The sequence below is a fragment of the Miniopterus schreibersii genome (genome assembly GCF_964146895.1).
Source record: "Miniopterus schreibersii genome assembly, chromosome: 9".
Taxonomy (NCBI): domain Eukaryota; kingdom Metazoa; phylum Chordata; class Mammalia; order Chiroptera; family Miniopteridae; genus Miniopterus; species Miniopterus schreibersii.
In genome coordinates, this window is record NC_138118.1 from 3,804,877 (window position 1) to 4,073,987 (window position 269,111).

General features: G+C 46.5%; 2 protein-coding genes and 1 pseudogene across 26 annotated transcripts; 2 read left to right on the top strand and 1 right to left on the bottom strand.

Annotated features, from left to right (window-relative positions):
• The first annotated feature begins 20,187 nt into the window (after nucleotides 1-20,187).
• On the top strand, nucleotides 20,188-116,209 carry EZH2 (enhancer of zeste 2 polycomb repressive complex 2 subunit). 18 transcript variants are annotated; one of them, XM_081146658.1, is made up of 22 exons: nucleotides 61,080-61,207; nucleotides 85,590-85,713; nucleotides 86,279-86,407; nucleotides 95,176-95,312; nucleotides 98,517-98,633; nucleotides 101,147-101,267; nucleotides 102,053-102,193; nucleotides 103,134-103,236; nucleotides 104,061-104,224; nucleotides 106,686-106,777; nucleotides 107,306-107,386; nucleotides 108,110-108,347; nucleotides 109,126-109,295; nucleotides 109,689-109,783; nucleotides 110,742-110,782; nucleotides 111,135-111,260; nucleotides 111,711-111,889; nucleotides 113,621-113,716; nucleotides 114,193-114,274; nucleotides 114,893-114,973; nucleotides 115,100-115,184; nucleotides 115,893-116,209. In XM_081146658.1, exons 3-22 carry the CDS (start codon nucleotides 86,338-86,340, stop codon nucleotides 115,951-115,953), a joined length of 2,280 nt encoding a protein of 759 aa, XP_081002784.1. In that variant the 5' UTR covers nucleotides 61,080-61,207; nucleotides 85,590-85,713; nucleotides 86,279-86,337; the 3' UTR covers nucleotides 115,954-116,209. The 18 variants fall into 18 exon arrangements, with proteins under 18 accessions (XP_081002780.1, XP_081002784.1, XP_081002776.1 ...); XM_081146654.1 differs by lacking the exons at nucleotides 61,080-61,207; nucleotides 95,176-95,312 and adding an exon at nucleotides 20,188-20,211; XM_081146650.1 differs by lacking the exon at nucleotides 107,306-107,386.
• Nucleotides 81,186-84,045, top strand: LOC308562022 (AN1-type zinc finger protein 1 pseudogene; annotated as a pseudogene). Its single transcript has 2 exons — nucleotides 81,186-81,204; nucleotides 82,782-84,045. The product of its transcript is annotated as an AN1-type zinc finger protein 1 pseudogene (transcript).
• Nucleotides 116,210-120,764: 4,555 nt separating the features above from the next.
• CUL1 (cullin 1) lies at nucleotides 120,765-185,962 on the bottom strand. Of its 7 annotated transcripts, none has more exons than XM_081147222.1 (22): nucleotides 185,470-185,962; nucleotides 158,936-159,236; nucleotides 148,198-148,372; nucleotides 146,057-146,224; nucleotides 144,759-144,809; nucleotides 144,470-144,560; nucleotides 143,608-143,771; nucleotides 140,081-140,243; nucleotides 139,105-139,235; nucleotides 133,637-133,744; nucleotides 133,450-133,556; nucleotides 131,248-131,296; nucleotides 130,764-130,895; nucleotides 129,562-129,679; nucleotides 128,315-128,391; nucleotides 127,776-127,907; nucleotides 125,648-125,740; nucleotides 123,293-123,340; nucleotides 123,144-123,226; nucleotides 122,526-122,631; nucleotides 122,001-122,114; nucleotides 120,765-121,276 (listed from the first exon to the last, which is right to left on the bottom strand). In XM_081147222.1, the coding sequence occupies exons 2-22, from the start codon at nucleotides 159,073-159,075 to the stop codon at nucleotides 121,196-121,198; spliced, it is 2,331 nt and encodes a 776-aa protein (XP_081003348.1). In that variant the 5' UTR covers nucleotides 159,076-159,236; nucleotides 185,470-185,962; the 3' UTR covers nucleotides 120,765-121,195. The 7 variants fall into 7 exon arrangements, with proteins under 7 accessions (XP_081003348.1, XP_081003346.1, XP_081003345.1 ...); XM_081147220.1 differs by having other exon boundaries at nucleotides 128,315-128,433; nucleotides 185,470-185,769; XM_081147219.1 differs by lacking the exon at nucleotides 185,470-185,962 and adding an exon at nucleotides 185,258-185,378 and having other exon boundaries at nucleotides 128,315-128,433.
• Nucleotides 185,963-269,111: the final 83,149 nt, after the last annotated feature.

Below are 269,111 nucleotides of genomic sequence, written 5' to 3' on the forward strand. Positions count from 1 at the left end.
AGCCCCCTTGACCTCTTGCAGGGCTCTGGGCAAGAGCTGTGGGACACCCCCCCTTCACCCCTAGGAGAGGGTTCTGAGCTAGCAGGGCAAAGTGGGAGGTGGGCACACCTCCACTCTCCTGTGACAGCGAGCAGGGTGGATAGTGGGCACAAGGGACTGATTTGGGCCTGCAATCAAAGACTGGCAGGTCGAGACCCAGTGTGCCACCATTTAGCTAGCTGTGCTTCTCTGAAGCTTTTACAAAAATCTGTTCCACTCACCTTCACTTAGGCATCTTTGTTTCTGTATTTTGTCCCTGTAAACTCGGCGGTCCTCATGCAGGTGGCTTCTTTCAGCAGTTGGGTTTTATTTATTTATTTTAAAATTGTATTGATTTTCAGAGAGAGAGAGAGAGACAGGGAGAGAAACATGATGCCCACGCGAAACATCCATGCCCCTTACTGGGGATGGAGCCCACACCCGGGGGCATGTGCCTTAGCTGGGAATCGAACCAGCGACCACAGGATGACACCCAGCCAACCAACTGAACCACACGGGGCCAAGGGCTCGTCAGTTAGATTTTAAGGAGGAAGACGGTGATCTTGGGCCATGGGAGGCACCTCTGCCCTTCTGTAGGGCACAGGCTGCTGAGGCGGGGAGCAGCTGCTTCCAGGCGGGGAGCTCTGGGGGGCGGTTTCAGATGTGGGGGAGCAGGAGACTTGATCTGCTCCAGCTCAGAGTTTTCTCCAGACTTCACAGGGCTGCCCGGAGTCACGTGGCGAAGAGACAAAGGAGGTCAGCGCTGATTGGGCAGCTCCCCAGGACCCTGAGCCGGCGGAGCCACTCCTGACGAAGAGGGCGGGAGGAAAGAAGCCCTGGTGTCGAGGGCTAATTTGCATGTCTTCCCAGGATGCCCAGCAGTGCGTCTGATTCTTGCTGTTAAACACATTTAACACTATCTGTTGGTAAGTAGATGCTCTGGGGAGATTCTTAGAGGATATCTATAATCGATGCTGTGAAAGTAGTCCTTTATAAACTATCACTAAAAATATCACTATGATGTAAAAATGAACAAGCTCTGGGGTTTTAAATAGTTCAAGCACCAGTCATAGAGATAGCTGGTCCGAAAGTAGTGAGTTATCGCAACTAATTGCCTGCAGTCAATTACAGATGGAAGCTCACCCTTCTACTCTCACCCCTTCTCACTACTGTACTTGACTAGTCTTTTGCAGAGTTGCCCCCTTTGCAAAAGACAGCATTGCTCTTGTTCTTTATCTTAATTAAAAACTTGTATTTTTAAGATTTTTAAAATTCATTTTGAGAGAGGAAGGGAGAGAGGAAAATATCGGTTGCCTCCCGACCAGGGATTGAACCCACAACCCAGGTATGTGCCCTAACAGGGAATCAAACCCAACTCTGCGGTGTTCTGGACTCGCTCCAACCAACTGAGCCGCTGGGCCAGGAGGAAGACTAATATTCGATGATACACTTAATAGACAAAATTAGGAAGACGTGTCGAAGTTGACAATCCTGTTACGTTTTGAAGACAGAGGAGTGAACATCCTCCAAGAGGAAAACATCTTCCAGGAAGGAAAACCAAGTCCAAGAAGGGCACAGAGTATCTCGGGATGCCCAGGCGAGGCCTCAAGCCGCTTTCTCATCCAGGTTCTGCGCTTAGCTTTTTGCGTAACCTTGAGAAAGGCCATTCCGCTGGCTCCGCATCTGAAACAGGCCCCAACAGTGATGCTCTTTCCTCGTTTGTTAGGTGGAAGTGCAGGCCCCTGGGGGACGGATGCTGCAAATACAGGAAACGATTTCGCCCAGGAAATCCAAGGCACCCTGAGAGCACTGCATTTCCCCTATCATAGTGTTAATTATTATTATTTTTTAATCCCCACCCGAGGATAGTTTTCCCATTGCTTTTCAGAGAGAGCGGAAGGGAGAGAGAAACATCGATTGGTTGCCTCCCACACGCACCCTAACTGGGGCAGGAGGGAATCGATCCTGCAACCCAGGTACGACCGCCCTTGGTCTAAATCGAACCCTGGACCTTTCAGTCCGCGCTCTAACCACTGAGCCAAACTGGCTGGGGCTGTCATCGGGTTCAGCCTGGCGGCAACCCCATAGAGAGGAGCAGCACCAAGGGCTCCCTGTGGGCGTTCTCAATCCAGATCTCGCCCCCTTTCCTATACACCCCACTGCTTCCCGAGAAGGCGAACCCCTGGAGTTCCAGTGGGTTGTTCAGGCCAACTGACGCTGCTGCTACTATAATCACACACCACCAGCAGATGGTGTGAGAGAGTAACAGCCCACTGGGCAGCCAGTGTCCTGTGTTTGCCAAAGAAAACCCTTGTGTTTGTGTTGTATCTCATAAGCTGCCAGGTATTTTTGTATTCTTTATTTCACTTACTATTGTTTACAACCCAGTTTGGTCGGTATGGCAGACATTACCATTTTACAGTGAACAAACTGAGCTTCTGAGAGGTCCAACGGGCAGCTCAAGGCCAGCCAGAGGTCATTCCTTGAAGGGACAGAATAACCTTTCTGCTTTAAGAGTTCTCTCTGCTGCCCCCCCAGTGAAAAACCCACAGCGAAACAGTTGCAACAAAATGAGACCCATTGCTGTGATGTCCCAGGTAGTAGAAACATTGCAAAAAAGAAAATAGAGATAATAAATGTGTGTTTGGTGGTGGGGGGAGGATTAGTCCTTTAGTTCTTTCTTAAGACTTGTGTGACTAAGATAGGGTTGCTAGATAAAATACAAGATGCTTAGTCAGATTTGAATTTCAGAGAAGTCATTTTTTAGCGTGTATATCCCAAATGTTGCATAGTATACCCTGCAGTCATTGCATACACCATTAATTTGAAAGTGAATCTTGATTTGCAAAGTCTACACTTAAGAAGAGAACGGGATTTTTATTATTATTTTTAACCCCAAATCTTTAGGTTTTACTAGAAAAGCAAAGCTTGGTGGACCCAAGGCGTAAGCCAATACCATGAACCTCGTGCTCCTGCTATTTCATGCCTGACCCTGTGGGTAGGAAGGTGCACGAGACATGGTTCATTTCCTAGGTCACCTAAACCACTTCTCAAGGGACACTCCCGAGACAAGGGGACCTCCCTTTTCAGCATGATCGGTGCAGACTCATGACCGCCAGTCATCGCTGGCAGAAAGTCTGGCACAGTGCATCTTCCTGGTATAAAAAAACGTCAGGCAGGTCCTAGGCGGAAAAAATTTCCCTGTTGCCCCCGTGCAGCAAAAGGCTAGTCAAGTGAAGCAGTGGGAGTGGAGAAGGAACAAAGAAATCTGTAACTGGCTGTGATCAATTAATTGTAGGCACCACTGCACTCGGACCAGCCAGAGCAAACTGCTACATTGTTGCCTATATAAATCTCTACCATGCCATCTCCCTTACAGTTACGGTGATTGCTTACAGCTGGAGTATATTTCAATGTATCCACATACGCATTATAAATAAACCATATATTTAAAAAATGAAAATATTAAATATAGGAATTTTTTTTTTCCAAGAAAAGAGCCATTTCCACCCCAATGGAATTGAAGGAGAACCAGGCAGCCCTCCTAGAGCATTGTGGGGGATTTGCATGCAAAACAAGCCCTGGCCACATCCTGCAGAATCCAAAAAGTGGGTCCGAGGGGTTCCCCTCCAGTGTGACGAAGCCCCAGGATTAGCGGAAAATCTCAGAGCGCTTTCTCGGGAAGGATGCGGGCAGAGCTGGGCCGGAATCGCCCCCGGAGGAGAGTCATCCCCGTCTAAACAGAAAGAGACACAAGTGAGTTCTGTCCACAGAGGCTGACAGAAGAACTGCGTGATTAGCAGGCAGTTTTAAAAATGAGCGCGTGGAACCGGGAACTCGCCTGGTTTTCCCAAGAGCGGCCCCACCGCTAGAGGCGCCCTTCAGCCCCGGACCCAGGGAAGTGACCGGTGGCAGGCGGACATGCGGCGCAGCTTTCGGGCCTTTTCATTTGCAGGGTCAGCTTTCGGGCCTTTTCATTCGCAGGGTCAGCGGCAGGTACCAACTCCTTGGCCCCCGGAGCGAGTCATGTTGAACCTTCCTCCGTGCGACAGAATTATTCTCTGTAATTTTCACTCAATGATCAGTAATTATCACTGCTTCCTCCATTCGTCCTTTAATTTTAAAACCAGCAACTCACAAGTTAACAAGGAAGACATTTCCATTTGAATTGATTTTTTCAGACTTCAATATTTCAAGTACGAATTAAAATGTGCACTTTCAAAATACAAGTATTACTAAACCTTGAAATTCCCTCGGTTCCCCGTTTTAAATAGTGTGTGCTTTAAAATTTTGATTAAATAAATTTAGATTTAATTTAAAAACCAATTTAGCCCCTAGCCAGGTAGCTCAATTGATTAGAGCCTGGACTTGATACCCAAGGTTGCGGGTTTGATCCAGAGCCCCCCTCTCCTGCCCCGTCAGGGCACATGTAAGAATCAACCAATGAAGGCATAAAAAGTGGAATAACAAATCGATATGTCTCTCTCTCTTCCTCGCTCTCTAAAAATCAATCAGTAAATTTAAAAATTTATTTACAAAAACCAATTTGTATACACTTATTTTAAAATTAAACTTTAAAATTTATTTAATTTAAACAAAAATTTCAAGTGGTGACATACAATGAGAGAAATGAAGTTACTCAAGTTCTGATTCTTGTCTGATAATCGCTGTCCTATATTGGTTTATTTGTGTGTGTGTTTTAAATTGATTTTAGAGAGAGGAAGGGGGGGGAGAGAGAGAGAGACATCAGTGTTGAGAGGAACATTGATCGGCTGCCTCCTGCTCGCCCCCTACTGGGGACCCGGGGGGCATCCTCAGTCTCCTGCTGCAGGAAATTCGCTCAGCTGGGCCAGGCAGGTCTTTATATGCTTTTTACCTCTATGGGTCAGTGGATTGCGGGAGATAAAAGATTCTTCATGCCTGCCTTTCAAAAGAATAAAAGGATAGCCCACAGGGAGGAACAGACAGAAACCTCATGCGTATTTGTTGTGATTGGAAACAAAGTTATAGTGCAAAAGAGTCAAATGGTGGTAAATGGTCTGCTTGCCCTCCCCAGGTGTTGATGGTAGAGCCAAATGGATTAGGTACAAGATGTGTCATTCATTAAGTATTAATATCCTGTGAGTTCTGTGAGTCCAGGAAAAGGAAGAGAGAAGTGAGGACAGTGTTGAGAAAACCTCCCCATCGCATACAAAACTTATGGGAGATCCAGAGCCACATATATCTGTACTATAGACTCATGAAGGTGCTCTGAGCTGCTTCTGATTGGGGTGGGGTCAGGAGAGGGGCCTTATTAACGCACATCTGATCCCTCCAGCCCTGAGCCAGGGGAGGCAAAGCTGTCTTCAGCACGGTCACTGCATTCTGGCCTTCTTTCCTCCCATCCCCTGAATCCCGTTATTTACCACCATCTTGCAGCTCCCACAGGGGCCCCTCGCTTAGCCCATTCATTAAGAATAACCCTAGACCAAGGCCTGGAAAATCTTGTATATTATAGTCAGTGAATTTCAAAAAAAATTCACTGACTATAATATACAAGATTTAATCTAAAAACATTTATTATCTGTGAAGTGGGGTTTTGGGTGCTAGGCATGGGGATGCATGGACAAAAGAACACGGGGAACGCTTGCTTTCTAGTTGGGAAGCCAGAAAAGTGGGTGGATGGTGGAAAATGAGGAATTAGGTAGCAGGATAAAGTCAGCCCAGGGTCTGTGCCCAGATGTTTTTGCTAAAGGCAGTGGCTAGGGGCTCAGAGGTGGGGTGGGGGTCAGAGAGGTGGGCCTTAGAAGCATGCATCTCTCCAAGGGATCAATTTCCATTCTGGCCCCTGGAGGGCAAGACATTTGATATCCAGATCAACACAATTACTGGTCCTCAAGGGACCCCGCAGAGAAGCAGCTTGGCTGCTACAATCCACAGGTCCCTGAGGTGTGCACACTGCTCTTGCTGTGCTGGTTTCTGGAACACTCATCCTACACATGCTCACACACACACACACACACGCACACACACACATGCTCGGGGGAGCAGAGGTCAGGATCCAGGCAACTGAGAAAACACTGTTCAGATGTAAGAGGCAAAGGGGTTTGGGGAACAATGGGCAGCCAGCCTTAATTACAGAGGTATTTGCTCTAATTCTTCCATTGCTGTAACCAGGTCTATCAGTTGAAATCATGATGAAATTTGGACTAGAGATCATCGAAAGTGGTATTTCCAGGATTCTGACTGTTTCCACTGCAAGGAAAAGAAACACACACACATATATTATACACGTGTGTGTGTGTCTGTGTAATATTTCCTCCAATCTGGGGCTTTTAAAAGTGATATCACCCTTGCTTTTTTTTTTCCCTTTGCTCTGATGGCCAGTCTCATTCTTAGATAAGGAAAGAAAGATAATTCCTGCTTTATTATTATTTTTATTATATTACTATTTTAAAAAAATATATCTTTATTGATTTTAGAGAGAAGAAGGGAGAGGGGGAGAGAGAGAAACATCAATGATGAGAGAGTCATTGATCGGCTGCCCCCTGCACACCCCACCCGACTGGGGATGGAGCCCGCAACCTGGGCATGTGCCCTGACTGGGAATCGAACCTCAATCTCCTGGATCCTAGGTGGATGCTCAACCACTGAGCCAGGTCCAGCCAGGCATATTATTACTATTTTTTAATTGTAATGTGTTTTTATTAATATTTTTAGAGAAAGAGGAAGGGAGAGGGAGACCGAGCCCACAACCCGGGCTTTTGCCCTTACTGGGCAATGTTCAACCACCTGAGCCACACCAGCCCGGCTATCTTTACTATTTTAAACTAAAGCAAATATAATAGAACAGGGTCGAGGAAAGACTTGTGGATTTTCCCCCTTGGGGGTCCCCACTTTAGCTCTCCTCCCTTAACTCCTCTAACCAAAGTGGTTGGGCCTGAGATGCTGAGAGAGATAGCCGACGAGTGTTGGCAGCTGGACACTAGATAACCATGACCACAAGGAGACCTTTGGTCCTCAGAAGAGCCAAGCAGGTGAGACTGGTTCCCTGAAAACTGGTCCTCTTTTTGAGCAAACAGTGACTCTGGACAGCCCTCCCCTTTCCCGGGCTGTCACCTCGAGGCTTTACACATGACAGTGACACTGTACTGGCCCCATCTCAGAGGGGAGGTGGGCTTCCATCCCAAAAGCCATAGGAAACTGGCACCTAGGCTACGTAGAGATGAAAGGATCGTATCTGCAAACTCCCATTTCTGACAAAACAAAGACTGTGTAGTTATTAAACTTAGAAAAAGAATGGTTTTGTTCTTAGTTGTTATAAGTGCATTCATGTAAAAATGTTCTCTTGAGGGTTAAAGTGTTGGAAACTTTTAGGTACAGGGTCCAGTGGTTTTTGGTTTTAAAAGGCCAGTCAAGTTTAGCAGTGGGGGGGTTGGTGGCACTAACTTTAGTGAGTTCTGATAACCCACTACCCTCGGACCAGCCAAGGAAGTTGCTTTCATTTTCATTATATAAATCACTTAAGGAGCCACTCTAAATAAGTTAGGATGAGTTGTTTTAATCATTTTCCAAAAAGATTTAATGTTATGTGGGCCACACAACAGAATGCCACGAAAAGCAATACGTTTCCTGATGATTTTCTTTGGATTTTAAACAGGTTAACATGAACTGATATTCAAAATGAATGTAGTTGCATGATGGGAAACGGAAGCAAATGCCCAGATGGAAGCCTCTTGTCATCCACAAATATAGTGAGACATTCAGGGATCACAGGGAAGGAAAAAAAAAAAACCGAAAAAAAAACCACCAGAATGTGCTTGGGCCAAATATTTAACAATAAAAATATAAGACATTTAACGTCAACAAAATGAGCTTTGATTTTCCTGGTAATCGTCTTTCTCTCTGATTTGCAAAATGCCTTCCTGATTCAAAGCAGCAGAGGGCAGTAATACACAGAATTGCTTTCCACCCACTTTGTACACAGATAGAGCTTTGGCCAGACAGCTTCTCAGCCAAGAATACGTGTAGTGTTCATTCATACTTGTTAATGTCTAGGCTTTTCCCTCTTTTCCTAATAATCCCTAATAGTTATAATCAGTCTAATAGTTATGCCAAATTTAATATGACCTGCCTTTCACCCTTAAGAAAGACTGCTGCTTTGTAGAAATTGCTATAAAGTGCTGAAAAGAGTCTTTCACCAAGGGTTTTGCAACCAATTAACGTGTCTCTCTCACACTGATGTCTCCTCCCCGTCTTTGTCTCTCTCTGTCTCTCTGTCTCTCTCTCTCTCCCACTCTCTTTGAAAGTAATGATCCTTGGGTGAAGATTAAAAAATAAATAAGTAGTCCTAGCCGGTTTGGCTCAGTGGTTAGAGCATCCGCCGGCCGGCTGAGGGGTCTCGGGCTCAGTTCCGGCCACGGGCAGGTCCTGCAGTTACGGGCTCAGTCCCTGGCCCTGGTCAGGGAGTGTGCAGGAGGCAACCAATCAAGGTGTCCCTCTCACACTGATGTTCCTCTCTCCCTCTCTCTCCCCCTTCCACTCTTTGTAAAGCAGTGAAATGGGCATTGAAAAATAATAAAAACCTCCAAGCCCTGCTGGTGTGCTCAGTTGGTGGGGCGTCATCCTGTCGATTCCGGGTCAGGGCCCAGGCCCAGGTTGTGGGCTGAATCCGGGGAAGGCAGCCAAGGGATGTTATGCTCTTACATTAATGTTTCTCGCTCCTTTCCTCTCCCTTTCTCTCTCTCTCAAAATCAATAAACTAAGTCTCTGAGCCTGGGATATAAACTGGGATATAAACAAATACCTCTCCTAAAATGCATAGGAGAAAATGACTGTAAATCACAGCGACGCACAATGTTTACCTTTGGGCAAAGGTCACAAAGGAATATGAAAAAAAATTGCAATGGTTGTTCTATGGGGACAGAATGCCAGGTAGATCTCTTTCTTTTGAAAATTTACGTTCATGAGGTATTTTTGGGTAGGTGATAAAAATGCCCTAAAACTAGATTGTGGTAATAGTTGCACAACTCTGTAAAGTCACTAAAAACCACTGAATTTTTTGGCACACAAATCACACCTCAACAGAGTTCTTTATAAACTCTGACTTGTGTTCTTATATGATTTTAGCAATGAGCGAAAAAAACACGAGTGGGAAAGGGGTGCTTTGTTATTGTAGCTGTTGTCCGAACATCTGCCGTGGTCCCGCTGGGTCCTGGTAATTGCCTGGAAGGTGTCAAGAAGATCACGGACGCCCAGTCTTCTGGGAATTTCACTGAACCTTGACCTCAGACTCTGGGTGGCCAACTGTGTTCAGGGCCAGACTGGTCAAGTTTCATCACTTGGATCCTGAACAGGCTCATTCAGGTGAGTCATCACTCAGATCTGTGTCAGCAAGAAAGGAAGCACCCCAGTGGGGGGACCACCTCGGTGGGGGGACAGGAAGGAGGCCCCGCAGGCCCAGCTGCTGGAAACGGTGCAAAGCTGCATCGGGGTTGGGGACATGGGCAGGTCACCTGAGCGAGCCATTGGGGCTTTGGCTGAACCAGGGAAATGGGAAAAGATCCAGGAGGTGATGGAGCACAGAGGGGGGTTTGTCTTGAAGTGATACATCTTAAAAACCTCCTGCGTGGCTTGACATGCCTCTCCCGCGTTCCACTGTCACGGTCCGACCCCCAGCCTGGCCACACAAACCACACCTCTCACGCTTCCCCACAAGCATGTTGGGGAGTTCATCTCTCCCAGCAAGCCCACCTCCCTCGTTTCTCTTTTCCCCTCTGCGGGAAGGCATCTTTTTCTCCTCTGAACTCCAATATAGTTTTTTTTTAAAGTATGTTTTTATTGGTTTTATAGAGAGAGGAAGGGAGAGGGAGAGAGAGAGAGAAACATCGATGAGAGGGAAACATTGATCGGCTGCCTCCTGCAGGTCCCCCACTGGGGACTGAGCCCGAAACCTGGGCCTGGGCCCTGACCGGGAATCCAGCCCGAGACCTCTTGGTTCCTGGGTCGATGCTCAACCACTGAACACACCAGCTGGGCTCCGGTATAGTTTTATTTGAATACCGCTTTCACAGCACTTCGATTTCTTAGATGTGTCAGAATTATGGAGGGGGGTAAGTCCACCCCCAGGGCACACACCAGTGTGTCATCCCTAAATGCCCTCCTTCCAGCCCTTTTTTTTGGGGGTGGTGGTGGTGAAAGGTTAGTGACAACGGGGGCTTGGCCCCTTTGCAGTTTTCCTCTCAAAACCAGTCATTCTTAAAATCTTTTCTAAGGATCGTTACACCACTTGGGAGTCTATTGAAAGTTATGCATCTACGTCCACAACACGGCATACATTCTCAGACGCACAAACGTTCTGTGTCCAATGTCGGGGTGCGCATGAACCCTAAGCCTGACAGTGCACCCAGGTTAAGAAAATCGGATCTAAACTTGAGGCATGCAGATGGCTCGCTGCAAAAACAGGACAGGTCTGTCGCTTCCTCCATCCTTCCTCCACCCTCTTCTCTGTCCCCCTGTCCCACCCGGAGCTGCCTGCCTTCGGGAAGCTGGGCCCCAGGCTCCAAAATGACCCCTTCCCCCAGCCATAGAAACCCTTATTCCCCCAGACTGAATCCGACAATCGGAAACGTCTTAAGTATATTTTATACATCTGCTTGAGAGACAACGTATGCAGATTTAAAACAGAATTATTAAGACTGGGTGGTACAAAGAAAAATTCTTACATGTAAAGGTTCACGGGCAAACAAAACAAAATACTGTGCTCACACCTGTGGATGAATTATATGGGGGGGGGAGTAAAGGAAACTGAAAGTCACAGGTGTAACGTATTGGGCTAGTGCCTGTTTTCCGTCTGTTATGTGTACGCTAGGCAGGGCTACAGAGCTGTCTGTCCGGCGATAATACATCTCATTTCTTTGCTGCAGCCTCTCAGGGAGTTAGAATAAAAGAAACAGAGAAAACGGGATCATATAGTGTGAATCGCCCCATATACGCAGCTATGTCTGATTTCAGCAGGATTCCCCAAGCCCAAAATGAACCCGAAACAGGACTTGAAGCAACTATCTGCAAAGCTGGACGGTGGCTTTCCTAGCATTTTGAAAAATGTGAAAAACGAAAAAGTCAGATTGAACCATTTTCCGGCTGATCCTTCCAAGTCAGTCTCTTCTTGGGGAGGCTTGGGCTTTGAAGACCCGTTTGTTGTACACAGGCAAGGATCCTGAAGGGTGTGGCCAGGGGACAGCAGCCTGGGGACGCTCCAGAAGGCTGCCGGTGGCTGAGGCCCCAGCCCCGGGAAGATTGAGGCCTCAGCACTTAGAAGTTTCTCTCTCAATAGGTTGCACCTGGAACCTGCCTGGCATCTGAGACGTGGGGGCCGAGGCAGGGCAGGGAAGTGAGGAGTCCAGAGCCACAAACCACAGGGAACAGCCGGCCTCTGTGCTCGTCCCCACCCTGGGAAGGTGACCAGTGAATTCTGCAGAATCTTCTGGTGGCAGGTGAGGTGTCCGCACAGCCCCAGGCCGACTCGGGCTCGCTCCCTGTGTTCTGGTCGGGGCAGGTTGAACCTGGCAGGAGCTGCTCGGCGTTTTTAAATCGTGTTTCTGTCTCCTCTGGACTGGTGGCTTTGTTTCTGCCCAAACCTGTTGCCCTGTTCCGTGCGCACACCCCTCTGGGGCACACCCCCAGTTCCAGGTGGTGGGGTGGGAGGGGAGCTGGGCTGGCTTCGGGCCGTGTGTGTCCCCGGCCTGCCACTCCTTGCTGCGCGCAAGCACTCTTCTCCTTGGGGCTCGCTCTCCTTTGTACAGTGGGAACGAAAGCAGTTTCAGGCCCCAAAGATTGGAAGTGTGACTGTGAGGGACCCACTGGGGACCTGATTAGCAGCATTGCTGTGCCCGCCCTCCCGACTGCCGTGGCCACCATACCTGCTCATATTTCTCCTGGAAGCTTCAAAGCCAGGCCAAAAATGGCCTTGGTCAAGGCTGTCGTGAGTACCGTGTTATTAAGTGTCGCCGTGGAAGTTCTCTTGCCTTTGTTTTCATTGCATCTGTGTAGAAACTATCCCCAGGACAAGTCTTCACTGCACCCTTCTGGGCTCCTCTGGGCGTCCACCGGGCGGGGCCGGGTGGTGGAAGCTGGAGACCGCTTAGGTCCTGGTCCCAGCCCACAGCGGGCGGAGGAAAGCGGGGCTGGTGGCTGAGACCCCAAGACTGGCCCGGGGCCGAGGAAGTGACAGGAGAAGAAGCTTGAGAAATGAGCAGGGCAGGAGGAGGCAGGCCCCGGGGAGGCGGCCGCACCCGGCGCCCGGGCCCTCGGGAAGGTGCAGATGCTTTTTCTGCCCCTAGAGTCAGCGCATTCAGATAATCCTGCTTCTCCCCAAACAGTGCTCATCTGTGCAGCACGGCAAACACCGTGTCTCGTAGTTAAATAGCGCTCGCTGAGCTCCTTGTCGGGACCGCGCCAAGTACAATTGTTTTCTCTCATCGCTCTATGAGGTCATGCTAATGTTATACCCATTTTTTTCTTTTTTAAAAATTGAGTTACAGTTCACAGAGAACGCTAGATTAGTTTCAGGTGTACAACATGAAGATTTGGTATTTGTAGCAGATGGATCACCACTGTAAGTCTAGTTGACATCCGCCACCTCGCTTACTCACAATTTTTTTTCTCATGATGAGAACTTTTACGATCTATTCTTGGTAACTTTCAGATTCAGCCTGCAGTTTAGTGTTATTTACTGTAGGCCGCATGCTATAGCATCACATCCCCATGACTGACTTATTTGCTTATTTATTTTTTAAAAATAGGCTTTTATTGATTTCAGAGGGAGGGAGGGAGAGGGAGAGAGAGAGAAACATCAGTGATGAGAGTCATTGACCGGCTGCCCCCTGCAGGCCCCCGACTGGGGATCGAACCCACAACCCGGGCATGTGCCCTGACCGGGAATCTGACCGTGATCTCCTGGATCCTAGGTCGATGCTCAACCACTGAGCCACGCCAACAGGGCCTAACTTATTTTATAACTGGAAGTTTGTACCTTTTGGCCACTTTCGCCCATTTTGCCCACCCCCCAGGCCCCACCACCAATGCGTCCTCTGCATCTATGAGCTCCGGTTTTGTTTTAGATTCTACATGTAAGTGATATTATACAGTATTTGTCATTCTGTCTGACTTATTTCACTTAGCATTAGCATAATGCCCTCAAGGCCCATCCATGTTGTCACAAATGGCAAGATTTCCTTGTTTTTTGTGGCTAAATAATATTTTATATATATGTGTGTGTGTGTATATATACACACAATACATATACATATATAATCACACTTTCTTTATCCATTCATCCATCAATGGACACTTAGGTCGTTTCCACCGTAAATTATAAAAAGTGCTGCAATGAACAGGGGGTGCAGGTATCTTTTTAAGTTAATGTTTTCATTTTCTTCGAATAAAACACCCAGAAATGGAATTGCTGGATTATATAGTAGTTCTATTTTTGAGTGTTTTCCATGGTGGCTGCGCCGATTTACATTCCCACCAACAGTGCACCAGGGCTCCCTTTTCTCCGCAGCCTCGCCAGCACTTGTTATTTCTTGTGCTTTTGATAACAGCCCTTCTAACGGGTGTGAGGTGATATCTCATGTGGTCTTGGGTAGCGTTCCCCTGATGATGAGCGACGTTGAGCATCTTTTCATGCACCTGTTGGCCATCTGTATGTCTGCTTTGGGAAAATGCCCGTTCAGATCCTCTGCCCATTTTTTAATAGAATTGGCTTTTTGCTATGAAGTTGTACGAGTGCTTTCTATATTTTGGATCTTGACCCCTTATCGGATGTATGATTTGAAAGTGTTTTCCCCTGTTCAGCAGGTCACATTATAATTTTGTGGATGGTTTCCTTTGCTGTGCAGAAGGTTTTTGGTTTGATGTGGTCCCACGGGTTTAGTTTTGCTTCTGTTGCGTTTGCTTTGGTGTCAAAATAAAAAAAATCATTGCCAAGACCAGTTTCAAGGAGCTTACCGCCTATGTTGTATTATACCCATTCTAATAATGAGAAAACTGAGCCCCCAAATACTAGCCTGTGTGCATGGTCACAGGGCTAGCAAGCGGCAGAAATGGAATCTCATGAGGGAATCTGACAAGGCCGCAATGCCCAACTACCATGGACAACAAACATTTATTTCTCACAGTTCTGGAGGCTGGAAGTCCAAGTACAGGGTGCTGATAAGTTTGATTCCTGGTGAGGGCTTCTTCATGGTTTCTGCTGCATCCTCACATGGCAGGGCTGGGGCTCGGGAGGGGAGGGGAGAGAGAGAGACTTGTGTCTTTTTTGTTTTTGTAGAGAGTGTGGTGGAAGGGAGGGATGGTGGGGGGGAGAGGAAAAAAAGAGAGACACACACATTGACTAGTTGTCTCCCGCATGTGCCCTAACCCTGAACCTGCAACCTGAACATGCCCTTGACAGGGAATTGAACCCACAACCCTTAGGTGCATTGGTCAACCCTCTAACCACTGAGCCCCACTGGCCAGGGCTCTTGTATTTTTTCTCAGAAGGGCATCAATCCCATTCATAAGGGCGCCACTCTCATGACCTAATCACCTCCCAAAGGCCCACCTCCAAAACCATCATATTGGGGATTTGGGCTTCAATATATGAATTTTGGGGAACATAGACATTCAGTCCATAGCAAGGTGCCAGCAGCCTTTTGGTTTTAACATATCAGCCTCCCCTAGTTGCTCAGGACTTTCCTCCGTATGTGACATTTAGACCAAGACACCCACAGCTAAGTCGTTGGATTCTGACAGCACCTACGGGTAGAATGCGGTTTTCATTTAGTCAAGAACATCCACTGAGAATCTGCGCCCAGGAAGCTACAGGCATGTGACCTCACCCCTGCCGGGTCATCTGCTTATTACCTCCCGGAGGAGGCAAATGGAAATGACAAGGTATTTATTTCAAGGAAGGCAACGCAGAGATTATGCCAGATTGTTCCCCGTGGCGCGGTGACTCTGGGCGGCCTCAGAGACCTCTGTCCCCTGTTGCAGGGGTCCCTCTACCAATCTCCTAGCCGTGAGCACGTCCTGCTGAACCTGAGGCCAGCACTGGACAGTGGCACGGATTTCCCATCAGTGGTCATCAGTCAAAAATTGCAGATATTTTCTCAGAAACATATTCTTTCACCATTAATGCATAATATATATTATTATAATTTTATGTAAGTTTTTTTCAAAAACAGAATAACTTACCCTGGAAATTGGACTGTGTTTATAACTTTCTTTAAAATGCAATAGAGCCAGGCCGGGCGTGGCTCAGAAGTTGAGCATCGACCTAGGATCCAGGAGGTCGCTGGTCAGGGCACAGGCCCGGGTTGTGGGCTCGATCCCCAGCCGGGGGCGTGCGGGAGGCAGCCGATCAATGACTCTCTCTCTCATCATTGATGTTTCTCTCTCTCCCTCCCTCCCCCTTCCTCTCTCTGAAATCAATAAAAACATATTTTTTAAATAAATAAACAAAATGCAATAGAAGTTCTTTAAGCTGTGAAGAGTCTCTCTCTTCCCTTGGAAATGCCACAGGCTGAATGCATATTTCTACACATCCACCAAAATTTGGGGGGGGGGCTGGCACTGGGCTTGGCATCAGGAAACCAGAGCTGAGTCCCGGCTGGGTGAGCGTCTCCCCGCTGTGCACCTCTGGGTGAGCTGCCCAACCTGTTCGGTCTGAGGCTCCTCATTTGCCAACTGCCCAAGGGGAACTTGCATCATACTTTGGTGTCACTTTGTACCTTAGAGAGACACAGTGGCAGGCCACCCTCATTATTTACTCAGTGGCCAAGGTCATTTCTCTTGTGTGTTCCTCGCCATAGCGCTCGTCAATAGCAGGGGCCAGTAAATATTTGCTGGCAGTCTCCTTGTTCAAGTGATGACGTTTATGCCTCCGCGTAAAGGACGGTAAAGGAGAACCCACGGGTTCGCTGACGGATATGTGGAATCCTTTCTGAATGCAGGTTCTTAGGGATTAAAAGATGTGTACCTGAATAGAAAAAAGTCCCTGCGTGCAATTATGTATGTTGCTAAATATTGCACAAATGTATATAAATCGAGTCACCGTTTTTAAATCATAGGGTCCCATAACTAATAATAGGGTCTAATCTAAGTCCTCAAGTTCAAGACCAACCCTCAGTCCTGCCGAGTTTCCTGGATATTCCCAGCGGTTTGGGACTGTAGAAAGGTTGCTGCGGCAACTTGAGGATCGGAAATTGAGTCTTTTCTGGTGCTCGAATGACTTCTGAAGCCAACCTACAAGCTGCCCTCAGCTGATAACCATGGATCCTTGGACATGGAAACTGTTCATCCGTGAAAAAGTTTTTTTAAAAAACAAGCAACGCCTACCCTGGCCCGCATGGTGCAGTGGTTAGCGGGTCGGCCTGCGCACCTAAGGGTCGCGGGTTGGAGTCCAGGTCAAGGGCACGCAGCAGGGTTACAGGCTCAATCCCGCAGGGAAGGCCCATAATGGAGGCAACCAGTCCACATGTCTGTCTCCCATCGGCGTGATGTCTGTCTGTCTGTCTGTCCCTCTCTCTCTCCCTTCCTTCCTCTCTGTCTTTGAGTGAGGTTTGAAAAACACAAAACAAAACAAAAACGGAGATGATAGCTGCTGAGGTGCGTCATGTTTGTCACACTAAATAAACCCAGCACAGCTCCTTCAAGGAGCAACCTGTGCATGGAACATCCAACGTAGGTATTATCTCTTTCGAAATAATCACCTTGGAAGAATTCCTCCAAGGGTGTCGCCATTGGCCAAAAAACATCTGGAACCAAGCGAAATCTGTCTTCAGAAGCCGTGGCATGTTCTTTTTTAGTGTTTCCGTGACAGTGAATCTTCCTTTTTGGAAAGCAGGTTTGCTTTTAAAATAGCCTGAAGTCCCTGAAAGTCAAGGATAGTGAGCGGGGTAAGAACATGCTGGGAAGTACATTCTTGGCAAAAGATGCAGTGTGATTGTCATGAAAGGAACTCCGAGCCCTGGCCGGTGTGGCTCAGTTGGTTATGCGTCATCCTGGGCACCAGGAGGCTGCCAGTTCAATTCCCGGTCAAGGGCACATGCTGGGGTTTTGGGGGCTCAATCTCCGGTAGGGGGCGTGCAGGAGGCAGCCAATGGATATTGCACTCACATCAATGTTTCTCTCTTTCTCTCTCCCCTTCTCTCCCTCTCTCCTCCCTTCCCCTTTCTCTAAAAATCAACAAACTTTTCTTTAAAAAAATAAAATAAAATAAAGTAACTCCATCCATCTCCTCGAGTGGTGACACTTTGTGTTTTTCAAAACAGAAGAAGAGTTCCACATATGCAGAAGCAATAGTAGCCCTTTTTGGCAAAGTGCATGTATTGGTGATCTATTGCCGCATAACAAATTAACTTAAAAATTAGTGACTTAAGACAACGAACATTTTCTCACAGAATCTACCGTGAGTCAGGAATCCGGCCATAGTTAGCTGGGTGCTCAGGGTCCCTCACCAGGCTGAAACGAAGGTGTTGGCCAGGGCTGGGGTCATCTCAAGGTTCCCCTGGGGAAATTTCCACTTCCAACTTCATTCACATGGCTGTTGGCTCACTCGCATGGCCTCAGGCCTGACTGGCTGTTAGCTGCATACGCAGTTCCTTGTCTCTCTATTTTAGCTGGCTCCCCACAGAGGAAAGGCTGGGAGAGAGAGAGACAGACAGACAGAGACAGAGAGAGGGAGAGAGAGGGAACTATAGCATATCTATAGTCTTTTATAACCTAATCTTGGAGGTGACACACCATTACTTTTGTTTTGTTTTGTTTTTGATAGGTATATATCTCTATCTATATAGCTATCATGTCATTATAAGTAAAAAGCATCAATCTTCTTTATAGAATATATATGATGTCATTTGACGCTTTTTGTTTAATTTCCAAACACAAAGTAACACAGCTGCCTAATAGTAGTGGTAGGAAAAAAAAAAAAGTAGATAAAATTTGCAGTCGACACCGCATTACTTTAGCCTAATTCTTTCCCTTAGGAACGAATCAATAAGTTCAGGCCTCAGTCAAGAGCACAGAAACCAGGAGGCAGGGTCATTGCTTAATCCTCTGCATAATTCTTGTGGAAAAATTATCTGACACTAAGAACAAGATCTTAATTACGGTCATCTTGGGCCTGGGTCATGGGTTGAAAAGCTTAGTTCTAGTTCCTTTCTTTCCCAATGGACCTCACTTTGGATAGATTTTACTTTATTTCATTGATTGATTGCCTTCCACAGGGGCCCCGGGGGCTGGGGATGGAACCTGCAACCCAGGTACGTGCCCTTGACTGAGAATCGAACCCACTACCCTTCAGTGGGAGGGCTGACTCTCTAACCACTGAGCAACACCACCAGGGCCTGATAGATATTAGTCATCCATGGATTATTGAAACGCCTGTCATGTTTATAATGTTGAAGAAGATTCTGGTATTCTAGCATTTCTGGAATACCAGGTGCCAAGAATTTGGGGACTTTGTATCTTAATAGTTTTTAATTCTGGATTTAAGTATTAAGTTCTACAAGGCTGATTGACACAAAGCCCCTTTTTCAACAAGCTCCCATCAGTCTGTGATATCGGTTCTCCTGCTAGGAATGTTTAGTGCTAACAAATAATGCCCTTTCAAGTCTCAAGATTTAGTAAACAGGGCCACATCCAAGGTGGTGGTGGTGGTGGTGGTGGTGTGTTGTGTTGTGTTTTGTTTTCTTGGAGCACATTACAACAGAGCGCACATGTTTCTCAGCAAAGCAGTCAAGTTTATTTTGCTAATGAAGAAGCCAGTATGTTGGGACCTGTTGTTTGAATCTTAGTTGGTTGAATCTCACCGATCACAGCAATTGAACTGAAGAGATGACAGCTGCTGGCTGACATCAGCAGACGGAAAAGATGGATGAATGTGGAGCCAGGAAGCGTTGCCACAGAACAGAAAACTGATTTACACTTCCTTTACTACCTGGTTTTAAATTGGATATTGATCCAGTTTGTGAGCCAATGTACTTCATATATGTGGAACAAATAAACAAGCTAATGCAAAAAATAAACATCTGCTCATCGGTAGACAATTTATTAAATTTATAATAACAAAGTTTCTATATCAATTTATTAAGTTTATAGTAACAAAGTTTCTATATCTTCGGAAAGTGTCTTTAAACGTCCTCTGAAATCCTACTCCCTAAAGTTATGTAAACACTTAATAATTTGGTGTATATCTTCCAGGTTTTTTCTATTCATCTGCAAACACATATATGTATTTATATATATATATACACACACACAGGTATAAGTGATCATAATATGTGTATCTTTGAAAGGGTTTTTCCCTCCTTCCTCCTGGTTTGTAATGAAATATGCATTATTGTTTAGCTATGAATTCACAATCTGCATTATAGGATTTATGAAAGCCAAATGCATTCTTTAATAAATTTAGGGCTAATTATTCTTTTTATCTAAGTTTTTCCCCCAGGCACTTCGAAGGCTAATGCGTAACGCCTGCTGGAAAGTTAACTTTACTAGAAAAATTATAACTTTGAGTGTTCATTCCTTTCATATCATAAAGTAATAGTTACTTTCCCGTGCGTTTTGACAAAACTTATGTCAATACTGGAAAGGACTGGCTGCCCTTGATGGGGGCAAAACACACAGTCAGTCAAATGTGGTTGTGTGGAGGGAGACAATGTTAATCAGCTTAACAATAACCCACAACCTTCGGACCAACTGCGAGAAGCACTGCGCCTCTGCATATTTATAGTCCCCGACCAGCTTCTCTTCTCAGTTAGGAGACTTTTCGCGGTCCGCGTCACAACCGTGAAAGATACCACGCGCACGCCTTCCCCACTGACTACGACATACCCGTGACAAAACCGCTCTTCCTAAAGCAGTTTGTGAGAATTATGGGAACCGCTCACCTCTTTTGCGGTGCCTTTTCCCCCCAAGTGCATTGTGGGTAATGCATAGCTAAGTAGGAAAGTGAACGGGGCGGGTCACTGGCAGCCTGAAGGGCTCCGAGACGCGGGGGGGCGGGGGCGGGGGCGGGGGCGGCGGGGGGGGCTGGACTGAGAGCGAGGACAGCGGGCTGGTCAGCGGGGAGCCCACGCCCCGGTGGACCCCGCGGGACCGGGCTAAAGGACCAAGGAAAGCAGATCACGTGCTTGGCTCCGCCCCCAAGGAGGCGGGGCCGCCGCCCAGGTGAGTTTCAGGAGCACGTGGCCGCGCGGGCCCCGCCGGGACGGGCTCCCCGCCGCGCGTCCCGCTCCCCGCGCCCGCAGGGGCCCCCTTTGGGCTTCCTTTCGTCGCCTCGAGCCCCTTCTTGGGAAACCCGCGTCGATTCTCAGAAACACCCGCTTCCCTCCGGGCGGGGGAGCGGGAGCGAGCGGGCGGGAGTCAGACAGGTGGCTCGGGAGCTGCCCTTCACCTGCGCGGGCTGTAGGTGCCGCCAGGGGGCCCCCGCGCGCTCCGGGGGCTGCTTCAGCGCCTATATTCATCTTTTTATTTTATTTTCTTTTTAGCCCTCGGCTGGGGGCCGGGTATTTCTTTAAAGAACTGGGAAGATGCGAACCATGGGTGACCTTTTGGAACTTTCAATGTTGATTACGAAATTCTTAAGGACACGCTGAGAGATTATCCGCCCTTCAGTATGTTCACATAAAATCCATGGCCAACAAAACATGCAGTTATTTCCCTTAAGGGATGGGGGGTTTTTTTGGCTGAGGAACTGAGAACGCTGGGCCGAACCTCGGTTTTGTATGTCAGATAGGAATGACGCCCCCAAAACTGAAATATGAAATAGGTGTGATAAAGAAAGCTTTGGGAATAGTGCCATGAGCTCGTGTTTTTTTAAGGATAGTTTTTCTTTTTAAAAAGATTTTTAATTTAATTTAATTTTTAATTTAATTTAATTTTTCCCATGCTCTCTTCCCCCTTCCCCACTTCCCTCCCCCCTGCTTGTTTTTTTTTTGTTTTTTTTTTTAAGAAAATTTTTCTTTTGGGGAAACTTTGATAGATTTCCTGCACTTACTCAGACAAAAGCTCTTATTCAATATTTTGTAGGGTTTTCCTAGTAACTTACTGTTCGTTCTTCCTGTAAAGACAAAACCAGGAACTGACTTCTAATTACCTATTGTGATTAGCGAGAAAAACTGTGGAAATTGGGTATTTCAGAAAAATGGAGAAAAGCTCCAATTTGATGAGATATATTTAATAATTGTCCTAGAGAAAATGGCAGTGCAAAAAGCTTAGAGACTTCTAAAGTCTAAGGTAGTTGACTCGGGGATTTAAAAAACATATATATAATCTAAGAAAGGGAATATATTATATTAAGAAAGACACTAGAAATGATGTCAAATGCTGTATTTTATAGGCAGGTAATTGCTCTAGTGACATCCTTATAAGTTTTGGAATTTTGTCTTGACTAAGGTGGGAATTTATGTAATAGTAATTGTTGTAGTTTGTATAATAATTTACACTTTTCTTTATATTATTTATATTACATTGCTGGCATCTTTATTTTTAGACGCTGGTAGAACATACCAGCTTTTCACCGCCCCACCCCCCTTTGTAATGCTCTTTGGATTTGAAGGGAATCAGGATCTACCACCCCAAAATATGCTACTTTGGCATAAAATTCTTTTGAGCTGAAGGCAATTGAGAATCAACAGATGAACAACAACAACAAAAAAAATGTCCTTTGAAGTTTCCCTTATCTGACCAAAAGCAGCAATTTCTGGGAAATAAGGCTGCCATAAATTCCCTCTTTGGGTGGACCTGCTCATGAAACGCCTTCTCCAGGGAAGTTTTATGGCTCTGAAGAAGACAAGAAAGACCACTCAGACCTGTCCAGACAAACGTTATCACGAGCTTTCTTACCTCTGTTTGTTCTGAAAGTCCATCTGTCTTTCCTAAAGAAACCCATGTGTTCTTCCCTTCTCTCCCTTCCCCTTCCTTGCTAAGTTAGTGCATCAGGTCCATATTCTAGCGGCTCCTTTAGCACTCCGGCAGGTATGAGCTCTACATTCATAAATTCTGCTTTTTTTTTTTTCTTACCACTCTGTCCTTTGTCACCTTAATTCGCAGGCCCACAGACACTGAACGTGAGAGAGTAGAGGAAAAGATGTTTTCCTCCCCTACTGACCTAAAGAAAATAACATGAAATATCAGAACAAGTTCTGATCGTAGAGGTTGTGTCGGGGGAGAGGAATTTAGCCCTAGATCTTTATAGGAATGGTCTTGGTCCTAGGTCTGCAGTACCCAAGTTAAGTTGCTCTCTTTAATATTTTATTGAGATTTACCACCCTGCCAAGTCCCGTGCTAAGAGCTTTACTAGTATTATCTCATTTCACTCTCAAGACAACCCCATCGGGTAGTTATATCAGAGAAAGTAAACAACCTCCCCCAGGGCCACATCCTGTAAAAAGTGGAGCAGGTACCTAAATGCTAACATTAGAGACAGATGACTTAACGGGGTTGTCCTTGTCACCTCTCTGAGCCTCAGAATTGTCCGTGAAATGAGAGGCTTGGGCTGGATCTGCTTTGCGCCTGAGGATTCCGGGGAGCCAAGTCTGGCGGGCTAAATGAGGAAAGATTTCTGCGGACAATTTCGTCTGGGAAATTGTGAGTTAAATAAAGTGTAAAAGGGTTTTTTCTTTATTTTACCTTTTCTATTATTCATTCCGATTCATTTATCAAATGCCTTCTAAGCCAGGCCTCGGGAGAGGTGGAGCTTCCAGGCCAAGACACAATCTCTGCCCAGCGGAGTTCATTCTGTGTAGAAAACAGACCTTGAGCAAGGCATGGCCAGTGCCCAGGGAGTCAAGGAGGCGGAATCAGGAACCCACAGCAGGGGGCGCCCTCGAGGGGACCTGGGGGCGGGGTAGGAGTGGCAGAGGCCAGAGCCTGGAACTTCAAAGAAATCTGTCAAAGTCCAGACTGAAGCCAGATTGAGATGGAATTTAGAGGCCTTTGGGAGATTTTGGACTGTATCTCAAGGGAGACAAAAAGCTACTGAAGATTTTAATCAGGGGAGTGACCTTGACATGTTTGTAGAGACCTTACTAGCTACTCTGTAGAGAAAAGGTCGATGGAGGCAGAGCTGTTAGGAGGCCTGTGGTGTTTTCGAGGAGAGATGCTGGTGATGCTGAGTGACAGCAGTGAAAAGGGGGCAAACGTGGACAGATAGGAAAAAAAAAATTTGGAGATGTAATTGCAGGAGGTAAGGGAAAGAGAGGAGTCCAAAAGAGCTCCCAAGTTCCTGGCTTGCGCCGTTGGGTGGATGGGTCCTGGTACCAGTGCCTGGAATGGGGGGGGGGACAAGTGATACTGGTACGGAGAATATTCGTGAAGTGATGGCGATGGGAATGTGTTGAGGCCGATGAGCTCTGCTTGGAGCTGACACTGCGAAGCCCTAAAATAAATAACGCGCAGCATTCGTCAAGTCGATTGGACCTGCCGTCTATTTCTTCTTGGCAGAACATGTCTTGGGGCCAGGGTTCCGTGGAACACACTGGTTCAGTGCCGGACTAGCTGGTCTCAGAGCTCCCTTCCAGCTCAACTAATATCTTTCCCATAACGCCAGTGATACCAGAAGGTAAACTGCGTTGCCAGATGTTGAAATACACCTCTAAATTCAAGAGGAAGAAAGATACAGAACGTGCACAGTGATGCATTTTGTTGTTAAACTTCACCCAAGGATACTTTGTCCATTGGTTTTTAGAGAGAGCAGAAGGCAGGGAGGGAGGAAGGGGGGGAGAGAGAGAGAAAGAAAGAGAGAAACCTCTGCGTGAGAGAGACCCCTCGATGGGCTGCCTCCCACACACACCCCAACCAGGCCAGATCAAACCAGCAACCCAGGCATGCATCTATCTGCGACTGACTAGCTTTGTGACCGTGGGCAAGTTACTGAACTTCTCTGTGCCTTCGTTGCTTTATCAGCTGAACGATGACCATCGCAGCGGCCACAGCAGAGTCACGCTGTGAAGCTGAGAAGAGAGCGCGTCATGTCCGGTGCGTAGGGCGGCGAGGTCCTCAGAAACCACAGGCTGAATGAGCGAGCGATGACCGCGCCCGTCTGGCTGTTCTGACTGAGCGGAGGTAGAAGGTTCTATAAGGTCTGAACGTCCCAGGAGAGAGGGGAAGAGCACGCATGGGGGTGGGGGGTGAGGAGAGGGGTGACGATGAAGGTGACGCTGTGACCTCCAGTGTACATTTCATTTCAGGAGAGGGCCCGACCTGCCTTGACCGTGTGTAAACGATGCTTCTTAGCGTTTGCCCAAGTTAGAGCGAGTCTGGCCTCGGTAATAAGAAGCCATTGTTTTAATAGAAACGTCATCGATTCCGTCTCTTCTTTCTGCTAGCTTCTGTCGTGGCAACTTTTGAGTGGGGTCATCTCAGTTGACTGCATTTGGCTCCCGGGTGGCTCCTCTGTCTGGTGACCTAGTGACAAGAGGAGTGGAAACGGTGGGGCTGGCCTCGGAGTGTTCCCCCGGGATTCCTACAGATGTGCCCAGTCGGGCAGGTTGTCATGGGCCCCGGCCCTGGAACGTTCTTCCTCAAGTCCCTGTTTAAATTTAAATGTTTATGGATTTGTTCTCATTCTACACGAAAATATTTTTACGGCCTGGGGAGGTGGAAGCGGAAAGGAATTTTGGAACAGATGCATCTGGCCGTTTTATTTTCTGGCCTTGTTCAGATGTGGTTTTGAGGACAGCGGGGATCTGTCAGTTCTCAAGATCACTTCTAGCCCCGTAATTCTATGATCTAATAGAATTTAGAACATTATGTATTCCTGTAGTGACTTGCAGAGACTGCTTTGACGGGATTACAGACGGTCCTGTAAGTATATACTTTTAGAAGAACATAATGCAATTTGCTTTCTAGCCCGAAGCCCTAAAAATAATTAGGTAGGAGTTCAGACGAGTGTTAAAAGGCAGTTGCTTCTGGTGAGTCCAAACGGTTTTGGAAAATCAATTTCATTTATCATCAGAGGAGGGCTCGCGCTTTAGACTTCTGATGGTTTATTGAATAGTAAAGCACAACTGTCGTGCCAGCGTTAAAAAAGCAAGCAGCGAGAAAAATCAGCGAGAAAAATCAGTCCAACCGTCCAGACTCGAATTAAGAAGAGCAGAGCGAGGGGAAGGCCTTCCAGAGTTGGGGAATGTGGCCGAGACCCGGAGCGTTTGCCTTCGGGGAGCCTGACTTGCTCAGATTTGCGACTGTAACACATGTGCTCCGTCCGACCACATCCGTAGCCCCTCGTGCCTTGGGATTGCCCAGCCCATCTGGGTTCCTTTCGCGGGGTCCGAGGGAGAGTTTCTCCCTGAAGTGCGGTCGGGGTTCAGCTTGGTGCGTGCACCGCGGGTGGAGGCTGTTCAGACGGGAGGAGGGGGGAGCTCAGGACAGCAGACAGCGGGGGCCACAGGCACTTCGGGTGGGGGGCTGCGGGTAGGCAAGAGGGGGCCATCTGGGCGGTTTGGCTTCACCGGCTTATTCTGATAAGGAGACTATACAAACGTCACTCACAATCTCATCTTTCAGAGCCACTGTGGTTTTTTCCCCTGATTTTTGGCTGGGGAGAGTGATTATCAAAGTGCTGTTTTCAGGAACATTACCCTGACGGCGGCGATTTAGGATTTAGGATACACCGAGGGAAGGAAACCCAAGGCTTTATTGAAACTATATAGGAAGCTAACTCATGGGCCCCTGGGCAAAATGGTGGTGGTCGCAGGGACCAAAAGGAGGAAGGGATGGATCTGAGGCCGTCGCACATGAAGAACCAGCCTGGCCCGGAGTGGCTCAGTGGTTAGGGCCCCGGCCCGAGGGCTGAAGGGTCCCAGGTTCGATTCCCGCCAAGGGCATGCACCCTGGTTGCAGGATTGGCCCCGGTTGGGGTGCGTGCAGGAGGCAACCAGTCGATGTGTCTCTCTCACGTCGATGTCTCTCTTCCCCTTCCACTCTCTCTGAAAAGCAAGGGGAAAAAAATATCCTCTGGCAAGTGTTTAAAAAAAAAGAAAAGAAATGAGGAATCAGTAAGTTCAGTAAGTCTGGGTGAATGCAGGTGTGGGGAGTGAGACGGGAGGGGAGGAGTTAAAGGTGACGCAGAGGATTCCCCTGGGTGACGCAGAGAATTTCCCTGGGTGACGTAGAGGATTCCACTGGGTGACATAGAGAATTTCCCTGGGTGACGCAGAGAATTTCCCTGGGTGACGTAGAGGATTCCACTGGGTGACGCAGAGAATTCCACTGGGTGACATAGAGAATTTCCCTGGGTGACGCAGAGAATTTCCCTGGGTGACGTAGAGGATTCCACTGGGTGATGTAGAGGATTCCACTGGGTGACGCAGAGGATTCCACTGGGTGACGCAGAGAATTTCCCTGGGTGACGTAGAGGATTCCACTGGGTGACGTAGAGGATTCCACTGGGTGACCGTCCTCAGGCCATCCGTTCATTCAGCAGAAACTTGCTAACTACCCTCATGGCACTTACCGTCTAATGGGGCTGGGGTACAGACAAAAATAAAATAAATAGCTGGGAGACCTAGCCTGTTAGGCGGTAGAGTTATGGGGGAATTAGGCCCCGCGGCAGCTAGGGAGCCGGCAGGTGCCGTTTGAAACAGGGGGTCAGGGAGGGTCTTCAGAGGGGATTTTTACGTAAATGGCCGAAGGGGGTGAGGAACTGAGCCGTCCGGTCACTGGGGGTGGGGGGGGTGCCCCACCTAGGAGGGAGTGACAGGGACAGTAGCCGGAGGGGAGGGGAGCCGTCAGGGGCTTCCAGCAGAAGAAAGACTCTGGCTCCGGCTGTAAACGTTGAGAAGAGACTGAAGAGGGACAGAAGTGGAAGCGGGAGAATGCGGTGTATCCGCGGAAAGAGGGGGTGACAAATGACCACCGACCGGGTGGCTGATGGGTCAGAAATGTGCGCTCGCCGTCTGGAGGCTGGAAGTCGAAATCAAGCTGCCGACGGGGTTGGTTGCTTCCAGAGGCTCTGGGGGAGAATCTGCTTCATCTCTCTCCCACATTCTGGTGGCTGCCAGCAACCCTTGGTGTCCCCGGGCCGGTCGACACGTCTTTGCAATCTCTGCCTCTGTCCTCACGTGGCCTCTGCTCTCTCGTAAGGATGCTTGTCATTAGAATTCGGGCTCATGCTAATTCAGGAAAATTTCATCTCAGGATTTTTAAAAAATTAAAAAAAAAAATCTCACCCAAGGATGTGCTTAGAGAGAGGGAGAGAGGGAAAGAGAGAGAGAGAAACATTGATGGGCTGCCTCCGGTGCTCACCTGACCAGGGATGGAATCCGTGACCTTTCAGTGTGTGGGATGATGCTCGGACCAACTGAGCCGCTGTGGCTGGGCTCGAGATTCTTAATCGCATCTCTAAACGCCCTTATCCAAATAAGGTCACGTTCACAGGTTCTGAACGGAGATGTCTTTTGAGGGGGACACCATTCAGCCATTACGGGAGGTCAGGAGGAAGAGCTGGTGTTTGGAGAAAGGCCAGCTGTTCTGACCTAGGGAGACCTGGTGGTTCTCCAACAGTTTCACAGACAAGTGCTATGAAAACATCTGCATGGGCCACCTTGGCTTCGGTCAGCAATGCAATCCTGAAAACAACCTGACAGTAAAAAGCCAAGGTCAGCCCAGCCAGTGTGGCTCCGTGGTTGAGCATCGGCCCATGAACCAGGAGGTCACCGGTTCAATTCCCGGTTGGGGCCCAGGCCCAGGTTGTGGGCTCGATCCCCAGTCAGGGGCGTGCAGGAGGCAGCCGGTCAATGACTCTCTCATCACTGATGTTTCTATCTCTCTCTCTCTCCCTCTCCCTTCCTCTCTCTGTAATCAGTATATATTTTTTAAAAAGCCAAGGTCATAACCTTGAACCTCAGTCCACCCGTGGCATTTCCCCAAGAAGCCTCAGCTGCACAGAGGTGTTTGCTCACCTTGTGATCTGCCCTGACGAAGGACTATCCTGGAGGACCACGTTTCTGCTCAGTCCCGATCGTGTTCGGTTCACGGCCCTGTCACCTTTATTCTAATGAGGGGATGGAAGAGCCAATTTAAATCTGACCTCTGGCCAGAGTTGAAATTCAGAAGAGGTTCTAATATTTGAAGTCAGTGGGCTCTTATGCTTATCTGTGGCATCGAGGATGCCCTTAAGATTACGGTAGACCAGTGTGGCTCTCCTTCCCCATAAAACTGTAGTACTGGTTCTCACTGTAAACAGCGATGGAGAATCCTGATGGAGACTCCGCCAGCCCATGAGGGGGTGGCCCGGTTTTGAAGGCATGGCCACATTTTTTTTTTTCCCCCATGAGAATTGCAAGGTACCTGAAATCTTCACTCCAGAAAACCACGCAGCCTGCTTCGTGTCACGTGGCATGACCAACAGGAGTCGGGCCTGGATATCTTCGAGGGCACCAGGCAGCCGGGGAGCTTAGAGCAGGGAGGCCTGCTCAGGACAAGGCAGGTGCAAGTTAGAGGGGAGGCCAGAAGCTCCGTCGCTGGCCCTGGGGAAGGTAAAGGAAGTAGAAGCCAGCACACATCCAGGAGGAGCACTGGTGGCGGGCTGCATGCGGAGAGCGAAGGAAAGAGGAGCCTGAAGGGACTCCAGGGCCCTGGGCAGTGCGGCTCAATTGGTTGAGTGTCCTCTTGTGCACCGAAAGGGTTAGGAGGCAACCTATTGATGTCTCTCTCTCACATCAGTGTTTCTCTCTGTCTCTGTCTTTGTCTCTGTCTCTCTCCCCCTCTCCTTTCTCGCTAGTAAAAAATATATATATATTTTTAAAAAAAGGACTCCGGGCGAGGGGCGCAACCACCGAAAGCAAAGAGGGAACTGTTTTGATGACTCATTCAGTTTGCAGCTTAGGATCTTCCTAAAGTTTGAACTGTCCCTTCCTCTCTCTCTCAAATCAATACAGTAAAGAACTCAGTTTTTTTAAAAAACTGCTTTTGAGATACAGCTAAATATTCATGGAGGCCTGAGGGTGAAGTAGAACTTAACCAAATCCTAAACCTCCAGAAATGACACGGCCTCCGGTGGGGGGAAGGCGTGAAACAGTGAGCCGTGGGTCCGGCAGGGTCTCTGGATAGCCTTAGATGTGGCTCCCTTGGCAGCGGTGGTCATGTTGGCCTTTTCTGAGTCGGATTTAGTAAGCGCATAAGCCTTTTGTGGACAAAGGGGAATTTAAAAAATACGACCCGTATTCTTATCATTAATATGTTAACTCAACAATGAAAATTGATTAAGTATTTGTTAAATGCTGTACACTGTTGAGCACGTGTTTTCAGCACATGCGATTTTCAGATGTTTGCTTTTTTAATTTTAATTTTCTTACATTCAGAGGCAGTGCTTTTTTGTTTTTTTGTTTTTTACAGAAAGCCTGATTTTTTTTTTTTACGGAAGAATTCATTTAGCAGAAATTCACTTTAAAAAAATATATATGTTTTTTATTGGTTTCAGAGAGAGGAAGGGAGAGGGAGAGAGAGAGAAACATCAATGATGAGGGTCACTGATCGGCTGCCTCCTGCACGCCCCCTGCTGGGGATCGAGCCCACTACCCCGGGCATGTGCCCTGACCGGGAATCGAACCGCGACCTCCTGGTTCATAGGCTGATGCTCAGCCACTGAGCCACACTAGCCGAGCCAACAGAAATTCACTTTAAGAAAATGTAAAGAAATTCTATTCTGTGTTAGGGGAGAGATGTCCACCCTAAGCAGGAGGTATTAACATGCCTCTAAGTAGCAAAAATGCTTCTTGAGATCCAGTAATGAGTTTAACTCACCAAAGAGTTGCATGTTTGGAAGTATGTTCTTTCTTAAAGAGAGAAACCACCTCCTAAGAGATCTGCACCAGGGCAGAGACTACGTTGTAACCGTCTTTGCATTTCCGAAAGCTCCCAGCTCAGAGCGCAGAATATAAAAGACGCTCAAAACATCTTCTTTGAAGGAATGTTTGACTTGGGAATCCTAACTGGAAAGTGCCGTTTCTTTACCTATGACTGTCAGTGGTGGTTTTTTTCGTTAATGACATTTTCCCTGCTGTCGGTGATAATTAATGCTGAGTTCAGACTGCAGGGTTTGGATGGAGAAATCTGAACAATAGCTAGACAAGACCCAGCCTGTTACATCTCAAGCAGGCTTCTCCGTCTACTGATGTGGTTTCGAATTATTACATGTTAGGAGCATTGCCTACCCGAAGAAGAATATTGATTGCATTTCACGTAATGCAATTTACAGTTAAGATGGTTAGGCTGGTCCAGGGAAATATTTGTTTTGTTCAATAATGTTAGACAGAAAACATGCATTTTAATAAATACTGCATAAGAACAATCCTTTCAGGTGGACCTCAAGGAAGTAAATACACGACCATATGGTTGCACATTGATGGGTGTTTGCATTTCTAAAATCTGGAGAGATAAGTGCGGGGAAATTTCTTGCTTTACAGATAGATTCTTCTGAATCATTTTTGTTTTATCAGAGAACGTTGTCTGTAACCTTTAGTATCTAAGGATAATAGCTGTGGGACAGAATATACGGCATGATCTCATTTGTTTAAAAAGATATACCCATATACCTTTAGGTACACACACATGCATAAAACCCCAGGAGACTAACTCCCAGGACATGAGGAGGGGCAGGGCAGAGTGAAATTAGAAGGCATTTTTACAGTTAGTTACATATTTCAGTGGCATGTGAATTTTTATAATAAACATATATTGCTTTTGTAATCAGAGAAAGATTAATATTCAGAGCTGAAGTTGATAACAGAGGCAATAAGAGTAGTATTGCAAAGAGCTTGAAAGTAATCTAGCTGCCTGTGCCACATGTTAAAAAAAATAAAATATTAAAAGGCTGTATTGAGGTTCACAAACCACAACTGCTGGTCAAGCCAGGCCAGGGACTGACAGGATTTGGGGGTGTCTGGCTCGAGTCTTCCCCCAAACAGGGCTTCTCAAACCATTGACTGTGAAAGGGAAGCTTCATTTTGCTTTTTATTTCCCCAATGCCTTGCAGACCGATACTTTAATAAAATCAATAAAAACGGATTACTGGGAAAATGAAATTAACAAACAACGAAGACTTCAGGGCCTAATATTTTTATTATTAGATCGAACAGACAGACATAAAATTCCTCTGTCAAATTGCTTTTAAACGGCGGTTCTCAGCTGGGGCGGGGAGCTATGACTTGTCTCCCCCCCCCCCCCAGGCATTTGGCAATGCCTGGAAACATTCTTGGCTGTCACACTTGGGGAGGTTGATGTTGACTGGCATCTCGTGGGTAGTGGCCAGGGATGCTGCTCAGTGTCCCACGGTGCCCAGAACGGCCCCCACACTAAGGAATTGTCGGTCTCAAGGTATCGCTGGTGCTGAGGTTGAAAACCCTGCCTTGAAGCCGGTCAGTGACTCTCTCGTCTTTGCTGTTTCTCTCTCTTTCTCTCTCCCTCTCCCTTCTTCTCTCTGAAATCAATAAAGACATATAAAAAAAGAAAGAAAGAAAGAAAAACCCTGCCTCAATTTTTAAGTGGTTAATCTCAGTCTCTGTATTTACCTCTTGGCAGACTGGTAACATTTCTGGACCCTGGTCCACAGACCCCCGTCTGAGAAGCCCGCTCTAACGTACTTACTGTGAACCCCGGCCCAGTAAAGTTGCCGGACAAATCCCAACCAGAGTTCTCTCAGCCTTTAAATGTGGGAGGCCTCCGAGTACACAATACACTAGAAGCAGCACGGGGAAAATGGGGCACAGAGATGGAATCAAATGGAACATGAGATGATCCCCTGCAGACGGTGAGAGGGGTCTTGACGCTCACCCTGTCGCTTCCTACCTGTGCGAGCCTGGGAAAGTGGGTGACTCCGTATCTCTGGGCCACTGTCTTCCCCTCTGTGAAGTGGGAAGACCGCCCCGTTCACAAAGCTACCCTGGGGATTAAATGCAAGTAATTGGTTTCCGCGGTACCTAACCCACAGTGGCACCCACAGGACACTCCTGGCTTAGCTCGCTCTCAGCTCGGTGGAAGGGCCCCACCCCAGGCCGCCAGACCCGTGAATGAGTGGAGGGCGGGCCTGCCTCTCCCCAGGAGCTGAAACGAAACTGCTTTGTAAAATGGAAAGTGCCATGCAAATGGGACAGTCACTCCCTGGTTTCCCCAGTATTTATTGGGCCTTTACTAAATGCCCTTGCTACCAAGCGGTGGAAGCGGAAACTAGATGGAAAAAAGAAAAGAGGCCCCAGAAAACCCGCCACTCGGTAGCACCGTGCATTTCGTGAGACCCAAAGCTGTTTGCAGAGCAGAACCAGGCTCACATTCGTTCATGGGCAAGAAACAATCCCTGAAGAGAACGATCTGTAGCGAGGCGTCTGGTTCAGCTTCTGAGGCAGCTCAGCGTTGGCAGGAACTGTTGGGATCTCACCCAACAAATTCCAGCTGCACCTTAAAAAGTAACTGTCCAGCTGGCTCTTGTCCTCCTGTCCTACCCTGGAGCACAGGGCCACACACCTGGCCCCTGGCACCGCTGGCCTGGCTCCGGGAACCCGAACACAGACCCTCCCAGTGCTCCCGGTCTGAGAACCCTGAGGGGTGAAGGGTGGCTGTGCGCCCAGTGTCCTGGGGCCAGTGGGTTAGGAGGAGATGGAGCAGAAACGGGCAGAGCTGGGGGCAGCCCCTCCTCTCAGGGCAAAAAGGCCCCTGGCAGGTGACACCTGAGATATGTGCCCAGACCGAGGCCCAATAGGATCTCTGCTTCCAAAACTCTTTTTCTGGAGAACACGTGCCTTTCTTTCAGTTGCTGAGTGTGAGTCACGCTCTGGGTTTCGCGGAAGCTGTGAGGACCTGTCGGGGCTGCTGTCACTTTGGTTCTGAGTCAGGACAGGTGCTTTACAGCCACAGCTGCGCTCCAGGCCGCAGAGGGGACCGCGGGAACTACCGCACCGAACAGTCCAGAGGCTGGACGTTCCCCAGCCGGAGACCGGGATGGATGCGCAAAGGCTGAAAAAAATAACAAATTTGTTAACTGCGCGTAGCTGCCTGGGAGGAAAAGTCTGCTCTGCTCCTTCTGCGCGTGATTTCAGGGGCCTCTGCACGGCCGCCTCCCCCTGGGCATCTTTGCTGCTGTCCGCGGAGGGACAGAAGAAGGGTGGCGCCCTGACCACCTGCGGTACCAGGCGCGAGCTGCCCCCGGGTCACCGGAGAGTTAGGGCATCGTTTCTCTTCCACAGACACCCGCAGCCTGGACGGGGCATGAACTGGAAACTAATAATGACCTCCCACGAGTCAAGCGCTGTAAAAACACATTTGATAAAGATGTGGGAACAGACAGGGAGAAGCCGATGAGCGCCCAGGAGCCAAGAAACGGTCCTTTATGCTGCCCCGGAGCTCCTGGCACAGACTTGCAACAGTGGCTGATACCATGCCCTGGCTACTTAGAAACATTTTCTCATTTTTATGACTGTTTCCATTTTAATTCACACCATCAGGTTTCGTTCCCAGTGGCCGAACATACAGTCTGAAACTGTGCGATCTAACTCACCCAAGTCTTCTCATGATACATTATAAAAATATTCTTCTACCCCACACATGCCTTGGGATACTTTCTAACTTAGATCTCATTAGATGTGTCTTTCATGTGCAAAAGCAATTTATTGATACAAATGTTCCTGGAGCCCTAGCTAATTTAGCTCAGTGGTTAGAGTGTGGCCCTCAGACTGAAGGGTCGCAGGTTGGATTTTGGCCAAGGCAGCTCCTCAGTTGCAGGCTCAAGCGCTGGTCCTGGTCGGGGCACGTGTAGGAGGCAATGAATATAGATGTGTATCTCTCTCTCTCTCCCTTCTATTGTCTGAAAAGCAATGGAAAAAATATCCTCGAGTGAGGATTTAAAAAAAAAAAAATGTTCCTGGAGATCATGAAGTCTGTGTACTCTGGTACCAGGCATAATTGGAAGGTGACTCCACAGTTCATCCTAACACATATCCACAGATTTGAGATTTCTTCCCATTTTCAAATGATGAATATACTCATATACTCACTTTTTTTTTTCCACGTTAGTCTCGTATAGTTATTTTTTCTCTTAAATCAGGCAAAGAGTGCACTTTCTAAGGCTGAGCTCTGTGCACATGAGCCCCATGACTCAACTTGGCCATGACGAGGTATTTTGGGGGCTTTTTAGAAGTTTGGAGACATTATTAAGATTAGTAAAAACAGGATCGTCAGAGTCATGCAAACCGAAAGTAGATAATCCTTTTAGCTTCTAATGGTTTGATGAAACTTTCTATTCACTGGCCTCATAACTCATGAGCATCAAAGTCAAGGAAATTGTGGTGACATAATTTTGTAGTCACAATTTCCGAGTCTCCAAAATGCATTCAGCTGAATCAAATGTTTTTGTGTTTTTTTTTTTTTTTTTTATTTAAAATGGGTAAAATATAGATTTATTGTTTTAGAGTCAGAATCAGTTTAATGACTAGAAAGAGCCTTTGAGAAAACTTGTTCCAAACCCATCATTTCACAGATGGATAGTATCAGCATCTGGCTAGTTTGTGACTGGCAGATCCCCTAACCACCCAGGGCTCGGCTTCCTGACCTGTGAAATGAGAAGCTGGGCTGTGTGAACTCTCAGTCCCCTTGCACCAACATATTGCAGGATCCTAATATTGTTGAATGAATGACAGCAACACCCAGAGAGGCTGGTTGATATGTCTGAGATCACACAGCTAGTCAGGGGCACACACAAGTCCTCTGGCTCCCGGCCATTTCTCCTCATATACAGCAGATTTAGAATACAGACCTTGAATTGTGTACAAGTGCATGGAGATTAATGAAGGAAATACTAAGGGGAAAAAAGATAAAACAACTCTGTACTAAAACCAAGTCAGACAAGCTTCTATTTATATTTCAATTATCTGCATATCCGCTTTTATTAATTTTGAGACAAAGAGGGAGGGGGGTATTGGTTTGTTGTTCCGCTTATTTCATCCATTTATGCGTTCATTAGGGATTCTTGCACATGCCCAAACCTGGGCTCGAACCTGTAATCTTGGCATATGAAGGCGATGCTCTAACCACCTGAACTATTTGACCAATGGCTCATCTTTTGATTGTCTCCCTAATTTTCCCTTTCCCTTACCCCTTTTTAATCAGAGCTGATCTGTTTTACGTATTGGGCTTTTGTTTAAGATTTTACTTGAAGGCTAGTTATGCTGTATGGGGGGGGGGGAAGGTTTTGCGTTAATGGGTAGTGTCTTGACCCCATCCCTTGTCAGCTGTGTGACCCTAGGCAAGTCGCTTCACCTCTCTGAAGCTCGATTTCTCATCCATAAAATGGGGCTTTTGAGGGCTCCTCCTGTAAATACTATCATGTATGTGCGGTACCTGGCACACAGTAGGGCTTCAGCCAGGGTCAACCCCCTCCCTCTTCAACTCATGCCCACTTCCCACGTTCAGGCCCAAGCTCTGCCAATTTTATCTCCAGAGTTCTAGAAGCTCTCTTCTCTCTCTCCCCGGCCCTACTAGAGCTCCTTGCTCTTTTAGGCTCGACCTGAGTCAGCGGGTCTGGAAACAGTGATGAGGCCACATACCTGGGACAAACGCTCAGCTTTATGCACCGAGACACCGAACTGTCACTTAGCACTTTGGACACGAGCACAGGCAGGCTCTCCCAGCAGAAGGCGGGAGGGTTCTGCAGGGTGTTTCCTGGTGCTGTTCTCCGGGGTCTTCCCCCCCCCCCCCCCCCGACAAACCTCTGGGTGCCTGCTGGTCTCGGAATCCGAGGAGCTTTTGTGGTGGTGGTGGGCTATCTATTTATTATTTATTTTATTTATAATATGTTTTTATTGATTTTAGAGGAAGGGAGAGGGAGAGAGTAACATTGATTGGTTGCCTCCCACAAGCATGCACCCTGACGGGGGAATGAATCCTGGGCATGTGCCCAGACCGGGAATCGAACCAGTGACCTTTGGGTGCACTGGACGGTCCTCAACCAACTGAGCCACACCAACCAGGGCCGGGCTACTCCTTTAGAGCCCCACTTCCAAGTTCCTTTGGTACCAGGCTCTCTGTAATTCTTGCTGGCACTAAGCTCTCAAGATGCGTTGTAACAAAAACAACCACATCCCCAGGCTTTACCTGGCAGCTTTCTGGATGGTGGCTCCTTAAATGTTTATCTTTCGGCATCTTTTGAATAAGACCCTCTAAATAAATATCTGTCTGGCCTCATCACCTCTCTCACCTGGACTACTTCCTCACTGTCCCAAGGGGCCCCACCACCGCCCAGAGGAGCAGAATTTGGTGACTGATTAGAAGCTGGGGATTAAAGAAACTTCATCAAGGAGGAATCCCAAGCCCCAGACTGGTGATAGTGTCACCAAGTAGGACAGAGAACACAGAAAAACAAGCAGACTTAGCTCAGCTCAGTAGGTCTTAGGCTACTTCAGTTTGCGGCACCAGTGGGACCCATGGGTGTGGACATGGAGCAGGCAGCTGGCCACATACATCTGTTGTACGTGGCATTGGCACTAGGTGCTGGACTAGTGGGTTCAGACTGGACCTGGGTTCAGCAACCTGGGCACTTGGGGTCTGGCCAGGAAAGAATTCAGAGCCAAGACCCAAACTATAAGAGAACATTTGCTTGGAAAATCACAGAGGTAGAAAAAGTAATTCGTAGAAGAAATGGGCTTAGGGAACAAGCTACAGGGGGAAAGAAAGGGAGTTTGGGAGTGAGGAAGGTAAAGGTAACTGCCTGGGGGCACGGGGAGGGAGAAGGGAAAGGAGAGTGTGCTGGGTCCCTCATCCTAAGTGTTGTAAGGGTGGAGATTTTAAGGCAGATCCCGGGGCAAGATCGGTAGAATATTCAACAGCTTTCCAGGTGTGTCCTTTCAGGGTCTAAGTCTCCACTGATTGATTGGTTGGTGCCAGGGCAGAGGGTCATTGTCCAATGCAGCTGGTCCTGAGTCAGCCTTGGCCAAGTGGTATCGCTTGTCTGGTTTTGCTGCTTTTCTGGGCCTGGAGCTGAAATACAACTGAGACCTAGATGTTATCTCCAGGGAGGAAAGGTCAGGGGGCCCAAACCGCATGACCAGCTATGGGCTAGGGAAGGAAAGGTCACCCTGGGGGCCAAGTCCCACCCTACAACTGTCCTTTGCTAGGCACCTGGGGCTTTCTGCTCTGGTGACCTCCTGTACCTGGTCCATGGTCCTTGCTCTGCTCACGGTCTGCCTAACTGCCTCCCACACATCTAAGCGTCAGTGAGTCCTAAAAGGGAGGGATGTTTTGACCCATTCCTCAATGATTTTTCCATCTATCTCTTAGGAGGCATCTGTTTCTTTTTATTTTTCGATTTCTTGGGTGAGGGCAATTTGCTCTCACTCACGTCCTGTTGACAAGATAATTCTTGTATGACTTGCCATGTAGGGTGATATTTTACTGTGGAAATGTCACATATTTGCATCTGAACTGTTAGCTTAGCATTTGGCTGAATTGATTAGTTATTAGTGTTTTGAAACTGTATGAATTCATATTGCAAACGTTATAAAAGATTTTACTTTATGCGTAAGTGATAAGATCATAGATTTTTTTTTGATACTGTGCTATTTATTTATTTATTTATTTAATTTATCTTTATTGTTGAGAGTATTACTGGTGTCCCATTTTTGTCCCCCAATTGACCCCCTCCACTTCACTCCCACCCTCTCCCCAGGCCTTCACCCCATTATTGACTGTGTCCATGGGTTATGCATACATGCATATAACTTCTTTGGTTAATCTCTTCCCACCCTCCATCCCCCTTCCCCCTTCCCTCTTTCCTCTGAAATATGACCCTCTGTTGCCTGCGTCAATGTCTTGGTCTATTTAGTTTGTCAGATTCTTTTGTTCATTAGCTTCTTAAAGAAGACCCTTCAACATTTCCTGTAGTGCTGGTCTGGTGGTGATGAACTCCTTTAGCTTTCGTTGTCTGAGAAGAGCTTTATCTGACCTTCAATTCTAAATGATAGCTTTGCTGGGTAGAGCAATCTTGGTTGTAGTTCCATGTTTTTCATCACTTTGAATATTTCTTGCCACTCCCTTCTGGCCTGCAAGGTTTCTGTTGAGAAATCAGCTGACAGTCGTATGGGTGCTCCCTTGTAGGTAACTAATTGCTTTTCTCTTGCTGCTTTTAAGATTCTTTCTTTGTCTTTAACCTTTGGCATTTTAATTCTGATGTGTCTTGCTGTGGATCTCTTTGGGTTCCTCTTGTTTTGGACCCTCTGTGATTCCTGGACTTGTAAGTCTATTTCTTTCCCCAGGTAGGGGAACTTTTCTGTAATTATTTTTTCAAATAGGTTTTAATTTCTTGCTCTCTTTCTTCCCCTTCTGGCACCCCAATAATACGAATGTTGGGCCTCTTGAAGTTGTGCCAGAGGCTCCTTATACTATGTCCATATTTCTGGATTCTTTTTTCTTTTTGCTCTTCTGGTTGGGTGTTTTTTGTTTCCTCATTTTCCAAATTGCTGATTTGATTTTCAGTGTCCTCTACTCTACTGTTGAGACCCTGTAAATTATTCTTCATTTCAGATCGTGTAGCCTTCATTTCAAATTGGTCCTTTATTATGTCTTTGATTTTCTCAGTTGTTTTCTTCATACTCTTACTAATATCCTTGAGCATCCTTATAACCATTATTCTGAACTCTGTATCTGTTAGCTTGCTTGGATCTATTTCATTTAATTCCTTTTCTAGAGATTTCTTCTGTTCTTTCCTTTGTGACATGTTTCTTTGCCTCCACATTTTGGCTGCTTCCAGGTGTTTGTTTCTATGTATTAGGTAGAGCTGCTATGTCTCCTGGAATTGGTAGAGTGGCTTTGTGTAGTAGGTGTCCTGTAGGGTCCAGTGGCTCAGCCTCCCCAGTCACCTGAGCTGGGCCTTCTAGGTGCTCCCCTGTGTGGGCTGTGTGCACTGTCCTGTTGTAGTTGAGCCTTGGTTGCTGTTGGTGTCCCTGGGAGGAACTGACCCCCAGGCCAATCAGCTGTGAGGACCAGCTGCAGCTACAGCCAGAGAGCTGCTGTGCTGGAAACACCCCTATGGAGCAGGATTTACTTCAGTGGGGCTTTGGTGTTCACCAAGTGCGCCCCTTGAGCGTGTCACTGGTGGATGTGGCAGGGTTGTAATCCAGTGTGGTCGAGTCTGACCACCAGGTGCACTGTCTCTGAGGCCTCCCAGAAGGTGCAAAATCAGCCTCTGCCAGCACCTTGCCCAGGGCCCCCCAGCATGAGCTACTCAGCAAACCGTAGATGGCTGCTACTTGTGCTGGGCTTGGAGGTGCCCAGGAGAGGCCCAGCTCTGAGCCAATGCAGCTGCCGCTAGTGCCAGGCCTGGGGCCGCTTATCAAGCCGTAGGGGGGCACGCTGCTGCTTGTTTGAGAGATTTTAGGAAAGTCCTAAGCATGAGGCTGGAGAGGCCACTTGCACTGAAAAGCCCCTGGAAATGGCCTGGATGAGCTGCAGGTGGGGAGGGGCGGGGCCTCCGGGAATCACGGGGCGGGGCCAAAGGTGCGAGTCACGTGCTGGCGACTCAAACATGGCGCCTGCCTGCCGGCTGTGCGGAGCGGACTCGCCACAGGAGCCACGGCCTCCGCCAGCCCTTCTGCCCGGGAGGAAGCCGCCCTCCGCCTCTCGCCCGGATCTCAGGCAGGTCAGTTCCTCCCCGAGTGTCCCGGGTCCTTTCCGGCTGCTCCCGGCGCTGGGCCCAGAGGGAGCGTCCGAGTGAGTCCGCGCCGGGCCCTTTAGAGGAGCTGCTGGGGCTCCCGCAGCCTCTGCGACCCTCAGGGACAGTCCCCGCTGGTTTCACAGCCCGGAGTTGTGGGGACGTCTCTTCCTGGCCCTGGAGCCCTGGGCTGGGGGCCTGCTGTGGGGCTGGGACCCCTTCCTCCTCCGGGAAACCCCCACCACCGAGATTCCCTCCTGGGTTTACCCCTCGGCACCGGGTGTGGGCCCGAGGCCGCGTCTGTGCGATTCAGCCCCGACCCGCCCGCATCTCCATCCCTCCTCCTGGTCTCGGTGCTTCCTCAGCTCCCTGGCTGGGGGGCTTCTGTTCAGCCCGATTTCAGGAGGTTCTGAGTGACGGTGGCTCTGTATTTTAGTTGTAATTTGGATGTGGTTGCGGGAGGCGGCGGGTGCTGCTGTTACCTGCGCCACCACCTTGTTTCTCCCATAGATTCTTTAGAGGAGGAAAATTCGAGATCATATAATTCAATGCCCTCAAAATACCAAGTACTTCAACCTGCATTAATTGAGCATCCTGTATGTGTATATGTATGTATGCTGAGAGAGAGAATGTTGTAAATATTAACATTTGGGGAATCTCAGTGAAGGATATGTGGGAATTCTTTACCATTTTTTCAACTTCTGTCTAAATTTTTCAAAATTAAAAAGTAGAAAACATTAGTTTAATATATATACTATATAGCAGTTTCAGGATTGAGGATGGTGGTGGTGGTGTGTTGGAGGTGGGTTGGAAGCAGTAAAAACTCAGTGTACCAAGAAATTAAAAAACTCAGTAGTGTTACCCGATCTTGTATAATCGCCCCAACTTCTCCAGTGTTTTCAGAAACAACCTTTTTGCCTTTTGTAGGTGCAAAAAAGGTATAATTGAGTAAATCAGAACAGAAAACTAAAAGGTTCTCTGCTTGCTGTTATAGTGACTGTGAAATACATATAAATCTCAGCCCAGAAGGAATTAATTTGACTAACGTAGGTGTAAGATAAAAATTAATAGGCCTACAATCCCTTGGGCCATCTGTGCTTGTTCTGACCCCTCTTATCAAATGCTCCTGGGGACACAGGACACAATATTATTGTTAAGATACCTGGAGGGGGCGTGTGTGAGTGGATGGAGGGAAGATACTGGAGGTCATGTGCTTGCCTTGCTTGGAGAAACCTGATAAAGAAAGCTCGAGATACCAACTGTAGGGCTTGGGCTGGGGAACTGGGAACCTGACCCCCGGCGCCCCTTACGGATATGGGTACAGATGGGCCGGACCATGTGGTCCTGATTGGTATCAGGGACCTGGAGGCTTATGGATAATCCCTGGTCTCAAAGGAAACAGAGAGCACCCTTAATTAGTTTAGGTCTTATTAAAGCTCATCACGGAGACAGTCAGGGAAGGGCTGTTTATTTAAATATTAAAGAAGTGCCTTCTATAGATGAGGCACAATGCAAAGGATGGAAAAGTGCAGAATAAAATAAATAGGACCTCAGCCACCAAATGGGCCAAAGATCGCTGACCAGGGAGTTCCCGTAGAACTCACTTTCCCCATCTGTAAAGGAAAACCCACCTCCCTCATATGCAAACCATGAAAATGAAATGAGTCGGTGCACAGAAAGTGAGCAGTAAACACTTGGAAGGAATCAAGGACTCAATAGTTGCTGGGTACCCCGTCTCCCCCCGCCCTTCTCTGATGCAAGAACCTGAGTTGTCCTGGGTCGCTCTGAATCTGGCGCCCCCCGGCCTGTCCCCAGGACGGTTCCATGGACCCAACCTGAGACCTTGAGCTGTTGTCTCAACGCAGATGTCCTGTGGACCCCACCTCCACACCACGTCTGCTCACTGCAGAGCCAGCATTTGGTTACGAAAACCACCAAGTTTTAAAATGTGGCTACATTGGGGCTGCAACGGTGATTTCAATTTGTGGCTTTCACCGCAGTCACACTGTCAAGCGGAGTTCAGGTTTATTAATTTTATATGCATTGGAATCTTTGAAATTGTGGGTTCGTATGTATGGGAATGAATTTTCATGACATGAACTACAAGCCCTGTGACATGGGACGTCTTGAATACCAGAGTAAAATAGCTTCTAAATGACTAGAACGGCAGGGCTCTTGCTATAAATTGGTGTAGAAAAGTGGAAAAGGGAAGCAGAGATGGAACCAAAAATACAAAACAAAAAGATGCCCCACCGGTGTGGCTCGGTGGCTGAGCCTTGACCCGTGAACCAAGAGGTCACCTTTTCGATTCCCGGCTGGGCCACGTGTCCGGTTGCAGAGCTTGACCCCCAGTAGGGGGCGTGCAGGAGGCAGCGGCTGGATGTTTCTCTGTCATCAGTGTTTCTCTCTCTCCCCCTCTCCCTTCCTCTCTCTCTAAAAAATCAGTAAAAACATATTTAAAACAGAAAAGAAAGTAGATGTGAAGTCGCTGTACTTTTTTTTAAGTTATGTTCAGGGAGAAATTTGACCCTGTTATCCCTGGAACCAAGACCCCTCTGATGCCCTGTAAAGTGTGGTGTCATTTATCTCAATGCCCCTAGTGCTCAGGGGTAACTTGGGACAGCAGCGGCGACGTGGCCCGGTGGCTGGGTTGGAAGGATTGGTAAGGGCCTGGGGAAGGTGGAAGTCGCTGGCGGCCTCCAACAGGCATCTGTGAACATCCCTGGGCCTGGCTGGAGGAAATGGGATCACAGATGCTCCCTGGAAGGAACTGTGGCTCCGCTGGCGGGTCTGTGGACCAGGGGCAGGGCCTGAGGTGTCCGTTCAGTGGGTCTCACTCAGCCAGCCCCCTATCCCCCGAAAATCAGGCTCAGAGTGCTCTCACATTTTCCTATTAATTAATTCCTCCATCTGACCTGTGGAGACCCGGGAAGGAGCCGGGAGCATGTCTGTTGTTAGAGAGGAATGTGATAAGTTGAACCAGAGCTTAGATTTTTTTTTTTTTTAGAAAAGCATCCAGTTGCACATGATTCCCCTTTATGGGCCCGACAAAGAAGGAAAGAAAATTGAAAAACAAATTCGTCACCTGTCGTCAAGAAAAAGAGAAGTTTATTTACATTTCCCCCACGGTTTTCTGTCCTACTGTTCTCTGCGTACCCTGTTTTCTCTGCCTAAGAATTACACTGGAATCACCATTCTGTTATTACCAGATGTGACTACAAAGTAAGAATACTGGTTCCACAAGGTATGCGTGGACATCAATGTCCTCATTTTATAGCCAAAGCATGGACAGGCTCAGATCGCTGTGTGGTGTACCTAGAACTGATACAACGGCATATGACAATATCTTCGTTTAAAAGCTCATATTCTATTTTCATAGAGTATCAGGTGCGGTTCAGGACATCATTGGCCGTCTCTGATTTTACTTTTTGAAACATGGAGTCAGGATTCGATTTCAAAATAGTTTACACTTTTAAGTCATTCGTACGATGGAAGGAGACTTGACTGGGGCAGTGAACACACAATACAACATACAGATGATACGTTATAGAAACTGTATACCCGAAACCTATATAATTTTATTAACCAATGTCACCCCAATAAACTCAATGAAAAATAAATAAATAGAAGTCATCATGCATTACATAATAACTTAATAACATTATCCGTTCCCCCTCCCCATGACCCAAATGAGATTATCACCAGATTGTCTCGGATTCTTGGCAGCAGGCACGGGGCCCATGCAGGTCACCGTGTGCAATATTTTGCAATTAGATGCTTGGTCATGATAGTGCTTTGAGAACTCAGTTTTAACTTTTGGTTATTTTAGTTTCAACGTAGTAAGCCATGAAACTTTAATTTTTCTTATTAGATCATTTTAGACACTGTCAAGGTTCCTCAATTGCAAGTTTAGTTACAGAGAGGAGAGAGGCTGCCACGTTCAGAACAACCACCATCAGACCCACGACACAACTATACTTGAAACAGCAGAGTGGACCCCCGATGCTGTGTACTGTGGGGACCATGTTGAAAGATTGAGTTGACTTTGGGTGGCTTTCTTAACTTAGTCACCCACAGATGGGTTTCAGGGGCTCTAGGGACTCCCTGCCATGACCTGTTTGGAAATTTGAAAGTAGGGCAATATCTGTTGCTTACTCAGATGCTCAAAGGAGTTCAGCTTGTCCGCCCCCCGCCAAAAAAAAGGTAAAACCACAATCCCATGCCTTCTGCTTTCCTGCCTCCGTCAGCTTGGGAAGACAAGGTATGTAAGCGCAGCTAAGGTGTCGTGCAGACGCCGTTGGCCCAGACTCATTTCTCCCCTTCTTCCTGCTCACAGAACCCTGATTTTGCTCAGGGTTTCAGTGGGCCCGGCCTGATGGGGTGACTCATGATATTTCAAAACCAATCATGACAATCACAACCCCTTTTGTTAGCTCGTAAACTTCCCAGCCTCCCTCTCAACTTCCCTTTTAGGGCCCTGGGCATGTGTTCTATTTCTTGTCAATGAGATGTAGGAGGAAGTCTGTGGGGAAACTTCTGGAGAGCCTTTGCTTTCTTTCTCCATGAGAAAGTAGCGGCTGAATCAGCCCCTTCCCCTTGCTTTCGGTTTTGAACTCGCATGTGATGGCTGGCACTGCTGCAGCCATGTTGCACCCTGGAGGCGATGTGCATGGGGGTGATAAGCTTATATGCAAAGTAGAGAGACAGAAAGAGTCTGAATCCTTAATGACGTTGGTAAGCTGACAGACCAATTCCGATGTGGACTGTATCTGAGCTTCTTATTAAGTAAACAATAAACATTCTTCGGGCATAAGCTACTGAGTTAGTAGAGGGTTTCTGCTACTTGCAGCCAAATGTGCTTTATAGAGACTGTATAGTAAATAATCTTTTTCAGCTTAAAATAAAGTCAGTGGATATTGATTCTGTCTGTTCAAAACGCACCACTAGGTGATATTTTCATTGGATGACAAAAGCCCTATGATTATACCGGCCTTCTGACCATGCATGCGGGAAATGTGTGAGGATACTCAGGAGGAAAAGAGTGACCCTCTGGACTTAAATACGTCTCTTCCCGACACAAAGGATAGATTTTTATCTTATTTTTGGTTAATAATACTGAAGTCAATGAACAGAAGTCATTAAAGAGGCAAAGAGTCTACATCTCCACTTTCCACTGAAGTAGAAATTGAAGTTTCCATGCTTTTCTGCTCCAGATAGTTCTATCTCGATAAATGTTTGTGATATTTCATCATATGGCCCACATACTAACATAAAAGACAAACCCACTAATTAAGGTTTAAATTTATTTATTTATTTTTAATCCTTTGAAAAATTTTTTTTTATTTCAAAGAAAGGACGGGAGAGGGAGAGAGAGAGAAAAACATCAATGATGAGAGAGAATCACTGATCATGTGTCCGACCGGGAATCGAACCGTGACCTTCTGGTTCATAGGTCGACACTCAACCGCTGAGCCACGTCGGCCAGGCTGTTTTATTTTCTATACTCTCATAAAGCCCCATTTTGACCTATAAGTCACTTGGATAATTTGAGGAGGGAAGAAGCCATTGAATTGTGAGTCTGCCTCCAGTATATCCAGTCACATGTGTTTCTATGCTATTTATATAAACTTATATATTATGTTACATATATCTCTGTATGTATTTGTGGATTCTCTATATGCACCAAAGGTGAAAGGGTTGGGAATTTATCAGCTAGCTTTGGCTGTGTAACAAACCCCTCCCAAACTCCGTGGTTTGAACAGCAACGATGTCATCACTCGTGTGCTGGTCTAGCCTGTGCTTGACCGCGTTTGGCTCCAGGCCTGCGTCACATTTTTTGGATAGGTGGCCTGGCTGGGACATGTTTTTCTCATGGCGATGACAGACGTGTGAGAGGCGAGAGGGCAAGCCCAAGTGCACATGTCAAGCCTTTGCTTGTATCACATCCACGAATGTGCCACTGGCCAAACTGAGTCATAGGGCCACGCCCAGTACCCACGGTGCAGGAATGGACTTCAGGGCCGGCTGGGAGGCCCTGCAGAGCCCCGAGGCAAAGGCCACAGGAAAGGGGGGGGAGACGGCTTGAAAATGATGATGCTGTGAAAGGGAAGAGAGCCGGTAACACAGGACCGGCCTCTGACATTGTCCTGACACAGTTCCGAGAACCCGACGGACCTAGGAATTAGAGGAAAGATGCCTGGTACTCCTACTGTGAAAGATAAAATTCCTCCCACTGAACATGTTTAGGCTGGAAGAATCATCTCAACAGTGCTTTTAAAAAGGTCATCACTCGCTTCTCTCATATTTATGTACCTTTCGAGAGCTAGCCTAGTCTTTCTGGGGAATAAAGACTATTATTTTGCCACTGTCTGGCTGTGGGACTTGTACAGAGGCTGTATTTACAAGATGTGTAAGGTGCTAATGACCAGTATCTTTTCTCAACGCCGCAAATATAACCGCCGTGCCCTTCGTGTGCACTTTCATTTCAGTCGTCACAGCCACCCCGCGAAGTAGGAGCTGTTTATTATTCCTGTTCCACAGATGAGGAACTTGAGTCCCGGGGAGGCACAGCTACCGGGGCCAGGATTTGGACCTGGCTGGTGTCCTTTGGTGTCACGTGCTAGTGCCCACGACCCCAGTGAAGACACTGCAGCCAAATTGATGCTGGGACATAGACATGTTGTAAAATAAGACGCACCATGCATCCATAGGACATTTTTGTGTGTTTTGTAATGCAGAAAAATCACGCATCTGAGTCTGCTTTGAGCACTATGTCCTGAGGATTTGGGTTGTTAGCAGAAAAATGCAGTTTACAAAAACAAATGTGGATGTTTGAAATACTGGCTGGCATCATTGGCCTCTCAAACCAGCGTGGCCCTGGGCCAGCCAGGCCCACAGTAGACAATCGGCCAGAAATCTTGCTCCCAGGGACCTGCAGCCATTCCTACCTGGCAGGCCCCGGCCCCAGGGCCCCTCGCTACCTGTGGACAGCTGGTAGCTCTTCATGACCCAATGACACTTAAAAACCTTTCATTCCCTCCCACCCCCCTTGATTCTCTGTTGGGTTCTGCTTCCTTTCCTGGAACCTGGTGTTAATGGGGCACATGGAGCCCTATTTGAAGTAACCTCCCTGAATTCAGACCCTCAGGGAGACCCTTTCTGGGTCTGAATTTAACCCTTCAGATTCCAACCTCCTCATTTGCACATGGATCTGAACAAAATGAATCTCTGGGCTTTAAGATGCTTCCAACAGTCATTTGAGAACTTGTTCTTTTCATGTTTTAAGCTGTACAAGTAATTCCTTTCAAAAGGGTATTCTTAAGAAAACTACTTTCGGTCTGAACTGGAAACAGTACAACACGCCCCTTAAACCCAAGTGCTTTCATGTGAACCAGAAGTCAACAGCGACTCCTCAGCTAAATAGGTGTTTTTTGCTTCTTTAATAAGAGAGTCATAATTGGAGGGGGTGCTGCTTTAGGGATGGCGAATGGGAATGAGAGGGTGACCAGGCCCCCAGGAGGGGTGAGAGTCACCTCACTCATACCACTGCGATGACCCACACACTGACCAGTCGGAATGGACAGTGGTCATCAACAGCCGTGTGCTGGTATTGAGGTCCCCTCGACACCGGTTCCGGCTCCATTATTGGAACTCTGGCTGCAAACTCCTCTTAGGTGCTTTTGAAACAGAACCTGCTGTCCAAAGGAAGAGATTTGTCACCATTGAGGACATTCACTTTCTGAAGGCAACTTCAAAAGAAGGTTTTCAAACACTAATTTGGAAGAATATACGCACCCCTATGTTCATAGCAGTGTTATTTACAAACAGCCAAGATTTGGGAGCAGCCCAGGGGCCCATCAGCAAATGAGTGGATAAAAAAAGCTGTGAGACATTCACACCATGGAATACTACTCGGCCATAAAAAAGAAGGAAATCTTACCTTTTGCAACAGCATGGATGGACCTGGAAACTATTATGCTAAGTCAAATAATCTGGTCAGAGAAAGACAAATAGCATTGATGTCTCTTATATGTGGTCTCTGATGAACAAAATAAACTGAAAAACAAAACAGAAACAGATTTATAGGTAGAGAACAGGTTGACAGCTGTCAGAGGGGAGGGGTTTGGGGGCTGGGTGGAAAAGGTGAAGGGATTAAGAAAAAAATAAAAAAACAACAACCTCATAGACAAGGGCACAGTACAGTGATGTCCAGAGGGAAAGGGGCCTGGGGGGAGGTAGAAGTGGGTAAAGGGGGGATAAATGGTGATGGAAGGAGACTCGGCTTGGGTGGTGAACATATAATAAAATAGACAGATGATGTATTACAGAATTGTACACCCGAAACCTATATAATTTTATTAACCAATGTCACCCCAATACACTCAAAGAAAGGAAAAAACAGATTTTGAACAATGGCTGGACTATGTTATTCCTTCTTAGAGCGCACTGCTGATCGAGAACAGAAATTCTGGCTTATTTATTCAAAGACGAGTATTGTTCTTTTTGTCATATTTCCTGGTAATTGATATACTCAGCAGTGGCTTCCATGAAGTGACTGTCATTTTGATGAAATGTCAGTCAGGTGACAGATGTCTGACTTATTCGGAGAACCTTAAGCCTGGAGGGAACGGGAGATGATTATTAGATTAGCACAGTGGGTACAGAATTATCATGTTATAAAGGGGAAGGTGTCGGCTTTGGAAAGAAAGATCAGCTATCCCAGTCTGACAGCTGGCGGTGAGGGGACAACCTTCGCTCTTTGCTTCCAGTGTCGCAAGATTGACGGGTGGTGGGGTCCATAGGCAGAGCCCCCAAACAGACGTGGGATGAGCTCAGCTACAACTCAGTCTGCTGGCGACGTTCTTCCCGTGGGGGATCCGCAGATAAGAGGTTCTCTGGAAACAGCCACGTAAAGAAGACCTGGGGAAACGGGCGCTGGCTTAGGAGTTCGAGGCTACAAACTTACTGTAACAAACTTCACACGCACAGGAAATGTAAAAACGCGATTTGTTCTGAAATGCCCAACAGCAGAGGGCTAGTTGGATAATTACAGCACATCCGTGATCTAGAATATGAGGGAAAGCAATACCATATGGTTGCCCAGGCACGCCTACATTACCTGTGGAAGGCCTGAGGCCTGCGTGGGAAGCGCAAATGCCAGGTTCAAACGGCTGCGCTGCTCCTGGAGAGGGCGGGGGAGCGGCCGAGGAAGGGCGTGCCAATGGGTTTATGGCACCTGCCATGTTCGTTCTTCAGCTGGGTGGTGGGTCCCCCCCGGGCGTTCATTATATGGGTTTCCGTGCTTTTTGTATGCCTGGATTGCTTCCTAATTTAAAGACTCGTGTTCTCAAGTTCTAATCCCATGGCATGCTCATGATAAAATATTGAACCAAAAGATTAATCAGGCTGTAAAATATATACACAATATGACATCAGTTTTGCCTTAAAATAGATATATATTTATATATAATAATATATATTTATATAGATATGTGTGTGTCTATATGTACACATATGTGAATAGAAGAAAGTAAAAGAGGCCAGCTCAGCCCAGCCGGCGTGGCTCAGCAGCTGAGCCTTGACCTAGGATCCAAGAGATCGAGGTTCGATTCCCGGTCAGGGCACAGGCCCGGGTTGTGGGCTCGATCCCCAGCAGGGGGTGTGCAGGGAGCAGCCGATCAGTGACTCTCATCATTGATGTTTCTCCCTCTCTCTCCCCCTCTCCCGTCCTCTCTCTGAAATCGATAAAGACATATTTAAAAAAAAGAAAAGAAAAGCGCATTGTAGACGGTCATGTTTTAAAATGTCATGCCTGCACCTGCCCCGGAGACGACACAGCTTTGCTGCACCCTCCCTGTTCCTTTCCATGCATTTTTCTTCATGTTATGTGCATTTGTGCACATAGCTCTCTTGTATTTACATAAATGGGATTATACTGTCCATACTGTTTGATTTACATTTTTTCATTTTATCCTGCATCTTGGGAGATTTAAAAATGTCATTATATGTAGGTCTACCTCATATTTTTCATCCAAAAATTTAAAAAATAAATTTTATTTTATTCACTTAACCTCATTTTAATAGCTGCATAGTATTTATAATATATGAAAATAAATGTATTTATTTATAATATAGCTGGACCATAATTCATTTCACTATATCCCTAGTAATGGACACTAAGACATTTCCTAATTCTTTCTCTATGAGTAAATATTTCAGTTGACTGTCCTGAATTTTATGTGCACGAAGGATTTTGTAAGGAAGTTTCCTAGAAGCAGAGTGCCCGGGTCATGGAGTACACACAGAATTTTATTAACCAATGGCACCCCAAAAAATTCAATAAAAAAGAAAAGAAAGAACGTTTGACGAATTTCTTGAATGAGCATGCATGTATTCCTTGTATAGTGAGAAAAATGTTTTAAAATTAAATTGAAAATTGCTTTTCCAGACAAAGCAAATGCACCAAAATGGTTTTCTCTGGAAGACGGGCTGTGGGCAATTTTCACTTCCTTTATAATTAAAAACAAGAATGTTAATATTCAAACCCAAGTGTTACAGAAAAAATACCAAAAAAAAAAAAAAAAAATTAAGAACAGGAGAGAGAAAGAGAAATTGAGATTTAGTAAGTCCATTGGATACAATGGAATTGGTTTGTTTATACTGCAAAACAATGCCAGTTTGGGTATTTGGTCTACAAAGCAGTTATCTGGAATAAACATTAGAGTGGATTCTTTAAAATGTTATTAAAACACATATAATTATTATGGTCTGAAGTTTAAAATGACTTAATACCTTAGAAAAAATTTAATAGTCTCATGATGTTCTGTTAGAACCGAGCCTACTTTAATAGGACATTGGCCTGAAAAATAGTATAGGGTATGAAAATAATAAAATTACGGGCCAAATGAATGTCTTTTTACTGAGAGGGTTGTGCCAGTGTGCCCTGAATGTTATACACTAGTTTCTTTTGCACTGATAAGATATAAACTATTGAGCAATGGAACATTCTTTTAAGATTGTCCTAGGATAATATTTGTATGAAAACACTGTATTCAAAAAGTAACATAAACACACATACAAATAATAATTTAAAAAAGAGTAGGGAGAAGTAACTTACAAGGCAGTTTCCAGTGCAATGCTCTGAGTTCAGTGATGTTTTCTGCAAAAGTGTCCCAGGTGAGATGTGGGAGAGTTTGGGGAATCCGCCGGCTCTATCGTTGATACATTGCCCTCGGTTTAAAACGGCTGCTTTCTTAAACATATGGTTCCCAGCTGAAGTTTTATCACTGCTGCTGCTTTCCCTCCCAAAAGATTATACACCAGTTTGATAAATTTCATCAGTGGGAAAATATTTTCTCCTCAAGTTGGGAATGAATTTCTGTAGTTGGAAACGTTTCTTGTATTGAAAGTACTGAATCAGAACGTGCTCTTCTTTGCGTGGTAGGAAATGTCTGTCGTCAACAGTCCCTGGGACACCAGGAATGGCAGAGCGACCTGTCAATAGTTGGAAAAGACGGAGGAACTGCCTTGCTTGCCCATCCGGCCTTGTGTCCTGGGCCAGCAAAGGCCACGATGCCAGCTCTGGGTGTGTGCTCTGCACCCTCTGGCCCACTGGGGCAGGAGGACGCGGGTGGGTAGAGAACCGTGCAGCTCAAACCCACTAAGGACGTACAAGAGCTTGAGGGGGGCACCATCCTGGACCAGGAACAGCGGGCGTGGGGGGGGGGGCGGAAATCAGGCTCAGTTGTTGGCAAGATCTGTTCTCCAGAGAATTCTATCTCAAGGCTCACCCACACCCCATCCAGTAACTTAGGAGTTCCTCAGGCAGCCCTGGCCGGTGCGGCTCAGCTGGCTGGGTGTCCTCTGCACCTGCCCCGGGAGGCTGCCGGTTTCATTCCTGCGCCTGGGTTGCGGGCTTGACCTCCAGTAGGGGGCGTGCAGGAGGCAGCCCATAGATGGTGCATAGACTTGCGCTCTCACATCGATGTTTCTCTCTCTTTCTCTCTCTCTCCCTTTGTCTCTCTCTAAAAATCAATAAACTATTTTTAAAATTTTTATTTATTTTTTAAAAGTAAGCTCATTTATGTATTTATTTTTTATTGGAGGACTTTTTTTTTTTTTAAATATATCTTTATTGATTTCAGAGAGAGGAAAGGAGATGGAGAGAGAGAGATGGAAACATCAATGATGAGAGTCATTGATCGGCTGCAGCCCGCAACCCGGGCATGTGTCCTGACCGGGAATCGAACCCCGATCGCCTGGGTCCTAGGTCGACCCTCAACCGCTGAGCCACGCCCAGCCAGGCTTATGTATTTATTTTTTAAATGTATCTTTATTGATTTCAGAGAGAGGAAGGGAGAGAGAGAGAGAAACATCAATGGTGAGAGTCATTGATCAGCTGCCTCCTGCACGCCCCCGACTGGGGATCGAGCCCGCAACCCGGGCCTGCGCCCTGACCGGGAATCGAACCACAATCTCCTGGATCCTAGGTCCATGCTCAACTGCTGAGCTACGCCCTGCCAGGCAAACTATTTAAAATAATAATAATAATAATAACAATTCGTCTGTCAGAAACCTCATTGAGCCTGGTCCTGACTTCAGGGTCCCAGTGACACACAGGGATTTTGAGATCCTGGACAACAATGTCTCTAAGAGGCCCAGGCAGGCGGCCGCCCCTCGCGTCCTTCCTTTCCTTGCTTCCCTCTTGCTTTCTTGCAAATCTCTGTCACTCTCCCCTCTCCCTCGTCTACGACCCTGATGTGTTACGAGCAGGGCAGGGACAAAGCAAGCGCTCGGTAAATGTCATTCTCGTGAATAAATGAATGGTCACGTATAGCTCAGACTTGTAAATATTTATGCAAACATTTTAAGCCCTTTTATGTTTGTGTAATTATACTGTATTTCTAGGTAATGAGTTCTTTAAGTGTGTCGCTTACCAAATGAAGTCATATTTAATTGTTTTCAATCTACAGCAAAGGGAATGTAAGCAGTGCTTTTTAATGGAAACATCTTGGGATTCGGCGGGAGAATCTGGATTCACTTTATCCAGATCACATGTGTTTCCAGAGAATCTGAACACTCGGTTCCCGTCTGTCTCCTGACCGATTTGTTGCCTGTCTTTCTTTAGCGGAATCTCTGTTCTTTCCCCTCCCCAGTCCCCGTTTCTTATCTTTTTATGTGCGGTGATCAAAAAAGCTTGTAGTATTTCCTTTTGTGGAGGCCTCAGAGTTTTTTGTTTTGAGTTTGATACGAGGACAATCATGTTCTTTTGTTGCCGTTTTGGGCCTTAAGATTTTATTTTCAAGCAAGTGACTCCCTGGGTGCCTTTCCTGAGGCTTTGACCGACGGCCCAGGGGTTTTCTTTCTTCATGTATCGGGGATTTATTTGATCCGTGAATAAGCTGTGAAGACCTGTCGTGGAAATCCGATCTTTTGGCGGGAGGACCGTCTAAACCAGGTTTCTTATCTCCATTCCCCCCGAGGGGTTGCCCCTTACATCCTTTTAAAAATAACTTTGAGATATAATTTATATACCATAAAGCTCACCCTCTCAAACTGTACAGCTCAGCGGCCTTTAGTATATTTACAGAGTTGTACGATCATCACCATAATCTGATTTTAGAACATTTCCATCATCCCCCAAAAGACCTTGAAAATTTACTGGTCCCTCCTCCGCCTCCAGCCCCAGGCAACGGCTCATCTACCCCCTGTCTCTACAGATCTGCACATTCTAGACATTTCTTATAAATGGCACCGTGCGATACGTGGCCTTCTGTGTCTAGCTCCTTTCCTTACCCCAATGTTTTTGAGGTTCACCCATGTTGTAGCAGGTGTCAGTACTTCGTGCCTCTTTATTGTTGACTAATACCCTGTTGTATGGATATATCCGATTTTGTTAATCCATTCACCGGCTGATAGACATTTCGTTGTTTTTGCTTTTTGGCTATTGTGAATAGTGCTGCTTTTTGGGAGGGGGGAGAAGGGGAAGATATTTTCCTCTACCCTCAAGGTTCTTTCAGCTGGTCTAAAAATCAAATAGACATGAGAAAGATTAACACGAGGAAATAACCGAACTTAATTACATATGTTTGTACGGAAATCCCGCATATATGAGAGATTCAGAGACAGAAGGGGAAAAGGGATACTTATGACTTTCTGAGCTAGGGATGGGGTCAGGTGCCTTGGGGCATCTAAGGGTCCTGCAGGGAGAGCTCTTGTTTAGTGATTAGTAGTTTGCCTTGCCCCATAGGTCAAAAGAGGTTATCTCTGATCATCTCTTATTATGGGCAAGGCCCCCAATTCAAGTTCTTCTAGGTAGCTAAGGGAGGGGCAGAAATTTTTCTTGAGGCTTTAGCTCCGAAAAAATCCGCCTACCACAGAGGCACATCTCAGGGCGGCTCTTTCTGAACCCCCACACTATTATGCATGTTCACGTACAAGTGTTTGCTTTTATATATATTTTTTCATTTCTCTTGCGTATATTCCTAGGAGTACAATTGCTGATTCACGTGGTAACTCCTTCTGTTTAACCCTTTGCAGAACTGCCAGACTATTGTCCAAAGAAGCTGCACCGTTTGACCCTCTCCGCCAACGTCTGAGGGTTCTAGTTTGTCTGTATCCTTGCAAACACTTGTGACTGTCTGTCTTTTTTATTATAGCCGTGCTAGTGGGTAGGAGGTGGCAGCTCACTGTGGTTTTGATTTGCATTTCCTCAATGACTGCAAATAGAAGCTCCAAGAGCTCAAACTTCTTACCCAAATTTTATATCCTAATGGCTCTTCATGTGTCCTCTAAAAACTTTTAGATTTTTCACTTTTGCTCTGTACTCCAGATGCCTAAAACCAAAACCATCAGTTTTCTATCTCCCTGAGGACCGAGAAATTCTTTTACAACCAAGAAGGGGGAGTTGATAGCCATATAATGGTCCACACATTTTTTCACCCTAACAAACTGCACACTTATTCGGACACTACCCATTTCTCAGTCAGGTAATTACTGATGAGTATCTGTTGCAGTCAGGTGTAAGCTTCTATCAAATCTATCCAGGTACCTGCATTTATAGCCCTCTGTCCTGTTCACCCTCCCAGCAAAGGCTACATCTTCCATCTCCTTTCACCTGTTCCAGGTGTGGAGTCCATCCCTTCTAACATGCTCAAGATGTTGCTTTGGCAATATTCTTTCTCCTGAACCATCGATTTTCCCATCTCGACCGGATGTGTCAGATGGTATGTTATTTCTCTTAAAATATTTCTCCTGACTCTACTCCCTCTTCCAGCTATATTTTCTCTCCCTTCCTTTTTAGAAAAACCCTTGAGAGAGTTGTCTATAACTGCTATCTCCAGTCTTCTCTCTCATTCACTATGGAATCCACTCCAACCAGCCCACTGAACCTGTCTTAGTGAAGTCACCGGTGACCTTCATATTGCTCAATCCAAGGGTCCGTCTCAGACGTCTTGCTGGTCCTGTTAGCACAGGTTACGCAAGGACTACTCTTTCCTCCTAGAAACACTTCCCTCCCTTGGCTTCCAGCTTCCCCACCCTGGCCCGAGCTCCTCTTTTCCATCTCTTCTCACTCTGCCACCTTCTCCTGTGGGAGGACCTTGAAATTCTTTTCTATCTACACTTCTTCCCTTGGTTTTAAATACCTTTTATTTATTTATTTATTTTAAATTTATCTTTATTGTTGAAAGTGTTACAGATGTCCCCTTTATTCCCCCTGCGGCCCTCTCTACCCCGCCCACCCCCAGGCCTAGGGCCTGTTGTCTGTGTCCTTGGGTTATGCATATATGCATCTAAATTCTTTGGTTAATCTCTTCCCGCCCCATTTATATGCTGATGATTCCCAAACTGATATTCCTAGTCCCGGCCTCTACCCTGACTCAAGACCTGTATAGTGCAGGGATTTCTTTTTTTTTAATATATATCTTTATTGATTTCAGAGAGAGGAAGGGAGACATAGAAACATCAGTGATGAGAGAGTCATTGACCGGCTGCCTCCTGCAGGCCCCCCGCTGGGGATCGAGCCCACAACCCGGGCCTGTGCCCTGACCTGAATCGAGGTGCGATCTCCTGGATCCTAGGTCGATGCTCAACGGCTGAGCTATGCTGGTGGTGTCATGATTGCTTCAAAGGGAAAACCTCTGAGCTACAACAGATACTGAAAGAACTTATCTGAACTTCTCTTATGTGAGTAAAGCAGAGCTGTTAGGAGAGTCAGCTACCTAACCCCTTCTACGTCCCCAGTCAAGGAGGTGACTGACCTTGAGCACTGGAACATAACCCCCTCACCCCCAAAAAACAACAACACAAAAACCCAAAACCTGTTGTTTAAAAGCTTCATCAGAACCTTCCATCCTGCTCTTTATTTAGCTGGTCTATAAACCTTTACCTCCAGCTGTTTGGGGAGTAACTCTGGGTAGAGCACCTCTGCGGGCCTAATAAACTTTTCTCCTCTTGTCAATGAGTTTGCAGGCCCCGATAACTAGGACCTAACTTGGTAGAGGACAGTTTTTCCTTCCAACAATAACTTACCACCTTGACCTTTCTACTTGGTTAAAAACAGGCATCCAGACTCACCTCGGACCTCCAGACCTCCAGACCTCCATCCCCATGGCCCCTCCTGCTCTTACTGCCCCTGCAGCCTCCAGCTCTACTCTGACTCACCTGCTCACCCACAAACTCCTTGTCAACCTCATTTTCACATCTTATAATCCAATCTGTCAGAAAATCCTATTGCTTGTATCTCCAAATATGTCCATATCTGATGATTTCCCCCCAGCTCTACTGTTACCAGGTTGGTTCCCCACCATGGTCATTTCTTGCCTGGGTGACAATAGACTTGTAACTGTCATCTGATTTGGCCCCTGCTCCACTGCAGGCTACTCTCCATACAGCAGGTAGAGTGATCTTGTTTAAACTATCAGATCGCTATGAAATCCTCTCAGGTAAGAGAAATCCTAACAGTGGCCCTCCAGGCCCCCTCCCTCTTCCTGTTTCTGGAACACACCAGGCAGGCTCCCGTGCTGAGCCCCAAGCCCTTGCCGTTCTCTGTGCCTAGAACGCTCTTGTCACCTCCTTCAAGCTTTTTCTTCAAAGGTCACCATCTCAGGGAGGCCCTCCCTGATGACAGCATTTGCGCTCAGCACTTCCTTCCTTCCATGCAATGTTTTTCTCCCCATTTTATTTATCGCTATCTCATATGCACTATAATTTATTGTTTCTCTCTGCTAAAAAAGTCAGCTCCACCAAGGCTCACATTGTATTCCTAGCTCCTACACAGCGTCTTCCACTTAGTAACTGCTCCATAAGTACTTGGTGAATGTGAGAAGTAGGTCCCTTCCCTGAGAGAGACGTTCTGTGATGCTGATGGCCTGGACTTTGCACTTGACTCTCTCCTGTTCCCCTGGGAAAACCCTGGGGACATGGGGTGTGGGAGCAGGGCCAGACCCTGGGGGTACCACAGAGACTAGGGCGGAGCTACATCCCGACTTCTGAGTTTAACTCTCTGTCTGGTTTTGTCCCATAACTGCAATAGTGAATCTCCGCCTGTCGTAGGGGACAGAATGACCTACCGGTAGTGTCGTAACTGGAATATGAGCATCTTCACACAGAAATGGAAAAGCTTGGTGACTCTCACCGCTCACATCCACCCGTGTGCTCAGCCCGGCTTTCTGCTTCATCGAGGCCCCTTTAGGAAACAGCGTTGGAGCACACACGTGTGCGCGCACACACACACGCGCACACACACAGTCTCACGTGTTATCTTGCCTTCCCTGCCTAGAAATCTTCAAGTGAATTTTCTTAGTAAGGAAAACGAAATACGGTTGACTCTTGAAAAACAAAGGTTTGAAATGTGTGGGTCCCCTTATATGTGTTTCCCCCCTCCCCAATAAATATATTGAAAATTATTTTGGAGATTTGCAACAATTAGAAAAAACCCACAGATGAACCTTTCCTTAGTACCATTTTTTTCTAGATTATTTTATTGTAGGAACACAGTATGTAATACATATAACATACAAAAAGTATGTTAACCGACTATGTTATCAGTAAGGCTTTCCGTCAACAGTAGGCCATTAGTGGTTAGGTTTTTGGGGAGTCAAAAGTTGTATGTTGTTGACGTAAGAAATGTCCAGACCTGCAGAGAATTTTTTTTTTTCAAATCCTCACTCGAGGATATGTTTTTAATTGATTTTTATAGAGAGAGGAAAGGAGAAAGAAACACTGATCAGTTGCCTGCTGTACGCACCCCGGCACCCCGACTGGGGATCCAACCTGCAACCTAGGTGTGTGCCCTGACCGTGAATCAAACCAAGACCTTTTGGTGTATGGGACTAAGCCGCCCGGCCAGGGCTAAACCTGCGGAGAATTTTATGAGTTCATTTGGGCCACACTGAGGACAATTGCAGGGAAGCAACATCTCCAGGGGTTGAGAAAATGCTCCAGAAAATGGCTGTTTTACCTCTTATTTTACGTGTCAGAATCAAGGGCACCGGGTGAGGGGATTACATGAAACCCACCTGCGTTAGATTAGGGAGGCTGGAGAAAGCCAAGTGGGGAAATCTCTGCGCCTGGATAAAAAGTAAAGCGGATAGATACAAACTTCTTTTACATAAGGTAGGTGTGGGATAGTTAACAACAAACTATTACTGCACGTTGTGAAATGGTAACCAGGGGCTCTGTGGCCTGTTTTGGTGGAAGGTTGTGCCCTGAGGGGTCTTGGAAAAAAAAGGGGATTGCTCTTGACATTCCAAAGATATGTTATCATAGATGCAAAAACACAATAGTTAAGGAAGGTGAAGATTGACCTTGGTCTAAGGAGATACCGGCCTAGGACGTGACTACCCCCCATGACTCACTTTTGGAAGGAAGTTTTAATTTCAGGTCATCCCAGTCATGTACTTTAGGTCTTTGAGCTTGTAAGGCCTGCCCCGAAGGCCTCCCCTGAGTGTCAGGTTTAGTATGTGGCTCCTTTGTCCTGGATTTTGACTGTGTGTGTGTGTGTGTGTGGGGGGGGTGTTGGTGCCCCTAACCCCCACATTGTTCAAGGGTCAACAGTTCCTCTCCCTCCCAACTCTCCTTTGTCAATACACAGAATAGAGCTGCAAGATATCATATGCCCTCCATGTGTAACGAAGCCCTTTTACAACATTTTCTAATTAATACCTTTTTTCCTGCCTAAAATATCTTGCTTAGCTGGATAACGTCACCACCAAATTAAGACGATCCTGTGACCCACTGGCATTCCCACTTCCTACAGAAGCAGCTCATTATAAATATTATATTTAATGTATTATACTTAATAGAGCCCTACTTAGCTCTCTAATCTACTCCTTCACCCTTTCCCAGTTGGAACGCTCAGCTTCAGTGATATTTTGCACAATCGCTCTGCGTAGAAGTTCATTCCCATCTCAGGTGACTTCCCTGGCCCCCCTCAGTCTACGTCTTATGCTTTCCTCTGGGTCCAGCTAAAATTTCCTTCTCCGAGAATTTCTGGGGGGAACATCTTGATCCAACATCATTCCTTGACTCTGAATGCACTGGCAATTCATGATGTTTCACCCCATGCTGGACCTGTTTATATGTTGCTTTCTGATAATGCCTGCTAATTTCCTTGATTTTTTTTCTTTTAAAAGATGCCCACGTTGTTTTAATATTTAACATAAGGAACAGATAAAATCAACTTGAGAAGCAACTTAGGGATAAGCAGTTAACTTTTAAGGTTTAAATTGCTGGTTACAAATCAAGTGTCAATTACTGGCGTAGGTGGAAACCTTTTGCTATGAATGTTAATAGTGACAGTTAGGTGCTTGACGGATGGAATTGTTACAATATTTTATAGCCACACCTCACATGCTTAACTTACTTTTGCATCTCTATCATTCATAACCGTGCTTCCATTTGGGCACACGACTGTCGTTAGCCATCTCTTGGCTTCCCTCCACATGTGCTTCCAACATCGAATTTGTTTGGGATACACGTGTGGAACGGGATGGTGATTTAGGACAGGTGGGGAAATCATGGGCTAAAACCACTGAATTATAGCTTATTAAAAACTTAAAAGTCACTTGAAAATGTCATTAAAAATATAAAAAAGGGCACAATTTCTTTAGGCTCTGAACACAACAGTTCATCGTGGACCGTTCCCCCCCCCCCCCCCCCCCCGAACTCTCAATATGGGTGAGTGTTTATTTTGCTCTGCTGCAACCTATTAAAAATAAATTCAGGCCCTAGCTGGTTTGGCTCAGTGCTGGAGGGGGGGGGGGGGCCGCGCACATAAAGGTCGCAGGTTCGATTTCGGCCGAGGGCTCGCACCTGCGTTGCAGGCTCCCTGCGGCTGGTGGAGGTGCACGTGGGAGGCAACCAACCCATCACGCGTCTCCCTTCCACGTTCTCTGAAAAAGCAATGGAAAAAACATCCGTGATTAAAAAAAAAAAAAAAAAATTCGTAATAACCTTAACCTCACTGCCAGATCAAGCAAAAGGGGAGACTGTATCCTCAGCAGAATACTCTTTAATCCCTCCGCGGGGAGACCGGTTCACCCCAATGCCACTTCTGAGTAACTTGAAACTGTTGCAATCACCCTGACACTTCCCAGGGCGTTAGCACGAGGCCCGCGAACCACACTCCTTCTGCATAAATGATTTTTTTTTTTTTTTTAACGCGGACACGTGCTCGGAACTACAAACACTGGGAGCATCTGAACAAGGCGCGCTGGGTGAGAGGGACCTGGAGTCGCCGTAACGTCTCCGCCACCCAGGTTTCCACGGCGATGGGCACCGCGGCTCCACCGGCCCGGGGGCTCGGGTGGGGGCGCCGCAGGGTCGCTGCTCCCCGCCTCGCACGATCCGGGGACCCCCCCCAACGCGTCCCGCGCGCCCGCCGCCCGGCCCGGGCGTCGGCTGGGCGCGCGGGGAAAAGAGCGCGGCGGTTGAAACCGTTACCACCCCGAGTTTTGAACTGGTTCAAACTTGGCGTCCGGCCCCGCCCCGCCCGGCCGGCCCGGGAGCTCCGCGGCCGCGGTTCCCGCCAAGCGCCGCGAGCGCGCCGTCCCCGCCCTCCGGCCGGTTCCCGCCACCCAGCCCTGCCCGCCTCCCGCCCCCCGCCCGCTCTTGGGGGGCTCCACAGGCCCCTCGTCCGCTCCCTAAGAGGCGCCGAGGCTTCACCGAAAGAACAAAGAGCCGGAGCAGCGCTTCCACTGGGCGGCCGCATCCCTCGGCTCCCTCCCGCGCGCACGCGCACGCGCGCCGCCGGCCGGCCGAGTCCCGCGGGCGCCTCTGCGTGGGGCTGGCTCGGCGCCTCGGCGCCCGGCGGGCCCTGTGATTGGACGGGAGCCCGCTCGCGTCCCGCCAATCGGGGCGGCGCTTGGTTGGACGGGGGGGCCAAATAAAAGCGATGGCGATTGGGCTGCCGGGTTTGGCGCTCGGTCCGGGAGCGTCCGACACCCACTGGGACGCAGAAGGCGGTGGAGCCCGGGCGGCTGTGGCAGTTCGCGGGAGCGGCGCGCGGGAGCGGCGCGTGTTGGGGCGCAGGTAACGCGCCTCTGTTCGGGCGGCCCGCCGGCCGGCCGGGGCTCTGTAGCCGAACGCGGGGCGACGGCGGCACCGGGACCTTCCCGCCGCCGCTGCTGCGCCCGTCCGGGTATCGCCCTGAGCGGGCTCTCTCCCGCTTTTGCCGGTGGGCTGAGGGGGACACCCCTCAGAAGGGGGCCGTGAGTCCGGGCTGAGCCGCGCCAGCCGGCGGGAGGGCTGTGCCAGACCCCGGAGACCCGAGGCGGGGGCCGGGGCGTGCGTGCGGAGGGGGTCCTGCCGCGTGCCCGCCCCTCCGAAGGCGCGGGGCCGGGCCGGGCGCGCGGGGTCCGGGGCGGGCTGGCCGCCCGAGCCCGAGTCTCCTTTGTGTGGCGCGCCGGGTGGGACGGGACGCGCACAAGTTGGTGGGACCTCGCCGCCGAGTGAGCACTCAGACAAAGGACGGACTGTGTCTCGGGGGAGCTCGGCGCGGGGAAGGGGCAGCGACGCTGGGGCCTGACAGCGGGCGGGAGAGGGGCGCGCGGGCGCCGGGGGGCGGGCTCGGCCCCACGCCCCCTCCCCTCGGGCGCGCGGGGCGGCGGGGCGGCGGGGCGGCGGGGCGGCGGGGCGGCGGGGCGGCGGGGCGGCGGGGCGGCGGGGCGGCGGGGCGGCGGGGCGGCGGGGCGGCGAGCGGCCGCACCTGTGACATTTCCCCCCAAAGCCGCCTGGAAACCTCGCGGCCGCGCCGGGCCGCCTCCGCCTCGCCGCCCCGGCGTCAGGCTAAGTTTGCGGGGAGGGTCGCGCTGTTGGCCGCGTCGGTGTCGTGGGTCCGGAGGGCTTTGCGCCGAGTTCCCGCGTCCTTGTGCGCACCTCCCTTCCCCCCCCCCCCCAGAACCGCCGACAAAGTCTGTGCCACGGGGTCACTTTTTTGAAAGCGGGAGGAATTCGAGCAACACGGCATTTTGGAAAACTTGGTGAACTTCAACGCCTAGCGAGTTCCCACTTCCTAAAGAATCGTAATCTTAAAAAAAAAATAAAATAAAAATATTACAGGCTGTTTGGGCCAACTCGATGTAGCTGAGAATGGCGACAGGTGCTAACGAAATCAACTGTCATTTGGTCGGCGAGGATTCCCCAATTCCCTAGGGCTTGAGTGAGGGCGAGATGGTGGAAAGAGTGGATCAAAATAAAACGCTTGTGACAAACGTGCGTGTAGGTGGTATGGGGAGCAGTTTCTTATTAATTGGTCTCGTCTTCCGTGAACAATAGCCTTGGCGAGTCAGAAAAGACTAGATGCAGAAATGTTTGTTGCCTGCGAAATTGAATGTGTGCTGCCCACAGTTAGGCTAAACTTCCTTTGTTTATCGCACGGGACCTGTAAAATTGAAATTCGTTTGGACATAAAAATCTGTTCTTTGGTGTTTAAAAATATTTTACTGCAAGGTTTCAAAGGTTACAGGTTTAATTTCATAGCGTTTCAATGTTATATAAACGCAGTTTTAAAAATCTTTAGTACCCATTAATGCTGATACATTTTATATTTTAAGGGTTTTGGAGTTTATTTTCCAATTACACCTCCTTCGTGAGCATTAGCAACTTGTTTCATGTGTAGGAATAGAAATGTGGAACAAATGTGTAATCCTGCTTAGTTTGTTGACAATTTTATTTGCAAGAAAACGAAAGTATTTAAGACATATTTTATTTCCTTTTCATAGTCTCTGAAATTAGGAATAGATAGGTTTCTAGTCCAGGATATAAGGAATCCTGTTCTCTCTTTTTGGAGGTGTATTAGGGAACGTAATGTAATATTTAAAGCCCTGGAAACATCTATGAAAATTGCATCTTAAATTCTCATTTTTGTTGAAATCGAATATGTTCTAAGAAAAGGAATTTAGAACCACATACGCACTCTTCTGATTTGCATTGTTCTGTCTGAAAATTTAATGTACACCTACTATCTTACGGTTTCATAAAAATGGAAACAAACAAATGCAGTGTGAACGTTTTTATTACATATATTTTACAGAGTTGGACACAAGTGAATAGACATTTCAGATACTGCCCTCAGTGCTGAGATTGTTAAATAATGTTTACATTTAGATTATTTGCGGGTAAATACACATTAAAAGTCCTGCTGATAATCTTGCCCATTGTTATGAGATGAGTTAGTTATGCAGATTTTGGCAGAAATTTGGATCTTTTAGGCTAAGATTTAAATGTTTCCTTCCTTGTGTATTCTGTATTTGATAATTACTGTCTTTGTACTTAACACAAGATTTTTTAAAAAGTCTTTTTGGGGAATTAGTTTAAATTGGTTAAAAATTATTTTTCTGATTGAATTGGGAATGTATTTAGTCAGTTTAACTAGCAGTGATTAAAAACAACAGCCCCACTTGTTGATTTAATGTAGTTAGGCCAAAAAAAAAAAAGTTCTAATGCTCTTATACCAGCTTTGCCTTGCATACATACTAAGTGATTATCTTTGTTGACCACTTAAAAATTTTAGGCAAATTTGCCCAGGAATGTGAGTTGATTTCTGTATTGGCCTAAATAAACAGTGATTAAGAAAGTTGATGTGTTTCTTAAAAACCAACAAGGAACAATTCTCTAAGGAACTAATGCAATCTGGGGTCAATTAGAAATGATTTATGGATTTGCCTTGAAGTCTGTGTGGGTACAAACGATGACATTTTCTGTGAATTATGAAGGATTCTATATGGGCAGGTGGACTCTCTAGTTTGGATGATAGTGTGAGTGGAGAGGAACAGCTCATTAAATTCAGAGAAAGGTTCAGGGTCAGATGATAGCGTTACCTTCCAGAGGCCTTCCCCGAATTCTCAGGCCCTCTTGTATTGTGCAGGCTTTGTTCCTACTTTTATTGTGGTGTGTGTCAAAATTGGATTGTAACTACTTGTTTATGTAGCACGTTCTTCACTACACTCGAGGCAGAGGCTCTGTCCTGTCCTTTCCTGTATACTTGGTGGTTGCTACAGAATAGGGGTTTAATAGTTGAATGGATGAAGAAAATATGAAGAAATGCAGGGAGATACTTTGACAAAGGAACTCACAAAGCAAACAGTATATATTAATATTTAGGTCCTGAGGAACTTTGGAAGGTGTGTTTTCTCCCTTTTGGAGAGGCAGTGATAACAAAGAAATAAGCATCACGGGTGGACGAGGTCCACAGTTTCTCATAGTTCCAGTGCTCTGACTGAAAGTTGGGTATCTTTTAGGTGTAACTATTGGTATTCACATTGGGTACTTCAGGCAGCTAGAGAAAAGCTAGAGTCATCTGGATACCTAGTGTGTAATTACTGCTTAATTTGATGTTGATATTGATGACCCTTGTACAGAAATATAAGGAGGAGAAATTGGTTGAGAATTGTAAATCTTTTAATTGCAAGGTGAGTTCTTTATTGGAGTAATTAGAGGTAGGTTTTGAAGCTAAAACTGAAGGAAGGTAGTACCAGCCAGTGTAAATGTGGATCATTCATTGCAGTGATCATCACCATCCTTTTACAAGGATATCCTAAGTGTAGACTAGCAAACCCAATAATCTACCAAAAGGCATAGCTGGTAAGTTTCTGAGATGGCTGCACTGTTCCCTATCTTGCCACTGCTCCACTACTTGGTGCAAAAATATGACAAAAGTGAAGCGAAAAGAAGACATTAAAGTGCCTACTATTTGCCAGATGCTTTATTCATTTGTTTGTTTTTTATTGTAACATTCAATCAGATGCTTTATTTTTAATTCTTGTAAAAACCACCCTGCATCCATCAACAGATGAATGGATAAATAAAACATGGCGTACACATACAATGGAATATAATTTAGCCATTAAAGAATGAAATTCTGATACATGCTACATCATAGATCAACTGTGAAAACATTACAAGTGAAATGAGTCAGACACAAAAGGAGGAAAATTGTAGAACAGGCGAATTCATAGAGGCAAAGTGGAATATAGGTTCCCAGGGGCTGAGGGAAGGGGGAATGGGAAGTTAGTGTGCAGTCTGGGTACTGCGTTTCTGTTTGGGATGGCGAAAAAGTTTTGAATGAGGATGGTGATGGTTGAATGACATTTTGGATGTGCTAATGCTACTGACTTGTAGACTTAAAATTGTTAGTAATATGGTAAAATAAGTTATGTCATGTATATTTTACAATAAAAACACTTTAACAGTAACACTCTGAAAACTTTTACAAGTCAGGAAATTGTTGTCTAGAGGGGTTGAGAACTTGCCCAGGATTATCTAGCTAGGAATTTGCTGGATTCTTAAATTTAGGAATTTAAACTTAAATTGTTTAATTCCATATTATCTACTCCATGTTATCTACTGGTCTCCTGGATGATTGAAGTCATATGGATTCCAAGGAGAGTTTATTTGAATCAATCAGAAAGTTATATGTAAAAGTACATAATTGTAATTTTATGGGAGGCGCAGTCTGATGCCTTACTCAGACTAGAAGGTGTCAGCATGTATCTTTCTTAGCTAGAGCTACACTGGCATTCACTCTAGTGGGAGAGGACAGTATTTTTAAGAGCTCGGTCTGTGGAGTTGCTTTGCTTGGGTTCCATTTCCTTAGCTTCCAAGTTGTGCCGTGGGCAAGTTGTCCTTGATGTTTAAGTTTCCCTGTCTGTAATTTAATCATAATGTCAGTGTTCATTCCATAAGGTTGTTGAGAGGATTAAATGAATTACTACCTGTGAAACCTTTTAGCACTACACCTGGGACAGAGTGTTTGATAAGTGATTATTACGCCAGTATTGTTTTTTAGAGTTGATGTGCTTTCTCATTAACGGAACTAAACACTTCTCAAGTTTAAATATGTGCTTAGGGCCTGTAAGTAAAGAGTGGTGTTACAGGTGCTTTATCTATTTGTTTATTTAGAAATGTCTCTTGGTTAAACATAAGTATTATGTGTTCAGTTTAAAATACTAAATTTAGGCGTTTATAAAGTGAAAGCTTTCTTGCTTCTGTAATCTCATTCCCTACCCCTAACAATTTGCTGTATAATTTTCCTAAACTTTCCAATGTATTCATATGAATATATATTTATACATACAGTTTACATGTGCTTACACATATGTGTATATGTATGTTTACAAAAATGGCATCAAGTTATTTAGTTCTAAAACAATTTTTTTTAAGGTCAGTACAGAGAGATCTATTTCATTAGAAAATAGCTCATACTTTGTTAGGGCTTGCTAGGTACTTGGCACTGTTTTAAGTGCTTTCATTTATTTTATGTAGGCACTATAATAGTAAGAGATGGAGAGTTTGGCTAACAACTAGTTAGTGGTAGAGTAAGGATTTGTATTTGGACACTTTGCTTTCCAAGCCCTGATCTCTCAGCCTGTTTTTTTCTTTTTTTCCTTGGTGAGGCCCTTGAACTGTCAGTGATTTTAGCATCTATTTAAAATAGGTTTCACTATTTTAAATAGTGAAAAATAACAACAAAACTTCCTAAAATGAATATGGAAGGAGAATGGATGTAGCCTGCCAGGCCTAAAATACTAATCATGTGGCCCTTTACAGAAAAAGTTTGCCATTCCCTGCTCTAAGCTGTCAGTCTATGCTATAAGCAGAATACCTAGTATTTCAGTTTTTATGAATGTGTCACAAAGTGAACCCACCCTCTGTGATGGACATTGTGTTCTCTCCTTAAAAGAAGTGAACACCCTTATATACCTGAACATTGTGTGACAACTTTCTACAAGGAGAATTACTGTTTCTAGAGTATGCACATATCAAGTATTAATAGATGTCAAATTGCTTTCTAAAAAGGTATCCATTTTTTTTGTTGAAAAAGCTTTTTTGAGGTGTAATTTATATACAGTGAAATACACACATTTGAAGGGCACAGTTTGAAGAGTTTTGACAAATATGTACACCTGTGTAACCATCGCCTCAATCAAGATAGGCCCTGGCTGGTGTGGCTCAGTTGGTTGGGCATTGTCTGGTACATGGAAGGGTTGCCAGTTTCATTCCCAGTCAGGGCACATGCCCAGGTTGTGGGCTTCATCCCTGGTAGGGGGTGTGTAGGAGGCAGCCGGTCAGTGACTCCCTCTCATATTGATGTTTCTCTCTTTCCCTCTCCCTTCCACTCTTTAAAAATCAATAAAAAATCTTAAAGAAATAGAACATTGCTATCATCTCAAAGTTCTTTTATGCTCCACAATCATCCTTTCTCAAATACCCATTAGATTTTTCCTGTTCAAGAATTGTATATAAGTGGAATTATACAGTATATTCTCTTTTGTGATTGCTTTCTTTCATCCAGAATATTTTGAGATTTATTTATATTGCTTGTGTTAGTACTTTTTATTTATATTTCTTAGTAGTCTTCCATTGTATGAGTATTCTATTTTTATTCATTTAACTGTTGATGGGCACCTGGGCTGTTTCCAGTTTGGGGCTATAAAGCTGCTATGATCATTTGTGTGTCTTTGTGGATCATCTTTTAATTTCTTTTGGGTAAACGCCTTGCAGTTGAACTGCTGGTCATGTGGTAGGTATTGAATTAACTATATAAGGAACTGGCAAACTTTCTAAGTCATTGTGCCATTTTGTGTAAAGAGTTTTAATTTCAGTTGTAGCTGTAACAGGCAGGACTTAATGTCTCCATGCCTTCACTGGCACTTGGTATTGCCAGTCTTTTAAATTTTGCAATCTAATGAGTGTTAAGTATCTCATTGTGGTTTTAATTTGTATCTCCTAGGTGATCATTGATGTTGAACATCTTTAAAAAATTTTTTTTATCCATTTTAGAAAGAGAGAATTGGGGGGGAGAGAGAGGAGAGAAAGAGAAACATTGATTTGTTGTTCCACTTACTTACTCATTCGTTGGTTGCTTCTTGTATGTCCCCTGACTGGAGATTGAACCCACAACCTTGGTGTATCGGGACTATGCTCTAACCAACTAAACTACCTGGCCAGGGGATGTTGAACATCTTTGAAGGTGCTTATTGGCCATTTGCAAACATTTTTTGGTCAAGTCAAGCCTTTTGCCCATTTAAAAAATTTTATGTTTCTGTCTTTCTCTCTCTCCCTTTCTAAAAATCAGTTTAAAAAATTGGGTTTATATTATTAAGTTGTAAGAGGTCTGTTATATATTCTGGATATACATTCTCCATCAGATTTATTGCAAGTGTATTCTCTTTAATTTTCTACATTGATTTTGTGTATTTCTGACAATGTATAGATCAAGTTAAGTATGTTAATACTGGAAGCATTATTGTTTAAATTCAGTTAAATTATGTGAAAGCACTTTTTTTTTTTTTAATCCTCACCTGAGGATATTTTCATTGATTTGAGAGAGAGAGAGCACACGATGTGAAAGCGAAGCATTGATTGGTTGTCTCCCATACGGGATTGACCCACAGTCTGTGTATGTGCCCTGACCGGAGAGTCCAACCTGCATCCTTCCAGTGTTTGGACCGATGTTCCAGCCAACTCAGCCACCTGACCAGGGTGCAAACTTAATCCACAAGTCATTTAGTATTTAGTATAACAAAATGTTAAGTGTTTGCAGAACCATGGGAAAGAATGATATATTATTTGTACAGATAGTATTAGGTGTTTTGAAAGTGATATTATTTGGCAATTTTTTACATTTTCAGTTTTGGGCAATTCACAGTCCTTTTCATTTATTACTGAGTTAAAGTTTTTCTTAATTTTTTTCTTTGTAGGATAAGGGAGAGTATTTAAAGTAAAATAAAGGTAACCTTGATTGTAGAATCTGGTATGATGATAAAATTGCCAAGCTTGGTCTATCAATTTTGACAGTGAAGTAAATTTTTTATTGTTTAAAACAGATGACTTTTCAGAGTATATGTACTTGATTTCTGCATACTGTTTTATTCCTACAAAGCATCAGTTCTCTTGCATTTTCCTCCATAATAATTTGTAATATGTGACTCCTCTTCCTGTTTAATAAAGTGGGGGAAAGCACAAGCCTTTAGGCACCTATTGGTGCCATGCACTACTCCAGGTGATGGATCACGTCGTTGCTCAGCTCATTCTTCCCATTGGATTCAAGTAAGAAACTCTTGAAGCTATCCTTCCAGGCAGTCTAGGGAACAGTTCCAATGCTCTTATAGTGCTTTATCTCCAGTAGTTTTCTTATACCTTTCCCCTGTTGAACTTGACCTTTTTACTGGTCCCCAGGAACTTTCACATGGCTCGCCTGTGTTCTGTCTTCTTTCTGAAATATCTTCCCTACCATTTTAGCGTTGCAAGATGCTGTTTAGCCCTGGCTGGTTTGGCTCAGTGGTTAAGAGCGCCAGCCCACGGACTGGACTGAAGGATCCGGGGTTGGATACCGGTCAAGGGTTGCAGGTTCTATTACCCCCAGGGCACATGTGGGAGGCAACTAATTGGTGTCTCTCTCTCTCTCTCACATGTATGTCTGTCTGTCTCCCCCCCCTTCCCCCTTCCTTCCACGCTCTGAAAAGCAATGGGAAAAATATCCTCCTGTGAGGGTTAAAAAATAATAAAATAAAACCAAAAGTTAAAAAAAAAAAGATTCTGTTTAGCCTCTTTGACTCAAAACACTCCTTCCCCTATCCCAACCAAACCAGACAACTTATTTATTGCTTAGAAAGAAATACAACACATCTCTTGGGGTTTTCTCTCTCCCTCTCGCCTTCATTTTAAGCTCTATTTTACTCATATATATGGTAGAGGTTAGAAAAAGGGTTTTCCACATAGTAGATAGAAAAAAAATTTTTGTGAAATTGATTTAGGACCAGAGCCCTGAAAACTTGGGAGAGCTCTTCTTTAGCAGCAGCTCAATAAATGTCTGTTGAAATGGCACCGCCGCTCCTGAAGCAGAGCTTTCAAGGTTCTATCAAGTGCATTTTGCATGGTCTACTGTGTATCACCCAGTGAACTTTGCTACCTGCTGTCAGGTACTAGTATAAAATTTTAATTTATATCCTTACTATAATGTTGATTAAAGTCAAAGAGTTTGATCTCTGATGATGGAAAAAATGTGCAGAAAATATGATTCTTTACACTTATCTTGGGATGATCTTTGTCCCAGTTTCATTCATACGAGCTGAATCCGTACGTAGCGTAACAGGACGTCTCTAGTAAGTGTTTTCTAATCCTCCCTGAGGATGTTTTTTCCATTGCTTTTCAGAGAGGGAGGGAAGGTGAGAGGGAGAGAGAGAAATATCCATGTGAGAGACACATTGATTGGTTGCTTCCCACACGTGCCCGGACCAGGGCTGGGATGGAGCCTGCAACTGAGATATGTGCCCTTGGCTGGAATCGAACCCGGAACTCTTTAGTCCACAGGCCGACGCACTAACCATTGAGGCAACCAGCCAGGGCTCTAGTTAGTATTTAAGAAGTGTCAAAAAGACAAACATTCAAAGTGACGAACAAAATAGATCCAGAGACGTGGAAGCATGCAACAGACTGACCAATCTGGGGCAGATTGCGGGGGGGATTAACCAAAGAATTTATATGCATGTGTGTATAACTCATGGATACAGACAATAGTGTGGTGAAGGCTGCGGAAAGGGCGGGAGGGGGGTATGCAGGGAGTCAAGGCGGGGAAAAGGGGACATCTGTAATACTTTCAACAATAAAGATAAGTTAAAAAATAGATAAATGTCCATGACTATCCATTTTAGTGCCTTGGTTTTTGATAATAAAGACTATTGAGAAGTGCTTTGTAAGCAAAACACAAACATTTAAGAAAATTGTTTGATTTTCTTTCAATCATCATTAAACAGCTTTTGTATGTTTTTGATGCCATAGCCTATAGTGAAATGTCACTGTATTGTAGGTACGTGAGTACCTACCATGTGTCTACAAATAGAACTAATATTTATTGAGAACTAGCTCTGTGCCTAATAAACATGCAAGCATTTACTTTTGAAGTTTGTTGAAAATCATGCATTCTAATTATTTAAAAACAAGTACCATATAATATTTACTAAATGGGAAAAGAATTATCTGTTCTTTGAATATTATAAAGGATTCTATTAAGATGAACTTGGTAATTTTTAAGAATATGGTATACTGACCTATCGTGGCAAAAAGCTGCAGTGAGAGTATGCTTATTTATAAAATTCTGAAATGTTTTTATATTCAAATTATTTTTAACAGTACAAGCAGAATTTGTAAAATAACTTAAACCATAATGGGTACTATGAGATATGTTGTCAAGCAAAGTATTTATCAGTCAGAAAAGGTTGGGAAATACCCTTGTAGAGTAATCAATAAGGACTTTTAAATGGCAGAATTGTTGCCTCAACAGGCCTAGAGAAAGGAAATGATGAGTCGTCCCACTTTGCCCGGTAAGTAGTAGTGCCTCTGGAGAATATTTGTCTGCCTGAATTACAGCTCAAGTTATGCTATAAAGAAGAAATTTTTTTCTTTTTATTTAAAATATTACAAATGTCCCTTTATCTCCCCAATGACCCGTTCCACCCCATCCCACCCCCCTCCCCAGTCCCCCTACCCACCATTGTCCGTGTTCTTGGGTTGTGCATAGATGCATATAAATTCCTTGGTTACTCTCTCCCCCTCCACCCTCCCTCCCTCCTCCCTTCTTCTGACATTCGTCAGTCTGATCTATGCTTCCATGTCATTGAATCTATTCTGTTCATCAGTTTATTAAGTTCTTTAGATTCCATGTATAAGTGAGATCATGTGATGTTTGTCTTTCTCTGCCTGGCTTATTTCACTTAGCATAATTTTCTCTAGGTCCATCCATACTGTCCCAAAGGGTACCAGATCCTTCTTCTTTACAGCTGCATAGTACTCCATGGTGTATATGTCTCACAGCTTTTTAAGAAGAAATTTAAAAAAATTTTTTTCCTTTACCATTTATCCCCTCTATGCCTTCTTCCACTTCCACCCACTCCTCACCCCCCCCGCACCACATTATTTATTGTCCATGTCCATGAGCTCTCTTTTTTCTTTTTTGTTCAGTCCCTTCACATTACTCCCCCTTCCCACCAGAGCTGTCTGCCTGCTCAGTCTGAATCTGTCTTTGTTTTGCTTGGTAGCTCAGTTTGTTCATTAAATTCCACATATGAGTGAAGTCATGTGGTATTTCTTTCTCTGATTGGCTTATTTCACTTAGCATGATGTTCTCCAGGTCCATCTGTGCTGTCAGAAGGGATAAAATTTTCTTCCTTTTTATGGCAGAGTAGTAGTCTGTTGTGTAAATGTACTACAGCTTTTTTATCCACTCATCTACTGATGGAAAAGAAGACATTTTAAAAGGGTGACTTTCTACTGGCAGCTGGAACATAGGCTCTAGGCTAGGCTCTGCCATGAAGCTAGTTGTATTTCCCGGACAAGTAGGTTTGTGGATCTCATCTTCATTGTGTTCAAAGAGGGTATCTCCATTTTGCAGATAAAGAAATAGGAGCTTGGTGAAGGTAAGTAACTTGCCCAGGTTTTCACACAGCCTGTACCAGGGTCTTTTTGGGAATCGGCTTTTGCTACCTTGGGTCCTTGTTAGCTCAAATACTGGGATATGAGATGCTTGGTTTGTTAACCACTTAGAACTGTTTTTTTGGAGAGTTTGAGAAATAACTGGACTTGAGTTCACATTACCATCACAGGTAACTGTGAGTCTCCCTAGCTCACATTTAATTGACCAATAAAACATCTAATGCTGATTATAAGCCTATTTTTTCTCTTTTTTGTCTCTGCATTATAGGCATAATAACACCTTAAAGGTTTTTAGGACTATTATGAGTCTGATTAAACTGGCTTTGTAAACAGTCAAACGGGGATATTGTGTTTTATAATAAATATATATTTGGTCTTCATCTTGTTTCTGGTACAGAGCTCCTAAAACCCTTGGAATTTCCAAAGTGATAAGAGCGATAAAAATGTCTTTTGATATTCATCACAAATCCTTTTCAACCACACTTGAGTTTAAATGAGATGACTTCTGGAACTTAAGAGTGGGGCCTGGTTGATGCAACTGATTATATAGAGGGTTGGACCTTTCAGACCCCCCCCCCCACCTCTGGGGAGGGGGAAGGATTGGAGGTTGAGCTCAATCACCAATAGCTAGTGATTTAATCAACCACGCCTATGCAGTGAAGCCTCCATAGAAACCCAGAGGGATGGGGTTCGGAGAGCTTCCTTCTGTGGCTGGGGGAGTGGTAAGCTCAGAGCAGCCTAGAAGCTCCTCGCCCCCTCCCTTATGCATCTCTTAAATCTGGCCATTCTGAGTTAGGTCCTTTTATAACTAACCGGTAATTTAGTAAAGAAACATTTCCTGAGTTCTTTGAGCTCTCTAGCAAGTTAATAGGACCCAAGAAAAGGGGGTCATGGGAACCTCTGATTTATAGCCTGACAGAAAGAAGCACAGGTGACAACTTGGACTTAGGATTGGCACCTGAAGAGTGTGTGTGTGTGGGGGGGAGGGGGAGGCAGTCTTGTGGGACTGAGCCCTTAACCTGTGGGATCCCACACTCTCGCCAGGTAGAAGTATAGGGCACCCAGTTGGTGTCCCAGGATTGTTTGGGGCAGGAACAACTACCACACATTTGGGGACCAGAATTGTCAGACGTGACATACTGTGCAGTCAGTATGTGTAATATAAATGGAAACAGCAGACTGTCTTACACAATTCTAGATGGCAAGGACATACTTTCTGCCTATAGAATTTAGTCTTGTAGATAAAGAACTAAAATAAGTTTTTGTTTGTGGGTTTTCCCCTTTGTCTAGTGTCACTTTTTCACTAGCAGCATGTAACTAACTACACAGGTAGCTATCCCATACATATTTTCTAGAAAAGAAAATTTCTCCAAAATTTATTGGGTGCCTCAGTCTTCACCTCTTAGGGCTAGTCAGAGAAAGGATGAGATGCTCTCTTCTTTACCCTCTAGAAAGAGATATTTTGTACTAGTGAAAACACCAGCCGGTAAATCCAGACTAACAAACAAAAGATCATGTCTTTTCTAGGCTCTGCGTTAAGAAATCCTAAGTGGAAGGTGCTCACGTTGGCGCACTCTTTTTCCTCCTTACTCACATGGGAGATCTGAGACAGAAGTCTTTTTTTCCTGCCTAAAGACCTTAGTGTTATCTGGAAATTGCAGAGAGGTGACTGCAGGGGTTATACAGCTGGTTTCCCTGTAGTTGGTGAGTTCTTTACAGCATTTCCCATAGGTATTTGTACACTCAGAAATGTATTTTCTCAAGCTTATTTGTGACAAGTCGTTTTATAATTCAATAGAGAGTATATTTGGTAAAACATACTGAAAATATCATTGGTTGTAAGTAACTCCTGAAGGGTTTGAAGTTTCCTAGTACCTCAGCAGTATATTTGTGATAAGTGCTAAGTAAAGGAAAATCATGAAAGGCCTATAGCTCATAACTGCCCTTACCTCCTTTACTTTCGTCTTGTCCCGAAACAACTACTATTCTTAGCAAGAAAATGGACTTCAGCCTGGCCAGCGTGGCTCAGTGGTTGAACATCGACCTCAGTTCCAGGAGATCGAGGTGCGATTCCTGGTCAGGGCATATGCCTGGGTTGCGGGCTCCATCCCTAGTCGACGGCGTGCAGGAGGCAGCTGATCAATGACTCTCTCTCATCATTGATGTTTCTGTCTCTCTCCTTCTCCCTTCCTCTCTCTGAAATCAGTAAAGATATATTTAAAAAAAAAAAAAAAGAAAATGAACTTCAGGGCCAAGGTGGGCCAGTGAAGTTTGAGGATTCTCAATGAGGTATCCACAAATTAAAGAAATGGCACTTACAAGCACGCTTACCTCCCTGTGACATCCGCTGAACCGCAGTACTGAAACTACCAGGTAACGGGTTGTAGGGTGCCTAGAGATTCCGAGAGGTTCTGGGAGATTAGTAGTTTGAATCCATTTTTTATTCTGTTATCAGAATAGAGAGCATTGCATCTTATTTGGGGGTTTGAATATAAGGTCAGTGTACAAGGCAACAATAGTATGTTGGCAGAATTACCCATGAAAAGTTCCTGGGAAGATGCCACATCATAAGTGCTTTCTGTATTGTTAGTGGTGACGTTGGACCTCTGTTCTTGAGTTTGACTAAGAAAAATTCAGAGCCTAGAACTCAGTGGAAGGGGAAGTTTATCCAGCAAGCAAAGTGGAAGTGCACCTGAAAAGGGGCAGCTTTTTGCTGCCTGGGGTGTTGGCAAGGACTCCTTTTAGCTGGGAGGGGTAACTACCTCCTTAAGCTGACCTGTCGGAGCCTGTCCCAGACTCTGTCTGCATGCGAGTCCTTTGAGGCTATTCTCCAGCCCCTCGTTCCTCCTCTAAGGGAGTCTAAACCCCTTGACTAAGGACATGCTGTGGGAGGAAAGGTCACCCTGGGGGCGAGGTCCTAGCCATTAATAGTTGTTTTCTCTAGTTTTGCCTACTGCTAGGCACCTGGGACTCTTTCTGCCCTGGTGACAGAAGTATCTGACCTTTCATTCCTGCTCTCCTCATGTCTGCCTACCTGCCTACTCTATCAGTATGAAAACAGATCACTGTTCTGTTGAGCACAGAGTTGTTGGTTTGAGCTTAGGGGCCAATGCTGTATGAAAAATGCTTCTTTTAGCACTAGAATGGCTCTGAATGACTAAATACAGCGAAAGACATGAAGAGCAGGTTGTAGGAACAGCAGATTCCTGTCACCTAGCTCATGCTGACTTAGGCATACATACACTAATTGGCTGGAATGGTGGGCAGATTCCTTGTATTTACCTAAATTGAATTTCTCTTAAAAATTTGTTTAATGTATGTTGTTAAATTTGTGTTAGATGTTGGCTTATTTGAGGTATAAGATTTAAAATAGACTTTCTAGAAGGAAGACTAGAATCTGGCATCAGACTTCTAAGTACCTTTTCATTCTGTTTGCTTGTATCAAGTGGAGTGCTGAAGAAGTAATATGTATCTCGTGGCTCAACCTTGAATTATAATGAGTTGTATATCTCATAGTTTAGTTTCTTCTGTTCATAATTTTTTGTTCCATTTCTCTTCCCAACAGTGTCTCAGTAAACTGAATACATACCCAACAAAACAGGAGGATTCAGTTTATAAAATAGATGAGCATAGTTTTCAAAGAAAACTTTAACCTCTAGATGCCAAGTTTGTTAATCTGTTTTATATATTGTTCAAGCACATTCTTTTATACACACACACACACACACACACACACACTCTTTATTGATTTCAGAAAGAGGAAGGGAGAGGGAGAGGCAGAGCAAGCTATAGGAACATCAATGATGAGAGAGAGTCATTGATCTGCTGCCTCCTGGGGATGGAGCTCACAACCCAGGCATGTGCCCTGACCAGGAATCGAACTGTGACCTCCAGGTTTATATGTGGGTGCTCAACCACTGAGCAACACTGGCCAGGCTCAAGCACATTCTTTAAAACATTTGTGATGGATCAGTTCTCCAGTTGGTGTAAACTTATATGGCCATTTCTTTTCTCTTTTGTCTTTGTAAAATTGATAGAGCTTTCAAATAAACACAGGGGTGCTGGTTGGTAGATTGGTGAACTTGTGAGTTTAGTTTACTTTTCCGCTGGAAGGAGGAAAGTGATCTTGTTTATTTTTAAAAAATGTATCTTTATTGATTTCGGAGAAAGGAAAGGGGACGGAGAGAGAGAGAAACATAAATGATGAGAGAGTCATTGACCAGCTGCCTCCTGCGCGCCCCCCAGTGGGGATTGAGCCTCCAAACCAGGCATACACCCTGACCAGGAATTGAAGCGCGATCTCCTGGCTCCTAGATCAAAGCTCAACCACTGAGCCATTCCTGGCCAAGCAGGTGATCTTATTTTTGTGGAAAATACATTACTTCAGTCTGCTCACTGTTGCTGTAACAATCACTTTAATGTTTTTTTACCATTCAGCTAAGAGTGCCACATTTCTGTAATTTCCCATGCCTTTTTAGCACTAAAACCAGGGCTACAAATAGGGTCTCTTTTCCCCCTTAGTTTCCCTTGTTACTAGTCACTGGCGGATGTTTCCTTAAGACTTCCTGAAAACAAATGCTGTTCATAATGCTTTCTCATCTGTAGTCATGTACAAGGGGTCCGCTAAAGTTCAGGCACCTAAGTTGCCTGTTGTATCTTACACAGTTGTGTGTCTCAGAGGATTTAGCATTTTCTGAATGCTTCATAAATTCTTATTGACTAGGTAATAAGGTCTCTCTATTCCTAGCTTTCCAAGCCCTTCATACTGAAATTTCAGAAGTTTCTTCTGCTAGCATTTTGCAAGTCATTTGGGTGGAATGTTTGGGTCCAGCAGTAGTGAGCTCATGTATTTTTGTCATTTTTCTCTTTTTAAAATAAAAACAGGCACTCTAAGGAAGTGAAAGGTCCCTGGAACAAGATCTCAGTTTATCTTTCTTTATGGGATAGTGTGAAGTGTAGGATGGGGTGGTTTTAGGAAGCAGGAGAGTCAGAAGATTGGCCATGACTGTTGATGAGATCTTTTTACAGTCCGTGGTGAAGCTTGACAGTTTCCCAATAAATACTTATGATGAGCTCTGTGGGTTTAACAAATATAATTTTTTTGAAATTTGTTCACTATGGAAAGTCTGCATAATTCAGTGGACCAGATTTTTCAGATGCTGAGTAATGATGTTGTAAAGTCATGCATGGGTTAAAGATCTGTTTAAAGTTGAATGTAGCAGAGTAGGAAAAGTTTATTGATACAGTTTCAGATTCCACATTGCAGCTAATATTTTAAGAAACCACCATTGCTTATAGAAAAGTAGTGGTTGTCTTGTTAAAGCACCTATGAGGTTCACTTTCAAGGTCAACTAGCCACTTTTTCATAGAACAGTTTTGGTGTAATATCAAAGCATGAGATTGATCCACAGTTACCTCAAAAGGCTGTTCACATACTCTTCCCGTTTCTAGCTAAACATCTGTGTGTTTGAGAATAGATTTTCTTCATATTCTTGAACCAGAATAACATATTGGAGCAGACTGAATGCTAAAGCAGATAGGAGAATCCAGCTGTCTTCTATCAAGACAGATATTGAAGGACTTGTAAAAAATACAGAATTCCACTCACTGATTTTTTTTTTTTTTTAAAGGAAAGTAGTTTTTAAAAATTTGTTGTTTATATTAACATGCAATTGGCTTGTTGTTGTTTTTTTAATTTAAAATTTTTTTTAATCCTCACCAAAGATATACTCATTGATAGAGAGAGAGAGAGAGCGCATCGATTGCCTGCCTTCCATATGTACTCACCTGGGGATCGAACCTGCAGCCTAGGGTGTGCCCGGACAGGAATTGGAACACTCAGCCTTTGGTACACGGGACCATGCTTCAACCACGTGAGCCACACCGGTCTGGGCATGGGCTTCTGTTATTTTAAAGTGAGTTAATGTTTTAAAATTTTCTTAGTTTTGAGTTTCTGATATACCAAATATTGATAGATATAGCACATATAAACTAAAGGGGTCCTGAGACCAAAATGCTCAAGAATGGTGTGTGGTGTTTGAACTTTCTACCCATTTTATTTGTCTGTATTATAAGTTCCAAGTTTTTTGTCATCACAGTGGCTCAGTTAGGCTTTATATTACCCTCTTTTGGTCGATTTTTTTTCCTCCTCAGATGAGTACATCTCGCTTTTTAATTTTAGGTTGTCCTTGCTGTTGTTTATTTGTTCTCACCCGGGGGGTCTTTCTTGCATTGCTTTTTCAGAGAATAGAAGGGAGAGAGAGAGAGAGAGAGAGAGAGAAACCTCGACGTGAGAGAGACACATCTGTTGGTTGCCTTCCGCACTGCACGCGCCCTGACCCTGACCCTGACCCTGACCCTGACCCTGACCCTCACCCTCACCCTCACCCTCACCCTCACCCTAACCCGGCCCAGGGACTGAGCCTGCAACCGAGGTATGTGCCCTTGCATCTGCCTCTGGGAGTTGTCGCTTGCTCACGGGATGTGGGTGTTCTCTGTTTTCCCTCTGGCATAAGGTCTACTTCTAGGCGATTAATTTTTTTTTATTTTTGTTTAAAATATTACAGATGTCCCTTTTTAAAAAAATTATTATTGAAAGTAGGCGATTAATTTTTATCTCTCACCAAAAGTTATGTCTCTGTGTCTGTCTAGGTTGTCTTATAGTATTCTCCTTATCTTTGCAAAATCTATTAACCATTAATTTACTTTTGAGTTTATTAAATTAGTGGAATTTAACTTAAAAATAAATGAAATTGTTAAATGAGACTTAATAGATTCTCTCAAAGAATTTTAAACGTAAAAGCACTATTGAAGAAAAGGACATCGAGAATATTGAAGTTATACACTTTTTGTTGGGCTTGGATTTGACCTTGTTTAGTGTGGTGTTCAGTTAAGAGTGAAAGTGAACGCTGTCAGTTTAGTTGGGAAGGATAAGTAGTACACACAGTTTACTACTTGGTTTTCTTCCAGTAAGTAAAAATAGGACTCGTTAAGGCTAAATAGATGGCTAATACCTTGATTTGGCAAATTCTTTAGGAATGAAGAACCTTTAAAGAAAATCATCAAGGGCACTGAAACATGCCCAGGAAACTTAAAAAAAATTCTCAGTCAAACTGGCCGACAGGCTCAGCGGTTGAGCATCGACCTGGGATCCAGGAGATGGAAGTTTGATCCCGGGTCAGGGCACATACCCAGGTTTCGGGCTCAATCCCAGCAGGGGGTGTGCAGGAGGCAGCCAATCAATGACTCTCGTCATTGATGTTTCTCGTTCTGTCTCCCCCTCTCCCTCCTTCTGTCTGAAATTAATAAAGATATATTAAAAAAAAAAAATCCTCAGTCAGTGGCAACTTAGGAGGGACAGGAATGTCGTCTTAGAAAGGCCCTCGCAAGTGGACCGGGGCTGGACCTGACAGAAGAATGCAGGTCACCCGAGAGGTGGTGAGGCGTGTCTTGGCCACCTCGCTGGGACTCTAGAGACCTGTGAAGGGTGGAGGGAGCTCCTTACCTCGGGGGGCAGAGCCACCCGAACACGTAACTGCTACCTCATGATGCCATTGAGGAGAACAGATCTGTCAGTTCGGGCATTACTGTACATATAATCTCAGTATTAAGATACATCTCAGAACCCGTCTGTGTTTCATGTGGCAGGAAACCTCATCCAAACTGGGTTTAGCCAAAAAAAGAATTTCTTGGCTCACAAGACTGAACAGTTCTTGGGTTGGTTTGGCAAAGCCTGCCTGCGTCAGACTCCGAGGTGGGACTAGCTTCCATTTCTTGGCTTTGGGTGTTTTTTCTTTTTCTATCGTTGACTATGCCTCTGCTGGCTCTTCTCTTGTGGTTGCAAGTTGGCTTCCAGCCATTCTCAGGGCAGCACGTTTCCAGGCTCACACTAAGTAGAAAAGCGGGCATCCTTGCCCTCACATTCCAGGGACCCTCCTGAGGTTCTCACTGTGGTTGGACCACTTCCAGTCATGTGTCCAGCCCTGTACTGGTGACTCTGCAGGGAGCGGTGGGCCTCGGGTAGGCCAGGACCCCAGGCTTCCTTCGTGGGGGTGGTGGTCCACAGAGAAGGGGTTGTGGGAAGTTCTCAGAAGGTGGCAAGACCAACACTGAGTCTGCTCTAGTGGGACAAAGCTAGGTTACTGTGGTGTTCCGGATATTTGAATTTGGTTTGATAAATAAGGTAGACTCTAGCCCGACTGGTGTGGCTCAGGGGTTGAGCATTGACCTAGGATCCAGGAGATCGAGGTTTGACTCCCAGTGAGGGCACATGCCCGGGTTGTGGGCTCGATCCGTAGTAGGGGGTGTGTAGGAGGCAGCTGGTCAATGACTCTCTCATCATTGATGTTTCTCTCTCTCTCCCTTCCTCTCTCTGAAATCAGTAAAGATATATTAAAAAAAATTGGGTGTATTCACAAATTCCCATCTATTTTAGTGGTAAGTCTTTTTAATAAAGGTTTCTTTCTGCTAATACATGAATATTCAAAGCTGTAACTTAATGCTTGGCTGTGGTGTAGTAGAAAACAGAATCAGAACCAGATTAGTGTCTGAGGGGAGCCTATGTTTGAAGGCTTACTACATGACAGGCGTAGAGCTGGGTGAGACTGTGTAACCAGCTTTGAGGAAGGTAGTGTTATCCCTGTTGTTTGAGTAGGATTTCTTTAAGGCAATATCAACTTTCTTAGTAGAAATTCAATAAGCTCTAGGTTTTTACACAGGACTCTTGATTGGTAGGGCAGCTGGATCATAGGGTCCTGTTGTCTCTGAGACTCATTTCTTGGGGTTTCTTGGTAATGGTGCCTCACTTCTCATTTTCCACACTTGGGCATGGTAGCCGCCCTTTCTTTTCATACCTGTGACACAGCTGGACTTTATTTTTAAAAATTTTTATTTTTAATATATCTGTTGATTTCAGGGAGAGGAAGGGAGAGGGAGAGAGAGAAACATCAAGGATGAGAAAGTTGTCATTGATCGGCTGCCTCCCGCATACCCCCGACTGGGGATCAAGCCCACAACCCGGGCATGTGCCCTGACCGGGAATTGAACCTCCATCTCCTGGATCCTAGGTCAACGCTCAACTGCTGAGCCACGCCTGGCCGGGCCACAGCTGGACTTTATGAGCTCCTCATGATCAGTGTACATTTGTTTTTTGTTTTGTTTTTTTAAAAAATGTCTTTTATTGATTTCAGAGAGAGGAAGGGAGAGGGAGAGAGAGAGATAGAAACATCAGTGATGAGTCATTGATCGGTTGCCTCCTGCCCCCCCCCCCCCCCCCGATCAAACCCGCAGGAGGCAACCAGTTGGTGTGTTTCTCACATCGATGTTTCCCCCTCCCTCCCTCCCTCCTCCACTCAGTTGAGGATTAAAAAAGAAAAAGAAAAGCTCCACTGCTCCACACCATGGTGCTACGCTTGGCCATGTTACTTTTAAAGCAAAAGTGGTAATGTATCTTTTCAGAGCCATCTCTTCCTTCCTCTGCCATAAGAACAGCAGTGTCCCAAAAAGGACATCTAAACCTTCAGTGTAGATCCCGGAGTCAAGGTGACACAGAGCAGAGTCACGGTCAATCAACCACTCATATAACCAACAAGAAATCCACCTTTGTTTTTGTTAGTACAGCACATCCTTTTAAAAGCTAATTAAATATAATAAGTTGAGTGTCAATTTAGAGTTAAACTTTAAAACAAAAAAAAATTTAAATTCAATTTATAGAAATCTGATAAAAAGGGATTATCTGTTGCTTCACTAGCTCATAAACTATTTCACAGCTAGTCCCAATCTGCCTGTTTAACAAATTCTTGGTCCTTGGAGGCAGCACCCCTATACCTGATAAAACCATAGCAGGAACATGGCATTTAGTTTTCACTGGCGTGCAATGTGGGGATTATTGCAGTTCTTTCTAAGGTGCACATTTGCTATGTCTTGGTGAAGGGGAATCATTAATGAGTTAGCATTACGTGTTTCTGTACTAGAACCCTCCTTGTCTAACCACCTCGAATACCTTCATGTTGTTTCTACCATTAGTTACAACAAAGTATGTCACAACAAACAGTCTCTTGGACCAAGTTTAACTGAACTAAACAAGTTGCGAGATCAACAACAGAACATTTCAAAACTCCATCTGGGGAGTTGGACATCAGGCAGCACTGCCAGGTAGAGCACTGCTGGCAGTGAGGTTTTCTTCTATGTGTATGTGATGGTTGTTCAGGAATATTTTGCCTTGAGCACAGAAGCAGAGAGTTGCACAGCTGTTCTGAGGTGACTGAAGTCAGATACACATGCATCTTACCCATGCTCATTCAAGGACTGTGCTGAGAAAGAACTGATACCAGTTATATTCTTATTGTGAGAAGAACTTCTGCGTGAGACATAGTCATCAGTCAGATCAGGAATGTGAAGAACCGGAATTCCCTAAGCCTTGTATGGCTGCCACTCAAACTTGTTAAAGACATTGATTCCAAGACAGCAAGTAAATGATGGAAGGGTGCAAAAAATAATGCAACAGTTGCAAAGGTAGCACTGATGAAATGAAAGATGCATGCTCATGGAGACCAGTCATTGTCACAGACAGAAAGAATCTACTTGCAGGTTTTCTTACCCAAGGAGAGCAAAGAGAAGAGCAAACCCATATTCTTCTACCATCAATGGAACACTGGGAAGGTCATTGACTTTGCAGCGACTTTAGCCAGTCTCAGAAATGACAGTAACAGATCCACAGCCAAGAAGTTAAGGTTGTGTCACATGACTTCGAGAGAAGCCTTACCCTTGGCCCAGGCACTGGAAGCCTGTATGGCGGAGGAGGACTGTTTTTATACAATGACAGGAATGCCCCTGGGATATCTTAGGGAGGAAAAATTTCTAAAGAAGGTTGACTCTTCTAATCGTCATTCAAGGAGCCAACCCAGGAATCACGAGCAAGATGCTGTGTGAAGTTCAGTTTCTTTTACTGCAAGTTCCTAGACCTTTGAAGTGCTAAATACAGAATTACTTGAGTCTCCTGTTAACTAGCAGGTTTGAAAGCAAACAGTTGCCACAGTTACTTTTTGTGAATCTCTGACTTACTCCTAATGGTGTCTTTCTGCCCTGCCTCATATCTCCCTAGCTTCCTTCTTTCCTCCTGACTCCCTGCTTTAGCTCACACAGTCCCCTGGCTGAGTTCAGCCTTCTCTGTTCTAAGGACGGTTGCCTTTGTTCCGCTGCAGCCCTCTGGCCGGGCTGCATTTTTAACCTTTTCACAAGGAATACGCCTATCTCTGTGACCTCATTCAGTTGCTTTTATCTCCAATTCTGAAATCTCTTCATTCTCCTCATTTTTTCAGTTCCTGTAGTTTGGAGTCCTCACTGAATTTGGTGCCCACCTTTGTCAGCAGGGTTTGCCAGCGGGCCTTTGCTCATACAGCCCTATCTCCAGTGTGTCTGTTGGTACCTTGGAGTTCTTTCATTTTTTCCCTGACTGTGAAATCCATCTAAACTTGTAAGGCTGTGTTGTCACCTTCCTTGCCATCCTCTGCAGTCTGTTTCACCCCCCCATATCTCATATCGTAATGCATTTTCGGGGGGCCTTCATTGGTAGAATATCAGTTCCAGAAGGGCAAGTTCCATGTTTCATTCGTCTTCGTATATTCGCAGTCATCACTTGGGTCGTGATTGTTATTTATTACATGCTTCCTCTGCCCCTCTTTCGGCTCTGAATAATCCACCATTTGCATTCTGTGTCACTGTTGGGTAGTTGAGTACTCTTACTGAGAGTGCCCCCCCCCCCCTTTTTCCAAATCTTGTCATTTCAGGCAATCTTATTTGCACCTGATTATAAACAGGTGGGTGACTGAAACCCTACTTAGTTATTCAAGTCAGAAAGTTGTCTTCCCCCATATTTAAATCATTACCAGGTTTTCTCCTGAGTAACTTGGATTCCTTTTCTCTCCCATCACCAATGGTGGTAGAGCTGTCTGGAGACTGTACTGCAATCCAGTGTACCCTGGCCTCACCTTGCGCTTCTGTACTCCCACCTGCCCTGCTGCTCCTTCACTGCAGTCAGCTGGCCTTTCCAAGGTGGAACCCTCCCCTCTCCTCTCCTTTTACTTAAAATACTCAGTGGCTTTCCACTGCTATTAGAGAAATTAAAGCAAAACTCCTTAATGTGACACCTTTGCACCATCTGACAGAGAAATGTTCTAATCTTTTGAAGATACAGGTATGGTTTTAATAGTTTGAGAAGAAAATGTTCTAGCAGAGGACACTTATTTAGACTCAAAGTGGGGACTCTGTAGTATGAATGAGACATCTGGAAATACAGGTTGTCCTCACAATTGAACATGATTGGTTCCCAGAGCCTGCAACTGAAGATAAGGCAGAAGGATTTACTTCGCATTTGCCCCATTCCTTTTTCCTCTTGCTGGCAGAGGAACCCCTCATGTGAATAAAGGTGGCACAAGAGGCAACAATCCAGACTTTTGCAGTGTTTAAGGTGGGAATCATGGTGTAAAAGTGTGTAGGGGGAAATACTTTGATTTGTACATTTTATTGTGTATTGTACTGTTTGTACTTTTAGTGTTGAATATATATTTTACTTTTTCGGATTTGTCATTTTCAGTTGTTTATTTTTGCCTGTAATGTAATGATGAAAATTTAGGGTATATTATTATTATTATTACTCCAGAGCATGGATCTCATAGATTAAAAACTAGCTTGTTATATAGTATACCTAATTCTTTCACATTTCTATTAGACGGCTGCTCTCTAGGAGTAGAGAATGTTTGTAAATAAAAATATCTTAAAAGTTGTAGTAAGTAAAACTTTATAGTACTTTGAATGAAATGTTTTAAGGATTTAATCATGCAGACCAGTGAGCACCCTTCGGCAAATGTCAACAATGTAAATATGTATTATTTCTTTTGCTGATTGTTTGCTGGGGATTAAAACACAAGTGATCGTTTCCAGGCTGGCTAGATTAGTGATTTTAATATGAAACCATTGCTTTTAGAATAATCATGGGCCAGACTGGGAAGAAGTCTGAGAAGGGACCAGTTTGTTGGCGGAAGCGCGTGAAATCAGAGTACATGCGGCTGCGGCAGCTCAAGAGATTCAGGCGAGCCGACGAAGTGAAGGTATCACTTTGTCTTTTGTGAAAATGCATGTACAATTGAAGATAGCTTTTTTTCTCCCTAAAGATAAGTTTTAACTTGAAAGGGTACATTTTCAGTCAAGGCCATATTTACATTATGATAAATGAAGACTTGGAAGCTCAGATCCTCGATCTGTCTTAACATAAAAATTGTACCACACAAAGTGATAATGGAAAGACATTCAGCCTACTTGGAATTCACTGTCTTTTTTGTATACCTTTGCATTGCACATGTAGGCTCGGGACCCAAATATACAGGGTTTCATGGTTTTATGTTTCTGAAGTCATTGCGATTTTTTAAAATACAAAGTTAAAGCAGAGGATGGAAATAATTTCCTGTTCCCCTCCCATTCGCAATAAAATAATAGGTGTGGTGTTTTTGTATTATTTAAATGTGGGAAACCACAGTTTATTGTAAAATCTATATGCGTTAGAGGGAATGTTCCTGATATTTCTGAGAAATCACTAGATTTTAACCCGCAGTAGAGATATTACAAATGTTCTAACAATGAACTGTTTCTTTTCTCCTCTCCTTCATTTTTTTAAAGAGTATGTTTAGTTCCAATCGTCAGAAAATTTTGGAAAGAACCGAAATCTTAAACCAAGAATGGAAACAGCGAAGGATACAGCCTGTGCACATCCTGACTTCTGTGAGCTCATTGCGCGGGACCAGGGAGGTTGGTTAACTCACGCGCTGCAGTAATTATCAGTGCATTCTGGTCTTGCTGTTGGGATTTTGGTTGGTTATTGAGAGGAAGTCACTGACTTCAGGATGTCCGTCTTTTTATTGCCATTTCTTTTTCATATGTAACTGTTAATGGCTGCCTTAGTTAACACTAATACCTATAACAGAGCTCTAGTGTTTAACATACTTTCGCTGTTACTGTGCAGATCCCTAGGTTTTTATAAGACTGTTGATTAAAAAGTCTTTTAAATTAAACACTCTTTGATGTCCTCATCAGATCACTGTTTAAGCAAGGCTTTCTGGCTCAGGTATCCCCCGCCCCATTAACATGAATTAGCCATGCTGTGAGAAACGTCTCCTTTTCATTCATATTCATAGACTAAGGAAGTTTACCGTGTGTTTAAGTTCTGAGACTCTATAAGAATTTTAAATTCAGTGTTGAGAACTTGGAATTTCCTATTCTATAGCATTTCTGAATGAGTGAAAGTTAATTACTCCAAGAAAGCCTATTTTCAAAGGAAGGCAGTAAGTCTGTGGTAGATTTTATGATTCAGTAACACAGGAAAACAAGTGGCAACAAGATGAAAGAAAATGCGGAAACTTCAACAGTATAGAACCAGTCAGCAGGGTTTCTGTTAAAGCATTTCTGTTTAAGTGCCTGTTTCATGTAGGAAGACGCATAGGCTATGGGATGTATCTGAGTAGGCCTCTAGCAGAGAGGGAAGAAAGTGATTGGAAACTTCAGTTACCCTAAGCACTGGAATTGTTTACCTGAGCATCTGTTTAACTCAGTGATTTTCAACCGGTATGCCGCAAGAATTTTTTAAACATGCAGTACCTGACTAGTCAGGGGCACTGGCCTCTTGTCCCTTAGATTGTCAAATAAAAAAATGACAATAGTCAACACAACAGTAGCCGTCTGGTGTGAATGAATCAAAATTATACCCTTTTTTGGGTCAGATTGGCAGAAATATACTTTTTGGTGTGCCGAGAACTTTTAGTAATTAGTTTATGTGCGGTAAGATGGAAAAGGTTGAAAACAGCTGATGTACCTGTCAGGGCACATGCCCCGGTTTTGAGCTTGATCCCCAGCAGGGGGTGTGCAGGAGGCAGCCGATCAGTGACTCATCATTGATGTTTCTATCTCTCCCTTTCCCTTCCTCTCTCTGAAATCAATAAAGATATTAAAAAAAGAAAATAACTGATCTAAACAGTGAGATTTGTTCTAAAATATGTTTCCATGACTAGCCATTTTAAAAATATTTTTTAAATTGATTTTAGAGAGAGAAACATTGATGTGAGAGATCCTGCAACCCCCTACTGGGGATTAAGCCGGAAACCTGGGCATGTGTCCTGACTGGGAATCAAATCAGCGACCTTTTGGTGTATGGGAGAAACTCAGCCAACTGGGCCACACTGGTCAGGGCAACGAGTAGTCATTGATAATCAAGCACTGCTTTGCTATTGTGTGAGACCTGTGACTCTGTGACACTGGCTTCAAAGGTGTGTCAGCACTGTTATGCATGCAGCCCAGTGTGTGCTACAGACACCATCCTAGTGATGACCTCTGCCGGTGCTGTGGTCTCAGTGCTGAAGCCTGACTTGGGGTGGTTCTTAGCCATTTATGCATTTTGTCAGGTGACTACTCTTTAAAGCTCTGACCTGCAGTTGTCTGAATATGTATGGTATGCTGCTGACTCTCTGCACTGTCTGAGACCGGTCAGGGCCTACATGTTGGAGGGGAGGACTTATTAATCTACGAAGGGTGAGAGGGGTTGTTTCTATGCCAGACCGTTTTTGAGGGAGTTAAGCATGGGGCTTTTAAGTAAGTCTTGAAAGTTTTGTCTGGTGACCTTTTAGAAATTTTGAGGTGAAGGAGGAATAAAGCTTACAAGTTTGGAGAAATAAAGTAGAAACACATGCAATACTTATTTTTGCCACCCATTACAAATCTCAAAATGCTATCAAAAAACCCAATTTACATTAACACTAAAAGTTAACAGCAATAACGATTTCTGGTACTATGCGAGGTACTCTGCACACGTTATTTCATTGAATCATGGTGGTTGTATTGTCCTTTCTTCCCCAGGTGAGGAAACTGAGCCTTAGAAGAGCTAAGTCAGTTTGCTTGCTCTAATGATCTGATGTGGGCCCTGAAGAGTACACTTTGCTCAGACACATTAAAAAATTAGTAAAGTTCATTATTTATGTACAACTTTAGTTGCTCATAATATAATTTTTGGTGTTAAACTTAAGAGTACAATATATTCAAATGCATATTTACTAATTGGAAATGTCTTAATTTTGTCAAATGGAGAGAAACATCATTGCATATAAAGATATCGTGAGTTTATGTGAGAAATTGTGAGAAGAAATTAGCATTTTAGTAAAATTGTTTTCTAAACTTAGTACCCCTTGCAGATTGAGAAGCACCATTTCCACAAAATAGGAGAGTAAAAGGAGGGAAGTAACCCCAGCCTCAGGAATTCAGATTGTGTTGTGTGAACTCTGGCCTGGTAGGGTGCTGGTGTTCGGGCTGCTCTTGATAACTCATCTGCTTCAGATGGTGCATCTCTTACTCCCCCATCTCCACCCCTTTCAGACCATCATCCCTGACTTTTGGAAACTGAAGGCTTATACAGTTTTCAGTAAGCTTTTTGGTGGTATCACAATAAGTAATAAAATCTTAGGGCTGGAAAGACTAATGATCTCTGCCTTACTTTTCAGATGAGAATATATCTGTTATCTTTTTCTTCAGTTTGAGCCTTTCCAGCTATATATTGATTTCTGTTATATGTTCTGAAGTTTGGAGTTTGAAGTAGGTTAGAAGCAGGATAAATAAGAGTTGGCCTGTTCTGCAGACTTTCCTGGTAGTAGGCTTGACAGGGGTTTGGGCTGCAGTGTTGATCCAAACACCTAGTTTGTGCTTTTACCATTTGGAAGTGCTCTTGTAACATTGCTTTAATGAGCTGCTCATCTTTTTAAGCTCGTCTTTTGTAAGGTCTGTCTTCAGTTTAAATCCTTTGCAGCGTGACGATGATTCAATGACAATTTTTAGTTTTTTAGGTGTCTTCTATTTTCTCTTCTTTTAAGTGATTTCATTGAAGTTACTGTAGTCAGGAATGTCGGACAAGTGTGCTTTCCAATCTAACGAGGCGATTGCTGTAGGGGCTGGCATCCCATCAGGGAGCTCTGTCGTGTGCTGTTTTCTTAATGTATTTTATTATTTTAATCCTCACCCAAGGAGTGAGGGTATTTTTCCATTGATTTTTTTTTTTTTTTTTTTTTTTTATGAGCGAGTGGAAGAGGCGGGGAGAAGAGAGAGAGGAGAGAGAAAGAGAAACATTGCTGTGATAGAGACAGGTCAGTTTGTTGCCTCCCGCACTTTCCCAGACTTGGGGCTGGGTTGGACCTGTAGCCATGCGCGTGCCCTTGACCTGGAACTGAACACACGACCCGTCTGCAGGCTGACGCTCTAACCACTGAGCAACACCAGCCAGAGCCTTTTATGTGTTCTTAAACACTTTTTGGTACCTGTTTTTTGGTGTTGAGGTTATAGAACCTTAACCAGTGTTACCTGTAGAATTTTAATACAGAATATGTGTCTATTTTTGTATTTCCTTAAAAAAATATTTTTAACTCCTTGAGGACGGTGACTGTAATATATATTTTACATTTATTTCTTTTGTTCTTCTGTTGATCTTTTTAAGGGGCTTAAAATGTCATTACCTACAAGCCAAGGGATGTATGCCTTATTGCTGTAATGTGTGGCTGTTCATCAGATGTTTCCAGGTGACTGTCACCCTTTGTCTCCAGAAGTCTGCATGATGGTAGTCAGATTCTTCAGTGTGGCTGCTCTTCCAGGTTTCATGAAGAAGCTGGTTTAAGAATTACTATTGTAGTTTTGCTAGGGCATTTCTTATTGTACATTTGTCCATTTCTTGATTAAAAACCACAAGGCACTTTCCTCTTCATGATTCTTCACATCAAGCTTTTATTACCTATACGTATTATGACTGAAAGAGCTTGCTCAGATGATGTCTGTCTTCTGGGCAAGTGGTATGATGGGTTTTATAATTTAAAAATCCTGCCAATATGCATTTTTAGATTTCCAGGAGAATATAATGTTCTTGTAAAGAAATCTGTGTCTTGTTTACTAATGAAAAGAGTGATAATTTTTTATGTATATTGAAACATGGGGCTTCTTCATAATGCTTGACAGCATCGGAGAGGCCTCCTAGTCCTCATATTCATGAAGAATTAAATGTCACTAGGAAGAGCAAATATGCAGGTTTGCTCTTTCTAGTGATGTCTGAAAGAATTTTAAGTTTATCACCTATCATTTGCTATTTGTAAATTTTTTTATATGTTTTATTGATTTTTAGAGGGAGAGGAAGGGAGAGGGAGGGATAGTGAGATAGAAACATCAATGAGAGAGAAACATCATAGATCGGCTGCTCCCTACTGGGGATCAAGCCTGCAACCTGGGCCTGACCCTGAATGGAACTGTGACCTCTTGGTTCCTAGGTCAACCACTGAGACACACTGGCTGGGTGTAAGTTTTTTTTTTTGAGAGACTTCTATCAAAATAACATAGAATGTGTAAGTTCTTTCATATGTTTGCAATTTGGACTTATTTTTGGTGAAGGGGAAGAAAAACATTGTGTTTACGTGTAAACATTAGATTGCATCATTTATTGACTTGGTAATGCACTTTCCTAGGTTAATTGTAAATACATTTAGTTGCTATTTACAAAGAAAAAATAATATGTTAGTATACCCAATGTATACTATAGTGCTCTTTACTTAAACAGTCTTAACTTTTAACACACTAACATGCTTTCTTTCCTTTGTAAATTGCAGGATTACTGGACCAACAGGTCTAGAGTCTCCTGAATCCTTTGAGCAGATATGGGAGGGAGTGAGGTCTCTTTTCTCATGTCTTAGAAATAAACTGATGGCTCTTCCAAGTGTCTGCTTTGACTTACAGTCTGAACATATCCGTCCTTTCCTAGTTTCTAAAGGAACTCGTTTCTAAGTTGCTTTCTGGTGCTGTTTGTCTCTCTTAACCATTTGTTGGTATTTATTTGGAGAATTGTCTTATGTTAACTCTGCCGGCCTTTCCTTCTGTGTAGTTTTTTAAAGACTCACACAGCTTTCGCTTCCTTTCTGGCTTTCTTGTGGCCAAAATAGGTGGAGCAATTCTTAAATAACCATAAAGGAGATGTCCCTTTTCTTTTGAAAGGAAACTAATCTAGTAAAAGTATTTTATGCTTTTCCAAAGGGTCATTTAACAAAAAAGAAAGGTCACTTATAATGTTTGAGTTTATATTTGAAACTTAAGATTAGATATCTTACGTTGAAAGAGTGAGCTCTTAAAAATGTCATGTTTAATTTGTGCAACTAATACACAAGCAGAAGTTGTATTTAATTTGTTGTTTTTCTCCTAGAATCTGTGTATATTGCTTGTGTTTAAAAATTGTTAAATTGACTACTACAGATTGTCTTTTCCCAAAATGTGAAACCAAATTTTGACAGGTATTTACAGGTATTTTAAAAGCAAACAGAACGAGCCAAAACCAAAAGAAATGCTTGTCTAGTCTGCAGTGTTAAAACATGCTTATTGCTCTGAAGAAACAAAAAATTTTATTAGACCTAGAACTCTGTCACAATTTAGCTTGATAATGTAGATTGACTTAACTTCATTGCTTGGTATTGTTTTCTCTTACTAGATTTTATAAAAGAATATCACTTGTACCATTTTGGGAGGTTTAGGCAGATGTCATGAGCTACCTTGGCAACTGACGTGGCAGTTTTATAACAGCTAATGTGACTGTCTATTGGGTCAATGAAATTCCTGTTTTTCATCTTTCCAGTTAACAGGTCATTGCAGAATAGTTGTAAAAATTCAGTTAACACAAATATATAAAACAAGACAAAAGTCCCTGTAGTCCAATCATTGTGACTTTTATTCTTTGAGAGTTCTTCTATATCTGATAATATGTTAATAATAATGATATATATTTTATTTTGAAAAGTTATTCCCAGATAAAATGTGCCTGTTGTTTGGGGCCATCACTTTATGGCCCCTGTCCAGTCTTTTATCTCTTTAAGATGTGTAGTGTTGGATACTATGAATAAACCATAATTAATTACCCTATTTTTCCCCCCCTTTTAATAGATTTTAGAGAGAGAGAGAGAAGGGTAGAGAGATAGGAACATTGATCGGCTGCCTCCTCGCGCCCCCTACTGGGGATCAAGCCCACAACCTGGGCAAGTACCTGACTGTGAATTGACCTGGTGACCTCTTGGTTCATGGGTCGACATTCAATCACTGAGCTACACTAGCTGGGCTAATTGCCCTATTCTCAGTTGATGGGCATTTAGGTTTTTATTTTTTACTTTTGTAGTTAGTGTTTCAGTGAATATCCTTCATATGCATATTTTGATTAATTTTGTAGGAAAAGTTCCTGGAAATAGAATAACTAGGTCAAGAGGATATGCATATTTAAAATTTTAATAGAGATTACGAAAGTGCCTCGCAAGGTTTCACTTTTACACTTTTACCAGCCATTTATGGAAGTGTCTCTTTATATTCCCAACATATAATATTATCATCTTTTAAATCTTCGTCAGTTTGATAGGTAAAAAATTATTAGTTTGTTCCTTTGTCTTTATTTGATTCTTTGGTGAGGTTGAGTGTCTGTTATCTGTTTCTCTTATGTACTGGCTGGTTACAGTCGTGAGTCTTTTAAAATTAGGTTGGACTTTTGTGTTAAGATTTTTAAGGACTTCTTGTATATTATAAATATTAATGTTTGACCATTTGTTTTGCAGACCCCCACCCCCCCACATTTTGATATTATCTCTGGTGTATTTTGGTTATGCAGAAGTTTTAAATGTTTATGTGGTTAAATTAGAATTTCTTCTTTTGATTTCTTTCTTTCTTAAAGGCTTAGAAAGTCTTTCTCCACTTCAAAGTTATAAGTTGCCTATCCGTCTTTTAGCTCTATTTTCATTTTAATATCTTATTATCATTTAACCCATCAGGAATTTTCTTTGGCATAGTGAGTAGGAATTTGATTTAAAAATTTTTTTTTATTTAGCATTATAGTTGTTTCAATACATAGCCAGGGAATGATTGCAGAGCAGTTATAAATCTGTTTTGCAAAGATCAACCTAATTGGTGGTCAGCTGAGCCAGGTTTACCCCCTGAGCGAGGACTTGGTGCTTTTCCCCCCACGACTCCGGCTGGCTGACCGGCTGGCTTCTCTTTAACTGGGGCCTCTACTGCTCTATAGCGTTCAATCCCACGTTCGCTCATGGAATCAAGACTTCATGGTGATTGGGTTGCCATAGCATATGGAAGCCAAGGACTTGTATAACACACTCTTTGTTCCGTGTCTTAGTTTTTGTGGGTTTCTTTTTTGTTTGTTTTTCTACGAGAGAAATGGTCTTAGTTTCCACACACAGGACTATTCTTGAATTAGGTACATTGCATGTAATGGATGAACATGGCTCTGTTACTTGCTTCATGTCCTTTGTTGAGTGTTTTTGTAGTTTTACCAACTTATTTCCTGTGACTATTATTCTGTTTCTGCTCTCCAGTATTTGAGCATAACTGCAGGTTATGAGGAGATGATTTTCCCACCAGCCCCCTTCCCACCCAGACTGCATTGGGTTTTAACAGTTAATATCTTCACTAGGTTTATATATTTATGATCTCTTTCATTCAGGATCAGGATGCAGGGGAGAGCTTTAAGTATCTAAACTTCCTGAAGTTGTATTCCAAATATTATGTGTTCTGTTAAATGCTACATATGGCTCCCCACCCCCCCCAGAAGTGTAAGAATTGCCGCTTATAGGACGACATCTTTCTATTATGCATATGTGAACTCCGGTGCAAGAGCATTGTGCTACAAGGTAGGGGTTGTCCCCCCAGCCAGATGGCTCTGCAACAAAAATATTCAACAACAAAATAGAAGTAATTTAGAGGCTGGAGTGAACCGCTCCTCTAACACCCTTGATTAGCTGCTTGTATTAAATGCATCCGTGTCAGGATTTTTTGTTTGCATTTTTATTTCTGACTCTCCTGTTGGAGCCACTCATTTCTGTGAATCACTTTCTCCTAATCACCCTCTGACCTGGTTAAGAGTCACTTAACTATCGAGTCTCCCTTGACTTGGTCTAGACTTGATATTTATTGCACTACACTTTTTCCTTCAGCACTTCCTTGTGTTCTCTTTACTCTGACCCTGAAGAATATGGGTAGTTTCAGAAATCATGCTCAGCTTTTCTCTAGAGTTGGGTAGCTGTGATGCTTCCTCCTGACCATTCTTTCCTATACCTTAGATGTCAGACAGTTCCTTATTGTTTTACTTGGAAAAGCTAAAGGATATTAGACAGTATCAGCAGTTCATTGTGTCTCTGGCATGAATCAAATGGACCAATCAGTATCCAAGAATATTTTTAACTTGGCTAACTGACTGTATTTTCTCCCCCTACTACATGGAAGTCAGACTTAACTCTTCTGATGTTAAAGATTGTTCAGAGACTGGATGGCTATGGCCATTGTCCTTTGGGATGTCCCACTGTAAGATGGGGAGTCATCTAACTCATAGGGTAGTGGTGAGTTTTAAAGAAGTTAACTTTGGTAAAGTCTCTAGCACAGTGCTTGGCACATAGTAGGGTGTGTTAATTTCTTTCCCTTCCCTGCAGGCCATTCACCTGCTCTTCCCTCTACGATTTTCCATAACACAGTTTTTACTTGGAACCAGCCTTCTGCCAAGAGTCTCAGTTTGGTTGTGTACTCCTACAACTCCTATTTTTGGCTTGACTTCCCTCTCCAGCTCCCAGTGGTCCAGCCACACAGTCGCCTATTGTACCAGCTGGTTGATGTAAGTCTATCCATCCTCAGAGGAACCTGGTTACTTACCAGTAAGCTGTGTTTCTCTGAAAATGTAGCATCCTTGATAATTAATGTAGTTTTTTTCTTCCCTTATCATTGATGATGAATCATCTCTGATAACTTCCTTGTATGATCCTCAAGTTGAAACTAAAATTAGAGAATTTAATTTGTTGACATAGGTGGTCTCCTAGTGAGCTCCTCTCCTGAGTCCAGGACACGTGACTCTGATCAGGTAAAATGCTGTGGAGATCCATGAGGACAAAATCCTTTTCAGAACTCTGAGTGATAGGAGGCTTAAGTATGGAACTGTCAAGGATGATACATTTTCAAAGAAAAAAAGTTACTGGTAAGTAACTGGGATTTTTTAGTAATTTTCCTATAAGTCAATTTAAATAAGAATTCCCAAATTTGTTTTTACCAACAAATGCTTTTGCATTTGAGTATTATTTCATAATTGAAAGGAATGTGGTTATTAGTTAAGGTTGATAGTTAATGAATGGGACAGGTTTCTGGAGATATTACGTAGAGAATGAGGTGGTATGGATCTTTAGTTTTCTAAATAGATGCTCTCTCAGCTTTAAAGAGAAATTTGAAGTTGAAGTCTCCATTAGGGAGAGCCGACAAATGCAGTCTGTGCATTCCAGAAACATTTTTTGAGTGCCTACTCTTTTTTGAGACACTGTGCTGAGTATCTTTGAGAGACAGAGAGGTAAAGCAAAGCCACACTCTGCCTCCGCCGCTCTGCCCTCAGAGAGCTCGGTGACTCTATGACTCGAATTGAGACGATGGCTCATGGAGTCTGACAGCTGTGGGTGGAGGTAGCACTGAGGACTTAGCCTTTGCCATCTTATTTCTGTGCTTCTGTCAGTTCTTTCTGTTCATGGGAAAACTCAGCTGACCTCATTCAGTAGACCCAGAGCATTTTGTACATGGCCAGAGCAAACATGAAGCAGGGCCAAGGTCCCTCCTGCTTAGTAGTTGAATAGAATATTCAGCTATCTAACCTTAAGTGTGACCTTGGATTTAAATGTTAAAGGAGGCAAATAAGTCAGAGTTGGAGAGGCAACCTACTCCTCTGCACCCCCTCCCCCCAGGCTTTATGGGGGCAGATCTTCAGAATTAAAGTCCCAGAATTAATTACCTCTGCCAAGTATAAAATAAAAAACAAGCCTGTAATTCTTTTGCAAGAAATGAAAGTTATTCTGTTCTTAAAATCACTGGACAGTGGATAATACATGCCCCAGAGTTACAGTGTTAAGTATCCTACTTAGGGAGGAGGGAAGGAAGACTTGGTAGTGACAATAATAAAAGAGGAGGGTGCTGGGGGAGGATAGGCATTGCAGCACCCGCTGCATGGCTGTAGCAGTTATGAAACTCTTGGGTGCTGGAGTCAGACGTAGGCTTCCATCCTGGCTTGGTAATTTACTGCCTTTCTGACTAGGCCAGTTATTTAACTTCTCTGAACCTCACTGTCCACCTCATTTGTGAAGCTAATGGCCGAGATGAGAGTAGTTAAGATAATGGCTATAAAGCACTTAGCACAGTGCCTGCAACATAGTATGTGCTCAATAAATGTTAACTACTCTTATTATTGGAGTATTGGACTGATGGATGAAGAATTGTATCAGACTAAAGAGTGGAACGGGAAAGATTGTGGGTTCTGGAGTACTAGTGAACTGTTCACACCTTATTTATTTGAGCTATGAGCTTTCTAGTATTATTATCTTTATCTTTGCCCTTTTGGAAAGCAAATTAATGGATTAATTACTGTCACAGTTCTTCCTAACTACTCTGTCTTTAAACCTTCACTTCCACAGAGGAAGGAACTATTTGTGCTGCAGTGACTGTGACTGTTGCCAGGTTACCCCCTGGCCTGACAAAAATGCCGAGAGCCAGGTGTGGCCTCTGTGACAACCATGTCCACTCAGATGTCACCAGAGCTAGTTCTGCTATTTTTAAGACCTCTTAAATAAAAATTAAATGTTTAAAAATTATGTGTATATATTATTAATATTTGCTCTGTTTTACCACTTCAATTCTACTTTATTTGTGCTCTATTTTCATTGGTTATAGATTATGCATGTGTGTCCAGGTATTTTTGAGAAGGCTCTGGAGACCTGATAATCGGGTAAAGGCCCCTCTAAGAAAAGTTGGTTTCCTAGACAGGTGCACAGTGCTGTGGCTGCTTGGGCACAGATCATTGCCGTATTTCATAGAATCGAGGATGCAGAGTGTTTACTGTTTCAACATCTGAAACCATCGTGCACTTTAGAATTGCTGTGATAAGAAAGCATTATGTTATAGTTCAACTGGAATGTTATTTTTTAGTGATACAGAAGATACTGAAATTGATGTCATCGTGGATTGGATGAAATACGGAATTTAAAGGGAATGTAGGCACTTACCCACTATGGAAATTTGGTGTCACGGCAATATGTGCAGGGCTCCAGAGTCAGGCCTTCTGGGTTTAAATTCTAGCCCTATCTGTGACCGTGAGCCGGTTACTTATCCTTGCTTCACCTTCCTTTTCTCACCTGTAAAATGGGGCTAAGGAGAGTCTCCATTTTACAGTGTTGTATAGAGGACTGAATACGCTGAGACGTGTAATGTGTGGAAGATCGTGCCTGGCACATACAAAGTTAATGACATTAGCTTTTTTATACTAAGAGTGTAGAGCTTATACTTTGCAGAGATGATTTGAATCCATTTTGTTGCGATCTATTTATTACCCTTTAATGTTTGTGAACCACCTGATAATTCAGCAAATGACACCTGGGCTTTATAAAAGGGAAGATAAAGATAAGGAAGGGTCACCTAACAAGTTTCCATATCTTCTTAAGTAAGATTTAAGTGGCATATTTGGCATCTGTAGTATTATTCCATGTGGTTGAGATGTGGAGGAAATTTCCAGCACTTAATCGAAAGCTAATATAAATACAATTTTTGATTGGTAAGTATGGGAAGGGGTAGAGGGTTTAAAAAATGTGCAAAATTTGAAGCATTTTATTTTCACCCCAAGTAAAAGAAGCCCCACCCTCCTTGGTTTTTATGAACTTGACTGTCTTAGGTAAAGACAGTAATTTAAAAATTTCCTTTTTAAAATTACATAAGTAGGCAGCATTTCTATATAATACGATTGCTACAGCTTCAGGTTGTCTTAGTCTTACGAGTCATTTTATTTTTTCTGTTCTAGTGTTCAGTGTCCAGTGACTTGGATTTCCCAACACAAGTCATCCCATTAAAGACTCTCAATGCTGTTGCCTCAGTACCCATAATGTACTCTTGGTCTCCCCTACAGCAGAATTTTATGGTATGTAAATAATATATTTGCTTATTTGATAATCACTATTTTAAATAAATAGCATAGATGATTTTCTCATTAAGCTGAGTCAAGATAATATGAGTAAAAAAGTTATGAAAATGGCAGCAGTCAGAGTGATGTTTTTTAACCAATTTTTATGTATCTGTTTTAAGCCTGTGCACTGTTGCTCTTTTCCTAGTCCTTTCTAGTTAAAATATTCTTCAGAGGAAAAGTATTAAGCAAAGACTGTACCTGGGATTAAAAGCAGTTAAAAGACACAGTTTATAGTCTTTAGCCCTGAAGAGGTCAGGTCAGTCTGACTATGAGGTTTTGTTCATTGAGAACTTAGTTAAAACAATTTTAGGCAGCATGTTATTAAATGATAATGTACATTAGGGAATATTCTCAAGGCTTATAAAACACAAGCATGTTTCCACAGATAACAGTGGCCCAATAGCTTTTGTAATGAAACGCTAGCACTGTGTTTCTTGGTAGAAGTAGGATGAAGGGAGGTGGAACAGGGGAGAAATTGGAGTGTGTGTTCTTGACTCGTGCCGCTCAATAAAAACATATAGTTTACTACTTTATATATAAAATAGTGTTAGTGCATAAAAATATAGTTTTATTACTTGATATCTAAAATAATAAGGGTAATAAAATGTTGATGAAAGTCTTTGGTGAGGCAACTTAGAGAATTGCTTATATTTCCAATGCCTTTAATAACTTTTAAAGATTTTACAGTGGCGGGTTAAAGGCAAACTTTGCATACTCTTCTTCAGTTGCATAAATTTGTGTGTTTATTAAGGCTTTGTTTAAAAATATTTAGTTTGAATCATATTGGAAGAGCTTAAGGGAAGTTTCATATTTTTGGACTGAAATTCTGAAAGAATATTGTATTTAAGCTTGCCAATGTACACGATTTATGAATCATCCATGGGTTTTGCTGGACACCAACCTAAGTAGATTAGGCAGACTATCTTTATTATGCTAGGGTATGTTTTGGCTACAAGACTATATGGATATAGTTGGGAAGAAAAAAATAGCCATTGTCACTTAATTTTTGCTTGCATCCAAAAAAATGAACTCTCCTACTTTAAATGGGGTTAGTGCAAGTGAGATGCAATGAAAACTGGACTCTTTAGTTGTACACAAGCTTGATCTGAATAGATAAGTACATTAAAATTTAAATTTTCATTTCTGTTTGTCTAAGGTATAAACTCTGCAGTTATCCTAAATTTGTTATCTGAGGATTATTGGAAAATTTTCCCTTTCTTTGTATTTCCTGACCACTACTGCTGTGTGTCTCACGGCTTTTTCCCGTGCATTCCCCATTGGTCATTATACCAGCCTGTGGCACCTGACACTTGAAATAGCTGCCATGACCTCTGGTCGGTTAGCCTGTCCTTTCCTCTTATCAGAATTATCTTTCTAAAATTCTATTTTTAATCCATACCCCGTTTAAGGACCTAAGACTTAGACTGATCCACAGTTTAGTGTCCTTAAATATGGACTTCAGAGCCCTCTAGTCTTCACCTGTAATTACTGTCTTTTTTTATTCTTTATCGAACATTCTCTTCCTCCCATGATGGCAGCTTCCTGCCCTTTTATTCTTAAGCACTCCGTTCTCTGAACTTTTCTTTGATTGCCTCTTGCCAGCTTAGCTAGTACCCTCTTTCTTCCCTGTTGTCTTCTAAACTTTGCTATACACTCATTTGTCATCTTCATTAGCATTATCAATTTTGATATGCTTCCTGTTCATCTCAGTATCAAAATATTTTTCATTATTTTAGAAAGTTCTAATTTTATGTAAACAAGTAAATCTTTTGGCATAAACTTTAATGGATCATCGATATTCTATTTTATATCCCTAGAATTTTATTATATGGAATGTCTCTCAATAGTTAAATCTAGAAGCCCTTATGTTAGTTTTTTTTAAAGGAATAGTTATTTATAGTTCATTTTGATGAACCATATTTCATCAATTCTAAGACACTATCATCAGAAGAAATAAGAATGAGCCCAGCTCGCATGGCTCAGCGGTTGAGCATCGACCTAGGATCCAGGAGATCAAGGTTTGATTCCCGGTCAGGGCACATGCCCAGGTTGCGGGCTCCATCCCCAGTCCGGGGCATGCAGGAGGCAGCCGATCAATGACTCTCTCATCATTGATGTTTCTATCCCTCTCCCCTTTCCTCTCCCCCTTCCTCTCTCTGAAATCAATAAAGATATTAAAAAAAAAGAAAAAGAAACAGGAACATGTACATAAAATGGGAAGTTTTAATGATGACATGTTGGATGAGGTAAATAGTATATTTTCTTAGATTTGTGTCTTTGTTATGCTTGTTGGTGAAAAGGGTCTTTTATTTATAGTTTTTAGAGTTTGCTGTGTATTTTAGGCCTGGAGAACTGGGTAAAGACATCTTCTTATGAAAAAATTGCTGTATTTTAGTTATTACATTAATTTTTAAAAAATTTGATACTTAAGGCTGCTTTTAAATTTATTATTTTTTAAAAATTTTTAGGTGGAAGATGAAACTGTTTTACATAACATTCCTTATATGGGGGATGAAGTTTTAGACCAGGATGGGACTTTCATTGAAGAACTAATAAAAAATTATGATGGAAAAGTACATGGGGATAGAGGTGAGCCTTGTGTTTATTCCCTTGGAAAGGCGGCCAAAGAATTGAGAGAGATTTTGAGATTTTTTTTTTTTTAGCATAGATATGGAAAAGATTTTTTAAAATATGACATTTTGTGCTGGACTGGCCTGGCTCTCAAGGCTAAAATTTTGTGTTTTCTCCATTTTTAAATTGAAGGACCATGTTTGCAATGTGAAAATTATTCATTTGTTGTTGGTTATAACAAATTATGTCAGTAACATGTAAATAGAATTGTTTGAGTATATGCAGATTTTAAGATTCTTTAGCAGTCACGTTAGTTAGAACTAGGGCTCTGCTTATGTGACTTGGGCTCCCAAAGGCTCCACCCTCTAAAACTCCTTGCCCCCAGGCTGCTGCAGTCCCTGACATTCTGTGTTGGAGTCTTGGCTTTGGGGTTTTTGTCCAGTAGAGCCTGCTCGATTATCTGGCAGGAGGGTGGCACGTCTGACCTCGTCACCCTCACCCTTAGTGGAAGTGAGGTCTGTCAGGTACAGTGTTTCGGAGGCGGCCAAGGCCCAGTGAATTCCTAGAGAATAGGTTACAGTAGAGACACTGGAAACTTTTGGGGGAGGGATGTTAAAGAGAAAATGACAAGTGTTGAAGGTAAATTCTGGTCCTGAAAAGGATCTTCCCTCCCCCCTCGTTTAATAATGTTATAGTGCTGATTGATAGGCTCTGCCTATTCCCCGTCAGAACAGGCGTATGTAAACTGTCGTCCTCACCACTCTTCTCTGTATATTTCTGATACCTGACTTGGTGAATTTCAGAATGTGGGTTTATAAATGATGAAATTTTTGTGGAGTTGGTGAATGCTCTTGGTCAGTACAACGATGATGATGATGATGATGATGGAGATGATCCTGATGAAAGGGAAGAAAAACAGAAAGACCTGGAAGAGAACCGAGACGGTATGTCTGTTAGGTCTGTGTGTTGCCATCACAACATCTTTCAAAAACAGCGGAGTGCAAGTGGATCTTCATTCCTTTTATTGTTGTTAAAAATCACATTGATAGCAGTATAATTGAAATTAGAATATTATTTGTAACATTTCATTCTGCACTTGGATGTTTTTATGTCCTTTGGCTAGCAAAAGAGTTTATTGTGGTTTTGGGTTTCACTGGGCAGTCGTAATCATCATTAGGTAACGTTGATCATTGCTATGGACAAGTAGTGTGCTGATCCCTTTATACACACCAGCTACCTAACCCTCATGATGCCTCACAGGCAGGTCTGTTTCATGCTCTGAGGAGATAGGAGGTTTAGTGCAGCGAAGTAACTTATTTAAGTTCACACTGTTGGGAAGAAACAACCCAGAGCACTGTAATGGTAACCAGCTCCGAATCCTCGAGAGCCCATGCCCTTAAGCCCTACACCAGAGAAACGGGGTCCTCAGTCAGAGCCGGGAGCTTGTGGAGACTTGGCAAAGCTCATTATTAAGGTAACAGAAGGATTTGGGGAAAACTGCAATCTCAAAGAAGCATAAAATTTTTATGATGGGCACCTTAGTGATCGTGTAGTTCAGTGCCTTCATTTACAGATCACCCAGACCCAAGTCGGTCAGTAACCAGCTAACGTCACAAAACCAGTTAGTAGCAGAGCCAGGGTTAGAACCTATGTTTCTGCCTCCCAGTCTGCCTAAAACTTTGCATATTGGATTTTGAAGTTTTTGTTTATCTGACCTACTACTATCATGCCAAATACCTGTAAGATATATTGGTAGTAAGTGTAACACAAAGTTGATAATTTCTTAGAAGATGAGCTTTTGTTGCATATAGTTGTGTGGAGAAAATGAAAGATTGAAAACTTACTTACTTTCATTTTTTCTGTTCTTTCATATTCCCTGTTTAGATAAAGAAAGCCGCCCTCCTCGGAAATTTCCTTCTGACAAAATTTTTGAAGCCATTTCCTCAATGTTTCCAGATAAGGGCACAGCAGAAGAATTAAAGGAAAAGTAAGATTTATTCTTTTGAGGCAGCCTTACCTTGAGTGGGATGTCTCTTGCCATTTGGTTTATTGGAATGGAACTAATGTAGCTGATGAGCCACTTGTGTCATTTGTCACATGTTTGCCAAGACACTTGAAGTGAAACATTTACTTGTGGTGCTCTTTTCTACAAAAACTTGACGATGATAGAACAGGCACACGCATACTTTGCAATACTACATGTAGAGAATTTCTCTGGACACTTGTAGGAATTTTAGTGCAGTTGATGTTTAATGTTAACATTTTTTCATGAATTTGATTCTTTTTAAAAAAAAAATTTATTTTTAACCCTTTCCAGAGGATATTTGTTCCATTGCTTTTCAGAGAGAGTAGAAGAGAGAGGGGAAGAGAGAGAGAAATTGGTTGCCTCCTGCACATGCCCTGACTGGGGGCCGGGGATCAAGCCTGCAACCAAGGTACGTGCCCTTGGCCGGAATCCAACCTGGGACCCTTCAGTCCTCTGGCCGATGCTCTAACCACTGAGAACACTGGCCAGGACATGAATTGAATTTTTTTTAAAAATCTTTATTGATTTCAGAGAGAGGAAGGGAGAGGGAGAGAGAGAGAGAAACATCAGTGATGAGAGTCATTGGTCATCTGCCTCCTGCACACCCCCTACTGGGGATCGAGCCTGCAATCCCGGGATGTGCCCTGACCGGGAATCGAACCTCAATCTCCTGGATCCTAGGTCGATGCTCAACTGCTGAGGCATACTGGCTGGGCTAGAAACTTTATTTTTAAAACAATAACTTTTGTTTCTCATTGACTTACATTTCTCTTGGTTCACTTCAGATATAAAGAACTCACTGAGCAGCAGCTCCCAGGGGCACTTCCTCCTGAATGTACCCCGAACATAGATGGACCAAATGCTAAATCTGTTCAGAGGGAGCAGAGCCTGCATTCATTTCACACACTCTTCTGTAGGCGATGTTTCAAGTACGACTGTTTCCTACACCGTAAGTGCAGTTACTGTACGCTTTCAATTTCTGTCTTTGCTGTGGAATTATATCTCAGAGCAACTTGGAAATTGTTGTCGTTTATTAAAACTAGAATTTATCATTTAATCGTTCAGTTAAGATTGAAAATGTTAGGATCAGTTTCTTGTTATTTTTTAATTTGTTGCCTGAGTGTTGCTGCAAATCTTTTGCCCGTGTTTGATTTGGACTGCTGTCTCCCCACTAACCTGGGATACATGTCACTGATGTTTTCCATAAGTGCTAATGGAGCAGTTGTTTCATAATAAACTATTATTGTGAATTAGTGATAACCCAGGGCAATGCTGTGATATGGATGTAGCCAGTTTCTTTAACAAAATTGTTCAAGATATTCTTACTTGTCTAGTGTTAAATTGTTTTTCTTTTTTTAGTCCTTTTGGAAATAGCTGCATTTGAATACAGTAAAGCATAAAATGTTCCTAATGAAATTGAAGTACGGCACACACAATAGTACTTAATTTTTTGCCATTGCTGGGGAATGAGGTTTCTTGCTAAATTGTCCAGGTAACTGGAACTTCTTTAAGCACAGTTTAAAAAGTACCAACTACTTTTGAGGAACTTATTTTGAAAATATATTTCATACCTTCCAGTATCCTAAGCAGGGTTTACTTGGTATCGGTGAGCCTTTTCCATATTACATTTTAGTGTGGTGTCAGTGGCGTGGCAACACGGCAGGGGCTCTGCGCCTGTGTAAAGTCGTCCCCCTGCACTAAATGGCCCCACGTCGCCTTGTCTTTTTCAGTCCTTGAGCCCACCTTTCACAGAACTTTCCCCTCATTTTCCAGTCGTGCTCAGTGTGAGTTAGCCTGCCCAAGCCCTTAGTTCTTGCACCCAATTGAGTTTTGCTGTCTGTGCACTTCATCTGCACAGCTCCTGATCTGTGGTGAGATGTGCATCTTGGTCTGGAAATGGTATTTCTGTTGTGAAGTTTTAGTGGTTTAATTAAGTTAGAAAAACTTTAAGTAGGTTTTTGGAATTATTATTATGTCTCCCATCTCCTTGCTGTTATCCACACTCCTGTCTAGTTTAAATTGATGGTTTAGTAGTTTTAATACTTTATGGCTGTCGGGTGATTCTCAAATACTTACCTTATTTTGGCTTCCCAGTGTTGTCTTCACACAGCCCTTGACATAGTTGTTTTGAATTGCATTCAATTCCCCTTTACACATGGTTGTTTTATAGAATGTGTCCAATTCTTTTTAAGAATATTGTAAATTGCATTCACATGTCATGTCAGTGTACCAAAAAAAGGAGTGAAATTGTCCCCCCAGTTTGTTGGTTATAGATGTAGCATTTCGTGTACCTTTTTTGTTGTACAGATGAATCAAAGAAGCAGGATGCTGCTTTTAAATGTTATTACAAGAGTTATTTTGTGATCAGATTTGAGTGATTTTGATGAACCTTGAACTTGTTAATTATCTCATTTTTCAAGCTGGGGAGAAGAGAGACCAGTTTCACTCTAATGAAGTTGGCTAGTGCTTGGGAGCGGGCGGGGGTGGCATGTCCAGCAGGCTCTGTGCCCACCTCTCCTTACACAGTCAGGCTGCTCGTGTAGCCTCCACGAATTCTATGGGCATAACTTGGATAAAGTGTTTCACACTATGTACTTTTCTTAGGTAAAACAAACCATTAGGTAAATTACTAAACATATGTTACATACAGCATTTTGTGCTTTCATTTTGTGTCTGCACAATGGGAATATATATATATATGGTAAATTATAAAAAGCCCCCTCTAATCCTATTCAAGTGGTGCCACGTTATCCAGGCTTTGTTGCTTTTTGACTTACCATCGTGTTGTTCTGTCTGGCAGCTGCGTGGGCTTCTGCTGTGGGACGCACTGTAACTTCCTGACCCTGTCCTCTAAAGGGCAGCATTTGAGTTACAGCAAAAGGTGGTATTTTCCTGTGGAAAGGTGCTGGCTCCTGGCTCTCACTAGATCCTTGAGTTGTGTATAATTCAAAGAAAATGCACTTGAGTGTTTTGAGGCTGTCTTTATACTTAAAAATTAGTTTTTAACAGCGGTATCCATTCTGCTCCCCCGTGGGACAGACCGACTGCTGACTTCTTTGGAAACCAGAAAATTGTAGATGTCAGAATTCTTTTGGTAAAAATAGGAAATCTCATTTCATTGTAGAGGATGAGTCAGTCGTTTCTGTGGAGATATTAGAGACTCAAATGTTTACGATCAAAGTTCAGAGTTTATGTGCCTCAGTTATACTTATGAGGAGGAAAATAAGAAACCACTAATCATTCCAGAATGCAGTGTTCGTGCCCTGTGGGAGTCGAGTGGCAGGAAAGTTGTGGGATGTGACGCACGTATTGGCGAGACTGGAACATACTGACTTTTCCCATTGAAACTGGGGAAATGAAGGCATAAATATTTTATAGCTTTATTTGGATATTTTATCTTTATTTTGCAGCTTTTCATGCAACACCCAACACTTATAAGCGGAAGAACACAGAAACGGCTCTGGACAACAAGCCGTGTGGACCACAGTGTTACCAGCACTTGGTAAGCAGAGTGCGCGTGGTCCCGAGGGCGCTGAGGAGTGCTGGTTCAGAACTGGGCGAGGTGTGTGCAGTCAGCATGAGCTGGCTCCCGTGCTCCTGGCCACACGGCAGGCATAGGTTCTCACCCATGTGTCTCGTAGCTCTCATTACTGCACACTCTAGTCCTTCATTGATCTTGTATTAGTCTTCATGTATCTGTGTTAATCTCTTCAGCAACAGTTCAAGGTCTTTAGGATCAAGGGCTCTAGCATTACATCTCCCACAGAGTTTGCGAGCATGTGCAGTGCAGGTAGCCCACCGAACCCCAGAAACTTGGGAATCACACACGGTGGTCCTGAGCCTTTCTCAGAGCCATGGCCTGCCTTTGAGTTTTAGACCCCTGTTGTTAAGCTGTATTATAGGGCCCACAGATTTTTTTTTTTTTTTAAATAAGTGATGGAGAAAAGGTAAAGGTTTAGGAAAATAGGTAGAAAAGTTGTTTTTTTACGGGTACTATCTTATTTTTACCATTTCCCCTCTTTGAACCAAGCCACTCCTACCTAGGACTAAGTGGGTATATATTGCCTGTTGGATTTTGGACAGAAGATTCATTGAATGGCACCTGCAGAAGGTATCCTATTTTTAAGCAATTTGGTTTTTGTAGAATGAAGTATAAAACTGTTGGCTGTTCTCAAACATCTCCCTTCTATTGCCACTGAAAATGAGACACTATTTTATATATTCTTTACAAGGCAGAATTTCATTGGGCTCGTCTGAGATGTCTCTCTGGTCTCTGTAATCCATGCTTTCACCGTTTTATACTTTGAGACTGGATGTTGCCTCAGCTCCTGTCCTGTCCTACTGGGGCTGTGCATCCCTCACAGGAAAAAGCGGGATGTTTTACTAGTAAGGCAGGAAGTGACAAAGCTTTGTCCCTATGCTTTGTATTCCCCTCCTGCACTTTCAACACGACCCTGTAGAGGCACGTGCTGCCCAAGAGACCCCGGGATGGGAGCGCTTAACTCCAGGTGCATGTTGACATGATCCTCCCCATAAAAACTTACTTTTTTAAAGGGAAAAAATACACACACACACACACACACACACAGTATATTCTGCTTTTAACTTAGCAGTTAATGTATTTCACAAATACAGAACTGTCTTGCTTGATTTCTTACCACTCTAGCAATATGTAGAGCCCATGTCCGACAGCCCGCAGAGAACGTGTGCTTAGAGATGCAGATGAATATTGTGTTAAATTTCCTTACTCCCTCGCTTATGCAGCCTTTCTTTTCTCCTCCAGCAAAATGAGCTGTAGAACTTGACCTTGACGTCTCCCTGTTTCCCTTCATAGGAGGGAGCTAAGGAGTTCGCTGCCGCCCTCACTGCCGAGCGGATCAAGACGCCCCCCAAACGCCCCGGAGGCCGCAGACGAGGGAGGCTTCCCAACAACAGCAGGCCCAGCACCCCCACCATCAACGTGCTGGAGTCCAAGGACACGGACAGCGACAGGGAAGCCGGCACGGAAACGGGAGGGGAGAGCAACGACAAGGAGGAGGAGGAGAAGAAGGACGAAACCTCCAGCTCCTCCGGTAGGCCGGCCACCCCGGCCCCCGGGCTCTGGCCAGCTCCACGCCCGCAGGGCAGGCGGTGTGAAGCGCTCCTAGCTGGTTCGTTTTAATCCCAGACCAGGGCGCGCGCTCAGGCCGCGTGCCCGAGCTCTTGCTGCTGCCCTCACCCTGGCCGCTTGTTGTCTGGTCACAGGTTCGAGGGCTCTGTCTCCCAGTGTGATGTTCCCTCCGTCTTTCCCAGACAGGGCAGTGGGCTTCACGTTACTCAGCGCAGCGTACTTGATGTTCTGGGGTCATTCTGGTTATTTTCCTAACTGGGTTTTAGGTGTCCTGTCCTGTGACCTGACCATGCAGAACAGCACAACAGCCCCATTTGCTGTCGTCGTTGAGGGAGCCAGGTGTCTGATTCTGTGGGGAAAAGCTTAGGGACACTTTCTAGCCTGTTTGTTCTCAGACTTGATTCACTTCCTGCCTTTTTTTTTTTTTTAAAGATAAGAGTCAGGTCACAAAGTGTCAGGGGTAGGAACTTTTTTCTTTTTTAAAAGGTTTTTTAAATTGTTTTCCTGAGAGAGGGGAAGGGGAGGGATATAGGGAGAGAAACGTTGATGGGGAGCGGAACATCAGCTGCCTGCAACCTGGGCATGTGCCCTGACCACGAATCGAACCGTAGGTCAATCGTCATAGGTCATTCATAGGTCAATGCTCAACTGCTGAGCCATGCTGGCTGGGTGAGTTTTACTTCTTGATGCACTGTTCTGCAGTTGTCATTTCCTGACCAGTGCTTAACTTTGGTTTGTAGAAGCGAATTCTCGGTGTCAAACCCCAATAAAGATGAAGCCGAACAGTGAGCCCCCTGAGAATGTGGAGTGGAGCGGAGCTGAGGCCTCCATGTTCCGGGTCCTCATCGGCACCTACTACGACAACTTCTGCGCCATTGCCAGGTTAATCGGGACCAAAACCTGTAGACAGGTAAGCACATTGAGTAATAGACCTTCAGAGAGGGGGGAATATATAGTCCTTGACCAGATTAAGTACTGTAACAGTCTGTTATTGTACTCTTCTGAAAAGTACATTTCTTTTTTCCCGCCGAGGGAACTGAGAAAATTATTCTGATTTTAGATATTTCAGGTTAGGTGACAGTGGACTTAAAAAGCCAGTGAGAATTTAGATTGAACCTTGGGACTCTTATCAGAACATAATTGCAGCTGCTGTCCCTCTGTGAGGCTTGGGCCAGGTCTGCTTTGCTCTCTCTTGTCCCCAGCACCTTAGCAGCACAGAAGAGAGAGTCTCTGGTATGAATCAGTGTAGTACTGTAAGTGCAGTTACCTCAGTGTCCTCATGGCTGTGACTGCCTCTTGTCAGGTGTATGAGTTTCGGGTCAAAGAGTCCAGTATCATAGCTCCAGTTCCCGCCGAGGATGTTGACACCCCTCCAAGGAAGAAGAAGAGGAAACACCGGTAAGTTGCCTGTGGTGTGTCTGAGGTGCCACCGGTATGCTGCCGGCCAGGGGTGTCAAAGGGTGGGCGGTGGCGGCCTCCCCTCGGTCTATTAAAGGAAAAAAACTTAAGCTGCTTCGCAGACTTGTGGAGTCTTATTTCCACAAGCAGCTGTGGGTGTTCTGTGAGGATACAGCAGCGCCAGTGGATTTGGTGTGTAAGAGTCGTGAAAATTACGCTCACTTTGCTGCATTTGGTTGAGACAGACCTAGTAGCTCCTGCAGTAAAGGCTACACGAACAATTAATTTGTTCTAAGATGTTTCCTGAGCTCGAATCTTAGAGTGTGATGGGAGCTCTGAGCTGGTTTTTACTTGAGGAGCCGGAATCGTCCAGGTGTGTGGTGGTGTGTTGATAGAGTATCTAAGGCCCTCTGACTGTTCCTTTTCCCCAAGACCTGTGGCGGTGAGTGGGAGGTGGCTTGACCTGTAAGTACAGGGCCAAAAGATGGTGGCTGGCTGTTAGCTCTAATCCCTTCTCCCCATTTTTTCAGAGAAGCAGAGCTGGGTGTTGGGTAGGGGAGCATCTAGATTACACTTCAAAACGTGTACAGGCTCTTCCATTTCTTTAATTTAGAACTTAGATGAGCTTAGATGTTTTCCCACAGAACTTAGACTTTAGTAGATACTTCTGAATTTTTTGGTTATTTCTGATCATGGAGCTCAACTGAGTGATTAAGATGTACCAGTATTATCCACATCAGAATGAACCTGTCGAGGTGACCTTGCAAAGGGCTTCTCAGTACACAACAGGGCCCGCGGTCATGGTTTGGGTCCTGTGTGACTCTCCTTCCGGTTACTCGGGTTTAAGGCACTGCTGTTCATGGCTCAGATGGACCCATTCAAGGAGCTTCCTGGGGATCTGTGCTGACCATTCTCCCTCGCTGCCCGAGAAGACTGTTTTCCTCTTTGTGTCTTGCAGGTTGTGGGCTGCACACTGCAGAAAGATACAGCTGAAAAAAGGTCTGCATCTTCCATTCGGCCTCATTAACTTAAAAACGCCTGCTTGTCATTTGTTTTACAGTAGTAACTGGGCTAGAGTTTAGGGTATTTTGATATAATTGACTTCTGTGCATTAAGCCAATTTAAATGGAGGATGCCTGTTGATTATATTGCCAGTCAGTCCTTTTGTGCAGTGAGGGTGCGTCACCGGTGGGTAAAGGAGCAGCACCCTGGGGACCTGTGATGGGGGGCGACAAGTGCTTGGGGCTGGGGGTGCTTTCAGAATGTGTCAGGTGACGGGGAGAATGTGTTCTTGTTCCTTGTGTACAATCATCCCCCCCTGATTGACCTGCACGCTGTTGTCCTGATGCAGACGGCTCCTCCAACCATGTTTACAACTACCAGCCCTGTGACCATCCTCGGCAGCCTTGTGACAGTTCGTGCCCTTGTGTGATAGCCCAGAATTTTTGTGAAAAGTTTTGTCAGTGTAGTTCAGAGTGTAAGTATTTGTTGCTTTGATGCATGAGAATTAAGTGGGCCTTTGGTCATCCTCTGAAATAGCAACAGAAGTCGACACAACAAGGCGGCTCTGGTGGAGCCTTTGTCTGTCCAGCGTGTCCTGGCCAGTGCATGGAACGCGGGCAGGGTAGGCAAATTGGGATGAGAGGAGCTGTCTTTTTTGGTAGTTTAAATTAAGTCATAGTAACATTGGCACAGAACGTAAGGGGAATCTAGAAATAGCTACCCAGATACTTCCTGGGTACCAGAAATTGCCAGTTGGGTGGGTTCAGTCTTCAGAATAAATGAACTTGTCATAAGGGTGGTGATTCTAATTATTGAATGAAATGGACAGGAAGCTCGGATATGCATAAGTTTCTCATCTGTGTAGTGGGAAGGGGGGCCGCCTTGAGGCTCCCACGAGTCCACATGATGGTGACTATCTCTACAGGTCAGAACCGCTTTCCTGGATGCCGCTGCAAAGCGCAGTGCAACACCAAGCAGTGCCCCTGCTACCTGGCCGTCCGCGAGTGCGACCCTGACCTGTGTCTGACGTGCGGAGCTGCTGACCACTGGGACAGCAAGAACGTGTCCTGCAAGAACTGCAGCATCCAGCGGGGCTCCAAGAAGGTGCGGTCTGGGGTAGGGGACATGGGACACGACACGGCAGGGCCGGGCCAGCAGTCTCCGTTAACTGAGGACAAAAAGTGACCGCTGAATGAAGGTGCAGCTGATGGGAGACCCTGGGTGTCTCCTTGGGCACCTGCTCCTCTGTATTGTAGGAGGAAACAGCTGTTACAGCATCAGGTTTGGAGTAAGAGGTGGTTTTCTAGGTTAGCAGATGATGTGAATTTCTTTTTAAGTTTTGTTAATAGGAACACCATTTGTAAATGACTAGTTCCGAGTATAGAGACCCATTCTTTCAAATAGTAGCCATTTTCCTTTTGTGCAGAGCAAGGAATGAAATTCCCCACAGTAGTTTTTGCAGACTTCATTCTTTTAATAACCTTGAAAACCTCACAGCCAGGACTTACATAACTGGGAGTTGCATACAGGAGATTTTTAATTGTAGCAACCATGACCTTCATGAGTGAGAAAGGAAATTAACAACATATGCTGGGAAAGGTCAGTGTCTTATTTTTTTAGAGTAGATGGTGTGTTTCTTTTTATTACAATAGCTGGCATTTATTATTTCACATATAGCAGGCACTGGGCTAAGTGCCCTGTGCATTACTCATTAGTCCTCATGAACCCCATTTTCTAGCTTGGGAAACAGAGTTCAAAGACTTGAAAGGAGGAGGAACCCCAGGCTCCGCTGTGACCTCCACCTTGGGTCACATGATGGAGGCCACACTACTGCCCCGCCCCCTCCTACCAGGAGTTGTGTTTCTGGCAGTGGTTTATTTTACTCTGATGGTTTAGACAGTTTTTCTCTGGGTAGTTTATGTCTATTGAGGTCATTCTGTCACGGTGATGCTCTAGTTTCCCATAGCACCCCATGATGGGCCCTAAAAATCCCCCCCCAGGATAAACTTCAGTTTGCTCAGAAAGTGGGCAGTGCTGTTCATGGTGACACACCTTCTGTTAACTCTGAAGACAGTAAACTGTAGATACTTTCTTACCAACTGGGTTTCATTTGCTTAACAATGTTATTTAGCTAATTTAGTTTCTGATCAGGGTGGTATTTGGGAAATTCCCGACAAGTGGGCCTAGGCTGGATTAGAATAGGAGTAGATTGGGAACTTGGGTGACCAGGGGCCTTTTTAAAGGACACAAGGAAATCTGGGATGAAAGGTAATAATGAACCACAGTGGAAAGGGAGGGAGGGATTCGTCCCCAGACATACTCTAACGAGGATTGGCTGTGTGGGTCATCTTGGCATCTGCTGAGAACAGAATGCTGGGCTGAGATGGTGACACCACCTCCTGGCAGTTCTCCGTGCTGTTGTGAGGAGCTGCTGTGGAATAGCTGAGCTTTGGTGCCATAGGAATAAAGGAGCCAGGAGTCCCAAATGCGAAGTGGAGAAGCTGATGGTAGAGGCCACTGTGGGGAGGGGGATTTGGTGCCCTTGAATGAAGTGCACGTTGAAGGGTCATTCAGGAAGTCCAAGGGCGACTGCTGTGGGTACCTTGTTGAAGGATGGTTAGTTGATTTTTTTCTGGAGGTAGGTTTCTGTACCTTATTTACATAAAACCCAAAGCATTATTCTTGCAGTTTGTTAGCCCCTTTGGCAAAAGTGGGGAAGTTACCTCTCAATACAGGCTCTTCAGAGTAGGCCTAAGGATTTGCAGCGGTTCACCCTGTGGTCCACTTGTCAGCAGCCCGCTTTGCTCTCCTTTGATTGACTGCTTTGTTCTCTAGCATTTATTGCTGGCACCGTCTGATGTGGCTGGCTGGGGGATTTTCATCAAAGATCCTGTCCAGAAAAATGAATTCATCTCGGAATACTGTGGAGAGGTAAGGCCAGAGCAGTCCAGCTTTCTGGTATGTAGCAACTTTGTTTCGGATGGATTATCACTGGGCATGTCCAGTGGGTCTGGTTAGAAATGAATTAATACAAAATGCCTATTTTGGCTTGGACTTAGCTTGTGGGTTTGCTTTGCTTGGTAACTGGACTGCTTCAGTCACATTTATTAGCTTCTTTCTGGAGACCAGGGGGCTGGGAACAAGAGGCTTGCGATGGAAGAGTCTGTCCTTTTAATCCACAGCCTCCTTCATGAGGGCCTAGAAGTGGGGCTAGCTTCAGCTTGGGGTCAGTCCACCCAGTTTTTCATTAAGTAAAAAACAATTGTTAATCACTGTCTCCAAGCGTAATTACTTTGTGGAAATAGTTCTGAGTCTAAGTCCTTGAAGCCCATTGATTCCCGTGATGAGCTTGTGTGTGGTTTGGTCACCTGATCCAACACCGTCTCATCCCCTGTCCATCTTCTTAGATAATTTCTCAAGATGAAGCCGACAGAAGAGGCAAAGTGTATGATAAATACATGTGCAGCTTTCTCTTCAATTTGAATAATGGTATGTTCAGGAGTCAGGGCACCCTGTTTCTGGGTCGCTCCTGGGGCCCCTTCATTCATATTCTGAGCTGGTGTTTCTCATGCACCTCAGTGGCAGAGCGGGTCATGTTCAAGGAAAGTGGCCTGGGCCACCTGAGCCACGGTAGACGCTGGCTGTGGGACATCCTGGGGTCTCGAATCAGCAGCTTCTCTAGCACTTCCCGGATGGATGCTGCTTTCCCACAGGGGGCTGGAGTCCTGTCGTGGGGGCCTGTGATGAAAAGCAGGTGCTTAGTACCTAAGATGTTCCAATAACCCTTGGCTGAAGCGAGGATGGATAAAGATTAATTTTAGATACAAAATGCTTATTCTTGACGTTGGGAAAACTTTAGATTCCATTTTTTGCAGTGTTTTGCTCAGTAATGCATACATATATTTGCAGTTAGGTAACAGCATTTGAGAGACAACTATCCTGAACTAGCAATTTTATTTAGAATAGTGTTTTCTTGCAAATGAAGTCAGCTGAATGATTTACTTGCTTTTGAAAGCAACCCCTGAACTAGAACCAGTTATAGTTCCAGAAGCATAGTCTTTATCTAAAACAAACTGTTCACTGCATTGTGCTTATTTTTTTCCTTAGATTTTGTGGTGGATGCTACCCGCAAGGGTAACAAAATTCGTTTTGCAAATCATTCGGTCAATCCAAACTGCTATGCAAAAGGTAAGTGCTTCTGGAGTCAGGATTCCCAGTCTGACGACGGGCCCCCCACGGTAGTGACGTGCAGCCCTGGGAAGACTTACTGTAACCAAGTCCCTTCCGTTGCTGACACTGCCTGTCTCTCTGTAGTCATGATGGTGAACGGCGACCACAGGATAGGGATCTTTGCGAAGAGAGCCATCCAAACCGGCGAAGAGCTGTTTTTTGATTACAGGTTGGTAACAGTGCGTTTCTGGTGTGACCTGAGGGCTTTTCTGGACTCCGGACAGAGGCTGTCTTTCTGCTCTTTGCTGGGTCTTGTGTTGTTGAAGGGTCTGGGGTCATTCTTTGCCTTGGCGGGGAGTTGGGGTATGGTTTCCATTATACAAGCACTGGTATTTTAAAAACTGAATAAAAAGAATGCAGGAAGCCCCATTTTTTCACCCTGCTGCAGTCAGTGCTGCGGCGCATGCCTTCCTCAAGGGCGTGCTCTGCTTGTCTTAAACTGTTCAGTGTAGAGGACTGTTGGCCCATGTCCTACCTGGTCACCCTGTCACTGTCAGGAAGCTGAGGACACGGGGCCCCTGGTGGTGGTTACACTGTCAGGCCCTGTGGGATAAACTCACAAGCCATTGAACACTTACCTACATGCAGTCAGAGGACTGTGTAGTTCAATACTGTGGCTGACTGTACACCCCATTCAGAAGCTCTGTCTTGAGTACTGAGTTGTCATAAACTAGGGCCCGTGTGTTGTCACTTTGAAGGTACGATCCAAAGCAGGTGTGACAGCGCGGGAAGACGCGGTGGCCCCCTCTTCTGAATGAGGCGCAGCAGTGTGTCACTGGATGTGTGTGCCTTTCTCTGCACCCACTGAAGTAAGTGGGTGGTCGTGTTCGCTGTCCCCTCGGTGGGCCTCGGTCATGCCTGTCTCCTGCCGTTTCAGATACAGCCAGGCCGACGCCCTGAAGTACGTGGGCATCGAGCGAGAGATGGAGATCCCTTGACGTCTGCTACCTCCTCCCCTCCTCCTCCGGAACAGCTGCCTTAGCTTCAGGAACCTCGAGTACTGTGGGCAATTTAGAAAAAGAAAATGGTTGAAATCCTGAATTTGCAAAGTACTGTAAGAATAATTTATAGTAATGAGTTTAAAAGTCAACTTTTTATGCCTTCTCACCAGCTGCAAAGTGTTTTGTACCAGTGTTTTTGCAATAATGCAGTATGGTACATTTTTCAACTTTGAATAAAGAATACTTGAACTTCTCCCTGCTGTTGGCATCCATCATGGAGCGTCAGCTGATTTTGAAAAGGAGACTCACATTCAGCACCTCTGGTCTTGCCTAGGAGGGCTTACGTATTAGACAGAGGTGGGCTAAGGTAGGTTTACAGTTGAGCACGGAAAAGCGTATTCCTGCATCATCGTTACAACTATATAAACCTACTTTGTCCACCCCCCACACATGTAAATATTACTGTGTCACTTCATTATCCACGTAAGATGAAATGACATGACACTATCTGCATCCTGAAACTGGGAGGAGAGGTGGGGCGAGCACGTCCCAGCCGGGTGGCCTGGAGAGTTACCTGTAAGCTGTGTTCTCCACACATGAGGTGACAGGTTCAACCTGTCTTGCTCTAAGTTCCTTTAGTCTGGACCCAGTCCTTCAGAGACACAGCAGTGTGGCGGAGATTCCTACCTACCCATGAAAGGTGATGCTATAACCAAACTGGTTTCCAAGGAAACCTCTCAGGCAGAGTGACACATTCCAGCACCCTCCCCGGATACACTGACCAATACAGCCTGTGTATAAAAATGCATTTTCCAGAGTTAGATAAAATCAATTTAAAACTCACCTTGCCCGGCTGGGCATGGCTCAGCGGTTGAGCGTCGACCTAGGTAGGATCCAGGTGATCGGGGTTCGATTCCCGGTCAGGGCACATGCCCGGGTTGCGGGCTTGATCAGTGATTCTCTCCCCCTCTCCTTTCCTCTCTCTGAAATCAATAAAGATATATATTTAAAAAATAAAACACCTTTTCCAGTTATGCAAACACAGACAAGACTCGGGTTTCTGTTGCCTCGATGCATGAGCCCTAGCAGCACGAGTCCTAAAAGTTAATTTGCCATTTAGCTTTGGCAGCGAAAAGATCTGGCCTCACACACCGGTCTCCTGCCGGTTACCAGAAGGTTCTGCTCTGCCCTGCTCAGTTTCGAACCACTGACTATCCCACTCTCCACCCAGGAGGGTGACACAGTTGGCTGTTGCTCACAGAGGCACCTAGAACTCCTGGGCCTGCTCTGCCTCGGGAGCGCAGCTCATTTGTTCACACACGCGGCCTGCTCAGGACCCCCAACGTGGCGCTCCCTGCAGTCACCGCTCTCCCACTGCTCTCGGCGCCTAACCTGTCCCCAGGAGCAAACAGCTGGGTGGTGGATCCTGGAGTCCAGGGAGGTGCTCACTGCGTGCACCACAGACGCGAAGGCAGACTGAAGGTGGCGCCGGTGGGGAGCAGCAGCTTCACGCACAGCGAGCTGCTGGCACCTACTGGAAGTGCCTCTTGGTGAACTCGGCCCCGGTCACCAAGTCCCACACGACGACGGTCGGTCTGCATCAGAGCTGGTCACCTTCAGACTTTATGGGAGAGGAGCCACGGAAACAGGTTATTCAAATACCCGGTTACCAAAGACAGATCCGGAGGAGCTGAGTGTAACGAGTGCTTTCCACCCCTCACCGCTGCGGATCAGCAGTTCTCAACCTCTTCCGTCCCATGGCTCTCAAGCTGATTACTAAAAGCCGGTGGCACGCCAAAAACGTATTTTCTGCCGATCTGACCAAAAAAAGGGTTATAATTTGATTCAGTCACATGGGATGGCTATTGTGTTGGCTGTTGCTATTTTTTGGACAATCTAAGGGAAAAGAGGCCAGCGCCCGACTAGCCGGGTGTCGCGTGTTGAAACGTTCCCGCAGCGCGCCGCTGTAGCCTGTGTGTCCCCACGGAGGATGCGGAAGTAGGGGTGTAACAAGTGTCCCTGAGTACAGATGTCTCCCAAGTTCCCGAACGGCTTAGGGAGGTTACACAGTTGTACGAGGAAGGCAACCTGCCCGGAGGTGGCCCCCTATGGTCCCTAAGCTTTCTAACGGTCATAACCTTATGAAGCCCTGGCTGGGTGTGCTGGGGTTGCGGGTTCGATCCCGCGTTGGGGCACACAAGCAACCAATGAACGAATAAGCGGACCAAAAAATCGATGTTCCTCTCGCTCCCTTTTTCAAAAAGGGAACCTCACGAAGATGACCCACAGCTCTAACAGTCCCGACCCCGTCTAGGCAGTGCCTCACCCGCACGCTAACTTCTGCACCGTGAAATCAGTGGAATTTGCTTTAAAATACCAATTACAACCACTTACCCAGGAACGCTTTTCAATAGTGTCTGGCTCGTTCTGCCTCCCTGTATCCATCCAGTGACAGAGTCCTGATGCCACCTGTGCCCCCGCCCTGCCAAAGTCAACGAGTCGTATCATGCAGACGGGTCATCAAGAAAGGGTCCAAATTCCTGACCTTTTTCACGACCTAAGTGTTCTGCTGGCAGTTGGCTGAGCTTTGGGCTCCTGCTCGATTAGCTGAGACACGCTGCTCCCCCACCGCCCGTCACAGACGACCCCTTAGGGTCCAGCATCAGTATGAACTTTTCGCAGGTGAACCCCATCTCCATATGGGGGTTTAAAAAACTTCATTTTTAAAAAATTGTTAAAAGTATTACAGGTGTCCTATTCCTCCCCGATTGAAACCCCGCTCCATATCCACTCACCTTGATGACGAAGCTGCACTTGGTCGGCCACTGGAGAACTGGAAAGGGGACCCAGGGGTGTGAAATCAGACCACCTGTCAGCCAGGTTACTGCGGTCCCTGAAAGGTCCTCAGAAGCTGGATTCAGTTCAAACAGGGAAGCACATTTGAGGCTTCACCTGCGTGTGGTAAAATCAAGTTTTTCAAGGTTGGTCATCTTAAAGAGCTGTCAGTAAAAATACTTTAAATTTCAGGTGCTTCCTGTTCCTGTATCAACGCAGCCTGCATTTCAGGGTCCGAGGGACGGGCCAGCAGTGCAGGCTACGCAGGCGGGTCTGAAGGCAGCCCCGCCAGGACCTCGACCCTCGCAGGGCAGGGCGGAAGGCTGCCCGTAGGTGAGAGGAAGTGGTGCCCTCGGGCCGCAGTACTGGCCACAGACGGCCCGGCACACGGCTGCCGTCAGCAGAGGGCTTTCCGGCCCCCGGGCCTCTGCCTGTCCCCCAGGGGCTGCCCTGAACGCGCATTCCCGAGTGTTTCCCGGCTGCTCAGCGGGACGGGAGCTCCAGTCTCTGGCGTGTTTGGAGGCCCTTGATGGTCCTTGTCAGGCGAGGACATGGTTTGGGGAACCAGGTGAGAGGTCCCGGTTGCCCCTTCCCCTCTCCGCCCCCTGGCCTGTTAACCAGCATTTATCGAGCGTGAGGGGCCGGTACAGGCACGGAGCCCGAGGATGTGGGGTAACCACCTCCTTACCCAGCGGTCCTGCCTCCTGACTTGGCCAAGGTCCCCACCTGGGGCCCTCCCGACCCTGGAGGGTTCAAGACACACCAGCAACGGGGCTCAACACAGGTCCTTCAAGTGGCTCCTGGGTGTGTCTGTCCCAGAGGCCGATGAAGGAACTGCTGTGAGGCAAGGCCTCCAGGATGGGGGGATGGGGGTGTCCCCTGGGCGGTCATCCTGCTTGTGCCTGGCTTATACACTGGGAATCGTTTGAAAGAGACACTAAGTGTGGAAACCATCACCTAAGTGCTTAGTCTTCTTCGTATTACTTGTTATAACCTTTCGCTTTTCAAACTAACCTGCTACGTGCCAAGTTGTTCCAAGAAACTCGAACTTCACTTCTGCGCATTCCTTCGGCTACGCCTCCTGCGTTTCCAACCGACTCCACATCGGTCTGCGGTAAGTGTTCAGGATTCACACCCTTAGGAAACCTGTGAGGTTTAGGACGAAGACAAACCTCAGAGCTGAGCCCGTCCGGGAGGTCTTGCTACCACCTTCCATCTTTTCTGTCCCCCAGTCAGGAAGTGACATGACGAGTCAACTGTGGCAGCAACTGGACAAAGAACAAAGAGTTATGGGGGTGTGCAGGCTGGAACCCAGGCCCCAGTGCTGGGAGCCGGTCTCCTCTGGGGCACCCGGTGGAGAACATGCCAACTTACCAGCAGGTGCCTGAAGAGCCACAGCTGGCAGGCCGGTCTCTGATTCTGCTGTCGGGCTCCTCGGTCATGGACGGAGGGGACTCGGGCCCCCGTGCTGGGAGTTGTCCCAGGAGCTGCCTGAGGTCACGCTGAACTGTAGCTTCTTGTATTCTAACAAGTGGTTAGAACTGGAATGAGCCACTGGGCCCCATCACAGCTCCAGGATACTGGCTTGGTGGCCCCAGACTGGCCCTGGCCTGGAGCCAGCGACCCACGTCACTCCCAGCTCCTTGACTCACTGGGACAAGTTCCCTCTTCTCAGTTTCCCCACCGGTTTCTCAGGTCAGGGGTCAGAGGATCAACCTGTTTGTCCTTACAGGTGGCAGATGGAAGCAACGTGCCACGGAATCTCGCGCCACATGCAGGTCCCTGGAGGGACCCACAGGAATGAGCATCCATGTTTGAAAGATAATTACAAGGGTGCTCAAAACTGGAAGATCTAAAGAATGCAGCCTGTTCGACTACAGGAAGACGGAGTATACGTTTGCTAATCACATATTTTATTTACATGTAGAAATTAGTAAAACTGAAAACAAAACCAAATGCAACTTTTACAGAAATCCTTTAATTTTCTTTATTTTCACACATTAAAAAATGAAACACACTATACAAATGGTTTTCAGAGCAGATTACACGCGGGTCCGTTCAGACTCCTCAAAGTGCCGCCGCCACTCCACGGGCCGCCCAGACGGCGCGGCCGGCGGTCAGCACGTGGCCGATGTATTGATCTAGACGCGGTAGCATGCAGCCCTCGGCATGGAGGTTCACCCCTCGGTCCTTAAATTAGGTTAAATGGCGTCGGTGTCCATATTTACAGACTTGAAATGTGTCGATCCTGAGCAGTTCTGATGTACACCCGAGACCGGCTGATGGGATCTGGGTCTCGGTCAGAAGGGAGGCCAGTGGCGCAGGCGGCTGCTAGGAACTGTTGTCATCCTGCCCGCCAGGAGCGTCTGCCTGCCGCGGCGGCAAGTCAGACCCTCTACGAGGGTTAAGCCAAGTAACTGTAGGTGTCCTTTTCCCCATCAACTCGCTCCAAATACTCTTTCTCGATCAGAATGTCAATGCATTTCTGGGCGTTATTTGAAAAGGAAGAAGTAGTGAAGGAAACATTTATTATCAGAACAGAGACAGGCGCCCTCACCACGGACCCCGCCTGCGCGCTCAGCGGGAGCAGTCGCCTCGTACAGCCCCGCCCCCCAGCGTGGGCCCTCCAAAGGGAGGCCCCTCAGCGCCAGCCTGGGAGCCCTGCCCCCGCCCCGGGTCAGGTGCCGCAGGAGCCGGGAGGGCCACCACTGCCCTTTGCACCAGCAGGGAACGGGTCGTGGGGTGCCCTGAACAAGCTGGCTCCTGGGCTGCCTCCGAATGCAGCCCATGGCTGTTGGGGACGCTTGTCAACCGCACCCGCTGCACTGCTGTGGTTTCTATTTTAAACAACCCAGCCAGGAATGAGATGAACGGCAGCCGCCAGGAGCTTGTTCTGCTCGCACAGGAGTCCCCACACAGCAAGAGATGCACACCCGACCGACACGCCACCCCAGAGACCAGCCTCCCTAACGTGACGCGGACGCGGGACGGTGGGCTCCACTCTAGAGCGTGGGTGGTACGACCGGCCAGCTGAGCACTCACGCCTGCACCTCTCCCTCCACATTTCAATGGAAATTAAGCCCATCTCTTTCACAGGACTCTACCGCACACGAAGAACCAAGTTCCTCCTTCAGCAAACAGCCAACGCCTGCTCTCAGTCCCATCTTTTCTATAATAAACCAACTGCCTCTGCCAGGCGTCTCCTGTACCTTGATAACTGGGACCCGGGGCTTGAACCGGGAGGACAGCTGCGTGAGCACCTCCCCGAGCAGCTGCTGGTGCTTCAGGACCTTCCGCATCTTCATGATCCTCACGATCGCCGCCTGCGGGACGGACAGGGAAGCACAGCTTAGCCCACACTGAGGGTGAGCAAGGGGGCCGCCAAAGCTCTGCCTACGCATCAGGACCGGGTCCCGACAGGACACACACGCTGCAGGGGAGCAGGCAGGGAGTTCTGTCCACCTACACTTGCGCTTACGGGCAATTCTAATAACCATAAAACATTTAAAAAATGAGAAAAATTCAGTCTTCAAGCCACAGAAGCTGCCCAACCCCTCAGTTAAACAGCCTCCTTCCTTCCAATCCGAACTCCCCACATTTGCTATTTCACTGATCCCGCCCAGAACCAGTCATCACCCCGAAGCTATCCACAGGCCACAGCCAAGCCAACGGGACGGAGGCCCTCCCCGGCAGGGACACGCCCGCCGACCCAGGTGCCCGCACCCGCACGTCACCTGGATCAGCAGTTTGCGGTCCTCCTCAATGTTTTTGTGTGTGGTTTCCTGTTCCTGCTTCTGTTCGGTTTTCATTGGCACATTGATGTTAACCCTTAATTTTTTACTGTCGAGAAAATCAAGGAAACAATCACTTATTTGAAAAGGCAGACAATACAGGTTCCTGTCTGCTTCCAACTGCTCCCCAGGTGGGCCGAGAGGGGCCGTCCCTGCCTCCTCGGCAGCGCCCACCCCGAGCTCGGTGAACAGGCCTCTAACCCAACACAGTCCTGCCGCTGGTCACGGACATGTGCGCACCAGGAACTCGGCCCCTTCGCCTGCTCCACCCGAATCGTGTCAGGAGGAATAAAATCAGGACCCTTGCACAGAGGTCCGAACTTCTAAGTGAGCTATTTAAAGAGCCTTATTTGCCAAGTGAAATGCAAGAACCAAAACCAGAGCAGAGTCAAGTGGAGAAACACCCAGAATCCTCAATGGCAGCAAACTCCGGCCCTGCCTGTGCAGCCCACGTGGCGCCCCAGCCCCAGCCCCAGCCCTGGTGAGCTGCCACAGCAGCCAATGCGCCCGCTCGGGGTCGGGCGAGGCGGCGGTCCGGGAACACGCCGAGCGGCGCCTTACTTTTTGTAACCAAGGTAGAGCTTTATGAGGGTGTCGGGCCGCAGCTCCACCTCGTCCACGTTGGCACCTTCGTCCTCCAAGACCTGGAGGGAAACGGGCGTCACTGCCTGTCTCGGAAAAGGCCCCCCGCCTACCAGACGTGCACATACCAGCAACTTCGACTTCAACAGAATCTGCAGGACCTGGGCCAGAATGTCCTGTAATTAGAAAGCAGGGTCAGTAAGGAGAAAATGCATTTTGTTTGCAATAAAAACCGCAGGTGATGCCAGAAGCCATTTCTCCCTGAGCCCACTGCATCCCGGTGACGCCAGCCCCCTTTAGCCTCATTGCTGACGATGGAAACCGGTGGTGCGGTTACACCCGGTATCACAGCCCACGCACAACCGGCTCCTTGTCAACCTGACAGGAACCTTATGCCCAAAAGCTCCTCTCGGCCACTGGTCCCTGAAAGAAACACCAGAGCATCCCAGCCGGGCCAGGAGGGCGCTCTGCCCACGACACGGCGGGCTCGGGTGGCGACCTGCTGTCCACTGGCCTTTGGTGAGCTCTAAGCACGTGGTGGCTCCGGGGCTGTCTTCTCGCCCGTGAACGGGGGGGGGGATGTCCAGTCACTTCATTCCCCCTTTAGCTTCACAGCTAGGAGACAGTCCCCACAGGAAGGACCCAGGATGGCTCCCGAAACCCTTCCCAGGCAGCCGGCCCCTGGACAAACTTCTGTCGCTAACAGGCCAACAGTCATGCCTGGGCAGAGATGTGCGACAGATGGCTGGGGCGTGGTCCAAACATGTCTGGAGACCAGAAACTGGGCACAGGTACCCCGAAAGCTGGAGGACGCTCCACCTTTCCAAAATCCCGCCCTGAACTCGCCCGCCTCTGTCACAGCTCTCCTGACGCCCTCATTCCCCCTTGGCCCCGACGGCAGAGCGAGGGCTCTGGCTGCCTTACTGAACCCAGCTCGGTCCACTGGCACAAGACGCACAAGGGCCCTATTCTGGAGTCGGGTGACTTGTGAGGGTCGGCGACACAATCAAGAGGAAAGGAACAAGGTCTGGCCTTGGATCAGGCAATGAACGGTTCCTTAGACATGACACCAGAAACACAGGCAACAAGAGGAAACACAAAGTGGACTTCATTGCAATTAGAACTGTGTGTGTGAAAGAAAATGAACAAAGCCCACAGACAGGAGGAAGTCTCTGTAAACCAGGTATTTACAAGGGTCTATTCACAGCACACACATACAGAAACCGTGCAACTCAACAATAAAAAGGCAAATCACCCAAATAAAAATGGGCATGACAACTGCTGGCGAGGACGGGGAAGGCGGAGGCGCCTGGTGCGGCCGCTAAGGGACAGTGTGGCAGCTCCGTGGAAGAGTCAACCTGAGTTATGACCCAGCAACTCCCCACCCAGGAGACGCCCAAGAGAACTGAAACCACGTACAAACAAAAACTTATACGTGAATGTTCACAGTATTATTCGTAAAAATCAAGATTGAAACAACCCACTGGTCCAACAAATGAATGGCCAGACATAATGTGGCCCATCCACACGACGCAGTAAACCCCAGGCGTGAGAACGAACGAGGCACACGGAGCGAGAGGCGGACACAGGAGCCCCCGATGCCGTGACGCGAGGTACATGACATGTCAGAGCAGGGAAATCCAGGCGCAGAGCAGCGGGTCGGCCGGGCGAGGGCCGTGCCTGCTCAGGGGACTGGGTCTCTTTCTGGGGGGATGACACTGGTGGGGACGGCGGTGGCTGCACAACCTCGTGAAAAACTTCTCAACGGTACACTTTAAAATGCGCACAATTTTATGTTTCGTGAAACCTCTCTCACTAAAAGACTAGCAGGAAGAACAGCATTAAAATGAAGTGAAGGTTTAGCTTAGTGACGATAAAGCTGAGCAGGCAGGAGGCGAAGGACGAGCTAAGGAACGAGAGGCAGGTGTTTTCTCGTGTGTGCGCCTGTATGTGTGACAGTGGCTTTAAAAAACCTTAAAAAAAAAAAAAAAAAAAAAAAAAGTCTGATTTCAGAGAGAGGGAGAGAGAAATACCAACGATGAGAGTCACTGACCGGCTGCCTCCCGCACGCCCCCTACTGGGGATCGAGCCTGAAACCCAGGCATGTGCCCTGACCGGGGACCAAACCTTGACCTCCTGGTTCATAGGTCACTGCGCAACTACTGAGCCACACCAGCCAGGCTCCACCTGCTTTCTCCAACCTTGTCCCTTGCTTAACTTCAAAAGCATAAAAGAGGCTGGAGAACTGTTAGTCTCCCAAGCATTTGAGACCTTGCTCCCCAGCCTATTTTTTGAGTCAGTTTGGCTCAAACTCATGAAAATTTAAAAAAATAATAATAATTAAACTTCTAGAAAACATGTATTAAAATCCTGGAATAAGAGCATATTTGTAGGCAAATCTCTCTCAAATCAAAGACCCTCCTGGCCTCTCGCACGCCCTCCCCACAGCGCCCACAAGCCCGGGAGGCGGGGAGGGCGGGTACCATTTTGATCTGAGTGCTGTCCGTCAGCTGCTGCACCGCGTACGCGTCCTCCGTGTTATACTGAAGCAGGATCGCCATCTGGAATGTCGACGCCTTTGAGGTCCCCCACATGAAAGAGAGAGAGGCGAATTTAAACTCGTGAAGGACACCACAGCGCCTAAGCCTGAAGCACTTAGGACAAAAGGTGCGACTCCACTTCAATGCAACGTGCTCCGGAGAGACTTTCCCACCTTCTCAAACATTAGAATGATGGTGAATTTTCTCCTAAAATGTCTTGTCCATGTAAATACACACGTGTCCACACTCATTTACACACACACCCCCCTGGTATACACAGGAACATTAGGCATCAATCTTCAAGTTTGTTTGTTTGTTACACAAAAGCCAAGGGAAATTACCTTTTGATACATCACTGACATAAAACATACTGAATCGTATTTGCATTTTTTATCTAAGTCCTTTCCTGTGTAAAGTCTGACGTAGTTTAAGCAACCGCAATGCTCTAAAGTATCTTTCCGAAAGCCACGTGCCAGGTTCTGCGGCCTGAAGCGCTGCAGTGATTGGCTGCCCCGAGGCTCTTCTCCCTGGGAGCCCTGGCACCCCCACCCCTCCGTGGGAATCCCTTCACCCTTCTCTCCCATGAGCCACAGCAACACGTAAAGATTCACGAGCAGCAAGCCTTGGTCACTGACACCGCAGGCCTGGGTCAGAGTCTTGGAGAGACAAGGGTACTTCGGGAGACTGGAGACTGCCAGCCACAGAAACCACCCACGAGAGGAGTAGGGTCTGAGACCTCGTCTGAGCTGCAAGCAGGAGGCCTCTCACCTCTCTAATCAGCGACCCAGATCAAACAAATCTCAAAGAAATGTCCCTAGTTTGATTGTGGTTCCCCTGGTGCATATGATCTGTCACAACTCAAACTGTATACTTACAACGGGTGCCTTTTTTTAAAAATTGATTTTACAGAGACAGGGAGAGAGAAACATCGGCTGGCTGCCTCCTGCACGCCCCCTACTGGGAACTGAGCCTGCAACCCGGGCATGCGCCCTGACCAGGAACTGAACTGGTGACCTTCTGGTGCCTGGGATGGCGCTCAATCAGCTGAGCCACACCGGGTAGGGAACAATGGGTGCCTTTTATTGCACGTAAACTATCTCAACAAAGTTGAGATAAAAATTATTTAAAGAATCAAAAAAATGTAAAGAATCAAAGAATAGAAAAATTGTATCTTAAATAAAAATACAAGGCCAGGGAAAAGCAGGTTATTGCCATGACCTTAAGCCGCCCTGGGCCATCGTGACCTGGCCACATATCCTCGCTGAGTGTCCACCTGGTCAAAGAAAGGGCGCTGACATTTTAGGGACTAAAGTATGAACTCATCAATTCTTCTGTATTTGGGGGTAAAGAAAACAAAATTTCAGGTGTACAGCACCCACATTCAGTTGATCAAGACCTATGGACCTGGTGCAGCACACGGTACACACTTCAGCTCCTTTATCAGAGCGGAGTACTGAGAGTTGACTGACAGAGTGTGAGCCTGCAGAATGCGTTCTCAAGTCTCTGAATACTTAACAACTGACCTATGAGGGTTTCATAAGCTCATTGTGAGACGTTCTCAGAGTACAGAAAGCTCTCAGTCGTGAGCCCACCCTGCAGGGCAGGCAGTTCAAGTAGGAAGAGCCCAGACTCTCCGGGGGAGAAGCCGAAACTGAGGTTGTTATTACTCAGAGCTCAGAGTTTCCAAGCACCGACGGTCAATACTGACGTGAAACCGCTTTGTCCACGGTAAAGAACTATTACCACAATTACATACGGGGCACTCCAGGGCACTGTGCTGTGCCGGACCCTGGAGGAGTGCCAGGCTGTACCAAACACTGATATTCATTATTTTATTTTTGCACAATTCCCAAGCAGACGCACTGACATCCTCACTGTATGGACCAGAAAACCGATGAGGCTCAGCATCACCAGTAAGTAACTTGTTCCTTAGCCAGAGCCAGAGCTCAGCTTCTCGGACTCTTCCCAGACGCTTAACTCTAGACTCTTGCCTGAATCCCAGGTTCTGATTTCTACAGTTTCTTATCATCATTTAGACTTAAAAACATTCCAAAATAAGAAGGTGACCTACCTGCAAAGTGTACCTGTTCTTGAAGCAGTTTGTGACCAGCTCGCCCTTGGACAGCTGGTACAGCCACGTCAGCTTCCGGCCGCTGTGGCGGCTGGCGTAGAAGGCGGTGAACCGCTGGTAGCTGCGCTCCAGCTGGAGGAGGGACAGCACACGTGAGTACACCCCCCACCCTGCTCCGCAGCTGAACACACTGCTCTGAGTTACAAGTCGGAGCTTACAGCAAAGTCAAGTACAAATGCCACGTGCTGACTCTCACAAAGCACAGAAAACTAAGTATCTCAAAGTACAACCAAGAGGCTTCAACTTTAGACAGGTGGGAACAGCCGTGATCTTTATCACAGCACTAACTGGGTACCACGTGTAGGGGGAAGGCAGGTGCTCTGCTGACGGGTCCGAGGCCACCACGGGACTGTGTGACCCTGGCCCCACTTTGTGGCACATGGCCGCCCAGCAGGAAGGTCCTCACAGACCTATCTGCGCTCAAGGGTAAGGCTGCCCTCCGCCTCTGCTCAGCAGTGAACAGGAGACAGGGCCCTTACCTCCGACGGCAAGGCGAAGGTGCAGGACTGCTGGAAGGGCCACGAGCCAGAGCTCAGCACCTGGATGCTGAAGTCCACTGGGCGGTGGGAATCGGGAGACAACTCGTTAGTCTCAGGAACTGGAAAACGCGCTTTATTAAAACACAGTCAATCCAAGTCCTGCTTCAATATAAAGCTCAGAATTCAACTTCGATTATTTATTCAATTAAAATCAGTAAAAGGTGGGAGTCAGAAATGCTTTTCCTCCAAAGATGCAGCTTTCGTTTCCCTTCTAACTCAGGATCAGGATGGGCCTTCCAGCTTCCCCTGCCTTAGTTTTGTGCCATGAGTAACTCAGTGCAATCGAGGCACAGCTGGCATTAGAGCCCCCAACTTAGGAAATGGATCCCGGAGGGTACACACCATCCAGCACACAAACAGCAGACAACAACGGCACAGCCCTTTCGCTCGGGAGGAACCTTGACCTTCCTTAAGAAGACAGACCGACTCTGATGACAGCATAACTGGCCACCCCGGGCTGCAGCAGATCTTCCCCAACGCTAGTCTGAAGTCACGTGCTCTTTATGAGTTGGACTGTTATCTATATGGCCAAGTTTCTTATACTTTAAGAAACAATTTTTTTTTAGAACAGATCTGAACTAAGGTTAAAAAAACAATCAGCCCTGGCCAGGCAGCTCAGTTGGTGGGAGCATCATCCTGTGCACCGAAAGGTCGTGGGTCCAATCCCCAGTCGGGTCACATACCCAGGTTGCGGGTTCAATCCTTAGTTGGGTGCATATGGGAGGCAACTGATTGATATTTCTCTTTCTCTCCCCCTCTCCCTTCCTCTCTCTCAAAAATCAACAAAAACATGTCCTCAGGTGAGGATTTAAAATAATAATAATAATAAATTAAACTTTGTCTGGAGTCCTGAGCTGGCAGGTGCCCGTGGTAGGGCGGCCACGTCAGCAAGTCAAAGAAATCGGGGCTCAGGACCTGGATGCAGCCACCAGCTCAGCCACCTAAACTCCCCGCCAGCCATGCTCAGCACAGGCCCTGGGAGGGGCCAGCACGCTGTTGTCTTTAAGAGCACACAGGGGTCAGGAGGGGTACAGAGCATCTGGAAAGAACTCCTTGTCTGTCTGTCCCTGAGTTTTGACAAAGGATCCACCACCCTTGCGTGACATTTACTGCCTCTCATTTGCTGCAGAGGGCACGACCTCTCTCAGAACTGCCTGTGAGAGGAGCTGTGCACGCTGGGTACTCACAATCCAGGGGCTCCGAGTTCGTCAGGTGCTTTTTGAACTGCTCGTTCAAATCTTTGCTCACGCCGATGTCCTGGAACATCCGCTGCAGTTTGGAGGTATACTCAAACCCACATGCTTGCTGAAACAGACCCCGGTAATGGCCCTGTTAATCTCTACAGATATAAACGCACGCCGGAGACTTGGAGAGAAATCTAAGTACATGACACGTGCTTCACTGTTAAACTGCTAAAGCTGGTACCAGTTAGCTCATCCTACAGTACAAATGTGCACTAAAGTCCATACACATTAACCAACAGAGCTATAAACGGAGCAGGTCATCACACACAGGAAACTACCCTTTAGCATCTAAGAACAGGAACTTGTGACTCCATGAGAGAACACAGCAACATAACTGTCTCTCAACTGCTGCTAATGGGATAAACCGTGTCCCCCAAACTCCTATGTTGAAGCCCCAGCCCCCAACAAGGTGGTGTTTGGAGGTGGGGCCACCGGGAGATGGTGAAGTTTAGATGTGGCCACATGGGTGAACCTTCAGGATGGAAGAGCCACCATTCTGAGAAGACACCGGCGAGTTTACTCTCTGCCATGTGAGGACACGGTAGGAAGGCAGCACCAGCAAGCCAGGAAGCCAGCAGAGCCCTCACCAGAAACCACCTCAGCTGGCACCTTGATCCCGAACCCCCCAGCCTCCAGCACTGCGAGAAACTAATTCTTGTTGTTTACACCGCCCAGTCTATGGCACTTTGTTCTGGGGCCTGAGCTACGTGAGACACCCACACAACTGTAATTTCAGGTCAAAGTGAAATAGCTCTAAGACATAACAGCACTCGCCAGGCCAGCGAGCCCAGAAACAAACGCAGGTGAAGTGCAGCAGCACTTCTTTCCACTAAGGAAAGAACTTGTCAGTAGTAAAGCAACACAACACACTGTCCTTCCACAGATGCAACCAAACCCAGAGCAGAACCAACCACCCAACCTCCCAGAACCAAGAGTATGTGTGGGGCCGCACCAGGACGTGAGATTCTGATGGGACAGTGCTCGGAATCGGGGGGTGGGCAGAGCACGCAGGCCGGGCTGGGACACAAGGCTTGAGTGGGGACGTCTGAGGGAGGCTTTGCCCAACTACTAATAGTATTTCTGGGGAAACTGAGAACTTCAGTACTGACTTAAAGTGGGACCATTTCGGGAAAGACGGGGTCTACCTTCAGCTTGGAGATCATGCTCGCCTCGGCGTCGTCGCTCGCGCTGTTCTGGTGCACGAGTCTCTTGGCCAGCATCTTTGCGTAGAACTTCTGGAAAACGTCCTTGTCTTCTATGTACTTGAAGACGACCATCTGGCAAAGCCACAGAGAGCACACTGAGGGCCCCGCTGACATGCGCCAGGGCCAACACTCTCCCTGTCTTATCTCGCCTGGTATCAGCGCAAAAACGTCACCCCACAGTCTTTAAATACATTCATAGACTGAAAACATGTAAACAACGTTGGTTTGGTCTGGACTCAGGACTAGGAGGAATGTACAAACGCTAAAATTAATACCTGAATTTAGGGAGCAAAACCACAGATTCAAAATAAAGTGAATGACACCATTACTTTTCACATTTCATATGCCCTCATATAAGTAGCTTTAAACCAAGGGTCAGATGGGCAGCCACTGACCCGGGGAGACCAGGAGCCCCCTCACTCACCACCTGATTGAGCGTATCTTCCAGTTCTGCTTCTTCTGGGTTCTTGGAACTGAAATTTAAGGAAAGGCAATGTTTTAAAGCAAATCAGCAGAAATGTTTCAACAGCAAGCACCCCTGAGCCAAATGATCACACCACAATGGGGTCTGAACGTGGAAAGGGTCGGCTCCTGTCAGACTGGCCCACTAGAGGGAGGCTGACGTTGCCTGACGTTTCCTGTGTGATAACCTGGCACTGCAACTACCAGGGAAGGAGGCTGGGAAACCACCATTAGAACATCCAAGATGACAACCAACAGGAAAAGTGGATTAACAAGTTCGTCAAACATTCTGAATCAAGTTTTCCTATGAAATAACCCTTTAAATGTAAGTAAATGATATTTACTTTTCTAATTGCCTCTGTAATATGCTTTAACTTAAAATAAAAAAGCATCTAGTTTGCTTTTAATGGCCTAGTAATGAAAAATAACGAGTTTAAACTACTATTGAAGTGTTGCCTTCTGTTTGTAGGTACGTGCACAAAACAGGCGCTGTCCTTTAACAACTGATTTGCTCACTGTATCCTACATGTATTGATCATAAGGTGGTTTCAGGGTAAATGAAAAATTTAAGGTTTTACTCAGGAGACCTTTATAAACAAGAACTCCACAACTCATGTAAGACGGTCCCGGCCACCACCCAGAGCGCTCACACGCTGCTCCACAGACAGAGGTGGCTCAGAAAACCCCACCCTGCTCTCCACCCTGATGGGCCGGGGCCCTTTCTCGGTCCTGTAGCCACTTAACTTAGCACCTATTCAACCCCATGTAGAGGGCTCATGAAGGGAACCCTCTGCATTCTGTCTGCTTTAGTGGCCTTAATGCAGAAATCCAGTTTTGGTAGAAGCCATTCGGGAGAAGACAACAGATTGAAAAGAAACTGTATTCTGCTAAACAGACAAAAACTGAGGCCCTACTAGGGTACCTCCACATTTAAAATATTGAAAATTTTCATATTACGTAGCCTAAAACATGCAATCAAGCCAGAAAAGGTGTTCCAGCTGAAAGTCCATTTTCATTCCTGAAATGAATACATCAGAGGACCTGACTAGAGTCTGTAAATTATACATGAGACCAGCATTGCAATAATTAGGAGACAACCCCACATAGTCAATCTCACTGGCCACGGGCAAATGGCTTTCTGATGAAGTTAGAGACCGTGATCAACCTTATCAAACACTTCCCATGCCCATCGGAAGACACAGTTGTTCGTACAGTGAATTACATCAGATTGGCTACTGCTCAACTACCTTACGCTCTAAGAAAGCTTCACCACATCCTAGGGAACTGTTCTTCCTTCAGTTCACAGATAAATTCAGTTGCTAACATTTTACTCGAGATTCCACATTCTGAGACTGGTTGCCTGCTATCTTTTTCTGGGTACGTGGAGGTATTCTTGGTCTTTTTCATAACGGGATTATGCGAGTCTTAGAGAGCTGTTTAAGATTATAATTAATATAAAAAACAGCAAAATTTGGGGGCGTGAAAAAGGATCACAACAACATTTGCTGCTGTGATGACTGAATAGTAAAACTAGCAGGCCGTTACGTGAAAGCAGCGGAGGAAAAACACACCAGACAGTGAGAACTCCAGAAAACACAACCAGGAGGGAGCGACAGGAGATCACGGCGCCTCTGGCTCTCAACACGCACACTTCAATAGCGAAGTATCAGCTGAACACAGGACGGTTAAAATATAAAGAGCATGGAACCACGACAGGATGCACTCACTACACAAAGATAAAAGGACACAGGAACCCACGTGCTGCAGGACTCGGGGAGCCTGCTGCTTTGAAAGCAGCCGGTGGCGCTGCAGCAGCAGGATCTTAACTAGGAAACGTAAGCTCGACCAGCAGCAAAGAACTAGAAGGCGAGAGGAATGGCTGCTTCCTGCTCACGTCGCCACCCTCGCCCAGCCAGCGTGACCAACCAAACGGGCCACACTGCCCGCAAGTCTTCAAGACGTTCGTTATGTAAGAAAAAAGTGACCTGGGTGTATAACACTCAGCACGAAGTGTCTTTCACAAAGACTAAGATTATTAGCTTTTGTACTCTCAAGAGGTATAAAAATTACAATTTTGTGCATGTCAAATGTAATGTACATTTTAATTCCTCAATGGAAGGTGAGACTTTAACAGGTTTGCTAAGAAAAACAGGAGTCACTGTACCTCTTCTTCAACAAGGAGTCGCAGTATCGAGCCAGCAGCTCGGGGGACTTACTGGACGACTGGGCCATCTTGGTGACGGCGTTGTTGTTTATGAAGCGCCCACAAGCCTGCGATCACACAAAACCCAGTCAGAGGGCATGTGCCACCCCTCCGCCCCCCACGGAAAGCCACATGCTGACACACCTACCTTGTCCAGGGCGGCCACGAAGCCCGCGTCGTTGTTGAATGCTGACATGACCAGGGCGTTGTACTTCTTATGAACATCCAGCACTGTCTGCACGTACATTTTGGGGTCCTTATGCAGGGAGACAAACAAAAGGTGGTCACTGGGAATTAAGCTGATATTAATATGTGCTACTGTGGATACGTCTGCAGACGTTAACGAGTAAGATCGAGAAGTAGTTTTGATTCCATCTTCAAAACATATAGGACATTTTGTTTACGGATATGGTAAAATATATTCCCCACACCTGAGCTTTCATTAGCAAGTCCTTACAAGTCTGCATCATCTGACTGTTCCTGAGCCTGACTTTGGCACTGTGCTATAGGCTGGTGTCATGGGAATTATAAAGCCATCCCATGATCCTAAGCCATATGTACTTGTAAGGGTGGTGCTGATGACTTTCCTCCTTCCTGGGGAAAGCGTTCTCAGTCCTGCAACCAGGCAGTCGCTCCTGAGTCACAGGCCCACTCTGTGACCACTGTGAATCAAGGAGCACAGTCCTCCACCGGCAGGCTCTCAGCACCGACTAGAGAAAACCAGAGGCGCACTTGTGAGCTCTGTGAACGAGAGCACCAGACTTCCCTGTGTGCACGCTGAGCGCCACCTCACACTTAGCTTTGCTTATTTCCTGTCACTTTGGCTCCTCTCTAATTTATTTCACTTTTCCTCTTGTCCTTTATATGCTGTGTATACAGCCCTGGCTCCTGCTGGGAACAATGAGGCGTCCAAGTAAAACCCAAGTATACTGAGACACTATTCTGTGCAAGGCACTGTGCGGGGCCCTGAGGACAGAAAGACGGATGAAGCCATCCCTGTGGAGGACATTTACACAGACATCTGATGCACAGAGTAGTGCGAACGTCACATAAACAGTCCCACATGCTATTGTCTCAGAGGTGGAGAAAGGTTTTGTGGAAGAAATGGCACGTAAGCTGGGCTCTGAACGATGAGGAGGTGTGTAGCGGGAGAGAGGCGTGTGCCTCAGCAGAGAGGACTGGCGGCACAGAGGCGTGTTTTAAGACACGAGGAGCCACATTCAGGTGACGGACAGGATGTGATGAAGGGTAACGGAACCCTGGCCGCCGGGTGGCCTGGTTGGCTGGAGCATTGTCCTACACCCCAAAGGTTGCAGGTCTATTCCTGGTCAGGGCACATACCCAGGTTGCAGGTTCGATCCCTGGTCAGGGCGCCTACAGGAGGCAACTGATGGATGTGTCTTTCTCACATCGATGTTACTCTCCCCTCCCCCTTCTCCAACCAACAGACTCATCCTCAGTGAGGACTGAGAAGTAAACAAACTGGAGGATGTGGCGGCCGTGCAGCAGGCGCCCCCCCAGCACCCCCGTGTGGGGCGCGGCGCTAAAACTGCAGAGTACGAACCGCAGTGAGGAGCCAGCTTTACTCTCGGGCTTTACCGCCCATAGCAGAGGGACAGGAACACAAGATTTACACCGAGTATAAAGTGGCACATGACCGATTTTTAAATGCCGTGGGGGCGAGGGCGGAGGTGCAGTCCCTCAGGGCACAACTGTGGGCGCAGCGTCCCGTTGGGGAGGGGGGCTGAGCTGCCCCGCGGGGGCCGAGCCACCGGGAGGCAGCGGAGGGGGCGCAGCAGGCCAGGTGGCGGCCGCGGGGAACCCGGGAGCTACCAGCGCCCCTGGAAGACCAGGCTCAAGACGGGGCAACTGAGAAGAGGGCTTTGTTTAATACGGTACATTTAGTATATTATCGTAGGAAGACGTTGTACTTTGCTTTGTTTAAAACAAATGAACGCAGAATAAAACTGTTACTGCATTAAGTAGCATTTTTGAAAGATTAAGCTGCTGTCGTTGGGAGGGACAAACAGGAATGGGAGAGATGAAAGACCATTAGCGAGATGAAGTGATGGGGCCCAGACTGAGATGGCAGCTTTGGGACTGGACAGAAAATACTCAGGACAGCCCAGGAAATGCCATGTCTACTCTGGCTCCTCAGAGGACAGACAGGCTGGAGACAAGTCGCTGCTGCAGCGGGTGACGGGCAGGCGGCCTCCTGGTCTGAGAGGATTCTGAGTCATGTCCAGACTCGGTAGGAAATTATCCCATATTAAATTACTAATGTTGCCACAGGCCAAGGAGAAGGCGGGGGGGACATACTATGCAGCTGCCACCTTTGTACTGAGACTCGGAGGAAGGAAGACGTGCGTTTAAAATGGACCAGCCAGCCAGCTGAAGGTGAGGTCATGGGGATTTGATGAGAGGCATTTCAATTCAGAATTCCTGACATTAAGTCCATCGCAGAAATGCCATAAATGCTTGTCGAATGAATGAAAACAATGATTTCCATTTTCTCTGTAACATTTGTTGGCCCTTAGAGTTGCAACACCAGCCAGCATCATGCCACTGGTTGCTTTGGGAGATTTGAGCCCTGCCTGGGGCCAGCCGCACCGGGGCTTCAATTTTTTAAAATGAGCATCTGATCCCAACCCGCATTCCTGGAGCGCTGCCTGGCCTGGGTGTCAGGACAGGTCCCAGAAACAGCGTGTGTTCTAAGAATAGCATGTGTTCCGGCGGCTCCTTGAGTGACACGTCACTGAGGAGGGCGACAGCCAATGAAGGGGAGACACCACCAGGGATTCCCCTGCGTCAGGTATTCAGGGACAGCCTTTAAGTTATAAATGTCATTTTAACTATGAAAAAATGCCTTAAGAAAATTCTTAAGCAGATATTGAAGTTTCTAACACATAAAATATTGAGTCACATTACCTATTTGAAAGCTGTAATAATTTCAGTCTAAGCGAGACTAACCAGCAGTAAAACTGCTTTCTAACCAAACATGGTATAAATGGAACCACAGGGCTAGATAACAAACTTTTTAGCCTTTAAAAAATCAGTTAAGCAGTGTGTTCTATGGTATTTAATGTGCTAATTATAAATGATTCTCATACACTAGGACTCAATTAGGAAAAAACTTACAAACTTTTAAAAATTGTCTTCTTAAAGTAAATCCTTCCTGAAGTTATGTGTAATAACTGTAATATTTTTACTAATTCAAATAATTTCTGCTGCTTTTTCAGCATCGGTGGGTTTTGGAGAATGTCCATGGCTGGGTTACAATGTACCTTCCACATTTTACCACAGACGTGATAAAAATTAATGCCCAGGTAAAACTATGGTTTAGCAGCTGTACTGATTCTTTCTTACAAGTATTTAAGCACCGACTGTGTGCCAGGCTAAGCACTGCTACACATACTCTTTCCTGAGAACCCTCAAATGTTAAGGGTTTTCCCTTCACTGGTGAATGAAGGCAGAGGCACAATCCAGACCTGGAGAGGGTGCCAGCCGCCCACACGCCCGTCAGACGGCCCTGCAAACTCTGAGTCCACTGAGACTTTAGAGGTAAAAGAATAAAACAGGAATTCAGGCAGACTTCCTTTGCAGAAAATAGAAGTACTTGCTTTTGTAAAGAAAAAAATGTTTCTTTACCAGGGGAAAAAAAAACAGTTATATGAGTCAAACAGAAAAAGTTCTCATGGAAACAATAATTAAAATCAGTAACGTATTAAAAAGAAATGTCTGACTTGTGAAAGTTAAGGCAGAGGAAATACATTCACTAAGCTTTATATGGTTATTCTTCATGGGGAAACCTTGTTTTGGTTTTAAAATACATGTTAATTACTGGATGACATTTAAGTAATATAAGTATTATTTAAAAGCTTAATTTCTAGTAAATTATAACTACTGGTAAATAGTTTCTTCGTGCTGTTTCCTGCTGACAGATGAAGTGTCCACAAATAAAAAAACAATTTTACCCAGGAGCTGGACTTTTGCTTTAACTGGCCATGAAAAAGGAAACATCTGATCCAAGACTCACTGACCAAGTCGGTGGCACACGAAAATTCCAGAATGAGTGTTTCCCCAATCTAGGCCCTTACTTTGGTTTGGACAAGACAGACATTAGAGGTAATAACCCATTATCCTATGAAAACCCAAAAGGAATTTATTATATGTATTTTTAATCTAACTCTATTCGCTTAGACTGTAAGTGCTCTGAGGCCAGCCTCACATCTAGTACACAAGTTCACACGGAAAAGCGAACCGGCTTCATTTATCTACCCTACTCAAATCCACAGCCCAGGAAACAGGCGCCGTACAGGCTCATTTCGAGGAAGGTTAAGTCCTCCTCGTGGCTCTGCTGCCCACACAGCGGAGTTGAGTTTTGCTTTAATAACTGTGAAAACACCTTCCATTATTGAAACTGTCTTCATCAAGTTGGCCCCTTCTGACTCATGTGTGTACGTGTGCACGTGTGTGTCTCAAGCCCTTTAAAAAAGGAACATTTGGTTTGGAAATAAGAAACATCAAGATGTAAGAAAAACAGTTTTTAAAATTAAAACTGTTTACAATCATAAAAACTACAGTCATCACTGCTGAGCACTTATGTACATGGAATTAATAAGTACAAGTATTTTTAAAGTAGTCACTATCAGCATTTCATTTCTTTCTAAACACACAGACAGGAAAGCTGCTCGCAGGAGTCCCGTCCGTCCGAGGGGCTGGGATTGACACCCGACAGCTCCACCAACACACCACCTGTGTCCCAGGGTGGGGACTTCATTCTTAAGCTTATACTGAAACCCGGAGATCTTTCCCACAAAACACACCACTCAGCCAGTTCCCTTCTATCCTCTAATTGCAAAATTAATTATTTTATAAACCTGGAAGAAGGGGTTTACGTTCACCGCCCTAGTAATTCACAGATGAGGCAACAACCCCCGTAATTAAAAGCAGAAAAGGAATCTTCCGAAGACAGCAGGAGCACCACGGTTTTAGAAGCGTGTTGAAGACAGTATGGTCCAAATAACTGAACACGGTAGAACCGGAGATTAGGTTCTCTGACCCAGACATAAGCACCAACAATGTTCTGGAAGCTGCCCTTCTCTGTCAGCTCTCCCAACACTGTCAGAGTTACAGCTCACAGCAGGGACAACACATCTGTCTCAGAAACACGTGACACTCCCCACGCGAATCACAGGGAACGCGGCAGGACTACTCGATGCTCCTCCTGCCGCGGGGTGGGTGGGTGAGCAATGCTCCACATCCCTGGGCCTCTCCAGGGCAAACAGCCGTGACCCTCAACCCGAGAGCAGCCCTCGGGTCAAAGTTCCCGAAAGGCGCAGCCCGTGGCCTGCGAGTGCCAGAGCAGATCTTCTAGGGGGCCTCAGACTGTTCTTTCTGGGGAAGAATCTTGACATCCCGAATGCCTAAAAAGTGCCGGAGAAATTTCTGGAGGTGTTAACTGCACTGTGAACTGTCTTTAAAGAGCTACATGAGGTTCTCTCTGGGAGCCTAGTGAAACTTACCACCTGGACTTGTGAATGAAGACACCGCACACACCCACAGTTCACACGTGGGATGGTTAGCCCCACCGCATTTCAGTTAAATAGTACTCACATTTAAAGCAGCTTCTCCACACTTTTCAATTGCTGCAAGACCCTGATTATGAATGTGTGTCTCCAGAAGTTTTTTCAGTTCTCCTAGGCCATCCTGGATTCGAGATACAAGATTATACATGCGACCCAGATCTGAAAGAAGGAGGACCATCTTTACGCACTGAGACAAACTGCACGTCCACCCCACCAAGCATGTGTTTATACTGACATGAAGGAGACCCTGAAATAAGATAACCATGTTTTTAGACTTAATTACAATAAAGTATTTTGTATTTAACATATGCATATTTAGCTAACAGTAACAACGAAGCCATGCATTCATCTAAGTTTTATTTTCCCCTGACTATGAGAATCCACTAACATAACAGAGAAAAAGATCTTTTTATCAGGAACGTCATGGCAATAAAGTTTATGCCTGGCACATAATAGGCACTCACAAATTTATTGTAAAAAATAAGTTAGGAGACACAAATAGCCATCTCAACTATACAAACAAATGAAGTGCAAAAGGGCCCCCAAATTCCTCATTTATGATATGTATGGCGTATGGTTAGTTTATGAGGGCCAAAGAAGAAAAACCCCAAATCCCCAAATCAATCTCTTATTGAGCTCCCAACACACACACCCCAGTAAAGCATGGGAGAGTAAGAAAAAGACAAAGCAACGCACTGCCTTTTCATCTTCAAGCATTTTCAAAAGAAAAATATTCAAGAAGCAAATGAGGGGGGTATCATTTAATGCTAAAGTTGCGGAACACGTTAGATTTCAAATTAAACGGGGGGGGGGGGAGTTCTTCCCCAAAATCATACCCAAAACCCTCCCCAGAGGTCCGCAATCAATACCCAATAAGGGAGACACCAACACGTTAACCTTAAAACCTGACCGATGCTGGCAATGCTGTTAACTCGGAGTCCAGAACTCCACCTTCAAACCGCAGATGGTAATAAACACCCACAGGTTGAGTCGCAGCGGCTCACCTTCGTTTTTGTCAGCATCCAGCAGGTTCTGAAACTCCGTGTGGAAAATCTCCAGGTGCTTCTCGATGAGCACCTGCTCGCACTTCCTCGCCAGCTCGTCCTGCGTGCTCTCGTGAAGGTAGACCTGCACGCGCCGCTGCTCCTCCAGCAGCCGGGCCTCTGCCTGCAGGGGGAATTCAAGTGAGTGGTCTGCATCCATTTGAAAAGAACTGCTACACGAAAATGGCAAATTAAACTCACAAACCTGCTCTAATAAAATACAATCTAAGAAAAAAGGGGCAGAGGTTCTTTGATTTCAGGGTGAATGCCAGCCATATGTAAAGGGTCACTGATGTGCTCCATTTTCTCTGCATATGTATTTCCCCTTCAAACTCCTTTTTAAGTGACTCAGCGAGGTTACCATGACCAATTTCCTTCCTTACATGGTGTTTCACCTTTGGGGGCAATACCTCTATCAGACACTTTGAGAAACTCATGGGCCCTTCCCATATGTAGAAGACCAAATACCACTACCTTTCACTGAAAGCTACTTGGAGTAGAAATATCCTTGAAATGACAACATGGAAATTATTAGTAATTAAATTTTTTAAAATATAAGAAAAAGATGGACAATTTCTTGCCAATCACTAAATACGAGCCTCTGAAATCTGGGTTACTTATACATCTCAATTTCTTACATTTCCCTTCAAGAAAGAAAAGAAACCAAAGATACAAACGAACAGAGCAGCAATTTAATAAAAGCCAGATATTTTACATCATACCAGAAATATGTATGCTGTAAAGTGTCACCGGGGAACCACTAAACTATTAAAGCAAAAAAGGTATTTCAATGATCACCTGAAATTACTCAGGTGATCTGTAAAGAGACAAAGAACTATAGAAATGCCAACAGTCACCATATGATTTTTAAATCTGGCATAATTTTGAAGAAATCTGGAAAAATTCAACTGGAAGAATAAACATCCAAGAGTCAACCAATCAGGCAGAACTGGCACCTGCCAAGAATTAATGACAATGGGACAACTGCTTAAACTACAGAAGTTAGAGCCATTATATTCTAAATAGTTACCTGTTAACAGTAAACTTAAAAGTATCTGTAGTATGCATCAAAAGGTCAACATCCTTAATATATAAGGCATATTTTATTTTTAAAGTTTTTTCTTATGACATTAGAAACCTAGAAGAGTCATAGAGATATTTTTGTAGCTCAGTCTCAGTGACATGAGACAGCAAAATATGTGAAAACACTGATGTGGCTCAGGGCTGCTCACTCACTGAAGCTGCCTTAGAAAGAGAAGCCAAAGTCCCTCCGTTGTTTCCACTCCAATACTTCTAACAACATAGAAAAGGGGACAGAGACCCCCAGGGAATGTGGACATCGAGTCCAAGTTGGCTGCAGAAAGCAGAATACTGATTTCTTGAGGTTCATGCTTATCTCAGTATTAGCACATTGTAATATAAAGACAATCTCTCCTTAAGTCACTGAATAAAATGTGCCACCCTTTTCCTGTGGCGTCATAGACGCTCAGACACATGGAGGTTCTGATCAATGACAGGTGTTATAACAAACACACCATGCTGCTCTTTGCCAAATACAACATGTATATTTATAATAGCTAACTCTTCCCATCTTACAAAGAACCTGAGAAACAGAAGGTTAAGGTCAACCCCTGGTAAATGGTGGAGGGGGAATTAAAACTAGACTCATAGCCTGATTTTGAGATGCAAGGCTCTGTGCAGGTAAGAGCAGAACTGTTCCCATGGTTACTTCCAACTTTATGCTCATGGATTCTGTGCATAAGGACTTCCTGAATACGATGGAAGTCATGTTTGATAAATCCAATCACGTCTGGACCAAAGCTCTAGCCCCTCTAGAAAGAAATCCTCTTGAAGTGTGCTGCTCCCTGGGAGGCAGGCCCATGGTGGGCTGAAGACACCTAGGCCACTACAAACCTTTGCTCTTCAAGTGGCCACTGGTTCCACACCTGATTTTAAAAGCAGATGCCCTGCTGTGGGAGTGCTCATGTAGCCTTGGCCTAAAGAGCTGATTTCAATGCACTGGGGCAAGTGACTGGTAGGACCGTGGTCCATGACGAAGCCCATGGAAATACAGACTCACCCCGCTGTGGATTCACACCTTGACTGACAAATGGCCCCACTTTAAAAACATGTGCCATTTAAAAAGACTCACCATAAATATTAGAGTTCAATAAAAAATGTACTTATAAAAACTACACTGCCAAACTAACATGAAATCACAGACAAGATTCAAAACAGATTATGTTTCAAAAGTCCATCTGCAGGCAGCTGTTTCAAACTCTGAACCAGCTGGTTAGGCTCCAGGTCAGCACACAAAAGCTGACTTAACCCACAAATACACACAATGAACTACTACGATTCCAAGAAGAATACTTTGGAAGAGTTCCATTTTTGTGGGTTTTGAGATATCAGAAATTTGTCTGTCAAGGACTTTCAATTTCAACGTTGAAGGGCCACTTATAACCCCTCCCTCCTATGGGAAACACTGAGAACACGACAAACTGGTGGGCAGGACTTCATGAGGTTAGAAAGGGAGCTGTGGCTCTTCCTAAGCTGACTTACTAATTTCCTATCTGTGTGCAGAAAAAACGATTCTGCAGTCCACGTGCTCTCCCAGGAACACAGCACAGGGGCAGAGCACACAGTGGACACCTTTGGCCCCAGACTCCCTGCAAATCTCCTTGCATGTCTTGGTCAGAACAAACCCTGCGGGTCAGTCAGTCAAGTCTGACTGGACCACGGCCACACCCATCTGTGTGCAGGTTGCCATGGCTGCTTCTGCACCACAGCTGCAGGGGACCACAAGCTGCCCAAAGTCTACAACATCTCCTATGTGGTCCCTCATAGAAAGTTTGCTGACTCCCAACCTGGTTGTTCCTCAGAGCATAAATCTAGGACCCCGGGGTCCCCAAGAACGAGAAAAGGAACAACCACCCCAGAACCTCAGCATAACCTCTCCCGGGACAGAGGAGGCTCATGACCCAGGCCCCTCCCGACCTCCTGCGCAAGGACTGGGTCCTGTGGCATGAGGAGGGCTCTCCTCTAACAGACTGGAAGCCTGTGTCACCGATTATTAAGGGTTGCTTTATAAGCAAAAAAGCGAAGGTTAAAAGTCTATAAATTTGAGACTATTTGTTCAAAACGTATTTTTTCTTGACATGGTGGGACTGTGGCTCCCACTGGACGTCGAGTGGGAGACAGTGCAAAGCACACAAGTCACATAGCTGTTATGGTTCTCTCCTTAGGACAGTGAAGACAGCACTGAGTTGTGATCATTATATTAATTTCCAATAGCTCCTTGGCCAATGAGAGGCATGTGCACCTGCTAGAGACACAGTGACACTGCCCAGGAAGGGATTCTGAGGAAGGATGCACATAACATTCTCAAGGGAATTCCTCCAGCAGCATGTTTCACTGAAGTCCACTTAGGGCGCCGTAGGTAAGCTCACCTTTCCCCGCGCTGCAGTTACACACTGTAGTAAGCTCACCTTTTTCATGTATTCAGTAACTGGGTTCTGCTGCAAGAATTCAGTACTCTCTCTGGTATAAAATCTCTCCGTGTCAGCCAAAAACTGAGATTCAAAGGATTCTTTATACACAGTTAACGTAGGGCCTTTTGCAAATGCATCATCTTCATTCAGCCCCAACTCCACTGGAAAGAAATATGAACTGTATTTCAATTACCTCATTTTTAAAATATTTTACAGAATATACTTAGGTGTAGCATCCAGTTTAAGTTATGCTTAAAAGGTAAATGTGAAATGGCAGGACATAAAGTCTGGTATCCACCAGTATTAAAGTACACTGTTCCACAAAACAAAAAAATAAACACCCTTAGACATGCAAAAGGAAGTAATTCTGACCCATGGCCAGGCATGCTTCAAAGTTATCATGAAGTTTATTTAGAAAACTTTTATATTTCCTGAAAGTGTAGAAATAATATAAATTACTAATTTTAAACTTTAAAAAATACCTATTTTTAAAACATTGTATTACTTTATTGGTTTCTCAATCTCAATTTTTCAAGCTGATATAAATTTCTGGTTATAACTCAGCTCCATTAATTACACTGTCATATTATATATCCAGTAATTAATTCAGCAGGAGACCAGAAAAAAAAAAAATTCAAATGTTCATTACATAAAAATTTCCTTAAGATACAAGGATCGGACTTTACGATGGGTAACATCAAATAGAATCACACTGACTTAAAGAGAATTACGAGAGCCGCTGTAAATGCTGACAGTATTCCTGATGATACTAAAGCATTTTTAAAGGAATCTGTGGGAATACTGCTGTAACTGACATTCAATATGAGAACTCTGCATACATTAGAGGAAAGCTGTTTACCGTAAGACTGGACAACTCCACTAATCAGTCTCGTATTGATGGTTTCACCGTTTCTTTCCTTTTCAATCAGTTTTAAAACAGCATTGGTTACCTTCAGAAGGGACATAAAAAAGATGTGTAGATTACAGGCGACAGTGTGTACTGTTACTACCTAGCTCTCAAACATTTAAGTCCATTAAACAATGCAAGATGAGACACCCTGGAGATGTCCCACAGGACAGGGGACAGTGGCGAGGAAACGAGGCCTGTGGGGAGTCAGAGGGAGCGTGCACACGCAGACACGCAGTACCTGTTTGTTCAAGGGCCTGAATAGACAATCTCTCCAAGTCACCAACGCCAGCTGGATGAAGAGAAACAGGAGAAGTATAAGACATCTGCACTTTCACTGTGGTTTTCTGAGACTGAGGTCACAGGAAAGAGCTAGAACCCCAGGTTACACTGATCAATGGTTCTTGATTGTAAGTTGGTAAAATCTGTCACCACGATGAAATCAGAGCTACTTTCCAGAGTCAGCAACTCCAAGAGGCACCCAGCACAGCTGTTCACCAGCTCACACTTTATAACTAAGATGAAGATATTGGGATTTAAGAAGCACGTACGTATCAGCTTAAAGGGAACCATGGATGCAATCTATACAATTATTCCCTGAGCCACATTTAATTTTTGACCCAATGACACACTTAATGAAGATAATTTTTTAAAGTTTTAAACTTTTACACAACATTCTCAGACACAGAGCTAATCTCACTGTGTAGAACTTGACATTTTCACACCGCTGGTTCTATGGGGTTGTGTGTGTGTATCCAACAGCCCACCATCAACAGAAAGGCTGTGCTGCTCTGAGTCCTCCCGCCAATGCGTCACAACAGGGTCTCAAATTCGACTGCATCAGAGAGTTTGCAAAACAGACTCCGGGCCAGCTCCAGAGTTTCTAATGAAGTCTAGGCTGAGGCTCAATAACCAGCACTCCTAACAAGTTCCCAGGTGAGGTGATGCTGCAGGTGTGGGGTTCACACTTTGAAAACCAGTGGGCCTACCAAAAACTTCCTTGACTGAAGAAACATATGCATGAAGGAGATCTAACAATTCAAAATTTCGCCTTTTCAAAATTTATTTTCATGCAGTCTTAAAAAGAACCCCCTCAATTTAAAACTCTACAACAATCATTCCGGATATCATGTTACCCTGTAAAGTGAGGGGAGAGGGACTTCCCAGTCCTCTCTGGGAAGCAGTTTCCCAGGCCCCGGGGAGGAGTGTTGCGAAAGGCCCCGATTGGCCTGACTCTGCCAGGTCTCGGGCTTTCAGTGCTAAATGGGGCAGTTCAGGCGAAACCCAGTGGCTGGTCAAATAAATGAAGAGGCAACTTTTAATAAGCAAACGCAGAAGGGTGCAGGTTACATTTTAGAACTCCGACTTACTCACCCGTCTCTCCCTTCTTGCCACAAACTAAGGGTCATTCACTGATATATTAAAACAAGGGAATTAGCCAACTATTCTGAAAACAGCTTAACATTTGCCTAGATCCCCTGAGAAGAGGAAGCATCACTCAGAAGGCACACAGCTGGAAGGTGCTCTAAGAAGTCTTACAGAGTAGATTTCATATATTCCTTTCCGTCCTTCGTCACACTCACGGCGAACCCAATGTCTATTGAGGTAGGCACAAATTCCATTGAGAACTTTGCTGGAGAACCGGTAATCTTCCCACTGCTGAGTGTAGAACTTCAGCACACTCTCATCCATCAAGTCCTCTCCATCCTGAAAACAAGGGAGCCACAGCTTTAAAGGTGACTACCGTGCCACACGGTAAAAGCTGCTAACTAAAACAAGTCTACTGCACTAAAAGCACCGGCGGCTGCAGTTCTGAATGGGTTCTTTCAATTATTTTGCATACAAAAACATACTCACTAGTTTGAATCCTCACAAGGATATGGCTCGTGAGGACTAGACTGAAGAAGATTTTATTAAAAATTCTTTCATCTCAAACTGCCACTTTTTTCATGGTGTTAAATGTACATATACACTCATAAAAAGAACCCTGAATTTTAGAATATGAGGGTAATCCCTTTTTGTTAAATAGGAATTCACCTCAAAATCATCCTTTTGGTATTTTCTCTGTTAAAAAAGTAACTAACAAGTCCTGTTCACAATTTACACCACGAGCCAATACCATTTATTTTTTAAATTCATCTTCCTCCACTTAATTTACTTAAAATTATAAAAATTTCAAGTGCTACATTTTGGTAAAAAATAAGTATAATGATAGGTAGACTGTTTCTTTTTTAACGAGGCCTCATGAGGAAACTGCGTTAACCACAATTATTGGCTAACCCACCAATTTTTATATGAAGGAAGCTAACTTGAATTTTTTTTAGATATTAATGGTATCTATGGAGCGTGAGCCTTCAACACTGTGCATGAGGTGGCAGAATCGGGATGTTGGGTACAGGACTCGAGGCAGGGCCAGAGGGAGGGAGCTTGGCCTGGGCATGAGCGTGAATCAAGGCCCTGGGTGAGCCTGGACTCTGAGCTCAGGCTCGGGGTCCTCATGGAAACAGCCCCACAATGTATGGTCTACAGCGATCCAACAGCCCCATGAAAACCTAAACATATCGTAATACAACCACACTTTTAAATTTAAATCGTAAGAAATGAAATGTAAAGCTAAGCTATTCTGGATCGCAGTAAATGACCTTTTTTAAAAGGCAAAAATCTCACTGATAGCATGGCTATCAACACTTTTACACAACACAAACTACGGCTCCTTACTTTATACTAAAGAGTAATTCTGGTGCTCACGGTACAAAGTGTCGTGAGTAAAAAGGAGGGCACAGTGGCTTCCGCAAGACATGAGAACGGTTTAGGGGACACAAAAGGGCACAAGTCACAACCTGTGGCCAATCAGCTAGTCTCCTGGAATGTTTAAAAGTTTCCAATTAGCTTGTAAAATACATTTTAAAAAACCCACAATTTTGGAGTATGCTGAAATTTTTGCCTGTTATCTGTGTAAATAAAAAGTCTTCAAAAATAATTACACAGAATGCCAATTCCTGGAGTAGAGAGTTGAGATGTCTTCACTCACTCTATGCAATAGGTGTAGCACCAGATGCAGGAGCCACTGGCCCATCCTGTGGCCGGATGGAAGGCATCACACTGCCTTTGCTACAGAGGATGGAGACTGGGGAAGAAAAAGGCAGAAGGTGAAGGGGAAAAAGTCCATCGCCGCCCAAGCGAGAGGCTCGGAGCAGGAGGAACCCACACTTGAAGGCAACAGGCGGGCTAGTGAAACCCATCCCAGCCGAGGGCACAACTTCACCGCAGTTCTGGGATGTACCACATAATCGTGTGTAGAGCAAGATTCACATCGGAAAACATGATGAGCAAAGGCTGGAAAGCCTCACGATCCTGCACACATTGATTCAGAACAGCACACTGGGTTCCAACACGACATAGGTCATTCAAATTCATAATTATATGTTTTAGATTAAAAAGTTCATCAACTTCTAACCAAATCACAAAATGGTTAGTAATTTAAGGCGAGTGTACTACTATGGGGTAAGGGTATTGAAAATTTCTAATTTAACAAATTAGCAAAACACCCTCATGCAAATATCAGTGATGAAAACAACAAACAGATGACAGTGAGAGATTTAGCACTGAAGTTAGATTTATTACTTAACTATCTTTTTTACATTGTTAGAAATGTTCAGTATATATGTCAAATGTCTTACCTTAAGAAGATTTGTCAAGTAATTCTTCAAAAATTCTTTAAGTCGTTTGTATAATTCCAAGCCGACAAACTGCGCTCCCCCAGGCGTCTGCCCCTTTTTCGATTTAGAAGGGGGGACGCCAGCCCCTCGCGCTTGGTTTGACTGGTGAACACTCGTGCAGTAGTTATAAACGTGACTTGGAGAAAAGTTAAGGACATCAACATGCACCGTCAATGAGAACAGTGATCAATACGAATGTATTTTCTTATAAAATACTTCACATAGTACATTTCCAATGCAGCAATAAAGCCTGCTGGAAACTGGAGTGGAGAAGAGACCCCATGACTCACATCCCAATAAAGCTAAAAGTGAACCGGCCCCATTCACAAGCTTGTCCACAGGCCTCACGAGCAGCCAGCCGGGGGGAGGAGGAGGGTCGCCAAGAAAACACCGGACCTTCTAGGCCATCTAATGAGACTCTTGAGGAAACTGTCCCAAGTGTAGGAAAAGGCAACAGGTACAGGGGAAAGTCGCAGTTATCTGCTTCAGTAAAAACGAAAAGCTTACAACCAGTCTACTACGACGCTTAGCTCTATTTCCAGAAGCACACGTAAGTGGACTTAAACAAAGCCACACTCTGAGGCCGGAGAATGGAAAGCAGAGGAACAGCAGGCAGGAGACCAAGTCCTCTTATTCCAACAGAGTCACAGGTGTCCGAAACGATGGGCCCCAAGAGCAGTACACACGCACTACTGAGAATCACGGAGACGTGTAAAAAACCCAAAAACCAGAAGACACAGCCAAAGCCTAAGACAGCCGCCTCTGGGGAGGGGGCGGTGCAGAGACGGGAATGGGGTGGGTGAGGCGGAGAACCACTGCTTTGTTAGAACCTTTAGTACTGTTTTAGTGCATTGGCATGTGTTTCACTTGGATGAAATCAACAGAAAGACACTGATACTGATTCAGACAGAGATACCAATAAAAGAGAATATTCTGGTATATTTTAAGAGCTTAGTACATAAAGATATTTCAAGCCAGTGGGGAAAGATAGATTATTCAATAAATAACATGGCAAGAGGAGATTTCAAAAAATAATCCACATTCCAAAATACTAATTTACAAATAAAGAAAATATACAAACTGAAACCATAAAACAAAGAAAATACACAAGATTATTTTCCTACCTCTCTCAGTTCGGAGAAGGCCATTTTGAGCAAAGTTGTAAATACTTATCCTGAAAACTTGAAAATAGTTTAGTAAAAATATCTTAAACTGACAGATAACTAATCTTTAAAAATGGGACAGGACTTAAAACGATATGGAAAAAATTAATCTCTACAGACACCTGCTCAAGGTATTCCAACAGAAAACCCAAAAGCTAAAAAAAAAAATGTATTAGTGGCCAATTCCCCCCACCGAATTCCTCAACCTTAGTAGTAATCAAAGAACTACGGCTTAAAACAATGAATCTTTTTAGTAAATGTTTCCAATACAGAGGGAACCTTAGGAGACGGGGTGGCACAGACGGTGCCTGAGGTTATTACTGCGTCCGCTCCGCTCCCTCGCCCACTCCCCTCCGTTCCAAAGGTCCCCACGATTTGGTATCTACCACTTCTATGGATGTTTTTCCATTTTACTGTGCTACTACATATGAAATTATTTGATGTTTTCAAACTTTAGATTACACAAATTGTAACATGTACATATGCTTTTGTCACTTAAGATGTGACAGCTACAGCTGTACGCAATATACGACATAGCACAGACGGGCAATAACTTACCCATTCTCTTGTTGATAGACCCTGCCTCCGATCATTTGGAGGGTTCCAATTTTGGCATGGTACTTTCTTTTAAATCTGATTTGCACACTGAGGTTTCTAACCCACCTTGAGTACAAGGTTTTTATGAGGATGAGCAATGTGTCACACACTGTGAATTATATAATCTACCCTCCCCCCCATAGATATATGTATGTACTTCTAGAAAACTGTTCATTTAGGTGAAGTTTTCAAGTACGCTGACCAATTGTTGTCTTCTCTTAAAAAAAAAAAAAAAAAAAAGCCTTACTTTAAATACTTTCTTTGTAATTAGTTTTGCCAAAAGCTTGTCTATTAATTAGTTTTTTTAAAGAACCAGTCTGGAATTTATTAATTTTCATAACTGTATCCTTATTTCATTTGTTCTTTAATTTATTTATTTCTTTACATCTGCTTTCTTTCTATAAATCCTTGTTTTGGTTGCTTAGCCTTGTAATTTCTCCGCTTTGCTTTTTTTTTTTTAAAAAATCTTCACCCAAGGATATTTTTCCCATTGCTTTTCAGAGGGAGTGGGAGAGAGAGAGAGGGACATCGATTAGTTGCCTCCCACATGCACCCTGACTGGGGCTGGGGATAAGCCTACAACCCAGGCACGTGCCCTTGACTGGAACTGAACCCAAGACCCTTCAGTCCACAGGCCGACGCTCTTACCACTGAGTCAAACCGGCCAGGGCAATCCTCCTTAAATTTGTTTACAAGTCGTTAATTCTCAAGCCATGTATTTATCTCTATGGGTCTATGACTTAAAAAAAAAAAGTACAAACTCACCTGATTTTCAAGATTCACCATAACCTGGCAGCTTCCTTTACCTAAGCCAGTTAAACTGCCCAAGTCATCCAGTTCTTACAGAGCTACTTGAGCTACCAAAGCCTGTCCTCTGAAGGTGCCACTTCCCACCTAACCTCCTGCTAGCAAAACTTCCCTTCTTTTCTGCTATCTACAGTCATCCTTTGAGATTCACAAACTCTACTAGTTCATGAAACCTTCTGACCTTGGCATTGTCAAAACTTTTCTCCCTCCTCTGAGCATCTCTGCAATGTCAGCTGTTACACTACCCACCCATCAGTTACTTCCCAACAATGGAGCGAAACCATCAACATCCCTCATCACAGACCTCCCATCTTACACAAGTACACACCCTCCACTTCACTTAGCAGGTGCCTGCGATGGCTTATAATACCTGAAACATAATAGAAAAATAAAAAATATAAGCCGGAATAAATACCTACAGAACAGGGAAGTAAAATAGGCTAGAAAATTCCAATATTCAAGTCAGAATCCAAAAATTTACTGGAAAACAAAAAAACCCCAAAAACTGACCTAATTATGAATTATTAGGAATAGACAATATGCATTTGGATCACTATCTGCCAAAAGTAATTTTGGTTCCAGTATTTCTAACAGCATGTAGGTAACAGGACCAGCTGTTAAGGTGATTCCTATTTCTGACTCAAGTACAATTATCATCAAAGCAACCAAGGAAAAATGAACTTTCCTATTGTCTCTAACAGAGACACTTGCTTCTGGACCGACCATACAATAACAGTTAAGTGGTTAGATATAAGCTGAAGTGACACAAGGTCAGGAGACTGTTTTGTTCACTCATAGGGATGTTTCAGACCAAGTTCTCTATCTGCATCAATGACCAGGGAACCATTTGTATAAAAAACAAAAACCGTACAGATATTACAACTGAGAAACTGCTTGTGTTAAAGGTTATTTTAAACTGCACACAGCACTGTTTTCTCTTCCCAAGCGGGCAGCCACAGGACAGCCAGGTGGCTGAGACACGGATAAATCATGGATGGAAAGGGCGTGGACCTGCACTGTGAGCCTTTTTGGACCCCTAATATTTGACAACAGGATTACTTACCTAAACACCAAAAATTACATATTAAAAAACCCCCAATGGATCTACTCTTTTGAGTTCATGCAGCTTTTCCCGGGAAACAGTTTCAATCGACAAAGCAGGCTGCTGTGTCCGGCTGTGGAGAGGCCAGCCTAAGCCTGCTCTGCTGTGACATGCTGGCCTGGGGAACCACACCTCTGTGCTCTTGAAGAGGAAGCAGACACAGAGCTTACATACAAACAGGTGACACTTCTGAGGGAGCAGTGAACCACCTTTTACAAAAGAACGGCATTGAAGGAAGCAGCATAGCCCACCGCTGGACAGACGGATGGAGCTGTGCAGACACACCAGCTTCCCTTCAGTTTTACATCAACCACACTAAATGGGGAAACGTCATCAGAAAAGAAAAAAGCAGACTCTTGGTGAGTGAGCTGCGGGGACAGCACCACACTGCTGAGTGCACCCTCCTGCGGAGAGCGACCCCCGGGACAGGACTCCGAGACGGTGCGCTCCGAGCCCCCGGTGCCGTTTCTCCGCGGTGGGAGACTCCGTCCTCGGGCCTCCAGCTGCTCTGTCCGTAGGCAGCAGGGCTCCCTCTGTCCCCTCAGACACGCTACGCCCACCACTCCAACACGGTCCCCGTTACATGTTGACGGATCGTTTACTTTCTACAATGAGTATAAAAACAAAGCAAATATGACCAATAATTAGGAGAAAAGTGGCCAAATATAAAATTCTTTTTAAAGCAAAACCAAAACAGATTAAGAGGAAAAGTTAAATACAGGAGTGAGGAGGAAACAAGGAAACGAAAAACCATAAAGAGGTAAAAATAAGCTACAAATCTAAAAGGCAGTAAGACAGAGGCCCCATTCAGCAGTCAATGGGTTAGCTGTTTTACATGAGGGCAGCCGGGGTCTGGCAAACCCACACATTTGACTTTTAAAACCTGAGGTTCTTTTCCGAAGGTTCCCTGGAAGACCTCTCTGGAAGCAGACACCAGGGCCTCTCCTCTCCTCTCGGGTCTGCCCCGGTGCCCGCAGGCGCGGGGGCGGCGTGGGGGCTGGCAGTAGGTGGTGACGAGCCAGGCCTGCTGCTGCCTCTGAGACAGGCTGCACCCGCCACCCTGGGGCTGCGCAATCACTGCCCAGGCACACCTTCTGCATGAGGGACAGGGACAAGTCACTGTGAAAGAGGTCACATCACACGAGAGCCACGCCCCTCATCTTCCTGCAGACATTTCCCCACCGCCCTCCCTGCCGGGCCTGGTCGCGCACCTGGCCGTGACACACAGGGGCTACTGTAACGCCGAGGAGGCCTGGATGTCTGCGACCCCACAGCACTGGGCCTCAGTAAAGGGGAGAAGGGGAACCAATTTGCGACTTTCAGTTACTACCAAACTCAAACCATTTTCACTTTCCAAACGTCAATTCAATTAAAGAAGCAAAACTAAACAGAACAGAACCATTTTCTACTTCTGCTTCTTACTCCACTGGAACTTAGAGTGGAAATTCCAACAAGGAACTTGTATTAAGAGCATGTGCAAAGACTAAAAGTTAAACTAAAAACACTTCCCGTCCTCACAGGGCACCAGCTGGACCATCTGTGCAAAGCGGCCAGAGCCGTAGGCCCGCCACCGGTGACGCCTGCCTGCAGTTAAAGGGAGCTGAGTCCTCTTCCGCTGAGGGTGCAGGGCTCCGAGCAGGACATCCCAAAGCAAGTCACACCTAACAGCAGGTTCCCAAAGCGAAGGCTGCTGGAAACTGCCTGCAACAGACTGTGGGCTTTGCTTACAAACACTCAAAGTGCTCTGAGTACACACACCATGAATCACAAAAAGAAAACTGAATGCAACATATTCATACTAATAAAAAACAAAAACTCAACTCCAGAGGCAACTATGAGGTATAATTATAAATTCTGTGGGTTCTCAAGGATAGATACAATGTCTCAATCCTAAAAAAATGACGTTAATATTACCACCTAGTAGCAAAAGGCAGAGATAACTCATATTTGAATCAAGAAAACTAATAAAAACTCATAAACTGTATTTTTAAATGCATGTTGTATACTGAAAATCTAGAAGCACAGATCATTTAAAAAAAATCATCCATAAGCCCAATAACTACGAACAGTCACTTTCAATATAGCGGTAAATTTTTTCAAAGGTAGGGAGGGTGCACCGAGGTTCAGAGTACACATAGCACTTTGTATCCTACTTTCTCTCTTACTACAAACATTACTACATGCCAATGAACATTCAATATACTTTTAATGGCTATTTAAGGCCACTAAATGCCAAGTCCTTTCTGCTGAAGACTGAGGCTGCTTTCCACGGTTTCCTGTGACTGAAGTATTCTAACAGCCTTGCACGTACAATTCGAATACAACTAGTTTTTGGGGGGATACAGTTAAAAGTAAAATACACACACACACACACACACCACTGTACCAGAGTACATTTTTAAGTCTTTGTATATTTAAATTTCTCTCTTGAAAGATCCTAGCAAACTAACACTCCCCCCTGATGGAGGAACTCTGGCTCCCCCTCCCGCCAACACGGGCTGTGATTACTTCTTTCAAACTCTTTTCAACCTGACAGGTCACAGCTTTTACGTCCGTTTCCTTAATAGTTATGCTCTTGAACATTTCCCCGTTTGCCTACTGACAGTTTGCACTTCTTCCTGTGAACCAGAGAGGACCCTTAGTGCCTCTTTCTGGGTATAAATATATGAGAACAGCAGCTCGCATTTGGAAAAAATATGAACTACATTTATGTTTGGGTCTATCTGATGTAAGCCACGCTCATTAGGTGAGCAAAGACCCCCGAATAAAAAGAACGAGATAAAAAATACCAAACACATCCGCCGCCGGGCTAGACGGTTATTTCCGAGTGGACGTGGCTCATCTAACCCACTGAGAACACGACGTCACTCTGTCTGTCTGCTCTGCTTTCCTGAGATTTTGCGTCTCTGTAAAGAGAAGAGAATTCTGCAGCTGGAATCTTCCCCAGGGACCCCCAGCTCCTCTGTAAGAGCTGCCAAGGATAAAGCATGTCGACCTTAGAGTGGCAGCCGCGACATGAGCGCACAGCTGGCAGGTGCAGAGCAGGACCGGCATGTCCTGGCACGTCACCCTGCAGAGTGCCTGCTGCGGCTGCCAAGGGCTCAGCAGGTCCACACTGGGAGAAGAGCCCCACCCAGGGACCACGAGCTGTGTCACAGAGCGTCAGGACAGAGGTTCAACGTGAACTCTGCATATACTGGTGGTATAACTCACTAGGAAAGCTGAATATGGTCCTTAGTGTACTGGTTGGGGAAAAAGATCCTGAAAAAACAGGCTAAGAATATAGAATAAACTAATTCAGCTAACAGCACTACAGGGAGAAAACCAGAAACTTCAAAGTTTATGAGAACTTGTGCAGACGGAAAAAAAGAAAGGCATCAACATGGAAGTTTAAACTGATTCCAAGGGAAGCTAAAATGATAGTTTGCGATGTATACTGACTGCAGAAAAAAAGGATTTTGACCTGGAAGCGAGCGCAGGCAGACCTGGGGCCCGGAAAGAACAAAGAGGAACTTCAACCAGACAGCCTGGAGTCAAGACTAGATGAGACTGGGAGCTGCCAGCTATGCCCCAGGGACTCTGGCCGTCCGCTGCATTCCCTGCCTAAGTGTCTGCTCCACTAGCAGGAACCCGGCCTGTCCTCTGAGCCAGGCACGACACCAGAAATGTAACAGTGTCCATAAATTCATAAGAAATTTCATTTCCTATTTCAAGTTCCAAAGAAAGGAAACCAACTATTACTGCCCCCTGCATAAGAGTACTCCTTTGTAACTGTGCCTACGTATGCGGGACATCGCAGGAAGCTAGGACTGCAAGGACATGCTCAGCACAGGCAGAGCGGGGAGCAAGGGCTCAAGGCTGAAACTCCAGAAGGAAATGAAGCCTCTGGAAGTGGCTAGAAACAAGGTAACTGAACTAGACCCTCCTGGCTGCAGGTGCTCCGAGGCCTTTTCTCTCTCCAAATTCCCTTCTTCCCTTTGCCACTTTGAGTTGGAAAGTCAAGAAAAACACTTACACTGTGCAGCAGCCTACCGTCCTGTTACAGCAACCATGCATGCCAGAGGCTCCTAGGTTTCTAAGACTATTGCTTCACATCCAGGAGGCCCCTTTCTCTGGAGGACACAGCATGCATGTCTCCAGGATCAACGGAAGGGCACAGCCCAGCTGTTAGCTACCAGCTAGACCTATGGGAAGAGGGCTCCTCCTCTCTCTCTCTCGACCACTTTCCCGCTCCTCCCTTTCTCAACAAGGTTCCCTTGCCCTTTGAGGAGTGACCCTGGGACGGTGACATGCACGGGCTGCTCCTTCTTCCAGGACCAAGGGTGTCTCCTCACCTGAAACATAATCTCACAATCCCAAATGTCACTGTAAGCTGGCCTGTAGGAGTGCTGTAAAGGGCACGCAGTTAAGTGGTTCCATAGGAGACCGAATATACACCCGTAAGAGGAAACTTAAGGTACCATGTATCTTAAAATGCTTTAAATGGAAGTGAAGCTGTGCTCCAGAAAAATGGGTCAGAGGACTTGAAGCTCTCCTCACGACAGTAATACAGATACCTGACAATGTGGGTGAAGGAGGGAGGAAAACTCTGGGATTTTTGATAAGTAAATTAATAAATACAAGTAGACATTCTAGTTTCATCTGTATCCTAAAATATATTAAGAGTTGATCAAAACACCCTTCTTTGGAACTTCAAAAGGAAAATACAGAAAATACTTTGAGAAATGTGATTCGTTGGAATACAAAACCTGAGGCCATATAGTAGATAAAGGCAGTTTCTACATTCAGACCACTAAGAATTTCAGTTTTGGCATCATCACTTATCAGTGGTCATTACAATAATTAGTGAGTTACTTGGGCTTTTAGAGACGAGGTTTCCGACACCAAGAGAGAAGGGTTACTACACCAACCCTCCTGGGTGATGTCAGCCTTAAATAAGATGTAGGTGGTCCCTGGCACAATGCCTGACACACAGGACTCAAACTGTTGCTATGATTTCATAAAAAATACCTAAACGTTTAAAGTCAGATTCTCCAGTCTTAATTAACGTATATAACTGTTACTGTCTCAGACCAAACTGGAAGGCAAATAGCACTCAAGTTAAGAGTAGCATTCCTGAAATATTTAAAATCGCAGGTATCAGAACGACAAATTATAATTATTGAAGAGTAAAAAAAATATAGTAACTGCTGCAAGCAGACAAACTCTCTATTTTCTTGGAGTTCTAAGACCAAAAATAACCTACTGGGCAAGAGACCAATCTGATTTAGTCAAAATTACTTAAGAAATTCCCCAGAGACAAATCATCAACCAAATCTCCTTGTTCTCCACATCAATGCTCCCCCATTTTTCTGCAAACCACAAATCCAACCAAGTGCCTTGTCTCATCTCTGGAATCAGCATCTTCAGCTCTATTACTTACAAGAATTAAAAACAAAACAAAACTTGTCACACCCAGCAAGCCACAACCCTTGAGTGGATAACACCGTCTCACTTGCAAAGATTCTACCCTGCTTACCAGTGTTCTCTGTATCGCGGGACCCAGCACCCTCTCCTATGATGCACCCGTGGAATGAAAGCACAGGCACACACAAAAACTCACACGCAATATTCCAAACGGCCGGACTGTTGCTCACAGCCCTGAGCGGACACGACCAGATATCCCTCACCGACGAAGGGAAACCATCACGCGGCACGTCCACACGCTCAGCCATGAGAACAAATGAAGCACAACACCTGCCACAAAAACGGTGAGCCTGGAAGCGGTATCCTAAGTGAGAGAAGCCAGCCAGGAAAGGCCACATACTGTGTCATTCCATTTACACAAAGCCTCCAGAAGAGGCAATTCTTAGGGACAGAAAGTAGATCTGGGGGCTGGGGGAGGAGAGAACGGTGAGTGACTGCTAATGGGTACAAAATTTTCTTTTGGGGGTGACCAAAATGCTCTAAAATTAGATACTGGTTATGGTTGCAGAACTGAATATACTAAAAACCACTGCACTGTACACTTTAAAAAGGGTGCATTTTATAGTATGTAAATGATATTTAATAGAGCTCTTATTTTTTTAAACTATTCTATAGTATAAGTGTGTGCATCTACACACTGAGTATATACACATACAATAAATTTTAAATTTAGAGAAGAACATACAGTTTTGTACCTATTTAAATTAATGTTAATTTTTTTTTAAGATTCTAAAGTATCAGTGTGGTTGAGAGCAAAGAATATCACATAACCAAATTTGACAATCACTGACACATATTCATGATTTAAACTTAAATATCTATTAAACTAGAAACTTTAAACCCCCAGGACCAGCAAATCAGTAGCAATCTGCTCTCTAGTAAGTTAGCTTAGATTTAAATTTCTTATACTTGAATAGAATCAAGAAGCTGCAAGTTAAATAGTCTATTGCTGAATATGTGAGGGCGAGCAGGAGCCACATCTTTTACCCTCCCTGCCCCATCTCCTCCGCAGCACACAGCACGCACCACAAAATGCGTGAAATACTTTTTTAATACCGTATTTGTAAAAACAGGGCATAAGGTAAAAATTTGCTCTGTGTAGTAACCCTTTAGATGGGGCCAGCAAACGTTTCCCATAAAAGGCCAGAGAGTAAACGCTGTCAGCCGTGTGGACCAGACCACTTCTGCCCCACGGCACGAAGGCAGCCCCGCGGCATGGAAACCAGTGCCCCCGCCCTAACCAGCGCTGCCCACCAGCCTTCTGCCCCGAGAATCGTCGTCTATTACCTAGCTACTGAGCACGTGAACTATGGCTGCTGCCATGTAGGAACCAAGTTTTTAATTCGTTACGTAATTTTAATCACTTCAAGCGTAGATGGCCACATGTACCTGTACAAACTAGTCAGTGTCACCTCTTTAGCTTTTAAAGCTAAAAATGAACTCATGATTATATCACAGGATGAACTGGAAAGAGAAAACATGATGTCAAACTTTTAACATTTCATAGATCACACTAGTAAACAGACTTCTACGTGAACAGATCTCAGCACAGGCGGCAGGATACGTGTAGAGCTCCATGTATCTGGACTTTGCCATACTCTGTCTGGTGTACACCTGCTGGATCCCGGCTCTGAGGTCGTCCCAGATCTGGTCAAGGCCAATCTGCTTCAGTCCATGGGGATTCTGACTCCTGTTCGATGACATTGTGAGTAATGTTCTGAAGTTGTCCAGTGCAGCAATCCTTATTCAAGGTACAGCTAATCCTCCATTAGATGAAAATATACAGTATCATTCCAAACTTATTCACAGCAGCTCAGAAAGGATGTCCTCTAACTGTAGAGAATGAAATCTCATCGCAGGCAAACCTGAAGAATAAGTAAAGGGAATCAATTAAGTCTTTCTCAACACCCTGGGTGGGTAACAGGGTGCCTGTCCCACCGATAGAAATACTCCATCTGTAGGCATTAGGAGGCACCATGCTAACCCAGAGATTATTTATCTTTGTTATGTGGAAACACTATTTACGGTACGTGTACAAAAGTATGCTTATTTAGACATTTATTTCAAAATCAATAGGACTATTAGTGCCCATGGGAAAAGGTGGGTAAAACTTGCACAGGGACAACTGTTGCCTTTTTTTAAATCTTCTAAAAATATCAAAACTTCAACCATATTACTTAACCTGCATAACAACCAGAAAGACAAACTCGAATAAAAAACAAAGCAAAGGAAATTCCCAAAAAGAGAAACACAAAGAGCTAATAGGAAAAAACCATCAATCTCACAAGTTACTAGAAGGAATTTGGCAAGATTGAGCAAAATTTAAAATGTCCTCTGAATTCAGGGACCTGGGTTTGAAGCTCAGCTCACACCTACTAGGTATGTGGTCTAGGTAACTGACTTAACTTCTCACTTCTCCAAGCCTCAATTTCCTAGTCTGCGAAGTGGGGCAAACCATTTTCCTAAATAGTTGTGAAGTTTAATTAAGCTAATGTATATAAAATATTTAACACATAGTAAATGCTTAACAAATGGTATTTCCAAGTGTCCAAAGCTACTGCAAAACACACTTTATAATGCAGCAGGGTCTTGGATCCACAGGTGAAGAAGGGCCTTCGCTATGCAATACTGTATTAAGTCAGCACTTCTCAATATGCCACACTATAGACATACTTTAAGGGTCATCTATGTACCTCACATATGGAGGTTTCTAAACAAGTACTTCTAGTGTGACATTAAAAAACACTGAATTATTGTAATGGCACCAGAAAATGATGTTGGGAGGTAAACAGTATGTAGAACAGTAAGGACAGGTTGTCCGCCTGCCAGGGCAGGTCTGAGTTACCCCAGCATGTAACTCAGTGCATCGCGCACCCTCAGTGGCATTACAGCTCTTCATAAATGCATGCACAGCAGGTCATGTGTATGGATTAAGTCTGAACTACTGAAACCTAAATCATCTCTAATATCTGTCATCAAAGCTACTGGACTTAACATTTTATGAAGTCACAATACCATTCCTTATCCTGAATGTAATTTATGTCATATATTCAAAGGTGGAATAGAAAAGTGCTCAACAAGAATTCCCTCAAAGCTTTAAGGAAACTAACAACTCAGCAAATGTTTCCTAAACATAATTTCAATCTGAGTTGCCTTTCATCTACCTTGGGAAGATCATACCAACACCCAACCTGGTAGTCATTGGCTATTTTGGATGGGTGGTACCGCCTGATAGTATCACCTACTTAAACCTACACTCTCTTCTCTGGCACTTATTTTAATTTTCCCCTAAGGGGAAGTTACCACTTAAATTCTCCAGCCCAAATTCTTCTCTATATCCAAGTGCCTCAGTCACATCTGCTGACGTCTCAAGCCCAACAGGTCTACAACTGGACTCAGGCTCGGTTCCCAGAGTCCCTTCTCCACCAGTGCTGAGAATCTTATTTAAGTGGCAACTCCATGTGTCCACAAATCAGAAACCTCTCACCTCCCCATCTATTCCTCACACAGCAGCTGAGTCTAAGACTGTAGATCTGATGAGAGCCTCATCCGGAGCGTGATGGGGGCTAGGAAACAGAGATATCCTTACTACAGCACTACCAGATCTTTTCCATCTCTGCACTTGCCTTTTACCAAACTCCCCTTCGTCCCCTTGGGTACAGCACAGACTCCCCCCTTTCTGGGACACGCTGGTCTCCTCCCCACGCCGAGGATATTTGCATTTGCTGCTATATCTGCCTAGAAAGTTCCTTTCCTTTTTCATCAAGCCTTTTTCCAGCCACACTTTCAGCCAGGTCAGTCACTAGGTAGCTCCCAGACAGGTTCCAGGTCACCCATTTCACGGGCGTTTCCCTTAACTCTCCGCTCAAGGTCGTGATTCCTTGACCATCTCACTTCACTGGTGAGAAGTGTCCCCAGGTAGAGGCCGTCTCTTCCGTTCACCACAGAAATATGAGAACCTAGTTCAGAGCCTGAAGCTCAAGCAATGTTTTGCATAAATAAATGAAATAATAAACTAAGGAATTGAAATGCCCTGTTTTTCAAGGATTTAGAAATAATGAAACACCAGAGCCAGAGCATCTGAACTTGCCCGCAATCCCTCCTTAGTATCTCTACAAAATTCTATCTTGTTCTAAACTTTTTCCTTCACATACTAGGTTTCAGACTAAAAATTGATTTCTTGCTCTTTCAATTATTAATGTTGTTACCCTGTCATTCCAAATGTATACATATTTTAAAAGTGTTTAAGCAGACTTATGACAATCACAGAAATTCAGTGACCATTATTATTTATTTGACAAATACTGAGGAGGGAACTACATGCACCAGGCACTGGGGTGGGCCCTGGTCTGTGTGACTAAATAGCAAATAGACATGATCTGCCTTCACGACACCAATGCAACTAACCCATACATTTTTGGTACACATCCTATTTGTGAACTGGAAACTTTATGTCCCATGCATTTGTGTACCTGCTCCTAAGAGCCAATTACCGTCACAGATGATGAGAGGTTGACCTTAAGGACAGTCTCGCCCTTTCTTTACTGATGAAGAGGCTGATTCAAAGAGGCAATCAAATAAATCTAGACCCCAGCGGGAGGGAGCACAGGACCACAGCCCACACTCGGGTTCTCAACCAGCACGCAACACCCGAGTCTCAAATTTAGGTTCTAGAGCCACACGAAACCAAAAAACAAAAACAGATTCACTGACTATTGATCTTAGAAACTCAAAGAGCTCCAATTAAAGAGCTGATAGTTTGAAAGAGCTAACAAATCAGTTCTAACTGTATCAATATAAAATCTATTCTTAATTCAAATAGTCTGAAATTTAAGAAAACTAAATTTTTTTAAAAGCCTGACATTTTTTAAAAACGCTCCAAATATAAGAACAGCCTAAAGGATTAAGACACTGCTGATCATACCAACAACCCTCCACACACAAATTAAAATACACCCACTGAAACAGTCAATGTAGATTCTTCTCTACAACCCCTCCGCGCCCTAGTGCAACACCAGCACCCAAAGTTCTCTTCCTCTCATTACACTTCTGATTCCAGTTATGAGTCTTCTCACCTTTTTGTGTTAAAAAGTCCAGTTTTATTACATGCATCTGTGACTAGTTCCACGCATGGAAACTTGGTGCCGCAGCACACCTCAGCTTGTATGCAGAATATGCTGAAAAATTCGCACGAGTCTTCCCACTTTTATGTGCTTTCTTGTTTCCTCTTTCAAACTACCCGTTCCCTTGTTCTAGTTGTCCCCACCGAGTATCGAAACTTCATACACAGTTGATCTGAGGGTTTCAAAAATTCACATCCTGATCTACTGAACTGAGAAGTTTAAAGAGGGTCACCTTATTTTCGATTTTTTTTTTTTAAATATATCTTTATTGATTTCAGAGAGCGGAAGGGAGAGGGAGAGAGACAGACAGAAACATCAATGATGAGAGAGTCACTGATTGGCTGCAGCCCACAACCCGGGCATGTGCCCTGACGGAGAATCGAACCCCGATCGCCTGGATCCTAGGTCGACGCTCAACAGCTGAGCCACGCCCAGCAGGGGTACCTTCGATTTTTAATACTGCGTAGAGTTATGTACTTAAACATTTATCACTAACATTACAGCAAGGAAATCTAAAACTAAGTCTAAAAGGAAACGTTAAAAATAAGCACACCAGGAAACTGTCTTAAAGATGAGGTAACATGCCGACGGCGCCAGCTGACCTCTGGTCCAGCGCTGGGCTCTCTGGACAGATGCTGGGACAGAGTTTGGGTGGAAGACGCTTCTTATGGATGATGCCTGTGAGACGAAGGCAGGAAGGTGGACTGGGCAGAGGCGGCGACCTGTGACTAGCCCCTCCAAGCCCTCTGCAGGGCCAGGCCTTCGTGCCGCTCAGTCACCAAATGCAGGCAGGCGGCGCTCGGCAGCTGAGGCAGCCCCTCCCCGCTGGCAGCCTGGCCCTTTCCTGAAGGAGCGTCTGGGGGGCATCTCCATGTCTACCAGATACACAAGATGCTCTGGTAATGGAGTTTTCCACCTTAGAGGGTATGTGTGTGTCCAGAAAAGACTGGCTTATCAGCCAATGTTGAATTTTCAGAAATATACCACTTTACAAACCATAAGCCCTCCATCTCATACCTGGGCCATCAAAAACTGTCAAGAATCTTATTATTAAGCAGACTTCATGCAAAGTTAAAGAGGTTCATTTAATGTTTTTTAGGTAAGGGGTAAAAAAATATATATATTAGATTATGTCTTTACTGATTTCAGAGAGAGGAAGGGAGACAGAAATATCAATGATGACAGTCACTGATTGGCTGCCTCCTGCACGGCCCCCGCTGGGGATCGAGCCCACAACCCGTCTTACGAATTTCTGTCAGAAAAACAGTATAAAGCACCTCCCTCTCAAACTGACTTGGCTGCAGAGTATTTTTTCCTGAATGTATCTCAGGACTGGTTTTTCAAGAAAACTCTGTTTCAAGGAACACAGTGAAGATTAAGAGGAAAGAAAAGAGAAAGAAAAATCTGTGCTGATCCCCACTGATTCCTACCTCGTGGGATCAACCACACATTGTTCTGCAACTTTTCTCCCTTCATAGCGAGCATCTCTCTTCATTTAAAGAAATCGCCTCACTGTTTTTGTGAGCCATGTAATGTTCTATCACTCTTCAAATGAGCCCCCTGCTGAAGAGCTCCTGGGTGTTTGCTTTTTACCAATTTAAGTCACACTACCTCAAGCAGCCTCCGGAGCATTTCTCTTGCTGACGTGAGTGGGGCGAGAACACCTACGTGGAGATATAAGGTAAATGGACTACAGGACCATACCCGGGCAGAACACAGCAGAGGAGGGACAGGCTGGTGGGAGGTGGTTTACTTCTGGACATGGTGATTCTGCAGTGCCTGTAACCACCCTAGAATCTGGACTGTGCGAGCTCATCTCTGACAGGCACTACTTGAGTCTGGAACCAGAGTGAATCAGAGAAAATACAGAAAGACGAGCCCAAACTGAGTCCCGAGGAACACTCAGAAACTGACTAGAGGGGAACCTGTAGAGTTTGTACTTGCAAAGTTAAAGCCCACCATCCTGGAGGCTTAGGGAAGAAAAGGCCATGGCTGGCTGGACCAGACAATGGTCACGGCCATTACCTGGTGTATGATTGTAGGTAAATTGCTCAATCCCTCTAGGGGTCAGGATTAAAGAAGGCAGCACAGGGCTTCATAAATAAATGCTGGGTATCACTTTCATCATGACGATGATTTCTGAAATGTAGTTTCTGGCTTTCATTTCATGTAAGTCACTGGTGACCTCAGCAAGGACAGCTTCACTGCAGTTTAAGGGTAGAAATGAAATTGGAACAAGCTGGAAGGGACCAAAATGCAGACTATCTTTAAGAACCTTGGCCATGAAGGAGTGAAGAAAGCTGGAGGGGGATGAGATGTCCAGTGAGGATGCCCTGATCCTCTCTCTCTAGGGAAAGAGTGAGGGATGGAGGCCTCTGTGCCTGGAAGTGGTGCAGCTGGGCCAGGCCTAGGGACAGAAGGGAGCTCCAGGAGCGAGAGGTCAGGGCCCTGGGAGAACAGTCCACGCAGGAGCTGGATCACCTCAGATGACGCGTGTTAGAAGTGAAGAGGAAGACTCTGAGCTGGGAGCCTGTGTCCACTTAATTTCTGAAATCTGGTGGTGAGCAGACAGGGAGGGGCATGAGCAGAGCCTCTGACGAGTCTGCCTATGGCTGCAAACATGGCAGGGCACCGCCCACATTCAACCTGAGGGCTGGTGGGATGTGGGAGAATAGAAGGAGCTCCACCTTGGTTTTAAGGAGTCTGAGGAAGAGCCAGGAGGTTGAAGGAATAGGACTCGAGGAAGCTCCATGAAGAACTGAGGTGGGGGGAGAAGGGGTTGGGTTAGGGGTGTTGGTGAGAGGACCTACAAGCAGCTATGGGTGCTGGTTCAGAAGATGGAGAGATGAGCATGGGGAGAGACAAGGGGGTTTTAAGTCTCTAGGGTCAGGAGGAGGACGGCCTCAGCTCTACAGGATGGGGCCGGGGCGGGGGGGACGGACCACAGGCCAAGCATTTCTCACCACATACCTAACCAAGCGAGCTTCCCGCGTCGTCCTCATGTACCATTCCCGACAGCTCCCAAACACAGAACAGGCAGGAATATAAACTCTCAGGGTTTTAATGATCAGAACTGCATGTCTACTCCAGGGGAGGAGCCCATCAATTTTAAAGTAATAAGGGAATTGTACCCCCTCCTCAATTTCACCTCAAATACTCAAAAAACCTAGATACCACTTTTGCCTATTAATGCAGTACTGATATTTGTCTCCATTTCTATAAATTAAGACCAAATACACCGAGCAAATGCTGCTGCAAAAAGCCAATGCTGAGAAGTGTTAAGACCACTCAAATCAGTTGTAACAGGAAAAGAAACAAGGTTTTTTGAAACACACTATCTATAGCTGCTTTGTTAGGTTGACTATTTTAGAAATACATAAAAAACTGAAAGAAAAAAAGATTAAAAAAAATGAATTTTACAACATTTTCTAAAAATAAAATTTATATTTGAGTTAATGAAAATAGTTAAAATTCACGGCTAAAAAATAAAACAAAACGCCCTGGCCAGTGTGGCTGTTGGTTGGAACATCCCCCCATGCATGGAAGGTAGAGGGTTCAATTCCCAGTCAGAGCACACACCTAGGCAGCAGATTCCATCACTAGCCGGGGACATATGGAAGGCAACCGATTGATGTTGCACTCTCCCTCTCTCTAAAATAAATTTTTAAAAAAATTTATAAAATAAATTAAAAAAAACACCAATAAAACAAAACTAGGTTTAGCTTTTCTAGTTTAGTGACATTTTAAATCTGGTTAAAATGCACATGATCCTGGGTATTACTCAACAAAGCCATTATTTGTTTTCTGAAACTTGGTTAGAAGTATGCACACCACCAACAAAACCAACGATTCAGACCCACAGACACTTGCAGACACATGCATTTGCGGCACTGTTCATGAGAGCGACAACAAAAACCCCGAGCCTGGAAACAACCCCCACTTCCACTAAAAGAATTCACTAATGAACTGTAGGAGAGTCACACAATGGATCACACACACCGTGAGTCAACTTCAGATCCATACTTCAACATGGCTGAATTGCAGAAAGAGTCCTGAGTGAAAAAAGTGACAGAGGAATCATAGAGTATGATACCATTTTTACATATAAGATTTAAAAGAACGATAGGAAAGAAGAGTACTTCTATGAGGGGAGAGGGGGTTAGCAATCCCCTAAGACAGGATGGGAAGACACTGTTGAGGACCATATCATACAGATCTGGTTAAGGCACTGGCCACCATGGTTTTACTGTACTTGTTTTAAAAATCAAAACCAAGATCACCGTGCTTATTAGATACATACTCTCGTGGGTGAAGTGACATGATGGCTAGGATCTCCCACCTGGGTTACTAGCAAAAGTTTCTTTGCTGGTCTGTCATCAGCAGTCTCACCCCCTCCAACCCATCCTCCACATTCTGCCTAGGTTAATTTCTAAAACACAAGCAGCTATTCATTCTATTAAATGAATGGACTCCGTGGCCACCTTCTACACTCTCCACCCCCAGGCAGTGCCCATCGAGTAGAACTGCTTGCGCCGCGTCAGTTTACGAAATAACTCTGTAAGGAAAGGACCCGATATTCACCGTAGGCTGCAATGCTCCCTGCCAATAGAGCTTTAGTACTTTCTCTCCCTGAACCCTTACAATAACCACATTCTCTGCATGGTACTATGTGCTTCTTACAAACAAGGAACCTCCGGCTCAGAGATGTTAAATAATTTGCCCAAAGATACTCTGCTAGTAAGTAGCAAGGATTCAGACCTAAGTTTTGGATTCCAAAGCTGTGTCGTTTCCATCAACGCCCACCCCCCCCCCCAAAGGTGAAGGTGTGCTACCCTAATAGACGCTACCCAAGACTACTACTTCAATTTGCAATTATAACAAAGACAAGCAAAGCTTCAGGACGTGACTGTGATGATAAGTGAGTGATTGCAAACCAAGAGGTCGACGAAGAGCCAGCAAACTCATGACCCGGGTGTTTATTCACACTTGCCTCCCCAGAACTATGTAAAGCTTTCCATTTCATTCAAATATTCATTAATTAGTATTTGAAAGTTAATTATTTTTAAATTTCACTTTTTTAATCAAGAAGTAATCTAAACTTAAAGTCCCTGTAAATGGAGACCACTTAGTCGTGCTTCAGTAACAAGGGTTCTACTGCAGGTCTATCAGGAGGGCACCTGCTACCTCAGATAAGCCTACGTGACCTCATTACAGAAATCCAAGGCGTGCAGAGCTTAAACCTACTTGTAACAGTTAAATATATCATTCCATCTCTAGACAGAAGAGAATAATTACAATTAAGGTCAAACAATTACACATGACAAGTATAAAAAATTCCAATTACTATCTTAACAGATGGCTTTCTAGAGACAAGAGCCGAGTTTGTCTCTACTTAAAATCATTCAGTATCTTCAGAAACCTATGCCCAAACTGGAAATGGGTTCTGCTATTTCTCAAACAACCAAGAAGCCAGATTCCAAAGACCTGAATGTATCAGAACTGTTCAAATTGCCTTGTTTACTGTTCAAACTGCCTTTACTCAAAATTAGTAATTAAACATTTGGGGCATTAAAAGACCAGATTCAGTTGACATAAATTTATCACATGGCCCATCAATCTACTATGAGGTGTCTACCCTCCCAAACAAAACATATGTCCACCCAAAGATGTGTAAACGTATGTTCACAGCACCTTATTTTTAAGAGCCAAAAGTGGAACCCAAATGTCCATCAATGGGTGAACAGATCAGCAAAATGTCACATAGTGCTACAAAATAATACTATTTTGGTCTGTGTGGCCCAGTGGTTGAGCGTCGACCTATGAACCAAGAGGCACCCAGTAGGGGGTGTGCAGGAGGCAGCTGATCTATGTCTTTCTCTCATGGATGTTTCTTTCTCCCTTCCCCTCTCTCTAAAATCAATAAACACATTTAAAAAAAAAAACACGAATACTATTTTGCCATGAAAAAGGAAGTACTGCCCTGGCTGGTGCGGCTCAGTTGGAGCATTGTCCCGTACACCAAAAGGCTGCAGGTTAGACTCCCGCTCAGGGCACATGCCTAGGTTGCCGGTTTGATCCCCGGTTGGGGCGTGTACAGAAGGCAACTAACTGATGTTCTTACACAGGTGTTCTTCCTCCCCACCATCTCTCTCTCTCTCAGAATCAATAAGCGTGTCCTCGGGCAAGGATTAAAACAGGAAAAGAGAAAACGAAGCATGGATGCATGCTCATGCTCCAGCATGGATGGCCCTCCAGAACATTACACTTGTGATAGCCAGACGCAAAGACCACATATCACATGCTTCCATTTATCACACGAAGTCTATAGAACAGGCGAACTGCAGACAGGAAGGAGATTAGTGCTTGGCTGGAGTGGGGGTGGAGGGACCACGAGCAGGCACAAGGGATCTTCTGGGGGGGTAGAAACGTTCTGAAACTGAACTTTGATGGCTGCACAACTCTAACTTTATACTAAAAATCACTTAATTATACACTTAAAACTAGTGAATTTTACTGTATGTGAATTATACACCAATAAAGTTGTTAAGGAAATAAACCAGCTTTAAAGAGGCTAGCTATATCCCAGCCGGGCGTGGCTCAGCAGTTGAGCATCGACCTAGGATCCAGGTGATCGGGGTTCGATTCCTGGTCAGGGCACATGCCTGGGTTGCAGGCTAGGCAGCCGATCAATGACTCTCTCACCACTGATGCTTCTATCTCTCTCTCTCCCCCCCTCCTTTCCTCTCTCTGAAATCAATAGATATGTTTAGAAAAAAATAAAGGCTAGCTATAAACCTATATGGGTCAAATTCAGGTCATTCACAGAAAGACATGCATCTCTACAAAATGACTAGTTCTGCATATGAAGGACCTTAGCAAGAAAGGCAGTGGTATCAAGCATTCTATTGCAAAGAAACTTTAAGAGCTGCTACCTAAGATGTTTCCAATAGAGGGGGGCTCGTACTCTCCTGCAACATATATAAACAAGGGGCAACATAATTTAGAAGACTTACCTGAAGCTACCAGAGCTGTTGGGTGGCATATATGATTTACCGCCATATTAAAGGTACAGAAAAAATTGCAATACAGTTCCGAGGGTCTGAGATCCCAGGCTGAATGATCAAAAAGGCCTTAGGAACATTTGTCGGAGAGCTCTGGGATGACAGTGAAATTAACCGGGAGGCTATCAGGGTCAAGATTCTGGCTCAACTTAAATGCACAGCAATGGGAAAAGGCCAGGTGCTTAAAACCATACCCAGTAGGACTTATGTCAGCGAGTGGATGGGATGTGGGTGGCACAGGTAAGGAACAAGTTAAGGATGACAAGGGCTGTCTTTCAAACCTGTACTTTCAAACCTCCGAAAACTTACCTCTGGGTTCCAGAATTTCACAGAGAGTACATTAAAAATTCAAAACAACTTAACAATTGCTGGTGGCAATGCTGATGCATTTACCCTTTGACCCAGCAATCTCACTTCTAGGAGTCTCTCTCTCCCCAAAATAAACTGGCCCAAAACCACAAGTAATAAACTCAAGCTGAGTCACTGCAAAGACCGGAAATCAACCCAAAACCCATCGAGAGGGGAGAGAAGGGCTGAATTATGTGTATCCACACAATGAAGCATTGTGCAGTTACAGAAAGGAGTCAAGATGACCCTCACTCACCGATGATATGATAATGCAGTGACTCCATAGTGGACACACTGAGCAGCAGGTTCCTTTTGTGTGAGGGGTGGGTAATCCAAACACATAGTACAGCTACGTTTTTCTTTTCAAAAAGAACAAAATGGGAGTATAAACCGAAAACTAAAAATGGTTACCTGCCTATGGGGGAGGGAAGAGACAGGGTGGAGGAGCTGCGTTGAAGGGGGACTCCAGTGGGGGTCCATGAAAGGAATCCAGGGGGTTGTGAATGCAGATGGGGGGGAATCACACCTTAATTTTCACTAACCTCTTACAAATGACCTCTCCAACCATGAATGAAGGCTACAAAGCACACTTAGCAGCACCTGACTTGGCCACCACGAAATTGCAGGTGTCTGAGTTTCTCTGTGACAGCTATTCCCAGTACCATTTATGCTCAGCAATGCGTTGAAAGTAGTCAGTATAAAACCCACTCTAGATCTTAAATAGGTAATATGTTAAATGTGCTAACATATAATTCTCAAAGGTCGACATGTTTGCTGTACTTTATTTGACATCTTCTATGGTTAAAAAAAAGCGAATATTACACTGTAAGAGCTATAAAAACATCTGTGAGCCATATTTAGCAAACAGGATCTTGACCAATTAGTTGTGCCCTCTGCTTTAGGGAACACCTGGCAACACGGTAATAAGTACGAACTCACAACCAAAATGTCATGGGCAGTTCTGGGTTAAATGGTGATCATCCAGACCTGGGGTGGGGAACCTTTTTTTCTGCCAAGGGCCATTTGGATATTTATAACATCACCATGGGCCATACAAAATTATCAACTTAAAAATTAGCTATGAAAAAAGCTCCTAGATTTATTGAATTTTGAATCTTGCCTGCAGTTGCCTAGACAGAGCCAGACCAAATGATTTCTCGGGTCCGATCCCAAAAGACACATCTGATAAAGTACTGTTAGCCAAAAATATATAAAGAACTCTTAAAACTCAATGAGAAAAACCATGTGATTAAAAGGGGGGGGGGCAAGAGGGCACAGAGGGGATAAATGGTGATGGAAAAATAAAATAAAAATACATATCTGGTACAGTCACTTAGTTCTTACAAAACTAAAATACTCTTACCATATGACCTTGTAATCATTTAGGAAAAATTTTAAACACTTTTTGTAAAAAATATATATATTTTATCATTCACACAATCCAGCAATTATGCTCCCCGGTATTTACCCAAATGAACTGAAAATATGTCCACAAAAAATATGCACATGGTGTTTATAGCAGCTCTCTTCATAATTGCTTAAACTTACAAGAAACCAAGGTGTCCTTAAGTAGGTGAGTGGATAACTGTGGTAGACCCAGACAGTGGAATATTACTAAGCACTAAAAAGAAACTAGCTTTCAAGCAATGTAAAGACACAGAGGAAACTTAAAGACCTATTACTAAATTGAAGAAACCAATCTAATAAGGCTATGTACTGTATAATGCCAACTATATGACATCTGGAAAAGTCAAAACTATGGAGACAAAAAAAAAGGTCAATGGTTGCCAGGGGTTTGAGGGAGGGAAGATAAATACAGAGCAGAGAATATTCAGGGCAGTGAAACTATATTCTGTATGGTATCATAACGATGGATCAGTGTCGTTATACACTTGTCCAAACCCACAGAATGTACACCCAGTGAACCCGGAAGTAAACTATGGACTTCGGGTGCTTATGATGTGTCTATGAGTCATCCATCGTAACATGTACCACTCTGTTACAATGTGTTGATAACGTGGGAGGCTGTGTATGTGGGGGTGCAGGGGGTACATGGGAAATCTGTCCTTTTAATTTCGCTGCAAACCTACAATTTAAAAAATCCAGTCTTTAAAAAAAGTTACAGAGGCTTAGTTTTTGATTTTTATATTTTGCTCATGAAATACACTTGTATTTTATAACTTAAAAAATATGAGTATACAAAAAGCTAGTATTGAATATCAAATAGTGTATTTTCTTATTTTTCTTAATTCAAAGTTAGGTTGTTTTGCTAATTATTGCTATTTGAGTAATGGGTGTTTTAATAAGTGGACTTTGCATTTATACCTTATACTATAGAAAAGGAAATACATAAAATAATTAAAGGTTCTCTGTAAACAGAACATGTGGCTCTGGGACTTTCAGGCTGCAGAGAAGCAGTATTGACTTGTGAGCTCTGTTCTGTGGCTGGAGGGCAGGGGCCTAATTCACAGCTGAGTCCTCAGCATCAAACAGTGCCTCGGCACACTTCAGGGGCTCCAGAAATATTGATGAGTTCACTACTCCGAATATTTAGGGGACATACCTAATTCTCTGATACTAAAAAACCCAAAACCCCCACTCAGCCCATCAGCCAGCATACAGGAACATGCTGAAACATGGTTAATTACATGTCATTTTATTTCTACCAGCACAGTAACAGTACTGAGAAAAATGGAGGGAAGTAAGACATTTACATTACTATGAAATTTAAGAAAAATATAATTACTCAAACAAGCCATACAAACTGTAAAACTTATGGCTTTAAAAAATTAAGAAACACAGCCAGGACCCTCCATTCTGGGTAGGATAAGAACAAATGCATTTAAAGCTTCAGTTTAGTTTTTTCTATGCATCTCCCACTCTCTAAAATCCGGCGGAGTTTTGAAATTAGTAGGCCCTCAAACTTATGCTGAACAAATTAATACAGCTGCCTTCCACTGGAGATCTATATTTGTCCTTCTAATTATATAACAGAGAAACATGTTAATCCAACTCATTCCCCCAAACACACACAATTTTATAATTAGGAGAAATTTCATTAAGTATGGAATTTTCTATGAACATCTTAGTATTAGGAAATTATTTTCATTCTTTTAGACTTGGTACATGAACAATTAATAGAAGAGGGTAATTTTAAATCCTAAAACCCACATACAAGCACTCAGAGTCTTAAATATTGTTCAATTCATAACCGATTCCTAATTCAGTCAGCATATCTTTCTGATTAATTAGAACGTGACTTTCAAGTAGGGTAACAAGCATCACTGGTAAACATGCTTTCAGAATGTAGTATTTTACAGATGCGAGAGATGGTTTATCCACATAAATTACTTTTAACTACTAAGGACAAAACTTCAGGTATCAGTTTCAGCACGACGCTTTTATGAACACATTTCTTCAACCGTCTAGCTCGGTGCTTACATATACTTTATCACCAAGCAGTTTCATTCACGTTACAAGGAAAAATGGTATTAGATTTGATCCTGATCATCTACACTACGTATGTTTTTCAAATTGAGACCTGCAACCCATTAATGCGTGGGCCATGACAGTGACTCAGTAGATGACAATGGAGCTTTTCAAACTGAAACAGAAAGGAGAGCTCATAGAACGTAGGGTGAATGTTCTTCAGTGAGTCTCTGATTTCAGTTATGTCTGTGTGTATATGGGATCATCCTACAAAACACATTTCTTACTGTACAAACAATTCAAGAAGCATGGAGCCACATGACACAGTGACATGACCATTTCAAATGGGGATGTTTGTAGGACTTCAAAGTTCTGGGTCCACAACTTAGGGGCTTCCTCCCCTTTGTTCCTATAATTGGCTGTAATGGGGATAACAGTACCTGTCTTCTGAGGTTGCTGCGACAGATGAGTTAGGTAAATAAAATGTTTAGAAGAGTACCTGACACATGGCAAGCACTTGCTACTATTCACATTAACACTTTTACAAGGTTTTTCAGATGTCCCTAAATTTCTAACATGGCATTTAAATAACAAAACTTCAGGGGGAAAATGTCAAAATAAGCATGCTTCTAAAAGTCAAAATGAAGTAAATTAATGTTAACTGAAAATTTCACAATTCCCTTGATACCTGATACCAGGGCCAGTACTTCCTCCCAATTCCCACTGAAGGACACCTCCAATCAGGAGGGGGAGCTTTGTATTCTGATGTACCTGGGATCCCAGCCAGGGGCACTTGCTCAAAGTTCCAATTTTCTCTTAAAATTCACCTGAGTCTTTCATTCTACCACAGAATCCATTTGGTTTAACAGAGTGCTTTAAAATGCCAGCTTGAATATGTTTCCCACCGATCTTCTAGTTAACGCAGGAGCTGCTGCCATGTGGGAACCCCTGGGTCTGGAACACCCGTGACTGAAGAGCTTACGGGGTTCACCAGCATCCAGTGTGGGTTTTGAGGTTACAGCACTCTACAGGCCCAGACGAACAGATTCACAATTACAAAGAGCAAGTCGCTTTTCCCTCCTGAGACGACAGGATGCTGGTGACGCAGGAAACATGCTAAGGCCACTGAGGGTAGAAACTTAGGTGTGCACCTTCAGTGGGGAGGCACAATCACAGGCCATGCAGGTGGCGAGGTGCAGGCAGGAGGACTGCCTGGGAAAGGCAGCATTATCCTCCTACAAAGGCTGGATCACCCATTTCAATGAAATGAGCTGCAACACAGTGCCCACAATTCCGTTCAACTTTCCTCCACCTTTCCTGGGCGTGTGTGGGGAAGTCTGCCCACAGGTGGTGGGTGCTAGGCCTCAAGGTAGCATCTGCTAACTAAGATGTGGAAAGCTACTGCATCTCCAAGGGAAGACGACGTTATTCACCCAATCCAGGGTTCAAGCCTTCTCATTACCTTTCTTTCCAGGAACACAAATAAATTAACCCTAAGTTCAAAAACTCTGATCAGCAACTTTCCCCACCTGAGTGACCTTTCACAGACACTTCCCATTTCACTACAAAGTGGTTTAAAAGGATACTGTCCTCCCCACACCATGCTCCTTTTCTGATTTTGAGCTTTTACAGTTTTCATTTGTTTTGAATACAATTTACCAATTTATTCTCTCTTCTGAAGGTACCAAGGGAAACCAAGCGGCATCCTCCTTTAGGTGGATGGACAATGGTCCTGACTACTCGGGGTCACAATGAGCTTGCTGCCTGCCACCCACTGCCCCTGCGGGTCCAGCTGCCAGAGCTCTGCACCCCCGCCTTCAGAACTCATGCTCAGCACGGTACTTGATAAAAAGCGTCTTGTTGCAAATGTCCTTACCAGCTGCTATCACATTACATACTTGCAAATTTAGTATTTTCAGACATTATACACTTCGGAGAAAAGGTATGAGGCACAGAATACACAAATGTGTGTTTACACCTGGGCTCGGGGTCAATCGAGAATCATTAGATGCAGTCTCTCAATCACGTGAGCACACCTTCTGCGCCCATGAAAACAGGCCATTTGGGAACAACCTTCAGGAGGTTTCCTGGAGGCAGGAGGGGGCCTTTAAAAAATGTCCTCCCCACTCTGACTCCGAATAACCTGCCGTACCTACGACAGGGGAAACCTGATAGAACCTGCAGCACTAGCTTCAGCTCAGAAGGTGAGTCTACCGCACTCAAGCTTCTAGCACTTTTACCTGAGGTCTTTCACTGAACGGCTCCCATGGACACAGAGAATAATGCGGGCAGGGAGTGGGAGTGCGGAGGCGGGGGCCAAAGGAGGGGGAAAAGGGACATCTTTAATACTTTCAACAATAAAGATATTTTAAAAAATAATAAAAAAATACAATATTAAAAATTAATAAAATCAAATCACAGTTCACTACAACTATCAAGGGAGCCTACTCTCCTAGTTATACACACACACACACACACACACACACACACACACACTCTCTCTCTCTCTCTCTCTCTCTCTCTCTCTCTCTCTCTCACACTCACTCTCTGCTATGCGGCTACCATAAAAAGCAATGTGGACGTTCATCTTACCGCCACATCCACACTTTCATAAGGAAACGTTAGTGTAACATACGGTTTGTTGGTTTTAATCTGTGACTTTTTAATCACAGATGCTTTCCATAAGCCAGCCTATCAAGAGAAAATTTCTACATTTATCATTTATTATAGGTAAGTAAAACCTCAGAGTTAACAGAACTTCCCCAAATTGGTTTGCTTTACTGAAATTTCCTTCAATTGTATTCCCAGTTTGAAGAACCGGGACAGGACAAATGGCCAAGACCAACACACAGCCACCGCCAAGTGAGCCGCACAGCAGGCTAGGACTGAGCAGAGTTTCCTGAGCCTAAGGGCATGGGGTAGGTTGTGTGGTCAAGGACTGGGAGCAGAGCCCACTCTACCAAATAGTGGTGACTCAAATACCCACTGGGGACAGACTTTGTAGTCACGGAAGCCACGACAAATCCCAAATACAGGTGACATGAGGATATAAGGGCTATGTGAAGCTGGGGGCTCAGCTGAAGGACCAGGAGCCAAAAGAAAACTGAAAACCCCAAATGAAATAAACTAGAACAGAGAATCCAGTCAAAGACATATCTCCTGAACACCCATAAACAGGAGAAAAGGCAGAACCAAAGAGCAAAGTGTTCTCCATAGAAGCTAATGCAACAGACCATTCAAGAAAAGGAGGGTAGCCTGGCCCAGAAGTTTGGAAAATGCTGCATCCTACACCCCTCAAGCAGCCAAAATGCTCTAGAAAACAGACCTGATTCCGTTAGAGCTAGAAATGCAGAGAAAAAAGTTATCGGGACAGGATCTAAGAGAACCTTTGAGAGCAGGAAAGTCTGAGTTTCAACAGACTAAAGGCTTTTCAAACTCAGGTGGGTTAGATTTTTAAAGAAAAAAAGAATATGAAATAGTACCTCTGTAGTTAATGTGACAAATGAGTATTTCCGAGGTTTAAAAAGTAGGCTAACACATGACACCACCAAAAAAACGCGAATGACTCAGGCTTTGATTCTGCTGCTGCTCCCGAGTCCTGGATTAATGTTGATCCATGTGCTCTAAATTTGTTTTAGATCCTTCTTGCAATAGCATTTACGATTCAGATTTAAACAGGGAACACAGTGAAGCATGTCCTTTCTAGACTAGACCTATTACCTCTACTCATTAGGATCCCATACTCCCAAAGAACACTAGTGTTTCAAGATGCTAATCGGCACCCCACCAAAGACGGGGGAAAGACGAACACAGCAGTTTGCTATACGCATCTCTACTGCAAGTCACTAACTGTTCATATTCTACGGCTCTAAAATCAGTATGTGCTCCTCAAAACAAAATCCATTCTTAAATTCGGGAGTAGGGTTTTCTTCCCTCAAAGGCTATTTTTAAATTGAGGACAACCTTATATCCATACATATGCCCACCCTATATATACATACACAGTGTAAGATATAGAGATATATAGGCAAATTAACATATTAAAGGCTCCTAATGTAGCATTTCCTAAACTTATTTATTCACAGCTCTCCCCTCCCACTCCTATGCCTTACACGGCACGGAACATAGGGCAAACACTGCTTGGCACAGATAAGTAAAAACACTGAAAATGCAGCGACATGTGGGGTGCTACAGCTGAGCTCCTTAGTGAAGGGACTCAGAACAGGCCTCCCGGGATGTGCCACTCTGGCATGTGGACTACTTTGAGCTGAAGGCAATCAGGACTCTGCCAGCTCATGAGAAACTTCTCTCTCTCCCTTAAACAATTTAAGTTTGGGGCCTTGCCCATAATAAGAGTTATCACCAGAAATAACTTTTTATGACCTATCAACAGGGCAGGGTAACATCTACGTAATTACTGAACATCTGTTCTTATCACCCTGCGAGTGCCCTTCCTCCCTCGGAAGCCCAGGGTGCCTTCCTCATCTGTTGCTCAGAATGCCATACACAACTCGTGCTAACTTTCTGCTTCTGAACCCTCACACGTTGGAGTCTCCGACTCTCTCATATATGCGGGGTTCCCATACATAGGTATGTAATTAGATTTGTTATTTTCTCTTGTTAATCTGTCACATGTCAATTTAATTAGGGTAGAAGTAGAATTTGTTCCTCCCCTTCCCCTGAATTATAAAAATAATAGTAACCAAAACAAACATTTCATAATGGCCAAAGTGATTACAGGCATAATATGCTTCACCAGTTAGGCCCCCACTAAACCCAGCCCAACCCCACCCCATGCAGGGCAGTCACCCACACACGTTTACAAGAGGACCAGCTAACGGGAAAACTGCTCAACAGGCTTAGTGTCTTCTGCATCCCTGAGCCTTCCTTTTGTCAAACAGAAGCCCCTCTGATTTTGGGAGTCTCTATCCGACAACCGTTAGTAAAACATCCCTGCACCCGTGTCCAAAGTGAGGCATCTGCAAGAAGCCAGCTGAGGCGGGCAGCTCCCAAATCACCGTCGCGTGTTCAGCCTGGCCTGTGGCACATACTAAGTGCTGAATAAATGGTGGAATCGCATGTAGGGTGAACCTGTAAGTAAATCTTGTATGGATCTTACATCTGTAAGCTGGGAGAAGTGAGGAGAAACCACTCTTGGACTTTTTCTTCTCCACTCTCCTCCAAACCAAGCGCTTCCTAGTTCTCCAGCGTGAGCTCAGGGCTCGGGGAGGGAAAGAGCTGGGCCTGGAACTCTACTCCTGGGGCTCCGCTTGGCAACAACACGTGTGTGGGCTGCGCTGGTCTGTCACCCCCATCCGGGGGTGACCACAGCAGGCCTCTTCCACCCTGCAGGGAGGGGGCTGAGCGCTCTGGCCTTGCTCCCAGGCCGACTTCTGGTGCTTTCCAGGCACGCTTAACTATTTTAGTTATTACACACTTAACTAATTCTGACATAGTAAAGGTATTTTCCCCCTGGCATTTGCTGACACATTTCTGTGCACCTACTTTCTCATAATTCCAACAGTATCCCTAATTTGTGCCATTTAGAAGACATTGCTTAGATCAACAGCAACCTTTCAATTTTCAAAGCTATAGCACAAACTGTGATAAAAGAATTTATTTTATTTTTTAAGCAAATGTATGTTCTTAAGCATAATGACAACAGGTTTAAACATTCAATTTTAAAAATACACCTCATATAAAAATTATTCAGTGACAGGTGAACCACCTGCTGCTGACCCCCAGTCTCTCAATCTCTACACAGAGTCAACCACTGTTACTATTTCTTGCTATTATTCTAGAAATCATTGGTGTATATACGTATGTGTGTGTAATTAAATATATACACAGTCCTTCCTCATACAAGTGAAAGCTGCCCTACCTTGCTATCTCCACATAATATATTTTGAATATTTTTTCTTATCACTTCCTAAAGATTTGCTTCATTGTTTTAGCACCTGCATATTATTCTAATTTAAGAGCATGTCATATCTTCTTGGGGTGGTGAACAAACAATATATAGATGACGTTTAGAACTGTACACCTGAAACCTATATAATTTCATTAACCAATGTCACCCCAATAAACCCAATAAAGAGGAAAAATAAAATAAAATAAAATAAAAATACACCTATCATATCACAAGAGTTGTGAAGGAGCAAAAAGGGACAACAGGAAGTTCACAATACCACTGAGGAAAGGAAACTTCCATGTGAAAACGGTTCATCAGTACACAGTCCACTATTATAATTTCATCAAATACCAAATACCCAAGTGTGAGTGCCTTTCACAAGATTAAGACAGCTTCATGGAGGGCATGAAGTGTGAGGGCACGGGTAGTTGAAGGATTAAGATATGAGGGAAAGAATGGGAGATTAGACCAGCAAAGGAGAAAGCAGCTGAGGAAATACAGCCCTCCAGGAGTCAGATCTTCACCCCTGCACAGACGGACGGACGGGGACAGATCTGGAAAGGAGCCTGCAAACGAAGCGAACACCAGGTGACTGCGGCATTAAACTAAGCGGAAACATCTTGCCACCAAGTAGGCCCACAGCTTCCACTGCCCCCCCTTTGGTTTTTATAAACTAATCCACTGTATTATAAAGACGCGTGCACTGCAGAAAACTGAACGAGAAAAAGAATAAACTAAAAATGACCCATAACTCCATGGCTCAGAGATAATCATTATTAACATTTTGGTTTATTATCTTTTTTTAAAATGCATTCACACCAAAAAAAAATACAAAAAATTGTACATTATATGTGCTGTGTAGCACGTTTTTGTCATTTTATATTCACTGCATATTCATTATGTACAGTATTGGAGAAATGCAAAGACTTATCTGAACAATGCTAAAACAATCATCCTTCCTAGCAAAACACTGAAAACGAATGCTTAGTGAGAGGGCATCAGTTAAACCGCGAGCCCAGGACAGAATATTAATCTACTTGTCATTTTTTATATTTTCACAGACTAAATCCTTAGAAGTAGATTAGCTATTCCAAAGTGCATGCATATTTTATAAGCTTTTGTTACATATTTCTCAGAAAAATCATACTACATTATACTCTTTCTAGCAACGTATAAGTAGGCTCATTTCTCTGCACCTTCACCAGAAGGGGCTGATTTTTTTAATGTATGCCCAATTTTTTTAAAAGACAGTATAAGACAGTATCTCACTGATTTGCATTTCTGGGACGACTGCTAGTGAAGCTGAAATTTTTTCCATGTTTCCTGCTCCCTCTTTTATAAGCTAACTAGAGCAAGGAAAGTAAACTTGCTTGTAAGTTACAATATTTTTCTGAGCTTGCCATTTGCCTTTGAAGTCTATTTATGGCATTTTAACATACAGAAGTTTATTTATTTTAAAGTAAGCAAACGAATAATTTCTTTCCCAGTTCCTACTTTTGGTGTGACGTTCCAAGAGGCTTTCTCCATCCTGCGATCATCTGTATTATCTTTCGGGTGTTAAATTTTTTTTTTGAAAAAATATTTTAAAAGAACAAAGCTCACCACCCTGAAATTACAATCATTTTTATGACTTTAAATGTGTTCACCAATGCATACATACACATTTTATGCACATACATTTTAAATGGCTGCATACATTTCATATGTTTTCCAAAGCATGCTCTGAAACAGGCCTTTTAAAACACTGCAGCTTGTTAGATCTGAACAGTCTTAAATGGTTTTACAAACCTCACACCCAACTTAACAGTCCCACAGTTCCAGAGCTGTTCATTTCTATCCCAGTTACTCTCCTCCACTGTACACCAGTCACTGAAAGACCAAGACTAAGCTCATTCTTGGTAGTCGCCCAACCTCTGCATAACAAATGTCATAATTATCAGCGGCCAGTGTCCATCCTTAGAGCATGTTCACTTCGATTGTTCCTCCTGTTCCCCTTCACACAAACCCCGGGCTTAGGGAGAGCCTGGTTTCAAGCTGGGGTTCCGGCCTCCCTGTGTCCTACTGCAACTCAGGCTTTACCACCTACTAGCTCTGACCCTAACCACTCAAAGCCGTTTCTTAACCGACATGCTCTAAGGTGGACCAAACAACAGTACCCACACTTCATGGACTTGGTAGAGGTTTTAAGTAAGAGGAACAAAGTAGGAGTTACATGAATGTTGATGTGGGAGCGTGTTAAGGCACTGGGACAGACATGCACCACACAGTCCATGACCTAAAGGTGTGTCTAGTGGCAGAAATCACGAAGTCCAATCCAAGGGTTAAGTACCGGGACAGTGACCCAGACAGGGACTCATGGGATCCCAGGGAAGTCTCCTAGCCTGGGATGGGACGGGACGGGACTGGGGTAGGGGCTGAGCTGAGCCTTTTAAAGGAGCAGGTGACAGGAAGGGGACATGGCACTCCAGACAGAGGAGACCTGAGTAAAAACAGAGGAGAGGGCAGCATGGGAACTTCTGGGAACTGGGGCTGCCGTGATGTTGCAGCCTGGAGTGGGAGCATGGGAGGGGACTCTGCTCCCTCATCCAAGTTTCTTTTCCCCAGGGAAAAAACTTAATTGACGGTCAAACCTGGGCATCACAACTCTGCTTTCCAAACATGAATAATATTATGCTTTATAGGACATTTTTCCAAATGCTGTTAAAAGCTACGATATGCCATGGAGTTCACGTGCATTGAGGGCCTATAAAGAAATCTTGAACAGTGTCAACTAAACAAACTGTCTCATTTTCCAAATGATGAAATGAACACCCAGCAAAATTAAGCTCAAACTAGATCCCACATCTTCTCAAAGCAAAACGTTCTATGCCTAAGCAAAAATAGCATGCAGCTTTTTTAGAAGCCAGAAAACAGGTGTGGATAAAAGCTTAAAAAACATAACATTGTTATAATAATTATCTTGTTTATAGTGTACATTAAATGTGTATATTACAAGCAGAGAGCTTAAAGCCCTCAGTGATAGAGCAAACCTAAGGTTTCATTTAAATTTTATTTATTCTTCATTTAACATTCGCTTCTCAGTTTTGAAAAGCAAATAAAAAACACATCTCTGAGAAACCACCAGGTATCAAGGAAAGCAAGGTAAGTTTCAAATTGGTCCTTAAAAATGGTACTCTCTTTTCTCTATACATATCTAAACGACAAGTTCAAAACTGGCCCCCCAAAGACGTTTTATTCCAGGCTGACTCGGTTGCTAAGGCTTTGGGGCCCATGGTGGGCTGACATGCCAAAGAATAAAAACACAGGCACATTCCCAAGAGTCTGGGCCCTAATTTTTCATCTGAAGAGTGGAAAACAACAACTCAATTTCAAGCACATCCATTTTAACCCTCCGTGCTGAAAGAAAGGCACACCACGCCTGCTGGGTGTGCTGGGCGAGAACTGCTGATACTAGGCCCTCCAGGACCCAAGAATGGTGGCTCCCTTAGACTTGTCACATAGGACTCTGGTGCCACCAATGGGTTTTCCTCACCTCTCCCTCCAACAGGAACAGGCCTCAGCCACCCAACAGCTTCGTTTTAAAAGCAAGGCTGCAATATTTAACTGCTGAAAAGACCCCAATCTTGTTTCAAAAAGTCAAATCAAATCTACACCTTAAAGCTAGTTTTGAGGGGGGAAAAAAAGCAAAGTTTCACAACTGGTTTTCTTGGCATCTTCCAGGATTGCCACAGCTAAAGAAAACCTGGGCATTTGCCTGTGGGGCCCCGCATGAGATATGGGGTGCTGTAATAACAAGCACAATAAAGCTTGTATTCTTACCCACTGGGAGTGCAGTGACTGTTTTCTGCAGCCAAAATCAGAAGCGGTCAAACACTAGGTCAAAATTATTCCAGGAGGTTTATTTATTAAAAAATCACAACTGAGGTACCCATGACCAAGGCAGGGGTGCAAAAATAAGGAAGGACTGTCCCCTCCTTTCAAGGAATTCACCGCCTGAAATGCCTGGGAAAGGAGGCTGTGCTGAAATCAAGATGAAATTAATTACCTCTGGAAGACAGGTCAGTAAGAGGCAAGAGCTAAGCAAACTGCAGCCAGCTCAGGCCTCGCCTGCCCTGGGTCCTCCTGATGGCATATTAGGAACACGGGGGGGGGGCGGGGGGGGACACACGCGCCTCGCAGGGCTCCGAGCTTGTGGCGGGTGGACTTCACAAACCGGCGAAAAATCCTAATACAGCTAAAGTTTTCCCCCCACCTCTTTAGCAAAGTACTTTTTTTTAAAAAGGTGACACCCATAAGAAAAAAAAAAAGTTTAACAGTCTTAGAGAATAATTCAGCCACCCCTCTAGGTTAACGAGCACTCTCCTGAAACCTCCAAAAATGGGCATAATAGAGTTAAAGGGAGCCGGTCCTGGGTTTGCCGGGCTTCCAAATTTGAAATGCGAAGCAACTGTGCCCAATTACCACGAGAAGCAGCAAACGGTAAAAATGTTTCGGTGTTTTGTTTTTGTTTTTTTTTCCAAACAAAATATTTTTCTCATACCCAACAACTTTCTAAACACACAGACAAAATTCTCTCTAACCCAGTTTTTTTCCCTAAACAAAATAACCCTACCCCCTGACCCTACAAGAACCCACAAACTGCCCCGGGTTCGAGCCCGCCGGCTAGACGGGGCGCCCACAAAATGGAGCGAACGAGACGCCGCGCGCATCTGCCCGGGCCGCGGGGCGCCCAGCAGCTCGGCCTCCTCCAAACACCGGCGGCCGCGCTCGCCGCGCCCCTCGCCGGGGCCGTTTGAACGCGGCCGCGCGGGAAGGGCCGCCGCGGCGCAGACTCGCCCGAGGGGAGCCGAGGTGCCTCCGCGCCCGCGCCCCGGCCGCCGGCCCGGGCCGCGCGCTGGAAGCGACGGCGGCCCTCCAATCGGAAGGCAGGACCCGGTTTCGGGCAGAGAGCTGGCCGCGGAGGAAAACCCCTGACTGCGGGGATTCGCCTCCGGGGGCGCTCACAAAGCCTCCGCGCCTCCGGACCGTCGCCCTGGCCGCGGCCCGCAACGTCCCCCGGTGGCGGGGCGGCCCCGGGGCCGCGCGCGGTTACCTGCGGGGTCAGCGCGCGCTCCCGCGGGGCGCAGGGTCGGGGGCGGGCCGAGGCGGCGGCGCAGGCCCGGCCCGACTCGCGGGCGCCGGCGGCTCCGGCCCGTCCCGCCGCCGCACTCGCATCCCCGCCGCCCCCCGCCCCCCGGGGCCCGCTCCCCGGGGGACACCGAGCCAAAGGGCGGCTGTTAGCGAATAATAGCGCCCCGCACCGTCGCCACAATGCCGGCGGGGCACCGGAAGGCAGGGCGGCCGGCGCCCCGCGCTCGCGGGCGAGCACGAGTCGGGCGGGAGCGGCCCCGAGGGGCGCGGGGGGAAGGGCACGAGGCCGGCGTCCCGCGGGGTCGCCGCGCGGGGGGCGCGGGCGAGGCGCGCGCGGCCGAGCGGCCCCAGCGCCGTCCCCACAAGGCCGCCGCCCCGCGCGCGATGAATCGGGCTTTTTTCCCCGGCGCTCGGTCCAGGCCCGGCCGCCCCGCGCCCGCGGTGACTCAGGCCCGCGCCGCTCGCTCCCCTCCCGCCCACGAGCCCCCGGCCCCGCCGCCATTCCGCCCGGCCCGGCCCCGTGGCTCAGGCCTCGGCCGGCGCCTGGGCTCGGCCGCCGCGGGCCTCGTCACTGCGACACAGCGGCTCCGGCCAGGCCTGCGCCGCCTCCCCTCGGCCCCGGCGCCGCCACACTCACCCGCATTTCCCGGCTGCCGAAAGGGCTCCGGCGACGTCCCCGAGCCCGGGCCCCGGTTAAATCCCCGTCCCGCCAAGGTCTGGCTGCGTCCCTCCGCCGCCGGGGCCGCCCCGCCTGGAGCTGCGTGCGACACGGCCCCCGCCTCCTCCCCCGGCCCGCCCGCCCGCCGGCCCTCCTCCCGCCGCCCGCACCACGCAACCTCCGCCCTCTCGCCTTCCCTCCGCCGCTCCCCGCCCTCCCGGCTCACCGGCTCCGGCCGCCGCGGGGACGGGCGCGTGGGGGAGGGTCGGGACGCACCGCCGGCCGCGTCCGGGGCGGGGGAGCCGGGAAACCGCCGCCGCCATCGCCCCACCGGCCCGAGCGCGGGGGTGGGGGCCCGGAAACGGCCGCCCGCCGCGCCCCCCGCGCCCCCCGGCCCGGGGTCCCCCGCCGCCCGGCCCCGGCCCGCCTGGTTCCTACCTGAAGGCCGGGCCCAGCCCCGCGCCGTCCCGGGCGGGCGCTCCGGCTCTTCCTCCGGGTTTTACAGCCTCCCTCGGCTCCGGGCCGCCTCCCGGACCCGGCTTCCCGCCACTTCAGGCCCCACGAGGAGGGGTCACCTTTTCAGGTGGCGGGCCACCAGCCTGGGCAGAAAGTGCCCCGAACACAGTTCAGGAGAGAGTCGCCCGGCCCCTCCTGCCCCTCTCCGGCGCGCACACGCCGCACACGGCCCGAACCGACATGGAACCCGGCTGCGCCCAATCACCGCGCCGCCCGGGCCGCGGGAAGGCAGGCGCAGACCTGAGAGGCAGACGGGCCGCCCCGAGCCCCGGCGCCCCGGCGCCCCTGCAGGCCTGAGCAACCAGCACCTGGAAGCACTGCACCCCTGCACCCCTGAGCAGCCAGCACCTGGAAGCCCTGCACCCCTGCACCCCTGAGCAACCAGCACCTGGAAGCCCTGCACCACTGCAGGCCTGAGCAGCCAGCACCTGGAAGCCCTGCACCCCTGCAGGCCTGAGCAACCAGCACCTGGAAGCCCTGCACCCCTGCAGGCCTGAGCAGCCAGCACCTGGAAGCCCCTGCGCCCCTGCAGGCCTGAGCAACCAGCACCTGGAAGCCCCTGCGCCCCTGCAGGCCTGAGCAACCAGCACCTGGAAGCCCTTGCACCCCTGCAGACCTGAGCAACCAGCACCTGGAAGCCCCTGCACCCTTGAGCAACCAGCACCTGGAAGCCCCTGCACCCCTGCAGGCCTGAGCAACCAGCACCTGGAAGCCCTGCACCCCAGCAGGCCTGAGCAACCAGCACCTGGAAGCCCTGCACCCCTGCAGGCCTGAGCAACCAGCACCTGGAAGCCACTGCACCCCTGCAGGCCTGAGCAACCAGCACCTGGAAGCCTGAGCCTCCCTGAACCTCTTCCTCTCTTCTGTACCAGGCTTCCCGCTTCCAACTTGAACCAACTTTTTTGGGCGAATGTTGACAGTGAATCACACGTGACGGTCAATCTTTGTAAAGGAAAAACCAAGAGTCGAATTTAAGGACTTATCTATATACAGGTGGTATGAGGTGCGGCTAAAACAGTATTGCTTTCAGGTGCAGGCTGAAGTAGTTAACTGGCGTTAATTTGACATGAACTCACGTTGGGGTACTGGAAATATTCTAAATGCAGATCTTGGCAGCACGAATGGCCAGCAACCTGGCCTGCCCTGGTGATAGAGTCAGGAGAAAGCGCAGACTTGGAGGGGCTCTTGCTTTTACTGCCGTGGTTCATTCACAAGCCAGAGAACCAGCTCATTTTATGTACAAGCAAGGAGGGGTTGCAAATGATCCCGGCAAAAGACATGATGAATGTGGCTTCCTGTTTTGCACCAAACTAAAGCAGTACAGAGGTTCTAGTCCCACCTTGGGGTAGAAATCCTAGGCCCAAGGCCCTGAGCAGACAGGGCCACCCCCAGAGACCGTCCTGTTTCCTGAGCCACGTGGGTTTCTCACAGAAGATTTATCCCACCGGTGTATGTGGTTCCTGTATTGAAATGTGCTCTTTTGTCAACACCTGTTAAGCATCTTTAGAAGTCTCCCATGTGTGCGTGCTTGTCACCAGAGTACGTAATCTCAGTCTGTGCGAGGGTTTAAAAATTCTTGGTTTATATCCTATACCTCTAAATAACTTAGTCAAAAGAAAACTTAGATGTATTGCACAACTTTTTTGTGTGGGCACATGGTAAAATTCAAGGTAAAAAGGGAAGGCCCGCTCTAGATGGTTTGGCTCAGTGGTTGGAGTGTTGGCCCACACAGACTGAAGGGTCCCCGGTTTTGATTCTGGCCAAGGGCACGTACCTGAGTTGCAGGCTCGTTCCCCAGCCCTGGTCCAGGTGCTTGCAGGAGGCAGCCAGTCGATGTGTCTCTTTCACGTCGATGTTTCTCTCTCCCTCACTCTCCCTTCCACTCCCTCTGAAAAGCAATGGAAAAAAATATACTTGGGTGAAGATCTAAAAAAAAAAAAAAAAAGGCCTGTCCTTGTGGATGACGGCTTTGTTTTATAAACTCATTTCTTCCCCTTTGCCCAGATAGCTTGTCTCCACCTTACTTGTCTTCTCCAGTCTGATCGTTTAGTATGGCCTCCTCATCTGTGACTTCCCACAGTCAACATGGGACAAAGCGAGTCCACGTTCCCTTCACTGTTTGTTTTTTCACCTCCATCTTTGCTTAATGGAAGTATTTAGGCCACCTGTGCCACCGCCTCCTCAGACTGTTCCATTGCCTTTTATGCCCACTTCACAACTGCTTCCACTCCAGGTGGGTAACCTTGCCTCCCACCTAACAGACCAAGGCTACCTACTCCAGTCTTCCCCCATCTCAGCAAAATTGAGTCCCTCTTCCAGTTGATCGAAAGCTTGGAGGGATAATTAACTTGATAGATAACAGAATCAAAGTTCCAAATAGTCCAACTAGAGTAGCAGGCCAAAACCAACGAAATAAGATACAACTTTTTAAGTTCAAAGCAATTATGGTGAAGTTCAAAAGGCCAAGCTTTATTTTTTTAAAAAATATATCTTTATTGATTTCAGAGAGAGAGAGAAACATCAGCGATGAGAGAGTTGTCACTGATCGGCTGCCTCCAGCACTCCCCCAACTGGGGGTGGAGCCCACAACCCAGGCATGTGACCTGACCAGGAATCAACCAGGATCTCCTGGATCCCAGGTCAATGCTCAACTGCTGAGCCACGCCCGGCAGGGCTAAAAAGCCAAGCATTAGATTTAGGCAGATTGTAGTTTATATTCTCACTCAAACTACTCTTTTGCTCTAGTTAAGTCAACTGTTAAATGGGGATAAGAAGATCTGTGTTAGCCCTGGCCGGTGTGGCTCAGCTGGGCGTTGTCCTGTGCGCTGAAAGGTTGCCGGTTCAATTCCAGGTCAGGGCACATACCAGGGTTGCAGCTCGATCCCCAGTGTTTCTCTCTCTCTCTCTTTCCCTCTCCTCCCACCTCCCCCAAATAATAACAACAATAATTTTTGGGCCCATGCGACTTAGAAAATGTTAGTGTTATCAACAGCAATAGGGAAGGCCGTGGACCTCCACCTCATGGAGTCAGGAAGGAAAGGGAGCGAATGGTGAGCGATCAGAAAAAAATATCCTCCTTCGGTGAAGATTAAAAAAAAAAAATCTACCTCATAAGTGAAGGGTAATTTCTTTATAATTCCAGCATAATTTCAGAGATGTTGGACAATTTGCTCCAAATCACTCAGCTTGGTCAGGGGCACAACCTGTCTCCCAAATTGGTGTATAATTCTACTTTACTACGCTGTCTTCCCACATCTACATTGTTTGTTTAACCTTAGTGGCTCCTCGTTCGGATCTCTCCCTTCTAGCCTGTGCAGTCACTAGGACCTTCAACATCATATCTTTGTCCTTTCAAACTTTTCAACGGGCTCCCCATTGTTTACAGGGTTCAGTCCAAACTCTGACCTGGCACCTAAGGTTTACCATAATCTTGTCCTAACAACTTACTTTTCCAAATTTATTTCCAGGCACTTCCCCAAAACAAGTCTCAGCTTCATCCAGTCCTGTTGGGCCTATGATTGATCCACAAACACCTGCCTGGGATCACCATTTACGACTGCTTGCTGCCTTTGGTTCCCTTAACAGAAAGAGTTCCCTCCTCCTTTCCTGCCTCTGTAAATTAAGCTCCTTTTTCTGAGATCCAGCTCACGACCCCCCACTCCCGTCCCCACCCCAGGAACCCTACTTTGCACCTTCGACCCAGGCTTTTGTGATCTCTCCCTGACCGCCAACTTCTCACCTGTGCCTTTAAACCTGGAGATCTGGGCCGTAGGATAGACACTATTTCCTCAAGTTCACCAGGCCCCTCAGCACTGTGCCTGAAGAACACTGATGAGTGTTCGAACATATTTGTTTACTAATCAAGTGAAAGGGTACTGTGTCACTTGACTAGCCATATGAGCTATTATTTTTAAAGACATGAGTAAGGACCTAGCCATTCAGTGCAAAGTAAATTCATTTAATGGGATAGTTCTCAGACCTGCCTTTGCCTCAAGATCACCTGGGGACTTGAATACTGATTCCAGGGCCTATTCCAGCTCAAAGAGAGCAGGCAGACAGCTGGGGGGGGGGGGTGCGTTAGAGAGATTGAGCAAAAAAGAAAAAAAGAGCTAACTCAAGGACATGGCCAACAGTGTGGTGATTGTGGGGTGGGTGAGGTGGAAGAGGGCATAGTGGGGATCAATGGTGATGGAAAAAATAAAATAATTTGCAGACTATGAAAAAGACCAAAGCAACAACATTGGGTGGGAAGGGGGCAGGGAGGAAATTATTTCCTGGCTTCACTAACTTATTTATCTGGGTAACTTTGAGCAAGTCACTTAACCTCTCTGTGCCCCAGTTTCTTCATCTATAAAATGGGGTTGACAATAGTATCTCATATGATGCTGTAAATTAAATATTTTATAAATATTACCTATGAAGATGACAATGATGATGATGATGGTAATGATGATATAATTACCCAGGGCCAGTCTGGTGACCTGACTTTGGGAACCACTGATTCAATGAACGACTCCTTCCTCTGTTAAAGTCTCAAATGTTGTGAGCTTAAAACTTCTGGGATTGACATTACGACTTATTACAATAAGTCTTGCTTGTTTTGAAACAGTGCACGTTGAGGAAGAGGCTCCAGGTAAGAAGATTTTCAATTAAATTTATCTAATCCAAATCATGAAATATACATGACGTGTGTTTGGCTTTTTTTTTCTTTTCTTCTGAAAAACCGGTTCCTCTTAGGAAAAGAACTACTCATGTGCTATAACGACACCGAGTACATCCAACCAGCTTAGTATTCATAGGGTGCAGGAAAGAGATGAAATAGTATCGTGATTTCTTCCACTTAGGACAGTGAGTCATCAATCTTTTTGAAGAGGCAGGTTTTAACATCTTCTATTTTAGCTCATTCGGAAAAAAAAAAAATTTCTAGCTCACGCTGGTCCATCAAATGTCAAACAACATTTTAAGGATGTTAAAAATGTAACTAGATATAAAACAGGAAGCAGAAATTGACTTATCGAAGTCGCACACCAAACACGCCTGAATGGGGAAGGCAGAGTGGGTAGCCCCCCTTCCGACCTCTTGACTTACGAATGGCCCGTACAGACCCACAGACAAAGGCCTTGTTTCGACTGGCCGAATTCCACTAAAGATTCCTAGTCTTTTCTCTTCAAAACCCAAATAGCTCTGGGAGGCTGACAGGGCTTGAGAGTCACTCACACATCGGCATCAGCGCAATCAGGTTGCCTACTTTTCTAACACAAATCAGCAGCACTTAAAGAATGGGAAGTTTGGAAGAAACCCTGGGCGCCTCGGGGCAGGCTGGAGGCCTTGGGTCGGAGGTTCCTGGGAGCAGATGGAAGTGTGTATTTGAAAACTGAATCTGTCCAATTTCAGAATTTGCATCTTGAGAAGTCGGAGGCCTCTTGATTTGGGGACCCATGTGACAGAAAATACCGTTGTAAGATAGTCCTGAATTGAGCTTTTGAGGTCTGGCCTGGGGGACCTGAACGCCATTGTAACATTCTATTAGGCTGGACCACATGAAATTGCAACTCATTTTCAAATGGCCTGTATGAGGAAATTATTCAGAAATCCAGAAAACTGCCCTAAAATCCCCTTTGCCAGGAAGCTTCTATGACTTGCCTCACCTCACCCAGCGCACCCCCGTGTGTGGATTAGGTGCCCTTCTTTTACACATGTACTCACTCTTAGTAAAGAGTTCTGATTTTCCCTTCCCTGTCTCCCATTCCCTCACAGATGGTGAGCTCCTCGAATGCAGAGGCTGTGTATTTTTAAAAAATATATGTTTTTATTGATTTTTGAGAGATAGAGGAAAGGAGAGAGAAATAGGTACACTGCTGAGAGAGAACATCAATTGGCTGCCCCCTGCATGCCCCCCACTGGGGATCAAGCCTGAAACCCCAGCATGTGCCCTGACCGGGAATCGAACCAGCCACCTCCTGGCGCACGGGTCAACATTCAACCACTGAGCCACACTGACTGGGCGAGGCTGTGTCTCTTATTATGGTTTCTACGGTATTTCTCCCAGCGCCCGGCACAGGGCACATACACGGAAGGGATGGTTGGAACCCAACTCCCACGTTGGTTGGGATTGCTTGTACCACGAAACCCGCGCATGCTACTTCCCTGCTCAAAGACCTTTAATCATTCCCCGTTTCCTACCAAAAGAATGACAAATACTTCATTCCTAATACTGAAATACCCTCTACGCTCTGGCTTCCAGGGCTCCACCCATACTCTCCAGTAAGTTCTCACTTAGCATTGTCCATAGGCTCTTGGAAGCTGCAACTTGAGCGAAGCCACCTATAATGAAACCAATTTTACCGCAGGCTAGTCGACGGGAGTGCAGTTCCTGCAGCATATTTCTGGTCACAAAAAGCATCACCAACTTCTACTTAAAGACCCCAAACTCTTCTAATATTAAACGTTGAAGTAAGTGAGCTATACACACAATTAAGAAAGAAGGATAAAAAATAAGATATTATTTTTCACCCCACTTATTCCAGTTCAAGGTCAAGGGTGGCTGGAGCCGGTCCTGGCAGCTCAGGACACAGGCAGGACCCAACCCTGGACAGGGTGCCCTTGCATCACAGTGTCACTCACATGCAGCCAGACTCCTCAGACGGGGACAATGTAGACACGCCAATCACCTCATCGGAACATCCCTGGGATGTGGGAGGAACCGGGAGCACCCGGATAAAACCCACACAGACACACTAGGTGGCCCCGGCTGGGAAGGCGCGTTCTTCCTCATTAACATTATAATAGAATGACCTTGAATGAAATGATGTTACTTAAGGACCTGCTGTACATACTCAGCTCGATCTCAGCTGGACTCCCGTGACTGCCTTTCAGGGCTCCTCCTGTTTCCTAATCCAGCCACACCTTCCATATCAATCGCCCTTCCCCAACCACTGCTTTCGCAATACAATCCATGGCCTGCCAGGAACTAGATCTCTTTAGTTCCACCCCTCCCCTCTCCCTGAGTAAGCCTCTTGAGGACCTGCTTCAACAGTTTGTATCCCTACAGGACTGTATTAGTCAAGATTCTCCAGAGAAACAGGTTTAGATTTAGATCTAGATATAAATATTTCCTATCATCTATCTATCTATCTATCTATCTATCTATCTATCTATCTATCTATCTATCTATCTATCATCTATCTATCTATCTATCTATCTATCTATCTATCTATCATCTATCATCTATCTATCTATCTATCATCTATCTATCATCTATCTATCTATCTATCTATCTATCTATCTATCTATCTATCTATCTATCTATCTATCATCTATATCTATCTATCTATCTATCTATCTATCTATCTATCTATCTATCTATCTATCTATCTATCTATCTATCATCAATCATCTATCTATCTATGGAGAGAAATTCTACAGAATTGATTTATATGATTTTGGAGGCTAGCAAGTCCAAAATCTATAGGATGGGTCAGCAGGCTGGAGAGCCAGGGAAGGCCATCTGCTGCCTGAATGGCCTCTTGCTTGGGGAAGCCCAGTTGTAATTCTCGTTGGGCCTTCAACTGATTGGATGAGGCCCACCCACAGTATGGAGGGTAATCTGCTTTAGTCTAAGTCCACTGACTTAAGTGTTAATATTCAAAAAACAGTCTCCCAGAAACATCCAGAATGCTGGTTGACCAAATATCAGGGCATTGTGGTCCAAGCAAGCTGACACATAAAATTAACATTTGCAAACACTGAGCAGGATACCCTGGTCATAGCAAATGGTACTTTACTTCTTTTAAAAGTAGCTTATACTCCTTGCCTCAAGCTTCTTACCACCTAGAGACTCCTCCCCCCATTTCTACCGACCTATTAAGTTCAACAATTTCTCTTCTGCATTTGGTACTCCGACTGCCTTCCCTTCCATCCTGAAACTAGTCATCCCTTGGCTCCCAATCTCCTACACTCTCATGGCTCTTCTAACCTATCTGATAACTTTTTCTTCAGCTGGCTTTCTTCATGCACCACTTACCTGTGGATTCCTGACGGTTGTATTCTTGGCAATCTTTTTTTGTTAGATTCTCTTTTTGTACAATCTTGTTATTTCTATGGCTTCAAGTGTCAACTCTATCAAATTACCACCTTTAACTCAATCCAAGGAATCAACTAAGTTTTGTGGTACCTGATGCCTATACCATTTGGGGCAGGGGTCCTCTTGAAGAAAATTTCTATACTAGGATGACTACCAATAACTTAACCATGCACGGAAACCACACAGACGTATCCCATTAATCCCACACTATATTGTATTTCTTTGTTTTTTGTTTTTTTTAAAAATATATCTTTATTGATTTCAGAGAGAGGAAGGGGGAGAGAGAGAGAGAAACATCAATAATGAGAGACTCACTGATGGGCTGCCTCCTGCACGCCCCCGACTGGGAATCGAGCCCACAACCCGGGCATGTGCCCTGACCGGGAATCAAACCGCGATCGCCTGGACCCTAGGTTGATGCTCAACCCCTGAGCCGTGCCCAGCCGGGCAACTATATTGTATTTCTAACTCAGCTTCCCCCTAGACAGGTTCCCCCAAATGCCTGGAGCACTCCAATGCCACTGGATCTGAGGGGAAGCTGGGGTGGAGAGAGGTAACAGTCATTGTCTTTATCAATCACAGCTACAATAATCTACTTCTGAAATTTTTACAAACATTTATGATGACATGAATCTATGGGAAGGGCCCCACCAGGAGCTTGGAAGGGCTCACTCAGCATGAGAGGAGCTCTGAAGCTAATGCTTCATGACCTCCAAGAGCATCCATCTCCATCTCTGTTTTCAGCCTTGAGCTCTCCCACGATCCAGATTTGATTTTCAGCCAGTCTGCAGACCCCTCTACTTGAACGTCCTTCATACTTCAAATCTTTTGGCCTCAAGCAAAGCCCATGATTCTTCTCCAAATGACCCATCCTATAAATTGTCCTTTGTTTTCTGTCTCTGATATTGGCAGCACCATCCACACAGTCATTCAAATTAGACATGTTGGGTATTTTCCTTCCTTCCTTCCTTCCTTCCTTCCTTCCTTCCTTCCTTCCTTCCTTCCTTCCTTCCTTCCTTCCTTCCTTCCTTCCTTCCTTCCTTCCTTCCTCCCTCCCTCCCTCCCTCCCTCCCTTCCTTCCTTCATCTTTATTGATTTCAGAGAGAAGAAGGGAAAGGGAGAGAGAGAGAAACATCAATGATGAGAGTCATTGATCGGCTGCCTCCTGCACGCCCCCCACTGGGGGTTGAGCCCAAACCCAGGCATGTGCCCTGACGGGGAATTGAACCTTGGTTATCTGGATCATGGGCCGACGCTCAACCGCTGAGCCACGCCAGCCGGGCAGCCTTGGGTATTTCCTCTCCTCTCCTCCATCTCCCTTTGCTCATTAAGTCCCATCAAACGCCTGCCTGGCTCAGCTGTCACTTGGCCTGCTGCAGTGGCCTCCTGGTTGGTCGCCCTGCCTCCGGACTGTCCTCTAACCCATCCTCACACAGCCATGGAGTTCTCTCTCTAAAACACAATCGTAACTTCCTCAAGAAGCGAGACGGCATGGCCTCTGGAGCTAGAGGAGTTTAAATCCTGGCTCCACCAAAAACTAGACCTTGCAAAAGTTCTTTCCTGAGTCTATGCCTCAATCTCTTCGCCTGTAGAATGGGAATAGCACACACCCTCCAGGAGTTAGAACCCTTCACGGCTCTGGCTGTGACACGTAGAAGGCATTTGGTATGTTACTCTCACTGCATAGCTCTCCTGCGCAAAACTTTCCGTGGATTCACATCCTGTGAGAATCCACATTTAATAATAATCTTCACAGCACCACCTCTGTCTCCCTTCCCAGCGTCCATTCCTGCAGCCACATTGCCCAACCAGGCGGGTCTCCCTGGAAGTTTGGGGGCTCCTGGTCGTGTCCTTTGTTGGGAATGCGCTCTTTCCTTTCTCTCTCCCTGAAGAAGTCTGAATAGTTTACCAGGTCCCCGATCCCCCTCGTCTTCCCGGTGAGCTTTCCCCAGCCTCTTCTCTGCACTCTCTGGGTCCTGATGTTTCTGCATCAACTTGGCCGAAGTCCTCTGGGAAGGTCCTCCTCACGCCGAGCCTTCCTGATTGCCAAAAGCGGGCTTTCAGTTTTTCAGCCGTCCTTCTCGTGTTCTTGTGTGTAATGGAATATGTACAAAGCATATTTTGGATTATCCCAAATTTTTATTGGCATACATGGGAGAGGACTTGCGAGTCATGAGTGATGAAGTGTGTGTTCCAGGTCATATCACATGTGTGCCAGGGAAAGCTTGATAGCCCATCAACACCTTTTGTTTACATGATATATTTGAAAGGACAGCTATAGTATCCAGACAATGTGAACAGAGAATTTAAGAAATTCCAATGACCTCCGAGCTTGGATCTTGTGGTCTGTAAGGTCAGTTGCTTTTTGGACTCAATACCCACTCTGGGGATAAAAAAGGAAAGAAAAGACACTAAAGGAGCCTCCGGGCTAGAGTTCTCAATGAATAGGTAATAACCAAAACAGATAGGATACTACCGTTTTATGGGGGAAATGACATTCCTTCCGTTAATTTTTCTGTGGAATGGCAAGTGAAGAGACCTCTTTTGAGTTTGCATAATTTTCCCAACTATTTTTTAAGAACGTGTGTTTAATTCAGACTTGGATCCTGGGTAGGGAGCTCCTGGCTCGCTCTCCTGGCAGAGTTCAGGAACCAAACTCTCATTGGACAGTGAAACCTACATTTTATTTATTTATTTTTAAAAAATATGTTTCTATTGATTTCAGAGAAAGGACTGAAGAGGGAGAGAGAGAAACATCAATGATGAGAGTCAATGATTGTCTGCCTCCTGTATATCCCCAACTGGGGATCGAGCCTGCAACCCGGGCACGTGTCCTGACCGGGAATCGAACCGTGACCTCCTGGTTCATGGGTCGATGCTCAACCTTTGAGCCACGCCGGCCGGGCAGAGAACTACATTTTATTCTTGCTGATAATGTCCCAGAAACTTAGGCCAATGTCAGCAGCCACTGCCTCATCTCAGCAGTGACAAGGCCACTGGTAGGTTTGGGGCTTTTCTACAGAGGCCATCAGCATTCAGGTGTGCTTCTGTGAGCCTCAGCAGTTAATCCCGGGGGAGGGGGGACCCCGATGGGAACGAGAGTTACAAACACCCCCTGAAGAGCCTGGTAGGGGAGCAAGAGATATAAGACAGGGAGGAAATCAGCAACTAAATGTCCAATAAAGCCTGACTGGGCATGGCTCAGCGTTTTGGCATCGACCTAGGATCCAGGCGATCACGGTTCGATTCCTGGTCAGGACACATGCCTGGCTTGCAGGCTTGATCCCCAGTGGGGGGCGTGCAGGAGGCAGGTGATCAATGACTCTCCCATCATTGATGTTTCTCTCTCTCTCTCTCCTTTCCTCTCTCTGAAGTCAATAAAGACATATTTAAAAAAAATAAAAATAAATGCCCAAATAAACGCTCAATCTTGCCTCCCATTTGGAAGCCAGTCCATGGTTTCCATTCTTCTGTCCATCCTACTTTTCTTTCGTTTCAACCTACCTCCTCCCTTCCAAAACTCTAACCTTCTACCACATCATTAGACCCAGGTAAACATCCAGCAACCCAGTTCCCTACTTGTTGGAAGGTTGCTGACTTAATCGCCTTTAAATTAGGAAATGCTACTTGGATAGTGCAAAAGGACCTATAGTCTGAACATACCCACAAGGCCACTTGGAAGACACAGGCAATGGAATAAAACCTTCTTTGCACCCCAGACTCCTACATGTTCCTGATAGAATTAGGTGAGTAGGTGTCAAGAGTGGATGCAAAACTCTGATGGTCAAAATAAAGTGATTTTTTTAATCCTAGGATAATCTACAATTTTGAAAAACAGAATAAAGAATTTACCACTTGCCTCCTGACCCGCTTTCCCCCCTGCAGCAGAAATGCTGCGGGGTAGTTTAGACCCAGGAGGCAGGGGTGCCTCTTACTCTGCAGGAGCAGGGCCAGTCCCACCGGGAAGAGCTCCAGGTGGGCTTCTCTCCAGTGCTGCCCTCAGCCCGAGAAAGACCCTGGGAAGCAGCCAGGAAGACACTCCCACGGGGAAAAGACGGACGGGGCCCGCGGCCTGTGCCTGAGACGGGAGGCGGCACAGCCTCTCCCTCCTGCCCCCGCCCAGGCTGTGCCACCTGGAGCAGATGGGCATCTGGCATGATGGCCCCTGGCCAAACAGCCCCGTTCTCCCGGACGCCCGGAGCTCGCACCTGCCAGGGTTCTCTGTACCTCTCACCCAGCGTAACATGTCCTAGCTGCGAGCTGTTTGGGAGCAGGGCTGTGCGCTCGGTGGCACCGTCTGTCCTTAGCCCACCTTTCCCGGCCGACTTGCCTCCTCCCCTCCCGCCCGCTGTGATCTGCTCTGGGCTGCTCGCTGCATAAACATTCCTGCACTTTCCTGTCTTGGAGCTTCTGCAAATCCTGCCTTGGATGTTCTCCTCGCTTCGGGACCAAGTGTTGCAATCCTACTTGTCTTTCTAATCCCAGCGCAGTTATCACCGCAAGGACTTTCCAGAGACCCTTGGCTGAAAGGAATCGCTCTCTCCTTTGTATTCTCAAAGTATTTTGCGTGGGCCTCAACCACAGACACGACGCTCTGTGCTTGTGTTTCTGCTGCGCTGGATTCTAGGGGATTCGCCTGGTCTTTCGCAGAGCAAAAGTCTTCTGTTTTGATGATGTTCCGTCTCTCTTTGTTTCCCCGTATGCACCATGCTTTTGGCATCAAGTCCAAGAACCCTCACCTAGCCCCAGGTCCTGAAAATGTCCTCCTACTTTTTTTTTAATTTTTAAAATTTTTATTTCATTCATTTTTTAAAATCCTCACCCGAGGATATTTTTTCTTTTAAATATATCTTTATTGATCTCAGAGAGAGGAAGGGAGAGGGAGACAGAGATAGAAGCATCAGTGATGAGAGAGTCATTGATCAGCCGCCTCCCGCATGCCCCTGACTGGGGATCGAGCCCACAACCTGGACAAGTGCCCTGACCGGGAATCGAACCTCAGTCTCCTGGATCCTAGGTCGATGCTCAACCACTGAGCCACGCCAGCCAGGCCCGAGAATATTTTTTCCGTTGCTTTTCAGAGAGAATGGAAGGGAGAGAGAGAGAAACACTGATGTGAGAGAGACACATTGACTGGTTGCCTCCCGCACGACCCCCAACTGGGGCCAGGGATTGAGCCCACAACTGAGGTACATGCCCTTGGTTGGAATCGAACCCAGGCCCTTCAATCTGCAGGCTGACGCTCCAACTACGACACTCTAACCACTGAGCCAAACTGGCCAGGGCTCCTTTTTTTTTAAAAAAACCTCCCCCGAGGATATGTTTATTGCTGTTTTTAGAGAGAGAAGCAGGGAGAGAGAGAAACATTGATGTGAGAGAGAAACATACATCAGTTGCCTCTCGCACTCGCCCTGACTGGGAACCGAACCTGCAACCGCTTCGTGTACGAGACAACACTTCAACCAACTGAGCCACCTGCCAGGGTAATACAGTCTCTCTTTTTATAAAAAAAAATATTTTTATTGATTTCAGAGAAAGTAAGGGAGAGGGAAGAGAGAGAAACATTGATGGGAGAGAAATATAGATCGGCTGCCTCCTGCACCCACCCCACCAGGGATTGAGCCCGTGGCCAGGGCATGTACCCTGACTGGGAATCAAACCTGGCAACCTCTCAGGGCACGGGACGACACCACCCAACTGAGCCACACCTGAGAAAAACATCAATGTAAGGGAAACGCATCCAGGGATGGAACCTGCAACCCAGGTACCTGCCCTCGACCGGGAACCGAACCCGTGACCCTTCCGTGAGAGTGCTGAGGCTCGAACCACTGAGTCACACCGGCCTGGGCGGGGCTAAGCGATTCTAATAGTATCTTTCACTACCCTAAATTCTAAGATTCTGTGTTAAATATTTATATTACCAAGTATTCGCTTTCTAATTCTCAAACATTTTCTCATCAAAGAAAAACAAAATATGTGGATACATTGCCACATTTCTAAAAAGGCTTATATTTTCACCTTATTTTTTTTAATCGAAGAGAGAGATTGGTAAAGCCAACAGGTGACAACAGGGTTAAGTGACAAAGTGACTTTACCCTGGAAGGAGCTGGAGGATGAGACCAGGGAGACGTTCACTGGAGGGAAGGACGAGTGTGTAGCGTTCGAGCTTCAGCTTCCAGGTCCGGCATCACCAGCCCGTGATCCCCGGTGCTAATTAAATCAATAAAAAAGGCGTTCTGTCCAAACATGTGCCCCACACCTGCCGTGTCGCCTGGCACAGGCTTCCCGCCCGTTGCGACGGAACAGTTTCACCACTTAACACTGAAGGCGAAAAAATGACAAATAACAGCAAGGGGGACAAGTCCAATCGTAGCCAGTATGTCCCTGACTCCCCCCACCAAATGCCTCTTCATCTGTGATGACACATTAGGAAAGCCCTCATTTTGCATTGGATGTCCTCGATTACTTAGGGCTTCACAACTTTGTTTAGTAATTATTATAATTATGAGGAATAACATCCTGTCCTCACTCAATTAATGATGCGGGTGATAAAGTAAGAAATTACAGCTCGTAAAACAAAAGCTTGAGATACAAACAAGGAGCACATCCGGCTCTCCAGACGATATTCTTGCTGACCAGTCTGAAGGTCGCTTATTTGGAATCGTCTTAACGTTTTTGTTTTTTTTCCCATCCTCACCTGAGGATGTTTTTCCCATTGCTTTTAAGAGAGAGTGGGAGGGAAACATCGATGTGAGAGAGACATATTCGATCAGTTGCCTCCTGCATGCACCCCAACCGGGGCCAAGCCTGCAAGGTACATGCCCTTGGCCGCAGTTGGACCTGGGACCCTTCAGTCCGTGGGCTGACCCTCTAACCACTGAGCCAAACCAGCCAGGGCTGGAATTATCTTAAGAAGCTCTAGCAAGGCCTTTTCTTTGACTTGATGCAGATACCCATGTTTTTGTTCAGGGAAGATATATTAAAAAAAATAATTAAAAAAAAAAATCTTTGTTCTGGCTGGTGTGGCTCAGTGGTTAGAGCATCGGCCCATGCACCAAAGGGTCGAAGGTTCAATTCCTGGTCAAGGGCACATATCTGGGTTGCAGGTTCAATCCTTGACTTCGGTTGCTTCAGGCAGGGCACAGGCAGGAGGCAACCAATGGATGTGTCTCTCTCACATCAATGTTTCTCTCTCTCTCCCCCTCCCTCCCTTCCACTCTCTCCAAAAATCAATGGAAAAAAAATTGAAAGACTAGTTAGTGGGTTTCCGTTATGCTTCATCTGCCTTGCCGACTGTCCTCGCACCAGGCAAAAACTCCTGTCTCGTGTCCCACCTAGGGGAGGGAATGGTTGTTTTCTCAGCTCAGTGCCTGGAGATGCAAGGTCCCGCGAAATGAGCAGCCCGAATGCGGAGGAGCCTGAGGAAACAGTGACGGCTGTCCCCCTCCTCCCGGCAGAGTGGGACAAGCCTGCGCTCTGCCATTTGGTTATATGTCACTGTAAGACCTTTTCTTTCACCCCGGTGGACAGTGGAGGGGAGACACGGGATGGCCCGCGGTAGCTCTCACTCGAGCAAAATAAACCCTGTAGGAACTTGATTAAAAGTCATTCTGGTAATGCATTTCATTTATCATTAATTTTTATGTATTATTTCATTAGTTTTATCTTTTCCCCTGAATTCAAAGATAGCACATAGTTTTGTGGGAGGCGGTTAGACAGACCTGAGCAGAGCAGGGACCACGGGCCAGGAAAGGAAGGTCACCAGGGCAGGAAGCCCCGGGCGCCTAGCAACGGGCAACACCGGGAAAACAAGGGCCTCGCCCCCAGGGTGACCTCTCCTCCCCTAGCATATCGCTGGTCATGCTGGTCAGGCCCCCTGACCTTTCATATGGCTGGTCTTGGGGTTCGGACCCTCTCCTGGCCCGGTGCTAGTCGGGGTGGACAGACCCCCTTGGAGGGGGGAGGAACAGGGGGGCTGAAGAATAGCCCCTGAGCACTCAGCCCCCCACAGTGAGGTTCTGATCTGCTTAAGCTACACCTAGGCCTCAGCTGGGTTTCACTCCAGGCCCAGAAAAGCAGCAAAACCAGACGAGCGACACTGTGGCTGACGGGAGGACCAGCTGCATTGGATAATGACCCCCTGCCCTGGTGGAGACGGTGACCCTGAAAGGACACACCTGGAAAGCTCATGCGTTTGCTATTGAGATACTCCCCTGGGACCGCCCCTAAAATCCCTGCCCTTAAAAGTCAGCGCCTCCCCCACCCTTCCCTCAAGCATACCTTTACCTTCCCCTTTCCTAAGCTCCAGGGGCCCTTCTTTTGCCTCTGTAACTTGTTTCTTGAGCCCATTCCTTCAACAGCTCGCTTCTCCTACCTCTGTGACTTTCTAAATAAACTTTCTCTTATACTTTGGGCCTTGGCTCTGAACTCTCTCCTAGCCAGGACTCAAGCACTGAGGTTGCTGAACCCAGGTCTGGCCTGACCCCCACCGGTCTGACAGCTGGTGCCATTTTCAGGGCTGCCAACTGTTTAACAAGTCAAATATAAATATATAAATACAGATTGGAGAGTCTTCCATAATCCACCCCACCCAGTTCCTCCCTGAGGGCCTTTTATATTTATTTATTTATTTAATTAAAAAATATATATATATATCTTTATTGATTTCAGAGAGAGGAAAGGAGAGGAAGAGAGAGACAGAAACATCAATGATGAGAGAGTCATTGATCGAGCCCACAACCCGGGCATGTGCCCTGACCGGGAATCGAACCCCGATCGCCTGGATCCTAGGTTGATGCTCAACTGCTGAGCCATGCCCGGCCGGGCTATATTTATTTTTTATTTTTTCAATATGTCTTTATTGATTTCAGAGAAAGGAAGGGAGAGGGAGAGAGAGAGAGAGAGAAACAGCAGTGATGAGAGAGTTATCGATCAGTTGCCTCCTGCCCTGACAGGGAATCGAATCACAATCTCCTGGATCCTAGGTCGATGCTCAACCACTGAGCCACGCCGGCCGGGCTCCCTGACATTCTTATATGCCATCCTAACAATCAGACAGTGTGCCAGGCACACCAGGCTGCGGTCATTTCTGTTGCTTAAAGTGAGGAAAACTATTCTGCAATTTTCTCCGTTTAAGATCTCCTTAGTAGAGGGAGAGTGAGCTTCAAGATCTTTTTTCACAGTACTGACTACTGTTAACTCTGCTATTAGCGTCTCCCAAAGGCCGAATTCTGTATTCAGCACAAAAGATACTTAACTGTCATTAAACTGGTCAAACACTTTTCCTACGTAGACTGGAAACTAGAAGAACAGTTTCATTTCCACATTTACTAATGGCAACTTAGAAAGTTAGAATACAACAGTAGACCTGAAAAGAGACAATTGAGTCCAAACTCGTTAGCCGAAGGACAGGAACTGAGGTTCAGAGGAGGAAAGTGATGTGCCCCGATTGCACGGCTAATTAATAATAAAGCTCAGCAGAGCCGCAGGCCTGGTTCACAGAAACACGGGGTGGTCCACCCTCCCTGCTGCTGGGCTATCAGTGGGATGCACCTTTAAAGCAGCAGGGCTGGGCGGGGAGGGGCAGCTGCCCTCAGGCATCAGAAGTGGGATGATAAGATGTGTGGCTTCTCCATTTCTTCTTGCGACGGGAGTAAATCAGGAGGGCCCGAGGGGCTTCTGGAAAGGCTGGCTGTTCTCTGTGACAAGGACACAGCGTGGAGGCCAGTCCTGTACAAGTGGACAGTTTACAACCTAAGAAGCCACAAGACGGCTTTCAGGAGGACGTCTGGGCCTGTCTTTGTAACATTCCTGGGTGTCTATAGGTTTTCAGGTAGTCTCAGGAATTACCCCCAAATCTCGAGTGCATTTAGCTTACTTTGGCTTCAGATGACCAGCTTCTGGGAAAAAGGAAATGTGTTAAATTTAGACCAAACAAGCCTGGCCAGGTGCAGCTCAGCGACCGAGCGTCCACCTGTGATCCAGGAGATCGCGGCTCGATTCCCAGTCAGCGCACAGGCCCGGGGTGTGGGCTGGATCCCCGGTGGGGGCGCGCAGGAGGCAGCCGATCAATGACTCTCTCATCATTGATGTTTCTATCTCTCTCTCTCCCTTCCTCTCTCTGAAATCAATAAAGATATATTTAAAAAAAAAAATTTAGACCAAACAAAAAGTTACCAACATTTCCCCAAAGGTTGGAGATTACCAAGCATTAAAAATTCAAACTAATATGCATGTATGGTGGCATAGTTTTGTAAGGGACTTAGTACCTCCCAAGATGTTTATTACTATTATTATTACTTAGCCTAACATGCTTATTAATATCCAGGGTCATCTTCATAAATAGGTAAAATTTCCATAGATTCATGTGAACATATGATTAGATATTAATATTATGTATACATAATATACAGATGTAATATACACGTTCATTGTGTATATACACATATATTTATATACACACACATATTTATATGTGTATCTGTGTGTATACAGGGTGGGGCACAAGTAGGCTTACAGTTGTGAGTACGTGAAACACAGAGTTTATTCTTGTATTCTTATTAATTTATTATGTTATTTTCCATACTATCAAGTCTAAACCTACTTTTGCCCCACCCTGTATATATGCATTCACACATACAGGACATATATGTCAATATATATATTGTTTATATGTGTATATATTTCATGTATGTATTAGGTAACACACATGCATACCATATTACGTATATGTGTTTGTATACATACAGACACATTCATACAGTCATATGCATCTATGGGAATTTTACCCATTTATGAAGATGACCTTGGAAATGAATTAATAAACATATTGGGGCATTCTAGGTATTTATGTCTACACACACGTATACATACAAACACAGGTATATCATGCACATATGTTAATAGAATATATATGCATATATGCAGGTCCTTCTTTCTCCATATATTGTGAGCTCCCTCTCTCTCCACGGATGTATATATGTACATATTATATACTTTTTCCTATTTTTCCCCTCAAGAAGAGGCAGGAAAGAGAAAAGAGGGGGTTGGCGAGAATAAGAGAACAGGGTTGGGTGACTGAAAAAATGAAAAGAATATGAAATGAACATGAACAGAATAAAAGCTTACTCATAATAATTAGTGACACATGCCCCCTTTGAACCTCATGTGTTTTAGCCTAAGGAAAGACATTTAAAAAGAACACTCCAAAAATGAAAGAAACTCTCCTTTTCTACTTCCCAAAACTAACAAAGGCTACTGCGTATTGCAAGTCATTGTAGCACAAGCGTCAGGAAGGAAGGACCAAAGGGAAACCTGTTATTAATTTACTAACGACTCACTTGAATCTCATAAATAATTTTAAGTAGAAAGGGTTGTCAAATGTGATTAAGGTCATTATTTCATGTTCAAGGAGCCCGTAGGCTTTCCTCATGAAAAGTCTTTCCATAAAAAGGAGAGCTAAGGTTTCTTCAAGGTTAAGGGTCTCGGGAGCCAATTCCACGAAGATGGATTACGGTAGAGATGACGGAGTGTGTAGAAGTCATCTGAGAAGATTTTACAAGGTTCCCCAAGGTGAGACGTCTCTGAACAAGGACCGATTATATATTATTTTAAGAAGCTTTGCTGGGCGTTCAATTTCCAAAATGAATGGCAATGTTTTCTGCCGTCTAAAGAACTGACAACCGTGTTGAGAAAATCATAGCCCGGGCGTCATCTAACGCATTCAACAAGTATTTCTTGAACACGGCACGTTCGAGATGCCAAATGCTGTCCGAGCAGTGAACCAAACGGAGTCCCTGCTCCCCGAGACTTTCCAATCGAGCGTGGAGGCAATAAAAAAAATAAAGCAATAAGTGCAGACGATAGCAGAGCTCATGATCTGCAGCAAGAAACATACAAATAGTCAGTGACAGGCCCAGTGGCGAGTTTCAGGGACAAGAGAGGACGGGGGCTCGTAGGCTTCCGAGGGGCGCGCCTGCCTTTCTAGGGGGTGTTACTCAGACCTGCGGGGCAGGGAGGAGCTGAAGCGGAGGAAGGAGGGAGAGCTCCTGGCCAGATCACGCAGGGCCTGTAGGCCACGTGCAGAAGTTTGAAATTTCCTTTAAAAGCAACGTTAAGTTACGGTGCAGTTTTGCGAGGGGAAGTGACCTGGTTGAGTTTCGTTTCATAAGATCCTTTCGATGGTATCTGTGGGGAGGGCTCGCTGCTGCGCAGGAAGGCGTCCGAGTGAGCCAGGGATGAGACAGCGTGACATGCTGGGCTCTGGACAGTCACCGTGAGGACTAGGGTGACAGCCGATACCTATCTTCCAAGTGCTTGCATGCGCCACCTCGCTTAATCCTCACGGCATCCCCAGGAGGAAGGCCCATCAGTGCCACCCACGCTTTATAAATGGAGAAATTACCGCGAGCCTAAGCTGTTTGCATAACCGAGCAGTAGATCTGGGACTTGAACCCCCCGCCGTCTGGCAGCAAGTTTATCGGGCCCCCTACTGTTTCACTGCAAGAGGTGGGCTGGTTGGAGGGACGTCGAGAGAGCGGACTGGAGAGCATTCCCTGGTTGAATTTGGGAGTCGTGGGGGAGGAGGGATTCAGAACGACCACTGGGCGGATGGCACTGCCTTTCACTGGGAGAAGGGAGGGTATTTGGGGGGGGGGGGTCACAGATAAGGAGTCTAGTTTTAAACGTGCTGAGTTGGAGACGTCACGTGCAGATACCCAAGTGCATTCTGGACCTAGTGTCAGGCCCAGGTCTGCACGGGCAAATACAGATTTGGGAATCCTCACCTAGACTGTAATTGGAGTCAAGGGAGTAGATAAAATTGCCTCGTGACAGTATTTAGGGTGACCAGAGAAGATAGCCTAGCGACCCCAAAGGGTTCTAGGAATGGACATCGGAAGAGTAGCCTGACAGAGACTGTCAGGATGTGGCTGGGTAAGTCTGAGAAAAAGCAGAGGGTCTGTCATCACAGGGATCAAGGGGATGCTTCCAGAAGAGGGAGACTGCTGGACGGGACCAACGCTGCCTGGTAGGGGTAGGACTGACACTCCATTGGGCCTAACAGCAATGAGGTCCCTGGTGAGGACAATTGTCATTGATCAGCGGCAAGGGCCAGACGACAGTGGGAAATAAAGATAGCGAGTGTAGAGAACCTGAGAAGGGAGAAGGGAGGGGGTTGTGGGAAGAAGTCATGGGAAAAGGGGTTGAGGAAGTTTGATTTTAAATATAGCGACCACCTATGTGCATCTCCTCAGGTGCCAATGCCAAGGAAGTAGTCCAGAAGAAGCGAAAGAGGGGACAGAGAAGGGACAAAGCAGAGAAGGGGTTCTTTGAGAGGAGGTGGATTCGGCACCTGGGTACAAGGACCGACTTGGGATGCAGGTAGGTGCACACGTAGGTTTAGCAGCGGGGTCCAGGGCTTTGAGGAATTCATTTCAGTAAGACTGAGCGTGCGGGGGAGAGGCAGTGAGGTCGGAAGTTGGAGGGAAGTAGGAGCGGAGATTATGAGAGTGGGGCAGGGAAGAATCCTTAGATGGTGGCAGCATCGAGGGCCCAAGAGAGTGGCCGCCATGAAATTTGGTGGCACCAACCTGTGATTCTCAAGCAGAGCTCGGCAGCCCAGGTGCAGAAATAACTCAGAAAACTTGGCTTGGTCCAAGCTGAGGTTTTCCCCGGCTGTTGGGAGGGTGGGCAATGGAGACCACGGAGTAGGGAGGTTGAGGGTCTCCAAGAGACTGGTTGAGGGGGCAGGTCATGGAATGTCAGCTGCATGAGGAAAATGGGGGGGTGGGGGCAGGTTCTTACTCTGACTCTCTTATGGACTCTCACTTTGGGTAAATTGCCACATCTCTCTGGGCTTCAGCCCCCCCTTTATAAGTGAGGGCGTCGGCTCATTTGGTTAGCATCTCTCCCACTTCTACAATTCTGTGGTTCAGTCTTGCAAAACTGCAAGCGCTCTCTGGCCATGAGAGACGCTGCCAACTCCTAGTTGCTGGGGTCAAACAACCTTCACTACGCCAGAGAAGCAAATTCCATGAATGCTGCCAGACCGCTGATGCAACTCTTTCATTTTCTCGTGAAAATATGAAAAATGTTCAGGGCCCTTCCCATAAATCAACAATAATTGTTTCATTGTCATTGGTCATCCGACCCTGCTTGCTTGTCCATGTCCCAGTCTGTACCTGATTCAACTCAGTTCAACTTAAAAACATATTTCCTGAGTGTCGACTTTGCACAAATCACTGAGACAGCAGTTGCCGGGTTTACGAAGGTAAGCAAGCTACATCCTTGCCCTGTTAGAGTCCAGCAGGAAGGGTAAAACTAGTACAGAAATAAGAGGGTTGGGGGCATAAATCTTAGTATTCAACTCAGGAAAGAAAGAACAATTTCTATGTTTCTCTTTAACAACTCAATTTCTGTTTTTAGTCTACTTTTTACCAGGTTGGAATAAGCTCAGCGGAGGTCCCCACCATTTTTGGGGTCATGACTAATTCTCAGAGCTTACATAACCCTGGGGCATCAGGAGGGGGTGCCTGCCTGGCCCTCAGTGTCATCGGTCAGCACTGCGTGCCCACACCCATGGCCCCCGTGGTTCTGCATTACCAGTTCCTGCAGGCAGCCAAGGGACATACTCATTTGCTCTGCGTGGTCCCTCAGGACTGATTGTCTTGCTACTTCTAGGCCTTTCTGGGTTGCATGGGAATCGGTGTGCCTCTCCCCAGCATGCTTAAACACACCGCTATGGTCTGAATGCTTGGTTCTCCCCAAATTCGTATGTTGAAACCCTACCCTCCAACGTGATGATGACATTAGGAGGTAGGGCCCCTGGGAGGTGATTAGGTCATGAGGGTGGAGCCCTCGTTAACAGGATTAGTGTCCTAATGAAGGAGGCCCCATAGAGCTCCTCACCCCTTCCGCCGTGTAAGGACATAGTGTAAAGATGACATCTGTGAACCAGGAAGGTGGGCCCTCACCAGACACCAAATGTGCAGGCACTTGGATCTTGGACTTCTAGCCTCTGGAACCGTGAGCGATAAATTTCTATTATTTTATAAGCCACCAGTCTATGTTTTTTTGTTATAGCAGCCCGAACAAATAAAGATATACACCATTCATTAATTTTCCTTATTGGCTCTTACTACCTCCGTAGGGTTCTACGTAGGGCACAGGATAAAATGCCTCGTCCGTCCCTCCAGGACCAGCAGACACATGGCTCCCCACACTTGTCCTCTATCTTTCCTTCTAACTTTTCTAGCCCTGAGAATTCTCTGATCTGGGAAGATTGGGCTGGTGGGGGCGGGTGGGGAATTCTACTACCACAGATAATGCTTGCTTCCAAATATTTTGCTTATGCTGGGAGCCATTTTTGTTACAGCAGGAAACTTCTGCTAACTTTCTCCTCCATCATATCCCACTAAGGACTAGCTGCTTCAGTGCAGGAGTGAGCGAGCCACGGTCCTGAGACAGGAAATGCGAGACTCTTTCCAAAACTTATCTGAGAATAGTTGTGCTGGAGCTTAGTATACGAGTCGGGCTGGGAGACAAGGTTGATGGGCTGAAAATGTTGATTTGGGGCAATGGAAAGAAATCTGAATGAGGAATCGTTATGGGCTGAATTGTGTCCCTCCCCCAAATTCATATGTTGAAGACCTAGCTCCTAAGAGCTCAGAATGTGACTGTATTTGGAGACAGGGCCTTTAAAGAGGTAATTAGGTTAAAATGAGGTCATTAAAGTGGGCCCTAATCCAATAGGACTGGTGTCCTTATAAGAAGAGATTAGGACACAGACACACACAAGAGGGGGGACCATCTGAGGCCACAGGGAGAAGACGGCCATCTCCACGCCAAGAAGAGAGGCCTCAGAAGAACCCAGCCCTGCCAGCACTTTGATCTCAGATTCCTGATTCATGGCAGCCCTAGCAAAACAGTGCAGGATTCCCTCCCTTATTTTGGAAGCAGTGGGTACCCATGGAAGCTTCTTCAAGAGTAGAATTACATGAATTAGACTTAACTTCAGGACAGTAGGTCTAGCAGACGTATGTAAGTGTGGAAACAGGCAGAGTCTGGGGGCCGGGAGCCCAGGAACAGAGGAGAACGGCGCTGATTCTGCTTGCGTGGGCCAGGGGACACTTCACGGGGGAGGCGACACTTAGGACTGGAGGCTTGCAAAGCAGACTGAGGGTAGACAGGCTTTCTAGGCAGAGGGCACAGCTCGTGCAAAACTCAGAGGCATGTTTAGGGTGTGATGGGTGAGAAATCCAACGTGGCAAATTCCTCAGGAGAGCCGCAAGGAAGGCGCTCCGTGGTTCCCGTTTACACCACGATTCTGTTGTAAAATGCGTCGCGGCCCAGACACTCGGGCAGCTGGGGACTTGCCTTCCCCGCTCTGCACAAGGATTTCATTGGACTCCTAGAAAAGAGCCACTCATGCCATCCAGGCTTGGCGAGTCCGGCAGCCTCTCCCTGTTATCTGAAAGTATTTATTTCACTTCTGGCATTTAGAGTCAAGAGACCAGACACTTAAAAATATAAGCGTTACTTGTTTCCATACCCCATAGAAAAATTGCCTTATATTACTGTGGAATGAGGGGTTCTTTTTTCTTGCAGTGGTAGGGTTAGGTTTCAAGTGGGAATTGAATGGTGAGATCCATTATCTACTGACATTGAATTTTGTCATCCGGGTGACTATTTATTGAATATTTACAACACACGTACGTCACTAAATGAGTTCGTAAAGAAAAGAGAATGCTTTCTACCTTTGGTTCGTAGACATCAATATTGCTACGTTAATTCACGGTGAAAAAGAAAAATACCAATCTGAGGAAAGGCATAGTTCCTTTCTCAGCAGGGACACGCAGAAGGGGAAGAGTCCTGGCTCAGACCCTGAGTCATCGCAGGTGAGGGCCTGGGGCTTCCCACAAGTGAAGGCCACAGGCTCGAGGCCAGGCCACACTTTTTTTTTTTTTTTTTGCTTCATTTACACACATATGGTTCCTGGGAGCCATAGAATAAAATACATGTGGGTTTTCAGCCAATTTTTGATAAGAGACACTGTGTTTCACAGCATTTCATCTATAGAACTTGATTTAAACATGATCAGAAATTTACAAATAAAAAACAATGATTACATAACCCAGAGTTAGGGCACTAATGTTAGGAAATTTAGGTCCAAGAAGTGAAGAGACACCACGTCAGCACTCGTGGGTAGTTCCTCTTGAGCACACAGGGCTGGGCCTTGGTGCTATACGAACCACGAGACCCGAATTTTATTCTGTAGTCTCCATTCTGGAAACCTAATCTGGCTGCGCTTACAGGTACCCCCATGCTTATCAGGACACGTATCCCAATTTTTTGCCCAGAATATGTGGTCCCTGGGCATTTTGATGATACTGTTTTCAGTGTATGCTCTCTTGGGTGTTCCCTACCCTACAATAATTAGCATATAATTAGCATGTATGTCATTTCAAAAAGGAAGTTTCAGCCTCCAGGACTGGATTCACAGAGAGGTTAAACGAAGGCAGAAACCACTAAAATAAGAGAGAGAGAACTATGAGGAAAGAGAGAGAAAGAGCGTAGAATGAAAGTGGGGGAAATGGGACAATCGTGAAGGAAGGGGAAAAATGTTTTCTGTGGAAAGAGATCGCCTTTAAAAGATAACACTTTATTTATTTATTTTTAAATGAAAACATTCTGGGCTAATCTCATTCAAAATTGCTTTACTCAAAACCAGATGATTTCAGAGTAAAATGTAAATCTTGGGCCATAGCGCCCCCTGGCATGCCTAACTGCCACTACATCATGGTCTTCAGATCATTAATGTGTTTCGATGTCCTCAAAATGTGCTCATATTTCACCACAAACACAAATTACATATAGTTCAAAAGGAGCAGAGGTAGGCTTTCAATTTAAGCTCTGAGCAATCACATCAGTGATTACTTTTCTGTTTCTAATATACCAATTAAGCTCATTGAATTCCAGCTAATTAAATTACTTAAAGATAAGGGAATCGTAATATACACTGAAGATGGCATGAGCTCTAGTTTTTAAATAGTTTTCTTTGTGAGGTTGGGGCTCTGCCGTTTCCTGTGTTATGACAGTAGACTGAATCTCAGGAGTCACTTACAGGAAAAGAAAGACGCATATATATATATACTTTAACGAATAGTTTATTGATATTTAGAGAGAGAGAAACATTGATGTGAGAACAAAACACCGATCAGCTGCCTCTTGCACGCCCCCTACTGGGGATCCCAGCAACCCAGCATGTGCCCCTGACTGGGAATTGAACCGGCAACCTTCTGGTGCACAGGTCAACACCCAACCAACTGAGCCACACTGGCCAGGGCCATTTAGATCGTTTTAATGCTGTCAGTCCTCCTCACTAGACCCTGGGTTCTGAGCACTGTGACCCTGAGACCCAAGAGTGTGCACCTGTGGGAACTGGATGACACACGCTTTGAACAGAGCCCAGCCCCCACAGAGAGCTACACTCTACCCCCATCACTGTCATCTAAAACCCTCTTGTGTGTGAGAGAGGAAGGACTCCACGCTCCAGGGAGATGTAGGAGCCACCTGACGTCTAACCCCTAAGAAGAAAGTCTTCAGAAGGCGGAGCAAGGAGATAGACATTCTAACTCTGCAAACTGAGGAAATTATAAGGTTTGAGATAAAGAGGGAGATCAAATAAATGAGGTCAGGACCCAACCCTCAGAGGCAGGATTTGGGTATGAGGAGAGGAGGGGGAGGAGGGCAGGGCATCTGGTGAGAACCCAAGCGAGCAAGGCTGGTGGGCCGGGGCGCAGGCGTGCAGCTGCAGAAGTGGATCGAGAGAGTCTTGAAGAAGCTGGAAACATCTGCCCAGGTGGCCTTTCAACTCAAGCTCGGGTGCAGAGATGGCCACTCCCCCCACCACTTTCCCTTGTAAGTAGCCCACTTCCTTGCTAAAGCCTGAGAATGTCTACCCAGAAATCTAGCTGAAAGGGAGGGTCTTTTTATTCATTAAAAAAGTGGAGTCTTCAGTGTTGAAAAGACTGATAGCTATAGTCAGTGATACTTTTGGCATGGGCTGCCCCTGGGGAATAGGTGGCCCACTGTGCAGAATAGTGTCCTATAGCTGAAAACGATTCCCAGCGAGGGGCACAGCTGTAAGCCTTCAGCAGTTGGTCTTTCCAGCAGCTGGAGGACATGTGCATCGGCTCTGAAAAGGGAGCCTGAGGGAGCACCACAGCATCCATTACAGTCCGCCCCTTGAGCCGCTCAGCTCTGTTTACTTCTCTCTCTCTTTTTTTTAAAATATGTTTTTACTGATTTCAGAGAGAGGAAGGGAGAGGGAGAGAGAGATAGAAACATCAGTGATGAGAGTCATTGATCGACTGCCTCCTGCACGCCCCCCATTGGGGATCTAGCTGGAAACCAGGGCCTGTGCCCTGACCAAATGGAACTGTGACCTCCTGGTTCGTAGGTCCAGGCCCAATCACTGAGCCACGCCAGCTGGGCTCCATTTACTTCTTATAGCAAGTTTGTCCTATCTGAGAACAGCTCCTCTAGAATTCTGGTCAGTCTGGTTTCCTGGGGAACTTACAAGGGAAGAGTTAGCAGGATGAGCTACAGCCCCTGATATTATAACTGATGTCAAGGGCGCATGTAACTGATCCTCACCATCCCCTTCCTCTGCCACCCATTCTAGATTTCTTCCTCCCTGGGCTAGAATCTAGTGGCTTGTCCAGTTCAGTGATTCTGACCCCCATTCCTGAAGGGTATAAGCCTCTGTTTACCTTGCTCTTCTCAGCCTGTGTCTACCATACCTGTCCATTTACCTTTAAAACTCAGCATGGCAACATACAATGGTCGTTGATGTAAAGTATGTGACACATCATGAAGGATGATCCCCATCTTTGTGGGGTATCATCTCCAAGCTGGTGTCCCAGACATATCTTTTTTTAATATGTTTTTATTGATTTCAGAGAGATGAAGGGAGATGGAGAGAGAGAGAAACATCAATGCAAGAGCGAAACATTGATCGACACCCCCTACTGGGGATCCAGCCCACAACCCGGGCATGTGCCCTGCCAGGGAATCAAATCATGACCTCCTGGTTCATCATGAGTTGAGCAACACTGGCAGGGCCCCAGCCACATCTTTAAGAGGCCACCCCACTGCTGGGCTAAGCCAGTGGCTTCTTGGTGGCTTGGTATGTGACAGTGTCAGTGGACCTCATGGTCATGGGCCCATTGCTACACCTCCTTTGCCGTAAAGTGGGTCCCTTTGGTTCCACTTGGTCATGAGAGGTTTTATTTCAGCGAATAGAACCATCTAAATCCTTGGATAGTAGTGCTGCCCTGAGGCCCTGAAGGCTGGAGAGAAGTGCCCATACCTGGAATGCATGTCATCCCGGGCAGGATGAATTTCTGTCTCTCCCAAGGTGGAAGGGGTCTAATGGGGCCAACCTTCTACTAAGTGGTCTCTTCAAAGGACATTGTCACATTCAGGCTGGCAGTTTGGATGTCCAGCTGTGGCCATAGTTAAATGAGCCTTGGAGAGTGGGGCCTGAGCATATGCAGGACAAGTTCCTTTACCTGTTGGACAGGGTTTGTCATAGCGACAAGATGGAGACATGATGTTTGTGAGACTCATCTGGGTTGTTGGGTGTATCAGTATTTTGTTCCTTTTTACTGTAGTAGTCAGTCTATAAATATATCATAGTTTATCTGTCATCTGTTGATGGGCATTTAGGTTGTCTCCATGTTTTTGTTTATTATGGGCAATTGTATACAAGTCTTTTTGTGGGGATGAGCCTTGGGAATCTGTATTTTTAATGAGTAACCCCAGGTGAGTCTCAGGCATACTCAAGTTTGGTAATTTGTCTGTTAAGATGAATCCTGACTTTTCTGATGAGGCAACTGATGAAGATGTAGCCCAAGGTGCTGGGTCTGACTCAGTGGCCATATTTTGATGTGGCCCCGGACTGCAACTTAACTACCTTACAGTTTGTTGTTGAGACTATTTATTTATTTTAAATATATATCTTTATTGATTTCAGAGAGAGGGAGAGGGAGAGAGAGATAGAAACATCAATGATGAGAGAGAATCATTGATCACCTGCCTCCTGTGTGCCATCCAATATGAGGATGGAGCCTGCAACCTGGGCATGTGCCCTGACCGGGAATCCAACCTGGAACTCCTGGATCCTAGGTTGATGCTCAACCACTTTATTTAACTTAGTATTTACTAATGAATAGGGCTCAGACTTTTGTTGAAAAATTGATTTTTAGAGAGAGAAAGGGAGAGGGAGTGAGAGAAACATCAACATGAGAGAGAAACATCGATCGGTTGCCTCCTGCACGTTGCCTACCGGGAATTGAGCCAGCAAACCGGGCATGTGCCCTAATGGGGAATCGAAACCGCAACCTCAGTGCACAGGATGACACTCAACCCACTGAGCCACACCAGCCAGGGCCAAGCATTTTAAACAAAAGTTAGAAGTGAATATACAAGAAACTAATAAGCTAAAAATCATTATTGTCCAAGAGTAATGCAAATGATTTTTACTCACTAGAGAAAATAACCATCAAGATGATAGTGTATTTGCCCTGCAGGATATTAATAAGTTTTATATCTAACTTAATTTTATTCTAGTCGTCTTTTTTTTTTTAATAGACTATATGTACACCTATTTTTTGTATTTGCCTTGGAACTATCATGTCATCCTCATGAATGAGCTAAAATAAACTTTGATGTATGCTACGTATATATATATTTAAAGCATTTTGAGAATGATGCTTTTGACAGTACTCAAGATCAAACCGTGCTTCTATCTTTGCTCCTCGTGGCTAGGTCATGTGATGTGGGCCTCCGTTTGCTTGTCTTCGGCTGAGTTTTCTCCAAATTCTCAGTGGCTCTGTAGAGTAATTAAACACAGTGTTCAAGCAAGGAGACGGGCTCTTCACTCCTTCGGCCCTCAGCTTAGACTTCATCTCCTTGGGAAACCTTGCACCACCCTCCTATCTTGTCCAGAACTCCATAATTTCCCCTTGCAATGTACCCCTCACACGGTATTGAAATTGCTTATTTATGTCTTATCTCTTTTTCTGTCAATTCCTTGGGAGCACCGACTATATTTTCAACCTCCCCCCCTGCCACCGTCCCCCAAGTTTTTAGCACAGTACCTGATGGCAGGTACTCAACAAATATTTTTTAAATGTCTTTTCTTTTTTTATTGACTTTAGAGAGAGAGGAGGGAGAGGTATAGACAGAAACATTGATGAGAGAAACATCGATCGGTGCCTCCTGCATGCCTCCCAGTGGGGATCAAGCCCCAAACCCGGGCATGGGCCCTGACTGGGAATCGACCTGGTGACCTCTTGGTTCATGGGTCCATGCTCAACCACTGAGCAACACCAGCCAGGCTCAACAAATATTTTAAGTGGATGAATTACGGGATGAGTAATAGATTGGTCTTTGTATTTCAAGGAGGCTACAGTTTACTTATATATAATTTACTGTTCTAACAACAGTGCTGCCCATCTTTCGCTGGTGTCTTTCTTGTAAGATTTTCCTTGTGGGGTTGTGGTGACGGTGGCACATAGTTGTGCCCAACCAAGTTCCCATCTTCTATTCACGGCTTTTGGTTACATCTCGAATACAGCGGTACCTCGGTTTTCGAACGTCTCGGTTGACGAACATTTCGGGTTACGGACGCCGCAAGCCCAAAGTGCTTCGGTTCTCGAACTCGCCTCGGAAGTCGAACACGCCACGCGGCTTCCGCTGAGGGCAAGGCCCTGAGGCCCCGCTGTCGGCTGTGGATCCCTCGGTTTTCGAATGAATGTTTCAGAGCTCGAACGGTCTTCCGGAACGGAGTACGTTTGAAAACCTGCTGCATTTTCAGAGTCTGGCTCCTTTAAAGCCATAGGAGCCTGCTTGCAGAGGAAGAGGTCCAGACGCGACACAGGACCCAGCCGTAGCTCCTCCACATGCTCCTCGGTCTCCTCTGACTTGCCCGCTCATCTGTCCCTGTCTGATTTGTTCTCAGATTTGCCCCCAACACCTGGGTTTCGGCTTGTCCCGGTTTGAACTTGGTGCCTTTGGCTATGGACTCAAGCTCTGACCTCCACCCAGCCCCGGTCCTGCTTTTCTGCTCTGTACCAGGCGTTGGCACCTCCGAGGGCCTGACCTCAGCTCAACCTGCGTTTGGCCTTGTTTCCCCCGCCTGACGCCGACAGCTGGAAGGAGCCCTGCCTCCTGCATGGACAGGGTGGAGCCAGGGGCGGTTTGCCTGAAACAGAGCCTGAATCACGGGGGGGGGGGGGGGGGGGGGGGGGGGGGGCGCACACAGGTACAGGGCCCCGGGAGGGGGACCTTGAACGTAGCATAGGCGTTGTTTTCACACTACCTTCCTTCTGTTTTTGCTTTTGTTACAAGTATGTGTTTTGCCAATATGGAACGGAATATTCCAGAAGTAAAAAAATAAAATAAAATAAAACCCTGGTCGCCTGTCAGTAATTAAAGTCAAACGGCTGTAGTTTTATTTTATTTTCCAACTTCCTGCACAAAGAGGGGGAAAAACTTTAGTTTGGAAAACATTTAGACCTAGCCCGCTGAACTGGTACTGCTGGTCTGTTAACTATACGTGTTCTTTCCATATATCATTCCGTGATAATGTGAATAATCCTTTATAAAAATATGTTCAGAAGTTACAGCAACTCTGGCTTTGGGCGACTGGAAAATGGCCATTTTTTAAACCACACACGCTAATTATTAGCTTTGGTTATAATTTGATTATAATCATGGTGTTTTTCATTTACATGGTACTTAGCACAGACATTTCTTAAAAAGCGAGCCTCTGGAAAAATGCATTCTGCAAAATGAAATCAGCTAACTGCGCAGGGAAACCTCTTCATGCTGGTTTATAACTTCTTAAAGGGGTTCTTTTCAATTTTTATTTTTTTTTAGTTTCCAGGTGAGACATGAAAGGAACTGTCGCAGCCAATCAGCGATCCCCTGGGATCCAGGCCGGGTTTAGGAAGCTCAGGCCTGGCCCAAAGAACCACCAGAAGAGAACTGATTCCAGATGGGCCGCTTTTGTTTGTTTTTTATTTTTTTTTAATCCTCACTGAAGGATTTTTTTCCCCCATTGCTTTTCATAGAGAGTAGAAGGGGGAGAGAGAGAGAGAGAAACATCGATGTGAGAGAGACACGTGGATGGGTTGCCTCCGGCACACGCCCTGACCCTGGCCAGGCACTGAGCCTGCAACTGAGGTTCGTGCCCTTGGCCAGAATCGAACCTGGGACCCTTCAGTCCACAGGCCGACGCTCTAACCACTGAGCCAAACCAGCCAGGGCGAGACAGGCCGCTTTCTAGTTTCCCAGTGGTTACTCGCCAGCTTCCAGCCACCTTCATTCTCGAACACTGAGCAAAAAAGACAAACGGTCCTTAAACGCTCTGAACATACAGGCCGCTCAGTTTCTTTTAGTGATCTTTAATCGGATGCGAATCGATTTACCTTTCCATACCGCGCCGCTCAATTTACGTGTTTTTTTGTTTTTTTTTAAAAGAAACCTTTGAAATTAATTGCATACTAAAGAAAAAGCTATTTAGGGGGATGAAGGCCGTTAAAATGTGTTGCCTTTTTTCTCCATCGCTACAAAGATTGAGATGACCAGCTTTTACAAAAAGCCTTTAAACTGTTTTTCATTCCAGACGTAGGCAGTTTCGATATTTTTTTCTAAAACCCTCATCGATAGCACGGTTGCTGAAAAATTTTTTGTCTTATGGGGTTTTTATGTAAAAAATTGGAATCACGTTTCCTGGAATGAAAAGGAATCTGTTCGGGGAGAGTGTTCGGTCTTTGTCATCGGTTTTGTTTCTCTCCTGTGTGGCTGTGTTCACGGCCCCACCGTCTGTCGATAACCGGCTCCACCGGGAGCAGTCAGACCAGAGGGTCTGCGTGGCCACGGGAGCGAGCTTGCTCGTCAGGGGACACAGGTTTGGGAGACGCAGGCTTCTCAATGCAGGTAACCCTCGGGCTGTCACAAGAAATGCATTTAAAAATCTGCAGACCCAGGTGCAGGGCCAGAGATGCAAAATTACCAAGTTTTGAGGTTTGACTCTCAGAACCTTTCTCAAGTCTTCCTAAGGATTTATTTGCTTTATTATTATTATTATTTTAATTCTCACCCAAGGAGATATATATAATTTTTTCCCCCCATTGCTTTTCTTTTTTTAAAAAAATATATCTTTATTGATTTCAGAGAGAGGAAAGGAGAGGGAGAGAGAGAGACAGAAACATCAATGATGAGAGAGTCATTGATCGAGCCCGCAACCCGGGCATGTGCCCTGACCGGGAACCGAACCCCGATCACCTGGATCCTAGGTTGACGCTCAACTGCTGAGCCACGCCCGGCCGGGCTTTTCCATTGCTTTTCAGAGAGAGTGGAAGGGGAGAGGGAGAGGGAGAGAGACAAAGAGAGAGGGAGAGGAACATCGATGTGAGAGAGACACATGGATTGATTGCTTCCCGAACACACCCTGGCCGTTCCGGGTATTGAGCCTGCAACCGAGGTGTGTGCCCTTGGCCAAAATCGAACCCGGAACCCTCAGTCTGTGGGCGAATGCTCTAACTACTGAGCCAGACTGGCTAGGGCTTCCTTTATTATTTTAAAAATAGAGTCTTCCTATAGTTAGCAGTAACCTATTATGCACTTAAAAATTTGTTAAGGGGGTGGATCTCATTTAATGGTCTTACCACAATAAAGTAAAAAATGGTCTTTTAAAAATTTTAATTAAATATTGAATACATTCTGAATATTTCATGATACACGATATTGGAATAAATGTCCTAATTATTTCACACTAATGTGAGAATATTCATGAATTCCTGGAAGTGGAACTGCTGGAACAAAATGCACATGCATTTATACATTTTTTTTGGTAATTATATGGGCTTAGATATAAAAATCACTTCTAGACTTTATTTATTTTTAAAATTTATCGTTATTGTCGAAAGTGCATTTATAGTTCTGATAGATCCCACTAACTTGTCTTCCACAGGGATTTTACCAGTTGCGCTTGCACCAGCGGTGTAGGAGAGGGCCTGCTTGCGGATGGCCTCAGCGTGAGTGTTACCAAACTCTGATTTTCGCCACACTGATAGGTGGATCGTGGGGCTGGCGTCCTCAAGGGTGTTGTCTACAGAAACGCTGCTGGGAATCCCAGGGCCAGCTCTTCCGTTTAACTGCGTTCTCTCCTAAGGATGCGTGTCTGAGCTCCGAAAACCACCGCCTCGTGATTGCAATAGACCCCCGCCAGCGACAGCTCCCCCGACCCTCCGCCTCTCCCCACGTGACAGCCTGGCCGGGGCTTCGTAGAAGACACGTCCTGACTGAGCATCGGTCAGCGGGTCTACGGGAATTTGTGGTAGTATTCTTGACACTTTTCTGTCGGTTATAAATTTCTGACGATGGCTTGCCCCTACTCCACAGAGAAAATAGACACAGAGAGCCCTAAACAGTCTGCATTCGCGTGCACTTAACATGGGAAAAGTGTGCCTTTTCTTCTCCAGGGCTCTAGTCCCATCCTCAGGAGAAACTAACCCTGCTGACACCTTCACCTGGGACTTCCAGCCTCCAGAACCAGGAGAAAATACATTTCTGAGTTTAAGCTGCCCAGCCCGTGGCCCTCTGTTACGGAGCCTGCGCAAACTAAGGCTATTATGTTATCACAGACTAGAGCAGGGGTCACTCCTCTCCATTTCAAACTAATAAAAATGTTCCTTCCTTTATTCTCAGTATGATGCTTCCAAATGGTTTCAGGGCTACACTGGAGAAGCCTATGTGACATCTGATTTACCTGGGGTCAAAGGCCAGGTACAGGGTGGACCCAGACTTCTCCTAAGGCTATTTATGAGATAGGGCGCCAAGCCCGTCAGCAGGTCAGGTCAAAGTGTTGAGTCAGAAAGGAGAACACGGACCACGTGATGAAGTGAACAGTGGGGGACGGGGGTGGAAGAAGGGGGGCGGGAGAGGAGCGGGGCGGGGGCAGGGTGGGCAGGAAGCCCTGGCAAGGCAATGCCGGGCCCCAGAAGGGACAGCGCAGGTCAGAGCTCATGCCAAGACATCCTGTCCCACGGGTGCTCCCCCACCTGGCTGACGGCAGGACCTCTGAGGGGCAGGTCCCTGACAGTTGCAAACATAATCGGGTGATTCTCTTTTCAAGCTGGACAGGTGCCCAGTTCAACAAGAAGAAATGTAAGGAGGAGCTGGTCCTGACAAATCAATGCGCTTCCAAGAGCAGGAGCCTTGGGAAACGGTTGATTACTTCAGCGCCTTCCAAGAAATGCTTGGTCAAGACTGCGCTGGAACAAACCCAGGAATGGTTGTTAGAGCGATGGGATTATGGGTAAGCTTGTTGATCGTTACTTTGAATGTAGATCTAATCTATTACGCTCTGTTTTTAAAGAGTGCACGGGGCTGATGTGTGGGGAGCTGGTTTCCAGGCTCCTACCCTGTACCCACTGCCGTTCAGACTGCCGTTGCCCGGGTGGTCTGCGACCTTCCCGCTACCCTTTATCTCTCCCACTTTTATTTACTTTAAAAAGTTAATTTTTTTTTTTATGGAGGTGATAGTCACATAACGGAACATTAACCATTTTAAGTGAACAGTTCCGTGGCACTCAGTATAATCATAATGTTGTGTAACCAACATCTCTATCTAGTTACAAAACATTTTGGTCATCGCCGAAAGGAAACCCTGCACCATTAAGTCCATGCCTTTATTCCTTCCTCCCCCCAGGCCCCAGGCCCAGGCAACCCTCAATCTGCATCTGTCTCTATGGATTGACCCAGTCTGCATATTTCACATAAATGAAATCATACACTACGGGACCTTCTGTGCCTGGCTCCCTTCACTCAGCATGTTTTCCAGGTTCATCCACATGGTAGCACGTGTTGGTACTCATTCCTTTTCATGGCTGAGTAATATTCCGTTGTACAGATAGACTTTATTTTGTTTATCACTCATCTGTGGATGAACATTGGGGTTGTTTCGCCTTTTGGCGACTGGGGATAGTGCCTCTAGGAACATGCGTGAGCAAGTATTTGTTTGGGTCCTTGCTCTCATTTGTTTTGGGTATATATATTCCTTGCTGTGGAATTGCTGGGTCCTACGGCAATTCTATGTATTTACTTATTTTCAAAAAAAATATTTTTATTTATTTTTTTAGAGAGAGAGAGGAAGGGAGAGGGGGAGAGAGAAACATCGATGTGAGAGTGAAACATCCATCGGCTGCCTCCTGCACGCCCCCTACTGGGGACTGAGCCTGCAACCCGGGCGTGTGCCCTGACCGGGAATGGACCCGGTAGACAGGAAAAGGAAATCTCTGTCCCACTCTGACCCCCAGCCTTCCTCCTTAGGAATAATTTCCAGTTCCCAGGGGTTAACAGCTTCCTGTGCATCTATCATGCATCTTCTACATGCATACAAATGATATCCCCTTCCCTGTTTTGCATAAATAGGGCAACGATGTCCTCTGCCTGGGGATCGGAGTAGCTGGTGCTAAGCTGCCTGCCCCCCCCCCCAGTCTGTGTCTTAGCCCGGGCCTGCTGACAGTCGCCCTGCAGGCCTGCACAGCCCTGCCCTGAACACCAGCTTGGGCCTCCGCTCCGCCCGCCGGGCGTGCAGCAGTAGGCTCCGGCATATGTAATTACGCCGCGGAATGCCAGGGCCCAAGGAGCACTGTAATCTCTTATCAGTCACTGTGCTCGTTTGACCTACTTTGTAGCTGAAGAGCCACCCGGGAGGTGAGAGAGGTCATTTCCCCAAGAATCTCAGAGTTTATCGGCTCGTGACCTCTCCCAGGGCGGGACTATGTGTTTATTTACACGTGTGATCTCCGCCTCTCCTGGCCAAGGCCTCGACACGTAACAGGGCCCTAGAGTTTACACGTCTGTTGTGTGATTGAAATGGGTTTACTTCAAATACAGATACAAAAAAAACCTCTTGGAGACACGTTTAGATTTGAGATCTAATGGCTCATAAACAAAGGCCCGTGTAGTCCGAGGTTAATGAGCCACCGCAGAACAGCTCAGGTGCGAAGTCCCGAGGGCACAGCTGGAGTCCCCAGGGTAGATGTCAGGACACCTGCGCTCACAACGATGGCAAAAGTCGGAGATGACGTGAACTGGGCGGGAGACACCGGGAGGCCGAAGCACCGTGCTAATCGCCAGTTCAAAGCAGAATCAATGCCCTCCCTCCTGAAAACCCGTCCTGCACCTGCATTTTCCTCTTTGGTTCAGGGTGCCAGCATCCGAGCCATGTGAGGACTCTTGGAGATGCCCTAGATGCTTCTCCCCTCACCCGCATCTCCAGTTGGTCACCAAGTCACTCCTGTCAAATCTCTCCAAGGCCCTTGGACTTGCCTCTCTCTCCCTCACAGCTGTCCCAGCCCTGTTTCGTGCTAATATTTTCCCCCGTTTCATTTGACTGTGAACCAATTTCTAGAAAAGTCTCTCCCTGCCTCTGGTTTTGCTTTTCTCTAGCTTTGTCCGTTGTGAAGCTCTGAAAATTCTAAACACCCCCTTCAACCTCAGACTATCCCGCGGCTCTCATCTCTGCAGGATGGTTGCTTATCACGTTATAGTGAACAGTTAACTTAGAGCAGATAGTTCAAAGAATATCCAAAGAATTATAGTGGAGTTCAGGCGTAGGATCTAGGGTCCCCTCACTGGGGACACACTCAGCAGACAAGGGTCAGGGAAACCCTTGACCTGGTCCTGTGGGAACGCCCTCTCCCTGATACCAGGTTCCCCGTCATTCCGAGGGGCTCATTCAGGCCCCCCGGTGCCCACCCGCCACCCTGACTCCTGTGGGGGCCTGTGGAGCTCGGGCTCATAACTGAGGAAATTCTCGGCTTCTTCGCTGTTGTTCAAGGTCAGACTTCACACTGCCATGTCCTCATCGACTGTTACTTCCATCATTCCAGGTACGACTCTTTCCTTTGGAGGCGGGAGTCGTCAATTCGGCAAAATGCTAATGCGTCCTGGGGTCGCCCGGAGCCCCGGTGGGGCTCTGGAGCCTGCAGGCCTCACGCCCACTCGCCCGGCTGTGGGTTACGAGGGTTTGCGTCATCTCAGGCTCATTTCCCTTTCCCCGGAATATCAGCCGCAGGGTTTGCAAAGGCTGCCTCCCCCCCCCCCCCCCCCCCCCCCCCGGGGGAGCCACACAAAATCAATCTCACCGGCTTCACCTAAGTGTTTGCGAGCATTCGACCTATTTGTTTACAACTTTAGGATTTTCCGTGAAAGTTTCCTTTCATCTCAAAGATTCAGAGGGACACAGGCAACAATAAGTTTGCAGCAATCTCCTTGCCTTATTACCACTAACATTACTTAAAAATTTTAGGTTAAGGTTGATGATATAAATGGTCAAGTTGATAGATTTTTTTTTTTTTTGAGTTGGGAGTTCCCCAGAGATACTCTGGGTGGAGGCTCTGATTTTACGGAGGCAGCTATATGCGCTGAGTGATTTTCCCGGGGTCACATCACGGCAGAGGCCCCTGGCTTCCTGGAGGGATCTCTTTCTATAGCACAAAACCAGCTCAGGAATGGAATGTGCTTAAACAAGCTTAGCTATGGGGTCACCGTGATGGAGTCCCCTTTGTTGAAGTTGCCATAAGTTCTATTAAGAACGCCGGTTATCATGAATATAGTGGAACAGGCAGAGGGGCAGGATGTTCATGAGATGCTCTGGGAGGTGGGTAGAAGCTGTTTTTTTATCCTAACATAAAACACTCTGGCGAAAAAGCTTGCGATTGGTTCTGTCTCAAGCTGGGCATTCAGAGAAGTATAAAATATCGGGCATGTTGGCAAGAAGCAAGCCATCTAAGTCCTAATTTTTGGGAACGTTTCTGAGGATTCCTGAGGGTTTTCGTAAGCTTGTCAGTTCTAAAACTTTCGGAATTTATGTTCAAGTATGAATTTTAAGAGTGAGGTAATTGGAAGACAGAGTACATAGAGTATATTCTCAGAAATGTGAAACCATTGCCACCGTCAATTTTAGAGCTTTTTCATCACCCTGAAAGAAAGCCTGTGCCCGCTAGCAGTCACTCCCCATTTCCCTCCAAGTCTCCCTAAGCAACCACTAATCTACTATCTATCCTCATAGAATTCTTCCACTTAGTGTAATGTTTTCAAGGCTCATCCACGTTGCATCGTGAGTCAATACCTCCTTTCTTTTTATACCCCATCGTATGGACATACCACAGCGTATTTACCCATTCATCAGTTGGGCTGTTTCCACTTTCTGGCTGTTATGAATAATGCCGCTATGAATATTCGTACAGGTTTTGGCGGCGACATTTTCGTTTCCCTTGAGCATGTGCCAAGAAGTGGAATCGCCGGGTCACATGTAACTCTCTATGCTTAATGTTGGCACCATTCTACGTTCCCACCGGCAGTGCATGAGGGTTCTTTTTCCAAACCCTTGCCAACACTTGTTCATATCCATTTTTGAAATTTTAGCCACCTTAGTGGGTATGAAGTGGTATCTCACTGTGGCTTTGATGTACACATCCCAGAGTCTAACGGTGTTGAGAATGTCTTCACGTGCTCATTGGCCGTTTGTATATCTATTTTGGAGCAATGTCTATTTATATCCTTTGACCATTTAAAAACTGGGCTATTTATTTGTTCTTATTGAGTCATAAGAATTCTGTATGTGTTCTGGATACAAGTCCCTTATGAGATACACGATGTACAAATATTTTCTCCCACCCTGTGGGTTGTCTTTTCACTTTCTTGATGATACTCTCTGCAGCCCCAAGGATTTTAATGTTGAAGTCCAATTCTTATTTATTTTTCTTCTGTCACTTGGGCTATTCCAACATTTTGAAAGATACATTTAGCTCCTCAGAGTAGAAGTGAAAGAATGATAACTTACAGGTCTGATAGGAAGTTTATTATTAATGCAATGTTTTCAAGATGAGGAAATAGGACACTCAGAACCACGAAATAAGAGAACAGTAGACGAAGGAGATTTAAAAGAATCCCTGGCTCCCTTCAGTTGACGATGAAGGTGTCTGTGTCAGTCACGGTCCTGGCAGGAAGCAGATGGGATGTTAAGGATGAGTGACTGGGGAGAGCTAATGAAGGGACTTTTAGATGGAGGTGTTGACGGTGTGAAGGGAAGCCAAGACCTGATGACAAAGCACGCAGGGCTGGTCGTGCCGGGAAGCTGCCCTCTCAGCCTGGTGAACAGGGAGGGGACAATTACCAGAAGTTAGTTATAGGGAAGGGCTGCTCGAAGGAAGCAGTGACTTCTAGCAAAAGTATGTGGTCACCGCCAGTCCGCAGTGAGGCCAGGAGGCGGCTAGAAGGGCAGGACCTCCAGCTCTGCCATCTGCTGCCCACGCCTTCGCCGAAGCCGAGGGAGAGCCAGAGGCCCGGGGAGCCCGTGACGCAGTCCATCAGGGCCAGTCCCCGGGCCGCGGGACAGGACCGAGGAGGGTGGAGAGCGGATGACGGAGCTGAAGGAAAAGGATTCCTAGTGTAGTCCTCGGGGGGCGAGTTAGACACGTCCCCCTATTTGTGAGGCCGAGGGAGCAATTTACACCTAGAGGGAAAAAAAAAGGCGGAGAATTCCCTCGCCGTGTCTTTTAACTTTCTTCCAAGGACTTCAGAAGCCCTTTCGGAGACTGCCTTTCTGCAAAGTGGTTCTAACTTTTATTGCTATTTATGGGCATGCCATGTGGTCCTCGCTGTTTAATAAACTCTTTAAAAATGTATATATCTTTATTGATTTCAGAGAGAGGAAGGGAGAGGGAGAGAGAAAGATAGAAACATCAGTGATGAGAGAGTCATTGATCGGCTGCCTCCTGCACGCCCCCTGCTGGAGATCAAGCCCGCAACCCGGGCATGTGCCCTGACTGGGAATCGAACCTTGATCTGGATCCGAGGTCGATGCTCAACCGCTGAGCCACACAAGCCTGGCAATAAACTCTTTTTAAAAATATGTTTTTTTCTTAAATTGACTTCAGAGAGAGGAAAAGAGAGGGAGGGATAGAAACATCAGTGATGAGAGTCATTGATCGGCTGCCTCCTGCACGCCCCCTGCTGGGGATCCAGCCCGCAACCCGGGCATGTGCCCTGACTGGCATTCGAACCCCGATCTCCTGGATCCTAGGTTGATGCTCAACTGCCGAGCCACGCCGGCCGGGCTCTAGGCTTCTTGAAAGCTGCTCGTCGGAAGGGTTCTCAATACCTTTCCATTGCTAACGGTGCCATTTCATGCTCCTGTTCAGTGAAGGCTCCAGGTGGGGGACACTGTTCATGGCCTTCCTAGCAGCTCTCCCTCTCCCTCCAATAGGGCCCTGATTAGGTTCAAGCCTCTCCCATCAGAGGGGAACCTTCCTCCACCCCCTGCTAGAGTAATTTAAGGGCAACCCCTTTCCTCCTCCCGGGGTTTGGTTCAGGAGTGAGCACATGACCACGCTCTGGCTGCAGAGCCTTAACGAGCGGTTGCTGTGACATCCAGTACAGTCCTTCCTCCCTTTTCTTAGAGCAGCTCCAGTGGTTCCTGGCAGCCACTCTACCACCGGGAGGAGATGATCCAGCTTCTAGGTGAAGACGCGGCTGCGGGTTGCAGAGCAGGGATTTGAAAGAACGGGGCCCTTTCTCGCTAACATCGCCGAGGGCAACCTGGCACCTGCTTCACCTCTGGACTTCTCCTTCTGTGAATAAACACATCTCTTTTTCTGCAAAGACCTTCGAGCTGGGTTTTCCGTTGCTCCGTATCTGAAAGCAGGCACGCACCCCCTGCCATTGTTTTCCGCTCCGATTCTTCTGTTACAGGAGCCAAAATATAATTAAATAGCCCTCGGAATGTTTAGACTCACTCTGTGCCCAGGAATGCGGGAATGGTTTATACCAGAGAGCCCCTGGCAAGCTGAGCATTATATATCATTTTATAGTAGCTGATCTTCTGGGGGCTGGGAGTTTATTCCTGCTTATGTGCCGTCTCTTGAACACAAAAATTAAAAAAAAAAATAGTGTCTCCAAAATGTTAATGACACTTTCTTTTCCCTACACACGAAACACCCTTGGCTTCTCCAAGGCAAAAATGAGCTCTAAGCCCTTAAGCTCTGAATCCAGGGTAGACCAAGAGGAGTGTTTTTCAAAGCAAAGCCATGATGACCAGAGGGGCCATCTACCCAGAACTCTTAGTAGAACTTGAAGCTTCATAACAGGGAGGAAATAGGGCTTTTTATGTCATAAATTGACAGGCCAAATTCCCAGTGAGATTGCTTTAGCCTTTCCTTGCAATTTTGATGGGAAATAAAACCAGCTCTTGTGTAAATTAAGGTCTGTGTAGAGTGATGATTGGAGGCATTCAGTAGTCAACGAGAGGGGGCTAGTTGTTAATAGAATTTCTGGCTACTTTATTTGTAATTTCCAGGTACCCGTCTTTCCGGGTAGAAAGATCTCGTTTTCTTCTACCTATCTCCCTAAGCAGGAATGGACAAAAACGTTTCATTAGAGTTTGAGAGGATGGGAAATACTACACTGGAAATAGGATGGACGGTCATTTTATTGGGGTCGCCTGGGGCTGAAGAATTGAAAAAAAAATCATCAAAAATTTACTGGGAAATGGAGAATTAAGAGGTTTGGAGCCAGGGAAAAAGAGAAACCACAGTTTAAGAAAAGAAAACACAGAATCATGACAAGAAGAGAAGTGTAAGGCTAACCAGGGCGCAACAAAAGAAACATATTCAAAACCAATACACTTTTACATGGTGATAGACTAAAGTTACATTTATTGGTGGTTACTAAATGGAAATATCCTGTAGGATTCCTTTAAATGCTGGTTACACCAATGAGTGATTCAACAACTAAAACAGGCAGATTTCTCGAGTTTTGTTTTTTTTTAAAGACTGTGGTGTCCTGGTCAGTTAGACAAAGAAGATTAATTGCCTAAAATCAAGCAGTAAGGACCTGACCTCTTTCTGAAACTCCAGAGTTTCATAAAACTGATCCCTCAGGCATTTCCTTTTTTGCATCTTTTTTCTCAATAAACATACATTTTGGAGAATGTGACCATTTCTTCCAGATATATAATTTTGCCCACCGGCTATCCCGGTTCCTTTATTTTTGTAATATTTAGATTAATGCTTCTCAGTGTGGTCTGTGGGCTACTGACTTCGGAATCCCCTGGGACACTTGTTAAAAAGTATCATGAGGCTCCCACACCAGCCCGAATGACCCAGAATCTCTGGGGGTAGGGTACTTTTAACCAGCACGCCAGATACTTTAAAAAATTCCAATCCTGAAAAACATTGTTTGAGACTTCAGGTTTCTGGACCAGATGGCTTCCCAGAATAAAACTCATATGATCCTATCAGTAGATGCAGAAAAACCATTTGACAAAATCCTGCATCCACTTATGATAAAAAATCATGCCAAAGTGGGTATAGAGGGAACATATCTCAACATAATAAAGGCCATATGTGACGAGCCCACAGCTAACATCATACTCAATGGTGAAAGGCTGAAACCTTTTAAGATGAGTAACAACAAGGATGTCCACTTTCACCACTTTTATTCAACACCGTATTAGAAGTCCTAGCCACAGTGATCAGACAAGAAAAACAGCAAGGTATCCAAACTGGAAAGAAAGAAGTAAAACTGTCATTAATGATACTATAGATAGAAAAACCTTAAAGATCCCACCAAAAAACTATTAGAACTAATAAATGAATTCAGTAAAGTAGCAGGAACACAAAAAGAACATTCAGAAATTGGTTGCATTTTTAGACACCAATAACAAACTATCAGAAAGAGAAATTAAGAAAACAATCCCATTTATAATTTCATCAAAAAGAATAAAATACCTAGGAATAAATTTAACCAAGGAGGTAAGAGAGATCTTTCTTTAGAAAACTATAAGATATTGAAGAAAGAAATAAAAGAAGAGATACATAAATGGAAATATATACCATGCTCATGGATAGAAAAATTAATATCATTAAAATATTCACACTGCCCAAAACAATTTATAGATTCAAAGCAATCCCTATCAAAATGCCAATGGCATTTTTCACAGAACTAGAATAAATAACCCTAAAATTTATGTGGAGCCACAAAAGACCCTCAAACGCTAGAGCAATATTGAGAAAGAATAATAAAGTTGGAGGTATCACGCTACCTGATATCAAACTATAGTACAAGGCCACAGTAATCAAAACAGTGTGGTACTGGCATTAAAACAGACACATAGATCAATGAAACAGAACGGAGAACCCAGAAATAAACCCATGCCTATGTTGTCAATTAATCTATGACAAAGGAGGCAAGAATGGGGTAAAGAGAGTTTCTTCAATAAACAGTACTGGGAAAACTAAACAGATAAATGCAAAAAAAAAAACTAGGTCACTTTCTTACAACATATATAAAAATAAACTCAAAAGGGATTCAAGAATTAAATGTAGGGCCTGAAACCATAAAATTCCTAGAAAAAAATATAGGCAGTAAACTCTCTGACCTCACTCTTAGCAATATTTTTTGGATATATCTCCCCAGGCAAGGGAAACAAAACCACCACCACCACCCCCAATGGGACAACATCAAGCTAAAAAGTTTTTGCATAGCAAAGAAAACCATCAACAAAACAAAAAGACACCCTGGTGAATGGAAGCAGATATTTGTCAATGATACATCACATACGGGGTTAATATCCAAAATATATAAGGAACTCATACAACTTAACACCAAAAAACCAAAGAAGCCAATTAAAAAATGGGCAGAGGACCTGAATAGACACTTCTCCAAAGAGGGCAAACATATGCCCAACAGACGTATAGATGCTCATGATCACTAATCATCAGGGAAATGCAAATTAAAATCACAATAAGATATCACCTCACACTTGTGAGAATGGCTATCAGTAAATAAACAAACAGCAAGTGTTGGCGAGAACGTGGAGAGAAGGGAACCCTCGTGCGCTGTTGGCGGGACTGCAAACTGGTGCAATGACAATGAAAACCAGTATGAAGCTTTCTCAAAAAAATAACAATAGAACTACCGTGTGACCAGCAATTCCACTTCTGGGTATTTACCCAAAGAAACCCAAAATAGTAATTCAGAAAGGTGTACGCGCCCCTATGTTGGCTGAAGCCTTGTTTACAACAGCGAAGAAATGGAAGCAATGTGTCATTTCAGTGGGGCGGAGTTTTGTAAGCCTAACATTGGTGGGCAGGGAGGGACAGAAGACTAGTTAGAAAACACACGTATAATTCCAAAGTTGTATAAAGTTAAAAACATGCAAAAAGTACTCTGTGGTGTTTAGAAATACATATATAAGCAGTAGAAGTATGAGAAATACAAGAGAAGACTCAACTACAAACTCAGGAGAATGGTTACGTCTTAGGGAGGAAGGGGGAGGCTGGGAAGGGTCAGACAGGTCCCCTGGGCAGTGGGCATGAAGGTCCTTGTTTTGTTATTTTATGTCTTTCTGTCTGAAATATTTTAAATTACATTTAGAAAATATTTCAACGTTAATTGTGATTAAGCACTTTTTTTTTTTTTTTTTGGTAAAAAATGTATTTTGTTATCATTCGTACAATCCAGGAATTATGTTCCTTGGTATTTACCCAGATAAACTGAAAACGTACATCCATGGAAAACCCCGCAATCGGATGTTCATAGCAGCTTCATCCCCAACTGCCCAGACCTGAAGCAATCAGGATGCCCTTCAGGAGGCGAATGGATAAGTAAACTGTGGTCCCCCAGGCAATGGAACATTACACAGCACTGAAGAGAAATGAGGTATCAAACCCCCGTGAAAAGACACAGAGAAGCCTTAAATGCATATTACTCCGGGAAAGAATCTAAGCTGAAAAGGCCAGGTACTGCGCGGTGCCAACTGTAGGACGTTCTGGAAGAGGCAACACATTCTGGGGACAGTGAAAGGCCAGCGGGTGCCGGTGGGTGGTGAGCCAGGCAGAATACAGAGGACTTTTAGGGCAGTGGGACTCTTCCGTATGACGCTGTAAAGGGGGATACATGTCGTGGTAGATCTGTCCAAGCCCACGGACTGCACAGCATCAAGAGTGAGCCCTAATGTAAACCACGGGCTCTGGGTGGCAAGGATGCATCCGGGCAGCTTCCCTGATTGTAGCAAACGTGCCCTCTGGGGGGGACGTCGATGGTGGGGGGGCTTTGCCTGTGGGGGACATGGGGTCTTTGGGGAATCTCTCTACCTTCTGCGCAATTTTGCTGCTGACTTAAACTGCTCTAAAAATAGTTTTCTCATCAAAAAATATATTTTAAAAATCCACATTCCTGTGAAGAATTTTTTTTTTTTCCCCCAACTCAAATGCAACAACCACAGAATAGAGGCTGTAACTCTGGGATGTTCGAAGTTAACATGAAGTCTATTTGGGGGGAACATTGTATGCTGCACGTGGCCTATTATAATTTTGTAGTTGCTAATTCTTGCCAGTATTCTTGGGAATCTGTGATACGATAAAATTTTAATGACCCGATTAAGCCAAAGCATCCTTTCCTAAGACCAAATTTAATCCGGTATAAGGTTAAGGTAAAGGAGTCAAGAATATTGTAGCAACTAACCAACTAAATGCAAGCAAGCAAGTAAGCAACTAACCAACTAAACAAACGAAAGTGACCTGGTCAATGTTCAGAAACGATGAGGTTCGAAACCCTGGTCCCAGCCTCCTGTGGCTGGGACTCCCCCCCCCCCCCCCCCGCTGCCGGAGCCCCTGGTTCCCGGGGCCACACGGTTGGTGGACCTGGACCCCGTCCTCGCCCATGCTCGGGAGGGGCCGGGCGCAGAGGCTCACTTATCATTTAGGACCCTGAACCACACGTGCACATAAGGGGTCATCCTTCCTTTTTATTTTTAAAAGATTTTTCTTGTTTTTTTTTTTTTTTTTTTGAGACAGAAGAAGAGAGAGGGAGAGAGAGAGAGAAACATCAATGATGAGAATCATTGGTCGGCTGCCTCCTGCACGCCCCCTACTGGGGATCGAGCCCATAACCTGGGCCTGTGCCCTGCCCAGGAATCGAACCTCGACCTCCTGGATCCTAGGTCGCCGCTCAACCACTGAGCCACACCAGCTGGCGGTAGCTGACCCATCTTAGCCTCATAAACATACCTCCTGTCTTGCAGTGCGTGGTACTTGACCTCCCTCACCACTGGAACAGACCCAGGCAGTGTCCCTTCAGCCCCTCCTCCCACCCTGGGGGAACCAGCTCTTCACATTCACGTCAAAGGCCTGGGACACTCTTCAGGGCCGAGGCGTCTGAGCTCCCACCTGCATTTGAAAAAGGAATGACTCTCCCGGAGGCCGTCAAGGAGGGCGGCTAACGACCCACCACCAGTAACTGAAGCCGAGTCTCTCTCCAGAGGCCGCTGGAGGATTCAGAGACGGCGCGGGCGGGCGCCTGGTTCCTCGTGGCCGGACTGGCACGACCACCCGTGAGGTCACAGCTGAGCATGGAATACATGCCCGGAGCAAGCTGGATGTGAGAAGGGCCGGTGGGGGACTATAATGGGCTGTCCCCTCGGCTCGTCATCCCCACCTGCTCGTGTCCCCTTAGGTTAGCATCCTAACTCCGACGCACAGGAAGACAGCTGGAGCGAGGCGCCTCCTCCCTGTACCTCGGGCCACACTACCCGCAGCGCTTAGCGACTCAGATCAACAGAAGGACTAATATTACTCCGGAACATGCCACTAAGGGCATTCGCTGTGACGTGAAACCGACTTACCTCACTCTCGCCATATGGCCAGAGCCGATTCACACCTGGAGCAAATCATCTAAAACCGACAGATCCTAATGAGCAACGTTTTTATTTTTTGGCAAGAAAAAGTGGTTGGGAGTTTGCCAAACCAAGAGGGAAAAACAAAATATTGGGGCCATGTTGGCTCAGCGTTTAGAGCTTCGGCCTGTGGACTGAAGGGTCCCGGGTTTGATTCCGGCCAAGGGCACGTCCCTCGGTTGCAGGCTCGACTCCGGCTCCGGGTCGGGGTGAGTGCAGGAGGCAACCAATCGATGTGTCTCTCTCCCCACTTCCACTCTCTTTGAAAAAGCAATGGAAAAAAATATCCTTAAATGAGGATTTAAAAAATAAATAAAATATTGGGGATACCATCTTGAAAAGGCTGTGATGTGTATGTGTGTTGGGTGTGTGTGTGTGTGTGTGTGTGTGTGTGTGTGTGTGTGTAGAATCATATCACAAATGCAAAAATACAAGATTTACCAACTGGGGTTGTCATTTAATCGAATGATTTCCCCCCTGCTGTTGCTCTTATAATTATGAGGAGTTAATGGAGGAGTTTCCACCCGGACTGACAGCTTCATAAATCACCAGGGATGGGCTCAGCCCATCGATTGAAAATCTTTTTTCATAAATCACTGGTTGAAATGCTGTTTGCTGGCAGGAAGATCGTGCCGTGTGATTTAATCCCTTAGGATTAGTTAAAGTGGCAGAAATGTTAGAATTTCTGGGCGGTGCCAAACAGGTAAGAGTGAGAAGAGATGCCTGGAAAGACGTGCACGCATTTAGGACACAGCCTTGCTGGGACAGTGAGTTTGCACTTTGGGGGATTTGGGGAGACCTGAAGCTGTCCCTGGCACTCAATTAGCATAAAGAAATGGAATTTGAGGGGTTTTCCTACCAGAACCCCTCATATTTCTTTGTACACTTGCTGGGAGAACGTTTAATGGGCTCGACACTCCCCTTTAGGGAGGGTGAGGGGGGAATTTTTTCTGTCTGCAGATATTTCCGTGGGTGGCGGGGAAAACGATGACCTGGAGCCGGGCGGGTAGAGCTGGAGGCCAAGAACTTGGCGTGGAAGCTCGAGCCCGCAGCTGTCGATGCCGACTCCGGTTTTGCCCGTTTCTTTCTCTGCCTTTGGCTGTCAGAGCAACGGACACACCTTATGGTGTTAGTTCCTAACCTGCCTCTAAAAAGGTTCACACCTTGCCCTAGGCTGGTTGGGCTCAGTGGTCAGAGCTTCGGCCCTCCGTGGCCCTCCGTGGCCCGCCGTGGCCGGCCGTGGCCCATCGTGGCCTGCTGCCCAGGGTTAAAGCCCTCAGTGGGATTAGCCGGCCCCAAGCAGCCCTGTTTCTATTCTGGGCATTGGCCGTGGACCCATTTAGAACACAGCCTTGCTAGGAGGTCCTGGGGGCTGACAACAGCTGCCTCGGGGACCTGGGGGGGTCCTCCAGGGAGCAGTGGGGCAGCTGCTGTGTGTCCATCTTTCTCTTGCCACCCTCCAGGGCTCCTTCTCCCTCCCTCCCTCCCTCCCTCTCTTCCCATCTCCTAAATGGAGGCTTTTCCGCCACCAACGTCAAATTTGTCAGTCTCTACCAGAGCAGTATCCTCTCCCTGCAGTATTTTAATCATAATTTTAAAATCTGGTACCTAATGAGTCTCGCGCTCTCACGTGCTAAGCGCTTCAAGTGGCTTGTGCCCTGATCCACCTTATTGGGACAATTCCAGACCAGTAACTTATTGCCTGTCCTTAGGGTGACGTGGCCTCCTAGTCAAGCAGCTGCTGACACGGATCTGGAGGAAAGGAGCGACGGACAGGCCAAATCTTCGTCTGGAAAAGAAACGCACTGCGCTGAGCCTGCTGTGTCCTGACATGTTGGTGTCCCGTCCATGGTGTTGATCCAGACTGAATAAGTCAGATGCTGGAAACCAAATGTATTATTCTTTTTCTAATCGTCACCCAAAGGTATTTTTTCCATTGATTTTTTTTTTTTTTAGAGAGAGTGGAAGGGAGGGAGGGAGAGAGAGAGAGAAACATCTATGTGAGAGAGACCCATCAATTGGATGCCTCCTGCATGCGCCCCAACTGGGGCTGGGGAGCAAACTTGCAACCCGGGTAGGTGCCCTTGGCTGGACTCAAGCCCGAGACCCATCATGTGGGCCGAACCTCTAACCACTGAGCCACACCGGCCAGGGTTCGCGTGTATTTTGAACTGCTGCGTCCCGATGTGAATGCTGCGTTGGAATCCCACGGCCAGACCACACTGCCGGCAGGAACTGAGTTTTTCTTAAAGGGAGTAGATATTCCCACCACCGGTGATCCCGGGAGGAGGTAGATCCTGGCGCTGGGAGCGAGTCCCGGGACAGTGGGCCTTGGCCCTGGGAGAGCGGTGCAGACACGCCTTTCTCGGGGCCTCCTGGCTGAGTGCGGACCCGCAGGGAGTGATCTGGGCCTGTGCATTCTGCAAGTGGCATTGTCTAGAGCATGGTTTTCAAGGGTTTCTGCATTGCTGGCCCTTCCTGTTGTGCCCAAGGGTCGTGGACATCTGTTGTATTCACCTTCCCATATCAATTTTATCTTTTTCTGGTAATAGCACCTTTAAATTCCTTCAGGCAGGTGGATTCCCCACCTGTTCCCTGAGTTTCAGACAAGGCTGGCTGGCCCCTTCCCGGTCTCCATGGATGTGTGTGTGTGACACAGACCTGGCCACTGTGATCGGTTCAGGGCTGAGCACCGGACCCAAGCTGGGGTCCTCAGCGACAGCCCAGGACTTCCTGCGGCTGCTGGGGCCTGGGCCGGGAGATGAGCCCACAGAGCAAAACAGAACCGAGACAGGGAGTGTGAGTCCCGGGAACATTCCTGCAGCCTCTGCTCGGGCCACGCCCACACTAAGAATAGGCCTGCCCTCGCTCAGTTATGTGAACCCACCAGCTTCCCTTCTGGCTCCTCGGTGTCAGCTGGGGTTTCCGCCCTGTGCTCCCACAGATACCTCGTTAAATGCACACGCGGTGCCTCTTCCATCACCGTGGCACATTCAGGAGGGGCCTGTGCCCATGCGTGGAGTAACGTGCATTGTGGGCACAGGGAGGGAGCGTAGACTTGACAGGGAGGGAGGTGGACACCAGCCGTCTAAAGCCGGGTCGTGGGTCGAGGCAGCAAGCTTCAGGCTGGACAGATCTGTGGGACGCGCCGTTCTTTATTCTTTGCAGAATCCCAGAAATACCTACGCAAGGAAACCTGGGGAAAGGCCCTAGGTATTAGAATAACTTGGGCACTGAAAGCTAATAGTATCTCGTTCCCACGTCTATATCCAGGCGGTGAAGCCAGGCACATTTGGATGACACGGCTACGTGTTTTAGATTTTACCAGGGAGGGACAAACAGTGTTGGCCGGAGTTTCAGATTGGAGACAGGCTCTGAGTCCGTAAAAAGACATTGTAGGAGCACTCGGTAGACTCAGACTACCCAGGAGGGCTGAGATCATGTGAAATACTGGGGGGGCCCCGGCCGGTTTGGCTCAGTTGGTTGAGGGTCGTCCCAGGCACCCAAAGGTCCTGGGTTGGACTCGGTCAGGGCACACGCCCGGGTTGTGGGCTCGATCCCCAGTAGGGGGTGAGCTGATCAATGTTTCTCTCTTCCATTGACGTTTCTCTCTCCCTTCCCCTTCCTCTCTCTCAAAAATAAATAAAAACGTGTTTCAAAAAATAAAAATGCTTTGGGGGGGTGAGACCTGGTCACAGTGGAGATGACAGTCTGGGGCACCGCAGGAGACAAACGCTGGCCTAGGGCGAGGAGAGCCTGGCCTGGAGAACAGCGGGAGAGCGCGATCAAGCCAGCCTGGAGACCAGCCAGGGGTCCCTCAGCCCCTCTTCAAAGTCTTTTCTTCCAGAAACTGCGACCAGCCACCCCCTGAAGGGTCAGTGGAGCGAACCTGTGGGAGACACACCCGGATGCGGGCGGTGCAGGGAGTGGGCAGGGCTCCGCCACGTCCCCAAGGATCGATCGCTTTGGCGCTTGTGACCTCTGGCTCCTGGGACACTCTCGCTGTCCATGGTCGGGGCCCGCATGGCAGTCGGGGGGCTGTCCTCAGGCTGCGAAGGCTGGAAGTGTCCGAATTTCCAGCCCACCAGGCTCAGACTTTGAGCAAACACCAGCGGGCACCGGGGCCTAAATATTCCAGCTTTTTTTTGCAGCTGATGAGGACAATTCTAAAGGGTGGACTAGGGGTCCCCAGAGCTGCCGGGTGGGACTGAGCCAGAGCTGTTTGGCTTGGAATTGCACCCTTCGGGCCCCCTTCTCTTTCCCTCCCTGATTTCCCATCCCCCACCAGTTTTGTTTTTGTTTTTTCTTTTAATAAGTCACTTTTATATGAATTCTTGTCTCAGGGGATGTTACTGGTGAACCCGGCCTACGGCGTTTCCTTAGGAGTTTGAAGGACGTGATAGAACCGTGTGCCTGACATTTGTAACCAGAGTTTAAGTGTCTAAGGGAATTTCATGACTTTTCTAAGTAATGTTAAATGTTTAAAGATGACCTGGTCTGGTAAGAAGAGCTCATTGAAATACTAACAAAGGAACCAATCAAAGTGGTTGTTGTTATTATTACTATTAAACCTTACCCAAGGATATATTTTTACCATTGATTTTCAGAGACGATGGAAGGGAGGGAAGGAGGGAGGAGAGAGAGAGAGAGAGAAACGTCGATTAGAGAGACACATTGATTGGCTGCCTCCTGCACATGCCCTGCCCGGCTGGGGATCGAACCCGTAACCCGGGTACATGCCCTTGACCGAGAATCGAACCAGAGACCCTTCGGTGGGCGGGCCGACGCTCTGACCACGGAGCCACACCGGGCGGGGCTGATTGTTATTTTTTTATATAAAACTTGTGAGAGTTTATAAATAAAATAGCAAGATTTATCGGTTGAACTTAAAGCTTTAAAAGAAAGTAGCTTCTCATGTGTAACTCTACTGACGTTATCAACGACTTTTACAAGGGAATTGGAATATTTTTAGGAATTCCCTTGACTACGCTGGAGCGTCCTTGGGCAGGAGGAGCTCACTGCGGCCTGAAGAAAAGAAATACTGGACGAATAACCTCAAGGCCTGCGCTCGCGTCTGCAAGGAACGGTAGCTGAGCTCTTCACTGGGAACGTGAGTTACCCCACGCGCCCGGCAAGAAAACGCCAGGTGCTCAAGGCAAGAGTGCGGGGCTTGCACGCTCGTCGCGGGTGAGTTGGCGTGGCCGTCTGGTCACGACGGTGATTCTCTCATTGTTTCAGCTCAAACGACTTTTGACTTACTCGCCGATTTTATAGCAAAGTCGGGGGCAGGACAGGAACATTCTCGCAGGTTCCTGATTCTCTGGGGTGGCGAAGGGGAATTAATTATGGGGAGAAACACTGAAGGGACACGTCACTCTGCTTAGATGACTTGATGCTTATATTAGTCGGTGATTTAAAAAAACTATTAAAAATTCAAACATCCAAGTTCGTTCCTCAGTACATCAGTTTTGAGCCAAAGAAGGCAAATGGGTTTTTTAAAAAAAAATTTTTTTTTATTCACACAGGTCCATGCATGTTGTACCTGTTACATTTTTTTTCTCTGAGCAAGTGTTGGCGAGAAGGTGGAGAAAGGGGAACCCTCGTGCCCTGTTGGTGGGATTGAAAATTGGTGCAGCCACTATGGAAAACAGCAGGGAGGGTCCTGGAAAATTAAAAAAAAAAATAGGACTGCTGCATGACCTAGCAACTCCATTCCTGGGTATCTATCTGAACGAATTCAAAACACCAATTCAAAAAGATAAATGCACCCCCGTGTTCCCCGCAGCATTATTTGCGCTAGCTAAGCCTCTGACACAACCCACGGGCCCATCGGGAGGCAAGCGGATAAAGGGGGCGTGGTGCCCACAGGCGGGGGAATATTACTCAGCCATGAACAATGAAACCGTGCCGTTCGTGACAATATGGATGGACGGGTATTATGCTAAGTGAAATAAGTCAGACCTGGGAAGACAAATGACATGTAATTTCATTTATATGTGGAATGTAAAAAACAAAACAAAATAAATGAACAAACGGGACAGAAACAAACTCATAGACACGAAGAACATATGGATGGTTGCCGGATGGGGGTGGGTGCGTTGGAGAGATGGGTGAAAAAGGTGAAGGGATTAAGATTACGAATTGTCTGTTATAAAAACAGTCAAGGGGATGTAAAGTTCAGCAAAGGGAATATAGTCAATAACGTCGTAATAACCGTACGGTGTCAGATGGATACTAGACTCACGGGGATGGTCACTTTGTAAGATGCAGAAATGTCCGATCACTATGTCGTACAACCGAAACTAATACTGTATGTCAACTGTAACTTAAAAAAAAAAATCCACAGTCACAACCGGAGACGTCGACTCCCCTCTCTCAACAACTGACCCAACAAGCAGACAGAAAACCAGCAGCGACGCAAAGTAAGCCACGGCGTCAGTCGATAGGGTCCCACCTCCACGTGCGGGACACGCCACCGACAACAGGGCCCACGTTCTCCTCAAACGCCCACGGGACACGTGGGTCATACGCCGAGCCACCGAGAAACCTCCGCAAATGAAAAAGAACTGGGGTAATTCAGAATATATTCTCCAACCGCAATGGATTCAAGCTAGAAGTCAGAACACAAAGAGAACCGGAGAATTTCCAAATCGCTGGAAACTAAACAACATTACCTGTAACAATAACCCACGGGTCAAGGGGAAAGTCTGGAGGGAAATTTAAAAACACACATTGAACCGATTAAGTTATGAAAATGTAAAACGTCAACTATTGTAGGTCAACGGTAACTTAAAAATAAAATTTTATTTTTTTATGGGACGCAGCTACATCTGTGCTGAAGTGTCCACATTGTCAGAGAGGAAATGTCTCGATCTCCCTCTTCAAAATCCTGGAAAAATAAGAGCGAAATAAACCTGGAGCATGCAGAATAGATTAAATAATCTAATAACCTAAAACAATAGGTTCAAGCAGAATACTGGATATATTCAGTCACCCAAAGGCGTCTAGTTACAACCATCAGTTGTACTTCTCCCCCGAAGGCGGTTTGGTATTGTGGGTTCTAATTTCATTACGAATACTTACTGAGCAGGTGAAATAAATTTACCCTGTTTCCCAGACAAGAAGAATATGATAAATGATGTTTCTAACATTTAGTTTTCTGATTGTTTGCTGCTTGCAAGTTGGACTCCGCGGGTATGTTGATTCCGTGCTCAGTTACCTTGCTCAATGCGCTTCTTAATTTTAAAAATACCTGTGAGCAAAGTTGGATTTTTTCTTAAGCGCACAGTTTTTGGGGTGCCTGTGTGATACCTTCTCTTTCCGTTCCAGCTCTTCCCCTATCGAGCCGGCCAGAACTCCCCGCGTAGAGCCGAGGAGAAGCGGTGGGAACGGCGGCCTCGCCGTGCGCCGACTCCAGACGGGGAGCTGCGGCGTTTCAGCAGCAAGGCTCATGCTCGCTGGAGGTTTCCGGTGGGTGCCCCGTATCCGAGGAAGGGTTTCCCCTAATTTGCTATAGATTTTAAGCATGTTAGCAAAACAGTTCCCCTGGCCCTGGCCGGTTGGTTCAGTGGTTAGAGCCTCGGCCCACGGACTGAAGGGTTCCTGGGTGGATACTGGCCAAGGGCACGTATTTCGGTTGCAGGCTCGACCCCCGGCCCGGGTTGGGGGGCTTGTGGGAGGCAACCCGTCGATGTGTGTGTCTCTTCCACTCTCTCTGAAAAGCGATGGAAAAAAATATCCTCGGGTGAAGATTAAAAAACAACAAAAAAACAACAAATAAAACAATTCCCCCGAATCCACGGATACATTTTTCCTCCCGTGACCTGTCCCTGTCTACGTGAATCAGTTTTGCAGCGTTAATTCAGCCTTCGCTGCCTGGGATAAACCCAAGCTGATTTTTATCTGTTCACCCATTTTAATATATCGGCGGATTCGATCGCGTTACGTTAGGTTTGAATATGTTCATTTATGTTAACATTTTTCGAGACTTGTTGAACGACCAAGCCTACGGTCCACGTTTGTCCATGTTCTGTGTGTTCTTGAAAAGAATGTATATTCTGCATAATTGGGTGTAATTAGATTGTTTCTTCATGTTGTTCAAATATTTAAAATCCTTACAGATTTTTTTTTTTCCTGCCTATTAACAACTCGGGAAAGTATGGTAAACGTAGACCATCCTGTTAACTCTGGATAGCTCTGCATTTGCTTAAAGTGCTTTATCTTAAATGCACGTAAGTTAAAATTTTATCTCCTTCTGTCATTTCGCTGGGGCTCTTTTTTCTCCGGTGTTGCTTCTTGGCCTTAACCTGTTTTGCCTTTATCGCGACCCCCATCTTTGCTTTTGTTAGCATTTGGGCGGCGTGTCTTCTTTTCATCTTTTTATTTGCGACTTTTCTGCGTTATTATATTGGGTGTGTCTTTTATAAACGGCCTAGGTTGGATTTAATTTTTAAAATCCGGTGTGACAAACAGCCTTCTTTTATCTGGAGAACTTACTCCAGTTCCATTGGGTATAATTACTGATGTATTGATAATTAAACACGGGTTACTTTGTGCTTTCCATTTGTCCTGCCTTTTCTGTTTCTTTCCCTCCCGCTGACTTTTTCCTTGCTTTATTTTTAAAGGATGCGGTGTTTTTCACCTTCAGTTATTTCTTAATCCCAGCCTCGAAATTGCTCTTTCGTTCTCTCATTGTTTACTCGTCGGATCCTTATTTTATCGAATTCTAAGCGAATCAGTACGTTTACCCGGATTTTGGACAACGGGAGTCATTGAAACAGTTTAAATCCACTGGCCTCCTTCTTGACTCACCTACCGCCCTGCATTTCAGTTTCTTTAACGTCACCAGACATCGTCAGCGCTAGGTTGCACGCACATCCATCCACAGGTTCACCTCCTCCGTTGCCCTTCGCTTCTTTCTGCGTTTCGGGCCACGCGTCCCGAATCCGCCTCCCGTGTCACTTAGCGGGGGCCGGAGGAAAGGCCCCTTCTGGCGGCTGAACGAATCAGGATCCACCGCCAGACCCGGGAGCCGAGTCAGGACCCCGCGTTCTCGGGAACGCACTGTCGCTTCCTACCCCCGCCAAGGCTGGAAGGACAGTCTCCACGGTTGGCACCGTCCCAGGATCTGAGAGACTGCGGCCCTGGGACAGCAGGACGGCAGCTGATGAGACGGAGGCTCCGGGTCGCCTCGGGCTGCGGCTGTGGCCGGTCGCTGCGAGGTCGACGCGTGTGCGTGTGCGTGTTTCTGCTCCTCCGAGCAGGACCCCTCCCTGACTGACTGCGCAGCTGAAGTTTCTAGAGGTTAGATGGGGGGGGGGGGGGGGTAGAAACTCACTGATCCCCGTGGTGTCAGTTTCTGAGTTAGGTTTTTATTTTGCAGGACGGTGCCCGTGAAACTTCTGTTTTTAGTAGAGAAAAAAAAAGTTGGCCATTGGTTTTTCACTCTTTTTTATTTCTTTCTTTCGGTTAATCCTCGCATGAAGATATTTTCCCATTGATTTCAGGTAGAAAGGGAGGGAGGGAGGGAAGGAGAGAGAGAGACATCGATGTGTTCGATTGGTTGCATGCACCCTGACCGGGGCCGGGGATCGAACCAGTAACCCAGGTACGTGCCAAGATCCTGCGGTCCACGGGCCGATGCTCTAACCCCCGAGCCACGCCGGCCAGGGCTGTCCCTCTTCTTAAGGGAGACAAGGGTATAAAGTACCCTGGGTTCCCAGCTACGCCTGAAAACAACCTGAAGTCAAATTTGTTTCATCCAAGAGGATCAGGAAACCTTCCCGCTGCGGGGCGGAGCCGGGAGGTGAGGCAACAAAGGCCGGGTGGCCGTGGCGGTCAGCGGGAGCCGCGAGGTGAGCCACGGAGAGCGCTGAACTGGGTCACACAGACAACAGGGCTCATTCAGGTCCTCGCCTCAGGAAGGCCGGGAACAAAGCTGGGACTTGTGACCGTGTTTGTCTCCCCGGGAGCCAAACCCCGGGTGTCGGGAGGCGACAAAGCGAGGTCATTGTCTCCCTTGCATCATCCAACCCCGCCGGAGCCTGTGACATTTCCAGTGGCTCAGACCAGGGCAGACGCAACGGGGTCTAATATTCTAACCCACAGCGCACGGTGGAGCGAGGAGAGCTGAAAATACGGACGCATTCGACACGCACGTGGGAAAAACACGTTATAGCCACGACCCGTTGTTAAGGGGGCGTTTTCATAGAGCATTAGAATGGGAAGCGACCGGAGAGACAGTCGCCTGCAGCCGTGTGATATTTGCAGCCCACTTGCACTGAAAAATAGTCACTGTTCAAGGGATTATTCTGCTAACATCACATTAAAATTTGTCGATGATCTGAAATTCAAATTTAACGGAGCACCTGGTATTTTTATTTGCTTAACCCGGCAACCCCGCCGTCAAGCTCTCCCCCAGGCGTCAGCGAAACCACCCGGCGGAAAATCTTAGGCGTGGGTGCCCGTCAGAAAGCATACTCTCTAGAGTGTCCAACTATAGTCAGGAAAGGGGCTATCGAAAGTTTTTTTAAAAGCAGATTTTGTATTAAAAACTTGGCAGTAAGGCAAAAAGAGAGAGCGTGGCCTTTCGACGGTTTAACAGGCCTACCCGAGGGCTGTTGAAATATTTAGGGCAATGCACTTGTTGGTCTTGCTGTCGCCCATCGGCGGCGAGAGGGCCCGAGCCTGCGAAGTTACAGGCTATCTTGAGAGATTTGCCTGGAGGAGACGCCAGTGATTCCTGGCTGGTAGAAAAGAAAACCGAAAGGCTGTTTCCCTGGGGGACGTCCCTCAGTTTTGTATTGAGACCACTGTAGTTGAACCTAGTCAGGCACAGCTGGCAAGGAGCAAAGGGAAGGCCGTTCGTGCAGCTTTGCCGGGAAGCTGCAGTTCAGACGCGTGCCCGGTAAAGTCTGGGTGACAGAGGGAGGGCACCTGTCTGTCAGTCACGCCTGCGAACAGGGCATTGGCCAGAGTAGGCCTGGCCGCTGTGGGCGCAGGAAGATTTGAGATACTTAAGTTTGTTTTTTTTAAAATATATCTTTTATTCATTTCAGAGAGAGGAAAGGAGAGGGAAAGAGAGATATAGAAACATCAATGATGAGAGAGTCATTGATGGAGCCCACAACCCGGGCATGTGCCCCGACCGGGAATCGAACCCCGATCGCCTGGATCCTAGGTCGACGCTCAACCGCTGAGCCACGGCCGAGATACTTAAGTTCTAAACAAGGGAGTTCTCTCTCTCTCTCGGCTCTCTCGGCTCGTGGCAGGTTGGGTCTCCCCTGCTCCTTCGTTCGCCCACATGACCCTGTGGACCCCACGCAGCCGACCGATGGGCTGCAACCAGCCTAATGCTGCACCGGACCCGGCTCCGCCGTGGAACAGAAACTCGGGGCGCTGGCCTTGCTTCTGGCTCCGCTGAGTCCCCAGCCGCACACCTTCCAGGACTGGAAGAAATGAGACTTTGGAAACCCAAGGATGTAATTCCACACAAATAAAAATCACTCATCCACCCGTGGGGGCCTCCCAAAATGCTTATTTCTGCAGTACCCCAAGAACCCCACTCCCATTGGCAACGGAGAAAGACCATCCATGCATTTCTCCAATAATGGCGTAACCTCGCTTCTAACATTCTGTTTTCAAATACCTACAAAGACTCACTTCCTCACATGTTCCTTGAGCCAACTCCGCCAACCCGCTGGTTCTCTCGTTAGGAGTAAAGCACGTCTCCGACGTGTGTTGCGAGCGTGTGTGTGTACGCGCGTGAAGCTTTGAACTTTCGGAAAGGCAGCTCTGGTGTACTTGTAAAGGAGGCGGCAGTCACGAGGCCTCTGGCCGTGCCCTGGGACTTTTCCAGCGGAGGCCAAGCTGCGTGGAGGAGAGAGCCAGGGGCGTGGGGCTGAAACTCGGTTTCTCTCTGGCGCAGAGAAATGCCCCAGCCCGGGGTGTGAAAGCAGCAAGCACACGTGACCGAGGTGCAAGGTCGGATTGTCAACATCAGATTGCCAACGTCAACAGCAGCGCAAGATTCGAATCTCCCGCTGGCCCACATTTTCCAGATTTATGCAACGACTTAATTTTTAAAAATTTATAACTGAAGCCCTGGCTGGCATCGCTCAGTGGCTAGAGCAGGGGCCCGCGCACCGCAGAGCCTCAGGGGCAACTCCCCATCAAGGGCGAGTACCTGGGTTGCAGGTTCGATCCCTGGCCCCGGTTGGGGTGCGTGCGGGAGGCGACCAGTTGATGTGTCTCCCTCACATCGACGTCTCTCTCTCTCTTCCACTCTCTCTGAAAAGCAATGGAAAAACATATCCTCGGGTGAAGATTAAAAAAAGAATAATAAAAAAAAGTTAAAATGCTCATAACCAAAAACGAAACGGGGAAACTGAGGCACGGACGTTCACCGACTCTGCTTTGAGCCTGTCTGGCCGTCCTCACACTGAACGTGCCCCGGAACCCACTTCCTCTGGGTTCCAGACCAGACCTGTGGGTCCTGGTTCTTGCTCATGACCATTAAGGACCTGAAAAGTCTCCCAGAGCCCAGCCGCTGCCGACAATAACATTTTCCCCGGGGGTGGAAACAAAACGGTAATGCGCTTTCAGGTCGGTCCCCGGCAAGAGGCTTTCAGAAAATGACTTAAATTTCCAGCGTAAGGATGACCGTTCATTCTCCGCGGCGTTCTTTTAAAACCAACCACGCCGGCTGAAAGGACAGATGCAAAATATTTCTGGGGGCGCTGTGCCGTTTGAACGGAAGCCGGCAGATTAAAATTCTCAACAAATACATACGCCCGCCGGGGAACGCCAAAGCACCCTTTCGGGCGGTTTTTCAGAGCAACGGGCTCCATGTACTCTCGTCACCATAGTAACAAGAAGAATTACTCTATTATTTCCATCACAGCGTTTCCAGTGATTTTCTCTCCCAGTTTAGGCATCAACAGAATTGGAAAGAACCGTGAACTCATTTCCTCCAAGGGTTAAAAGTTGCTGCTGGGCAGCTAATGGCCTTCGGGCGTCATGATCCCGTCCTAACAGCTCCAGATGCCCAACTGCATGAATCACAGACTGTTACCGCTCAGGTTTCCCCGACAGCTTTCTTTTTCCATTGCTTTTCAGAGAGAGTGGAAGGGGCCGGGGGAGAAAGGGAGAGAGAAGGAGAGAAACATCGACGTGAGAGAGACACATCCATTCGTTGCCTCCCACACGGGCCCTCACCGGGGCCAGGGATCGAGCCTGCAGCCGAGGTAAGTGCCCTTGGCCGGAATCGAACCCGGGACCCTTCCGTCTGCGGGTTAACCACTGAGCCAGACTGGCCAGGGCAGTTACGAGCATTTTAATCATAAAGACGGCGTGTGCACATCGCACGCGGCTGTGTTTTCCTGCGTGTTGGCCATACGCTCCACGTGTAAATATCATCTGTAGCTCACAAGTATTATCACCTGTGGTTTACCCAAGACGCCGTGTGTGTCGGCCGCTGTGCCCACGAACATCCATTGGCCCCGATCATCGGGCGGCGCCCACCCGGGAACGGCCGGCCGGAGAGAAAGGCGGGGCTGGGCCACGAAGGACCGCGTGGGCCGCGCTAAGCGACTGCCACTTGGGGCTGCAGGCACGTGGAACTGTGTTGATTTGACCTGCTTTTTGGAAAAGGCACTTTGGAGGTGTACGGAGGAGTCGCTCGGGGCGGGGGAGAGGTGATGGCGGGAAGGCTGTGGGAGGGGCTGGCTTCGGGTAGGACAGTCAGACAGAGGGGGCAAGTCGGGGGAGTGCTCTGGACGTCGGCTTAGGGCCGGCTCCGTAATCCAGCTCAGCGTCTTCTAATTTAAAGCTTGTTCCCGTTTTCGAGCTGGTCTCCTCCCCCCCCCCTTTCCCTCTCTCTCTCTCTCTCTCTCCCCCCCTTAGTCATGAGTCCTGAGGTGTGTCCTGAACACCCTCACCTGCCAGAATAACCTTCAGACGCTCCCCCTTCACGCTCCAGCCTCCTCGCGCCCGGGTGACCCTCTTGGGTCCTCCGATGGAACAGACGCGGGTGAGCCAGGCGGCGCCCCGATGCCTCCCCGCCCGCCGCCCTGGAGCTTCATGTTCTGACGGTTTCCCCAGCGGGTCAGGACTGCCGAGGGCATGGGACACACACGCAGGGAGCAAGCGGGAGCAAACCTGTCCCCACGCATTCAGCTCAGACCGGCTTGTCCCCGCTCTCTGGTTTTTATGGCCATTGGAGGACTATTGTTTCTCCCCCAGACGCAGGTCTTGCTTCGCCGGCTCCCCAGGAGGGTGGCTGTGCTTGGTTTCCGGGCACCGTCTCTCCTTCGGCCTCGTTTAGGGTTGGCTTGTTGGCAAAGGGCACTGCTATTTAGGTGATTTTAAAAAACAAAATCAAGCCCGGCCTGCGTGGCTCAGCAGCTGAGCGTCGACCTAGGATCCAGGAGATCCCGGTTCGATTCCTGGTCAGGGCACATGCCCGGGTTGTGGGTTCGACCCCCAGTGGGGGGCCTGCAGGAGGCAGCCGATCAATGACTCTCATCATTGATGTTTCTCTCTCTCCCTCTCCCTTCCTTTCTCTGAAATCAATAAAAACACATTGAAACAACAACAACAAAAATACCAAAATCAACTCTGAAGCTCTTTTTCTATTTTTCTCAGGAAAAATGACTGAACTAAGTGTTTGTGGTTCTCACAGGTGTCAGTTAACGTGGGGTCGGTCTCCTGGGGAATAAATGAACTTGTCCCGGGAAAGGGAACTGCCCCTTCGGAGGGCTCAGGGCACTAGCTCTTCATCTCTTGAATTTTTAAATTGCTGAAGGAAAAAACATGTTAACAAACTCGCCAACAGAATCCACGGTGGATTTTTAATTTGGGGAACTGCTGCAGATCCGGAAAACTTGTTGAAAATTAAGGCTGACGTGAAACTAGTGTACGTATTTCTCGCATTTCCCTTTTGGAGAACACAACGGAAGGCTTCATTTTCCCCGTTTCCTATTTTGAGTCAAGAAACCGAACGAAGACCGAGGGGCCACTCCCAAGCCCTCTGTCACCTGCACACAGCGGGGTGGCCGATGGGCTCTATCTGTCTGCACGTTGACGAGGCCTCTCCTGGGAGCCGGGGAACCTGCCCGGTGTCCGGCCTCGCTGCCTATTAGCAGAGAGCCCAGAGGGAGCTTGGGGCGGCAAGCTGCGGAGCGTGACACTGGCTCCCCTCCTCGGGCCGAGCCTGAGGGCGCCGAGCTGAGCCTTAGACTGGCTGAGCCTTGAAAGAGCCCGGCCGGCTGCTGGAGGGCTCGGCGGAAACCCTGCTGGGACAGGGCCTGTGATCGGCCAGAGGCCACGTGCCAAGCAGAGCAGGAGGGGGGAGCGGGCCCCTCACGTGTCCCCCCCCCCCACCAACCGAGTCTGGAGCACAGCGGGGAGGGGACAGCTTCGGGGGCCCCTCCCAGCCAGGATGCTGAGAACTGCGGCAGGAGAGGAGACAACGGACACTCGTGGGCGATTCACAGGCGGCACTGTTGAGCCGGCGCGTCCTGAACCCTATCTGCCGCCTTAAAAACTCCAGCCTTTGATGAGCAGTGCCGGGGACGGGACTGTCACAGGCCTCCTGTGATCCGTATGGCCGGCGGGGAAAGCCAGCCCGGGCCTGACGGGGATCATCTCAGTTCGTGAGAATCTGGTGCCGAGTCACCAGAGTTGAGCCGAGTCACCAGATTTGAGCTGAGTCACCAGAGTTGAGCTGAGCCACCAGATTTGAGCCGAGTCACCAGATTTGAGCTGAGTCACCAGATTTGAGCTGAGTCACCAGATTTGAGCCGAGTCACCAGATTTGAGCTGAGTCACCAGAGTTGAGCCGAGTCACCAGATTTGGTTCTGGGCTTTTGTGAATCCCTGTGGGGCGGGTTCCTCTGCATCTGAACCGCCCCCCGTAGGGACCCGCTAGGAGCTCCAGAGAGTCCCTTGCAACGTATGTAACAGACAAAAGGTTAATGTCCAGAGTACAGAAAACTCCCATGAATCAGTAATAAAAAGACAACAGAAAGTCAATGGGAAAAAACAAAATCAGTCACTAAGAGAAAGACCCAAGGAAAACAGACAAAAGGCATGAACGAGCATTTTGCGGAAGAGAAAGCGCACGTGGCCAATAAACTTACGAAAAAGGTTCCCCCTCATCACCAAGCAGGGAAATGCAAAATATAAAACTGCCGTGGGAGGAAGGCATACTCGAGTTAGGCAAAAGAACCCACCCAAAAATCAAGAAAATATTAGAGTAGTTCAGGGGAAAGTACTGACAGTGATCACAGATAGGAAAAAAAATAAAAATCAGATTTTGTCCAGACACTTTAAAAAACAACCACCCTCACCTGAGGATATTTTCTCCATTGCTTTTCAGAGAGAGTGAAAGTGGGGGGGGGGGGAGAAAGAGACACAGCGATTGGTTGCCTTCCTCAGGCGCCCCGACTGGGCCGGGATGGAGCCTGCCACCGAGGTACGTGCCCTTGGCCGGAATCGAACCCAGGACCCTTCAGTCTGCAGGCCGACGCTCTAACCACGGAGCCGAACCAGCCGGGGCCAGGCCCCTTTCTGAGACGGGATTGTGAGCACACGTGACAGACCGAATGTGGCCGGGGAAGGAGAGGGGGGGCCTGAGGTTGCCCCGGGGTGGGGTCCAGCTCGGTTGACCGGGTGGACGGCTACTCCGCTAACTAGGACGAGAAATGCGGCGTTTCCAACGTGGTTGCCATTTAAAAACCACGCTGGGTCATCCCATTTCTGGATCCCTGCCGTTGCTGTCACAGAGCAAGTCCCTGCGAGGTCCACGCCCCAGCCCCAGGCCCTGGGATCCCGCAGCGACGCCCAGTTGCTGTGTCCCACAGATTTCTCGCTTTTTTTCAGGCTCCTCTGAGCAGCATCAGCCCTCAGCTCAGGGCGTGCGGCCTCGCGGGGCACGCTGGCCGGGCACACAAACAGGTCTCTTTCCTGTCAAAATGCTTAATTACAGCCATGCATTATGACACAACTGGCTGGCCCGGGCCGTCGGGAGGGCTCAGGAACAGGAACGCGTTTTAGAGTGGAGTTTGCAGGCTCATTTGTCAGAGGATTTTGGGAAGTCACAGTGGGTAAAGCTTGTCAGAGGCAGTGATTAAAAAATTGCCTTTGACTCGGTCTCGGATGGGAGAATATTTAAAACCTCGCGTAAATACTGGGTCACGATCCTCGCAGTACTGGGGGAAATTATAACAAAACATCCTAATATCGTCTGTATGTTCCCTACTGCAGAGAAGCAATCACTGAAGATGCTGAACGACATAAAATACAAAATACGACGGCTCCGGTTTTCTGGAAACATCACAAAAGAGGTCGATTCATTGGCGCTGTGACCGTATGTGCAGTCGCCAGGAATTTAAGGTTTATTTTTATAACTACCTTTCTGTAATTTACAAATTTACTTCTGTAAAGTTCTCCTGTTGATATTCAAATACCAGCCCTGCAACTCAGACACCTTTACTAAGTTACATGTTCCTATTTTATTTATAATACTTTTATTGATTTTTACAGAGAGAGGAAGGGAGAGAGAGAGAAACATCGATGTGAGAGCAAAACATCCATCCACTGCCTCCTGCACGTCCCCTACTGGGGATCGAGCCCCCGACCAGGGCACGTGTCCCGACTGCGAATCCAACCAGCGACCTTCCGGTGCCCAGGACAGAGCCCGAGCAACTGAGCCACGCTGGCCGGGGTTATAAGTGACATTTATTGAGGGTGAATATTAGAAACAGCTACATGAAGAACCCTCTGCACCTTCTGTAAAACCCTCAGATACTTTTTTATTTGCTTTGTTTCTTTATAGAAAGATCCACGTAATCACTTCTTTTAAGGATTTAGTACCAGAAAAAAAGTTATTTCCTTTTCTGAGCTACAACAAATTGTGTTTTCTTTTTGTTTTAGCAGTCCAGAAAAAGAAAGCAAGTGTAATAATCGCAGTAGATATTCCAGTTACTGTACCGGCATCGCCCGCGTGGGTTCCGGGCGGGAGGGCCCCACAAAGGGCTCGGAGAAGTGTTTAGAGAGGAAGCCTGTGATATTTCCACCCAGTCGCCCCCTCCCCGCCTGGGTTTATTTGAGGAGAGAAGCCCTTCCTTTCCTTCCCCCCGAGAACATCGGTTAACATTTCTTGGAATTTGTGTTCCATACAGTACACATTTAAAAAATTGTTGTAAAATACATATATAACTTAAAAACTTACCGTGTTAACCATTTCTAAAGCGCGGGGTTCAGCGACACTAAGTGCATCGACACTGTTAGGAAACTATCCCCACCATCCATCTCGGGGACACGCTTTCATTTCCCCAGACTTCCCGTTAAACCATAACCATCCCCCGGCCCCGGCAGCCACCGTCCCGCTTCTGTGGAACATGCTTTCGGGACACGCAGGGCCCACTGACTGATAGAATTGTGCTGGCCTCTTTTAACATGGTTTTAATCTTTTTATTTAATTTTTAATTTTTATTTTTACTGTTTTGCTACCTACCTCAAACCCTCTAACGCCTCTTTAAAGACAAATAGCTTATAAATTAAAGCATATATTTCATAGAGATCCGCAGTGCATATTAGCCTGGTAGAGACTCTAAGAGGCTTCTTACGGAATTGAACGCAACGCCCTGTAAACGCCTGTGTAATTGAACAGTGAGCCACATAAGCTCGTGATTCCAAGGGGACTCCCAGGTTCTGGGTTCCAGTCATACCATCACCTTTATGCATGAACGTGCTCTCCTGCGACCCCGACTTGGCACGAACTGTCCCCTGGGCGTGGACACTCGGGCCCTCACACAAGCCGAATCAGTGCCCACTTCATTTTTCGTGCGCGCATAGAATCCTGTGTAAGCCACTCTTACTCCATATGTTGCTTTATGATAATTATTTGCCCGTATCGCCGTGTCCCCCGCCAGCCTCCGAGGCCACGAAATGCAGAGAGTGCCCTATTTATTTATGTCTCTTGCCCCTAGCAGGTGACAGATGCTTCACAAGTGATTGTGGAATAAAATAATCTATCCCGACCACGCACCCAGCGCTGGAACAGGACGTCGCTGCGGAGCGGCCTGACCGCCGGGAAACACCGACCTCCCAAGGCCCTGCCACCTGAGGCGGCCTTTCATCTAGGGATGGTCTCGGCTGCTCAAGACGTTCCTTCTAGAAACATGAACTGGTCTTGGAATAAGAACCAACACTATTAGAACCAACACGTGGACACATAAAAGCCCAATTTTTTTACTGTTTCGTCCGTGATTATATTTCCAGCACCTGAAACAGTCCTCGGAAATAATAGGCATCCAATCAGTCGTCGCTGAATGAATGAATGGTGCCGTACTTTATATTTAAATCTGAAGCGAGCGGGCCTGTTATAACGGTTACTTAGCACTTTGGTTTTACTGACTGTATAAGACAAGAAAAAGGAGCTTCGCCATTATTAGGAGGAAACAAAATTTTCATTATTTGTAAATGATAAAATTTTATATCTAGAAAACCCAAGACAGGTAAGCTGCCAACACGCAATTCAAAATTAGAAAGTTTCATAAAGTTGCTTGTTACAAAATTAATGTCTGAAATAATTAGTAGCTTCTTATATCCGAAAACCGCCAATTAGTAAAGATAATAATAAATCCTACTTACGATAAGCAGCGAAACATGAAATACTTGGAAATAAGCTTCATAAACATGTAGAACCTGCATGAGGAAAACGACAATGGTGGTGAGATAATTGGTTAAATATTGGCAAAAAAGTTAAGTCCAACATAAATTTATTATATAATCAGGAATTAAGTATTTTGCACCCATTTAATATAATACTTCAAAAGAACTTTGAAGCATATGAAAATGTTATATATTGTTTAATTGAATAAATCAGTGACTATATCTAGGTATATGCTATGGCCCCAATTTTTCAATACACACAACACACACGCATGTGCACGTGTGTTCATGTGTGCATGCACACATGCATGTACGAGCACATGTGTGTTCATGCATGTGCATGACTGTGCACATACATGTGCATGTGTGTGCACGCACAGGTAGAAAGACAGATTGGAAGGAAACCCTAATGGTCCCCTCGAGGTGATAGGATGGTGAACGATGGCTGGATAATTTTTTAAATTATTGAGCTTATTGTATTTCCAAATTCCCACAGTAAACACGCGTTGCTTTCACAATTACAAACAGATTATAAAAGGGAAACGCACAGGTCTCCCTCAGACGAAATAAAAGAATGATTCCTGAACTTGCTAATCTTTCCCTGGTAGGCAAACAGAACAAACCTGATGCCTCTGGCGTGGCCCTTCCCCTGTCATCGCTTGAATGTATATGACATTCCCCCTCTCGTTAGGCTCCTGAAAAACGCTCCTGGTTCCTCATGCCCCGCGGGGAGGTGGCACCCAAACTCCACAGTGTCCCCTGGATGTTCCGGTCGGCACAGAGCGAAGGGTCCCTCGTTCTAGGCCCTGCCCTTCCGTTCACGCCCCATGTGTGAGTTTTCTCTCTTGGGCTTGCCACCCTTGACGCGTGGGGACCCCCGGGTGCTCTGCTGACCGTAGCTGACTCAGGCCCGCGCCCACCCTCCCTGCCCAGACGTGGGTCAGTGACTCAAAGGGGATTAAAGTAGAAATGCAGACATTATAATTCAGAACAGCAACAAAGATGTGACTGGCGAACCTACCGCCCAGGACACAGATCCGAAGGAACCGGGGAAAATTCTGTGGCTATGAATCTCGAAATCAGCCCGAGAGAGAACCGCAGGTGCGAAACGCAATAAAAAAATACCAAAACGCTCGACTTTATCGGACCCTATGCCACCTTCTCCCAGTTTCTTTTCTTTCCAAACCTTTCAAGTAGTAATAGAAAGCTATTCATTTGTTCATGCCATTTTCTAATAAAACACAGTCTCCATCGATAAACCAAGGTTTTATTTTCACCCCCTCAAAGGTCAACGTGATGCCTTCCAGCACAAAATAAGTAAATTTCGCTTCTAAAGGCAGAGATGAGACGAAAGCTCACAGACTTTGCTCAGAGCCGCACGCTCTGCAGTGAGAATATTGCTGCCCTGGCCGGTGGGCTCAGTGGTTAGAGCGAGGGTTCGATTCCGGTCAAGGGCAGGTTTGGTTCCGGTCGAGGGTGCATCCTGGGCTGTGGGTTCGATCCCCAGCTCTGGTCGGGGCGAGGGCAGGAGGCAACCAGTTGATGTTTCTCTCTCCCTCTCCCCCCCTTCCCTCTCTCCCTTCCACTGTCTCTAAAAATCAATGGGAAAAAAATATCCTCACGTGACGATTAACAACAACAAAAGCATATGATTACTTCACGGTCACAGAGGAGTTTGCAGAACCGGCTGCAGGAGTGCACCCCACGCGGTGCTGCGCTCAGGGAGGAAGCGGGACAGGCCAGCGGCCGAGTCCCCACATCGATGGCTCCGGAGGATGTCACATAACGTACGCGGCAGGAAACAGAAACGAGTCGGACCAATTTGCTGCATGTAAAGTAAGAGTCGGCTCTGGGAAAAGGTGCCGGACGGAAGCATCCGATGACCTTTCGCCCTGCCTGTCGCCGAACACACGTGCCGCGGAAGGCGAGGCTTGAACCGCTGTGTTACTGACTATTCTGCAAACCGCGATATCCGGATGTTGGGGGGCAGCCGGGTAAAGGGTTTACGGGATCTCTTGTTATTTCTCACAACTTCATGTGGATGTACAATGATCTCAAAATAAAATGAAGTTTAATTTAAAAGAAGTTCAGCCTGGCGGGCGTGGCTCAGCGGTTGAGCATCAGTCGAGGATCCAGGAGGTCACCTAACGGTTCCGGTCAGGGCGCAGGCCCGGGTTTCAGGCTGGACCCCCAGCAGGGGGTGTGCGGGAGGCGGCCGATCAATGACTCTCATCACTGAGGTTTCTCTCTTTCCCTTCCTCTCTCTGGAATCAATAAAGACGTATTTAAAAAAGTAAAATTAGCCCGGCCGGGCATGGCTCAGCGGTTGAGCGTCGACCTGGGATCCAGGCGATCGGGGTTCGATTCCCGGTCAGGGCACATGCCCGGGTTGTGGGCTCGATCAATGAGTCTCTCATCATTGATGTTTCTATCTCTCTCTCCCTCTCCTTTCCTCTCTCTGAAATCAATAAAGATATATTAAAAAAAAATAAAAATAAAAAAAATAGAAAGTAAAATTAACAATTTCACACAAATGACAAGAAATAACAACACTGTGGAGAGATATCTTAGTATCTGGGTCTGTTCCGCTCCAAGAGCCCTTCCTCAGGATATAAACACCTCGGGGCAGAACTGCTCCACCAAACGGTCTGAAGATTCCTGGACCCGCGTTTGGGAGGGATATTGGTCTATAATTTTCCTGTAATCTCTTTGTCGAGTTTTGGCATCCGAGTTATGCCGGCCTCATGAGAAGTAAAAAAAAGTGAGCTGAGTAAGATCAATGGATCGTTATCGATGTCCATTTCCTGGTTGTGATCTTTATTACACTATAATTATACAAGGATACACCACTGAGGGAAACCCAGAGGGGTACGCAGAGTTTCTATTATATCTCACAACTGTACGTGAGTTTATAACTATCTGAAAAAATTAAAAAAGGTCAGCATCTCGCACCCTGACCAGGGCCAGGGATGGGACCTGGAACCCAGGTAGGTGCCCTTGACTGGGAATCGAACCAGCGACACTTCAGTGCTTAGGCCGATGCTCGAACCACTGAGCCACACCGGCCAGGGCTGACCGTCTATATTTTTTTAAAAAAATGTTCTTGTTGATGCTAATTTATTAGTTCGATTTTAGTTTGTGCCACAAGCTGTGGGAGTCTGCCATCTAGTGGCTGAACGCTGAAATCCCGTCCCCTCCGAGATCAACGTTCCGCAGAGAATTTCAAACATTTCTCTTCATTAAGACACAGAAAATGACCAATCAGGGTTGTACGAACAAGCAAAACTTTCTTATCAAAACGCACAGTTTTTAACACGAGTTCCACATGCGCAGAGCGCTAGGTGGCAGGAGGCTTGGCAACCATTTAAGCTCCGGTTTCCTGGTGTGACGGGGCCTCTGATGATGAAACTGTGCTTTTCTAAAAGCATGTAAGGAACTGAGACTGAGAGGTAACGGGTGCCTAGGAGGCTCCAGCCGTGGAAAGTTCCAGGTTAGCGTATAGACGATACTTCTCAGGACATGCTGATCTAGGGGCAAAAATGGGGTCTCATTAATAGGAAGGAAAAAAAAAAAAAAAGCCCTGGCTGGTGGGTGTCCTCGGTGGTGAGAGCACCGGCCTGCGCACCGTAGGGTCAGAGGTTCGATTCCAGGCCAAGGGCGGTGCCTGGGTTGCGGGTTCGATCCCTGGCCAGGTCTGGGCGCTTGTGGGAGGCAACCAATTGATGTGTCTCTAAGATTGATTGATGTTCCCCCCCCTTCCCTCTAAAAATCAACAGAAAAATATCCTTGAGTAAGGATTAACCAAACCAAACCGTAAAAAAAAAAAAAAAAAAAGTGATTTTCTCCATGTCTCCCACCCGTTATTGTGGGACCTTTGCTAGCTGCGTAACCCCCGACCCCTGCTGAACCCCCAGCTAGGGCTGAGAGTCCTCAGGAGGCTGTCCCTGGCACAGAGGGCTCCAGGGCCACACCGCCTGGATTTGACCTTGGGCAAGCGATGAAGTTCTCTGCCTCAGTTTCCTCATTTGTCACTGAGCTGTTGTGAGGATCATCTGCGCCAATTTGGGCAAAGCGTTTGGCACAGCGCCCGGCACGCCCGGCCCCCACGCAGTGCCCGCTGTCTTCTTCCGTCCGGGCTCTGGCTCTAGGGCCTCAGCTGTGAGGCCTGGGCTGCCGGGAGGCCCCGGGGAGCTGGTGCCGCCTGCTGGGTGCCACGGGGCCACCTGCAGTCACAGTGCCTGTGCGTTGCTGCCCGAGGCTGCCCCCTAGGTCCTAGCAGCGGGATCCACTGACACCTCTGATGGTCAGGGCCTCCCAGCCGGACACACTGCACTCTATTCTCTGACCAAAGTTTTTGCGTAACATTCTGCTACACTGGACCCCGGACAGCGCTGCCTTGGGCTCCCACGGTCTTACTAAGGTCTCCCTGACGTCGCAGCTCCCCCTCCCCACGAGTCGTGGATTGCTGCCTGGACGAAGGCCGCCTGGGCTCAAACTCTGCTATTTGCCACCTGGGTAGCGGCAGCCAATTGATCCTGAGCCTCAGTTCCCTCATCTGTAAAATGGGGATAAAAATGAGTGCTTTTCTTACAGGGAGGTGGAGTGGGTTGGATACTGTATCCCCCAAATTCACATCCACCCGAAATCTCAGAATGTGACTGCAGTGGGAACGCGAGTCTTTGCAGGTGTAGTCAGTTAAGGGTCTTGAAATCCTGCTGGGTGGAGGGTGGGCTCTCAGTCCAGGGACGGGCGTCCTTATTAGGAGAGAGACACACAGAGAGGCAAAGAAGAGGGCATGTGGGGGCCCCTGAGACGACAGAGGCAGGGAATGAGTGATGCCACCAAGGTCCTGACATGCCCCCGGGGCCCCCAGAGCAGGAGGAGGCAGGCAGGCCCCTCCCCTGGGGTCTGCGGAGGGAGCAGGGCCCTGCCCGGCAGAACAGCAGCTCACGCAGCGGTAACAAGAGCCCGTTAACCAGCAGAGTGGGAAAAACCTAGGGGGAAGCTCTCCTCAATTTCAGCCTCTCTCTCTATGCTTTGTGTCATTTTGCAAACTAAAAATTTGGGGGCGCCCGGCCTGGCGTGGCTCAGCGGTTGAGCGTCGACCTGGGATCCAGGAGATTGGGGTTCGATTCCCGGACAGGGCACATGCCCAGGTTGTGGGCTCGATCAATGACTCTCATCATTGATGTTTCTATCTCGCTCTCTCCCTCTCCTTTCCTCTCTCTGAAATCAATAAAGATATATTTAAAAAAAAAAATTGGGGGGCTTAGTATTATTTTTATTTTTAACTCCTATGGAGGCATTATAATATTTTCATGCCCAGGAGTGTGGAACCAGCAGCTTCCCAAACTGGAAAACATTATAGTTACTTATTAAGATTAAAAAAAAACAACCTAATGACATTAGACACCCCCTTTTGGGGGTGAACTTTTTCTCGAGGACAATCATTCAGTTTTTCTGTATTTCCGAATCTGATGGTAGATACAACGCTTCCGCCAACCAGGCACGACTCGTGGGGAGGCGGAACATTTCCTCCTCGGTCCTCAGATTCCTAGTGATGATCTGGATAAAGACGCAGGAGAAATGACTCAGCCTGCGGCCCACGGGCCAAAGAGGGGGCGAAAGAGCTCGTGCTGTGGGGGGGAGTCTTGGGAACCGTCAACAGGCGGAAATGCTGAGCTGAAACCAATACAGTGAGACTCAGCAGAGATAAGCCGCTTAGCCCTTAACTTTTACATTTTACTAAGAAAGGGAAAGAGGAAGCAGACCTGCTATTTTATCTCAAGTCCCCGGGAGTGAGCGGCCAAGGCCGGCTTGAGGGCCGCGGCGCTAATCAGGGCCCGGACCACCCTCGGCCCTCTCGGCTGACACCCCGCCCTGGTATTTTAACAAGGGCACCAAGCTGATGAGATGCGGGCAATGGCACAGCCGTGACTTCCCCCAGCGTGAAGAAAATGCATCCGTACTGTATCTTATCTCTGATTTTCACAGAGCCCCTGGAAGAACAGATATCATTGTGGGGGTTTCACAGAGAAGGAAAGTTAACCAGAGAGGCTGCCACACACCCCGCCTCCGGGCCCCCTCCCGGGGCCAAGTTAGGAGGACTCATTGGAGGCCATTCGCTGGTTTTATCAGGCCGGGAACATCCCGCCGCCCAAGGGCGCGGGGCTTGGAACAAACTGTGCACATTTCCTGCAGGAGATCACGATATGCCGCCCCCCAAAAAGTGCCACTTTGGCATAAAGGTTATTTTGAGCTGAAGGCAACTGAGAAGCCGCAGCGGCCCAGGCCCTTCACCCCGAGACCCCATCGGCCCAGAGACGACACGGGAGGAGTCTGCCTGAGAAATGTGACAAAACCCACCCTCGCCTCCTGTCAGCTCCCCCACGTAGCTACCTTCCCACAGTGTGCTGCCCCCTAAAAGCCCGAACCCCCTTTCCTACATATTTATTGTTCTTTATTTTTTGAGAAAAATATTTTTTTCTCCCTAGAGAGAGCGGAAGGGAGAGAGAAACGTCAATTTGTTGTTTCACTTATTTATAAGTCATTGGCTGATTCTTGCAGGTGCCCTGACCGGGGATTGAACCCACGGGCCTGGGCCCGGGCCCCCCTGATTATCAGGCTGATGCCCTAACCCACCGAGCCACCCGGCCAGGGCACCTTTGTCACTTTGTTAAAATGCTATATAAGCCCAAGTTCTCATCACCGAGTTCCTCCCGTGTGTCTGTGCACCGCCCTGTTGATAGCCTGTTTTTCGCTCTTGTTAATTTCTTAGTCATAATCTCTGTCCGTTTAGTTTCCAGGGCCCCAGCCAGAGACCCGGGAGGAGAGTGGGGGTTGTGCTTTGCCCCGGCTCCCGCAATGCGACGTGTTTATCCGCGAGGCGAGATGGGCCAGGCCAGGGTCAGCGAGAGGCGAGGAGGTGCCGTCCCCGGCCTCCCATCACCCCCGAGAGGAATTCTGGGGCGAGGTCGCCGCTGGACGCGCAGTGTGGGTGCCTTGCTCCGGGGAGCAGCGCGTCCCCCAGTTGCGCTCTCCCTCCTTAAAGGGGAGCGTAGAAACGCCAGTGGGAGAGTAATCGGTCTAATCTGGATTGAGACTCGGCGTGTCTGCTAACGGTCTCGGCGTATTCTCACGCTTAACCACTTTATTTTTTAAAAAAAATTGATTTCAGAGAGAGGAAAGGCGAGGGAGAGACAGAAGCATCAGTGATCAGTTCTTGACCGGCTGCCTCCTGCACAGCCCCTGCTGGGGGTGGAGCCTGAAACTGGGCACGTGCCCTGACCGGGAATCGAACCCTGACCTCCTGGTTCGTAGGCCGACCCTCAGCCGCTGAGTCACGCCAGCCGGGCCCACTTCATCACTTTAGTAGCACGTGATTCAAGGGTGGGCATCACAGTCCTTCCAGCATTTGAAGGCAACGCTCTGTTTTGCTTTTGAGAAGCCTGAGGCCATGTAGATCCATGTGTGCATGTGCACGTGTGTGTGTGTGTGTGTGTGCGCGCGCGCACGTGTGTCCTCTGGAGGCTGGAAGCGCCCGCTCTGGCCCAGCTGCTCTGAGATACGAGGTGCTCTGTGTGGGTCACTTTCAGCTAATTTGCTGGGCACCAGATGGATTTATGCATCTGGGGAACTCAGGCCCTTACGTCTTGGGAGATTTTCTTCCCACTCTCCCCTGGAGTGTGTGAGCCTGGCTGGCCGGCTGCTGGGAGCTGGGTCAGGGAGGGACCCTGGGTGGGAGGGTTTGCGGGCGGGGGTCCAGCTGTGTATTCAGCAGGGAAGCTTTTACTAACACAGGGGTGCCTGGTGCCACCAGTCCCTTGATTTAATGCTGCAGAATAAATCACAATTTTTTCCCCCAAGGAAGAGTCCTCCCTACTGCTAACCCTGGGATAAGCAAGTGGCCCTCCTCCTGTGGCTCTCAGGCCTCAAGACCAACGAACGGGAGGCCTGTCTGGGGAAAACGCACCGTCTCTCCCTCCCTCACACTCTCGGGGCTTCCGACAGCAGATGTGTGGGTGTCCCCCTGAACAACTCGGAGTCCAGCTGGAGTTGGTGCAACCCCACCGGGCTCAGGCACACAAGACCGCGTCCGCTTCACACACCGATAGCAAGTACCCACGACTTCTGTCCAGCTTGGGCACAAATCAGAGGTTCCGGACCCCCTGCTGGGATCCGGGCATCTGCTGGAGCAGCTCCCAGAGCTCAGGGACGCACTCAGGCACGTCGACTGGCTTAGGATTCACTAAAAGCTGCGATAAAGGGTATAGACGGTCAGCTAGAGAAAGAGGTACGTGCGGCCAGGGTGGGAAGGGTCCTGAGGGCAGGGGCGTCTGCCCAGGTGGAGCTGGGGTGCATGCCCCGCGCAGTACATAGATGCGTTCACCAAGCCAGACGCCCCCTGAACCCCTGTGCTTTGGGGATTTCTTTGGAGCCTCCACCCTGTCCGTCGATCGTCAGTCTCCAGCCCCTCTCCCCTTCCCCGGGGGACGGTGCCGAGAGCTCCGAACTTCCAACCCTGGTCGGGCCTTCTGGTGACCAGCCCCCCCGACGCTGTCCAGGAGCCCACACTCCTGTCGCCCCAGGAAATTCCGAGGGGTTCTGCAGCTCTGCACCAGGAGCCAGGGCAGAGGCCAATACACATATTTTCTACTATTTCCACAAAAATAGTAGAGAGTGAAAGCCTGGCAGCATTGAGCCCCGACACCTATATTCCACCAGATCGCCGAACAGACCATCGTTTCAGGCTGAGTGTTGGGCTCTCTTCCCTTTCCCAGCGATAGTCTCTCCCTAGAGGTTTACTGTGTAGATGCTACTTCTATTCAGAGGATTATATGTGATTTTTGTATATAGAGCTAATCATAGCGATATGATGACATATGTGATAGTTCTCTGTATGTGAATCCCAAATTCACACCCCCAGCCCTGTGTTTCTAGTCTAAGGACCACCTACATATTTGCTATCTCATAGGCACCTCGAACTCAGCATGTCTGAGTGGAGCCCCCCCCCCCCGCTTCAATCATCTCCCTCCGTCTCCAGTCTCCAGCCCGAAGTCGGGGAGCGACCGGCCCTACATCTGAGATACAACATAGTTCCGCCAACACTTCCTTTGAAGACGACGTCTCCTTTTTTTTTTCCTCTTATAAAACACACTTTAAATATTATCTCCATGCATAAAGCATTGTTTGCATTTCTGATTATGTCTTTTTTTGTTGTTGTTTATGTTCACCCCAGGCTATTTTTTCCTTTGATTTTTTTTTTTAGAGTGGAAGGGAGGGAGGGAAGGAAAGACAGAGAGAGAAGCATCGATGTGAGAGAGACACACACCCCAGCCGGGGCCAGGGATTGAACCGGCAACCCGGGTACGACGTGCCCTTGACCAGGAATCGAACCCATGACCCTTCTTGGGTCCTCGCGCTGATGCTCTAACCACGGAGCCACGCCGGCCAGGGCTGATTCTGTCTTTTGAATAAATCACCTAGAAGACGATTTGCTGGGCCCAGGGCGAAAGTATACCCGTATCTAAATATTTAAAAGTCACACACCGAGTGAACAGATGTTGGAAATAGGCTCCAGTCCAGCCTTCTGCTGCAACAAATGCACCCTCACGATGACCCGAAAGGACAGGTGTGAAGGCGGATGCCCTGGCCTCCCCGGAGTCCTGTGACGGGCGGTCCTGGCGTGAGGGGTCCAGCCCCCGGCTCTGTCTCCCACGGTGAGGGGGCTTGTGCGCGCCTGTGCTCGCACCCCAGGCTGCGTCGCCCTCTAGCACCACCCGGCTGTCCCTCCCCGCAGGCGGTCACCCCCTGGCTGCCCTGTGGGTGGCTGCTCAGGCCCCGGAAGCTGGCTCGGGGCTGTTTGGGCGGGAATTCCAGGGTTCCAGGCACCTGGAGTGTGACCTGGGGGGCGGGGGACTTGGGCATGCTCCCCAGTCTCTCCGAACTCCTGGGCTAGTGGGGGGACCACGCGGGCAGAGGGTGGGACAGGAGGGGGGCCCAGGGAAGAGGCCCCCTCTCCAGCACGGAGGTCGGAGGTCGGCAGGAGAGCGAATCCCGGCGCTAAGCCCCAGGTCCTTTCCGAAGGCGCTTTCCTAACAGACTGACCGACGCTTTATCTGCCTATTTGGTGGCAAACACTGGAGTCTTCGCTGCTCTGGCGGCTGTGTGACCTTGGGCAAGGTGACTAACCTCCGTTTTCTCATCTCTAAAGTAAACTCCTTTTAGCTTTAACCTTCTATGGTTCCCTGAATTCAAGCCTCACATTTCAGCCCTTCATGGCCCGAGCTTCTTAAACGTCCCTTGGTCTTTGGCACACTCGTGTCCAGACGCACACATGCCCCTGCCCGGCGCCTATCGAGGCTCGCCCTGGACGCCCGCCGGGCCGGGGGGCAGCATCCTGAGCTCTGCAGGTCGCCCGCCAGCCTTACTCGTCCGTAAAGGGTTCAGGAAAACAGACGCATCTCACCTGAAGCGCAAGGCGACTCTGACGCCTCCTCGTGTTTCCCGCCCTCCATCCATCCGTCATAAAATGCACAGCGGCGGACGGACGAGGGAGTCCCGCTCTCTCGGCTCCAGGCTCACTGAGGCCTTAATCTCTCTGTTATCCGGAAGATTTTATTACGTTTCACCGCAAAGAGCTGCCCCGTTTATCCGCAGTCTCGGCCACTCGCCTTCTAACATCCAGGAGAGATTTATCTCCAGCCCAGGAACACCTTTGGGTGGCTGGGAGGGGCCGGTGCTGAGCTTTGCAAAGAAAGACGCGCCGTGTCCTGAAGGTGGCGCTGTGATTTTACTTCTGCCCGAGCGAGCGCTTTCTCACCCGGCGGGGAATCCGCCCCCCTGCGGGCCTGCTGCCCTCGGCTCCTGCACCAGGAAACGCCCGACACTAACTACAGGCACAGAAACGCACACCCCGGGATGTAAACCTGCGGAGAACACACGTCGAGAACTGTAACCTCGGTTAAAATTAACCCAGTGATCAGGAAAGAGCCCAAACAGAGCCACTTCGCTTCGGTTCCAGTTCTCTTGCCCACCTCCTTAATATCATTTAAGTCTAAATCAGAGGGCTGAATTGATCGGTGAATTTTCTTGCAATCGATTATTCTCAGAGCGACTGAAATCTCAGTTCGACCGGAGTGTCCTAACAATCCCTGTCGGAGAAAAGGGTGTCCCTTCCCCACGGGATCACATCCCACCCGTCCAAAGGCTCGTAAGGCACCTTTGGACGAAGTGGATTCTGTGTACCCTGCGTTTTGGGGTCTCCCTGAGTCACGTTGAACAACTTTAACGTAATGTCTCGGAGCAAATCTATAAAGTATATGATTGTTTAACCACTATGCTCTACACCTGAAACGAATACGAAATAATACTGAATGTCAATTGTCACTGACAAAAAAATTAAAAAAAAAGACGACTAAGAAAAAGTGCAAATAAACAAACTCATCAAGACGCCCAGCCCGAGGCCGTGAGACCCGATGCTTAGTCTAAGGGGAGCCAGCGAGGCTCAGGCCGAGGCAGGATTCCAGCCCCGGCTCCGACCTGGCTCTGCCTGGAAGCTTCTAGAGAAAAGGCAAAGTGTCTGAGGGCCGGGCTCCCCCTCGTCATGATCTTCTCCCAGGGAAATGGCCAGAGCGGCATCTGATCTCAAGACCGAGAGCCCGAAGCCAGGAACCTGACGTCTGCGAACTCCGCCTTCCTGTTGCCAGCAAACGACCGCAAGGTGGTCGGAGAAATTCTGTAGCTGAGAGCGAAATGCGACAGGCGTCCCCGTGACCTACAGGGTCCCATTCTTGCCCTCGGGCGAATCCCATCCCAACAACATGCCACCATCCAAAACCCGGGATTCAGCTTAGAGTCTTATTTTCGCACCTTGAAACCAACCCACCAGCAAGTGCTATCCTCCCCACCCACACAGTGTATCCTACGTCCGACCATTTCCACTGGAAACGCTGTATTTGCAGCCACCACCGTCTCTCACTTCAACACCTGGGAGAGCCCTCGAAAGAGTGTCACTCCCTCTGCTTCTGTCCCACATGACGAGACAAGTATGTGCGTGTCACTCCCTTGTTCCAAGGGCCCTGATGGCTTTCTGCAAACATCTACACGAAATCTTCATCGTGACCCAAGAGGCCCACGTGACGTGGCTCCTGGCTCCCTCGTGGCTTCTTCCCTGCTCACTTCCCCAGTCACCTACACATACCTGCTCCTGCCCCAGGGCCTTGGCACGTGCTATTCCCTTTCCGGGGACACTCAGAGAGAGCGCGGGGGCCAAGGCTTCAGGCCCCGGAGGGAGAGCGAGCCTGGAAGTTAAAACTCCCGCGCCACCCTGGGAGAGGGGGGTTTTCCGGCAGGCATTCCGGCCGTGTCTGAAACACTGTGCAATCAAGATGTGAGGATGAGACTTTGAAATGAAGCCAAAATTACTCGTTGCTAGTCTGCCAAGAGGAAGGACATTTTTTTCAACGGCATTTCGATTAGAAGGGAAGCGCGACAACCAGGGATATAACTGGGTCTCAATGGAAGCACCTGAGCGTGCAGCCAGGATGGGGTGGGGGGGGGGCACAAAGAACAGAGGTACCTGTGGGCCCCTGAGGTCACCACCGCCCCCAGCAAGTGACTTAGGACCAAGCAGCTCTGAGTGCCGGCCCGTGAATCTGTGGAACGGAGCTCCGTCCCTAACAGGTCATCACGCCGACTCCCGACGGGCTCTAATTTGTAGAATTTTACTGCCGAGCGGGGGGGGGGGGGAGAGAGCAACACTAAAGGCATCTAGTGGAGGGGGGTTCGGGGTCCTGGGGCCGGCTGAGGCCACAGGGCTCCCGAGGGGCAGTGCGGAGGGAACCCAGGCACCTGACCTGCCACCCGGGCACTTCGACCCCCCGGAGGCCGTTTCTCACAGCACTCGGTTAGTATCAGCCAGAGAGGCTCCCACGCCGCCAACACCCCCGAATGTTTTCCTGGACGTTTCAAGGCCTCCGGGCTCGTTCAGCCTCCCGGGAAAAACAGAAGCCTCAAGGAAACGCTAACGAGCCCGTCTCCCGATGGCTTCCTTGCGGCCCGTTACCCTGCTCTCGAGAAGCGGTTCTGTGGGGAAGTTGCCGCAGCTCGCGGCCGAGGGACACGTGCTCACCTTCCAGGTGGAAACGCAGCTCCGGGGCAGACCAGAGCTGGGGGCCCCGCACGCGTGGTGAGGCCATCCTGGGCGCGCCCGGCTCCCTGCGGCCGATCACCCACTGCCCGGGCGGCCGCGGCCGCGTGCAGGACGCGGGCACGTGAGCATCGGCGCACCTGGGGCCCCTCCTGGGCAGCAGCCAGGCAGGTGCGGGCGTTTGTGCTCATCTGAGTGGGACCCGGGGGGGGGGGGGGGGCGGAATCACTTGCCATTTTAACCATTTTAAAAAATTTAATTTTTTTCAATTATAATTATCATTTGATACTATATTAGTTTCAAGAGTACAACGTAGTGACCAGACATTTATATGCCTTGCAAAGTGATCCCCCGATACGTCTAGGAGCCCCCCGGCACCATCCGCAGTTAGCACAGTATTTCTGATGGAGTCCCTGCTCTGCCCTGACATCCCTGGGGCTGTTTTTATAGCCGGCAATTCGTCGTCCTCAATCCCGTCACCGTTTTCGCCCACCCCCAGCCTGAAACCCTCCGTTTGTTCCCCGTATCTGTGAGTCTCTTTCTGTTCTGTTTATTTTGTGCGTTAGATCCCACGCCGACGTGAAGCCGTGGGGTATGTGTCTTTCTGACTTTTTTTGCTTAGTGCAAGAACCATCTTTAAGGGCACAATCCGGCGGCGTTAAGAACATTTAATTGCTGTGCCACCATCACCACCATTTTCAAAACTTTATCCCCCCCCAAGCAGAAACCCTGTGCCCATGAGGCAGCCCCCATTCCTGCCCCCCCCCCCGGGCCCTGGCAACCTCGACTCAGCACCCGGTCCCTATGCTTTGGCCTGTTCTAGGGGCTTCACGCGAAGGGGTCATATAATATGTGTCCTTTGGTGTCAGGCTCATTTCACTTAGCACGATGGTCTCACACGTGCCCTCCGGGGGGGATTCCCTCGGATCTGCTCACTCGAGCTCAGAGTCTTTTTCCACCGACAGCTGCTCCTCATTAGGAGTGAGTTCAGCTCGTGCGCAGTGCCCGGCCCGGCACCCGTCTCTCCTAAGGCCCTTCCCCGCCTGCGGGCCGGTGTCTGACTCACCCAGCATCGTGTCCTAGGGCCCGCGTGTCGCTCAGTAGGTGCTCTGCCCCCCCAGGTTGGATCCCCCTACTAGGATTAGGTGGGTGGCAGCTCACCTGTGATGTCTCCTCCCACCTTTTTAGAGTTGGTGGCACAGCTGACAGCTGATTTCTCCAGGAAAACACAGCCCCTGGAGCTTCTGCTAGTGGCTGTCGGGGGACGGCCCGCGAGGAGCCACGTTTCCAAGGAAGCTGGTCGTGTGACCCAACGTCTGCGGTCGGTTCCGTCTCCTCCTTGTTGCAGAAAATAGTTGTTTTCTTGAGAAGCATCAATACGTTTCCCCCCCAAGTCAAACACAAAAATACACTGCAGGCGTCAGGGCGGGTGACCGGTTCACAATGACGTCGCCCTATCGGCTGGTTTCGCGTTTTTAAGATGATTCACACCGACTCCCGTTTCTGCGCCACGTGTCCCAGGCACCAGGCGGGATGCTAACCACACGCTAGGGCTGCCCTGCAGTGAGTTCGCAACGACAGGTCTGGGGGTAACCGACGTGTCTGCTACGCTCGCCACGGTTTAATGCGAACGGCGAGGTTGCTGCTCGGAATGAAAGCTCCCGCCCTGGCTGGCGGGCTCGGTTGGTTGGAGCAGCGTCTCGTACACCAGGAAGGTTGTGGGTTCGATTCCCAGCCACATACCTGGGTTGCGGGTTTGGTCCCGAGTCGGGGCGCATACAGGAGGCAGCCAATCGGTGTTTCTCTCTCACATCCACATTTCTCTCTCTCTCTCTGCCCTGCCCCCACTCTTTCTAGAAATCAATAAAAAAACATTTCCTCCAGAGAGGATTAAAAAACACAAAAGCGAACGGGCTCCGTACATTTTGTTTAGAGGGGTCATTTTGGACAAAGCCCCAAGCGGCTCCCAGCGCGGCCTGCGATTTCCGCCCGTGAAAAACAAGTGGGTGTCTGTCTGTCTGTCCATCCCCGGGTCAGAAGCCGCTGAACCGAAACACGAAGCCCAATATCCATGAAGCCACTTTAAGAAAGATGGGTCCTGCCCAGTGTGGCTCAGTGGTTAGAGCGCCGGCCTTCGCACCGGAGGGCCTCGGGCCCGATCCCCACACAAGGGCATGTACCTGGGTTGCAGGTTCGATCCCCCGGCCCGGGTGCGTGTGGGAGGCGACCAAGCGGCGTGTCCCTCTCCCACGGATGCCTCTCTCCCTCCCTCCCTCCCTCCCTCCCTCCCTCCCTCCCTCCCTCCCTCCCTCTCTCTAAAAATCAATGGAAAAAACATCCTCAGGTAGGATTAACAACAAAACAAATAAAAAAAGGGAGCCGGGAGGGGTGTGTGGCCCCGGGCGGCTCACAGGGTGTCGGCACCTGTCTCAGAGGAGGGGCTGTGTCTCCACAGCTTTTGGAAAGGTTACACCCCCGAGAGATGTAGTAACGTCAGGGCTTGGGACGTCCTTTGCTGGAGGCTAATAACTGCTTCCAAGAGACTCGAGTGAAACAAAACACAAAGACTCGCTTTTTAGGATAATTAAAACTCTTTTGGGTTTTTTTTTTATTTATCAATCTGGTTTCTAATATAATTTCAGTTAAATGAAAGAACATTCACAAAGGTTAGGCATACATACAGAACGTCCCCGTCCGCTCTCGGTTACATGCTGCTGCTTTCAGAGGGTGAAGTTTCGTGACATTTCACAGGGGCGGGACCCTCGTCGACTTTACAGAAAGAACATTTGGGCCAGCTTTTCACGGCGCGAGCCTCGGGAGCCACCATGCTCACT

Bases quoted from the DNA above. Each gene is read 5' to 3' on its own strand.
- CUL1 (XM_081147220.1), bottom strand. From the start codon at position 159,075: ATGTCATCGAACAGGAGTCAGAATCCCCATGGACTGAAGCAGATTGGC. The intron at 133,557-133,636 runs GTAGGTGTGTCA...GTGTGATCGCAG, and splicing joins TCGTGGCCGCCCTGGACAAG to GCTTGTGGGCGCTTCATAAA. The intron at 128,434-129,561 runs GTGAGTACCCAG...CGCGTTTTCCAG, and splicing joins GAACTCGGAGCCCCTGGATT to TTCCTGAGACTAACGAGTTG.
- EZH2 (XM_081146654.1), top strand. From the start codon at position 85,597: ATGGGCCAGACTGGGAAGAAGTCTGAGAAGGGACCAGTTTGTTGGCGG. The intron at 103,237-104,060 runs GTAAGATTTATT...GGTTCACTTCAG, and splicing joins GCAGAAGAATTAAAGGAAAA to ATATAAAGAACTCACTGAGC. The intron at 111,890-113,620 runs GTGCGGTCTGGG...TTTGTTCTCTAG, and splicing joins TCCAGCGGGGCTCCAAGAAG to CATTTATTGCTGGCACCGTC.